At 43.5% G+C, this 288,358-nt stretch overlaps 1 protein-coding gene and 2 long non-coding RNA genes across 4 annotated transcripts; 2 read left to right on the top strand and 1 right to left on the bottom strand.

Annotated features, from left to right (window-relative positions):
* Positions 1-78,151: 78,151 nt before the first annotated feature.
* On the bottom strand, positions 78,152-235,344 carry LOC309716812 (uncharacterized protein). Of its 2 annotated transcripts, none has more exons than XM_082550872.1 (11): positions 235,232-235,344; positions 83,293-83,381; positions 82,947-83,096; positions 81,553-81,677; positions 80,990-81,126; positions 80,778-80,871; positions 80,358-80,475; positions 79,996-80,219; positions 79,695-79,866; positions 79,390-79,517; positions 78,152-78,901 (listed from the first exon to the last, which is right to left on the bottom strand). In XM_082550872.1, exons 2-11 carry the CDS (start codon positions 83,378-83,380, stop codon positions 78,584-78,586), a joined length of 1,554 nt encoding a protein of 517 aa, XP_082406998.1. In that variant the 5' UTR covers position 83,381; positions 235,232-235,344; the 3' UTR covers positions 78,152-78,583. The 2 variants fall into 2 exon arrangements, with proteins under 2 accessions (XP_082406998.1, XP_082406997.1); XM_082550871.1 differs by lacking the exon at positions 235,232-235,344 and adding an exon at positions 83,960-83,996.
* Positions 116,047-117,304, top strand: LOC309717853. Its single transcript, XR_014279831.1, has 3 exons — positions 116,047-116,105; positions 116,222-116,430; positions 117,059-117,304. It is a non-coding gene; the product is annotated as an uncharacterized lncRNA (long non-coding RNA).
* On the top strand, positions 209,177-209,716 carry LOC309716469. The gene is made up of 3 exons (XR_014279448.1): positions 209,177-209,350; positions 209,432-209,512; positions 209,587-209,716. It is a non-coding gene; the product is annotated as an uncharacterized lncRNA (long non-coding RNA).
* Positions 235,345-288,358: the final 53,014 nt, after the last annotated feature.

The following is a 288,358-nucleotide window of genomic DNA, read 5'->3' as shown; positions in this document are numbered from 1 at the left end:
AACTCCTGAAATCCCTCACTCAAGAGTTCTTGCTCTGCTGCCGAAAAATACCGAGCGCGCTCCTTCGACATTTTCGCCGACCAATCAGAGGGTTGCCGATCAATGTTTCTACTATCGATGCGTAGCCCCTGTTGGGCCACCCAGTGATCTCACATTACTTCATCCAGCTATACTAATCGTCAACAACAGGTGTGTTCGGGGAACCGGAATAGCGAGCTCAGAGTTAGCGCGATGATTTGGTCTTGGATGTTTCATTTGATCTTGGATGTAGTAAGCGACGTACGAAGCACAGGGCCCTGGTTTCAAGCTGGTGAGGCGTGATTGTAGATGCCGTGTAGGTGAGTCCATCTGCAGCACTTTAATTATAAACCTTGCCCTAATTATGTCCTGGGTTTGAACCATTTAATAATAAAAAAGGAAACATCCCAAAAAACACTTAAGGTCATGAAAATGAATTGAGATTTAGCAATTCAATGGCACATACACCTTATGTATTGAAAAGTATCGATATCGGAATCGGCGATACTGGCCCGTATTTACTTGATATCAGATTGATACCAAAATATGCAGTATCAAGCACCACTAGCAAAGATTACAAATTGCCCCATGGGCTGACATTGCTTCATTTTTTATACTTTTATCGCCAAGAAAGAAGAAACAGTAGAAAACACACACCGAAGACAGTAGAAAATACAAAAAGAGCAGACAAAACAAACAAACAAAAACCCTCCCTCCCTTCCCTTATCCCTTATAACCTGGGGTACAGTCTACATAGCAGCTGTCATTTGTCCATAGTTTCCAGTGAGTGGCCTCCAGATTTGATGAAGGTCCTCCAGTTTGTCAATAATAATGTAACGGCTCCTTTCCAGATGACAAGTATCTGTCAGTACTGAAATCCAGACTTTTAAAGAGGGCACTTTGTTTCCCTTCCATAGCAGGAGAATCAGTCTCACACATTAGGCCATAGGACAGGAGTGAGGTCTGTGTGCTCTTAATTCTTCTTAGATCGTTCCGACAGTCCAGTAAGAATGAAAATAGGGTCAGGGTCTAACTGTACATTGAAAAGTTTGGGAAAAAAACCACTCAAGCCCAAAAACCTTGTAGCTTAGTACAAGTTACAAAACTATGAAGCAATCTGAGAAACATGGAAGACGTTATGTACCTTCATAGCGGGCGGCAGGGCCAGCCGGAGTGTCACCGGGTTCAGGACCTCCTGGATGGAAAAGGGGCCAGGAGACCGAGGGGCCACTTTCTTTGACTCAGTCCGAAGGTGGTGCTGGACAGAGGTGAACTGCCAACTCTCCCTCAGAGATAGAGAGGAGGGGGGGTTGATACCCCAGCGATGTCTCGAAGGGCGAGAGCCCGGTCGCTGATGAGGTGCTCATGTTGTGGGCGTACTCCACCCAGGCCAGTTGGTCGCTCCAGGCCGACTGGTTCGACGAAGCGACACAGTGCAGCATGGCTTCCATCTCTTGGTTTGCCCTTTCAGTTTGTCCATTAGTTTGAGGATGGAAACCGGAGGACAAGCCGACCTGAGCTCCCAGCTCCGAACAGAACTCTTTCCAGACTCACGAGGTGAACTGAGAGCCTCGGTCAGAAACTATGTCCTGGGGAATGCCGTGGAGCCGGAACACGTGCTGCGTCAGTAACTGGGCTGTCTCCAGGACTGAAGGGAGCTTGGGCAGAGCGATGAAGTGGGCAGCATTGGAAAACCGGTCAGAATGGTGGTGTTACCTGAAGAGGGAGGCAAGCCAATGACGAAATCCAGGGCAATGTGTGACCACAGCCCTCTAGGAGTGGGCAACGGTCGCAGAAGGCCAGAGGCAGGTGAGTTGGAGGTCTTGTTGCACACACTGGGTAAGCTGCAACATACTCCTGGACATCGAGAATAAGAGAAGGCCAACAAAACAAACGTTGAAGGAACGAAATTGTACGATTTTTACCTGGGTGGCATGCAAACTTGGTGGTGTGTGCCGCTGCTGGAACATACAGTTTTCCCCTCGGGCCAGTTCCTGGGTCAGGTTCCAGTCGCTGGGCGTCCCTGACCACCTTCTCAACCTCCCATGTGAGCACGCTCAGAATGCAGGTAGGAGGCAGGACGGGTTTCTCCCTTTCGTCCTCATTGGTTTTGGGTGCAAATTGCCGTGACAATACGTCAGGCTTGGTATTCCTAGAGCCGGGCCTGTAGGTTATGGAAATGTGGAAGCGTGTGAAAAACAAGGCCCATATGGCTTGGCGGGCGTTGAGGCGTTTGGCTGCCTGGAGGGTACGCCAGGTATTCATGGTCCGTCCACACCACGAAAGGCTGCTCACTGCCCTCCAACCAATGCTGCCATTCTACGAGGGCCAACTTGATGGTGAGCAACTCTCGATTGCCCACATCATAATTCCTCTCAGCCTGAGACAGCCTAAGGGAGAAGAAAGCACAGGGATGTAACTTGCCTTCGATTTGTTGGGAGAGGACCGCCCCACATCAGAGTCAGGTGGCGTCCACCTCCACGATAAAGGACCAGCTGAGGTCCGCCTGGACTAGGACCGGAGCGGAGGAGAACAGGTGCTTGAGCCGACCAGGACCCTCAGAAATTACCAGTGGCTGGACAAAGCTGGACTGAAAGACAGCATGGAAGCACTAATCATGGCAGCAAATGAACAAGCACTAAGCACAAGATACATAGAGGCTGGGGTCTATCACACCAGGCAAGACCCCAGGTCGTTGAAATCTCCCAATTCTTTGAATCTTTGGGCTGAAGGAAGGACAATACTCGGTGTATTTATGCTCAATCAACAATCATGTATTTCCATACAATTCAACACAAAGAGCATTTAGAACCATCATGATGGGGAGACATGCCTGAAGAGGGTCACAGCAAGTCTCAAAATGGTGACGGGTTACACAGCCTTTTATAGCTCCTAGCGGCCCCCACCTAGTCGTAAAAGACCAAACATTAACATTCTTTCTCTCTTACGGCGCATAAGTTATGACCTCGGCAGTTGTTTCTCTGCTTTCTGTAAGGTGGGGGTGTGGAATGTGGTCTGTCTATCTCCCCTGTCTTAGACACAGAGTCTCCTGCTTACAACCTTCTTTTTATGATTCAACAATAAAGCATTTTAAGAAAACAGTGTAACACATTCCCAGCAGATCAAGGATACAGAGTGATGCACATTTATCTAATGAACTAATACGTGAATATGTTCTTTTAACTCAAAAGTATAATGAGAACTAAACTACATACAGATCACACACTCTATATTAAAGGGTATAATGTGATCTACAGCAGTATTCTAATTCAACTACTTTGATTACATATATAAGGTAACATATGATAACAGAATAATCTAATAAGGTGCAGGCTGTGTAAAGATGCTCCAGAGACAATCCAGCACATAACAGCAGGGTGCAAGATGCTAGCAGGCAAGGCATACATGGAACGCCATAACCAAGTGGCCGGCATAGTGTACAGGAACATCTGTGCCGAGTATAACCTGGAAGTCCCGAGGTCAAAATGGGAGATGCCCCCAAGGTTGATGGAGAATGACCGAGCTAAGATCCTGTGGGACTTCCAGATACAGACGGACAAAATGGTGGTGGCTAACCAACCTGACATAATGGTGGTAAACAAACATGAGAAGACGGCCGTAGTGATCGATGTAGCCGTTCCCAGTGACAGCAACATCAGGAAGAAGGAACACGAGAAGCTCGAGAAATACCAAGGGTTAAGAGAAGAGCTGGAGAAGATGTGGAGGGTGAAGGTAACAGTGGTCCCAGTGGTGATCAGAGCACTAGGTACGGTGACTCCCAAGCTAGGCGAGTGGCTCACTTATGAAAAGAGCGTGCAGGGAGCAGAGATGTTGTGAGCACGAGCGACACGCTGAGAGCAGGTCTGCAGATGACTGTCAGCACATAGAGCAGAGATCTGAGCAAGAGCAAATGCCAACAACTGAGCGAGAGGGGCTGCTGTGCGTGTATACAGATAATAGGAAACACATTTCTTCCACGCAGCAATGAATTTTGTTCACTCAAATTAATCTTTTCTTCGCTCAAAATAATTTTCTCCTCAAATGCCTTTTTTTTTTTTTTTAACATGCGCTCAGAACACAGGCACAAAAATAACACCATATCTGAAAGCGCACCCTGGGACACCAGAGCGGAAAATACAGGCAATGAAACAAGGAAAGGGACAAATATTGAAACCTGTTGCCAAGATAGTTGAAATAAAAGCACCAAACAGAAATATAAGATGTGTGTGTATCTGTTTTTTCACAGGTATTCTGTGTATATACAGTATTTTTCAAAAGTCTAGAGACATGCCTCATTTCTTTATTTTTTCCTAGGAAAATAGAAAATAGGCAAACTGCTTTACTGAGACATGCAAATACTACTTAGACAGTCACAGAATCAAAACACTGAATAAACCTACAAACTAAGGCAATGTTGTGCCTGCTGAGGGCTGAAAAACATTCAAGCAGCCAGCACCTTTCAGGAAAAAGACAGACACCATAGCAACAGGAGAAAGTTAGAGAAAAGTAGAGCTGGGAGCCATGGTGGCTGCAGAGTTTGTGTTGAGTCATTGGACTGGAAAAGATATACGTTAATTGGAAGTAAATCTGACAGCTCTGGGAGGAAGAAATGAGGCACAGGAAGGGGTGAGGTGTGGGAAGCAATACCATCAGCAGACACCTAGATGCAGGAAAGTATTAAGGAGTGAACTCTCAGATCTGAAAAGGGTATTTCAAACATCTTGTAGTCATTATGCATTTACTGTTTGCATTATAGTCCTTATTTTTCTCAAGTATGTAAGTAGAGGAAGAGGCAGAGATGCAACCAAGGTCTTCATTATTTCCAAGGAAGCTTTGTTTAAAAAAAAAAAAAATTATTCAAATATAGTTATGAAATTTGTTTCCCTTAATGTCACAGAGAGCTGGTGAATCTAATACAAATATAAGAACAAATACACAAATACAAGAATGGGAATGCGTTCTGGTGTTTTTGAAGCTGACAGATTTCTCCCTCCCATCTGAAAGAGCACCCTGAGACATCAGAAGGAAAAAATATGGGCAATCAAAGAGGGAAAGGGACGAATATTGAAACCTGTTGCCAAGATAGTTGAAATAAAAGCATAGGGAAGTGAAACAGAAATATAAGATGTGTGTGTGTATCTTATTTACAAAGGATTGGCTGAAGTGTTTTTTTTAATCTCACAAAACACAACACAACTGCCCAATCTCATATCTACGTTGGCATGATTTGGTTTCATCAAACTACTCTCAGGTGGGTAGCACTCATCGCTCTTTATCAAGCCAGACAAATATCCACTAAATAAAACAAAAATGACATGGATAATCCAGATGCATAGCTGGAGAGGAAATCAATGAAAAAGCTATTATCCAGCATGAATAATCCTGATCGCAATGACTACCCCTTGGGCACTGGAGCACTTTCTCTCTACAAACTGTTCTACTGTAACAAGGAAACATACAGGAAGTCTTTCATGTCTCATGTAATAACTCTCTACAGTACATCTGTCTAGCATATAATGATCTGTAGCTTTATTTTTGTAGCTGTAGCTTTACTTTGCAACTTTACTTTAAAAATGTTTCGTTCATGGTTTACCATATATGGGTAAGCTGAGCCCACGACACCAAGAAGGCTCAGTCACACAATGCTGTCATGCAACTATGATGGCTGTCAGTCACATTCCAATAAATACTTTTGGACACCCCTTTAAAGTAATATCTATCATTTTGGATCATTTTTCATGCTTCCGACAGATCAGTTCAGTTGGGCATTCAGTTAGAAAACTAAGCTGTAGGTAAAGTAGTCCCTAGAACAGAACTAACCTTCTTCATCAGGTTGTTGAGCCTTTTTAAGTGCTGCTATCCCAGCAGGTGATGGAAGAAGAGATTACACTGTCCACAACAGACTTACAGAAGATATGCAGAATCTTGCTGAAAACCTTGAAGGACCTAAGCTTCCTCAAGAGGTACAGTATGCTCTGTCCCTTCTCATAGATTGCTACTGAAATGTTTGAATGAGAAGTGACAAAACTGCCAGTTTATAGTAATTAGTAATCAAAAACAAAAAAATAAACTGATCTGCAATAGTTTGTATATTAGAGTGAATTATATATATTGAGCATCTGTGACCACGCCAACTCCTGTATCCATACCAGTTCCTCGGGTGGGATTGGCAGAGGTCCAGCCTGTTCCTGCACCTACATTGGTTCCCCGGGTGGGGACGGCTGGTGTTCGGCCAGTACCAGCACCTATACCTGTTCCCTGGAGAGAAGCAACCAAGCTTCAGCCACAGTCACCCGTACAGCAGTTCCTTTTATCAGCTGGGGTTTCAGGAGAGCCTCACCAGCCACCACCTGTTTCTGCTGGGAGCTCTGGTAAGTCCATCCATCCACCAGCAGCTCCCACGCCACTGCCAGCTGCAGCTCCACCACCTGCACCTTCTGTCTGATAAAACTTACCGGGATGTTTGGAAGCTGATCAAAACAATTGAGGTGTCCAGCTATGCATATGATAATGGAAGGTGTTAATTTTCCTCTTGTCAAGAGCTCTGTGCAGGTAGGAATGGTGGACCCAATGTGCAGACACTCAGAGGCAACAACATGAACTTAAAACAGCTTTAATGCTGAACTCTGATGTAACAAAACTGAGAACACACACACACACACACACACACACACACACACACACACACACACACACACACACACACACACACACACACACACACACACACACACACACACACACAGCATAGGATGAGGGTAGACCACGGCACAGACAAAGGAAAACACAGGGCTTAAATACACAGAGGGATCAATCAGGGAATGGGAGAAAGGAGGGAAACACCGCTGGGACAAATCAGGGCTAACGAGACCAGGGAAGAAAAAGCAGATACATTAACATGAGACACAGACTTTCAAAGTAAAACAATTCAATTCAATTTTATTTATATAGCGCCAAATCACAACAAAAGTCACCTCAAGGCGCTTTATATTGTACAGTAGATACAGAGAAAAACCCAACAATCATATGACCCCCTATGAGCAAGCACTTGGGCGACAGTGGGAAGGATAAACTCCCTTTTAACAGGAAGAACCAGACTCACGGAGGGGCGGCCATCTGCTGCAACCGCTTGGGGTGAGAGAAGGAAGACAGGATAAAGACATGCTGTGGAAGAGAGACAGAGATTAATAACAGGTATGATTCAATGCAGAGAGGTCTGTTAACACATAGTGAGTGAGAAAGGTGACTGGAAAGGAAAAACTCAATGCATCATGGGAATCCCCGGCAGCCTACGTCTATTGCAGCATAACTAAGGGAGGATTCAGGGTCACCTGGTCCAGCCCTAACTATATGCTTTAGCAAAAAGGAAAGTTTGAAGCCTAATCTTGAAAGTAGAGATAGTGTCTGTCTCCTGAATCCAAACTGGAAGCTGGTTCCACAGAAGAGGGGCCTGAAAACTGAAGGCTCTGCCTCCCATTCTACTTTTAAATACTCTAGGAACAACAAGCAGGCCTGCAGAGCGAGAGCGAAGTGCTCTAATAGGGTGATATGGTACTACAAGGTCATTAAGATAAGATGGGGCCTGATTATTTAAGACCTTGTATGTGAGGAGCAGGATTTTGAATTCAATTCTGGATTTAACAGGAAGCCAATGAAGGGAAGCCAAAACAGGAGAAATCTGCTCTCTCTTTCTAGTCCCTGTCAGGACTCTTGCTGCAGCATTTTGGATTAGCTGAAGGCTTTTCAGTGAGTTTTTTGGACATCCTGATAATAATGAATTACAGTCGTCCAGCCTGGAAGTAATAAATGCATGAACTAGTTTTTCAGCGTCACTCTGAGACAGGATATTTCTAACTTTAGAGATGTTGCACAAATGGAAGAAAGCAGTCTTACATATTTGTTTAATATGTGCGTTGAAGGACATGTCCTGGTCAAAATGACTCCAAGGTTCCTCACAGCGTTACTGGAGGCCAAGGTAATGCCATCCAGAGTAAGAATCTGGTTAGATACCATATTTCTAAGATTTTCAGGGCCGAGTACAATAACCTCAGTTTGATCTGAATTAAGAAGCAGAAAGTTAGGTAAGCGACCCATGTTGTAGGTGACGTCAGACGCCGGAGAATTGGCGGAAAAAAAGCAAATGGTAGCATAGAGTTTAACAAAGGTTTTTCAAGCTTCAGTATTACCAAATATACTAATCAATTATTATATAACTAACAACATCTGTTTTATCATCTCTAACACCCTGGAGGACAACGGGGAGAGTTTAGACGCTCTCCAAGATTACATCGACCGCTGTTTTCAAGATTTAGTAATGAAGAAGGCCCAGAGTGCATCCTCCCCGGCCAAAATTGAGACGCCGTCATCGAAGAGATGTCGCCCGGCAGTCTCCCCCGGTACAACATCGCCTGCCAGCAAAGACATCGCAGACATCCTGGAGTCAATCGACAAGCGATTGTCCAGTTTCGATGCGAGGCTGTCCCTGGTGGAGATTTTACACCGGGAATTTAAATCTCTGAGAGAATCGCGGAGGCAACGGTGAAAAGCTTCACCAAAATCCACCTTAAGCTGCCGGAGGACACCGTAAAGAACATCGACTTCGATAGAGTACATCGCTTGGGGGGCGTGAGGTCGCGGACCGGGAGACCACGGCCTATTGTGGCCAAATTCGGTCAATTCAAACAGAAGGAACATTTGAAGAGTCGCGGCAGAGAGCTGAAAGGAACGGACTTCAGCGTGAACGACCAGTTCCCCAAAGAGATCCTGGAACGACGCAAGGTCCTGTTCCCAGTTCGACGTAGCTTCATCCAGAAAGGCTCCCGTGCTGTCATCGCCGTGGACCGGCTCTACGTGGACGGACAGCTCTACCGCGACCCCAGCACCACACCGTGGTTATATTGACTGCACTCCAGATAAGAACCCACTACACTCTTTTCTTATTCATTCACACTTTCTCCTTTAACATGGGTTTAACCTAGTAATGTCAATATGATGTCATAGCAGATATAACACCGTCACCCTCCGTCATTACTTTAATTGGAATGTTTCCGTTTCGTTTCTTTTTTTTGGTTGTCGCTCACAGTTCATGTGGTTTCTTTCTTTCTCTTGTCTTTCACTGCTGTGATCACCCACTTCCCCACTCACCTACAAACAACACCCTCTATTTCTCCATATTTTCACACCACGATCACGCAAACACATCCGCTCAACGGCAGCATATTCACAACAGCCTCACAGCACGCACAGACTTGCAGGACACATAACACAAGCCACGCTTGTTCATATTAGTGAATATTCACACACATAGTCAGACTTACGGAGCCTCTCACCACACTTTTTTTATCTCTCTCTCTCTTTCTATTTACAAACAAGGGATGTTTCCACATTCTCTCCACCTGTCTAAATGAAACACCCAGAGTACATCATTAGACATACACACACAATTATGGGCATGCTGAGGTTTGTCACATGGAATGTAAATGGAGCTGGCACCAGAGGAAAGAGGTTAAAGATATTTAACCAGCTTAAAAGACTACAGGCAGATGTTGTTTTATTACAAGAAACTCACAGACCTGTCACAGGTTTAAACGAACTTAAAACACCTGAGTTTCCTAACGTGTTTGCAGCCTGTTATAATTCTAGACAACGGGGAGTAGTGTGACCAGGAGATATTTTATTTTGTATTCTTATAATCAGTTATCATTGATTAATCATTTACCATTGTTGAATCTGTTGACAGAATAATCTTTGAATCACATCTATGTTACTTTGAGCAAATATGAATGCACACAGATGATCAGTACTTGGACACCGGCCTCTCTGCGTTCAGTTCTGCACGTACGCCGGCCTGTAACCACATGCACGCACTTATATAACACACGCACGTTTACACTCACACTTAGTAATAATAGGAGGGTCGTCTGAGGACAGTTTTTCTGATAGATACACTTTCACAAAATGCACAATGTAATACACACTTGTTTTTCTTTAAGAGTAGCAGTTGATGTCTATATTAGGACAAGGTTTTGAAGAGGAGGGCAATTGTTATCATTTCCAGTAAAGATCTAACTGTGATGTCATAATGGTAATATAAGGAGACGGGACTGTTCATTCGACGAAGGATTGTATTGCAAATTCTCTTTCCCACACTGACTGCACAAAGTGTGTAATAAAGATCACTATTTTTTGACACCTAAAAGGACTGAGCTTGCTTTCTTCTCTTACCTGAATCGAACGAACCATAACAATTTTTGGTGCTCGAAACCCGGTTGGGGAGGAGTGGAACCCGCAGCTCGTCGTTGAGGTGACAAAGGGGCGAAGGCCAGCAGCTTATCTGAGTGACGCCAGGCGGAATAAGAAAGGTGAGTAGTGCCACCTGTTGATGTTTATCCAAAGGCGCTATATTGGAAGTTAAAACTAAATTTAATTAAACAATATTCACTCAGTATAGGCTTCTGGCGTTGGTCCATAGTGATCTTGAGTAATTGGTTTTAAAATAGGGCATATTAGTCTGACTAAATTCATTGCTGTTTATTTTGGGGGTGAATTTTGAGCTAAGAGGTTATATGTGTTCAAGACAATACGGTTTAAAGTGTTTAAAGAAGAGGTGGGTTGACTGGATGCCAGCCAGACGCTCGGTAGTGTAGCGAATTTGGTTTTTATTGAGTAGCAAAAACGCGGTTTTGGGCCTCAGATAACTAAACTGTGGGGGCAGAGTGCCCACAGTGAGGCTTTTAAAACAATTAAAGGTTTTTAGGACGGGGGGCGCAGGATCCCCTAAGAGCGCAGCTGCTCAGCGCCGTGGCGGCGACTCCTGATCGCGGACGCGTGGTTAGGCTATTTGCTCGGTTGGTTGCCGGGGAAGTTCGAGCATCCCAAACAAACCAAAGTGGGAGACGGAGACCACTTTTTTACTGCGCTAGATTGATTGACAGGGTCGCGGACCCGGCCGGGACCACTCAACGTCGTTGGCCTGTGAGCTTTAAGTAAAGCTGAAGGCGTGGGTTTGATACTAGCGCCAGAGGTGGAGCTCCTTCCCAGCTGCGGGAAACGGTTATAAATTAATTAGTATTTAGAAATTAGACCGCGGCCGGCGAGGGCGTTCCTGACGCGTGTAATTGACCAGCAAGGCGCGGCCTGGGCTATAGATGCTTTTAAATTGGTCTAAAAATTAGAAATACCGGTATAGAAATAAGAAGTGAAATAAAGAAGATAGCTGTTCTGGCATATGGTGTTTTCTTATGTCTATGCGGGCCCGGGTGTAAATAGAAGATAAATTACGTGGGTGTGTTAATAAAGTGTAAATAAGTTCTATAAACTGTCATCCTGTTAAATCTGAAACTCCTGCTAAACTTCCTCTCTACAAACTCTTTTCTCTTCTCTCCCTCTTTCTCTCAGATGGGATTCTGTGTGTGTATGTGTGCTGGAGAAAAAAAAAAAGGAAAAGGGTCTCTCTCTCTGTCTCTGTGAGAGAGAACAAAGGTGGGGGCCGAGTGAGCCCGCGGGGTCGAGCGGGTCCGCGGGAGCGAGCGTGTATGCTGCATGGGGGAGAAGAATGAGGTAGAAGGGAGTGAGAAAGAGCGAGTGAAAAGAGTAACCGAGTGTTTGGGGATTTTTTATTATTTCAGAGGCTGTGTGTAAGAGTTTTGACTATATTGATTAAATTCTGTGGTTTTGGAGTTGGTGACTTTAGCTGTGAGAGTTGTGAAAAGAGCAGGTTTTTCTTTTGTTGTGATGTTAAGTATAAATTGAATAGACTGTGATTAATTGGTGATTTTCTGCCTATTGTGCTGCGTGGAAGACACAGAAGTGTAGACATGTTTGTGGTTTATCTTTGTTTGACGTTTTATATAGAAGGGAGTTGGTTGATTCAGGGTGATTTCTCCCGTTTGAGGGAGGAGTTGGATTATTGTTATGTTAAAGCTTTGCTGTAGGTGTACGAGTGTGAATTTTTGCTGGCTTCGCATGTTTAAATTGATGCATAGGAGTTTGTGAGGGGGAAATTGTCTCCAAGAGGGGGAGCAATGATAGGGGAGATCACCTTCTTCCCCTGCTGGACACAAGAGAAAACATGATTTGGAGTGTTGTGGAGAAAAATGATTAGTAACAACATCAAGCAGTTTTTGTGTTTGCAGTCAAGAACATATGAAATTTTTACTTGTGGGGTTTAAAGTTAGTAAAGAGTTAAATCAACCCTCCTCAAGAGTTCAATAATTTAGGCAGTTATGTTTATACAAATACTAAATGTATGTTTAGTGTCTTCATACAGGTGGTTTTTTCTTAACCTGGAAACCTGAGTACGGCAGCAGGAGACAAGCCAAGCTTTGGCTCAAAAGTTCACGGCTGGACACCAGAGTTGTCCCCACCCCACCCGAAAAAAAGAGAGAATGAAGTTTTAGGCAAGTTTTTCTCGCTGAACTGCTCCTGGTGCTGTGTCCCTGAATCTCACCAGTGTTAACCTCTGTCGGAAGACATGGAAAAAAGGAAAAGATGTTCCTGGTAAATGATTGGGACAAATAAAACCACACACAACCAGAGAAAGGTATGAGAAGTGTGTGGAACAGACACATGTGCGTGTTAGAGAAATGCCTCGTTTGAGAAAAAGTTAAATTAACCCACATACAGACGCACCCACAAATGCAATGAAGAAACAGCTTACATACATGTGCACGTACAAGCAAGGTTAAAGTAGCGACACTTAACATACACCTGTTTTTAAATGATATAGTTTATCCACTACTGACAAATAAACTCTCTGGGTTGCAGGACAACAACTTAACTTCAAAAGAAAAGACACTGGTCTGACCATCCAGTGAGGACACGACAAATTTAGTGGTTAAAAGTGTTAAATTGTGATATGTTTTTGTTGATTGCTTAAGACAAATGATTACAGAAGGACAGAAAATTCCTTTTTAGGTTTTTAGGCATGATTTTAAGAAATTGAACACGTACCTGTGTTGTCCTGCCAACTATATTAATTTCTGTGTGGATAACACCGTACCTACCAGGACTGTACGGTGTTTCTCCAACAACAAACCTTGGATTACCCCAGAAATTAAAGCTGTCCTCAAGCAGAAGAGGAGGGCCTTCAAATCCAAAGACAAAGAGGAGTTGAAAAGGGTGCAGAGAGAGTTGAGGGGACTGATAAGGAATGGGAAGGACAGCTACAGGCAGAAGATGGAGAACCAGCTTCAGCAAAACAACGTTGGTGAAGTCTGGAGAGGCCTCAGAACCATCTCAGGCCACAAACAGCAGAACTCTCTGCCTGGGAGGGATGTGAGATGGGCAAATGAACTGAATCATTTCTTCAACAGATTTGATTCAACCATGAGACAGTCTACAACATCGGCTGCACACTCACCCACCCCCACTGCTGCTGTTCCACCTCAGACACTTCACACCTCCTCTACTCACCCTGCTCACTCCCCCCCACCCCCAACAACAGCATCCAATACACACTCAACACAAGGCTCCAGCCTGTCTCTCTCAACCACCCAGGTTAGGAGGGAACTGAGGAGGATTAATGGCAAGAAGGCAGCGGGTCCAGATGGCATCAGCTCGAGGGTCATCAGGTCCTGCGCAGACCAACTGTGTGGGGTGATGGAGCACCTCTTCAACCTGAGCCTGAGGTTGGGAAGAGTCCCACAGCTCTGGAAAACCTCCTGTGTTGTACCAGTGCCAAAGACTTCACGCCCCAAGGACCTCAACAGCTACAGGCCGGTGGCTCTGACATCCCACCTGATGAAGACCCTGGAGCGGTTGGTCCTGGCTCAGCTTCGGCGCCTAATAAGCTCATCACTGGACCCACTTCAGTTTGCCTACCAGCCTGGCATTGGAGCGGATGATGCCGTCATTCACCTCGTACATCGTTCCCTCGCTCACCTGGAGACCGCTGGAAGCACTGTGAGAATCATGTTCTTTGATTTCTCCAGTGCCTTCAACACTATTCTTCCCTCGGTTCTGAAGGACAAGCTGGAGAACTCTGGAGTGGACCATCACCTCACTACCTGGATTTTGGACTACCTCACCGACCGACCACAGTATGTGAGGACTCAGGGCTGTGTGTCGGACAGGGTCGTCTGCAGTACGGGGGCCCCACAGGGAACGGTTCTGGCTCCGTTCCCCTTCACCATCTACACTGCAGACTTCTCCCACAATTCCACCCAGTGCTTCCTGCAGAAGTTCTCTGATGACTCTGCAATAGTCGGCCTCATCACTGATGGGGACGACAAGGAGTACAGAGGACTGACTCAAGACTTTGTGGACTGGTGCCAGCTGAACTACCTCCAGATCAACGCCAGTAAAACCAAGGAGCTGGTGGTAGACTTCCGCAGGCACAAGCATTCTCCACTGCAACCACTGAACATCCAGGGTATGGACATTGAGGCTGTGGACAGCTACAGGTACCTTGGTGTTCATCTGAACAACAGACTGGACTGGACTCATAACTCAGACGCCCTCTACAGGAAAGGGCAGAGCAGGCTGTACCTGCTGCGGAGACTCAGGTCGTTTGGGGTGGAGGGCCCACTCCTGAAGACCTTCTATGACTCTGTGGTGGCTTCTGCTATCTTTTATGGTGTGGTCTGCTGGGGCGGCAGCATCTCTGCTGGGGACAGGAAGAGACTGAACAGGGTGATCCGAAGGGCCAGCTCTGTTCTAGGATGCCCTCTGGACCCAGTGGAGGTGGTGAGTGACAGGAGAATGGCGGCTAAGCTGTCATCCCTGTTGGACAACGTCTCCCACCCCATGCAGCAGACTGTGACAGCACTGAGCAGCTCCTTCAGTGGGAGACTGCGGCACCCACGGTGTGGGACGGAGAGATTTCGCAGGTCTTTCCTCCCCACTGCTGTCAGACTCCACAACAAAGACTTTAACTGAACAAACACACACATCCACACATGTGCAATAACACTAAGTGCAATAATCTTTTCTGGCATCGTTGTATTTTTACTCAGTTGTATATAGTATTCGTATTCTATTTTTATCTTATTGTATATTTTTATTCTATTTTATTCTACTGTATATAGTATTTTATTTTATTCTATTCTGTACAGCTGTGTACTGTATTTATTCTTATTGTATTCTAATTTTTGCGTCATAACATTTGCACTGTCCACTTCCTGCTGTGACAAAACAAATTTCCCACGTGTGGGACTAATAAAGGTTATCTTATCTTATCTTATCTTATGAGTTGATTATATGGTGAGAAAAAACAAAAAGGGGGGAGAGGAGGCCCCGTTGTTTCTCCCCTCTCTGGGTAACACGGCCAACACAACATCATTTTCCTGTTCGCCTGTGGTTGTTTTGTTTTTGTTTTTTCTGAAAGCCGAAGCTGACCTGGACTCCTACCCTCCCCTCTACCATCGTTGCCCTCTCCGCTACCATCTTTGACCCTTTGACCCCTGAAGGCCACAGCAGCTGGACTCATAACAACAACTTGAGGATGTCAACAGTGCTGCAGAAAGCAATCTCATGCAGCGGAGATGGAGAACGCTAAAGCTTCAGCTGACAGAGCTGTGACGAGACGCGCATTAAGCCCGGAGGAAAAGGGACGGTGAGCAAAAGAATGCTGACCTCTGAGAAGAGCCGAACAGCAGAGCTGCAGAAGGCCGTGGAGCAAAGTAAGGACAACATAAATAGACTCCGATCTGACGTGGAAGGAAAAGACTCTGAGGTTTTTGCCCTCAGTAAGAGCTCAAGGCATCAGAACAGAAATTGAGCATGGCTCCGGAGGAGCTGGCTGGTAATCGAACTCATAAGTCAGACTTGTAGTTTGACGTAAAGGACTTGAAATCAGGCGGAAGCTTGCTGGAGCAGGAGGTCGTCAGACCTGACGCAAAGCTCCAACAGCAGGAGCAAACCCTGAAAGAGCTACAGAAGCAAAAGGGTCAAGTTACAAGGAGAAGATGCAGGCAGCTGCAACAACAGATGCAAATAGACCCAAAGAGGGGGGGGGGGGGGCAGGGCATGCTTCAGGCCGCTGGTTTACCTAAACAACAGAACAGGAAGGTGATGAACACAAACATGCACCAACACACAAACACACACTTCTGCATGCGCCGACTTAGAATGAAGAGAAACACACACATGAACACTTATGCACTCGTTGAGGGAGTGAAAACTGATACATACCCATGCACCAAAATCAAAATGTTGATTCAATTCACTAAGAAGTGTCACACAATGCTCCAGCTGCTGCAATGAAGAATGCTTTACTGACAAAGGCTCAATGCTGCACACAACAAATTCAAATACAGAATCTGCTACAATAATAAGCCCAGAGGGCATTTATGTGGTCTGGGGAGCAGAGTCCAGAGCGGTTTGGTTATGAAAACGATGCCTGTGCGAGATATCTGGGGCTTAAGGCCTCGACTCAATTGTTTACTGTACACCAAAAAGAAAAGAAAACAGCCTGAGCAGTGGTGCAGAGTGAAAACGATGAATTAACAGTGTGAGTCTTATTTCAGAGCGCCACATCATTGTGATGGAGATTTAATAAAAGGAGGAACACACGGACAAAGAAGAAGAGAAAGGGGGGGGCAGCCCTTGAACACGATTGCCTGAGGTATTAAAGATCTGTACTAAATTCTGGTTTCCAGTGTGAGAAAAGTCACGCAGTGCCAGTAGTAGAGCTAGGTTGAGTGATGATTCTAAATTACTGTAAGTAAATCATCGTACACCCGTTCAAGTTTCATGATAACTGGGATCTAGACTTTGTTGAACTCTAGGCAATTTGAACAGGTAAGATTTGAGTGACCAAGTAGCAGTTGAATAAAAGTTATTGAATAAGTGTTGAGATAAACTGGCAGAATTAAGAGAATTAAAACATTTCAAGAGCTCAAATTACTTAATATGGAAACGGTTCTATTTTGTTTCACGAACGCAAAATATATAGGTTTATGAATATGAAAAGGTTGAGGTGGTGTTGATTTGACTCTGTGTAGGTTTAGGTTGGTATTTTTACTGATAGGAGGAATATTCAGTGACAAGTCCTAAGACCCGGACGTCTGCATTTTTGTTTTTGTTATCTTTCATTTTATTTTGTTTATATTTCGAACAGTGCACTGATTTTTGTTTCTGAATCTTTTCTTTAAGCAGATCTGCACATCGGAAATTACAAGCATTACACGTCGGCGAGAAAATTGTTGTAAGTGAGTTTCTCCGCATTGAAATGGGCTCTGGAGGAAACACTTATGGGGACAATTAGAAATGAGAGTCCCTGCCTAAAAAAAAGGATTCAGCGAGGTAATCCGATCTCAAGTTCTTGTTTTCTTTTTGAGATGACGTCATTTTGCTGAGGGCGGAAATCTAAATGCGGCGATGGTTTCCACTATCAGCAAAGGAAAGAATGGATGAATGAATGAATGAATGAATGAATGGATGAAAGACTAGAAATAAAACAAACGGACGGACTGGTAAAGGATGACAAGACTTGACTACGACTCAAGGTTAACCTCCACCTAGATAGAACAAGAGGGTGGATGAATTTATGAGTGTTTCTTTTTACAGGAGTAGAAGGATGACAAAATATTGGCCTTCGCGATGCATGGCGCTCCCTTCACCCCAACAGTAAGGAATATGCTTTTTTCTCGCATGTTCATCACTCTTACTCTCGTCTGGATTATTTTCTGGTCAGCAGCTCACTGCTGAGTGACATTTCAGACACTGAGATTCATCCTATAGCTGTCAGCGATCATGCTCCTGTATCTTTAACACTAATGCACAAGAATAATACTACGCCAAGTAAAAACTGGAGATTTAATACATCATTGCTTAAAGATGAAGACTTTATTAAATATTTTAAAAAGGAATGGACTTCATATTTAGACTTTAATGACACTCCCGGAATATCTGCTTCTGTTCTATGGGAAGCAGGGAAAGCTGTGATGAGAGATAAAATAATTTCTTTCTCATCACACAAAAAGAAAGAAGAAAACAAAAATATTCAGGAATTAGAAAAAAAAACATCAAATCACTAGAAGAAGCCTACGCGTGCGACCAAGATCAGGAAACATTGAACGCTTGCAGAATTTTGAACACAGTAACAAATCAGGTCGATTTCTAGCTAACCAGTTAAAAATAAATAAAGAAAAAACAACTATATGAGCTGCTAAAGATTTATCGGGGAACACAATATATGACCCTGGAAGAATAAACAACATTTTTAGGGATTTCTATGAAACTTTATACTCACCACAAATAAACCCATCTAAAAATGAAATTGATCTGTTTCTTGACAACGTAACTCTTCCAAAATTACTAGACAGTCAAGCAATGGAACTGGATTCTCCACTGACGCCAAGTGAACTCCAGGAAGCCCTGATAAGTATGCCCAATAATAAGGCTCCAGGTCCAGACGGCTTCCCTGCAGAATTCTACAAAGAATTCTGGGCAATTCTGGCACCAGTATTCCACGGCATGTTGCAGGAAATCGAGGAAAATGGCAGACTACCACCAAATATGAATTCTGCCAACATTAGTCTCCTGCTAAAACCAGGCAAAGACCCTTTATTTCCCTCAAGCTATCGTCCAATTTCTCTTTTAAATGTAGACCTTAAAATAATCTGCAAAGCTCTCTCAAAGAGATTGCAGAAAATAACCCCCTTCTTAATTCATCCTGACCAAACTGGTTTCATAAAAGGTCGGCACTCCTCAACAAATACTCGTAGATTACTTAATTTAATAGACTACTCATACAATAAAAACATCAAAACCATAATATTATCTCTAGATGCAGAAAAAGCAACTTTACACAAATTTGGTTTTGGAAACTCTTTCATAAACTGGATAAGAATATTATACAATTCCCCAACGGCTCGTATCAGAACAAATGACCAGACATCCTCCAGCTTCTGTCTCCTGAGGGGCACCAGACAGGGATGCCCACTCTCCCCTTCACTTTTTGCAATTTTTATCGAACCTCTAGCAGCAGCATTTAGACAGGCTACAACAATTAAGGGCATAAAATGTAAGAACATAGAACATAAAATCAGTCTCTATGCGGATGATGTGTTGCTTTTTCTGCAAAACACACAAACCAACCTCTCTGAGGTAATTACTTTAATAAACTGGTTTTCAAGAGTTTCAGATTATTCAATTAACTGGCCAAAATCTACAGTTCTCCCCATTAACTGCTCCTTCCATAATTCTTCCTCTGCCCCACTGCAATCCGGAAATATTAAATATTTAGGTATTAATGTTTCTCCTAAGCTTTCAGACTTAACTAAATTAAACCACATCCCACTTCTAAAGAAAGTAGAAGGCGATCTGACTAGATGGAAATCTTTACCCATATCACTCATGGGAAGGGTCGCCACTATAAAAATGATGATCTTGCCAAAAATAAATTACTTATTTTTGATGATCCCTAACAAACCATCACAAGATTGGTTCAGATCTCTGGATTCATATATTTCCAAATTCCTTTGGAAAGATAAACCCCCGCGTATCAGCTTAAAAACGCTACAAAGAACCAAGGATAGAGGAGGATTAGATCTGCCTAATTTTCACCAATACTTCTTAGCCAACAGGCTTCAGTTCATCTCAGAATGGTCAAAACATACCTTCTTAGTTGAGCCCTGGCTAGATGTTGAACAGGCACTATGCAAGGATCTAGAGATTTCAGACCTACCATTTATTAGCTCAAACATCAAAAGACATGAGTGCTTTAAAAGTATCAACATCAGCTCTTCTCTGACAGCATGGTGGGAGTTTCTAAAAATAACGGAGTCTTCATTAATCCCATGCAAATGTACATCTATCTGGAATAACCCTGACATATTACAAAACAATAATATGATTAATTTCCCAGAATGGAGTTGTAAAGGAATTAAATACTTAGAACATATATTAGAGGGAACAGAATTTATTCCATTTGACAGACTAGTTGCACAATATGGGATCAACAAGAAAAGATTTTTAGAATATCAACAAATTAAATCCATAGTAAAAAAGAAATTTAACCTCAGTCAAGTTGAATTACAAACACCACCAAGTGCGGCACATTTCCTTACTCTTAAATCCCCCAAATTATTATCTAAAATATACAGAACACTTTCTAAATTAGATGAATCAATATCCCTTCCTATTGCAAAGTGGGAAGCAGATTTATCAGTCAGCTTAGACCAAAACTTCTGGTCTCAGGTATGCTTAAAAACCTTTAAATTGATTAAAAATCCCAGTCTGCAATTAATATGATACAAAATACTACATAGAGTGCACTATACAGGTCATCGGATGTACATCTTCCAACAACTGCTCACACTGTCAAGGCAATACACCAGACAATTACATTCACGCTCTTTGGTTCTGTCCACCAGTGCAGAAGTTTTGGCGCGAGATATGTGAAGACTTATCGAAGTGTCTGAAATGTAACATTCCAACTTCCCCCTTAGTGTGTTTGTTGGGCAGCTTAGATAATGTCACTTCAGAAAAGAATATAGCCCATATGGTTTTCACTGCCCTATGCATAGCCAAGAAAACTGTCCTCATGAACTGGAAAAATAAAAATAATCTTAATTCTAACCAATATAGAAATTATCTATTAGATTACATTAGTCTTGATACAGCCTCTGCCACCACATCAGATCAATTGCTCTGGGCTCCTTTGATCAGCTCCATCACCTAGTGGGGGTGGGGGGTCATAGTTTGGTCCCGCCTTCACTGTTGTGATTGGTGTGGGTATTTATAGAGCACATTTAAAAGCCTTGGGCATACCAAAGTGCTTTACATAAAACAATAAAAAATAAAACAGTTCACACATTAACATCAAATACATAAGAGTAACGGATTATGTTCACAGATAAAAGCCACCAATAAGAGTAAACTGCAGCACATAGGTTATAGCAAGGTAAGACTGTACCACCATGATAAAAGACACCAATAATGGAAAGATAGCAGAGAATTTAATACAATACAATACAATACAATAGGTCAATAGGTCACTGCAAGCAAGCCAGCATTTAACTGGTAGAAAAGGCAAGTTTAAAAAGATATGTTTTTAGCCGTGATTTAAAAGAATGAATAGAATCAGACGCCCGGATGCCAATCGGGAGATTGTTCCACAGCTCCGGTGCAACTAGAGCAAACGATCGATCACCTCTAGATTTCAGTCGAGATCTGGGCTGAACCAACAGTAACTGTGAGGATGACCTTAAAGCCCTAGCAGGAGCATATGGGTTTAAAAGTTCCTTAAGATAGCTTGGTGCAGTGTTATTGGTAATTTTAAAAGTAAACAACAAAATTTTAAATTGAATACGATATTTGACAGGCAACCAGTGCAGATCAGCAAGGTGTGGGGGTAGGGACAGGCTTAGGGTGTCGGGGGGGGTTCCCCGGAGGCATATTCCTTGGGGGGCTCAACCCGGGGTAGCGGTCATGTCCGGTTGGGGGCTCTTTTGGCTCTCGGGTGACTGTTTCCTCGTGGCTGCATGCAGCGGGGCTAGGGGAGGGTCTGTGCTGACAGACGTGGGTTACTGACCTGGTAGCCTGGCTGCCCCTGGGTGGGTCCGGGATGGGCGTGAGGTTCTGGGGGCGCTCCGTCTCTGGGCTGGGGCCCGGGCCTCGGGACCTTGGGTCCTGGTTTGTGTGTTGCTGGGGTTGTGGGCGGGTGGGTGCATGGGGGCCCATCCCTGGCGCAGGGTGCCGCCGGTGCGTCGAGTCACCTGGGGGGCTCTTCAACTGGTGGGGGAGATTGTCACACCTAGCAGGAGCTTTCCTCTCCCCAGGAACTCTCTGCAGGAGGGGGAGATACAGGAGAGGTGGAGGAAGATCTCAGCCTGGGCATCTATTATCTCATGTAGTCTGGAAGATGAGTGGATGGTGGGGTGGGTGCAGTTTTCTCTGTGGTGGGGTTGGGTGGACTGTCCCGGGCTCTGTGGGGCCGGGGGGTGCTGCTGCGCTGGGCTCCGGTCTGGATGGGCCTGGGCCCCCTTTCCCTGGCGGGTCGCGGAGTATGGGAGTGCCTACTGGGGTCAGCGGGGGAGCTGGCCCCAGGGAGGGGTCACCTGCCCCTCCCTTCCTTCCCTCCCCATCTCCAGCTGCCTCCCTCTTCCCGCTCCACCACAACCACCCACACATGCAGGGCCTTGGAGTAGGGGTATGTCACCAGGGTGCAGAGGAGGCTACCCCCCCCCCCCCCCCCCCCCGTCCCCTTCTGGCTGCCTCTGTCTCAATTTTATCCCACAACTTAGACATTCACATTACTCACACTCTCATTACACATACATGTAGGATCTTGGGGGTGGGCACGATACACGGAGTCCAAATTACCATCAGGGTGTACACCCCACCCCTGGCGTCGTTGCCCACCTCTCAATTTTGAATACACGTAGACATTGAGGGTTAGCAGGAGGGACTATGCGCTTACCTGCTGCTCTCTGGCAGGTAGCTCCATGCCCTCCTGGGTTTTAAATGCACCTTAGAACACACATGCATCAACACTACAATGAGCGGGTGGAGGGAGGCTTGGAGTCTTCTCTCACCCCCATTCTCTGCGACCTGCTGGAGCGGGAGGGCTAGGAGGAGGAGTTGGCCATCCGACTGCGGTCTGGAGTGTGGGGCCTCCCTGCTGCTGCAGAGTTGGGGCGGTCTGCCTCCCCCCACCGCAGGGAAAAGGGTAACACCACCTGGGTCTGGGTGCAGTTCCCCCCTCCAGGGGCGGGGGCACCTAGACCCGGTTTGTAGAGTACGCTTGGGGAGTGTGATCGTGTGTACAACGTCTCTTTATGTCTGTCTCCACATTGGTTGAGTGTGGAGTAATTGCATATGAGAGCATGAGGGTGGGAATGGATGTTTGTGTCTGTGTGTGCCTGTATGTCTGTGTCTATATGTCAGGTTGGGTGTCAGGCGCCACCTCTCTGGGGACATCTCAGGCCCTCCAAGGTTTGGAGGCCTATCTCCCCCCCACCACCACTTCCCCTGCTGGTGGCGGACTCCCTCAGACATCGGTGCGTTGGTGATGCTTTGTGTCCAGGGATGGGCGTCCAGGTACACACCGGCTCACTCCTTGGCGGCCGCTTATCGGGGCCTGGAGCCTGGGGCTCGCTCGGGCCACTTCGGAGGTGGGGTGCCCCCGGCCTCTCAGCCTGGGGCTCGGTCACTCAGGCACGGCTGGCTGCCGGCGGAGCTCACGGGCGCATCACTGCAACCCCACTGCAACCCCCCTGGCTTCTGCTCCGCGGCTGCTGAGTGAGCCCTCATCTGGGACTCTCCTCAGCTCTTTCTGGGACAGTGGCGCGGCAGCCCCTCTGTTGGTCTTCCTTGGTCTCTTGTGTTCTGAGGGCCTCTGGATGTCTGGAGTTTGATCTCCTCCATACCTGCTTCATGCCCTGGAGGACGGGGCTGTGGCCCCCCCACACCCTCTAGCAGATCATTACATGAATGAACCTTTTAAAAACAAGCACGTCCATGCTCACAGGTGTACACACGGGTGATCACACCCACAAACTACACCCTTTTTGGCTCCTACCTCAAAGCACACTGTGTTCTGTTGATCTTATGTGCTGCACAATAATGTTTAATATTTAGTATTTACTGTCATATTCACATAGATCATTGTGATGTTGTTTATTCTATTACTCTTGTTCTCTTCTGCTTGTTTTCTTTTTTCTTTCTCAACAGGTGATCCAGGTGATCGATATATGCATTATTTTTCTCTGCTCATTCTATTGGTTTTTGTTTTTTGCCCTTCTCCCCCATCCCTCTTCTCAGCTGTTTTTCTTTCCCTCTTTCTTTCTCCCCTTCTTTCCCCCAGTCACAATAAAAGGTGAATCAAATGGACCATTACGGCAAGGCTGGGATGGTCAATTTGGTAAAGTAAATCCGTTGGGTATCTTTCTTCGCCTTTAGACAATAATTCTGATGGCAAAAGAGCCAAACGGGACAGGCAAAAAAAAAAAAAAAAAAAAACGAGTTGCAGAGGGGACAGAGAAAGGAAACCCACTGGTCTTTGCTTCTGAGCTTATTCCTAAGCTTCTGGGGAGTGAGAACTTCTTATTAAATGCACGCACACACCGATCTCTGCTCCGATTCCACTTTATTTCTTTTTTCTCATTTTTTCCTGGAGCTTCTTGCTCGCCAGTAAATTACACACATTGCAGCAACACAGTGCCATCTAGTGGCTGATGCAAACATAAGTCAACATGTTACATCTCCCATCTTAAAAAAAGAACAAAACAACAAAGCAACTCAGGCTTGTAAAATTTGCAAGGCAATTGAAATTACGGGAATAACATCCTGAGCAACATCCATTAATAACATAGCATTCGACTCAATACTGGCTACATCATAACCATAATAAACAGATGTATTAAGTGACATCATTGGAACAACAAACATGTGAATCAGCGATCCGCCTGCACCCTTTACAATATTACAGGTCCAAGACCTGTCTTGGTTTAGTAACACGCCCATATCGAGTCGTGTATCCGGGTGTTGTAGTGTCTTTATCAGGGGGCTCCACAGGCAGGGGCTGAGAAACCACAGAGCTGTCATCGCTGTTGACTGTTGGTTGAATGAACTCCTCACCTCCTACGCTGTTTCTGCCTTCACGAAGGTGTCGGCGGTTACGGCAATAAACTTGTCCTGTATCTGTGGTTATGTTGTAGCTTCTGGGCGTGTCGGCACAACTTGTGACCACAGCTGGTTTCCAGAAACCATATTGTTGCCGGAACCGGACCGATGTGCCAGGATATAGTTGAGGCAGAGGTCGGGCTGCTCTGTTGAAATAAGTCTGCTGGCGCTGCTGGCAGACTTCTCTCCTCTCACGCACTGTTTGCTGGCAAACTACTTGTGGTTCCAGCTGTTTTGGTGTTGCAGGGAGGATGGAGTAGAGTCTCCGGCTCATGAGTAGTTGTGCAGGCGACTTTAAGTTGTCCACGGGGGTGTTCCGGTATTCTAATAGGCTCAAGTAGGGATCCTTATGTTCAGCTTTGGCCTTGTCCAGTAGTTTTTTTGCTGTCTGGACAGTCTTTTCGGCTAGGCCGTTGCTCTGTGGGTAATGGGGACTAGTAGTGGTGTGGGTGAAACTCCATGACTTTGCGAACTGTTGGAACTTACTTGAAGCATAGCACGGGCCATTATCACTAATCACCGACTCTGGAATACCATGCCTAGCCATGGCTGACTTTAGTTTGCGGATCACTGCTTCTGCAGTGCAGCTGTGCAGTCTTTCCAACTCGAAGAATCTACTGTAGTAATCAACAATGATGATGTAGTCTTCCGAGTTCCAAGTAAACAGATCGGTTGTTATAACCTGCTACGGTCTTTCTGGTATTGCATGTGACAGAAGGGGTTCCTTGGGGTTAACAGTTTGTCTCTCCTGGCATGTGCTGCAGGCTCCGACTGCTTCCTCAATCTGCTTTCCCATGCCTGGCCAAAACAGAAGGTCTCTGGCTCTGTTTTTACTCTTTTCTATGCCCATATGGCTGGAATGAATCCGATCTATCATGTCCTTTCTGAGCCTTTTTGGGATGATCATTTTCTCTCCTTTAAACATGATCCCGTCTATCAGTGAGATCTCATCCCTGTGGTTCCAAAACTCCTGGATATCAGGCGGACATTGAGACGTTTTATCCGGCCATCCACTCAATGTGGTCCTTCTCAGAGTGTTGAGCTGAGGGTCCTGGGCTGTTTCGTTTCTTATCTCTGAGAGTCTCTGATCACTGACAGGCATGTTGCTGAGGACTGAGTGGATCTGCGCATCCATCCCGTCACATAGTGATTTATTGTGGAACTCTATGGATTTGCAGCTGTAGTATCATCCTCTGTAGCCATGGTGGTGCTGATGCTAGTGGTTTTTTGAGTATGGTCTCTAGTGGCTTGTGGTCCGATTCAATGGTCACATGTCGACCGTACATGTACTCGTGGAACCGCTTGCAGCCAAAGAGAACAGCATACAGCTCCTTTTCTATTTGGGCATAGTTCTGCTCGGTGCTGTTAAGTGACTTGGATGCGTAGGCAACTGGCCTGCCGTCCTGCAGCATCACAGCACCGATGCCACTTTTGGATGCGTCGACCTGGAGTCGTAGTGCTTTCTTGGGGTTGAAGAAGGAGAGAACTGGGCCTGGTTGTCTAGTGATCAGCTCCTTCATTTGTTGAAAGGATCTGTCATGGTTCTTGTCCCATCTTGCTAAATAATTAACAATTCCCAGCACTGTTTCCAGTTCTGCCCTGTTCTGTGGGGGTGCCATGTCTTGGATTGCTTTTACTTTTTGTGGATCTGGTTTTAGTCCTTTGTGTGACAATGTGTGACCGAAGTAACTGACCTCTTTGACGCAAATGGTGCACTTGTCAGGGTTCAGTTTTACACCTCTCTCCCTGCTGCGCTGCAGCATGGCCCTCAGGTTGTCGTCATGCTCCTGTTTGGTTCCTCCGAAGACCAACACGTCGTCCACAATGGCTGCCACGCCCCTCAGGCCCTCGTAGGTCTCATCCACGCGTCGCTGGAACTCATCCTGGGCTGAGATTATGCCGAATGGCAGCCTGAGGAAGTGGTTCCTGCCAAACACAGTATTAAATGTGGTTAACAGAGATGATTCGTGGCTTAGCTTAATGGCCCAGTAGCCTGATCTGGCGTCCAAAACACTGAAATACTTGGCCCCAGCAAGTTTTGTGGTGACATCCTCCAAGGTGGGTAGAGGGTAATGGGGTCTTTGTATAGCCTTGTTGAAGGGTCCAGACATACTCTGAGTCTGCCTGTCTTGGGTTTTTCCACGACAACAAGTGCATTCACCCAGTCCGTAGGATCTGTGACCTTGCATATGATTTGATTCCTTTCCATGTTGTCGAGCTCGTCTTTGAGTCGGGCTCACAGAGCGATGGGAATCCGACGAGGTGGGCTGACTGTGGGTGCAACGTCTGGGTTTACATGGAAACTGCATTCACCAGGAAATTCTCCTATCCCTTTAAATACGTCAGCATACTCGTCTATTATTGCCTGCGAACTGTTGGTTGTCTTGTCTCTTTCCTCCGTCACTGCCATCACGATCCTGACCAGGTTAAGGTCACGGCAAGCTTTCATTGCTAATACAGGTGGGGCGCTTGTGTTAACAACATGGAATTCCAACGTGCGGGTTTTGTCTTTGTGTTTGCATTTTAGCTGGCATTTCCCTTCCACGCTGAGTGAGTGTCCCCCGTAATCTGTGAGCTTGTGTGTGACAGGCTTCAGTGTCACATGTGGGAAGAGTGTCTGGAAGATGTTGGCTGGAATTGTGTTCGCTTGCGCCCCAGTGTCAACTTTAAACCTCACTGTCTGTGGGGAGAAACCAAGTTGCATGTCTGCATATGCTTGTTCATCATTTCTTCCTTCATTTTCTATGGTGATGCTATCAATGTAGAAACAGTCTTGCTCCTCATCTGTGTCCTTAGTTGTAATTTCTATGTTCTCTCTCACAGTGTGTACTGATTTGAGGTGGCTTTTGTCTGCGAAGGGAGTCTTGACCTGCATGCTCTTGCAAAATGGTTCATTTTCTTGCATTTTGCACATTGCTTCCCTTTTGCTGGGCAGGTGTCTTTATTACTTTGTTGTCCGGCACAATAGCTGCACGTTTTTAGTGTTGCATTAGCGTGTTCTTTTGGTTTCACGCTTCTTGTTTGATTTTCTTGTCTGTGCGGTTTCCTGCCGATGGCGTGCACAGTTTCTTGGCCCCTGGAGTGACCCATAGTTTTTAGCTGTTGCTTTGCTAGCTCGTGTGATCGTGCTATATCTATAGCTTTCTCTAGCGTGAGCTCTGCGCCTTGGCTGAGTAGCTTTTCTCGGACGTGTGGCGAGTTAGTGGCAAATACGATGCGATCCCTGACCATTTCATCTGTATTTGGGTACCCACAGTCTTTAGCAAGCAGTTTCAGTTCTGTAATAAACTGTTCAAATGCCTCATTTTCACCCTGCATCTTTTCATGGAACTTATATCTGGCGTAGATTGGGTTAGCTTTCAGTGTGATGTAATCAGTGTACTTATCGTACGTAGTACGTCTGAAGCTTTCGGGAGTCGTCTGCGGTGAGCGTCCACGTGTTGTAGACGTCCCGTCCTTTCTCACCGACCCATAGAAGAAGGTAGCTGCATTTGTCTGCCTCCTCCTTCCCCCGAAGAGGACCAGCGAACATTAGATCAGCGTGCTGCTTGAAACGCCGCCATGCCTCGGGCAGGTTGCTAGAGTCCCAATCCATGTGCGGTGTGGGAACGCCGTAAGCCTCCATGTCTGCGCTGTCCGACGGCAAGGGATTGCATAGAAAACTGCTACTCTGACACCATGTATTATCTTTGTCTGTATACCAAGCTTCTTATTAAATGCACGCACACACTGATCTCTGCTCCGATTCCACTTTATTTCTTTTTTCTCATTTTTTCCTGGAGCTTCTTGCTCACCAGTAAATTACACACATTGCAGCAACACAGTGCCATCTAGTGGCTGATGCAAACATAGGTCAACATGCTACACCAGCTATTGGCCACAGTAAATGTATCTGGATGCTCCAATATGTAACAATCATGCCTTCAGAGCTGGGCTGGAGGACATCACATTTGTGACATGGCAAGGAAGAGGGATTTGTTCTCTCAAAGATATTTACATTGACAGACATTTTCCATCTTTTCAGCAATTGAGGGTGAAATTTAATCTTTCTAATTCACATTTTTTCAGATTTTTACAGTTGAGACATTTCATCAAAGCATCTATTCCACAATATGATTTGATTCCTCGAAACTCAGTGCTTGACAGCTTCGTGTCAGTTGAGCCCTACACTAGAGGTGCTGTGTCTCGCTTTTACAGGGCCTTACTAGATATGTACAGTCCTTCATCTGATACTTTAAGGGAACAGTGGCAGGGTGGATGTTACTGATGATGTTTGGCAAGAGTGCATTAAGAATATATATTGTAGTTCTATAAATGCTAGACATAGTCTGATCCAATTTAAGGTTGTGTATAGGTTGCATTTTTCTCCCACTAAAGTGGAAAAAATGTTTAAGCCCTCTGTGTTAAGTGTTCAAGTGATCAAGGAACTTTATCTCACCTTTTCTTTCAATGCCAAAAACTACAGCTTTTTTGGAATCATCTGTTTGATTTTCTGACCAAAGCCATTGGTCCCATGTACCCCCTTTGCAGCATTGTTCGGGGTGTCTGAACCGGGATGGGCAAGGGACAAGACAGAGACACAGGTTGTGTCAATGACTACACTTGTGGCTAGAAAGCTGTTACTTCTCTGCTGGAAGTCTGATAAACCTCCTACCTTCGAAATGTGGTTGAGAGAATTTGGAAATGTACTCCATCTGGAGAAAATCAGGTTTACCTTGTCTAACCGAGAGAGAGTGTTTTATAAGATTTGGCAACCAGTCATTAGCCTGATGGATAAACTTAAGTGGAATGTACTCTGTTTTAACATTTATGTATGCTGTATTACCACCTTGTTGACTTGCCGTCCACCTTCTATTGTGTTCTTTTGAAGGTGATTGTTGCATACTGCTCAATTATAAAACCAATAAAAAAATATTGAAAAAAAAAGTAATCCAATCCATTAAATATCAAAAAAGCACCTCACAAAACTTGCGACATGGCATAACTTGATTGATTAAGCATCATGAGGTGGGGGGTGGTTCCCTATTCTTCCTTTTTTTCTCTTTTTGCTGGGCGTTTGCAACCCTATTAGTCCATTCACTGTCTGAACAGAGTTTCGTCATGTTACTTTTAACAGACCTCTGGTAGACAGGCAACCAGTCAAAAACACAATCCCCTCTTTTTAAACCCTTTCCATGCGTAGTATTAGTTCACTTGGCTACATATAGTCTTGGATTTAGACTGCTACACTAAGACGCTAACAGATATAAACAGACTGAGCCCTTCTTTTCTGAGGAATTTTAGGGGGATGGTCTCCCTGCTGATGACACCAGAAGGTACAACTTTAAACCTGACTCTGCTGGACAGGGCTGTAACTTTCTGGGGTTAGAGAAGCTCTCTTCCCGCTTTCCTTTTCCTTTCCCACTCCCTATCTCCTAAAGCAGTTCTGACCAGAGAACAAAATGTGGTTGCCATGGTAACGGAAATATTACCTGCAGCAGGGTCATCTACATAGAAGGAGATGTCCAGAAGAAGAAACGTGAGCAGATATCAGACCTAAAACCACCCTCAACCGTTTCTACCAATCATGTTAACATTCTGTTTCTGTGACCCCCAATAAAAGTGTTTACTGCCTGGGCATGGCCAGAGAGGCCGAGGTCCATGGCACTGTGTAAAACAATTTGAAATTTTAACCATTTTGTTAATAAATTGTGAAAAAGTATCATTTGAGTATATTTGTCTTCTCTCATAAAAAGAGTGTCCCCACGAGGGTCACAGGCCCCCTGTTGATCCTCTACCTAATCACACGAACCAAGGCATGAAAACGAGTGTGGGTCATAAATAGCCAAAGTTTCAGACGGCCTGCACCCTATGATAGTAACAGTCAAATTTTTACAAGAGTAATGATGGAAGATATTATTAAAATTGGTTAATTAAAGGCTGGATGATAGATAAAGTCGCCAATACCGCCATAGAGAAGGATAGACAGAAAACAAGAAAAATGGGGAAGGCAGGGTATCCTCACCAGAATCCCAGAAGCGGCAATTTGTTGCACACAGTTCTGCTGTGACAGTGCACATAATTACCTGGCTGCCGCAGAGAGAAGCCAAGGCTGAATTTCCTGACTGATCCTGATGTTTGTGATGACAATGCTCCTTCTGTTGAGCTAGAGCTAGGTGTCTCACCTTTGAAGAAGGAGTTGCTGCCATGGCAACTCCCCCAAAAGTTTTGGTGGGACTTCAGGAGCCTTCGTTGCCAGACTTCAGTGGATCTAGTGGTAATGCCAGACTTAAAGTTTGTCTAGCCTGCCTTTGGCTGAAAAGCACAGGAAAAGGAGCTGGTGTGTAAAGTTGAGTTTGATTTCAAACTACAGATTCGCCAGTTGGCGACTGAAGCTGAGAAGAAGGTAAATTTAAAACAGCTTGAAGTGGAAGCTATGAGGCTTTCACAAAGCCAGTCTTCATGCAGCTCACCTGTTAATTCAGATCATTAGCGTTTATCTGATAATGCCTGCAGATTTGATGTAAGCAAAAATATTGTTTTGGTGCCAACATTTAGATAAAGTTGATTCCTACTTTAATCATTTGAAAGGATTGCAACAGCACTAGAATGGCCAAAAGAAATATGGGTTGTGCTATTGCAATGTAAGCTAATGGGCAAAGTTCAGGAGGTTGTATCATCTCTTTCTAACGAGGTTAGCATGATATACGGTGTACTGAAAGAGTCCATTTTAAATGCATATGAGCTTGTACCAGAGGCCTACAGGCAAAATTTCAAGAATCACAAGAAGACTAATGGTCAAAGGAGCTTGCAAAGAAAAGCGTCTGGACTTCTTTAAGTTGCTTGAAGAGAAGCTCAAGCAACTTAAAGAAGTCCAGACGCTTTTCTTTGCAAGCTCCTTTGACTACGATGACCTGGATGACTGAGAACCTTCACAGACAAGAAGATTAATGGTCAAACATATGTCGAGTTTTCACATGAGAAGGAATTCTTTATGACAAGTAGTGTACTGCAAGAGAAGTGAAGAAAGACCTTGAATCTCTTCGCCAGTTAATCTTATTGGAAGATTTTAAGAATCCATTACCAGAGAAGCTTATAGTTTTCTTAAATGAGCAAAAAGTTCCCTCACTGTCAAAAGCAGCCATTTTGCATTTTTCCAGCCAGTAAAACTACTGAGGGGATTCCCAGTCTATCATTTGAGAGGGTATTTTGCCTCTTTCTGTTGTATCATCCTGTCAGTCAAGTGTTGTGGTCCAAGGTATTGGAATGACTTTTGTGTCTGCACCTTTGCACAATATTCACATCACCTTTCTTGTTTTCAGTGGATTTGGTAAGGTTGCTGTCCTTCCATCGCTGCCCATATAAGGAGTTGATTTCAGCCAGTGAAAAAGTGTTGCCTGTGCCTGAGATGCTGGATAAATCTGCAAAAGCTTCTAAGTTAAACAAAAAGAGTACAATAACATTTTTCCTGCGTGTGTGGTAACAAAATCTCAATCAAGGAAGAATGACTTTGATTTGTCAGACTCCTTCCTCGTTATGAAAGAAGCACCTGAAATTGTTAGGCCAGAGGTTGAGCTTAACAATGAGTCTAGAAATATGTTTTCTCTTCCTAGGGCTGACATAACACTGCCTGCTTCAAGAGAGGACTCTATTGTTGCACAACATGATGATGACTCTCTTCTGAAATGTTGTTCTTCTGTATTTACTCAGGAGGAAGCAAAGGTTAAGAAGGTGGCATACAATATTGATAAGGGTCTCCTACTACGTCGCTGGGCTGGTTAAAAACTTGGATGACTGGCATAAAGTTTATCAAATTGTTGTACCAAAGGTTTTCTGCCTGCAAGGGCTAGTTTTAGCACATGATCACCTACTGTCGGGGTACTTTGGCATAAATAAAACATATAATAAGGCCCTCAAACACTTTTTCTGGCCAGGGCTCAAGTCTGATGTTGTACATTACTGTCCTTCCTGCCATGTTTGCCAAATTGTGGGTAAACCAAATCAAGTTATCCCGCCTGCACCCCTGTCACCAATTCCAGTGATGGGTGAACCATTTAACAGGGTTATTGTTCACTGTGTGAGAACAATAAAGTCTGGACACCAGTTTATCCTAAAAATGCTGTTGCCTCTACTAGATTTCCTGCTGCAGTGCCCTTGCGGAGGATCACTGCTCCTGCCACTATTGTATTTGGACATGAAGTAAGGGGAGCTTTGCATGTTCTTAAAGAACAGCTAGTGGTTCCATCTAAAACACTGAAGAGCATCCCTGAATACACTGCTAAAATTACAAAGCACCTTCAATCAGCTTGCTCTATTTTCAAGGATACCTAAACTGCTAGACAAGTAAGGATGAAAAATCATTATGACCAGAAAGTAGTCACTTTAAGCACGGCGATCAAGTTCTAGTTTCTAGTTTTCTAGTTCTAGTTCTAGCCCATTCTGGGCTGTTCTCTGAAAACAGTTTTCTGGACCGTTACGTTGTAGAAAAGAAACTCACTGAATTCAGAACCTTATCTTAGCCTTCCGATGTAGTCTTTACAGACCATAACTCGCTTATTTTCCTTTTGAGAAAATACAATAACAACCGACTTATGAGATGATCTTTGATCACCCAGGAGTATAAACCTTCAAATCTGCCATAAAAAAGGGAGAGAAAATTCCCGGTATTCTGGTTTTTGTCTTTGAAAGCTCCAAACATTTTGTTTGGACTTGTAAGGATGGGGGTGTTACGTTTCTGCGGGATGTCCTTATAAAAGGAAACTCACTTATGGCTAGAGGTGGCTCTCTCCTCCCCCCCTCGCTAAGGATTGTTTGGCATATGTATTGAGCTGCCCTGGAGCATTTCATTTGTTTGTGTAAGGTGTGTGGGGGGAGTAAGAGGACTAGGTAAGGTTGGGGTACCCTGTATATTTCCTCACATAGGATTTTTTCAGTTAAAAACACTAGGTAAGTAGGTTGGTGCCACCCATATAATGTTTGAGCTTATTTTGTGTGTGGAGGATGAGTTTTTTTTTTCTTTTTTTTTCTCTTAGAGTAAACCTTAGCCAAGTTCTGGCTGAGCTTTACTGGCTTCTGGCTTTTTAGTGTTTTTCTTTGGCACAACATAACAGTTCCTTTCTCCCATACATTGCTGTATGGCTTTGAGACATTGGGGTTTTTGTTTTTTGTTTTTTTTATTACCTATTAAAAATCTTATCTGCTACAACACTTGTACCAACTTAATGGAGTTCTTGTGTTACTCCCTCCTGCCAATGAGAAGGTGTAACACAAGGCAAAACTCATCACTTTTTGGTTGATACTGGACCAACATACTCTTGCATCACCTTGATGTCATTGCCGTTTCAGGGAAACCACGCAATCAGTCTTTTACTGTGCCATTAGCAGTGCCATATGACAACCAAATAATGTACCATCAGTTCCTCTTTGCCTCAGCAGTCCTGTTAATCCTCTGAGAAAATTTGACATAACAATATACTGCACTCCAGAAGGTCTAACAATCACCACGACACAACAACCACAAGCATGTCCATGTCTGGGATCTACGGTACTCTTTATGGTCTCTGACCCACATCCCCAAGACCAGAGTCTACTGGTTAAGACTTCTCCCAAGAGGACCAGAGATCCCGCATGTCCAGTTCGCCTATATGCAAGCTATGGCTAAAGACTTTAAACCCTTATAAGGCCACAGAGGAAGTCCTGCACTGTCACGCTGGTATATTTTCTGACTCCTGATAAGGTGTATGAGGAAGGATGGCAAGACCCAAGAGGGAGAAGCAGCCTTCATTCTCATGAAACAAGCTCCTGCCCGAGCAGCATCTCTCTCTTCTCTTGACTACTCACAAACATTTCACCTTAATGTTTCCAGAAAAGCACTGCATTGACAGGAGGGGGAAAGAGGAGTACTGACGTACCACAGTTTCAAGCTGGACAACATAGAAACCGGACAAGCGGAATCTGTAATATATGGCAGCGCTTGCAAAGGAAATCACTAAAACCAGCCACATTATGATGTGTCATGAATTAAGAACAAACACAGACAACGGAGTAGTGGCTTGGAAAGAAGCCACTACAGGTTTCGCTTAGGCAGCAGTTGTCCTTCTTCTCTCCTGGATCGGCTGGAGCTTTCTTTAGGAGCCTTCCCAGCTTTGACAAAAGTCCAGCTGGAATAACCACATTTACTCAGGGCCTTCTTCATGTGCTGTTCTTCTGCCTCCCTGGCTGCTGTGTCTTTGGGGATGGTGTTCGCTCTGTGTTGTAGCGACCTGATGACGCCCACTTTGTGCTCCAGTGGATGACAAGAGTAAAACCTTAAATACTGATCCGTATTAGAAATTTTTTTCATTGATGTTTGGATTGCAGCAGTATGAGCTCTACTTTTCATGAGTGGCATGACCAGGGCACACCCCAGCAGTCTCAGGTCAATCTAGCCTCCAGTGTGCTGATGTCCAGATAATGGGTGCTGCAATAGAGTTTGTCTCCTACACCCTTAATAATTCATTTATAAGAACCATTTATCAGTCAGTGGGCCATTACAGGAATTGCACTTTCGCACTTGTTTGTCATGCATTTCACTAGCTGGGCCCACGTCCTCATTTTAGGTTTGGGGCATTTTTAGTAGATAAAGGCGAATGGCTTAATTAATAATGGAGCCGTGGTTTGGGGAAGGCCTTGAAAAAAGGGGCGTGTGGGGCAGAACGAGGACGAACAGCTTGTAGAACCAGGGGATCATATATAGATAAGACCTGGGAGGGGCATGTTTGGAGGCATGGTCCTGCTCCTGAAATTTAGATAATTTATCTCCAATTAATTTGTCAGCCCCTTGGACCAAATCTAACTGAGCTAAATGAAAATTACATTTTTAGCATAGTGTCTAAATTGACATATTTGCTTTTGTCTCTTATTGTGATTTGATTCAACTTTCTTGTATTGTAAATTGATATAATTTTCCTCCCTCTGCAAGCTTCGTTGTCTAAATGTATAGCCTTTTGTAACTCCTCTTTTGCATGCCTTGGAAATCTATGCAGCCTTTTTTTATAGACACACAGACCAGCTGCTTGTAAACAAATGCTAAATTTATGCAGACTGAATCTCATTGAAATGTCAGTCCTTTTTTTTTTAAATAGAGGCTTTCGGGGTTTTGCAAACTCTCTGCCCAGCTGCTAACTTTGTAGTTCTCTAGAAAACCAAGAGAAAGTTAAGAGTGAAAAGGAGGTTGTGAATGCTCCACTCTAATATTTATGAATTGGTCTTTGTTGTGGTAAAGCCGGTAGGCAGACATGAATACAACATCCACCTCTGGAGCTGCAAGGTATTTGAAAGCTGAAAAATGCATGAGCGTTTTTACTGGTGGAAACACAGATTTCCCTTTGACGGATAGCATTTGATACCTCAACTCAAACGGAGGGTGTGGTTTCTGGAAGAAAATATGACTTTTGCCTATTATTATATATTCTTATATATATAATACTGGATATATATATATATATATATATATTATATATAATATATATATATATAATTCTGACTGGATGTGTGTGTCAGTCTGTTTGCATGCAGGTCATTGATGAATGTGTGAAATACAATCATATGTTAACAAACCCAGCCCTGCAGGCAGGGCACCAGGAAAAACCTCAGTGTCTTGTATTATCTGCATTAGTGATGTGCGAATCATGAACGAATTGTTCAATCGTTCAGTTTCTTAACAAAAACATTTCTGCTCTGAACTGGAAGAAAAAACCCTGAGTAGAAGCTCACATCAAGACAATAGGTCCTCAGTTCTGCTAACATGCTAACAGCACATTTGAGGTACTCACCCCCTCCCTTCCTGTGCTGAATCATAGTGTAAGCGAAGACTCTGTCACTACCCGATCCGTACCAGAAACCCGATCGGTACCCCGCATACGCGAAAGGTGTCTACTTCCGGTCGAAGCGTTTTACGGTAGTTACGGGTCAGAGTATCTGTTAAGATGTTAAGAATAATAAATATCTCTTAAAATGTTTCCAATAATGAAGCATTTCAATATAATGCAGACAAAAACGAAAAATAAAAAGAGAGTTACGGATCAGGACTCCCCGATCCTTACTGCGCATGTGCAAAGTCGGGCCGTACAAATCGGGTCTACCTGTTCCGTACCGCGCATGTGCAGCGGTTTTCTTCTTCTTCTGTTCGTTTAATGGCAGTTTACTCCCCAGTATAAGAGGATACTGCCACCTGCTGACCAAGCGAATGAACCCTATTGTAAACTGAATTAGCGTCATTACAAATGTGTGTTAAATTTGATTTAGTGATAGTCGAGTGTGTTTATGCTTGTCTGTGTGGAGAGGATTGTTGGAATAGTGATGATGTCCGCTATCACTGTCAATTGCCAGTAAACACTTCATCTAGCTGCTGAATCTTCACGTGACATATTATAAAGTCTGTATTATTAACTCTGTCATTAGGCGCCATTCTTCTTATTTTACGGCGCTGTTGCTCAATCGGGGGACGCTCTCTGTTGAGGAGAAAAGCAAAAATTTGTTGCGGATACGGATTATCCATTGTTTAAATGTCCCGGTAGTCGAAAAGGAGGCAGAGCTGCTGAGAAATGCTAGGAGCTAACTGGGCGCTAACCGTGTCATTCAAATATATTGAATGTCGCAATGTTGGCGAAGAGAGGAAGTGACGTAAGATTTGAGCATGAGTGGTACCGATCGGGTTTCCGGTACGGATCGGGTAGTGACACTACTCACCCCCTCCCTCCTGGCTCACAGCTTCTTCTTTTTCTTGGTTGACAACCAATGTTAAGGAGCATTACCGCCCCCTGGCACACAGCTCAGTGGACATTTAGATGAGAAAATATTTAACCCATTTGAGGAAAATACTAATAAAATAAAATAAAAAGAAATAAAATAAATGTTCCCTTTAGAAATCTTTTTGTTGCTCTGTAAAAATAGTTGTTTTTCTTTTTCAATCACTCATTTTAGCAGTAGGATTTACATGAAAAGAGAAACAAATTAAGTTTCAGTGAAAATGTAAATTTTTTGCACTCTCTGGTCGACTGACTCAGTGACTCAAATGACTCAAAAAATCAGATTCACTTTGGTGAGTGACTCATTCAAACTCGATTCAGTAAAAAGAATCGAATTTATCATCACTAATCTGCATAGTTTACTAAGTGATATAGTTAAAAGCAGCACATTCTTGCTTTAGTTAAACTTCAATAAAACAAAATGCAACACTCTCTAGGTGTCTTTCCCCAAAAAACCTCACAAAAAAGCATTAGAAAACAAACCTGCTCAACCAAATGGTTGAGCACGTAAGGCTTTTTCCATTGCTTGTTTCTTGGTGTGGTAGTTAATCAAAAGTTACATTTTCTTTATATGATTATTATGTGTAATTTTCAAATAATATCATTTATTTGGAAATACAGTACTGAGCAAAATTCTATAGTTAGCCTTCAGTTCTTTCCATTTTGCCTAGCACAGTCATTTTAACACTGTCATTTTCAAATGGTGGTACGCGTGCCACTGGTGGTACTGTAGTGGTACACAGGAAGTCTCCAATTTTAAAAAAAAATTTTTTTTAGATTAAGTAATATACCATTGTGAAGTTATGCAAAGACGACACGAGAGTTCTTCTTCTCTTTTGGGAGCCGGAGACAACCAGAAAACATCTCCCCGATTGAGTCCTCACGAATCCAAAGCTCCTGTTAGCCAGAAGAATGCAATCCACTTCTTCTGCGAGTGAGCGGTAATCCTCCGAGGCCAGCAACGAGGAGTTGACGTGGCTCCCATTGGTGCTGGCAACTGTCGGAGGAAGAGATGGGTGAAGAGAAATCCACTGTCATCTGTTCCTAGCAAGGACAGCGTGCTCTCCATGAGCTCGAGAGCGGTACCATCAGCCAGGTCCGAGTGAGAGAGGAGTTTCTCAGCCTTGGATTCAATAACCGAATGTCACATACACCACTCAAAACATATACAGACCTACACGGAGGTACGGCAAGCGGATTAGGACAAAATACCAAACTGACAGCAGGTTATCTACACTTATGTTAAAATGCTAAAGATGATAAAAGCCTGAATTTTGGGGGGTCTCTCTTACCATAGCAGTAAATCTGACTCTGCGCTTTGGGCAAAAGACATAAGTGAATGTCTAACTTTTGGCGAAGTAAAATTTGCGTGCCTGCAAAGTCCCATATTTGAACACACGTGAAAAAAAACCTTTAAATTGCAAAAGACAATGAGTGATGATTTCTGAATTTCTGAATTACACAAAAATGTAAAATAATGCACATAGAAATTTTTTTAACATGAAATTTGTGGTCATTTGTCATAAATAAAAACTATAATTGTCACGGTCCGAAGCTGCAGACCTTCTGAAGCTTGAGGAGAGGACCCGAACACAGATAAACGAGGCGTGAAACAGGATATTAACCAAAAACAAGCCGGTTTTTCTTGGCTGAATAAAAGGTACAAAACAATTGCATAAGGGAACAAGGGACACTAACTAAAATGGAAACTCAAAAAGCTGGGTCACAGACTCAAAACCATGACTAAAATTTAGAACATAATTAAGTTATTTTATAATAATAAGTTGGTTAAACATGAGAATAGTTTTCATTTTTGAGATGTCTTTCCATCTCAAATCATCACTTTTTTGATATTTGCAGTTAAACATTCCCCAGTTTTCAAAAATATTGTTATACGTCTAAGTTTGCACATATATAATAATTATTGTGAAATTTTTAGCTTTCTTATAAAATAAAGTAAATGAATAAAAAATAAATAAAATACTTAAGGTTTTGCACAGTATCTTTGTTTTTCCTAGGACTGCACTCTTGTGGACCGATATCTCAGAAGTCATTCATGGGGTTTGGGAATTCTCCACTTACCACTGGGACCACTCCCAGTGGTAAGTGACGTCCACATCTTCTCTGGCTCCTCTCTCAGCCTTTGGTGTTTCTCAAGCGTCTCGTGTTCCTTCTTTCTGATGTTGCTATCACTTGGCATAGCTACATCTATCACTAAAGCCTTATTCATCTGCTTGTCCACCAATATGTCCACCAAACATCGCTAGTTTGTTTGTCTGTCTGTATCTGTATGTGGAAGTCCCAGAGGGGCAGCTTTGCATGGTCTGCATCTGGGGCTTGCCTGGTATGGTTGACCCTAGCCTCTACTGACCTTAATCTGGCTACTGACCGTGGCTCAGGGAGTTGGGAAGCGTATCTGTAACCAGAAGGTCACTGGTTCGATCCCCGGGTTCTCTGTTGTGTCCTTGGGCAAGACACTTTACCCTACTGGTGTTGGCCAAAATATTATACAGTATGAAAGGTTACAATGTAATTTGAGAAGATTTTTTTTTTAATTAAAGTGAGATTTGTGGAGGAAATGTTGTAATTCAGTGGGAAGACAGACAAAAATAACTCAGCTTTGGTCAATGATAAGAAAAATGAATGGGATTAAAAGAGAATATGGGTATCCAGTCCTGAGTGATGGAGAAATAACAACAATTAGAAATGAAGAGAAGCCTACCGTAATATGATAGCAAAATCATTTGCTAAATTTTGTAGACTGAAACACAGAAAATCAAGGGCGTAAACTCAGAAACCCTTTAATCAAACGAACACTGCTCCTCAACCATGCGATTTAAAGCTGATAAAAAGCTTATCATGTTCACAGCCGAGGTAAACATGCATCGGAGCAACCAAAGTTTTCTTTATTTGGCAGAATACTCAAGAATATCGCATGATCCACCAGGCTCGGGAGTTTGGTTTCAGTTACAACACTAAACACTAAACAATCTGGCAGAGCTTATGGTTCTCTTTAAGTGAAACAACCATCCATTTCCACACAGTTCAAAATCAAAACAAGGAGGAACATGATAAGAAATAGCAATGAAACAACAGTTATTGTGCATGTTGTAGTACATGCCCAATAACTGTACAATCTTGCCATTATGGACAAAACCTTTCGCAGATAACACTTCGTACAGGCATATTTTACACCAACCATGAAAAGGCAGGGTTCTGCACAAGCTCCAGGATGCAGCAGCCATATGGACCTACATGGATCAAGTTCTGAAAAATATTCAGGCCAAATTTCCATAGCCTACATTAACACTGTACGAAATATGTCTAGTGATGTTTACACTGAAAATGCTGAAAACCTCTAACATGGCAATTTTCAGTTACAAGCATCTTCCTCCCTCCTGCACCACTTTAATGTAATATGCCCCGATCACCTTTGGATTCCTCCTTGTTGTGTAGACATTAAATGGTAAACAGCCTGCATTTATATAGTGCTTTACTAGTCCCTAAGGACCCCAAAGCGCTTTACATATCCAGTCATCCACCCATTCACACACTGGTGATGGCAGCTACAATTGTAGCCACAGCCGCCCTGGGGCGCACTGACAGAGGCGAGGCTGCCGGACACTGGCGCCACCGGGCCCTCTGACCACCACCAGTAGGCAACGGGTGAAGTGTCTTGCCTAAGGACACAACGACCGAGACTGTCCAAGCCGGGGCTCGAACCGGCAACCTTCCGATTACAAGGCAAACTCCCAACTCTTGAGCCACGATCGCCCCGGCAGATTATTTTCCTTGAGAAACCATTAATGCATCCATTGACACAGATGCCATATGGCTTCAGTTGGAGCCAGAGCAGGCTTACGCACCGGTTTCCAATCACACGCCTATCATGTTCCTGTGCCACTTTTTAAGGCCGGAGCTCAGAGGGTTTCATCACTGGATGATTGTGCTAGAGACGTAAATGTAAAATCCCGGCTTTGTGAAAATTTTAAAAAGCTTTTCACTAGCTGGGCACACGTCCTCGTTTCAGGTTTGACAGCATTTTAGTTGGTAAAAGTTGGGGAAGGCCTCGAAGGGGACTGGCGATAGCTCCCTGGCAGATCCCCATGTACTAACTAGAAGTGAAGAAGTTAAAGAATGGAGAACAAGGAGGCAGGAAGGGAGGGTGGGGCACGTAAACCAGAATGATCAGCTTGCAGAACTGGGGGAACCTATATAGATGACAGCGGAAGGAGCGTGTTTGGAGGCATGGTCCCGCTCCTGAAATTCTGATACATAATCTCCAATTCTTTGTGAGTTTGGTTCCTGGTTGTGACCTTTGTCTCTTGTGAACAGACTCGCGGACTCGACCTCTAACCCTGCGCTTTTGTAACCCTGAGCGAGAGTTGTTTGGCTTGGCTGTGTGAGGATTTTCCCCCAGCGAGCGAGCGAGTGTGGAAGGAGCGTGTGGAGCTGTGTTTTGGAATACGAGTATGAGAAGCCCATTCCTTTCCCCAGGTCCACCTTTGGACCCCTGGGACCCCGACTTCTCCCCACCTGTATATACTCATTTTCTGTGAACAGAGAACTGTTTAATTGTGACTTTCAGTCTGCATGGAAACGATGTGGGCTTCATAGATAATTGGCAAACCTTCTGGAGGAAACCTGGTCTTGTTAGGAGAGACGGCATCCATCCCACTTTGGATGGAGCAGCTCTCATTTCTAGAAATATGGACAAATTTATTAAACCTCCCAAAATATGACTATCCAGAGTTGGGACCAGGAAGCAGAGTTGCAGTCTTACACGCCTCTCTGCAGCTTCTCTCCTCCTGCTACCCCCCCAAAAACCCATCTCCATAGAGACTGTGTCAGCTTCCAAAAAGACAAAAAACAAACTAAAAACCAGCAACAAACAACTTAAACATAAACAATTACAAAGAAAGAACAATAAAGTATCCACATCTGAACCAAAGAGTAAAACAGTGAAATGTGGATTATTAAATATTAGGTCTCTCTCCTCCAAGTCTCTGTTAGTACATGACTTAATAATTGATCAACAAATCGATTTACTCTGCCTTACAGAAACCTGGTTGCAGCAGGATGATTATGTTAGTTTAAATGAATCAACACCCCCGAGTCATTCTAACTACCAGAAATCTCGAAGCACAGGCCGAGGGGGCGGTGGGGCAGCAATTTTTCACACCAGCCTATTAATTAATGAAAGACCAAGACAGACTTTTAATTCATTTGAAAGCCTGATGCTTAGCCTCGTCCACCCCAGCTGTGAAACTCAGAAACCAGTCTTACTTGTTATCATCTATCGTCCACCTGGGCCTTACACAGAGTTTCTGTCTGATTTCTCAGACTTTATATCTAATTTAGTTCTGAGCTCAGATAAAATAATTATTGTGGGTGATTTTAACATCCATGTAGATGCTAAAAATGACAGCCTCAACATGGCATTTAATCTGTTATTAGACTCAATTGGTTTCTTTCAAAATGTAAAAGAACCCACCCACCACTTTAATCACACTCTAGATCTTGTTTTAACATATGGCATAGAAACTGAACATTTAACAGTGTTTCCTGAAAACCCTCTCCTGTCTGATCATTTCCTGATAACATTTACATTTACAATAATTGATTACACAGCGGTGGAGAGTAGACTTTATCACAGTAGATGTCTTTCTGAAAGCGCTGTAACTAAGTTTAAGAATATAATCCACCCACTGTTATCATCTTCAATGCCCTGTACCAACACAGAGCAGAGCAGCTATCTCAACGCTGCTCCAACAGAGGTCGATTATCTTGTTAATAATTTCACCTCCTCACTACGTACGACTCTGGATACTGTAGCTCCTGTGAAAACTAAGGTCTCTAATCAGAAGTACCTGACTCCGTGATATAATTCTGAAACACATACCCTAAAGCAGATGACTCGTAATCTGGAGAGGAAATGGCGTGTTACAAATTTAGAGGATCATCATTTAGCCTGGAGAAATAGTTTGCTGCTTTATAAGAAAGCCCTCCGCAAAGCCAGAACATCTTACTATTCATCACTGATTGAAGTAAATAAGAACAACCCCAGGTTTCTCTTCAGCACTGTAGCCAGGCTGACAAAAAGTCAGAGCTCTTTTGAGCCAACAATCCCTTTAACGTTAACTAGTAATGACTTCATGAACTTCTTCACAAATAAAATTCTTACCATTAGAGAAAAAATGACCAGTAATCGTCCCACAGATGTAATATTATCTACAGCTACTCTTAGTACCATTGATGTTATATTAGACTCTTTTTCTCCAATTGATCTTTCTGAGTTAACTTCAATAATTACTTCCTCCAAACCATCAACGTGTCTTTTAGACCCCATTCCTACAAAACTGCTCAAAGAAGTCCTGCCATTAATTAATTCTTTGATCTTAAATATGATCAACCTATCTCTAATGATCGGCTATGTACCACAGGCCTTCAAGCTGGCTGTAGTTAAACCTTTACTCAAAAAGCATCTCTAGACCCAGCAGTCTTAGCTAATTATAGGCCAATCTCCAACCTTCCTTTCATATCAAACATCCTTGAAAGAGTAGTTGTCAAACAGCTAACAGATCATCTGCAGAGGAATGGTTTATTTGAAGAGTTTCAGTCAGGTTTCAGAGCTCATCATAGCACAGAAACAGCTTTAGTGAAGGTTACAAATGATCTTCTTATGGCCTCTGACAGTAGACTCATCTCTGTGCTTGTCCTGCTAGACCTCAGTGCAGCGTTCGATACTGTCGACCATAATATCCTATTAGAGCGATTAGAACATGCTGTAGGTATTACAGGTACTGCACTGCAGTGGTTTGTATCATATCTATCTAATAGACTCCAGTTTGTTCATGTAAATGGAGAGTCCTCTTCACACACTGAGGTTAATTATGGAGTTCCACAGGGTTCAGTGCTAGGACCAATTCTGTTTACATTATACATGCTTCCCTTAGGCAGCATCATTAGAAGACATAGCATACATTTTCACTGCTATGCAGATGACACCCAGCTCTATCTGTCCATGAAGCCAGATAACACACACCAATGAGTTAAACTGCAGGAATGTCTTAAAGACATAAAGACCTGGATGGCCGCTAACTTTCTGCTTCTTAATTCAGATCAAACTGAGGTTATTGTACTCGACCCTGAAAATCTTAGAAATATGGTATCTAAGCAGATTCTTAGTCTGGATGGCATTACCTTGGCCACCAGTAACACTGTGAGGAACCTTGGAGTCATTTTTGACCAGGACATGTCCTTCAATGCATATATTAAACAAATATGTAAGACTGCATTCTTCCATTTGCGCAACATCTCTAAAATTAGAAATATCCTGTCTCAGAGTGACGCTGAAAAACTAGTTCATGCATTTATTACTTCCAGGCTGGACGACTGTAATTCATTATTATCAGGAAGTCCTAAAAACTCCCTGAAAAGCCTTCAGCTGATCCAAAATGCTGCAGCAAGAGTACTGACAGGGACTAGAAAGAGAGAGCAGATTTCTCCTGTTTTGGCTTCCCTTCATTGGCTTCCTGTTAAATCCAGAACTGAATTCAAAATCCTGCTCCTCACATACAAGGTCTTAAATAATCAGGCCCCATCTTATCTTAATGACCTTGTAGTACCATATCACCCTATTAGAGCACTTCGCTCTCGCTCTGCAGGCCTACTTGTTGTTCCTAGAGTATTTAAAAGTAGAATGGGAGGCAGAGCCTTCAGTTTTCAGGCCCCTCTTCTGTGGAACCAGCTTCCAGTTTGGATTCAGGAGACAGACACTATCTCTACTTTCAAGATTAGGCTTCAAACTTTCCTTTTTGCTAAAGCATATAGTTAGGGCTGGACCAGGTGACCCTGAATCCTCCCTTAGTTATGCTGCAATAGACATAGGCTGCCGGGGGATTCCCATGATGCATTGAGTTTTTCCTTTCCAGTCACCTTTCTCACTCACTATGTATTAACAGACCTCTCTGCACTGAATCATATCTGTTATTAATCTCAGTCTCTCTTCCACAGCATGTCTTTTATCCTGTCTTCCTTCTCTCACCCCAACCAATCACAGCAGATGGCCCCGCCCCTCCCTGAGCCTGGTTCTGCCGGAGGTTTCTTCCTGTTAAAAGGGAGTTTTTCCTTCCCACTGTTGCCAAAGTGCTTGCTCATAGGGGGTCATATGATTGTTGGGTTTTTTTCTCTGTATCTATGAAGCGCCTTGAGGCGACTTATGTTGTGATTTGGCGCTATATAAATAAAATTGAATTGAATTGAATTGAACCTGAGTCCCATCCGTGAAGCTGTCTAGAATACTGCAGTTGGTTGTTAATGAATTCAACCAAGACCAGGTCAGAGTCTTGCGACGAGTGTTTCCCCTTGGACTACAAGTTCTCATTAGAAGTCTCTCACTTTTATAAAACCTGCACCAATTTAATGTCCTTATAGTTTAAGGTAATCTTCAAATTCTTTATAAATTGGTTCCTTAAACCTAGCATTTTTTAAGTTTCATTTAGTTCATGTATTTTTACTTTTTGGAGACAAACTGAGAGGCATAGTTTTGCATACATGTCTAGTTTAATAATTTGTACAAAGCACAAAGACCTACAGAACTAAACATCATAAAAAAACCTTAATGTCGTAGTGTTGAAATCACTTTTTTTTTTCATTTATATTGTCTTTAGACCTTGGTTTTTGTGGATAAGTGATGTTGTTACCAACAGTGTAAATATGTAGTTTTTAACATGATACCATAACTGAGATTTGTGTAATGACTACCATAATGCATTCTTTTGCAATGCGCTTTCAAAGGCAGCTACATTATCAGTATTCAGTGTCCCGATGGTGTTTCCTGGATTTACACCAAGCGTGATGGTCAGGGTCTGTTATGCATACTTCAGCTGCAGATTTAAAAAGTGAAGCCATAATACAGGCACTGATAAACCTGTCCAGTACATGAGACTTATACTGTTTATTTATTCTTTTTCTACTACTTAACGTTCCTCAGAACTCAATTTGCAATAGCGAATAAGGTGGAGGTGGAGAATAAGGCAGCATGAAAGTAAGACTATGCATATGAAACAGCAGAGCCCTAAAACCCCTCTGTGTTTACCTGTGAGGTTAGGCCAAAATGCAGTGAAGTGTAGCAGAAACTTTTAATGTGTGTGTCTCAGTGAAAGTGAAAGATGAGCAAGAACAGACAGTTAACTCAGTATTGATTAAACTCAGTTTAATTGCAGTATACAGACATTTTAATTAACCATTGGAGTAATCAAAATGGCAGGGATATTCCAGACTCACAGCAGACTTCTGGGACTGACTTGAAATGTTTTTGATTAACAACCTTTGCCTTTGCACCAAGAGCCACTCTTGATGATGAAGGCTGAGAGATTGACCTTTCAGCACACACCCAAACAAATCATCTTTTCCCTTTTTTATCTGAAATATGAAGACGGCTCCACTAGAAACACACATAGTGGAGTTACATTTTGCCCCCCAGACACATTGATCCACTGCATTTTTGTCTTTTAAGTCTGTGAGTCATTTTTTGACAAGGTGGAGCATTTTTCAAAAAGTGCACATTTTAATCCCATTTAGAGGTCTCACAATGAATTCTTGTGGCTGTATCTGATCTAAGAAGCAGGTGAATGAAACAGATTTTTTTAATGCATGAATTAAAAATAACTTTTTTGTTGTTGTGTATTGTAGCTATTAAAGAACATTTCATATTGGTTTTATGTATTTAATAAAAATCCACAATTAAAAGCCAAGCTGAAGTCCCAGAAAAATCTAAAGCACATTAGCAGAACTGTATGGTGACAGTCTGATGCAGCAGCTGTGTTTTGCAGTCTTGCAGTATTTCCTTAATTGCTTACTCAATTATTCCCAAGTACTAATAACTGTGTTATGTAATACGTCTTTTTCACTCATTTTTCTTTTGCAAGTGGAGAGCTTCATGTTTTTACAAACTGATGGCACTGAGGACATCAGCAAAATGCAATGTGGAATCTCTCACATGGGAAATTGAAAGACATCTGAAAGGCCCAACATAATGAACCGGATCCTGGGTCATGACCCACAGGCCGCTATGTTCCCACAGCAGTTTGGTGAAAGGTCACTCACTGGGTACACACCACTAGATTCACCTGCCACCCAGGTAAGAACCGCAACTCAACCAACTCAACTCATGATGTCTTTGTGGCTTCCCTGGGGTACCAACCCCCTTTGCTGTTATGATGGGAATTCCGGCTCTTTTTAGAGAACCGGCTCTTTCGGCTCGGGTCTCTGAAAAGAACCGGCTCTTCGGCTCCCAACCAGCTCTTCAGGTTGTTTTGTTGCTTTAATTAATTTATTATCAACAACAATATAAGATATATAACATAACAAATATATATACAGTGGGGCAAAAAAGTATTTAGTCAGCCACCGATTGTGCAAGTTCCCCCACCTAAAATGATGACAGAGGTCAGTAATTTGCACCAGAGGTACACTTCAACTGTGAGAGACAGAATGTGAAAAAAAAATCCATGAATTCACATGGTAGGATTTGTAAAGAATTTATTCGTAAATCAGGGTGGAAAATAAGTATTTGGTCACCTCAAACAAGGAAAATCTCTGGCTCTCACAGACCTGTAACGTCTTCTGTAAGAAGCTTTTCTGTCCCCCACTCGTTACCTGTATGAATGGCACCTGTTTGAACTCATCATCTGTATAAAAGACACCTGTCCACAGCCTCAAACAGTCAGACTCCAAACTCCGCCATGGCCAAGACCAAAGAGCTTTCGAAGGACACCAGGAAAAGTATTGTAGACCTGCACCAGACTGGGAAGAGTGAATCTACAATAGGCAAGCAGCTTGGTGTGAAAAAATCAACTGTGGGAGCAATCATCAGAAAATGGAAGACATACAAGACCACTGATAATCTCCCTCGATCTGGGGCTCCACGCAAGATCTCATCCCGTGGGGTCAAAATGATCATGAGAACGGTGAGCAAAGATCCCAGAACCACACGGGGGGACCTGGTGAATGACCTGCAGAGAGCTGGGACCAAAGTAACAAAGGTCACCATCAGTAACACACTACAACGGCAGGGAATCAAATCCCGCAGTGCCAGACGTGTTCCGCTGCTGAAGCCAGTGCATGTCCAGGCCCGTCTGAAGTTTGCCAGAGAGCACATGGATGATACAGCAGAGGATTGGGAGAATGTCATGTGGTCAGATGAAACCAAAGTAGAACTTTTTGGTATAAACTCAACTCGTCGTGTTTGGAGGAAGAAGAATACTGAGTTGCATCCCAAGAACACCATACCTACTGTGAAGCATGGGGGTGGAAACATCATGCTATGGGGCTGTTTTTCTGCCAAGGGGACAGGACGACTGATCCGTTTGTGGGTGTGATCACCCGTGTGTACACCTGTGAGCATGGACGCGCTTGTTTTTTTAAAAGGTTCCTTCATGTAATGATCTGCTAGAGGGTGTGGGGGGGCCACAGCCCCGTCCTCCAGGGCATGAAGCAGGTATGGAGGAGATCAAAACTCCAGACATCCAGAGGCCCCCAGAACACAAGAGACCAGGGAAGACCAACAGAGGGGCAGCCGCGCCACTGTCCCAGAAAGAGCTGAGGAGAGTCCCAGATGAGGGCTCACTCAGCAGCTGTGGAGCATAAGCCAGGGGGAGTTGCAGTGACGCGCCCGTGAGCTCCGCCGGCAGCCAGCCGTGCCTGAGTGACCGAGCCCCAGGCCGAGAGGACGAGGGCACCCCACCTCCGAAGTGGCCCGAGCGAGCCCCAGGCTCCAGGCCCCGATAAGCGGCCGCCAAGGAGTGAGCCGGTGTGTACCTGGACGCCCATCCCCGGACACAAAGAACCACCAACGCACCAATGTCTGAGGGAGTCCGCCACTGGCAGGGGAAGTGGTGGTAGGGGGAGATAGGCCTCTAAACCTTGGAGGGCCTAAGATGTCCCCAGAGAGGTGACGCCTGACACCCAACCTCACAAATAGACACAGGCACACACATATACAAACATCCATTCCCACCCTCATGCTCTCATATGCACTTACTCCACACTCAACCAACGTGGAGACAGACATAAAGAGACGCTGTACACACGATCACACTCCCCAAGCGTACTCTACAAACCGGGTCTAGGTGCCCCCGCCCCTGGAGGGGGGAACTGCACCCAGACCCAGGTGGTGTTACCCTTTTCCCTGCAGTGGGGAGAAGCAGACCGCCCCGACTCTGCAGCAGCAGGGAGGCCCCACACTCCAGACCCCAATCGGACGGCGAACTCTTCCTCCTAGCCCCCCCGCTCCAGCAGGCCGCAGAGAATGGGGGTGAGAGAAGACTCCAAACCTCCCTCCACCCGCTCATTGTAGTGTTGATGCATGTGTGTTCTAAGGTGCATTTAAAACCCAGGAGGGCATGGAGCTACCTGCCAGAGAGCAGCAGGTAAGCGCATAGTCCCTCCTGCTAGCCCTCAATGTCTACGTGTATTGAAAATTGAGAGGTGGGCAACGACGCCAGGGGTGAGGTGTACACCCTGATGGTACTTTGGATTCCGTGTATCGTGCCCACCCCCAAGATCCTATATGTATGTGTAATGAGAGTGTGAGTAATGTGAATGTCTAAGTTGTGGGATAAAATTGAGGCAGAGGCAGCCAGAAGGGGACGGGGGGGGGGGGGGGGGGGGGGGGGGGTAGCCTCCTCTGCACCCTGCTGACATACCCCTACTCCAAGGTCCTGCATGTGTGGGTGGTTGTGGTGGAGCGGGAAGAGGGAGGCAGCTGGAGATGGGGAGGGAAGGAAGGGAGGGGCAAGTGACCCCTCCCTGGGGCCAGCTCCCCCGCTGACCCCAGTAGGCACCCCCATACTCCGCGACCCACCAGGGAAAGGGGGCCCAGGCCCATCCAGAGCGGGGCCCAGTGCAGCAGCGCCTCCCGGCCCCACAGAGCCCGGGACAGTCCACCCAACCCCACCACAGAGAAAACTGCACCCACCCCACCATCCACTCATCTTTCAGACTACACAAGACAATAAACACCCAGGCTGAGATCTTCCTCCACCTCTCCTGTATCTCCCCCTCCTGCAGAGAGAGCTCCTGAGGAGAGGAAAGCTCCTGCAAGATGTGACAATCTTCCCCACCAGTTGAAGAGCCCCCCAGGTGGCTCGATGCACCGGCGGCACCCTGCTCCAGGGCTGGGCCCCCATGCACCCACCCGCCCACAACCCCGGCAACACACCAACCAGGACCCAAGCCCCCGAGGTCCGGCCCGGGCCCTAGCCCAGAGACAGAGCGCCCCCAGAACCTCACGCCCATCCCGGACCCACCCAGGGGCATCCAGGCTACCAGGTCAGTAACCCACGTTCGTCAGCACAGACCCTCCCCTAGCCCCGCTGCACGCAGCCGCGAGGAAACAGTCACCTGAGAGCCAACAGAGCCCCTAACCGGACATGACCGCTACCCCGGGTTGAGCCCCCCAAGGAAGATGCCTCCGGGGAACCCCCCGACGCCCTAAGCCTGTCCCTACCCCCACACCAATCACAACAGTGAAGGCGGGACCAAACTATGACCCCCCACCCCCACTAGGTGATGGAGCTGATCAAAGGAGCCCAGAGCAATTGATCTGATGTGGTGGCAGAGGCTGTATCAAGACTAATGTAATCTAATAGATAATTTCTATATTGGTTAGAATTAAGATTATTTTTATTTTTCCAGTTCATGAGGACTGTTTTCTTGGCTATGCATAGGGCAGTGAAAACCATATGGGCGATATTCTTTTCTGAAGTGACATTATCTAAGCTGCCCAACAAACACACTAAGGGGGAAGTTGGAATGTTACATTTCAGACACTTCGATAAGTCTTCACATATCTCGCGCCAAAACTTCTGAACTGGTGGACAGAACCAAAGAGTGTGGATATAATTGTCCGGTGAATTGGTTTGGCAGTGTGAGCGGTTGTTGGTAGACGTAAAGCCCATCTTGAACATCCGATGACCTGTATAGTGCACTCTATGTAATATTTTGTATTGAATTAATTGAAGACTGGGATTTCTAATTAGATGAAAGGTTTTTAAGCAAATCTGAGACCAGAAGTTTAGGTCTAAGTTAACTTCCCATTTTGCAATAGGAAGTGATATTGATTCATCTGTTTTAGAAAGCATTCTGTATATTTTGGATAGTAATTTGGGGGTTTTAAGAGTAAGAAATTGAACCACACTTGGTGGTGTTTGTAGTTCAACTTGACCTGGTTTAAATTTCTTTTTTACTATGGATTTAATTTGTTGATATTCTAAAAATCTTTTCTTGTTGATCCCATATTGTGTAACTAGTCCGTCAAATGAAATAAATTCTGTTCCTTCTAGTATATGTTCTAAATATTTGATTCCTTTACCACTCCAATCTGAAACGTTTATCATATTATTGTTTTGTAATATGTCAGGGTTGTTCCAGATCAGAATCAGAATCAGAAAGGGTTTTATTGCCAAATGTTGAGCAGGTTTACAACATTAGGAAATTGCTGCGGTGCTTCAGTGCAAACATACTGTCATAAATTGCGCTTAAATAGACATGAAAAAATAAAAGTAAGAATAAGAATTAAAAGTGCTACGTAGAAAGATATATACATGAGTGCAGGTGTGATCAGTGCCAAAACATGGAATGATGCAGTGAACACAGCGTAGGGTCATGTGTTAGTGGTGGGAACAGTCGTACGTTTATTGTTCATGTGTCCAACAGCAGAGGGGAAGAAACTGTTCTTATGGCGAGAGGTTCTGGTGCGAATGGACAGGAGCCTCCTGCCTGAGGGGAGCAGGTCAAACAGACTGTATCCAGGGTGAGAAGGGTCAGCTGAGATCCGAGCTGCACGCCGCAGATAGGTGTACGTTTGCATGGGATTAATGAAGACGCCGTCAATTTTAGAAACTCCCACCATGCTGTCAGAGAAGAGCTGATGTTGATGCTTTTAAAGCATTCATGTCGTTGGATGTTTGAGCTGATAAATGGTAGGTCTGAGATCTCTAGATTATTGCAGAGTGCTTGTTCTACATCTAGCCAAGGTTCATCTAAGAGGGTATGTTTTAGCCATCCTGAGATAAACTGAAGCCTGTTGGCTAAGAAGTAGTGCTGAAAGTTAGGCAGTTCTAGTCCTCCTTTAGCCTTGGTCTTTTGTAGTGTTTTTAAGCTTATACGTGGGGGTTTATTTTTCCAAAGGAATTTGGACATACATGAATCTAGAGATCTGAACCAATCTTGTGGCGGTTTAGTTGGGATCATTGAGAATATATAATTTATTTTTGGTAAGACCATCATTTTTATAGCGGCAACCCTTCCCATGAGTGATATGGGTAGACATTTCCATCTAGCCAGATCATCTTCTACCTTCTTTAAAAGTGGGATATGGTTTAATTTAGTTAGATCTGCAAGCTTGGGAGAAACATTAATACCTAAATATTTTATATTTCCCGATTGCAGTGGTGTAGAAGAGGAATTATGGAAGGAGCAATTAATCGGTAGAACTGTTAATTGAGTAATCTGATATTCTTGCAAAAGAGTTTATCAATTCAATCACCCCAGAGATATTGGTTTGTGAATTTTGGAGAAAGAGTAACACATCATCCGCATAAAGGCTGATTTTATGTTCCACGTTCTTGCATTTTATGCCCTTAATTACTGAATTCTGTCTAATTGCTGCTGCTAGTGGTTCAATAAAAATTGCAAACAGTGAAGGGGAGAGTGGGCCTCCCTGCCTGGTGCCCCTCAAGAGACAGAAGCTGGAGGATGTCTGGTCATTTGTTCTAACACAAGCTGTTGGGGAATTATATAATATTTTTAACCAGTTTATGAAAGAGGATCCAAAACCAAATTTGTGTAAAGTTGCAAATAGAAATTTCCAGTTAACTCTGTCGAATGCTTTTTCTGCGTCTAAAGAGAATATTGTAGTTTCTAGGTTTTTACTGTATGAGTAGTCTATCAAATTAAGTAATCTACGTGTATTTGTTGATGAGTGCCTACCTTTTATGAAACCAGTTTGGTCAGGATGAATTAAGAGGGGGGTTATTTTCTCCAGTCTCTTTGAGAGAGCTTTGCAGATTATTTTAAGGTCTACATTTATAAGGGATATTGGACGATAGCTTGAGGGATATACTGTCACGGTCCTGGGTCTTATGACCCAGTGTTTTGAGTTTTAGTTCATTTTGATGTTTATAGTTTATGTTAAGCCCTTCAGGTTTTCTAAGTTCATTTGTTACCATGCCTAGGTGATTTTAGTTCTTATTAATTCCCCCTCGTGTTTCCAACCCATGTTAAGTCTCCCCTGCTCCTCAGGTGTTTCATGTCTGTGTCTTACGTTGTCAAGTTCTGGTTGTCATGTCTGCGTTTCATTATGTTTCCTGTTTTATTTTGGAAGGAGTCGTGTGTTCTTGGTTCTTTGTATTTAGCTTCACTGCTCCTGTCATTAGGTTCATGTTAGTCAGCTGTTTCCTCATGTGTCTCCACTTCCCCTGATCACCTCATGTGTGTATTTAAGTCCTCTGTTTTTGCATGTCATTTGTCAGGTCGTCTGCTCATCCATACCCTCACTTCAGCATTCTATGTCAGTTCACCACGTTTAGGGTTTTTCATGTTTAGCTTTAGTTCACCCAGTTTAGGCTATGGTTTAGTGTTCACCTGTGTCCTGCTGTTTGTACTCCCCTTTTGCTGGCCTCAATAAACGGCTTATTTTCTGTTAAATCTACGCCACGTTCAGTTTATGGAGTTGCGTTTGGGTCCTTTTGCCAACACCTACAGTCTGCCCTCACCAGACTGTGACATATACAGGGTTTTAGCAGGAGATTAATGTTTGCAGAATTCATATTTGATGGAAGTCTGCCCTTTTCTTTGATTTCCAACAAGGTTCTGTAGAAAACTGGTGCTAGAATCGACCAGAATTCTTTGTAGAATTCTGCAGGAAAGCCATCTGGACCTGGAGCCTTATTATTGGGCATACTTATCAGGGCTTCCTGGAGTTCACCTGGCGTCAGTGGTGAATCCAGTGCCATTGCTTGAGTGTCCAATAATTTTGGAAGAGTTATGTTGTTCAAAAACTGATCAATTTCTTTTTTAGATGGGTTTATTTGTGGTAAATACAACGTTTTATAGAAATCCCTGAAAATGTTGTTTATCTGTATCGGATCACTTGTATTTTTATTTTTATTTTTATTCCTATTTATTCTATTTATCCCCTTCGTATATTTTATTTATATTGTCTCTGTATTTATATATATGTGTGTGTGTGTGTATATATATATATATATATATATATATATGTATATATATATATATATATATATATATATATATATATATATATATATATATATATATATATATATATATATAAAATATTCTGTAACTCTGTAACTTCTGTCGGTGCTGTGCTTTTTTGGAAATCGAATTTCCCAGAGGAACCCACCCGAGGGATTAATAAAGTTCTATCTAATCTAATCTAATCTAATATATTGTGTTCCCAGATGAATCTTGAACAGCACATATAGTTGTTTTTTCTTTATTTATTTTTAGCTGGTTTGCTAGAAATTGACCGGATTTATTACCATGTTCATAATTTTGTAGGCGTAGTCTTTGTACTAAGAATTTTGTTTTTTTATCAATTATCTCATTTAATTCTAGTTTTGTTTTGCGTATTTTGTTCAATGTTTCCTGATCTTGGTGGGATGCGTAGGCTTCTTCTAGTGATTTGATGTTTTTTTCTAATTCCTGAATATTTTTGTTTTCTTTTTTCTTTTTATGTGATGAGAAAGAAATTATTTTACCTCTCATCACAGCTTTCCCTGCTTCCCATAGAACAGAAGCTGATGTTTCGGGAGTGTCATTATAGTCCAAATATGAAGTCCACTCTTGTGATACACTTTAGCTACTAGCTGCTAACAATACTGTGCAACAGCTAAGAATGAGGTAGCTGTGTACGGCTGCCATCAAGGATACAGAAATATGATGCATTTCTGAGCATTAATGAGTGATTATTTTTATGTATGCATTGTGCAGTCCATCATCATAAAAAACATCCAGACTTGTGTGTTGCTAATTCTGCTTACATTTAGAAATGAAAAATAAGCTCTCGTGCTATGAAAAGGTGTAAAATGCAAAATTCTTGAGCCAATTCTATTTTCTTTACATTTTTCAATGAAAATGAATGAAATAATTCACTGCAACTGCAAATATGCACGAAAATACAGTATATGATATTATATAGTAGGTTGTACAATTCTAATGACCTCAGAAGCAAATATATGTGTTGACTGTGTTTTTTCTTAAACACAGTCCTAAGTTTCTGTGAGTAGTGTTCTGAAATATTCCTCTGTACTTCTTAAAAGACATTTAAAATGTTGAGCTATGCCAAGTTTTGGTTAATAGCTATTTGGTAATTACCTTGTTGATTAAAAAATACAATTTTATGCATTTCAAAATATGTTATCTTTGTTCTTTTCATTAGCTTCAAGTAAGGAAACGGGAACAAATGAGTGCTGTGAAAGAGTTTTGCATATTTGTCATACTTACGTGTTTAAGATGAAGCATAGTTAATATCACATAATGCTATTTTGAAATGAGGATTTCATATATTAAGAGAATAAATGTGATCTAAATCTATCTGGATTTGTGTGAAAAAGTAATTTCCCCCTAAATCTAATAACTGGTTATGCCACCACCTGCAGCAAGAGCTGCAATAAAGTATTTGTGATAAATGGCAATGAGACTTTCATATCGATGAGGAGCAGCAAATTCTGGCCCACCCGCACAAATCTGGGGGGGAACAATTGGGATGGTTTTCTTTTACACACATCTATAAACAACTTATAAACACACATTAATAATAGATGCACTGACACATAAAGAAACTTGGGTGGAAGAACACACAAAGACACAGCCGAACAGAAACAGAGGACAGACATGCACCCACCTATACAGTCCACAGACAGGAAACACTGACAAACAGCTTTTATGTCATAATACACATGACACAAAAGCACATACTGTTGGACATATAAAGAACTTCCATATATGGGCATAGTATGTGAGCATACATGACATTAAAATGTTGCTGGAACAGTCCCAGCCTGTCTGGGAGTGGTTGAGGTCAGGAGGCTCCCAGCAAAGAGGATTTCTGTTCAATTTAAAGGTTTTTAAACATATCTGAGACCAGAAGTTTTGGTCTAAGCTGACTGATAGATCTGCCACCCATTTTGCAATACAGCAGCTCTTTTACACATTAAATCTAAAGTAAAGTAGGAGACTGTCCTGTATGTTTCAGGCAGTTATATGGAGGTGTTGACATTATGGAATTGCACAACACTTGGTGGGGTTTGTAACTTGATTTGAGTAAGCTTACATTTTTTTTTACTTTAGATTTAATGTGTTTATATTCTAAAGATCTATTGTTAATCCTGTATTGTATAACTAATCTGTCAAATGCAATAAAGTCTGTTCCTTCGAATATATGTTCCAAGTATTTAATTCCTTTACAGCACCAATCTGGAAAAGGTCAGGCAGTAGACTCTGGGATACCTGAAAACACAAGGTTGTCACTTATACTACAGGCCTGAAGATCAATGAAAGTCTCTTTTATTTTTTTATTTTCTACATTGAGATAGGTCACATTCTCAAGTTGGAGAGTTGACCAAATCCCATAGCTAGGTGTTTTCAGCAGTGAGCGTTTCCACCTGATACTGTCTGAATTCCAGAGACTCCCTCATGGATTTAAATTCTACCAGGGACAACCTTGCATTGAAGCTGGACAGTCACTAATCGACTGACTCCGGGATGTCTGCAAGTCTCTGCCGTGCTGGTGATGTTGCACCAGGGTAGTCTGTTGGGCCATTTCTAACGGAAGACGGCATCTCTTCTGGAAGCAAGCCATAGATTAATAATAACTAATATTTAAAAGTACAGAGGGGTGTACAAGAATAGTAAGTGAAAAAGGTGACTTGTTTTGGATGGAGTTGGTTCACTCAAATAGGGTGAAGGTGAATTCTTGTTCTTTTACTTTTGTTTGCAAGCTTTGCAGCTTCCTGGGTACTGCAGACTAAGACTGCGAGGTGAGAGGTCAGCTACTGAGAGAGAGTGACGTTGACCCTTGTGCATCGTTATTTTAGATACTTGCAATACTTGCAAAATAATGGATGTTAAGAGTTTTATTGTTTTGGAGTTGGACTCTGGGTTACTGTTGTTGTGAGTCTGTCTGTGACACTGGTTATGTTTTACATAAGCATTCATAAAATTAGAAGGGCAAGCATAAGCCTCGATTGAGCGGCATTGACTGCAGCACCATGGTAATCCTACAAACATAAATGAAATAAAGCAAAAAGTGAAAAGATGAGACAATCAGAATCTGTGTTGAGATCCCTTTGTGTAACCTTATATAGCTTTTCTATTTAACCTGTATGTAATGTTTTATCATGGGGTGACAACAGAAAATCCCAATAGGCAAAAGTGGGTCAGTTTGATATAAAACAGGACATGACTTGTCAGGAAAATGATGAAATAACTATTTAAGAAATAAATCCTCAAATACAAATATAGAATAGAATTAATGTGGCGGTTCTTAACTCAAGAGGGGACAAAGATTACTTGATTAAAGTATTTAAAGAAGAGGAATTAGTGAGTAAACAGTGGGCTGCAAATACAGAGAAAAGGAAAAAATATATAATTAAACAGTAATAATGTATTCTGTTTCTGAATGGTTTACATTAAAGCAACTGTTTTACAGTTTAGGCAGCACTATAACTCCAAAAGAGTTGTTAAAGAATATTAGAGAACTGAAGTGAGTGAGAACTGAGTGACGTGTTCCGGGCATGTCCCACCAGGAGGAGGCCCCGGGGCAGACCCAGGACATGCTGGAGAGATTATATCTCTCGGCTGGTGTTCCCCCGAGTAAGGAGGTGGCTGGGGAGAGGGAGGTCTAGGCTTCTCTGGTTAGGCTGCTGACCCCCGCGATCTGGCCCCGGAAAAGTCGAAGAAGATGGATGGATGGATGGATGGATGGATGGATGGATGGATGAAGGCTACCAGATGGTTTAATTGAGGGAGAAATGAAATGCATGCAAGGCAAATGTTTCCTGAAGACAAGACTTCATTGTTTTTCATTATTTCCCTGTGTTCATTTTTAACAAGCATTACTGTCTGATACATTAAATGCACAACGAACACATTTCTTTTAATGTAATAATACAATAATTTTGTATTTTTGTTGCATTTTACTCAATATATAATAATTTTCTCTTTGAATAACTTCACTCCAGTGTGAGAACTTAATCTTCTTCTCTTCATTGAATAAATACACCCCTTTCGCTTTCTGATGTGAAATACTGCATTCAAGGTTGTTCTCCCCTTTGAATAAAACACAGAGCTGCTCTGAATCACAGGCCCATAAAGGAGAAGCTCCGTAATAATCACTGTCAGATGGCTGTGACCAGATGTCACGGTTTCTTCTTTGGACAAACTCCAGACCCATATCTGTTTTCTCTGTGATATCTAACCTTGAATCTGCCAAAGAAATTTCCAAATAACCACATAAACATTGCTGGTTTGGTTTGCTTTCAGAATCCGATTCTCACAAGTCATTCACCTTCAGTGATCAGCTTGAATACCTGCCATCAACTCATCACAGGACCTGAAGGGGAGTCCAGAGAGGATGCACGCCAAAACATTAAGTAGAAAATGTGTTGTAGAAAAAAAGGAGAGATACATTTAGCTACAGATGACTGAGGTTCAGTCTTTGAACAGTTTCCTCCCAAAGTTCTTCCATTTGTCATCAAGCGATATATTCTGAAATTGTTCCAGTCACCAAGTGAGTGTTACATGGCAACGGGATGGTGCTACAGGAAAAATGTTTTTTCTTAAAGGTGACTAAAGTGAAGGTTGTGTGAGCTTACTTATTATTTTGATGATGCTGAGCATTCTAAAGGACATCATAACGGAGATTCATGCCTGTTCTACAGTGTCCTTGATTAAAGGTGTAAGGGGAAACCAGTAACAGCAAAGCTGTGCTCTACCGTCTCAGAATTTGAGAGGAGTGGACAAAGACTTAGGAGAGAGAAGGCTTACTGTCAGCCATGTTTAGCAATCGAACGGGCCTTCTTATGACTTTTTAATCATCCACCTGCCCGAATGTTTTGGCTCTATTAACCATACATTTGCTTTGCAGAAATAATGAAATGAAAGAAGGTGACATATTTCAAAACAGCAGTGTTACAGATTCCCTTTGCTTTTTCTCAGAAAGCCTCGTTAGGATGTGCACTGCATATGTCTCTTTTCTAACAGAAGCTACTTATAAATTATTTAATTTTGCAATAATCAAAACTGCTGCCTAGATCCCAGAACTCCCCAGCCATCTCCTCTAGCTTTTCCAGGGGAACACCAAGGCGTTCCCAGGCCAGCTGAGAGATATAATCTCTCCAGCATGTCCTGGGTCTGCCCCTGGACCACCTCCCAGAGACATGCCCGGAACACCTCGCCCAGGAGGCGCCTAGGAGGCATCTTTGTCAGATGCCCGAACCACCTCAACTGGCTCCTTTCGATATGAAGGAGCAGCGGCTCTAGGGAGGTCTGGGCTTCCCTGCCTAGGCTGCTGCCAGAAGCCCTGCCCTGGAAGAAGAAGGATGTATGGATACCTAGATCATGTTCTATTAAAAGAGATGCTAGGACATCAAATTAGCAGTGGGACCTTTGTATGTGGAATTTGCATGTCCTTTCTCTGCCTGTGTGGGTTTTCTCTGGGTGCTCCAGTTTCATACCACAGTCCATAGACATGTGACCAGTTTCTTGGACTGTTGGAAATTTGTTGGTGTTTTTAAATTTCCAATGTACACAGTCTGAGGTAGATAAAGTGCTGAATGTGTATAAGTGTAAGTAAGATTGTTGTGATTTGGCGCTGTATAACTAAAACAGAATTTAATTGAATTAGATAAACCCCCCATGGTTAACACCCACTAAATCTCTGAGCTTTGTAAAAATGATCTCAGAGTGATGCTAAAAATGAAATCCATGTACTTCTTACTTCTAGACTGGCCTACAGTAATTTATTACTATCAGGTTGTCCTAAAAACTTGCTTAAAAAACCTTTAGCTGATCCAACATGCTGCAGCAAGAGTACTGACAGGGACTAGAAAGAGAGAGCATCCATCGTTTCTCTTCTGCTTATCCTAAAAAAAAAGTTGTTAGTGACTGTTGCCTCGCAGCAAGAAGGTCCCGAGTTTGATTCTAGCTCCCGGCCAGGGCCCTCCTGTGTGGATTTTGTATGTTCTTTCAGTCAGTGCAAAGACATGCAGTTAGTGGGGTTCGGTTAATTGGTAATTCTAAATTGCCCATCAGTGTGAATTGTTGTTTGTGTCTATGTGTTAGCCCTGCGACAGACTGGGGACCTGTCCAGGGTGTACCAAGCCTCTGGCCCTATGGTAGCTGGAATCGGGGACTTTAACAGGGAATTTCACTTCTACAGGGAAAAAGACATAAGCAGGGTTGGAATTTTTTTATATTGCAGTGAGACAGGTTATTATTTCATCTTAGGGGCACTAATTTTAATTCTTTAAGCCCCTTCCTCATCATCTGGAACTGGATTTTAATGCGCACATTCCAACTGTCTTTGGAAGTGAAAATCCTGACTGGGAATGTGTTCTCATGTGTTTGGGTCTAGGGCAGGGGTCGGCAACCCTGGGCACGCGTGCCACAGCTGGCACGCGAAGGGTTAAGTGATGGCACGGCATGCAGTGAAATAACCTGAGAAGGTGTATTTAAAAATAAATATCTACGGCTGGGCCACCAATGCACATCACAAATTAGCTCACACAGAGCTAATGACAATACAGCTAATGACAGCGCGTCTTAATGACAGCATCTAAGCTAACAGCCCCACCTCCTTGTTTTACTTGTAACTGGCTAAAAATTACACAGACGAGAGGGATGTAGCTAGCTAGCCAGTCCTGTGAATTATGGCCTCGAAGCGAGCGAAAAAAAGATTATCCCTGGTCTTTTATGCCAATTTGGACGGAAGACTGGGGTTTTGTGCAACAGAAAGATCGTGCTGTATGTGTATGTGCCCTTTGCCTCGAGAGTGTTGTTTGCCGGACTTCCAGTGTTAAACGACATTTTGAGACAAAACATCAAAAAACCTTCAAGGATGAGGCAGAGAAAGTTGAATCAATTACACGTGCTGTGTCAAGATATGAGAAGCAAGCCAGTACTCTAAAAGTTTTTACAGCTGCAAAACATCATGGAACTGAAGCAAGTTATCGTATTGCACACTGTATTGCTAAACATGGAAAGCCGTTTACAGACAGAGAATTTGTTAAGGAGGCTTTTCTCTCAAGCTCAGAAGTTTTATTTAATGGGCTTCCAAACAAAGATGCAATTAAAGCAAGGATATAAGACATACCTGCATCAGCCAGAACTGTGGAACGACGCATCCAGGAAATGGGTGACAATGTCAGAGCCCAACAAACAGCCGGTTTGAAAGAAGCCCAGGTGTTTAGTGTAGCTTTGGACGAAAGCGTTGATATCAATGGCGTTCCACGTTTGGCTGTTATGGTAAGATACTGTGATGTGGCAGTACAAGAGGAACTCTTCTGTTTAACCCCGATGCCTGAAACAACACGAGGTGAGGATATTGCCAACGTTTTTAAGGAGTGTTTTGATGAGCAAGGCATTGACATTACAAAGATTTCTGATGGTGCGCCAGCTATGGTTGGGAAACACAGGGGCGCTGTTACCATGAAACTACACTGTATGATACACCAAGAAAACCTGTGTGCCAAGATGTCAAATTCGGATCTTCATGACGTCATGGCCACAGTGGCAAAAGTCGTGAACTTTATAGTTAAGCAATCTCCTTTCACTCACCGCCAATTCCAGTCTCTGCTCGAGGAGATGGATAGCTCATGCAAAGACATCCCGCTCCACTGTGCTGTCAGATGGCTTTGCTGTGGAAAGGTTCTGGAACGATTTGTGGATTGTTTTGATGTGGTAAAAAAATTTCTGGCAGAAAAGGGGCAAAGCCAGCCCGAACTCGAAGACGAGAAATGGGTTGAAAAACTTTTTTTTCTCGCTGATATAACAGGACACCTCAACGAGCTTATTCTCAAACTGCAGGGATCCGGACAAACTGTTTTAGATATGCGTGACACGTGGGAAGCTTTCGTTCAAAAACTGGCAGTTTTTTCCAGCGATATTGAAACTTCCACGTTCCACTACTTCAAACGCCTCAGGGAGCTGTCCGCTCAGCGCAGCATCAGCACCACGGAAATACACAGGTACGTCCAAAGACTCGAGAAATAATTCAGAACGCGTTTTCGGGACTTTCAGGTGTATGGACCGATGTTTTCTTTTCTTATCAAGCCAGAAAGCTTTAATGAACAGCTGGATTTGTCTCTTTTTAAATGGCTGGACACAGATGACATGGAAATGCAGCTGATTGAGCTGAAAAGCTCGACGAATGCAGCTAGAATCCACAGCTGCGCGTGATCATGGAGCTTAGTATTTAGTATTTATTTATTTATTGTCATTGTCAGAGAACAATGAAATTGCATTTGGGGCTTCCGTACAACCCGTAAATAAAATAATGAAGAAAATAATAAATACCCCTTAAAACCCAAGTGTAAATATTTAACCCAGTGTGACTCCAGTGCAATAAGACAATCCTTAGCAACAACATGAGAACATGACAAGTAAACATGAGAACCTGACAAGTAAGTTCAGTGCTATTAAGAAGTTGGATATGGTTATTGTCCGTGAGAGGGGGGCAGAGAGTTCAGGAGCCTCACAGCCTGTGGATACAGGCTGTTGGCCAATCTGGATGTTCTGGCCTGTATAGACCTGTACCTTCTCCCTGAGGGCAGCAGGTGGAAAAGGTGGCGCACAGGGTGATGTTGGTCCCACAGAATACTGTGCACCCTCCTCAGACAGCGAGTGGGGAAGATATTACTAATCTCTGGCAGACTTATTCCAATAATTCTGCCAGCTTCTTTCACCACCCGCTGGAGTGCTTGCTGATCGGCCTTGGTGCAGCTGGGGAACCACACTAGAAATCCATACGTCAGAACGCTGCTGATGGCACAGTTGTAGAAGTTCAACATCAGAGATCTGGGAATGTGTGCGCTCCGCAGTCTCCTCAGGTAGTAGAGGCGCTGTTGGGCCTTCCGTACAACTGAGGTGATATGGTTGCCCCAGGACAGGTCCTCGGTCACAGTTACCCCCAAGAATTTAAAACTGCTCACCCTCTCCACCGCCTCACTGCCAATGAAGAGAGGCAGATGGTTGTTATGACCCTTCCTCCGGAAATCTACAATGATCTCCTTGGTCTTTTTGGTGTTTAAGACCAAGTTATTGTCGTGGCACCATGACTCTAGTTGTTGCACCTCTGTCCTGTAGTTTGTCTCATCGTTGTTGGATATAAGTCCGAGCACTGTGGTGTCATCGGCAAACTTAACAATAAGATTGGACGCGCAGGAGGAAATACAGTCATGGGTGAAGAGAGTGTATAGCAGAGGGCTCAGGACACACCCCTGAGGTGCATCTTCACTTGCTGGACATCACTACCAGACAAGTTTAACTGTCTTAAGAACATTGCACAGGCCCTATTGACAGTATTTGGCTCTACCTATCTGTGTGAGCAAATCTTCTCTCACATGAAGAGTGTCCTTAGCGCCTCCCGTTGCCGTCTTACTGCTGGACACTCAGAGACCTGTGTGCTCCTTAAAGTTACAAAATGTGATCCCCAGATAACACAACTGGCAAATACAAAGCAGGGACAGGGATCACATTAACATGCATATCCCTGTATTAACAAATGTCATATTAGCCCAGTTTATTTTTTCTTTTCACTGTTGTGAGGAGACCATAAACAGGATTTGCATTTTCTGTTTTATAGTTCCTTTGCTGTTATGGTGTTTTTGTTATGTATAAAAATTGTTTCTTGAAAATAGCTGATATGCACTTTGCCAACATCTGTCAGCAAATATAGTTCTATAAAGTTATTCTATGGTGTGTAACTGTTGATATGCTGTTACATATTGTTAATACAATTGTAATTGTTATTGTTGTAAATGGTTGATATGGCACTTTGACCTTTGAGGAAATTTTAGATGGCACTCGTCATCAAAAAGGTTGCCTACCCCTGGTCTAGGGTGAAGGACTGCATGGTGAAAAGGGAAAAATGAACATTCAGCTTACACAAGATTGCTAAGAGTACTACCTATTTCTCTGCGCATCTTCCTAAATAGCTCCTCAGTTTCAGAAACTGAAAGTAAATGATGATTACTTGCATGATCATGAACATTTTATAAATATAGGTTAAGCATTCTTAAACAACAGCAATTAAAGTTGCTTCAGATTGATGGTGTGTGTAAAAAACAAAACATTTTAATCTTCTCACTTTCATCACTTAAAGCGATACATAACACACAAAGATAGAGATAGAGAAATAAAATTGCAAGTTCCAAAAGCAAAATTTCTCTGCCTCGCACCTCTGCATGTCAGTTTTAACGTGTGACCCCGCCCCTCCCCTGAACTAACATGCCTGGACGTTTCTGTTTTAACAAGTGTTTGATGGAAAACGACAATGGTGGAGTTTGTGTCTCGAGTTACATGATAGGTGAGTCCTAGTAAATAATCATCGAGTACGTGTATGTAACATATGCTAACTTTTAAAATTATTATTATTGTGATTTTGCTAGCTATCAAACTCGCTGGAGAAATGATTGAAATGTACTGAGTGTGATGCAATACGGCAGCGCTATTTAGGCAGTTATGGCATGGTGATTTATGGCATACAGTGGCTTGCAAAAGTATTCGGCCCCCTTGAACTTTTCCACATTTTGTCACATTACAGCCACAAACATGAATTAATTTTATTGGAATTCCACCAATACAAAGACCAACATGAAGTGGTGCACACGTGAGAAGTGGAATGAAGATCATACATGATTCCAAACATTTGTTACAAATAAATAACTGCAGAGTGGGGTGTGCATAATTATTCAGCCCCCTGAGTCAACACTTTGTAGAACCAGCTTTTGCTGCAGTTCCAGCTGCCAGTCTTTTAGGGTCTGTCTCTACCAGCTTTGCACATCTACAGACTGAAATCTTTGCCCATTCTTCTTTGAAACAGCTCCAGCTCAGTCAGATTAGACGGACAGCGTTTGTGAACAGCAGTTTTCAGATCTTGCCACAGATTGGATTTAGATCTGGACTTTGACTGGGCCAGTCTAACACATGGATGTGTTTTGTTTTAAACCATCCCATTGTTTCCTGGCTTTATGTTCAGGGTCGTTGTCCTGCTGGAAGGTGAAGCTCCGCCCCAGTCTCAAGTCTTTTGCAGACTCCAAGAGGTTTTCTTCCAAGATTGCCCTGTATTTGGCTCCATCCATCTTCCCATCAACTCTGACCAGCTTCCCTGTCCCTGCTGAAGAGAAGCCCCCCCAGAGCACGATGCTGCCACCACCATATCTGACAGTGGGGATGGTGTGTTCAGAGTGATGTGCAGTGTTAGTTTTCCACACATAGCGTTTTGCATTTTGGTCTCATCTGACCAGAGCAGCTTCTTCCACATGTTTGCTGTGTCCCCCACATGGCTTGTGGCAAACTGCAAACGGGACTTCTTATGGTTTTCTGTTAACAATGGCTTTCTTCTTGCCACTCTTCCATAAAGGCCAACTTTGTGCAGTGCACGACTAATAGTTGTCCTGTGGACAGATTCCCCACCTGAGCTGTAGATCTCTGCAGCTCGTCCAGAGTCACTATGGGCCTCTTGGCTGCATTTCTGATCATTTACTGACTGCACTCAGACTCAGTCCATGTTATTATTGTGTGTTTGAGGGTACAGTTGTCCATTGTGGGTGTGTGTATGTTCAGTCCATGTGTTAACGTGGGTCAGATGTCAGGAGGCAGAGTTCAGGAGTCTGACAGCTGTGGGGAAGAAGCTGTTCCGGTACATGGTGGTCTTAGTCCGGAGGCTCCTGTGGCGCCTCCCAGAGGGCAGGAGGGTGAAGAGTCCATGTGATGGGTGACTGGGGTCTTTGATGATTTTCCCAGCCCTTTTCAGACACCGCTTCCTGTAGATGTCTTTTATGGCAGGAAGTGGTGCTCCGGCGATGTGGTGGGCAGTTTTCACGACCCTCTGCAACGCCTTCCGGTCCGAGGCAGAGCAGTTCCCGTACCAGACTGTTATACAGTTGGTCAGGATGCTCTCGATGGTGCAGCGATAGAAGTTCACCAGGATGTCTGAAGACAGGTGGTTCTTCCTCAGAGTCCTCAAGAAGAAGAGGCGCTGGTGAGCCTTCTTGACCAGCTTGGAGCAGTTGGTCGTCCAGGTGAGATCCTCGGAGATGTGGACTCCCAGGAACTTGAAGCTGCTCACATGCTCCACAGCCGTCCCCTTAATGTGGATGGGTGGATGTGGGTCAGCATTCCTCCTGTAGTCCACGATGAGCTCCTTGGTCTTCTCGGTGTTAAGCAGCAGGTTGTTTGTGTTGCACCACTCAGCCAGACGATCCACCTCCTCCCTGTAGGCGGCCTCATCGTTGTCACTGATGAGGCCAATCACCGTGGGGTCATCTGCAAACTTAATGATGGTGTTGGAACCATCAGCAGGTCTGCAGTCGTGGGTGAAGAGGGAGTAGAGGAAAGGGCTCATCACACAGCCTTGTGCTACACCGGTGTTCATTGTGATGGTAGATGAGCAGCGGTTATCCAGCCGGACATGTTGGGGGCGGTGTCTGGCGCTGAACAGAAATCACCGCGCTATGCTCCTTTGTTTATTGTGCATAAATAGTGAATTGTCCTGACACAATATTGTGTTTCGCTTCTGTTATTATGGTACACTGACAAAAACATTTTATTCACAGGATAAAAGAGGTTTTTTTGTATCACTAATTGCCCAGTACGATTACAGCATACAATATTATTGTCACTGCTACATTTCTGTAGTGCATACCAGAAATTATTTCTACTACTAATTAATTGCCATTGAGCTCAAAGGTCCTATTAACCCTTTAAGACCTAGCATTTCAAGTTGATATACATCAATACAACCATTATAGCCCAAATTTTAATAATATGTCTGCATTAAGTGCATAGTAACTGCATGAATTGTAAAAAAAAAAAAAAAGTGCAATAAACTACAAAAAGTTAATTTAAAATCGTTTTTGTTTTTTAACATATATTTCTAGTTAGAGAAATTTAAGAGGCTTATCCCTCAAAACTGTAAATACAAAAAAGTTAGTTTCCCACCACAGGAAATTTATTTTGAGTGTCTTCATAGTTTTATTTTTGAAATACACCAATTTTTATATACTGCAGGAAAAACGAAAATAAATATTATAGTGCAAATTTGCAACAAAACAGCATATGCATCAAAATAAACTATTTCCAGCAGTGCAATATGAGTCCTAAGCATCCCAGAAACGACACAGAAAGTCATAAAGCCAAACATAACTTTTAAAAACACAAGTATAGGCTCATAAGGCCCTGTTGGTAAAAAACTACACTTCCGCAAAATGACGTCATGTATGCATGTATTTGCATACATTATAGAGGCCACTAGTGCTGACCAAGCTGCCATCTTTCTCTCTTCCCGTCTTTCAATGGCTGCTTCAATTTCAGCTTGACCCTCCAAACCGCAAGTAAGTAATCATTTTTTGTCATCTTTCCTTGCTGTCCCACTGGACTGGACATTAGTTTAGTTTTTTTAGCTACATCTGGTGAAGTTGTGGTAAAATGCTGGTATTAGCCTATTCGTCTTAGCAAGCTAGCCTGAAGCTAATATTTGCTAAATTTAGGGACACCCATGTCTCTTCAGGAGTTGGAGGCCGGTGTTTTAGGAGCGGATCTCAGGATCTCAACAACAGGCAGTGTTGGGGAGTAACATAATACATGCACTGGCGTTACGTATTTAAAATATAAAATATGAGTAAATGTATCCGTTACAGTTACCGTTCAATAGGTGATATTGAGAATACAGTTAGTTTGTTGAAATAAATGGATTACATGGTGGTATTTTCCTGTTTCATATGTTTGGCTATGGTCTCTCTATTTTTGGTAATTCCACGCCGGTGGAAACCCAAACAAAACACACAATAGGAGCCTCTAAAAATTATTACACAAAAATGATTTAATATGAAGGCAATAGCAGAGTGTTACAGGCATCGCCCTAAACAATGTAGCCTGATGGGCGGTGTAGTCCGTGCTGCAGGGAGAATGGACTGCCATACCCGTTATGTGTCTGTGAGCGAGGGAGGGAGAAAAAGGAAAAGTACAGCTGTCACGGAGCAGAAACGGGAGCTGGAAGCATGTAAATAATATAATAATAATATATATAATATATATATATAATAATAATAACCACTGCAGCCAAGAAGAGTGCCTGACGAGCCCAGCTGTAAGTAAGCTGTACACCGTGTTCGTGTTTTCCTCTGAAACAATAAGCTCTGTTGCAGCAGCCTTTCAACGCCTCTCTCTGTCTCTCGCTAGCAAAGTGACCCAGACAACAAAGTAAAGCTAGTTTTCAGCTACGAGCCCAACACGAACCCGACGTATTAGCCAGAGGTCCCTTTACTACGGTTCGGAGCCGCGACCTGTTTTCTATACGAGATCGCTGCAAAAAGTGCAGCCTTACCTGATGTGCACCTACTGTTACTCATTTATATTAAGATTTAAACATCTAGTTGGTGTTGGTATGGAGAGTAACCTTCAGTAACAGTAATAAATCACACAGCAATAGCACATTCATGTAGTTGTAAAGTATTCAGAATACGTTACTTCTATAATCTTTGGTGGAATACATTTTAAAATTAACACTGTCAACAGGTTAGCACCTCATACCACAGTGCAGCAAAGCAGTCTCATGAGCGCTGGGAAGGACACGCCCAGAGCCCAGAACAGACAGTGCAGGAGATGACAAGGTTAGTAGTTGTATGGTGAAAATTATACTTTTAGTTATCTTGATTGGCAAAAGAAAAGTAAATACAAAATCTGCTTCTCACATTTAGGGCATTTCCAAGATTTTTTTTCAAAACTTCTTCAATTTCTTTTTTTTTTTTAATGTATTTATTTATGCAAGTTTCAAAATTTTTTTACACATTCACAAACAGCGGGACAGAAGAACACAGACAATAAAGACAATAACAACCAAAAAAAACAAACAAACAAACAAAAAAAACAGAGCAACAAACCACACAACAGGGTACAAGGCCAGCACTTATTAAAAACAGCAGAGAAGCAAACAAAGCAACTGGTATACATGTCAAACAACTCACAATCTAGTGAGTCCAATCCACAAGATCAAATCCAAAGATCGCTAGGAGGAGCTGATAACAATCATGCAAAAACAGTTATGGGCAACAGCTCAGAATGAAAGCAGTTAAAACAATGTGGTCAGGACCCAGGGCGTGGACTGTCCTTCTTAATGTGGTCTATAAAGGGCCCCCATATCTTCCTGAACTTCTCCATGGAATCAGACGTAGAGAACCGAATTTCTTCCAGGTATAGACAGGAGACCATCTCCTCGAGCCACCTCTTGAAGCAGGGAGGGGAGGCAGATTTCCACTCCCCCAGAATCAAACGTTTGGCAATCACCATACCAAACATGAGGGCCTGTTGAACAGCAAAGGGAAGTGCCAAGGAGTCACCGGAGCAGCCCAGGATCACCATAAGACAGTCAGGATACAGTTGCCTATCATAAACAGTGCTATAGAAACTAAAAATACTAGTCCAAAAGGCTGTAAGCGTAGAACAGGACCAAAAAAGATGGCCAAGAGTACCGTCCACAAGTTTACATTTATCACATTTGGGGGAAACGTTAGGAAAAATCTTGTTCAATTTGGTTTTGGAATAGTGCAGTCTATGGACAACCTTAAATTGAATTAACTGAAGCCGGGCGTTAACAGAGCATAGTTTTATCCGACTTAACACTTCAGCCCATAGATCGTCAGAGATAACCAAACCAGTGTCCCTTGTCCAAGCCTCTTTAATATGGCAAGAGGGGGCTGCCGAAGAAAAAAGGTTGACAAGCCGAGAAATTAAGTGTTTTGAGGTGGGAGGTTCGTTCATCATATTGTAAAATATGGGGATGGTATCTAAATTTGAGAATGCTTGCTTGACATAATTCCTAATTTGTAAGTACCGAAAAAAATGACTTGTAGGGAGATTGTACTTTGTCTGAAGCTGAGCAAAAGAGGCAAAATGATTGTCGATATAAAGATCCTTTATAGCAATTAACCCTTTGACAGGCCATTGTTTGAAAGCAGCATCCATTGTACTAGGCGTAAAGCTAGGATTGTGGCAGATCGGGGCAAAAGTTGACACTACCGGGAGGTTCAAGATTCTCTTAATTTGATTCAATATTTTTATGGAGTTGCAAAGAATAAAGTCATCACATGCACTTTTAATAACCGATTTTGAAAATAAGATAGCTGGCAAGGATGCTCCAGTGTGCTCGATAGCAGTGCTAAGCTCCAATTCGAGCCATTTAGGGCTGGACCTGCATCCCACAGCATCACCAACTATAGGCAGATTCCAGAAGACCCAGGCTCTGGCATTACAGGCCCAGTAATAATGTCTGAAAACTGGAAGGCCCAGACCACCCTCGTCCGAGGGCTTTTGCAAGTGAGACTTCGAGATGCGGGGGGGCTTGTAGGCCCAAACGAAAGGCATGATAATGGCATCCAACGCTTTGAAAAAGGAAGACCTGAGAAAAATAGGAACGTTCTGGAATAGGTACATGAATTTAGGGAGTACAACCATTTTGATTATATTGATACGGCCAATCATTGAAAGTGGGAGAAGTTTCCACCTATCTATCATACACTTGAGCTCATCAGTTAGAACCGAATAATTAAGCCTGAAGAGGAGTTTTGAGTTCCTAGGGATGTTAATACCCAGGTATGAAAAGTAATCCTGGGAGACCTTAAAGGGCAAACTAGACAGGAAATCAGGGCCCAGACCAGACGACAGCGGCATAAGAACAGACTTCTTCCAATTTATGGTGAACCCTGATAGGTGGCCAAAGCTGTCAATCAGCTTAAGAAGTGGTGGAAGGGAGATCTTTAAATCTGAAAGAGCCAATATGATATCATCTGCATACAGACCGATGGTGTACTCTGACGTGCCACAATTTATACCAGAGATATGGGAATTGGCTCTGATGGCAATGGCCAACGGCTCAAGAGCTAAAGCAAAAAGCATTGGAGAGAGGCAACAACCCTGCCTTGTCCCACGGTGTAAGAGGAACGGGAGCGACCTCTCATGGTTGGTAAGGACCGAGGAACGAGGGCAAGCGTAAAGCAACTTAATCATATTCAAAAAATTCGACCCAAAACCAAATTTTTCAAGAGTAGCAAACAAATAACTCCATTCCACTTGGTCGAAAGCCTGCTGGGCATCTAGTGAAATCACCGCAGAATTGGGCAGTGTCGTTGAGTACATCGCATTTAAGAGACATCTAGTATTAGAAAAAGAGAATCTATTGGGGATAAAACCCGATTGGTCAGGATGAATTATAGAACCTATGTGCTTATTTAACCGGTTGGTTAGGACTTTAGCAATTATCTTTTGGTCTGAGTTGAGAAGACTTAGGGGACGATAGGAAGAAACATTAGTTTCGTCTCTGTCTTTTTTCAGGAGGAGACATATATGGGCATCGTAGAAAGAATGAGGGAATGAGCCGTTTAACACTGCGCAATTTACCATCCGAAGTAGCAGGGGAGCGATAACGTCAATATGTGTCTTATAAAGCTCTATCCCGAAACCGTCCGGACCACAAGCTTTTCCATTAGGAAAGGAGCAGATTGCATTTCTAATTTCCTCCAGCGTAAAGTCTGCATCGAGGAAGCCCCGTGCAGCCTCAGGAAGAGTCGGGATGTCTAAAGCATTAAGAAAATTAGTGATTTCAGCAACTGTGGCCGTAGTACTAGATGTGTATAACCAGAGGTGGGACCAAGTCATTGTTTTGCAAGTCTCAAGTAAGTCTCAAGTCTTTATCCTCAAGTCTCAAGTCAAGTCTCAAGTAATGTCAGGCAAGTCAGAGTCGAGTCTCAAGTCACTGGTGTAAAAGTCCGAGTCAAGTCACAAGTCTGAAACTTTGAATTTCAAGTCCTTTCGAGTCTTTAAAAAAAACAAACGAAAAAATAATGTTGCAGTTATGCTAAATGTAAATATTAGACCATGTAATTTTTAAATCTGTGTTTTTCTCAACACATGACAAAATAGTGAACTTAGAAAATATACACAAATTGTGAAATTGCACCTCTTTAAAATGCAGCTCAATTAAACTTAGCTCCAAGAATAATTTTCACCGACAGTTCTGAGATAAGCTGCATGTTATTCTTGGATGTGGTTGTAGGACCAGCTTTAAAATCGCATGACAAAAATATCATACACATTAAAAAAAAACTGTATCACCAACGTAGCCTGGACAACATTTGCTAGTTAGATGAAGTCAGCTATCTCATCTTAGCATATTTATATGCATATTTATAATCATACGGTTCTTGGAGTGAGCGCACACACTCATGAAGTTTAGTAACTTCAGGTCACTGCAACAAGCCCAGGTACAGTTTACCGACGGATGGGTGCAGGACCTTGAAATGCACCGTGTAGAACGAAAGACCATCGTACATATCATAAGTTTACCAGTCTCACAAATCGTCTTCATAAATACACATTCCTTAACCGTTTATTAATAGGACCTTTGAGCTCAACGGTAATTAATTAGTAGTGGAAATAATTTCTGGTAGCATCACAGAAATGTAGCAGTGACAATAATATTGTATGCTGTAATCGTACTGGGCAATTAGTGATACAAAAACCTGTTTTATCCTGTGAATAAAAGTATATGTTTTTGTCAATGTACCATAATAACAGAAGCGAAACGCAATATTGTGTTAGGACAATTCACTATTTATGCACAATAAATAAAGGAGCATAGCGCGACAATTTCTGTTCAGCGCCAGACTTGCTTGTAACCTATATCACCAATTATGTTATGAAAATGACGTATTAACTACTAAAAAACACTGACCTTCGTGTAAATGCTTGGAGCAGACTAACCTGTGAGCTGGAGTGTTCTGGGACGTTATATTTGATCTTTGAATGGCTGCAATCCAGGCCATCCGTCGCGTCTTTGTTACTTCGGAAACATGAACAATTTCTCTTCAACGACGTAATCCGATAACAACCGATCTCTTTACCCGTCGGCTTCCCGTGGCTGTCATGCGACCGGCTATTGCAGTTAATAATACAACGGCTTCTTGACATTTTTGTGTTTCTTTTTATCGCTGTATAACTGATTTTAATTGAAAGCCTGCGTGCGCTAGTACCGCTTGCCACGAGTTCCCAGAATCCTTTGCGGTTCTACCCGTGAATGACGTCACATTTTCAATCTCTATATAATATGCATGCTAAATTTTATATTTGGGGTAAAATATCAAGTCTTTTCAAGTAAACCGGTTCAAGTCCAATTCAAGTCCCAAGTCATTGGTGTAAAAGTCCAAGTCAAGTCACAAGTCTTAGAACATTTTTTCAAGTCAAGTCTAAAGTCATAAAATTAATGACTCGAGTCTGACTCGAGTCCAAGTCATGTGACTCGAGTCCACACCTCTGTGTATAACTGACAATAAAAACTGCGAAATCTGTCATTTATCTGCTTGTGATCAGACAGCAACTGGCCAGTTGCAGAGAGAATTCTGTGTATCGCCCTTTCAGCTTGAATGCCCTTCAGCTGTCTGGAAAGCACCTTGTCAGTCTTTTCACCAAGCTCAAAATGCTTCTGTTTTAATCGACGAATACAATTCATGACCTGCTCCCCCAACATGTGGTTGTAGTCATATTTCAATTTGAGAATGGTATTAAGTGTGTCAGCAGCCCCGGTATCGCGATACTTCTCCTCCAACACAGACAGCTCTGCCTCAATATTAGTACGCAGCCTGAGTTTGTCCCTCTTCTGAGAAGCTTGATAAGCAATAATATGACCTCTAATAACGACTTTAAAGGACTCCCACAAAACAGAGTCCGAAACTACACCATTATCATTAAATTGTAAAAATTCTGCGATTTTAGTAGATAGGTAAACCGTAAAAGAGTCATTTAGATATAAAGAGGGGTTAAATTTCCAATTGTATTGGGGGGTATATAGGTTGAAGTCAATTACCGTTGAGAGAGGTGCGTGGTCCGAAACTAAAATACTGTGATAAGTGGAACTAACCACTTTCGAAATAAGCCTGGAATCAATAAGAAAATAGTCAATTCTACTGAAGCTGCCATGGACAGGGGAGAAGAAAGAGTATTGCTTTTCTAACGGATGCTGGTGCCTCCAAATGTCAACCAAGTCCAAAGATTTAGTAAGAGTATTGAGTACAGAAACAGCTCTCAAGGTTGGGGCCAGGGACGCAGAAGACCTATCCAACAATGGATCGAAATAACAATTAAAATCACCACCGATAATGATATTATGGTCATTGTATTGTGAGACAAGATTGAATATTTTACTAAAGAAGTCAGGGTTGTCAAAATTAGGGGCATAGATGTTCAAGAGGACTACAGGGGTGGAGTTGACTGTACCTGTAACAAGTATGAACCTCCCACCTGGATCACATATCTGAGTTTTGAATATAAAAGGAATAGTTCTGCGAACAAGAATGGCAACCCCTCTCGCCCTGGAAGAAAAGGCGGACTGGTACACCTGTGACACCCATACCGATCTTAATCGCCTCTGCTCTGAAGGTTGGATATGGGTCTCCTGTACAAAAATCAGAAGACAGAGATTTTAAATGCGAAAATACTTTACCACGTTTAAGAGCTTTGCCCATACCCCGACAATTCCAGGTCATAAAAGTGATGTGGCTCATCCCCATCTTAAGTGAGTGGATGGTGTACGACGATGTGGAAGGACAAAATGAAGGCTTTGAGGTTTGACAAATAAAGAGCTGGCACTTACATCAAAAAACAAAAACGACACATATTTAGAAACAAGTAGACCCCCCCCCCCCCTCCCACCCCCACCCACCCACCCCACAAACCGCAGAAAAAAAGATAGCGGAACACCCCCAATATCCAACAGGGAGGCAGCCGGGAACCAGGGCCAGCCTGACTGAACACTAATACTCAAAGAAAATACCGTGGAGCCCCGTGCGCCCCACATATAATCTATTTAACAAACATGAAAAACAAAATTGTGCACCAAGTACGAAAGATCCAACTCAAATATCTAGATGGATATAAAACTTTAACCGTTGCAACAAAACTGCAAATATGCAGAAATGAGACAGAGCATACAGAAACATGTGCATATTCCCAATATCACAACGTAACACAAATACTGTAGAGGCAAAACCCAATAGGCAAAATAGGCACTGTACACCGTTTCAGTGCGGGAAAGAGATGAACTCTACAGTATGTAAATCACAGTATGCAAACCAAAAAAACCTTTATATTGCGCATTGATCAGCTGAGGACAAAGATGTTGGATCAAAACATTCAACATAGCTGGGTAGAGAACATTACTGCAGAAAATGCGCGAATATGTAAACATGTCGTGAAATTAGTAGGTCACTTGTGAATTATTATTCATTTGCAGAGCCAATGGAGTCAGCAAACCGTGCAGCTTCCTCCAGCGACATAAAAGTCTTCGATGTGTTGTTATATTCGACATGGAGCTTTGCGGGAAAGCGAAGAGAGCACTTAGCACCGGCGTCGATCAGCCGCTTCCTCACACCACCAAAGGCCTGCCGCTGCGCCGAGACCTCCGCAGTGTAATCAGGAAAAATGGAAACTCTGTCTCCGCGGTACAGCAAAGGAGACCTTTGCCTGCTGAGTCGTAGTATGTCAAACACATCACGGTCGTTGTGGACTTTAGCGATGATGACACGTGGCCGTTCATTGGGCTGTGGCTTCGGTCTCAGGCTACGGTGGGCTCGGTCTATTTTTATCGGCCTGCTGAAGTTCTCACGACCCAAAAGTTCTGGAAGTAGGTTAGCAACGAAGTCGGTAGGGCTGCCTTTCTCATCCCCTTCCTTAACTCCCGCAATCCTCACGTTGAGTCGGCGAGAGCGCCCCTCCAGATCGTTGACTTTAGCTTTGAGGAGAGTGTTAACCACCTGTAGCTCTTTGCACGATGCTTCCAGCGCTGCTAATCGGCTATCGTTAGCGGACATAGCTTCATCAAGGTCTTCAAACCGGCGCTCAGACTCATGATATTTCTTCTGGAGAGAAGTTAGCGTTGCATCAATTGCATCGAGACGGCCCTCAACCGACTTCTTCAACCCGTCCACGAGCGAGGTTATTTTGGAAAGCTCAGCTCCATGGTTAGCGATAGCCGCTAATATGGCATCATTACCTGCCGCCGACTGGCTCGCCTTGGACGTATCCCTCTGGCTCTCATCTTTCTTCGGCATGATGACAAAAGATCGGCTCCGACAGTCCGCGAAACAGATTTTAAAACTACCCAGCTAGAAATAAACTTAAAGTGCAACTTTATGAGTGAGAAGGCACGGAGAGCACAGAAAACACGTCTACTCCATAGCTGCACACGAGCGCCCCCCCAAAACTTCTTCAATTTCTTTCATTACAGCTGTCCTGTGCCAGATGTTCTGTTGACCCACAGTGAGAGGCATCATTTCAGAAACACCAGGAGGACTGAAACTCATCGCCGGGATCAAGCAGGGCTCGTGATCTTCACCAGCAGCTCCCTCACAAGAAGGATGAACCCAGCATTTCATGAACACTGATGGAGACCTTTGCTTTGTGTAATGTTAGAAGTACTCAGATAATCCTCAGGGGGTCTGGACTTTTACATAATATCATAGCTTGAAGTCCTGTAGAAAGTAAAATATATGTTGTGCTCTCTGGTTACTCTGGTATGATCCATCCATTTGCTTCCGCTTATCCTTTTCAGGGTTGCGGGGGGCGCTGGAGCCTATCCCACCTGTCATAGGGCGAGAGGCAGAGTACACCCTGGACAGGTCGCCAGTCTGTCGCAGGGCTAACACACAGGGACAGACAACCATTCGCACTCATTCGCACATTCACACCTAGTGGCAGTCATCCAATTAACCTATCCCCACAAGCTGCATGTCTTTGGACGGTGGGAGGAAGCCGGAGTACCTGGAGGGAACCCACGAAAACACGGGGAGAACATGCAAACTCCACACAGAAAGACCCCAGCCTGATGTTGGAATTGAACTCAGGACCTTCTTGCTGTGCGGCAACAGTGCTAACCACCGTGCCGCACACTGACTGGTATGAATGACTCTGAATTACTTTATGATAAATAACACACTATTGTCAAAAACAGTGAAAGAATTCCAGATCACAAGTTTTTAGTTCAAATACAAGTAACAACCTTTGACTTTAATCAGGTTTTATTTAATTGTGTCAGAGAAAACATCATCTTCATGTAGCTGCACAGTAAAATTCACTGAGTAAATTTTACTCAAATTGAAAAAAATTTTACTCTAAAAAAGACAGTATTTGGTCCCAGTCTAAATGGAGTAAAGTTTACTCTTACGGTAGAGTTAAACTTTCAGAGTTAAATCTACTCTATTCAGTGCAAATATTTTAATACACATGATGATAATTTACTCAGTTTAGTATAAAATAAAAACAACTCCACCCTAATTTTACTCTGAGTAGAACAGAATTTTACTCTACATAGTATTTTATTCTAAATAGAGCAGAATTTTACTCAGAATTGAATTTTAATTTATTTCAAATAGAACAACATTTTCACTCCAAATAGAATTAAAATTTTACATACAACTAAATTTTACTCTAAATAGAATTAAAAGAAGAAAAATATGTGACTTTATTTCGCCCTCTATGTATTATCATTCACTGCAAGGTACAATAAATAAATCAGAAATTATTTATATTTTAACAGCCACCTTTATTGTTCACAGGAAACAGTATGGTACAATATAAAAACTGGAATCACTATCACTGTATGACACCTGTAAATCAAATGCTTTACAACAGAAAAGCTCTTCAACACAAATTACATGAGGTCCATCTCTTGTACACAAAACTTGAACCCAGAAAATGTGCCATAAACTTGAGCACAACCAAACTGGCCACATTTAAGACGAAGAGTCTTACCAGAACAGAGTCCATGGATCACTTTGAAATGCTTTATCAAGGAATTAGCATTTGTCTGGGACCTCTTGCAAATGAAACAAAACATTCCAGCTCAACACTCTTAGTAGAAAAAAAAATATTCAACGCAGCATCCGAGCCCTCAACTCTGCAACCCTAGGATTCACTTTGGTTGTATCAACATCTATCTCGTAAATGGTGGTCTGCAGGAAGTTGTACATATTGACCAGATCGTGGTCATATGACGTACCAAAGACAAAGTGAGCTTTGAAAAGCTCATCAAAACAAGCAAGAGAGCCTGGTGACTTACAAGGTACTGCATGTTTGTCTATCACAATGAAGTACTTGTGAATCACATTCCTCTGAGTGCCCACTGCAAGAAGGTATGGTTGAAGGCTCTCTGTGATGCCATCGAGATGCCCCTGGATGCTAGTTCCCGTCTGTGACACAAAGACAGATAAACGTTCCAACATGATAAGACTTCGGTTAAAAAACAAGAAGCTGACAGAATTAAGGACAGATACAAAACAGACAAAACTAGTTCAATTTTAACTACTAGCTTGTCAAAACTAGTATCTGTTATCTGTATATCTACAAAAATCTATATGCAGATATAATCTATATAAATATGTTAATTACCATGACAGTTAATTTGTTGAAATTGTAGCATTTCTATTTACAATGAACTTAAAGTTTGGAATGACTTGTTGTTTGTGTACTTTACTCAAGTGATAAAAGAAATGTGTGATGTTGCAAATACAGCCTACATATGGTTGTGGAAGACATAAAGGCTGCTTGACTGAGCTGTATACATCTCTTGGTAATGACTAAATTCATAGTTGTATTTAAACATACACCTTTTAGTTCGTCTGAAATATTGTTATCAATGTAAATATAACTAGTTATGTTTCCTTTACTGTAACTTTACCTTGACAAACTTGACAAGATGGTCACAGGCTTGTCTGGCTGAGAGCTTTCCTGGTCTCTTGCGGCCATGAGGTGATGGTGGTAACAGGTGTACAAGGATCAAAATGGATGACATGTCACTGTCCCATCCTGGAAACATAAGTAAATTGGAAACAATAATTAGCTGCCAAAACACGTTATCTGCAACTCTGTTAACACTTACATTATAAAGTTTTGAAAAAAAAAAAGCGACAGCAGGTGACGGTGTTACACTTTCAAATGCTCCAATTAAAACATAACAATAAAATTCCATTTATTTTATCTCACCATTTTCCACTTCTATTGTGCATTCAGCATTTTGCACAAGGTACTGAAGGTCATCTGATTGCGTGAGACCACGGCTTTGTTTGAGGACTTTCTGCTTGTAGATAGTGGGCCACTTCTCCAGGAACTTCACAGAGGTGGCTTCATCGAACATCAAAGTAAAATCTTGTTCAATCTGCAGAAGAGATGAAATTAAGTTTTTGAAACTCCTTGTATCAAACAACTTTTATGCTCACTTTTTTCTCAGATGCACCTCAACTTATAAATGTAACAGTGAGGGAAGTTGAAGGTAAGATAAACATACTAATCCTCCTATATCCAGGAATCTTGGGAAGTCCAAAAAGATATCAGATGACTTCACTGGATCATGAATCATCTTTTGGCGATAGTTGAAGGTCTGCTTCATCTTCATCATAACAATTCCTTCATCAGCTGTATGTTTCATCAGTGCAATAGCCTCAGAACACAAGCTGTCTGTCATTAGGCAGTTGTCTTCTCTGAAACAGTCTCTATCAGATGTTGGGCCCCCTAACAGTGGATATGAATAAGACAAAAAAGTGACACCGTGTCCTACAAGGCTTGAGAACTCAGCTAGAATTTTCATGCATGCAGTTTAGTCTCCAGATGAGTGAGACTTGAATTATAACTACTAACAATATCACATACCCATTTGCGTTTTTGACATTCTGGGAGTCTTGTTTTGTCCATTAGAAGCTTCCTTTTGGATAAACTTCAATCTCCAAGCCAGATACCCACTCCCATCTTCTGCATTGTAAAAATGCTCCTAAAATTAAATGAAATATTTTAATTAACATGTTAAAATATATTTACACTTTCAATCTGAAAATTGCAGCAATTGAGCTCCCTTGCTCGGGACTGGAGCGCTGAACTCTAAAGGGATTTAAATAATGAGAGTTAAGAAAAGGCAGCACAGAGGAAAGTCCTGCGAAAAGAAAAACATCTTCAGCTTTACTCAATCCAGAGCCAAACTGTTAAGTAAATTCTACATATATTTCATGCCTGAAAAATGTCTTACATTCACGAGTGAAAAGTAAATTGTTTGAACTTATTCTTTTTTGTACTTACATAGCCCAGCCTGCTCCTAGGATCAGCCAGGTATGGGAACAACGTGATGATACCCTTTGCATATTTCTCTTTAACACGTCTTGAAGGACTTGTCCTACACAGACAAACACAAAGTTGAAAGTCTAAATACCACCTCTAAGAAAATAAATGAATGAATAAATGATAAATGAATTTATCATATATATACTTATGAAATAACTATGTCAGCATACCCATGTTCACTTGTCATATGTGCAACTAATATCTTGACCATGTCACGCCGTCTGCTATCCGTTAGGCTTTTTGTCCGGGCATACTCATTGATGATCCTCTCTCCTCCTGGTTTGTTCTTTAGAACATCTTCAACCATCTAAGTTACAGTAAAATAGAGCGATATAATAATATATAATCAATATATCATAAATATTTTTCTTGTGATACTAAAAAAGCTTTCAGGTTCGTTCTAGATCAAATCAAAGGTCTATAGTCACGAATACATGTTATTTTTTTTTAAGTATGTTTTAGTATAGAATTGAGGTTCATTAGATATTCATGATCACTGTGCTTCAAAGCCACCTAAAGTTCTGTTAAAAAGCACAAATAATTACCCTTAAATTTGTCTGTCTCTCAAGCACACTAACTTTTTATGTTGCCGATCTGGTCTACAATTTGCAGACCTGTGCTGAAGGAAAGACAGCAGAATCTTGTGCTTTTATGACAGTGATAATAATACATATAATATATTCAAATTTGTGTCAACTTTCTGAAAGGGTATACAGCAAACTACATAGCTTACTCGGGCAAGAGAAGTGTCGTCAGCTCTCCGTCTTGTTGTAGGACTGTGTTCCAATAATATGGTGTCATCAGAGTCCACTTCAATTTCTCCACTGGAACTGGTAAAGGAGGTGCTTGCAGAAGAATCTATCAAATCATAAAAATTATAGAGGTCACTTTTGTGCTGCCCCTGACTGCAACAATGAGGTTCATGTAGCTGGGTTTGTAAAGTGCTTTATGAGTGAGCAGTGTTGAAGATTTTTAGTTGTAGTGCCTTGATGTTCCTGTTTTAGCCAATGAGTGACAGAATCGATAACATAAACTAATTTAAGTTTATTAGTCACAACCAACCACATGACATCACATTCCATAACAAACAGAAAATCTTTTTAAATGTTTAGCAGTTATTTCTTAAATCCAGCTTCAGAAATAGTTAAATCCATGTCAGTTTTTGAGAGCAGGGCTCCATGATGTAAATTAGCCTTTATATGTTTAGTGTTTCATGTCTTCTTGCCTTCTTGTTTAAGTTCGTATGATGGTTAGTGTTATTTACACAATCATAAACATTGTAGTACCCAGCAAAATATAGGATTATTTGAAAACAATTCAGTAAATTTATTAGCTTGCCTTACACAGAACATGTTCTACTAGCCAGGACTTAACCCTTGTGTGGTGTTCGTATTTTTGTTACTCAGCCAGTGTTCATGGGTCTGGTGGACCCGCTAGAGTTTTGGCTTTCCAAATTAACACTATCAAACAATTTTATGTTAAATTACTCAACAGATGTTTACTTCATCCCAATTACAAGACATATGAACAGCAAACATGGTTAATTTTTTCCCTTTACCTTTGTTAGATCACATTTATGAATTAATGTGCTTCTCGTTTTTCTTTTATATAAAATGTTATAAATAAATCAGTTATAATCAAGTGGAGTGAGTGGAAAGACACAACACATTTACACGTGAAAAAATAATTAATTGTTTAATTTTTCTTTTGAAAAAAACTGAACACGGGTCTCACAGACCCGAACACCATACAAGGGTTAAAGCATGAATGACACAGTGGCTCAGTGATTGAGTGATTCTAGTGACATTTACCTTTCTGCAGATGTTAGATTTTTCTTTGCTTAAGTTAAAATGCTGTTACCAAGCTGATGGGACATTAAACTGTTAAAAATTCCATCAGGGATAGAAACTCATCATTATTCCATTCCCGTGGGATCCTGAAAAAAGTTTGGCCAATCTTAATATTTGGACCAAGTAATTTGATAGGACAACTGACTGTGCTTACGTAACTGCTCACACCCTCTCCACTTGCAACCAGGAAATAAACTGGACTGTGGTTTCTCTCCCCACTACCCGGTCAATTAAAAGTTTAAAAATGACGATGATGATGACATTCCAAGATACTTACCATCTGGATTTGGACCTTGTGCTTGACAAATCTCTAGCACACCAAGGTTTTGTTTTTTCATAAGGAAATCAAAAACATCCTCATCAACTTCAGTCTTTGAGTCATCAAAAACTTTGAAGTCCAAGTTTGGAATGTTGAACTTCTTGGCAACTGTGAACATTATAAAATTGCATTATACATTTGAAATTAATACCAGAACAAGGCAAAAAAAAAGTGAAATTACATAGACTGAACCAGAAAAAAAGCCTAAACATTTGGTATAGCAGCTATTATAGCACCATCCCCAAAGCTTGACTTATTCACACAAGCTATGAAACACACTGGAAACTTTGATTTTTTTACTCACCACATTCCAAAAACGATGTGTAGGTCAGTTGGCCCTCAAAACAGATGTACTTTTGTTGTTCTCTATACTTTACACGCACAGCTTGCATCCTTCATGATATGAAAAGGATATTGTTAAATAATCTGATTTATTACAAATACTTGCAAAATTGAACAAAACACACACATATATTCCTTGTATGTCTTACAATCTCACGATGCTCTGTTCTGATGAAAAAGCATGTAAAAAAAAAAACACATAAGTAATAGAAAGCTCTACATTGCAGCAATAGGAAGTTTGTATAATGCTAATCTAATACACTAGGGGCTACAGACTGCAACCATGCACACAATTCAATTCTGAGTAAAAAACATGTGCTCACCTACCATTTTGGATAAAACATTGGTGCACAGGATTTGTTAAAAACACACTTCCCTGGTCAATTATACTACCTAAAAAGAGCTATTCAGCAATGCTAAATTAAGTTTATTGAAATATAGCTGTCTGAGTGGTCGAACAACATTAATTTTGTTGGAAGCTAACATTAGCATAAACCTTGGCAATTATGTAGCATGTAAGACCCACAAACTCAGAAGCTGTAATATAATACATGCATTACCCTTCACATAAACAAAAACTCCACATTTTATTCTATATAAAATCATTATTTAGCACTTTGCTCACTTACCTGGCTTATGCTGACAGTCGCCTCCGTTCCACTGCGGAATAAGAAAATGGCGGCAGAAACGAAACTTAAGAAGCGAAAATGGGCGTGGTCGTTCTATATTACTCTGATAGAATTTCCTCTGTTTTTTGGCTCCAACTCTAGCGGCCAATTGAAGTGATTAGGTTCCAAAACGTGCAATAACTACTCTTTTAGATGAAAATGATGTTGACTCTGGAAAAATTACTCTCTCCGTTTTCCTGTGTGAGTACATTCAGTGTTTAAAACAGAAGTTGTGCAGGTCTGAGATCAGCAGTTTTCTGAAACACCAAACTGAGGTACTGTTAATGCTGATGTACAGTGACACAGTTACAGGGGTGATTAATCCTTTTGACTTGTTGTCTTTAACTTTATCAATAAAACAGCTGCAGCTTTCAGTGACAGCACATGTGGTACTTTAACCTTTGTACTGTTTTCTTCAGTTAATTTTGGAGTTACTACAAAGAGTGAAGATATAGGATGATCTGTCTGCTGTCACTGGGTGGTGCTGAGGTCTGAATCTGAGGACGGCTCCTGTAATCACAAACAGAATCATCACAAACTGAAATATAAAGTTTATCTCAAATCTGAAATAGAGCTGATCCTTCTCTGTCCTCACACACTCGGGATCTGAAGTTGTTCAGTCCTACAGTTCTGCCGACAGCTGTTAAATTTTTATTTGTTTTAAAGGCCTGTACAGAGTACTGCACATGTGACTTTGTGAACATAACTCATTAAAAATAATTCCGACAGTTTTTTTAACCTGAATATTTGTAACAAACTCAGTAAAAAAATGCTAAAAAAAATAATCAGAGGAAAAAATTAACATTTTAACTTAAGCTGACAAGCGGAAGTAGTTGGTTTCAGTACATACAGTGGGGCAAAAAAGTATTTAGTCAGCCACCGATTGTGCAAGTTCCCCCACCTAAAATGATGACAGAGGTCAGTAATTTGCACCAGAGGTACACTTCAACTGTGAGAGACAGAATGTGAAAAGAAAATCCATGAATCCACATGGTAGGATTTGTAAAGAATTCTCACAGGCAGCTGTTGCGTAGGCCCTCGGAGGAATGTAAACACACACAAAGATCACATCACTGAACTCGCGAGGTAGATAATATGGCCGCAAGCTAATGGCTAACAGCTCCAGGTCCGGACGGCATACCTATACTTTCACGGAGACGTGTCCAGGGTTACAATATCTGTTGTTAACGCTTTTTCCGCTGGCCTGTGTGTCCCTATCAGCTCTCATGGATGTGAATCCACATAGGTCTATGTTAGCCTGCGGCGTTAGCTCGGTTAGCCACGTCTCCGTGAAGATAAACAAACTGCACTCTCGGTAGAGTCGGTGGTTGTTGAGAGCAGACAGTTCATCAATCTTATTCTGTAATGTGTTCACGTTGCCCATTATCACTGTTGGGATTGATGGTTTGAATCGCCTCCGGTGATCCGCTTTCCTCGCTCCACCCTTGCAGCCTCTGTTGCTCCTCTTTAGTTCGGCCGTTGTATCTCATGCCAATCTGTGTCAATAGATTCCTATCCCATTGGCGATATTAAGATCATAGTCCAGATTTAATTTTCTATTTCAGAAATTTACTTTACTTTACTTGCAATGCAATCAAGGCAAATGTTGTTTGAGCCCTTGCATTTAAAAAGTATTTTGCAATCGGAAAGTAAAAGTAAAATGACCCAGTTTTACTAAAAAGGCTGTTATGCATTAAGATGATTAGAGAATTTCTCAGTTGACAGCAAGGATAGCAGTCTGATTACAGATTAGTGGTGGGAGAAGACTGTGTGTGTGTGTGTGTGTGTGTGTGTGTGTGTGTGTGTGTGTGTGTGTGTGTGTGTGTGTGTCAACACGCATTTCTGTTATCTAAGGCTGTGATAATCCAAGCGGTTCTTTTGACACCTTTTAGCTGTTTGATGTATGGTGTTTGTTTTGCTGTGATTTCTGCATTGTCAATTTTGCCAAAACACTGGGAGAAGTGGATATCTTCATGCACAAATAATTCTGAATGTAACAATAGCAGTGTTGTTGTTATAATGAATCCAGTTTCCTCTGAGCGCAAAGGGCTCTAGAATAAAAATGACTGTTATTCCCAGAATAGTCTTATAGGAGCAAAATAGGAGCTCTCATTTCCCTATATTTTGTCAGGCTCGTGAGTTTGTAAATCACTCTGCTGGTACTATTCCACAATGAATATGAGTTTCACTTTAATGATCTGCTACAAACAAGGCAAAGGTTTTATTTTCAAAAGCACAGACAAGCTGCAAATGTAGTGAGAATTTTTAGTGATAGATGACTTTTGCATCCTGTTTTTGTATTTTGAATACAGGAATTACCCAGACAGGATGTAGCATGAGTAAGCAGGACAGGATGCTCCCTGTGTGTATGACATGAGCTACAGAGTTCTGACATGTGACTGGTAAAGTATCAGTTGTTACACTCTGCTCACGCCATGCAGGCTGCTGAATGTTGGGGTAGATACCTTTGGGAACGCCACTTTATCCTACGGACAGACCACCACCAATGCTGCAGCGGACTGCACGTACTTCTTGCCCTTTCCTGCTGCTCCATCAGCTGGTTCCAGTGGTGCTTCTGTACATGTTGATGACACTGACCCTGTATTTGTTGCCCTTCTCAAATACTGCTCATAATACTCTTTCTACCACCTTTTTGTTTTTCATGGCTTTGCATCCTGACCTGATTTCCACTGCGTACGAGTCTCATGAGGGAGTGCTGCAGACAAAGCAATGACTAAGTGAACTCTACTGGTGGCTGAACATGGACACAGAGGTGATCAATGCCATTCACTTCTGTCATTTGTGCCAGTTGATTGACCAGTTTTACCTCTGCCAGATGGCCCATGGCATAAGTTTGCTGTAGTCACTGTGAGTTAATTTGACTTTGATCCTCCAGCATCTAGGTATGTTTGCTGAAGGAGCACTGATTCTTGTAGTTATAATCACTAATCTAATCTAATAATCTGACTGATTATTATAGGAAATGGCCAGAGGCTGCTTTTACTCAGAACATTAACACAAACACTGTTATTACAATACAAAGCGGTGTTCAGAGAACCTCTGCTGCCTTTGCTGCCTTAATAGAAGACAGACAAATTCGCCATCACCATTCATCTTGCACTGCTACTGGGCAAATTGAGAGATTTAATCGAGTGGTTAAACAGACGATACAGTTGGCGATTCAACAACACAAGCTGTGGAAGCCATCTGTGACCGACTTCTTCCACATAAAATTGAGGTACATATATTTGTAAACTGTATCCACAGATTTGAGGACCACAAATTCTCTGCTAGGCTAAAATTAAAAGGTTGGTTTTGAAGTGAAAAGCATGACAAATACAAGACGCACACAACACTATAATTACGCTTGGGTCAATTGCAGTTAAAAGTTATTTGCAGATGTATACGTTTGTGAATGGGAATTCCAGTGCTGTCTCTATGGATTGCTATCTGAGAGGATGTATTCACAATTTTTCATAGCTGAACTTAGAGGAAATGCTGTAGAATCACTGCAGGTGTAGTTCACCTGGGCTGTGTGTGGACTGTAAATGGTACGTTACAGTACTGCTAAAAGAAAATGTGTTTGTCTTCAATGGACAACTTTGTCACCAAGCCAACAACATGCACACCCCAGCAAGCAGATATCCTGACTGAATTAATGTTGAACATCTTGGTGATAGACATGAGACGCCTCTCCATGGTTGATGATTGAGGTTTCAAAGAGATGATCAAGCAGTTCAACCCCGATTACCATGATAACTACCTACCAGGCCACTCCCACTTCACCAAAATGATGGAAAAGAAATATGATGCAACCTTTGTGAAAGTTGGTCTCTCTCTGTCTCTCTCCCTACTCTCTCACACCACAAACACAAAATAGCAATTTGTATTACAATTTAATACATTTCATGAAGAAATAATATTAAGAGCTTGCTGACTGAGCAACCAATTCATTAATTCATTCATTTAATTAATTTTGGTTAAAGCATGTGTGGCACCCTGAGTATTTTAAGCGTCAAAAACAAGTCTCAGAATTCTTGTTGAAGTTCTTGTGACGAGTTCGTGCTCCCCACCCAACATCACCTTTTTTTGCTATTGTTATGACAACAGTTCATATCATAGCACAGAGCCAAAAGCTCATTTGCTCCCCCCTGATGTGATGTTAGGGTGATATTTAGTTTTGCCAGAAGGTGGTAGTGGAGGCTGAGACAAACTGGCAAAATAAGACCAGTTATTGTAATGGAAGCCGTCAGTAACACAGAACTGCTGTTTTGCTGTGTTTCAGGTGAGAGCAGTATATGAGCACTACATATGTTTATGTAAAGTTGATACTTATTTACTGTAACATGTTTAGAGTGTTTTTCTTGTTTATAAGGCATTTAATGTGACCAAATAAGAGAGTTGATTCAGTGTATCCGTGGGTAACGCTAGTAACGTTTGTGCGCTAGCTACAGTGGGGCAAAAAAGTATTTAGTCAGCCACCGATTGTGCAAGTTCCCCCACTTAAGATGATGACAGAGGTCAGTAATTTGCACCAGAGAGACAGAATGTGAAAAAAAAATCCATGAATCCACATGGTAGGATTTGTAAAGAATTTATTGGTAAATTAGGGTGGAAAATAAGTATTTGGTCACCTCAAACAAGGAAAATCTCTGGCTCTCACAGACCTGTAACGTCTTCTGTAAGAAGCTTTTCTGTCCCCCACTCATTACCTGTATGAATGGCACCTGTTTGAACTCATCATCTGTATAAAAGGCACCTGTCCACAGCCTCAAACAGTCAGACTCCAAACTCCGCCATGGCCAAGACCAAAGAGCTTTCGAAGGACACCAGGAAAAGTATTGTAGACCTGCACCAGACTGGGAAGAGTGAATCTACAATAGGCAAGCTGCTTGGTGTGAAAAAATCAACTGTGGGAGCAATCATCAGAAAATGGAAGACATACAAGACCACTGATAATCTCCCTCGATCTGGGGCTCCACGCAAGATCTCATCCCGTGGGGTCAAAATGATCATGAGAACGGTGAGCAAAGATCCCAGAACCACACGGGGGGACCTGGTGAATGACCTGCAGAGAGCTGGGACCAAAGTAACAAAGGTCACCATCAGTAACACACTACAACGGCAGGGAATCAAATCCCGCAGTGCCAGACGTGTTCGCTGCTGAAGCCAGTGCATGTCCAGGCCCGTCTGAAGTTTGCCAGAGAGCACATGGATGATACAGCAGAGAATTGGGAGAATGTCATGTGGTCAGATGAAACCAAAGTAGAACTTTTTGGTATAAACTCAACTCGTCGTGTTTGGAGGACGAAGAATACTGAGTTGCATCCCAAGAACACCATACCTACTGTGAAGCATGGGGGTGGAAACATCATGCTATGGGGCTGTTTGTCTGCCAAGGGGACAGGACGACTGATCTGTGTTAAGGACAGAATGAATGGGGCCATGTATCGTGAGATTTTGAGCCAAAACCTCCTTCCATCAGTGAGAACTTTGAAGATGAAACGAGGCTGGGTCTTCCAACATGACAATAATCCAAAACACACCGCCCGGGCAACAAAGGAGTGGCTCCGTAAGAAGCATTTGAAAGTCCTGGAGTGGCCTAGCCAGTCTCCAGACCTCAACCCCATAGAAAATCTGTGGCGGGAGTTGAAAGTCCGTGTTGCTCGGCGACAGCCCCAAAACATCACTGCTCTCGAGAAGATCTGCATGGAGGAATGGGCCAAAATATCAGCTACTGTGTGTGCAAACCTGGTAAAGACCTATAGTAAACGTTTGACCTCTGTTAGTGCCAACAAAGGTTATGTTACAAAGTATTGAGTTGTATTTTTGTTATTGACCAAATACTTATTTTCCACCCTGATTTATGAATAAATTCTTTACAAATCCTACCATGTGGATTCATGGATTTTTTTTTCACATTCTGTCTCTCACAGTTGAAGTGTACCTCTGGTGCAAATTACTGACCTCTGTCATCATTTTAGGTGGGGGAACTTGCACAATCGGTGGCTGACTAAATACTTTTTTGCCCCACTCTAAGTGATGTTAGTCTCTTGCATTAGATTGCTTAGCCGTGTTGTTCCATCAGAAATGAAGGAAAACTGTTGATTGCTTTCAGTTAAAACTGTAAGAAATGTTTTGGTATACCAGCCAGTGCATCTTATGTTGTGTATTGTTTACTGGTTTATTGTCTGTCATTTACTCTGTTTACTAAGGGCTGATTGCTAAAGGGCCATTACATGTAATCCCTCACAAAAGTAACGCAGTCCAGTTATTGTAAAGGAAGCATCAGTAGCACAGAACTGCGTTGGATGAACCTTGTCTTCCTTCAGTGTGTAACACACGTTATGTGAAGATTTTTTTTACTGATATGTTAAATGTTTATTGTTTAACCTACTTAATTGAATTCGATGTAACTGAATTAGTGAATTGATAAATGTAAATCTTGATGCATAAACTGACAAACATGATTAATAATGAAAAAATATACTGTCATTTTCTTCCTACTGCTTACTTTTGTTCCAAATCATCTCATATTTTTAGTTAAAGCAGACCCTTGGAGGTGTCAAAGGTTTCTTCACCCTGACTGCTGATGTCTGGACCAGTCGTGCAGCAGAGCCCTACCCTGGTGTGTCTTGCCATTTCCTGAGTGAAGATTGGAAGATGAAGAGTTTCATCCTTGACACCATGTCTCTTTAGGGCAGGCATGCTGGTGCCAATAGAGATTGACAGACCACGTGACTTTCGCACATTGCATTGTGGGTACAAGTGGCAACAACATCAAAACACTGCATCAAGCGCTAGTATTTCCGGCACCGGCAATCATTAATTCTGCGGTTTAATCCCTACTTGCATTTTATTTGCCCCAAAAACAGTTATGTACAAAACGACTGTGAACACGGCAGCTCCATACAAAGACAGACGTGACGAAAAGGCAAAAGAAAAAGTACGAGGAAATAATCTAAGGATTGAAAGGGTCAGACCCACACGAGCATACAGAGTGGAGTAAGGACGTTAGCATGCTGCACAACTTTCATCACGCACATATTTATTATTATATGGTCCTAAGTGTGAGTGCACACACTCACAACATGTTTAGTAACTTCAGATCCTGCAACAAGCCCAGCTCCAGTTTACTTTGGTGATTTGGACTATTCCATCTCACAGCTGCTGTTACAGGCCAACGCATCTATTTGTTGTTTCAGGTTGTAGTGTTACACAACATTTTCAGATCTAATAGAAATAAAATGAGTGTTTCGTAATTCATTCAATTATTGTTTTTATTTATAACTGGCATTATTGTTTCGTTCTATTATAGAATCTTACAGGAAAGAGGCAAAATTGTAAAAAAAAAAATCCATCGTGCTTTATTAGCTGCTTCGGCGAAAAACTAATCAACAATGCAAAAAAAAAAAAAAACATTTCAAAACAACATAGGGGAGAGTGAGGTAAGATGAGCCAGTGGGTAAGTTGAACCACCCCTTGTATCTAGGTAACTGTGTACATGTTTTGTCATGTGACCATAAATCCAGGAAGCACTCATCATTTCCATCCTGCTATATTAAAGAGGAGCACATTGGAGAAGGGGTAAGTCTGTATTACACAAAAAAATGTTTTTTGCTTGTCAAAGTAAAATTTCTGCATATCAGGTAAATTGACTGTAATATTAAAACAAATGTATCTGTGTCTAAGATGATATATTATACATGTTGGTGGGTTTCTAAAATATAATATCATCTGAAGAAGTTTTCTAAAGATTAGCCTAAATTGCTAAGCTAGCCCGTTTTTTTCAAAATGGTGGCTATGGGGCAACGTGAGCCAAAGGCTATGGGGTAAATTGATCCAATGGTTCAACCTACCCCACCATAAGGCACTGAAATTTATTTAAGGCTCTGACTTATTAAATAGTATTTTAGTTCAGTATACTGAACCCTTTTGTTGTATTTGTCATATGTTAACTATTATAGAAAAGATATCATGCCAAGGACCTACAGACGGAAGACCAGCTGGGGCTCAACACCCCTGGAGGAGATTGAAAGGGCAGCGAGTGAAGTCAAGGGAGGAAAGTCCATAAGATCAGTGGCTAAAGAAAGACAAATTGACAGGTCAACACTCAGGAGATATATTAAAAAGAGGGACACATAGGAGGTCAAATCGGTTGGCTATAGTGGAACAGCTTCAGCAAAGAGAGTCTTCTCTGAGGAGGTGGAGAAGGAGCTAGCAGAGCATATCAAGAAGCTTGCAGAGCAGTTCCAGATTTTTACCAGACCCTGTACATGCATGTGGTTCACGAAGTGACCCCAACCATGCTCGATATGTGTCTCCCACTGATATTCTACCCTTACCCAAAAGTCAGCAGCCCAGGAAACAAACAAATCGAAAGCGTGTGAAGACACGAATCCTGACTGATACACCTGAAAAGCAGGCAATTGAGAGAGAGAGCCCATGAAGAAAGGACAAATAAACTGAAAGGCAAAAAAGAAATAATCCACAAAAAGCAAGGAATGTGGAAGAGGAAACAAACCCAGACAAAAATTGCAGTGGAAAGCAGCTCTGAGTAGAGTGATGTTCCCATCCCATTTGAAGACACTTCTGAGTACACTTCTGACACGCTGAGTTCCAGCGATGAAAGAAGTGAACCAGATGTCTCAGACCTGGTAGTTGGTGACTTTGTCATCGTAAGATTTGCATCCAAATCCAGGAGCCACCATTACATTGGCCTGGTTGACAGCTTTGCAGACAACGAAGTGAGTGCCAGATTTCTCAGAAGAATCCGAGGGATCACTAGCAGTAAGAAACCCACGTTTGTGTTCAAGGAAAATGATGAGGCATCTTTCCCACGCAAGGATGTGCTGAAGAAGCTACCTCAACCTCAACAGGCTGGAGGAACTGCAAGGAGGGAGCAACAGTTCATATTCCCCTGCAACCTTGATCATTGGAATATTGAATAGTTCTTTTGAATAAATGGTTTTGAACTGGTGGTTTGTTTAGAAACCACCAGTTTCCAGGTTTGTTCTCACAGGTTTACAACTGTTAAAATGGTTTTTTTCACAATATGATCAGTTTTACATTTTAAAAACTACATGGTCAGTTTGCCCCAAGATGGCTCAGTTTACCCACTGACTAGGTTCAATTTACCCCTAATCTGGGGCAAGTTGAGCCAAAGGAGCATTTTTTTTTAATAGGTCATTATTTTGGGCAGCGTCATCAGACATAGATTCTGATCATTACATTTGAAAGGAGACATCCTGAAATAAAGGAATATGTTATCATTCTATTTCTGTGTCATTTTTTCTCACATCCAGGGCAACATGAGTAAAAAGTGGCTCATCTTACCTCACTCTCCCCTACTGGAAAAGTTATTCATCAATTGATTGCTTCAATACAACACTTGGGCACATATATGCGGGACGTTTCGATCTCGCTCTCTTTCTTAACCGATCAAATCTGGCTGTGGTAGCAGCTTTAAACTCGGTCTGACCCAGGCTGATAGAGGGGCCCAGTCTGGATCACATTCCTGCATTTTGTAGGCTGGTTTTCCTACAAAACACAACAAACATTAGCCCGCAAAGCCACCGTGAACAAAGCAGCATAGCAACGAATTCAATTCAAATTAAGACTTATTTGTAACCTACATCAACAATTATGATAAATTACGTAATAACTACAACAGAAGACGTAGCTTTGTGGGAATGCTTGGATCAGACTAACATGTGAGCTGGAGTGTTCTGCAACGTTATATTTGGTAGTTGAATCCAGGCCATCCGTCGCCTCTTTGTTACTTCGGAAACATGACTTAAACAATTTCTCTTCCACAACGTAATCCAATAAAAACCGATCTCTTTACCCGTCGGCTTCCCGTGGCTGTCATGCGACCGGCTATTGCAGTTAATACTACAACAGCTTCTTGCCATTATTTGTATTTCTTTTTATCGCTGTGTGACTGTTTTCATGTGAAAGCCTGCATGCGCTACTACGGCTTACCACTCGTACCCAGAATCCTTTGCGGTTTTACCCCTGAATGACGTCACATTTTCAATCTCAATATAATGACATGGATGGAAGAGGTGTTAACAAACTTTGACATCTTGCCTGCAAAAATAAAAGCAGTAGTACATGACAGTGGTTCCAATATGGCGGCAGCAATAGTGGTGTGCGATACTGCATATTTTGGTATCGATCCGATACCAAGTAAATACGGGCCAGTATCGCCGATACCAATACAGATACCAATACTTTTCAATAAATAAGGTGGATGTCTCATTGAATTGCTAAATCGCAATTCATTTTCATGACCTTAAATGTTTTTTGTGATTTTTCCTTTTGTATTATTAATTACTTAAAACCCAGGACGTAATTAGGAGAAATAATTTATTTATAATTAAATAAAAAATGCTTTATTATTGTGGCGGCCGTGGTCTGCGATGCTGCTGCAGATGAGATGGACTCACCTTCACTGCATCTGCAATCATGCCTTACATGCTTAAAACCTGTGCGCTGCTTCTGCTGTTGTTGTTGTTGAGCGAGGTGCGCGGGGGTCCTGCCTGAGGGCGGCACACAGCAAAATCTCCAGTGTTAAATTAACACGAGAGTGTCTATATGGGTCCACACCTCTGAGTGTTAAATACAACACTGTTGAGTGTTAAATTAACACTTTTGACAGTGTTATATGTTTAAAAGTAACCTAGTCAGTTTTGAAGATTAACAATGGCTAACACTGAGCAGTGCTCGTTTTCTAACTGTCATGGTCCTGGGCCATGTTGGCCCAGTATTCTTAGTTTTTGTGTGTTTTGTATTTTGTTCCCTATTTATGCCTTGGTTCCTAGGTTATTTAGTTAAGATGTTCCTTATTTGGTTACCTCCTGTGTGCCCCTGTGTATCTGTGAGCCCTCGTCTCTCCTTGTGTTTTATTCCATGTTTTCCCCAGCCCGTTATGTCTGTGCTCTCCCCGTGCTCTCTCCTCCTGTCTGAACCTCCGTGTACTTCCTGTTTTACTTTGACAGTCTCTCGTCAGTATGCGTCATGTTGTGTTCACTCCTGCCCTGTCTCGTTATGGTTATCTGTGTCAGCTGTGCTCCCCGTGTGTTCCCACTTCCCTGGTTAACCCTCTGTGTATTTATGTCTGCGTCTCCCTCAGTTCGGTGTCGCGTTCTCCCTCATCCATGGCCGTGTGTTTCTCTGTGTGTTACGTTATAGTTTCCCAGTTTAATTTCTATGGTTCTGATCACCACCTGGTGGTGAGTTGGATCAGGTGGCGGGGGAGGACGCTGGACAGACCTGGTGCACCTAAACGCGTAGTGAGGGTGTGCTGGGAACGTCTAGCAGAGGCCCCAGTCCGCGAGATCTTCAACGCACACCTCCGGCAGAGCTTCAACAGCATTCCGAGGGAGACTGGGGACATTGAGTCCGAATGGACCATGTTCAGCGTCTCCATTGCCGAAGCTGCTGCATTGAGCTGCGGCCGCAAAGTGGTTGGTGCCTGCCGTGGTGGTAATCCCCGAACCAAATGGTGGACACCAGAGGTGAAGGGAGCCACCAGGCTGAAGAAGGAGTCCTATCAGGCTTGGTTAGCCTGTGGGACTCCGGAGGCAGCCGACAGGTATCGACAGGCCAAGCGGAATGCGGCTCGGGCAGTGGCTGAAGCAAAAACTCGGGTGTGGGAGGAGTTCGGAGAGGCCATGGAAAAAGACTTTCGGACTGCCTCGAAGAGATTCTGGCAAACCGTCAGACGTCTCAGGAGGGGAAAGCGGTGCTCTACCTGCACTGTGTATAGTGCTGGCGGAGCGCTGCTGACGTCGACTGAGAAAATTGTCAGGCGGTGGAAGGAATACTTCGAGGACCTCCTTAATCCCACTGACACGTCTTCCGAGGAGGAAGCAGAGTCTGGGGATGAGTGGAATGACCAATTTCCGGGGGCGAGGTCACTGAGGCAGTTAAACAACTCCTTGGTGGCAGAGCCCCTGGTGTTGATGAGGTCCGCCCCGAGTTCCTGAAGGCTCTGGACGTTGTAGGGCTGTCCTGGTTGACACGCCTCTGCAATGTTGCGTGGAGATCAGGGGCAGTACCTGTGGACTGGCAGACCGGGGTGGTGGTCCCCATCTTTAAGAAGGGGGACCGGAGGGTGTGTTCCAACTACAGGGGGATCACACTCCTCAGCCTCCCTGGGAAAGTCTATGCCAGGGTGCTGGAAAGGAGAGTTCGTCCGTTAGTCGAACCTCTGATACAGGAGGAACAATGTGGTTTTCGTCCTGGTCGCGGAATACTGGACCAGCTCTTTATCCTCTCCAGGATACTTGAGGGTGCATGGGAGTTTGCCCAACCAGTCTACATGTGTTTTGTGGACTTGGAGAAGGCATTCGACCGTGTCTCTCGGGGTGTCCTGTGGGAGGTGTTGCGGGAGTATGGGGTGTCTGGCCCATTGCTACGGGCCATTCGATCCCTATACAACCGTTGCAAGAGCTTGGTTCGCATTGCCGGCAATAAGTCGGACTCGTTCCCGGTGGGTGATGGGCTCCACCAGGGCTGCCCTTTGTCTCCGGTTCTGTTCATAATTTTTATGGACAGGATTTCTAGGCGCAGCCAAGTGGCGGAGGGCTTTCGCTTTGGTGGCCTCAGAATCTCATCTCTGATTTTTGCGGATGATGTGGTTCTGTTGGCTTCATCGGGTGAGGGCCTCCAGCTCGCACTGGAACGGTTCGCAGCCGAGTGTGAAGCAGCGGGAATGAGGATCAGCACCTCCAAATCTGAGGCCATGGTTCTCAGCCGGAAAAGGGTGGAGTGCCCACTCCGGGTCGGGGATGAGTTCCTGCCCCAAGTGGAGGAGTTCAAGTATCTCGGGGTCTTGTTCGCGAGTGATGGGAGAAGGGAGCCGGAGATCGACAGACGGATTGGGGCTGCAGCTGCAGTAATGGGGACGCTGCACCGGTCCGTCGTGGTGAAGAGGGAGCTGAGTGTAAAAGCGAAGCTCTCAATTTACCGGTCGATCTACGTCCCTACCCTCACCTATGGCCACGAGCTGTGGGTAGTGACCGAAAGAACGAGATCGCGGATACAAGCGGCAGAAATGAGCTTCCTCCGAAGGGTGGCTGGCCTCTCCCTTAGAGATAGGGTGAGAAGTTCGGCCATCCGGGAGGGGCTCAGAGTAGAGCAGCTGCTGCTCCACATCGAAAGGAGCCAGCTGAGGTGGTTCGGGCATCTGACAAGGATGCCCCCTGGGCGCCTCCTGGGTGAGGTGTTCCAGGCATGTCCCACCGGGAGGAGGCCCCAGGGCAGACCCAGGACACTCTGGAGAGATTATATCTCTCGGCTGGCCTGGGAACGCCTTGGTATTCCCCCGGATAAGCTGGAGGAGGTGGCTGGGGAGAGGGAGGTCTGGGCCTCTTTGCTTAGGCTGCTGCCCCCGCGACCCGGCCCCGGATAAAGCGGATGAAGATGGATGGATGGATGGATGGAATTTCTATGGTTCTGCTCTCCAGCAATAAAGCTGTGAATTTTGAGTTCATTCCTGCCTCTGTGAGTTTGCGATTGGGTCCTCATTCAGCCTGCACACAGCCGAATCATGACAGAAGAACGCGACCATGACATGGACCCAGCAGCTCACAATCCCTCCGCCGAGCTCTGGGCGGATTTAATTTATACGGTAGACCTGACGGTTATATCATTGCCAAGAGCGGGCCGCGCTGCCAGTTCCAGAATACCAGGAGTTGTTAGCCACTTGCTTACAGAGGATGGTTTCCGGACTCCCCTGGCTATTCAGCGCGCTACACCCCCTCATTCAGGACTTCCTCGTCTCCACGGTACATATCCGCCCGGAGCTGCCGCTCCAGTATGAAGGGTCGGAGGATGTTCAGCCCGGTCCGCTGGAGGATTCGCGGCCCGGCTCGTCTCCTCCCCCTTCCCGGAGAAAACGGTGTTCACGTCGCCAGCGTTCCCGTACAGCTGAGCAGGCTTCACCCGTGGGTGAGAGTGACTGTGCGTCACTCTCTCAGCCCAAGTTTTCTGATCCTGGACTTCATGACTTATGCACTACTGTGAGTAACTCTGTTTTGCCCGCCATTGTGTTGCCTGAATCGGATAACTCCGCCACTGTGTGTTTGGACTCTAGAGACACTATACAGCGAGGCACCTCAGTGTCAGATTATTCACCAGTTGCTCTCGCTAGTAATCTTTGTGTTTTTGGGCCCTCAGATTTTTGTAATGCTCGCAGTGTTTACTCTGAGTTAGCCAGTATGAATGTTTCACCTGTGGAGTTAGCCCAACCAAAGACTGTCAGCCTACACCAGACTCACCTACATACTGCTACCAGCATGGTAGACCCGCAGAATTGTTTTAATCAGCCTGTTTTGTCTTTAGACATTTCTGATATTTCTCAGCCAACTCCTCAACCAGCCATTGCTTTCTCAGCTCCTCAAAGAGTTACTGAGAATGAGACCTGTGTTGCTGAGCAAGCCAACTTAATGTCTACGCCTAGCTTTCTGCCTGAGCCAGGTGACACAGAGACTATTAGCTATTCCTCTGCTATGAACAGTTTAATCTTTAAACCAGCTCTTGTATCTGTGACTCCCAGTGTTGCTCCTTCAGTTTCTCAGGCTGTGGTTTTTTCTGTGCCACAACTTGAAAGTGCTAACTCAGACGCTACCTGTGTAACCTCACCTTCTCTCGTGCCTGCTAAGCAGGAGACTGTTTCTGCTTTTCCTCGTGGACTCCTTGAAACTGTGTATTCAATGCCTGCTAAGGTCAAGAGCCTGCTATTCAAAGACTGGCAACATTTTTTAGTTTGAGCACTGCAGAGCTGGTTGCACAGGTTAACTTTTCTGTTCCCCGGTCATGTCAGTTTAACTCTGTGCGCCATGCTTTTCGGCCAAGTTTCATGGACTCTGTGTGTACTACGTCTCGGGCTACATCCTGTACGACTGTGTGTAGTGTTGTTTCACATCCGGGTTATCCAGACGCTGCTTGTGTGAGTTCTCCAGTACCTGTGGCTGCTCCTAAACTCACTCTTTCTAAGACTGCTAATCATGACATGGACAACTTAAGCACAGCAGAGTTGCTAGAACCAGCCCACCATAAGTTGCGGTTTGCTGAAACTGTGTTTGGCACCATTAACCTTGTTTACCCAGTGACTGTTATCGCTTTTGTGCTTCGCTCTCCACCTCCAGTTCCTGTAACCAGGGCAGCGCGGGCCCAGCTTTCCCCTGCTCCCGTATCAGTTCCTCGGGAGAGGGTGGCTGAGGTCCAGCTGGTCCCTGCTTCTGTCCCCAACCTGGCAGAGGCTCCGTTCATCCCGGCACCCGTACCTGCTCCTCAGGTGGGGTTGATGGACACCCAGCCATTGCCTGTGCCTGTTCCGGCTCCCCGGGTGAGGTCAACTGTGACCCTGCTGGCTCCTGCACCCGTCTCAGTTCCTCGGGTGGGAGCGGCAGAGGTCCAGCTAGCTCCTGCACCTACACCGGCCCCCAGGGTAAAGGCAGCCAGAGCCCAGCTCGTCCCTGCACCTGTATCTGTTCCTCGGGTGGGGATGGCTGGTGTTCGGCCAGGCCCAGCACCCATTCCTGTTCCCCGGAGGAGAGCAGCCAAGAGTCAGTCACCTGCTCAATCACCAGTTCAACTACCTGCTGTTCCACTATCACTACAACCACAACTACAACTTGCACTTCTGTCCATAGCACAGTCATTAGCTCAGTTATCAGCCCAGTTCCCTGTTTGGTCACCAGCTCAGTCTCTAGTTCAGTTAGCTCAGTCACCAGCCGAGTTAATAGCTCAGCAACCCGTTCAGACACTGCCAACCTCAGCTGGAAGTCTTTGTGAGCTTTCTCCGCCAGCTGAGGACTGCGCGGTGTTGACAAACTTTGGACAGACTGTTTGCCCTGCACAGCCCCAGCCGTTGCATCCCAAGCCGACTGCGTGCCCTGTGCAGCTACAGTTAGCGTCCCCTCAGCCAGAAGTCTCTGCATCTGTTCTCGCTGGGGGTTCAGGCGAACCTCTGCAGGCTCTCCTCGTCTCCGCTGGGGGTTCAGGGGAACCTCTCCAGCCTCTCCTCGTCTCCGCTGGGGGTTCAGGGGAACCTCTCTGGCCTCTCCTAGTCTCCGCTGGGGGTTCAGGGGAACCTCTCCGGCCTCTCCTCGTCTCCGCTGGGGGTTCAGGGGAACCTCTCCGGCACCTCCTCGTCTCCGCTGGCGGCTCTGGTCAGCCCGGCCAGCACCTCCTCGTCTCCACTGGAGGGTCCGAGGGGCCCGTTCAGCCACCTGTCTCTGCTGGAGGGTCTGAGGGGCCCGTTTAGCCACCTGTCTCTGCTGGAGGGTCCGAGGGGCCCGTTCAGCCACCAGCTGCTCCACCAGCGGCCTCATCCACGTTTGAAGCAGCCGTGTCTCCGCCCACGCCGTCGCCTGGTCCGGCTTCGGCTTCATCCGAGTCTTCATCCTCGTCTGGTCCCGCCTCGGCCTCTGCCTCTGCTACGCCTGGTCCAGCCCCCGCTTCACCTGGTCCGGCTCCGTCATCGCCTTCGCCTGGTCCGGCTCCGTCGCCTGTGGCTGCCACGCCACCATCTGGTCCTGTGCCCACCAAGCCTCAACCAGTACGCCCGACGCTCTGTAGCCGCCGCCGTCTTCCACGCGGCCGGCCTCCGGACCCGCTCTGCCGCCGCCGTCTTCCACGCGGCCGGCCTCCGGATCTGTTCTGCCGCCACTGCCACTTTTCACGTGGCCGGCCCCCGGAACAGCTGAACTATGAACGTTTGTGCTGTCGCTCCCCGGGTTGACCTTCTGACCTCTTTGGACATTTGCCTCCCTGTTTTGAACTGTTTTTGTGTCTTTGGGGACTCAGTTTTGGTTCATGCTCCTCGTCTTTTGTTTGGTTTCGTTCCCTCCGTCCTGGTCCCCCGCCTCCCGCCCTGGGTGGGTTTTTTTCCTAGTCAGTTTTGAAGATTAACAATGGCTAACACTGAGCAGTGCTCGTTTTCTAACTGTCATGGTCCTGGGCCATGTTGGCCCAGTATTCTTAGCTTTTGTGTGTTTTGTATTTTGTTCCCTATTTATGCCTTGGTTCCTAGGTTATTTAGTTAAGATGTTCCTTATTTGGTTACCTCCTGTGTTCCCCTGTGTATCTGTGAGCCCTCGTCTCTCCTTGTGTTTTATTCCATGTTTTCCCCAGCCCGTTATGTCTGTGTTCTCCCCGTGCTCTCTCCTCCTGTCTGAACCTCCGTGTACTTCCTGTTTTACTTTGACAGTCTCTCGTCAGTATGCGTCATGTTGTGTTCACTCCTGCCCTGTCTCGTTATGGTTATCTGTGTCAGCTATGTTCCCCGTGTGTTCCCACTTCCCTGGTTAACCCTCTGTGTATTTATGTCTGCGTCTCCCTCAGTTCGGTGTCGCGTTCTCCCTCATCCATGGCCGTGTGTTTCTCTGTGTGTTACGTTATAGTTTCCCGGTTTAATTTCTATGGTTCTGCTCTCCAGCAATAAAGCTGTGAATTTTGAGTTCATTCCTGCCTCTGTGAGTTTGCGATTGGGTCCTCATTCAGCCTGCACACAGCCGAATCATGACACTAACACTGGAATATTTCTAACATTTTCAGTTATTTTCCAGTGTTAGAAAATCAGCACTGCTCAGTGTTAGCCATTGTTAATCTTCAAAACTGACTAGGTCACTTTTAAACATATAACACTGTCAAAAGTGTTAATTTAACACTCAACAGTGTTGTATTTAACACTCAGAGGTGTGGACCCATATAGACACTCTCGTGTTAATTTAACACTGGAGATTTTGCTGTGCATGCTGTTCGCTTCAGCATGCAGGCTGCATGGTCCTGCGTGCCGGCCGTCTGCCCAGCTGCCTCTGAGCCAGGGGCGGAGCGTGGGGGTGGCTTACTGGGCTTAAGCCCGGGTTGTTTTGTCAGAAGCCCGGGGTCTTTTGGAGTGTAATTTTTTCATAGTTAGATGCCTGGCTGACAACTGTATAAAACAAAAACTACACACAATATTCGAAGCACATAGTGCACACTGTGGGAATTTACGACTGTGCGTGAATCCCCCCTGATATTGGTATGATCCGAGCTCAGGCACTAAGCGACTGAGCGAGGGGGCGGGGCAGCTGCCGCCTGTGAATGCGCTGTTGGAGAAACGGAGCCAGCCATGCTAAGGAGAGCTTAAGTTTGAGCAGGTACCAAAGCAAATCATTCGTACCGTACAAATAATGTAAATATGACGGTGCATCACGAAAGATTGATATCAAACTGATCACTTGACCCATGTTACGTTACTTGCTCTGCAAGTGAATCAACAAATGGCGAAATGAAAAGCCGAACAAATGCTTTTTTTTTTTTTAGAGAGTCTTAGCTTACGTGTGTTTATTTCATATTTTCAGTTCTTACCCTCCCTGACTAAATCGATTTCAGTTATGTACTGAAATATAAGAATGGACATTAGAGGGTTCTTTCAAAGAAAAAACTCAGGTAAATGTTATTTTATATATTATGCTTTGCATGTTGTTCAGTATATTTCAATTCAATTCAATTCAATTTTATTTATATAGCGCCAAATCACAACATACGTCGCCTCAAAGCGCTTCATAGATACAGAGAAAAACCCAACAATCATATGACCCCCTATGAGCAAGCACTTTGGCAACAGTGGGAAGGAAAAACTCCCTTTTAACAGGAAGAAACCTCCGGCAGAACCAGGCTCAGGGAGGGGCGGGGCCATCTGCTGTGATTGGTTGGGGTGAGAGAAGGAAGACAGGATAAAAGACATGCTGTGAAAGAGAGACAGAGATTAATAACAGATATGATTCAATGCAGAGAGGTCTGTTAACACATAGTGAGTGAGAAAGGTGACTGGAAAGGAAAAACTCAATGCATCATGGGAATCCCCCGGCAGCCTACGTCTATTGCAGCATAACTAAGGGAGGATTCAGGGTCACCTGGTCCAGCCCTAACTATATGCTTTAGCAAAAAGGAAAGTTTTAAGCCTAATCTTAAAAGTAGAGATAGTGTCTGTCTCCTGAATCCAAACTGGAAGCTGGTTCCACAGAAGAGGGGCCTGAAAACTGAAGGCTCTGCCTCCCATTCTACTTTTAAATACTCTAGGAACAACAAGTAGGCCTGCAGAGCGAGAGCCAAGTGCTCTAATAGGGTGATATGGTACTACAAGGTCATTAAGATAAGATGGGGCCTGATTATTTAAGACCTTGTATGTGAGGAGCAGGATTTTGAATTCAATTCTGGATTTAACAGGAAGCCAATGAAGGGAAGCCAAAACAGGAGAAATCTGCTCTCTCTTTCTAGTCCCTGTCAGGACTCTTGCTGCAGCATTTTGGATTAGCTGAAGGCTTTTCAGGGAGTTTTTTGGACTTCCTGATAATAATGAATTACAGTAGTCCAGCCTGGAAGTAATAAATGCATGAACTAGTTTTTCAGCGTCACTCTGAGACAGGATATTTCTAATTTTAGAGATGTTGCGCAAATGGAAGAACGCTGTCTTACATATTTGTTTAATATGTGCGTTGAAGGACATGTCCTGGTCAAAATGACTCCAAGGTTCCTCACAGCGTTACTGGAGGCCAAGGTAATGCCATCCAGAGTAAGAATCTGCTTAGATACCATATTTCTAGGCTTTTCAGGGCCGAGTACAATAACCTCAGTTTTATCTGAATTAAGAAGCAGAAAGTTAGCGGCCATGCAGGTCTTTATGTCTTTAAGACATTCCTGCAGTTTAACTCATTGGTGTGTGTTATCTGGCTTCATGGACAGATAGAGCTGGGTGTCATCTGCATAGCAGTGTAAATGTATGCTATGTGTTCTAATGATAGGCCTACTGCCTAAGGGAAGCATGTATAATGTAAACAGAATTGGTCCTAGCACTGAACCCTGTGGAACTCCATAATTAACTTCAGTGTGTGAAGAGGACTCTCCATTTACATGAACAAATTGGAGTCTATTAGATAGATATGATACAAACCACTGCAGTGCAGTACCTGTAATACCTACAGCATGTTCTAATCGCTCTAATAGGATATTATGGTCGACAGTATCGAATGCTGCACTGAGGTCTAGCAGGGCAAGCACAGAGATGAGTCCACTGTCAGAGGCCATAAGAAGATCATTTGTAACCTTCACTAAAGCTGTTTCTGTGCTGTGATGAGCTCTGAAACCTGACTGAAACTCTTCAAATAAACCTCTGCAGATGATCTGTTAGCTGTTTGACAACTACTCTTTCAAGGATGTTTGATATAAAGGAAGGTTGGAGATTGGCCTATAATTAGCTAAGACTGCTGGGTCTAGAGATGCTTTTTGAGTAAAGGTTTAACTACAGCCAGCTTGAAGGCCTGTGGTACATAGCCGATCATTAGAGATAGGTTGATCATATTTAAGATCGAAGAATTAATTAATGGCAGGACTTCTTTGAGCAGTTTTGTAGGAATGGGGTCTAAAAGACACGTTGATGGTTTGGAGGAAGTAATTATTGAAGTTAACACAGAAAGATCAATTGGAGAAAAAGAGTCTAACTTAACATCAATGGTACTAAGAGTAGCTGTAGATAATATTACATCTGTGGGACGATTACTGGTAATTTTTTCTCTAATGATAAGAATTTTATTTGTGAAGAAGTTCATGAAGTCATTACTAGTTAACGTTAAAGGGATGGTTGGCTCAAAAGAGCTCTGACTTTTTGTCAGCCTGGCTACAGTGCTGAAGAGAAACCTGGGGTTGTTCTTATTTTCTTCAATCAGTGATGAATAGTAAGATGTTCTGGCTTTGCGGAGCGCTTTCTTATAAAGCAGCAAACTATTTCTCCAGGCTAAATAATGATCCTCTAAATTTGTGACACGCCATTTCCTCTCCAGATTACGAGTCATCTGCTTTAGGCTACGTGTTTGAGAATTATACCACGGAGTCAGGTACTTCTGATTAGAGACCTTAGTTTTCACAGGAGCTACAGTATCCAGAGTCGTACGTAGTGAGGAGGTGAAATTATTAACAAGATAATCGACCTCTGTTGGGGTAGCGTTCAGATAGCTGCTCTGCTCTGTGTTGGTACAGGGCATTGAAGATGATAACAGTGGGTGGATTATATTCTTAAACTTAGTTACAGCGCTTTCAGAAAGACATCTACTTTGATAAAGTCTACTCTCCACCGCTGTGTAATCAATTATTGTAAATGTAAATGTTATCAGGAAATGATCAGACAGGAGAGGGTTTTCAGGAAACACTGTTAAATGTTCAGTTTCTATGCCATATGTTAAAACAAGATCTAGAGTGTGATTAAAGTGGTGGGTGGGTTCTTTTACATTTTGAGAGAAACCAATTGAGTCTAATAACAGATTAAATGCCATGTTGAGGCTGTCATTTTTAGCATCTACATGGATGTTAAAATCACCCACAATAATTATTTTATCTGAGCTCAGAACTAAATTAGATATAAAGTCTGAGAAATCAGACAGAAACTCTGTGTAAGGCCCAGGTGGACGATAGATGATAACAAGTAAGACTGGTTTCTGAGTTTCACAGCTGGGGTGGACGAGGCTAAGCATCAGGCTTTCAAATGAATTAAAAGTCTGTCTTGGTCTTTCATTGATTAATAGGCTGGTGTGAAAAATTGCTGCCACACCGCCCCCTCGGCCTGTGCTTCGAGATTTCTGGTAGTTAGAATGACTCGGGGGTGTTGATTCATTTAAACTAACATAATCATCCTGCTGCAACCAGGTTTCTGTAAGGCAGAGCAAATCAATTTGTTGATCAATTATTAAGTCATGTACTAACAGAGACTTGGAGGAGAGAGACCTAATATTTAATAATCCACATTTCACTGTTTTACTCTTTGGTTCAGATGTGGATACTGTATTGTTCTTTCTTTGTAATTGTTTATGTTTAAGTTGTTTGTTGCTGGTTTTTAGTTTGTTTTTTGTCTGTTTGGGAGCTGACACAGTCTCTATGGAGATCGGTTTTTGGGGGGGGTAGCAGGAGGAGAGAAGCTGCAGAGAGGCGTGTAAGACTGCAACTCTGCTTCCTGGTCCCAACTCTGGATAGTCATATTTTGGGGGGTTTAATAAATTTGTCCATATTTCTAGAAATGAGAGCTGCTCCATCCAAAGTGGGATGGATGCCGTCTCTCCTAACAAGACCAGGTTTCCTCCAGAAGGTTTGCCAATTATCTATGAAGCCCACATCGTTTCTGGGACACCACTCAGACAGCCAGCAATTTAAGGAGAACATGCGGCTAAACATGTCACTCCTGGTCTGATTGGGGAGGGGACCAGAGAAAACTACAGAGTCCGACATTGTTTTGGCAAAGTTGCACACCGATTCAATATTGATTTTAGTGACCTCCGATTGGCGTAACCGGGTGTCATTACTGCCGACGTGAATTATGATCTTACTGAATTTACGTTTACCCTTAGCCAGCAGTTTTAAATTTCCTTCAATGTCGCCTGCTCTGGCCCCTGGAAGACAATTGACTATGGTTGCCGGTGTCTCTAGCTTCACATGTCTGAGAACAGAATCACCAATTACCAGAGTTTGACCCCCGGCAGGTGTGTCGCCGAGTGGGGAAAAACGGTTAGACACATGAACGGGTTGGTGGTGTACCTGGGGCTTCTGTTTAGGACTATGCTTCCTCCTCACCGTGACCCAGCCACCCTCTTTCCCCAGCTGCTTGGGGTCTGCCGGGGAACAGCTAGCGGGACCTATGCTATCTTGGGTGAATAAGGGTGCGAAGCCGAGTCTCCAATTCAGTAATCCTGGCCTCCAGAGCTGCAAATATGCTACATTTGTTACAGATATCATTACTGCTAAAGGAGGCCGAGGAGTAACTAAACATCTGACACAATGAGCAAGAAAGTGCAGGAGGGACAGGTGAAGTAGCCATGGTGCTAACGAGTCGGCTACGAGCTAAGCTAAGCTAGCGAAACAGTACAGAGACAGTGAGTGAATACTTTGGCTATAAATTAGGTAGTGAGTACACAGAAAGTGTGCTTCGGATGAAGCACGTGAAGATTATACTATGAAAGAAGAATGTATTTAAAAGTTGTTAATTAAATTGCAAATAAGCAAATAAGCTACTCAGAAACACCACTGTGTTTGAGCAGGAACAGGAAGTGATACTCTACCGCAGAGCGAGCGAACACCAAGTGACAGCGCCACCAATTTTATTTTATAAATAAAATTGAATTGAATTGAATTGAAATATACTGAACAACATGCAAAACGAGGGATTTCAGTACACAGCAGTATATTCACATTTGTAACCAGATATTTACATACACTTTAGGGAGAAAACATAAAACATTTTTAATATACAACATCAATTTAGAGTAAACTTTTGTTTTAGATAAATATTGAAATATCTTTTGAATTAGTTAAATGTCAGAATAAAGAGAGAGAGAGCTTTCTGTTTTTTATCACTTTGATCAAATTTAGGAGTACATATACACTAAGTTTGTTAATTAATAAGAAACTCCAGACGATTCCATTCTGAGCTGAAGAAGCTTCTGATAGGTTAGTAGAGTCCATGTGAGTAAATTGGTGGCACAGCTGTGGATGCATATAAGGCAAAACACAGAGCCTGTTTCTGTGACATGGGAAAATCAAGAGATGTCAACCAAAACACCAGGAAAAGAATTGTGGAGCTCCATAAGTGTGGCTCAATTTGAATACAATTTGGTGCCATTTGCAATTAAGAAATACAGATAGTTTCTCTCTTTACTCTTAAAGTTAACAAATGTGTTTTTTATATTTATCAATCTAAAAAAATAAACATTTAGTCTGATTTGATGTTACAATTAAAAAAGTGTTTTGATCTGAAGAGTTTGTAAATATCTGTATATTTGATGATTGTCAGCACAAAGAGAGAGAGGAACAGAGAGGGATGGAGAATGAGGACAGAACAGAGATGAACAAGAGCAGGTGAGACACACATGTTAGTCAAATGGTCGTTTACCAAAAGTATCACCGTATCATAGGTACTCATGTATCTCGTACCTAGTGTTTCTTTTTAGGTTTGCTATTTTTCAAATTCTATATTTATTAAGTTCTGCAGGCTTGTTTGCACAACAAGGCTAAATAATTATATAAACTTTTCTCAATCTAAATATTGTACTTTGGTAGAATTAAAAAATAAGTGTAGTGCAGGTCTATGATGATTTTCAGTGCTACTATCATCTAGTTCTGATTCTGGTTCTGTCTTGGTTAAGTCCTCAGTAGTCCTGATTTTGAACTGTTGCAGTCCTGTTTTAATTCTGGATCAGTTCTGGGTCTGGTTGAATTGGGGTTTAGTCCCTGGGTCTTGATACAGCCCCGACTTTATTCTGCCTTGCTGCTTAATTAAAAAACTAGTATAAGGTGTCCTGCACATGTGATATATATTTTTCCCTATATGAAGTCATTCTTTTTTGAACAAAACTCAAAACAGAGCCTATTAATCTTTCAGTCATTTCTAAACCCGCCCCCCAAAAAAAAAAATCCCACATGCATACTACCCTTCAGGGCTAAGCCCCGGGTGTTTCAAATGTCTGGCTCCGCCTGTGCTCTGAGCGCCGGCTCACTTCCACTCCTGCTGCGCCTCCGCTGCTTGCCATATGGGTGGCCATCAGGCCAGCTCCCGGGCTTCCGCTGGAGGCGTGGGCGACCGCCAGAGTGGACACTTCCCCGTCGCTGGGCCGGGGCATGGGGCGCCGATGGTCCGGGCCGATTCCCTCGCCTGCTCGCGGGGTGGGGTGAAGCGGGCGATGGGGGTATGTGGCAGGGCATGTTCTGCGATGCTGCTGCAGGTTTGGTGGTGGTGATGTGTACGGCTGCCAGCGGGAGAGCTGCAGCCGTTGAATGTACTGTTACAGCAACCGTGTGATTATTGTAAGAATAAATGATGCGGCGAAGCATGAAAATGCCATCGGGTCTGCCGTGGTGGCGATCTTTTTTTTTTTTTTTTTTTTGTTAATCTTAAGTGCACGCAAACCAGTAAACAAATTAAAACAAATACTGTTGATAAACTATAATACAAAAATTACAATTAAAATTCTCAACAACAAAAACAATTGGTAAAAATATAATTAATATGTAAAAAACTTAATACCGTATTTCCCGGACTACAAAGCACACTTGAATATTAGCCGCACAAGCTAAAATACGGGGAAAAACCTGTTTTGTACATACATTAGCCGCACCTGACTAAAAGCCGCAGGTCTTTCAATGTTGACTTATCATATGTAAGAGAATACAGGGAGTGCAGAATTATTAGGCAAGTTGTATTTTTGAGGAATAATTTTAATATTGAACAACAACCATGTTCTCAATGAACCCAAAAAACTCATTAATATCAAAGCTGAATGTTTTTGGAAGTAGTTTTTAGTTTGTTTTTAGTTTTAGCTATTTTAGGGGGATATCTGTGTGTGCAGGTGACTATTACTGTGCATAATTATTAGGCAACTTAACAAAAAACAAATATATACCCATTTCAATGATTTATTTTTACCAGTGACACCAATATAACATCTCCACATTCACAAATATACATTTCTGACATTCAAAAACAAAACAAAAACAAATCAGCGACCAATATAGCCACCTTTCTTTGCAAGGACACTCAAAAGCCTGCCATCCATGGATTCTGTCAGTGTTTTGATCTGTTCACCATCAATATTGCGTGCAGCAGCAACCACAGCCTCCCAGACACTGTTCAGAGAGGTGTACTGATTTCCCTCCTTGTAATGTTCACATTTGATGATGGACCACAGGTTCTCAATGGGGTTCAGATCAGGTGAACAAGGAGGCCATGTCATTAGTTTTTCTTCTTTTATACCCTTTCTTGCCAGCCACGCTGTGGAGTACTTGGGCGCGTGTGATGGAGCATTGTCCTGCATGAAAATCATGTTTTTCTTGAAGGATGCAGACTTCTTCCTGTACCACTGCTTGAAGAAGGTGTCTTCCAGAAACTGGCAGTAGGACTGGGAGTTGAGCTTGACTCCATCCTCAACCCGAAAAGGCCCCACAAGCTCATCTTTGATGATACCAGCCCAAACCAGTACTCCACCTTCACCTTGCTGGTGTCTGAGTCGGACTGGAGCTCTCTGCTAGGGCTGCTCGATTATGGCAAAAATGATAATCACGATTATTTGACGATATTTATTTAACTCTTTAAGACCTACTATAGAACCAAGTCCACCAGAGGTTATATTATTTTTTTTACATGCTGTAGTGCCATTTGTGGGAGCATTTCAAGTTGCTATACATCAATACAACTGTTATAGCCCATATTTTAATAATATGTATGCATTAAGTCCATAGTAATTACATAAATTGCAAAAAAGTGCAATAAACTACAAAAAAAATTTAAAATTGCTTTTGTTTTGTTTACATATATTTCTACTTGGAGAAATTAAAGAGGCTTATCCCTCAAAACTTTAAATACAATAAAGTTGCAAAAAATAGTTTCCCACCACAGGAAATTTATTTTGAGTGTCTTCATAGTTTTATTTTGGAGATACAGCAATTTTTATATACTGCAGGAAAAACAAAAAACAATCCTATGATGCAAATTTGCAAAGAAAACAGCATGTGCATCATTTCACTGTGGGAAGTGTTACGAACAGCTGATGGATCGGCAAAGCGTGTTTCTGGAATATTATGTTTTTGTTCCTGCAAGCGCTTTTTATGCAATTTTTGCAAAGCTATATGTGGAACGAAACCGTGACCGAGGACAAGCTGATGGCATAAGATGTAAGTACAACTCCTCCGGTTTCATATGCAAAACAAATTATTGCGCTAGCTTACATGGTTCAGGTTCTACAGGGATTTAAAAATAGTTACGCAAAACGGAGCGTGCAGCTCTGACCGGCTTTAACCCTGATGCACCCGCCAGGGGGAGAGCGGCGGGGTCGGGGGATGCGGGTCCCCCGCGGAGGGAGGGAGGAGGTTGGGGTCGCGAGATCCCCCGAGGGGATGGGATGGGATGGGAGGGCGGGGTCGGGGGATGCGGGTCCCCCGCGGAGGGAGGGAGGAGGTTGGGGTCGCGAGATCCCCCCCCGAGGGGATGGGATGGGGATGGGATGGGATGGGAGGGGATGGGATGGCGGGCTCGGGGGGGGGGGGGGGGGATGCGGGTCCCCCGCCGAGGGAGGGAGGGAGGAGGTTGGGGTCGCGAGATCCCCCCCCCCCCCCGAGGGGATGGGATGGGGATGGGATGGGATTGGAGAGAGAGAGAGAGAGAGAGAGAGCGAGCGAGAGAGAGAGAGAGAGAGAGAGAGAGAGACGTGAGTTTGACAGAGACCACACGTGCAAGCGTGGACGATAAAGTCTTGTAAAAAGGTGGTCGAGAAACACCCCGGCGAAAGCACAGCGCGTCGCGCGGCGAGATGATAAGAGCGTGGATGGCGGGTACTAAGCGTGTCGGGGTTACAGGTTACAGAGGTTACAGAGGCAGTGTCCGGGCGCGTGCTGTACAACAGCAACAACAACAACAACGGCGACAAGGTGCCAACGAGAAAGAAGAAGACGAAGAAGACAATGTCACGCACTAGACCGTGGGAGCCAAAGAGCACTAAGGTCGGTACAGGCGGATCGCAATCGCCAGCGGTGTCCTCCTCCTCCTCCTCCCGCTCACCATCACCGTCGCCATCGCATTTGGCGTACGCTGCGTGGTCGGCTCCGGTGGCTCCGTTGTTGCGACCGGCCACGTTTCGCTATCGAGGGCTAGGGGTCGAGGAAGACCAAGAGCAGCGGCGGTGGCGGCAGCAGCAACAGGAGAACTTGGAGGAGGACGAGAGCGAGGAAGAGGAGCAAGAGGCCGAGGGGGACGACAACGACGACCCGACGGCCCGAACGCTCGCAGACGACGAGGAGGAGAGCCACTCGGAGGATCAGGAGGACGAAAACGATGGGGTGGCAGACGAAATGGCGTCGCAACTCTGCCAGGACGGCGGCTCGCAAGGCGAGTCGAACCGCCGAGAGGGAGAAGAAGAAGAAGCAGGCGCCGACCCACCGGGGCGGGGGACTCGGGAGATTTGGCAAGAGGACGACGCCGGCCGCGCTGCAGGTGGCGTTCATGATCCTGGGCGCGATCGCGGCCGCGGCGCTGTCGGTGAAACTCGCGACGCGGATGTAGCCGACGATTACGACTACGACGATGACGAAGAAGACAAAGACTATGAAGAAGAAGAAGAAGAAGAAGAAGACGTCCTCGCCGATGATGATGATGATGATGAAGAAGAAGAAAAAGAAGAAGACAAAGACTATGAAGAAGAAGAAGAAGAAGACAAAGACTATGAAGAAGAAGAAGAAGAAGAAGACAAAGACTATGAAGAAGAAGAAGAAGAAGAAGACGTCCTCGCCGATGATGATGATGATGATGAAGAAGAAAAAGAAGAAGACAAAGACTATGAAGAAGAAGAAGAAGAAGAAGAAGAAGAAGACAAAGCCTATGAAGAAGAAGAAGAAGAAGAAGAAGAAGAAGACGTCCTCGCCGATGATGATGATGATGAAGAAGAAGAAGAAGAAGACGTCCTCGCTGATGATTATAACGATGACGATGAAGAAGACAAAGACTATGAAGAAGAAGAAGAAGAATTAGAAGAAGAAGAATTAGAATTAGAAGAAGAAGAAGAAGAAGAATTAGAATTAGAAGAAGAAGAAGAAGACGACGACCTCGACCCGCCGGGACGAGGCCCCACCGAAGAGGCCGTGGCGGCGGCGCGAGACGAGGCCTCCGCGTTCATGGCCTACTTCCCGCCGGAGATAGAGGACTCGGTGATCGCCATGACCAACCTGGAAGCGGGCAGGCGCAGGCCCGCCATCGACGGATGGAAGCCCATGGGCCGCGTCGAGTTCCGAGCCTACGTGGGGCTGCTCGTGCTCGCTGGCGTGTACAGGTCCCGGGGAGAGGCCTGCGAGAGCCTGTGGGACGCCGAGAGCGGCAGGTCCGTGTTCAGAGCCACGATGCCGCTCAAGACCTTTCGAGCCTACTCGAGCGCGCTGCGCTTCGACGACAGGGAGACCAGAAGGGCCGGGCGAGGCGAGGGCGGCGAGGGCGATAGCTACGACAAACTGGCCCCCATCAGAGCCGTGTGGGACGAGTGGTGCGCGAGGTTGCCCGCCATGTACCGCCCGGGACCGGAGGTCACCGTCGACGAGAGACTGGTGCCGTTCAGAGGTACGTACGTACTACGTGGTGTGTGTGTGTGTGTGTGTGTGACTGGGGGAAGAGAGGAGGAATAGGAGCGGGAATGGCAAAAACAGGCTAGCTCGCTCTGTTGTATACTCGTGTTGAGTTCCGCGTTTGTGCTGCTTTCGCATGACTCTTTATGTCTTCCACGCTTGCAAGCAAGCAAGCGCGTTCTCTGTCAAACTCACGTCTCTTCTCCTTGCGTTTCTGCCCCAATCTCCCCCACACTTTCCCACATCTCTCCATCTCTCTCTCTCTCTCCATCTCCATCCCCATCTCTCTCTCTCTCTTCATCTCTCCATCTCTCTCTCTCTCCATCTCCATCTCCCTCTCTCTCTCTCTCTCTCTCTCCATCTCCATCTCCATCTCCATCCCCATCTCTCTCTCTCTCTCTCTCTCTCTCTCTCTCTCTCTCTCCATCCCCATCTCCATCTCTCTCTCTCTCTCTCTCTCTCTCTCTCCATCAGGACGGTGTCCGTTCAGACAGTACATGCCCAGCAAGCCGGCCAGGTACGGGATCAAGATATGGGTGGCGTGCGACGCGCGTTCCAGCTACGCGTGGAAGATGCAAGTCTACACCGGCAAGCCCGACAAGCGCGGCCCTCCCGAAAAGCACCTGGCCACTCGAGTGGTCGTGGACCTCACCGAGGGACTGACTCCGGGACGCAACGTCACGTGCGACAACTTTTTCACCTCGCGCGAGCTCGCCGACAGGCTCTATCGCGAGAGAGGCCACACCGTGCTGGGCACTCTGCGGTCGAACAGACCCGAGATCCCCAGAGAGCTGCGCTGCGTCAAGGGCAGGGCTGTGGGCTCCGTCGAATCCGTGGTACTCAGCGGCTCCGCGGGACGAGGGGGAGGAAGAGGAGGACGAGAAGGAGGAGGAGGAAGAGGACGAGAAGGAGGAGGACGAGGAGGAGGGCCCGACACGATCATCCTCTCCTACGTGGCCAAGAAGAACAAGAACGTGCTGCTCCTCACCACAGCTCCTCGTTACCACCATCGCTCCGGCCCCGAGCCCCGGCCTAGCCGCCGCATCAGCAACAGCAACAGCATCGGCGGCGGCAGCGGCAGCAACAGAAGCGGAGGCGGCAACAGAAGCAGCGACAGAAGCGGCGCAAAACCGCCCTTGGTGCTGCATTACAACCGCACCAAGGGAGGAGTGGACAACCTGGACAAGGTCGTGAGCACGTACAGCTGCAGGAGAAAGACCCGCAGGTGGCCCGTGGCCCTTTTCCACAACATGGTCGACGTGGCGGCCTACAACGCGTTCGTGCTGTGGAGGGAAATTCACCCCGACTGGATGCCGGGCAAGCTCAACAGACGACGGCTCTTCCTCGAGCGACTGGGCAAAGCGCTCGCGCGCCCCATGCTCGAACCCAGGGCGGCTTTAGCGCGAGGACCGGGAGGAGGAGGAGGAGGACCAGGAGGAGGAGGAGGAGGAGGCAGAGTCGCGGCCCGAGGCGCTACCGCCGAGGCAGCCTCTAACAACGCTACGCCACGCGACTCCTCTCCGGTCAAGAGGAGAAGGTGCCGCGTGTGTCCCAGGAGCAAAGACGTCAAGACCAAGATCCTGTGCCGCGAGTGCTGAGCGCACGTGTGTACAAACTGCGCCGTCACGTACTGTCCCAACTGCGCCGCTTCTTCTTCCCGCGCCGCCGCTCCCCGGACGCCACCGACGCCGTGATAACAAAAGCGCCCCAATGGTGGTCCCCTAGCGACCCCCCCCCACCCCAAACCTATCATCATCATCATCACCATCATCATCATCATCCTCATCATCAACATCATCATCATAACACATATATGCCCCGGGGGGGGTCCTAGTGACCCCAAACCTATCATCATCATCATCATCATCACCATAACACACATATGTCCCGGGGGGTCCTAGCGACCCCAAACCTATCATCATCATCATCATCATCACATATGCCCCGTTGGGGTCCTAGCGACCCCAACCCTATCATCATCATCACATATGCCCCGTGGGGGTCCTAGCGACCCCAACCCTATCATCATCATCATCATCATCATCACCATCACATATGCCCCGGGGGGTCCTAGCGACCCCAAACCTATCATCATCACCATCACCATCACCATCATCATCATCACATATGCCCCGAGGGGGTCGCTAGGACCCCCACCCTAATCATCATAAAACACACATATCCCCCCCCCCAGGGGGGTTACCAAGACCCCCCCATCGCCACCACCACCACCACCACCATCATCATCATCATCATCATCATCACCACCACCATCATCATCAATACCATCCTAATAACAACACACACACACACACACACACACACACACACACACACCTCGGGGGGTCACCACGACCCACGCCCCGAGAACAGGCGGGCGCACAAGGGTTAAGAAAAGGAACTCCACCAGTGGTCCCCCTGTTCTACTGCACACAAAGGTCATTTGTATACAATGATTGTCAGGATTTGTTAAAGGAAAAAATCACTTGTAGCCACCTAAATTGAAGAATGGTAAACTTTTTTTTTTAACTGTATTCAAATGAGCCCAATCTTTGGAACAGGCCTAGTTACAGTTCTGTGATGTGCAGTACCAGTTAAAAGTTTGGACACACTTTCCCATTATATTTAATTGTAAAATTGTACAAACTTTTGACTGGTACTGTATGTGGCTAAGAAATCAGCTCTTTGAAGTATGCACCCTACACTTTGGGGCACAGCTATTGAATCTGTTGTCTTTACACTTTATATTCATAACTTTTATGGCAGCTTTGACTATCTTTTTTCATGTCCAGAAGTCAAAGGCTCCTTCAAAGAAAGACCCTGCACAGGAATTCCTTGCAATGTACAGTCATTCACCACCTTCAGTCGCTTATGGTGAAAAAAGTCCAAAAAAAGACAGTAGTTGATCTAAAGCGGAAGATCCAAGACCTGAAACAAGAGAATGATAAACTGAAGGAGTTGCTTGTCCAAGGTATCACTTCCTATCACTAATTTAACAATTAAACAGCCAATATATTTGAAAAAGTCACTCTAGCCTATGTATAAACCATTCTGGTAATCATTTTTTTATTAATTTACTATATATAGATGTGCCAGAACTCATGAAGACGATGAAAAAGGTGATTAATTTGGCTGAACCTCTTAAGAGATCCAGTTTGGAGCTTCCCCAGATTTCTCCGCAGTCCACGCCCGGTTCATCATCAGATGGTTCGCTGCTGCCCCCTCCCAAATCTACTTCATCCTTCTCAACACCAGCATCTGTCATTCTATCAACAAAGGAATCCCAGTCATCAAAGGTAATGGAATTTTAAAGAATAAATGGATGAAGTGCATAAATTGGATCTACTGTCTTTCTACTTACAGTTGATCCAACCTTGAACACATCACCGACTGAGATAAAGAGATGTTGAATATCTCAGTGAACACAGGAGCTAGCTGGTATGCGCAGTCTCTGAGGATACGACCTGGGATGCCGTCTGGTCCTGCTGCTTTCCTGGTGTTCATGGGAAAATATGTCCAAACTTTTAAATTGGTACTCTACTTATAAGTATGATGGATCTAATTCAAGTGTTAAATTCATTGACTGTGTTTCTGCTGTGAAGTTTCCCTTCTTAACAAAGGAGTCTATGGGGATTGACTCTGTTTTAGAGCCAGCCCCTGGTGGAGCAGAGGCAAACTACAATTTTTCTACAAAAGCTTCACTTTTGCATGGGAATGCCTGTGTGAGTAACAAGTGATGCAGAAAAAAGTTTTGAAATCCAGTAGCTTAGCATCCGGACATTGCAGGTGAACGACGGCTCCGGGAATATACATAAATGTCACTGCCTTCAAAACTAGACGAGAAACAGAGTTTTAAGTCTGGAAAGGTATGTAGTTGTTCTTTAAGTCTCTTACATTGATCAAAATGTCTTTTTGTTGGAACAGGTGGAGATTTATCCTGGGACTAGAGTCATGGTAGAGAAACTGGCCTGGGCCTATGCTACTAATGCAAATTCAGCTACAACCTTTGTGAGGCATCTGCTCACAGCAGTCTTCCCTGTGGAAATACTGCTAGTGAGCAATCTTTGAGGGGGAAAACGAGGCAGAGGAGATGCACGTTTACCGCTCGACAAAAAAAAATTGGATGCCATCTACAGTAAGTTTTTAGCTTTTTATGGCATGTTTTCGCAGTTGTCCACACTTCTGGCATTTAAAGATAACAAAGGACCAATGAAAAAGAAGGGCCACACATATGAAGAATATCTTCTTAACATTTATGCATATATTATTGTTGATGAAGAAAGGCCTCCACCAAGTAGAGGACTCTAGTTGATCTTTTTTGAGTTATATCCAGATGAATGAATGGTCTTTTCATGACATACTATTGTAGGCCTTTTCATTTCCTTTATGGTGCATTTTGTTTGTCCAACTACAAAGTAACAAATGATGGTAGATAAGTATTTTACATTCTGAATGTTCTTGCATTTGATGTATTTCAGTGACTGCGTTTACAGGCAGCCGATAACCCATTCAAAACTGGAATGTTAGCAATAACCCGGTCACACATGGCATTAAAATGCCGGCAAAAATCCGAATATAAGTCTTGGAGTTACCCTTTTCTCACCAAAATATTTGGTCATGTAAAACCTCTATTGGCATATCGCCATCAAAATGAAAATGGATTTGTGTTTTGCACATGTTCTATTCCCACGGAATCCTGGTCTCTGAGTAGAGGAACTTTGTGTATGTGCCGTCTGGCTCTCTGTGACTCTCGCATCTCATGCATGTGAATGAGTTATTCCGAATGTTTCAGAAACCTGAATAGTGAGCTTAACTTGACCATAACCTGAATATTGGCTGTATGCAAACTTAGTCAATGTAGTGAACCTCTCCATGCATCGTCTGCAAATTTCAAAGCTGGCACCATTAGATATTAAGACTGATTAAAGCAGGATCATTGCATTATTGTTTAAGATCATTGGGTTCTTTTACACTACTAATTCTGTTCTTGTCATCACCCCCCCCCCCATGCATTTTTGTACATATATAGGTGCAACTCTTGAGAAGTGGCCTGGGACCCATCCCTCCAGCATTGGTACTGCAATCAATGCCAAGATCACAGAAGTCCGGGCCAAAAATAAAAATGTCTCTGTCACAGCATCCCCATAACTTGACTTTCAATGTCTTGTTTGGCATGTTTGTGTTATTATAATGCCGATTCATGTTTTATCTATTAAAGATAGTTTGTTTGTTTTGTTTTTTTAAGTGGGCAGGTTTTTTGCCCTCCAAAGTTTTACTCATGTTAGCAGGTGAAAGTTCCACACATTTGCAGCAAAAAGGTATGCAGCTTAGCATGCTCTTTAAACAATAGAGCTTAGATCAGGTTAAATATTTCTGTGAAATATCAGTATGTGACAGTTATATCCGTTCAGTGAAAATAAAAGTTAATTGAATTTAAAGATTGCCCAGTATTCATGTTTTTTGTTTTTGTTTTCTTCAGTATTACAATACATTGACTGCCGACCTGTCAATGTCAAAGAAAGTTATGTTGGCTTACGAGTTTGTCTTTGCATTGCTAGTTTTTAACTGATGTTGGTCAAGCAGCGGCAAATGATACTGTTGTCTTTTTCATATGTGATAGATTTTTTTTTCTAGTAATGTCAATTTGTATTAAATTAATAATTAAGTTTATAGGTTTTTTTATGAGCTGAGATTTAAGAATTCCTAGAAGAAAAATGTAAAAAAGAAAAAATTGTTTACCATAAAAATGTATTGGCTGAACAAAAACTGAAAACCTATGTAATCTAACATATTCTTAGAATATATGTATAAAAAGCATTTTAAAAAGAGATTATTGCCCTGCAAACTACATTTACTTTACATATAAAAAAAACTTTATCTAACAGATTTTGTTCATATATGTAAAGCATATGTCTTCATGACAAATATGTACTAAAAAAATGCAAAAATTATATGGAACATCTATGGAAAAAATACTTTGACATGTACTTTCCTTATATAACTCATACTTAGTTTTAACATGATCCTTATGTGATCCTCTTTATTATCATGTATGAAAGTAATGCGAAAGTGGCCACTTTCAAGAGTAAATCATTTAAGCCTTATATGATTCACTATATATGAAGCAAACTAAAGCTGATGCAAATCTTTTCTAAGTTTTTTTTATTTCTTTAACATATGGGTTTTATACGTTTTTTCGATTTCTTTTCCATATGGGAAGAGCCGGCTCTTTCGGTTCCAAACCAGCTCTTCATGTTTTTTTGTTGCTTTAATTAATTTATTATTAACAGTAAGATAAAATTATGCACAAAAGGAATTACTAATGTAAAAAAAGTGGTTTTATTTATACGTTTATATATAAATATTTACGGTGGCCCCTAGAGACAAAGTAGTACAAACATTACAAATTCAATTACAAATACAAATTCAATACAAATTACAAAGCATGTACAAATTCCAAAACACATTTCTAGCATTAACTGAACTTCCAAAACAGAGCTACCTAGATCACTTAAATTACACAATTGAAAGCATATGTGTATGGTTTGTGTATTTATACACAAGTACTCATATATATTCAAACAATTTAAACAAAAGTTCATTTACCTGTTACTACCACACACCAAATCTGGTCGTTGGTACTTGCTGGCTTGTGTAGCCACTAGGTAACAAAAGCTCAACACTGCGTGCTAGCATCCTGGAGCACTTCTGTTGTGTTTTTACGTGCTTCTGAGTTTTTACGTGTTTTGGAGTTTTTACGTGTTATGGAGTTTGTACGTGCTCCTGAGTTTTTATGTATTTTGGAGTTTGTACATGCTTTGTCTCTAGCGGTAAATATACTTTTATTTACTCACTCCACATAAAATGTAATAAATAAATCATATAATACAAAAACCAACTATTCACAGTTGAACTTTAACTATGTAAATTTTCAGCTTTTTCCTTTTAAAGAAGTTTAAAGTGAAACAACACAAAACATTGCAAACCACAACACAATAACATATAAATTAAAATATGAAAACAAAAAGAAGATGAACATTAGTGATGTGTCGGTCGCGAACAACATGGCTCTTAGAAGTGAACAACGCGAGCCGGATTCTTATCCGATTGTTCGGTCTGACATCACTGGCCGTGTCTGGGTCTGAACTCCGCTGCAGGTCCATATATCAAACGATCACTATGGCATTACTGAGAGTTGAAAAACTGTCTAAAGTCTTTCATCTTTAATAAAATGATCAGCGTTCTGCTCTACCAGGTGTAACAACTGAGTTTAACATCCAGGCATCCATGAAAACGGAATTTATGACATTTAACGGAGTTAGAAGTTAGCAGGAAGTTAGCTCGCTAGCTTCTATCTAAATACAATATAGCATGTCCTGACTGCGGGGTTTTGGAAACAAATTCAAACGTACAGCTCTGTTATCACTTCCAGCATAAATGAAGACAGAAAACTAAATAAATAATGATGTGCTACGTGACCGCTAGCGACACAGCTATGTTAGCATAATATAAACAAGCTAACTTTTTTTCCACTCGATAAAAGTTAACGTGAGTGTTCTCGGTGGTCAGAAACAAATGTAATCGCATGGCAGGATGCTGTAAAAGGACCAAACTTCAGCCAGGAGAACAATACGAGGTTAGTCATTCATATACTGCTGCATGGGCTGGGCTGTAGCTACATCTTAAGGTTTTAAAAACTGAGCTTAAATAAATGATTAGTGGTAATAAAAGCCAAGGGAGGTCAACAGGGATCACTGACTGTTTTAGGAGCTTTTTGAGATCAAATAGAAGAAAATACATAACATTAAACATGTTAACAACACAAAAGCCATATTAAACGCAGACTACTTTAGGCCCGGAAGTAGGATTCGTCGCGTCATCACTGAACAACCGGATTGGGAGTAATCATCCACAACTATTTTCAGTTTCAGGATTCAGAAGGTTTATTCATGCAGTGAATCCTATGTATGCAAGTCCAAGCAGGAAAACACTCTCCCAAAAAATCATCCCAGGCCTATATGACAGAGAAGGTGCATCCTTTTTTTGTTTTGCATATTTTAATTTATATTTTACTATGTTGTGGTTTGCACTGTTTTGTGTTGTTTCACTTTAAATTAGTTTAAAAGGAGAAAGGTGAAAATGTAAATAGTTGGTTTTTGTATTTTATAGTTTCTTTTTTATATTTTATGTGGAGTGAATGAATAAAATTATATTTACGCTGGCCCCTAGAGACAAAGCACGTACAAACTCCAAAACACATGCAAATTCCAAAACACGTACAAATTCCGAAGCACAACAGAAGTGCTCCAGGATGCTAGGGGCAGTGTTGAGCTTTTGTTACCTAGTGGCTACACAAGCCAGGAAGTACCAACGACCGGATTTGGTGTGTGGTAGTAACAGGTAAATAAAACACTTTTTTAAATTATTTGAATATATATATTAGGGGTGCAACAATACTCGTATCGATATTGAACCGTTCGATACAGTGCTTTCGGTTCGGTACGCATATTTATTGAACAATACAAAATTTTTAATTTATTTGATCAACTTTCCTTCTGACGATGCTGTCTGTGTTGAACGCTCAGTGGATCTGCGCTCGACAGTGCAGCCTAAGGGGAGTAGTCGAACGCAGATTCACTGAGCGCAGGGCAAGCTAGCGAGACAGAAGCTAAGCTCTCCTTGCAACATGGCAAATTGAACCTCCCCCTAATTCATATGTGGCGTTTGGAACTATTTTGGTTTTCATGTGACGTATGAGCCTGAAAGTAAGCGCGTCATGGGCAAAAGTAAAGGAGTATGTTGGATGTGTTACGCAATGCTCAATTACATGGGTGGGAACTACTGCGTTAGCGCAGTTAGCTCATTAACGTGTTGGCTGTCCAGCCCCACGCACGGGGCGATCCGCGGTAGCTCGTTAACGGAGATTTGCCGTGTTGTGGTGTTAACGTCATTTCAACGAGATTAACGCTGACAGCACTAGTGGGAACACAACGAATATGACTGCACATTTACTCCGACATCATCCTAGTGCAAAGACAAGTGGAAGCAGACAAAAACAACAAGCATGCATGCTACGAACTTTACCCGAGTCATTTAGACAGCTGTTAGCACGTGATTCTCCTTATGGGGACCTGATATGTTTAATATGCTGCTGAGAATATAGCCCAGAAGAAGCGTATAGTATAGCTTTTATTTCGGAAAGAGCCATTTCTCTGTAATAAACTCTCTTTTCCAAAGATGAGTGATTTCTCAATCAGATATTTATTATTTTGTTGCTTCAGCAACATTAAATTTAAAAACTGTACTTTTGAGTTAAAATATATATTTATAATTTTAATAAATGACAAATTAAAAAAGCATGAACATTTTTTTTGTATCGAAAAAATATCGAACCATGACACCAAAGTATCGAACCGAACCGTGAATTTTGTGTATCGTTGCACCCCTAATATATATATATATATATATATATATATATATATATATATATATATATATATATATATGAGTGTTTGTGTATAAATACACAAACAATGGACATATGCTTTCAACTGTGTAATTTAAGTGATCTAGGTAGCTCTATTTTAGAAGTTCAGTTAATGCCAGCAATGTGTTTTTGTGTTTGTACGTGCTTTGTAGGGGCTCCCGTATATATTTATATATAAACGTATATAAATAGAACCAAGGTTTTTTTACATTAGTAATTCCTTTTTTCTCTTTTTTTTGCCTGTCCCGTTTGGTTCTTTTGCCATCAGAATTATTGTCTAAAGGCGAAGAAAGATGCCCAACGGATTTACTTTACCAAATGGACCATCCCAGCCTTGCCGTAATGGTTCATCTGATTCACCTTTTATTGTTTATTTTATTTTATTTTCACTTGCTAAATACGGGACAGACTTGACTGGGGAAAAGAAAGGGGAGAAAGAAAGAGGGAAAGAAAAACAGAGGGGAAGGGGGACAGGGATAAAGGGCAAAAAACAACAAAATAAGCAGACAAAAAAATACTTATATCAATCACCTGTTGAGAAAGAAAAAAGAGAAAACAAGCAGAAGAAAAAAAACCCAACATAATAAACAACATCACGATGATCTATGGGACTATAACAGTAAATACTAAATATTAAACATTATTGTGCAGCACGTAAGATCGACAGCGCACAGTGTGCTTTGAAGTAGGAGCCAAAAAGGGTGTAGTTTGTGTGTGTGATCACCCGTGTGTACACCTGTGAGCATGGACGCGCTTGTTTTTAAAAGGTTCCTTCATGTAATGATCTGCTAGAGCAGGGGTGTCAAACTCAAATACGCAGTGGGCCAAAATTCAAAACTGGAACAAAGTCGCTGGCTAACATTAATATTTATTGAAAAAATAATCTTCCTCCAGATATAAGAATGAATCTTTTCTTATGGACTCAAATAAGTTTTGCTGGAAAACTGAATATGGAACAAGCAAAGCTTAATACTAAACAATATATATATTAGCTGTATAATACCAGTAGGCCTGCTCTAATAGTAATTTGGTATGGTTTCATGGGCCAAATGTAATTAGGCCAAATTTGGCCCGCGGGCCAGAGTTTGACACCTATGTGTGTGTGTGTGTGTGTGTGGCCGGGGGGGGGGGGCACAGCCCCGTCCTCCAGGGCATGAAGCAGGTATGGAGGAGATCAAAACTCCAGACATCCAGAGGCCCCCAGAACACAAGAGACCAAGGAAGACCAACAGAGGGGCAGCCGCGCCACTGTCCCAGAAAGAGCTGAGGAGAGTCCCAGATGAGGGCTCACTCAGCAGCCGCGGAGCAGAAGCCAGGGGGGGTTGCAGTGACGTACCCGTGAGCTCCGCCTGAGTGACCGAGCCCCAGGCCGAGAGGCCGGGGGCACCCCACCCCCGGAGTGGCCTGAGCAAGCCCCAGGCTCCAGGCCCGATAAGCAGCCACCAAGGAGTGAGCCGGTGTGTACCTGGACACAAAGAACCACCAACGCACCGATGTCTGAGGGCGTCTGGCACTGGCAGGTGAAGTGGTGGGGGGAGATAGTCCTCCATACCCTCATGCTCTCATATGCACTTACTCCACACTCAACCAACGTGGAGACAGACATGAACACCCGCTGTACACACAATCACTCCCAAGGTCCTATATGTTTGTGTTATGAGAGTGTGAGTAATGTGAGTGTCTAAGTTGTGGGATCAAATTGAGGCACAGGCAGCCAGAAGGGGACAGAGGGGGGGATGCCTCCCCTGCACCCTGGTGACACACCTTTACCCCAAGGCCTTGCATGTGTGGCTGATTGTGGTGGAGCGGGAAGACGGAGGCAGCTGGAGATGGGGAGGGAAGGAAGGGAGGGGCAAGTGACCCCTCCATGTGACATTCAGCAGTATAACTGACACACAAAACAAAACAACAACTACACTACACAATAACTACAGCCTCCAAACACACAAAACATCACTAATGTCCCACATGTGAAAACTCGCTTTCTCTTTCTTTCGCTCGCCCACAAAAACTTCCCCTTCTCCCTAAACAACCAAGTGCCACATGTTACCATACCCTTTTTCTTTTTTGTGATTGGCTGACGTGGTAAACTTTAACACCAATACTGAAGGGATGTTTTTTCTTTTTCACTCCTAAGCACAGAGTGTTTGCTAGCGCTGTTGTTGCATCTTCAAAGACTGAGACTTACAAAGGAGTATCGTTGCAACTTGTTTACTGAACCTTCTTTTCAGTATATGTACAGAACATCAGTGTCCATTTTACTGCCTCCTACAGGAAACTCTCTTCTTCCACTTTCTTACAACATAAATGTCTATCTATGAATAATAACTATTATGAATACTCATGTATTTATATAACCAACTAATTTCTTGCGATACCACAGCTGTCCATAGAAAACACAGTTTTTACCGATTCTTCCCACTGTAAACACCACTGTTTTGTTCAGAAGAAAATATTGCGTGTATTTTTATTTTCTTTAATTTTTTTTTATCATAACTCTGGTTTTACTTGGCCTATCGACACAATTTCAAAACTCCAAGGGGCCCGTCCGGCCTTCGTCTCCTGTCTCAGCTGGAGGGTCCGCCTGCAGCGCACCTCCACCTGCAGCGCCACCGTCTCCGGCTTCCACGCCTCCGCCTGCAGCATCTTCGCCCTCGTCTGGTCGAGCCTCCGAGTCTTCACCCTCGTCTGGCCCAGCCTCCGAGTCTTCGCCCTCGTCTGGTCCAGCCTCCACCTCATCATCCTCGCCTGGTCCAGCTTTGGCTTTGCCTTCGCCAGGTCCAGCTTCGGCTACAGCTTCAGCATCCCCTGGTCCTGCCTCGTCTGGGTCTGCAGTTAACCGGCCACTTTCCAGGCTGTTGGTCAGGCACCATCGCTGCCGTGGGCGGTCCCCAGACCCCCTTCGCCTGAGTCGCTGCCGTTGCCTTCCGCATGGCCGGCCCCCGGACCAGGGCTGTCGTCGCCGCCGTTGCTGTCCGCACGGCCGGCCCCCTGAACTCTTTCTACGTCATTGCTGCCGTTGCCTTCCGCACGGCCGGCCCCCTGAACTCTTTCTATGTCGTTGCCGCCGTTGCCTTCCGCACGGCCGACCTCCAGACCAGCTCTGTCACCTGGGTCACCCACCTGGTCGGCCCCCTGGAACTGCAGGAACGGAGCATTTATGTCACGGTCCCTGTGTCAGCCCGTCTGACACAGGGACAAACACACATGTGTGTTTGTTTTCATTTTTGGTTATCTTTTGTCTTTTGTATATAGATTCATGGACCTGTCCTTTGAGCCCCCTGTTGGATACCTGAACGCAAGGGTTTGGATGAAGTGGCGTGTTGTTGGAGCGGGTGGGAGATTGGAGCAAGTGAGTGAACAGAGTGGGCTGTCTTGTTGTTGTTGTTTTTGTTTTGTTTTTTCCTTTCTGACCCGTGGATCCCTTGAGCCCCTTACATTCCCCTCACATTTTGTATATAGTTCACCAGGTGTTGTAAATAAAGACTGTTTGCTTCAGCCTAAAAGCCCAGGAATTGTAGAAAGATCATCAGTAGGAGATCTTGACCTACCTTTTCCTTTTCCTGAATTAGGAAGAGCCATTTTAAATGCTCAGCAAACTTAACCAGGGGTCCGTTCTTCGTACGTCGCTTACTACATCCAAGATCAAAGGACAAATCCAAGACCAAATCATCGCGCTAACCGTGAGCTCGCTAATCCGGTTCTCCGAACACACCTGCTGTTAGCGATTAGTACAGCTGGATGAAGTAATGTGAGATCACTGGGTGTCGTAAAAGGAGCTACGCATCGATAGCAGAAACATTGATCGGCAACCCTCTGATTGGTCGGTGAAAATGTCGAAGAAGCGCGCTCGGTATTTCTCCGCAGCAGAGCAAGAACTCTTGATTGAGGGATTTCAGGAGTTCCAGAGTGTAATTAAAACGCAAGGGAACACTGCAAAGGCTGCAAAAGCAAGGAGAGAGGGCTGGCAGAAAGTTGCTGACAAATTAAACGCGTAAGTAATTCAACATATTACATGACACCATACCATATCATATTATATCATATCAAATCATATCACATGATATCCTCCTACACATTAGAGCCACAACAGGACCCACCAGAACATGGGAACAAATAAAAGTGAAATACAAGAACATTCTACAGAATGGTAATATCTATCACTCATATTGCTGTCAGTCTCTTGAAAAGACACCCTGAAACAATCCCTGTGTTTGTGTATAACAGCAACCAAGAAAAGGGCAGAGCAACAAAAGACAGGTGGTGGTCCTGCACCCCCTCGTCACACCCCGGCAGAGGAGCTGGCCCTAAGGTTGAATGCCACCAGACCCATTGTTGAGGGCATCCCTGGGGGCAGCTCTTCCACAGACCACAGACAGCACCTACATAACTGGTGAATGGGCTCATGATTCCATTTGCACAATGTAAAATATTTGATTGTTGCCTTAATGAAAATGCTATTCGTACTTTGACATTCATTGGCATTGGTTTCCTTTGTGTGTAGTGTTACATGACACTCCATCACTTTTACCTGTTCCCATGGAAGGGGTGACTGGAGCATGCATAGTAAGTTGGGAGATATATATATATCTGTCCCCACCCAATTGCACAGACCAATAGGCTGTACCACATCCCTTTGTAACACCATTGTGTTTCCATTGCGCAGGAGAGTGACGCAACCCTGTCAGATAACTGTGGTTTGGAGGAAGACCCTGTGAGTACATGCATGAATTGGCCTGAATTGCCATCTACTTGTGCACTGCCATGTGTGTCTGACTGCAGTATGATTTGCAGGCCAAGAGGCCGGCAGAGAGGCCTGCTGATACAGAGGTGGGCAGTGTTGTGATTAATTTTACTGCCTATATGACATGTATTTCCCGTTAAATGTTGTCACTACAATTGAAACAGGGTGACATTCGTCTGCTCTACAAGAGAAGTCTCCAGCAAAATGGTAAAAATGGTAAATGGTAAATGGCCTGTATTTGTATAGCGCTTTTCTAGTCCCTAAGGACCCCAAAGCGCTTTACACAACCTGTCATCCACCCATTCACACACACATTCACACACTGGTGATGGCAAGCTACAATGTAGCCACAGCCACCCTGGGGCGCACTGACAGAGGCGAGGCTGCCGGACACTGGCGCCACCGGGCCCTCTGACCACCACCAGTAGGCAACGGGTGAAGTGTCTTGCCCAAGGACACAACGACCGAGACTGTCCAAGCCGGGGCTCGAACCGGCAACCTTCCGATTACAAGGCGAACTCCCAACTCTTGAGCCACGATCGCCCCGTGGAGTACACTGAGCTGAAGAAACAAAAGCTCCTAGATGAACTCGAACTTCAAGCTCTAATGAGGCAGAAACTTCAACTGGAAATCGAGTTGCTTCAAAAGGAACTTCAGAGTAAGTAAGAATACACTTTCATACGGAGCACTATTGATGACCTTGCGTGACACAGTATATATGATTTGTTTTTCCAGGCAACTGATGACTGGCTTGTGTGTGATGAGACAGACAAAGATGCTCAAATAAACGTCAATAGAAAATATGTTATGTCATGATTTAATTATTCGAAATTGTGTTGCACAATCCTGTCCCGTGCAGCTCTGCCACTAGGTTGGTCCAAGTGCACTGGCTGGAGGTCATCATCAGGCTGCACCTCCACCACGGGAGTCCTCTCTTTTCTGATGGTGGCAATGTTGTGCAGTACGGCACATGCAACAATAATGTCACATGCCCTGTCAGGTGCAACCCTCAGGCGTTTCAGACACTGAAATCGTTCCTTCATTTGCCCAAAGGTCATTTCAATGCGTGCCCTCGTCCTGGCTAGAGCTGCATTGTAGCGGGTTTGTGGCCCAAGGTTGGGGTCAGGGAACGGTGTCATGAAGTACTGCCTGCATGCATAACCCCTGTCTCCGAGGAGAATCCCATCGTAGGCCCCTGTGTAATGGAGAAATGCTGTTATGTTAGGATGAGTGTGAAATATCAGAATAAGCCTCTTTTTCTTACCACGCTCGAATAATGTGCATAGCCCTGACTCTCTGCTTGAGTGCCAGGTACACTTTGCGAATGGCCCGGCAGACAGCACTCTTGCCAACGTTCTCTGCGTCTCCAACAGCGTATAGAAACGTGCCACTCGCAAAGTAACGCAAGGCAATGCACACAGTTTGTGCAGTTGTTAATGCCCGACTACGGTGAGTGGTACTCTTAACATGGGGATCCAGCAAGTTGGTTAGGTAGATGATACCCTCACGGGAAAATCGGTATCTCTCTATGAGCACACTGTCGCGCTGAGCTAAAGGATCCTGTCTATCCCGCAATATACGTTGGATTCTGAAAACTCTCCTTATCACTCTTGCACCTTCCGCAATGGGTGGCTCGCGTACAAACGGACAGGACATGGCTGCGACAGACTTCCCACTTCCACCTTCGCTTTTATGAAACAGTGGTGGGATATCGCTGTTGCTTTCGTATACATGAGGCGGACATACCTGAGTAGCCGCGATCTAATCCTGTTTACATAAAGTAAGCCTGCTCCCGAGCAGGTTTACGCTTACGGCTCTGTTGCTATGACAGCAAGTCCCGGATGAGCTTCGGGGAACCGAACGATCCAAGATCACGCGAAATCGTCAACAATCAAATCCAGCTAACCTACTTAGCGAGGTACGAAGAACGGGCCCCAGGGAAGGATGGTGGGGTGTTTTTGTTTGTATTTTTGTTTTTTATAAAAAAAAAAAGCATGTCAGCTCATATAAAAGACAGTACACTTGACATACTCTTAAATTTGTTAAATATTATATGGGATGAATGCATATGTCCATCAATGCACCTATAGTTATGCTAGGTAAAGATCCATCAAATCCATCCACTTACAGACCCACTGCATTAACATTGCAGTTATCAAAGTCTATGGTGCGGATGACAACAGGGAGCTTTTTCTTTTCTGTTCTTTAGAGAGTAATGATCTTCTCTCTGGATATCAGAGTCAGTTTGGTAAAGGAAGGGAGATGCTGGATAGTGTATTATGTTTGGAATCAGATATCAGGAAAGCACAAACGAATAAGGAAATAACTATAGCATTATTCTTTGATGTAGAGAAGCCATGTGATATGTTATGGAGAGAGGGACTTCTCATTAACACAGGAAACTATGAATAAATGACAAATTTACAGTTGGATTTTAGACTACCTGTTTAATAGGTCGACAGAAGGCGGGATATTTTTGGACATTGTTAATGATGTATTGTATTTAAGTCGGCATTTAGTTGAGATGGGCACTGTCATGATCCAGAGTCTGTGACTCCGTGTTTATGTTTTAGTTTATTATTATTCTGTGGTTTTGGTTACCTGGGGTGTTTGTACTCTTCTGTTTCATGGTTCATGTTCCTATGATCTGTGTCCTCCCAGTCTGTGTTAAGGTTGTGGGTTATGTCATTACGTGTATGTGTTTCCTGTTTTACTTTGAAGATCCGCGTCTGATCTCAGTATGTTCAATTTACTTTCCCCTATCTCGTCAGGTCAGATTACTCCTTTTGCGTCTCATTCCCTCGTTATCCTTCTATAATTCCCTCGAAGCACAGGCAGACGCAAGTGGTTTTCTGTCACTGGTTTATTTGAAGACTTCTCTCCAAAGCCACCGTGAAAACTATACAGCATTAACAAAATAAAATTCAGCATAAGACACAGCAGTAAAAACACTGTACAACAAACACGATAAATAAATAAATAAATACCTCGTTGGCTGCATGCTGCAAAAAGGGAATTAGCCGCCGTTCTTCTGAGGTTTCCTTTAACTGTTTAACCGTGTGTAGTCAAAGTCCACTTAACATGTCTTTCAATAAAAACCATCCTTTCTGCGCGCTTTCAGGTGTTTTTCTTCGTTCTACCCAAAGAGGAAACTAGCGCAACTTGTAAGCGAACTTGACTTTCAAAATAAAAGCACCAAAACGTTGACTACAAAAAACAAAGTAATGTGCAGCTTAAACAATTTACAATCATGACATGGATCTTGACAAGATAAAGAAATAATCCAAATCATATACAATGTCATCATGCCAACAGTTACACCTTCTGTGTATTTAAACCTCGTGTCTGCCTCTGTTACTGTAAGTGCTGGTTCGTCTGTGTTGTTCCCCCTCGGTCTCCCTGCGTCTCTCCGTGTATGGCCTCGTACCTCCCTGCATCTTGGTTTCTGGTTAGTTCTGTTAGTTTTTTCCAGTTTAGGTTTTCTTAGTTCATGCTCACCCTCGCCATTTCTGTTTGTATCCACTTTTGTTCAATAAATACTCACCTGCACCAGAGCTGCCGAAATTTGGGTCCTTTCTCCACACTCCACACGTCTGCCACACCGGACGTGACAGTACGAACCAGCCACTGTGGACCCAGCGGCATTAAGGTAGATGCTGATATAAATACACAGCAGGATAACGAGGGAAGTGAGAACACACAGGGAAGCACAACTAGACACGCCGAACATGGAAGTCATGTTGAGACTTAGACTTAGAGCTTTTTATTGTCATTGTGCAGTTTCTTGCACAGCGAAATTGGGTAGTTGGACCACAAAGGTGCGAAAGTAAGAAGAAGAGAAACCAATATACAACGAAGGTGGGAAAAAAATAAACAATTAATTAAAAAGAATAAAATAAAAAGCAGTGTATATGTATACATATGTGAGTGGAACTATATACATAGTGTATGTGTAGGAAACATTGAAACAGACTGGGACCAAAATAATTGCACATGAGCCAAAAATATTGCACAGAACATGGAAAGACTGAGATATTGCACATAGATGATCAACAGCAGTGTCAGGGTGGATGTGTTGGGGAAATCTTTACACACTCTTAGTTTGCATTAAGAGTTCTGACAGCCCACGGGAAGAAGCTGTTCTTTAGTCTGTTGGTTTTGCACCTGATGGATCTGAGCCTTTTTCCAGAGGGCAGGATGTTGAAGAGATGGTGGTTAGGATGGAGGTGGTCCTTTATAATTTCCCTGGCTCTGGAGAGACATCTTGAGCTGGCAATTAAGTCCAGGGAGGGGAGTGGACAGCCGATCACCTTCTCTGCAGTTCTGATGACCCTCTGTAGTCTCTTCTTGTCAGCTGTTGTGCAACCAGCGTACCACACAGGGATGGCGTGCACCAGCACACTCTCCATAGTGGCACGGTAGAAGGATACTAGGAGTTCAGTCTGCAGCCTGTTCCATCTCAGAACCCTCAAGAAATGGAGGCGCTGCTGGGCTTTCTTTACTAGGGCTGATGTGTTTGTGGACCAGGATAGGTCCTCGGATATGTGGGTGCCGAGGAACTTAAAGGAGGACACCCTCTCCACATAGTCACCTTTTATGGATAGGGGAGGGGGATCGTGTTACTCAGGAAACTGGCATCTGCGCGCCCATCCCAGCAGGAGAAGGAGGGAGGCCCCAGATGGGAAGCCCACGGCCAAAGAGTAAGGTCCCAGAGGACTGTAGGCAATGGGCAGTCGACCCTGCTATAGGTCGGCCACCTTGGTACGAGTTGAGAGCAGGGCCCCAAGGCCCCAGACACCCAGGACCACACAGGACCATACAGCCACACACCCTGGAGCAACAAGCACCCGCATCCAGTGTTGCCAACTCCTCAGTAATCACTGAGAAGAAATCGCTATTGGCTGTCCTAAAAGTCGCTAGAAGTCACTAAACGATGTCATTGCCTAATCTGCATAATTTGTCATGCTAATGTAATTGTAACCTACATTGTTGGAGAGAGAAATAGCATCATGGAAGAGATATTAAGTGAGGAAAAAACTGTCCTAAATGCATTTAGAGTTTATTTAAACTACAAATTAAATTTCTTTTAGCGATTATTGTTTTTATTTTAATGTCACAATTCCAACCCTGCTCCTTTACCCGGGCTTGGACCGGCAAAAGTGACCAGAAATGCACACTCTGGTGGAGTGTGTGTGTGTGTTTATAAGTAGTTTCTTGTGATCCACAAAACAGCATAAGAGTAAAAGAAGAACTGACTGTGTTACAGTCAGTGCGGGAGCAGCAGCTTAATTCATGCGCGATTCATTTGCAGTTTCTATGCACAGGTGTGAACATCTGCTGCCCTGATAGCAGCTGCGTGAGGACTATCCTCCGCCCGTGAGCGCTTTGGCACGGGCGAGGTGCCCACGGCAGCACCGCTGCTTGTTAAGAATAAGAGCGATACGCGCTTTCATGTCAAAAAGTCGTCATAAATAAGTCTCCAATAACACCAGAAAAAGTCGCCAGATTTGTCTCTAGTCGCCTTTTAGGGGGGGGAAAGTCGCTAAAGGGGTCTGAAAACTCGTTAAATATAGCGACAAAGTCGCTAAGTTGGCAACACTGCACGCATCCCAGTGGGGGGCAGAAGCATCTAGAAGGGGGCGGTGACCATGTTCACTGGGGCCAAGGCCCAGCAAGCATGCGCACACACACACACACACATACATACGCTTGCAGACTCCTGTGGTGTCCGTTAGCAGATCCCCTCCTGAACTCGTAGCAAACGGGGACAAAGGCAAAGCGCACCACAAGGCACCAGGCCGGGTCTTTATTTCTTGACGTTCATAGGTGTTGTACTTTTTTTAACCATTAATTTTGGGGTAAAAATGACAAAAATATTTGTAAAAGGAGATACCGTTCTTAGATTCTTAGGGCTGATTTCCTAGCCTGCTAAATAATCTGTTGTTTAATATTTATTCACTTTACTTTTGCAAATTTGCTTTGAGTTTTGAAGATTCCACCACTACATTCTTTGTTATAAAAACATATCAAAAGTGTAGTTAGTGACACACAAATAGCACCACCACCATTGCTGCTTGTGATTTGAAATTGAATCCTTTGGAATATGGCCGTGGTCCTCGAATGCTCTTGCAATGGCTGCCATGAAGTACGACCTTTGACTTTAACCTCTGTCTGGATTGTCAATAAAGCCTGGAATGTCTCCTGCCACTGTTTCTGCTTCCAGCTTTTTCTTTGGACATCTCTGACTAGTTTCCTGGTTTGTAAGGGTGTAAGGTTTCTCAAAGGGCCAGTGGTGGAAGGGTGACTTTATCCTACTGTTTCAAAGCTAAGATCTATTTGTAGATGATCAAAAAGCTAGTTTGTTAGTTGCAAATAATTTTTGAGAGCAAATTTGGAATCCATTTGTAAACCATCCCTCCTTTGACAAATGGTATTTCCCAGGTTTCAATTTAGCATAATGAGGAAAACAAATGTTCAGGATGATATGGTTTATCACTCGTGACTCTCCTGTTATGTACGCTGAATGGCCAACAAGGTCATGTGATGCTATAACTGCCTTTTCAGCTGGTGCAACTGCTTGCAGTTAGAGGAAGGCCTGCTGGTCTTTGTCATTCCTCAGTGCTGCAACAAAACATGCATCCACCCTATTCATCCACTGTCTGCTTGAATGGTAATCCTACAGTTGGCACACTCTGTAGTCAGTCAACGCTTTGTTTGTGTCATCAGTCCACCATCGTTTGTCAGTGTGCAGTCACTCCCCTCCCATGTATCACTGCTGATAGTGCAGCCTCTCGCACAGCATACCCGGGTGTCCACTGGCAGCAAAATGACATTATACCTAGAAAATTTCTTTGTGACTTTGGAATGGATTGGATTGCTGCAATTCTTTTTTGGAGGGAGTGCGTTACTATCTAATCTGATCACATGTCCCAGGTAGGGGACTTTGTCTGAAACCTATAGTAATTTGGAGAGGCTCACCTTGTGACTGTCCTCTGGTATTTCAACAGCGTTTTTCTTTCCAACTCACAGGCCTGCTTAGAGGGAGAACACATCATTAAATCATTGACATGTCCAACACTGTTGATGAAAAGCAATAAAGGTTTGTTTTTTTTCCAGCGCACTGTTAAACATGATCTTGATCATCACTGGTGTTACGAACACTGTGAAAAAACTGTTTTGTTCATAGACCCAGTTGAATGCTAACAACGTGGGGAGGGGTGGCCATCAGAGGAAGAGGATCAGAGAAGTCTGTGATTTTACCTGGAACACTGATTCAGGTATGTAGATGACACCTGGGTGAAAATCGGATGTTTCACAATTAAGTGATCACACAAACTCAGTGGAGAAACACATCAAGTACATCACATGAGGGGGGATATGAACAACGAATTTTAGATTTATTCTTTCACAAAACGCCAAGAAAAAGTAGCTTCTCTCTAAATATTTAACCACAAAATGCATTCACAAATTCACAGACATTCCTTCCTAACTTTTAGTTTTAGTTGGTCTTTTTTCTTGTCCCTGCTGTATGTCACTAGATGTCTGTGGAGAACAGATTAGATTATCTGCTTAGATTGTACTCTAATTAGCTGTGGATTTAAAGATTACAGAGTGAACAGCTCTTGATCAACAAACACTTTATCAGAGGATTATCAAGAAGCAATCAAACAAGGGCACATGTCTCAGGGAAGAGAGCCAAACTGAACCAAATACAAAATGATAATGAGACAACTTCTGTGTCTATGTGTGTATATTCATGTGTGTGTGTGTATATATATATATATATACACTGAACAAAAATATAAACGCAACACTTTTGTTTTTGCTCCCATTCCCCATGGGATGGACGTAGAGACCTAAAATTCATTCCAGATACACAATATAACCATCCCTCCCAAACAGTGGTCACAAATCAGTCCAAATGTGTGGTAGTGGGCACATCTGCTATATTGAGATAATCCATCCCACCTCACAGGTGTGCCACATCAGGATGCTGATCTGACATCATGAGTAGTGCACAGGTGTACCTCAGACTGCCCACAACAAAAGGCCACCCTGGAATGTGCAGTTTTTTGCGCTATTGGGGATCTGGGGACCCAGAACCGGTCAGTATCTGGTGTGACCACCATTTGCCTCATGCAGTGCAACACATCGTCGCATGGAGTCTATCAGATTGTCAATTGTGGCCTTTGGAATGTTGGTCCACTCCACTTCAATGGCTGTGCGAGGTTGTTGGATATTCGTGGGAACTGGTACACGCTGTCGTATACGCCGGTCAAGCACATCCCGAACATGCTCAATGGGTGACATGTCCGGTGAGTATGCTGGCCATGCAAGAACTGGGACATTCTCAGCTGCCATCTGCCCTGAACAATGTGAACCATGATTCATCCGTGAAGCGCACACCTCTCCAACGTGCCAGACGCCATCAAATGTGAGCATTTTCCCACACAAGTCTGTTACGGCGAAGAGCTGGAGTCAGGTCAAGACCCCGATGAGGACGACGGGCATGCAGTTGAGCGTCCCTGAGACGGTTTCTGACAGTTTGTGCAGAAATTGTTTGGTTGTGCAAACCAATTGTTCCAGCAGGTGTCTGGGTGGCTGGTCTCAGACGATCTTGGAGGTGAACCTGCTGGATGTGGAGGTCCTGGGCTGGTGTGGTTACACGAGGTCTGCGGTTGTGAGGCCAGTTGGATGTGCTGCCATATTCTCTGAAACGCCTGTGGAGACGGCTTATGGTTGAGAAATGAACATTCAATGCATGGGCGACAGATCTGGTTGACATTCCTGCTGTCAGCATGCCAATTGCACGCTCCCTCATTGCTTGTGGCATTTTGCTGTGAGACAAAACTGCACATTCCAGGGTGGCCTTTTGTTGTGGGCAGTCTGAGGTACACCTGTGCACTACTCATGATGTCAGATCAGCATCCTGATGTGGCACACCTGTGAGGTGGGATGGATTATCTCAATATAGCAGATGTGCCCACTACCACACATTTGGACTGATTTGTGACCACTGTTTGGGAGGGATGGTTATATTGTGTATCTGGAATGAATTTTAGGTCTCTACGTCCATCCCATGGGGAATGGGAGCAAAAACAAAAGTGTTGCATTTATATTTTTGTTCAGTGTATATATACGGAGACGGAGCAATACTGGAAGAGCATATGGGAGAAGGATGCCACCCATAACGGCAATGCTCAGTGGCTAGTGGATCTGAGGGCAGACCACAGCGACCTCCCTGAACAGGGTCCAGTAACCATCACAGTGGCAGATATCCAAGAAAGGGTCTCCAGTATGAAGAGTTGGACAGCACCAGGGCTCGACATGGTTCACGCCTACTGGCTGAAGAAGCTGACTGCACTCCACGAGCGTCTGGCAGCACAAATGAACCAGCTGCTAGTTAACGAGAGACACCCGGAATGGCTAACCGAAGGTCGGACGGTCCTGATCCCCAAGGACCCCAAGAAGGGACCGGTCCCCTCCAACTACCGACCAAATAACCTGCCTCAGTACTACATGGAAGCTTCTGTCAGGCATCATATCGGCTAAGATGAACAGGCACATGGGTCAATACATGAGTGGGGCACAGAAAGGAATTGGCAAGAATACCAGAGGCGCAAAACACCAGCTACTGGTAGACAGAACAGTCAGCCGAGACTGCAAGACCAGACTGACCAACCTGTGCACTGCCTGGATTGATTACAAGAAGGCCTATGACTCAATGCCCCACAGCTGGATACTGGAATGCCTAGAATTGTACAAGATCAATGGGACCCTAAGAGCCTTCATCAGGAACTCAATGGGGATGTGGCGTACAACACTAGAGGCCAACTCCAAGCCCATAGCACAAGTCACCATCAAGTGCGGGATCTACCAAGGAGATGCTCTGTCCCCACTGCTGTTCTGCATAGGCCTGAACCCCCTCAGTGAGATCATTAACAAGACTGGCTACGGATACCGACTACGGAACGGAGCAGTTGTCAGCCACCTCCTGTACATGGATGACATCAAGCTGTATGCCAAGAGTGAACGAGACATCGATTCACTGATCCACACTACCAGGCTATACAGCAATGACATTGGAATGTCGTTCGGACTGGAGAAGTGTAGTCGAATGGTAACAAAGAGACTTCTACTGCCGTTTTGACGAGCCATCAGGCAGCCTTCACACCTCCAACGGCCCCAACAATAGAGGCACTTTGGACACTAATTCTCCCACCTCTCCCCCCTCCATAGAGCCATCACCACCTTCAAACTGTTCACCTACAACACCCCCCTCCTCACCCCACACAAAAGAGGATTTCACACCACCTCCTCCCACCACAACTCTTCATATTCATGAAGCAGATGTGAGGAAGCAGTTTAAGAACCTGAATGCTCGGAAAGCTCCCGGCCCAGACGGCGTGTCTCCTGCCACCCTCAGACACTGTGCAAACGAGCTGGCCCCAGTGTTTTCTGGCATTTTCAACTCCTCACTGCAGGCATGTCATGTGCCTGCCTGCTTCAAGTCCTCCACCATAATCCCTGTCCCCAAGAAACCTAGGATCACTGGACTAAATGACTACAGACCCGTGGCTCTGACATCTGTGGTCATGAAGTCTTTTGAGCGCCTAGTTCTCTCCCATCTCAGGACCCTCACGGCCCCCCTCCTGGACCCCCTGCAGTTTGCATATAGAGCCAACAGGTCTGTAGACGACGCCATCAACATGGCCCTACACTTCATCCTGCAGCATCTGGACTCCCCAGGAACCTACGCCAGGATCCTGTTTGTGGACTTCAGCTCTGCCTTCAACACCATCCTTCCAGACCATCTCCGAGACAAGCTTTCCCAGATGAATGTGCCTGACCCCATCTGCCGGTGGATCACTGACTTCCTGACGGACAGGAAGCAGCATGTGAGGCTGGGAAAGAATGTCTCGGACTCCCGGACCATCAGCACCGGCTCCCCTCAGGGCTGTGTTCTTTCTCCTCTGCTCTTCTCCCTGTACACCAACTGCTGCACCTCCACCCACCAGTCTGTCAAGCTAATCAAGTTTGCAGATGACACCACCGTTATTGGGCTCATCTCGGACGGGGATGAGTCTGCCTACAGGAGGGAGGTTGAACGTCTGGTGTCCTGGTGCAGCCACAACAACCTGGTGCTGAATGCCCAGAAGACAGTGGAGATTATTGTGGACTTCAGGAAGCACACAGCCCCACTCCCCCCCCATCATCCTGACTGACACCCCCATCACCTCTGTGGACTCATTCCGCTTCCTGGGTACCACCATCACCCAGGACCTGAAGTGGGAGCCCACCATCACCTCCGTCATTAAGAAAGCCCAGCAGAGGATGTACTTCCTGAGGCAGCTGAAGAAATTCAACCTGCCAACACGGACGATGATGCAGTTCTACACTGCAATCATCGAGTCCATCCTCACCTCCTCCATCACCGTGTGGTACGCTGGAGCCACTATCAGGGACAAACAGAGACTGCAGCGTGTTGTGCGCTCTGCTGAGAAGGTGATTGGCTGCAGACTCCCATCTTTGCAGGACCTGTACACCTCCAGGACATTGCGGCGTGCAGCTCGGATCTCAGCTGACCCTTCTCACCCTGGACACAGTCTGTTTGACCTGCTCCCCTCAGGCAGGAGGCTCCGGTCCATTCGCACCAGAACCTCTCGCCATAAGAACAGTTTCTTCCCCTCTGCTGTTGGACACATGAACAATAACCATATGACTGTTCCCGCTACTAACACATGACCCTACGCTGTGTTCACTGCATCATTCCATGATTGGCACTGATCACCACCTGCACTCATGTATATATCTTTCAACGTAGCACTTTTAATTCTTATCCCTACTTTTATTTTTTCATGTCTATTTAAGTGCTATTTATGACACTATGTTTGCACTGAAGCACCGCAGCAATTTCCTAATGTTGTGAACCTGCTCAACATTTGGCAATAAACCCCTTTCTGATTCTGATTCTGATTCTGAAGGTAGTCAGAACTGAGGGGATTGAACTACCAGAAGGCAACATTGCAGACATAGAGGACAGTTACAAGTACCTGGGGATCCCGCAGGCAAATGGGAACCATGAAGAGGCCGCTAGAAAAGCTGCAACCACCAAGTACCTGCAGAGGGTCAGGCAAGTCCTGAGGAGTCAGCTGAATGGTAAGAACAAGATCCGGGCCATCAACACGTACGCCCTGCCCGTGATCAGGTACCCTGCTGGGGTAATAGGCTGGCCAAAGGAGGAGATAGAAGCCACTGACATAAAGACAAGAAAGCTCCTTACCATGCATGGAGGGTTTCACCCCAAGTCCAGCACCCTGAGGCTGTACGCTAAGCGGAAGGAAGGGGGCCGGGGACTGGTGAGTGTCAGCACCACAGTCCAGGATGAGACAACGAACATCCAAGAATACATTGGGAAGATGGCCCCAACTGACCGAGTGCTCAGTGAATACCTCAGGCAGCAGAAACCCAAGAAAGAGGAGGGAGACGAGGAACCATCATGGAAGGACAGGGCCCTGCACGGTATGTACCACCGGCAGATAGAGGAGGTGGCTGATATCCAGAAATCCTACCAGTGGCTGGACAAAGCTGGACTGAAAGACAGCACAGAGGCACTAATCATGGCAGCACAAGAACAAGCACTAAGCACAAGATCCATAGAGGCTGGGGTCTATCACACCAGGCAAGACCCCAGGTGCAGGCTGTGTAAAGATGCCCCAGAGACAATCCAGCACATAACAGCAGGGTGCAAGATGCTAGCAGGCAAGGCATACAGGGAGAGCAGAATTATTAGGCAAATGAGTATTTTGTCCACATCATCCTCTTCATGCATGTTGTCTTACTCCAAGCTGTATAGGCTCAAAAGCCTACTACCAATTAAGCATATTAGGTGATGTGCATCTCTGTAATGAGAAGGGGTGTGGTCTAATGACATCAACACCCTATATCAGGTGTGCATAATTATTAGGCATGGCCAAGGTAAGAAAGGCTGAAAGACGACCACCAATGAACAAGACACACAAGCTGAAACGTCAAGACTGGGCCAAGAAATATCTCAAGACTGGTTTTTCTAAGGTTTTATGGACTGATGAAATGAGAGTGAGTCTTGATGGGCCAGATGGATGGGCCCGTGGCTGGATTGGTAAAGGGCAGAGAGCTCCAGTCCGACTCAGACGCCAGCAAGGTGGAAGTGGAGTACTGGTTTGGGCTGGTATCATCAAAGATGACCTTGTGGGGCCTTTTCAGGTTGAGGATGGAGTCAAGCTCAACTCCCAGTCCTACTGCCAGTTTCTGGAAGACACCTTCTTCAAGCAGTGGTACAGGAAGAAGTCTGCATCCTTCAAGAAAAACATGATTTTCATGCAGGACAATGCTCCATCAAACGCGTCCAAGTACTCCACAGCGTGGCTGGCAAGAAAGGGTATAAAAGAAGAAAAACTAATGATATGGCCACCTTGTTCACCTGATCTGAACCCCATTGAGAACCGGTGGTCCATCATCAAATGTGAGCATTACAAGGAGGGAAAACAGTACACCTCTCTGAACAGTGTCTGGGAGGCTGTGGTTGCTGCTGCACGCAATGTTGATGGTGAACAGATCAAAACACTGACAGAATCCATGGATGGCAGGCTTTTGAGTGTCCTTGCAAAGAAAGGTGGCTATATTGGTCGCTGATTTGTTTTTGTTTTGTTTTTGAATGTCAGAAATGTATATTTGTGAATGTGGAGATGTTATATTGGTTTCACTGGTAAAAATAAATCATTGAAATGGGTATATATTTGTTTTTTGTTAAGTTGCCTAATAATTATGCACAGTAATAGTCACCTGCACACACAGATATCCCCCTAAAATAGCTAAAACTAAAAACAAACTAAAAACTACTTCCAAAAACATTCAGCTTTGATATTAATGAGTTTTTTGGGTTCATTGAGAACATGGTTGTTGTTCAATAATAAAATTATTCCTCAAAAATACAACTTGCCTAATAATTCTGCACTCCCTGTGCATGGAACGCCATAACCAAGTGGCCGGCATAGTGTACAGGAACATCTGTGCCGAGTATAACCTGGAAGTCCCAAGGTCAAAATGGGAGACGCCCCCAAGGGTGGTGGAGAATGACCGAGCTAAGATCCTGTGGGACTTCCAGATACAGACGGACAAAATGGTGGTGGCTAACCAACCGGACAAAGTGGTGGTAGAAAAGCAGAAGAAGACGGCCGTAGTGATCGATGTAGCGGTTCCGAATGACAGCAATATCAGGAAGAAGGAACACGAGAAGCTGGAGAAATACCAAGGGCTCAGAGAAGAGCTCGAGAGGATGTGGAGGGTGAAGGTAACGGTGGTCCCCGTGGTAATCGGAGCACTAGGTGCGGTGACTCCCAAACTAGGCGAGTGGCTCCAGCAGATCCCGGGAACAACATCGGAGATCTCTGTCCAGAAGAGCGCAGTCCTGGGAACAGCTAAGATACTGCGCAGGACCCTCAAGCTCCCAGGCCTCTGGTAGAGGACCCGAGCTTGAAGGATAAACCGCCCGCAGGGGCGTGCTGGGTGTTATATGTATATATATATATATTTTTTTTTTTTCTCGTTTGGCTCTCAGCGAAGGCGGTCGCACTTTTCTCCTCTCCTCTCCCTTATATTCCCTGCTTAGCTTCTTATGCCCTTGTCTTGTCTCGTGCTTTTTTCACTTCCCTGGAACAGTCTCTCACAGTCTGTTTCTAAAACCTAAAAGAGAATTATGGATTTGATCAACTGGTCTCTGAATGCTATTGACACCCTTTTCTCAACGAGAAGTCTGGGCTCGGGAGAGCCCGAGTGCCCTGGAGGGACTTTCCCTGCCGGATACATGATGGACGGGTGACAGACATGGAGGATCGTGTATCTGGCGGGACTGTCGATCGAGGACGCTGAAGATATCTACCTATTCGGAACCATCATAACAGGGTTCTTGCTGATCGGAGAATTAAGAAAGCGGAACCGGCTCTGTGAGCAAAAGACTGAAAAGACCATGGAATTGAAGGTAAATAACATCATGGAGAAACTCGCAGCTATCCAACGGGAGATTGAGAGACCAGTGTCGGTGTCGGAGTGTTAAAAACAGCTTGAAATTCTCATGAGTTGTTTGTAAAAGAAAAATCACCATTATAATGCGGCTACCCCTTTACCCCTTTGGCGCCAGCTGTGGGCTCAAGGCCGGAGCCGAACAAAAACTCTGGAATGGTAGCGCTGTGCAGGGCGGCTGCTGTGTTGGATTACTCCTCACCCCCCACCCAGTCCTGTGGCTTGTCATGTCTTTTACAATGTTGTGCTGTGGACATTATGTGCTTTTTGTGCAGAGGAGTTTTTTTGTTTCCTGTTCTCATGCTGTCCTACCATGGAAGCACAGCATGAGTAGAGGTCTCTTTTTTTCCTCTTGTACTTTCCCACTGTAGTGTACATTTCAGTGTTTTTCTGTAACGCTACCGATCTCCTACTTGTATCCCCATGTAATGTCTCTGTTGTGTGTGTAAGGTCGGGGGGTCCCATTTCACTGCAGGGCAACCTGCATGTGGCGAATAAAGCTTTGATTGATTGATTGATTGATTGATTGATTGATATATATGTATATATATATATATATATATATATATATATATATATATATATCCTGGGGGCGTCTGTATCCAGTAAGGGTCCTAAGGCTAGACTCCCTATGCTAAGCGAGCCTACCGCAGAGAACCCTCACTCGTCACAGTGAGGTCTGAATGGTGCGTAATCCAGTGAAACGTGGGCAATAAGCTAGGGGAACACAGCCTGCAACTCGGTGTAAGGCATGGCTATTCAACTAAAAGGTTAGTTGGGCCAGATTTTCAAGACAAGGAATTTATCTGGACCAGATATTTTTTAGCAGCCTATCGTGATAAATTTAAAACCAACACAAATGTATTGAAAAACAAGTAATGTTTATTCATTTTGTCCCTTTTAAATCTGGTGACATCTCACAAATGCACATCAAAAACTCCATCCTTCTCCACTACTACTTCTTCACATGAAATTAAAAAAAAAACATTTTGAAAGTTCCCTTTCAATATATATGTAACCCAGACACATCTTAAAGTGCATTTAACACAATTAAAATAGAACAGTCAATCCTATCAAAGCTATCAGTGCACAAACCCATAGCAGTAACACATAAGAATACAACATTTATTGCTGCACACTGAGGTGATACAGTTTTGTTTTATATCAACCCCTGTAATTAGGCATGGCTTGTTAGACATTCCACATTATGTTGATATGTGGGCTATAGTTACCCTGACATTATTAATGCGAGAAGTGACATTTTTCTTTGCGGCAACTGTTGGCTCATAAGATGTCAGTGCAATCTGAAGGCAATGGTGAAGAGTGTTGTCAGTCAGTGAACAACGAGAGCTGCTTTTTATTGAGTTCATGTGTGAAAAGCTTGATTCACATGTGTACGTTGACCCAAACATACTGAGGATGACGACTGCTACTTTCTTAACGTTAGGGAACTGGTGTGTATTGACATCAGTCCAAAACTTTGCAGGTCCGTTAGTGCGAAGATCCTGTGCCATGGCTAAGGATGACTGCATGTCAACAAGTTCCAGTATGAACTTCCCCTCGTCAGTGGAAGGGACCACTTCCTTTGCTCTGATGGACAAGTCGCCTTCTGTTGAAACACTAAATGGGTCTCTGGCAAAACTCATCACCTCTGTGGGTAAAGCAAGTTCATCTAGTTGACCAGAAAAGTTCTCTTTCAACCTCGCAATGAAATCAGTCATCACATCCGTGACTTGTGTTGGTGATGAGATGCATTTGCGGAGTGTTGGAAAATGCAGCAACCGGCCTGTGCTCAAGTCAGTTTCGAAAAGGTTCAACTTGACTTGGAATGCACGCATCTGTTCCACAAGTTCAATGACAGTTTTGCCTCTGCCTTGTAGTCCCACATTGAGGTCATTCATGTGTTTGAATATGTCAGTCAGAAAGCAGACACTGGCCATGAAGCTGTTGTCCATTATGCGATTCAAGTATGTTTCTGCTTTTTTTTTCTCTGCTGTTGCAGAGGAAAGCTGTGATCTCCTCTTTGAGATCACAGAAACGCTCCAGTGCCCTGCCTTTGGACAGCCACCTGACATCATTGTGCAATAGAAGGTCATGGTGCTCAGCAGACATTTCTGAGAGCAGCATGCGGAATAAGCGGTGCTGGAGGCTTGATGTTGAGCGAATAAAATTAATTGTAGCCATCACGGTGTCCATTGTCGTTTTGAGCTCCGCGCTTAGTTTTGCACACAACACAGTCTGATGAACAATGCAGTGTAAGGTTCTCATCTGAGGTGCAACAGCCAACCACCGCGCTGCCAAACCACTCACTTTTCCTGCCATGGATGGAGCCCCATCGGTAACTAGCAAACAGACACGCTTCATATCCAGACCATTATCCTCGAAAAAAGCTGAAATCTTCTCAAACATTATTTCGTCAGTTGTGTGTCCCCTCTAGTGGCAGTAAGCCGAGCAGTTCCTCTCTGAAGCATTTGCCATCAAAACACGCATTTCAAACACGTCTGAAGCCAGAACTTCAATCCTACGAATATTTGAACTGTCTGATGGGCACGTTTTCAATAGCAGATGTCACATTCACTTTAATTTTTTCGTTGTTTATCACCTCATCCACCACAGCAAGCATGCACTCTTTCACGGTTTCAGAATCTGTAAAAGGTCTTTTCTTCTTCGCCAAGATCCAGCAAACACGAAGGGAAGCTGCTGCAGCTCTCTCTTGAGCTGTACATGACCTCACCATGGTAGTACAACTCCGGTTGTAAGATGCAATTAAACTCCGTACTTTTGCAGCTCTCTCCTGAGATCCCTCTGGAAAGTTTTTGCAGAAACTCTGGTGTTTGTCATTGTGGTGTCTTTGTAAATTGTAATCTTTAAGTACCGCAACACATTCACTACAAATTAAACACATTGGTTTGGCATTTGGATTTTGCGGTAAAATGAATAAGTACTTGTCAGTCCAGGCAGGGTTAAACCGACGGTTTTCATTGTCAATTTTACGGGTGTGTTTTGAGAAAGACATGCTGTTGTCACATCAAACATTATGATGATAGCTTGATATGTTTACAACACGGTGCATTGTGGGTGGAATGTTGCATTCATAGTCCACACTATGCTGTAGGAATTTCTATTATTTTTGTTCTTTTCGTTTTCTCTGTGTTTCTGCTAGGACCACGGGCAGGGCCACTCGGAGGTTGCTTCTGGGCCACATGTGGCCCGCGGGCCGCCATTTGAAGAGGCTTGGTGTAAGGTGTGCAGTGTACATTCATTTTAATCCATATTTACTAACCTGTGTTACAGGCGTCTCAGGAGGGGAAAGCGGTGCTCTACCTGCACTGTGTATAGTGCTGGCGGAGCGCTGCTGATGTCGACTGAGAAAATTGTCAGGCGGTGGAAGGAATACTTCGAGGACCTCCTTAATCCCACTGACACGTCTTCCGAGGAGGAAGCAGAGTCTGGGGATGAGGGGAATGACCCGCCAATTTCCGGGGGCGAGGTCACTGAGGCAGTTAAACAACTCCTTGGTGGCAGAGCCCCTGGTGTTGATGAGGTCCGCCCCGAGTTCCTGAAGGCTCTGGATGTTGTAGGGCTGTCCTGGTTGACGTATAGCACGCCTCTACAATGTTGCGTGGAGATCAGGGGCAGTACCTGTGGACTGGCAGACCGGGGTGGTGGTCCCCATCTTTAAGAAGGGGGACCGGAGGGTGTGTTCCAACTACAGGGGGATCACACTCCTCAGCCTCCCTGGGAAAGTCTATGCCAGGGTGCTGGAAAGGAGAGTTCGTCCGTTAGTCGAACCTCGGATACAGGAGGAACAATGCGATTTTCGTCCTGGTCGCGGAACACTGGACCAGCTCTTTATCCTCTCCAGGATACTTGAGGGTGCATGGGAGTTTGCCCAACCAGTCTACATGTGTTTTGTGGACTTGGAGAAGGCATTCGACCGTGTCCCTCGGGGTGTCCTGTGGGAGGTGTTGCGGGAGTATGGGGTGTCTGGCCCATTGCTACGGGCCATTCGATCCCTATACAACCGTTGCAAGAGCTTGGTTCGCATTGCCGGCAATAAGTCGGACTCGTTCCCGGTGGGTGATGGGCTCCACCAGGGCTGCCCTTTGTCTCCGGTTCTGTTCATAATTTTTATGGACAGGATTTCTAGGCACAGCCAAGTGGCGGAGGGCTTTCGCTTTGGTGGCCTCAGAATCTCATCTCTGATTTTTGCGGATGATGTGGTTCTGTTGGCTTCATCGGGTGAGGGCCTCCAGCTCGCACTGGAACGGTTCGCAGCCGAGTGTGAAGCAGCGGGAATGAGGATCAGCACCTCCAAATCTGAGGCCATGGTTCTCAGCCGGAAAAGGGTGGAGTGCCCACTCCGGGTCGGGGATGAGTTCCTGCCCCAAGTGGAGGAGTTCAAGTATCTCGGGGTCTTGTTCGCGAGTGATGGGAGAAGGGAGCCGGAGATCGACAGACGGATTGGGGCTGCAGCTGCAGTAATGCAGACACTGCACCGGTCCGTCGTGGTGAAGAGGGAGCTGAGTGTAAAAGCGAAGCTCTCAATTTACCGGTCGATCTACGTCCCTACCCTCACCTATGGCCACGAGCTGTGGGTAGTGACCGAAAGAACGAGATCGAGGATACAAGCGGCAGAAATGAGCATCCTCCGAAGGGTGGCTGGCCTCTCCCTTAGAGATAGGGTGAGAAGTTCGGCCATCCGGGAGGGGCTCAGAGTAGAGCAGCTGCTGCTCCACATCGAAAGGAGCCAGCTGAGGTGGTTCGGGCATCTGACAAGGATGCCCCCTGGGCGCCTCCTGGGTGAGGTGTTCCAGGCATGTCCCACCGGGAGGAGGCCCCGGGGCAGACCCAGGACACGCTGGAGAGATTATATCTCTCGGCTGGCCTGGGAACGCCTTGGTATTCCCCCGGATAAGCTGGAGGAGGTGGCCGGGGAGAGGGAGGTCTGGGCCTCTTTGCTTAGGCTGCTGCCCCCGCGACCCGGCCTCAGATAAAGCGGATGAAGATGGATGGATGGATGGATGTTACAGAATAGAAAAGGCACACACGTTGAGCTGGTGTTAGCTTTATTTTTCCACTGTGCCCCAAAACACTACTCTATACCATCAGTGCGTATGCGCCCTCTAGTGTCCGGAAGTAGAATGGTATTTTAATAGTTGAAACAGCTCTCCAGCCTGTAGAGCAGGCTTCCTGTAAGAGTTAAGAGTTAAAAGGGTTGTAGCTTGCTTACCTGTTAGTTGGAGGGGTGAGTGTGTTTTTTCAGGTTCGGTTGGCCCTGTTATACCGGAGTATGGCAGCATGTGCCATAATTGTGTGGAGTGTGAAATTTCCATCCCATTGGAGGACTAGGGATGGGTGCCATTATGGCACTGGTTCTGACATAAACGGTAGTAACCAGACCAAAAAGCAGCACACATTTCGGTGCTTTATTTCGGTGCATTTTTTTCCCGAGATGTCACACACTTTGGATTCCAGCCAATCATTTTACCTTTGCGAGCGTAGTAGGCGGGCCCAGGTACGTATGTTCTTTTAGAGCAGAGCTACAGATTAAAAATGCCCAAGGCGAAGCGGTCAAAAGTTTGGCTGTACTTCACAGCAAAAGATGCAAACTCAGCAGCCTGCAACAAGTGCTTTAAGATGATACTGTGCAAAGAAGGTGTCAATGGAAAATTGTACTTAGTAGTCAGTATAAGCTTTTAATGATATAAGTTTGCATATGATAAGAATACTGCATGATGACCTTTTGATGACTTAGACTATTGTTCACTACAAGACTTGTTTCTGTTTTATAAATTCTTTCTCACAGCGATAATAGCTGAACAAGCTATTATTATTTCACTCCTGCCAGGAAGACGAGAGTCTGCGCTCCCTAACAAGAAGAGGGGCCACTTCCTTCTGAATCCCACAACACACACACATACACCTGAACCACTCTTATCTTAACTCCCTTCTGCATACGCACATACATACCCACCAACATTCCTCTGTCTATTCACTATTGTATTACTTTGTATATAAATAAAGACCAGAGCGGTAACAGAGCACACATCACAGGGCCCCCACTCTGGTGTTAGCGTTCTGTGATCGCCCTTGCAAGTAAAAACTGCAGCGTGTGTGTCTCCACTCTCTGACTCTCAGCTGAAGAAGTGTCTTATAGAATAAATCTCTTGACAGAAGGTAACACATCGAATCTGATGAGACACCTGGCGACGTATAGCATTTTGTTAAAAGCCGAGAAATTCACCGTATTTGATAGCTTGCTGCGAGACCTCACACTGGGCACATCTACTGCGCGTGGGTTGCCTGTTATCGGACCTGGTGCAACATCCCCCAAAAACCCGAAGAGTAGAGCCCTGACCCCTTGCCCTGCCAGTGTAGCAGAAATGATGAGGATGATGGCAAGGCAAGGCAAGGCAAGGCAAATTTATTTGTATAGCACAATTCAACAACAAGGTGATTCAAAGTGCTTTACAGAGACATTAGAAACAAAAACAAATAAAAAGTATGATTTAAAATTGATTAAAACAAGCAAATAAACTAACTAACTAAACACACACATTTCACACCTGTTCGCGCGATCTGAACCCTTATCGTAAGGGGAGCTACCAGTCCTTCTGTGGACAAGCTACTTTCTATTTTAAATTCCCTGAATTTAAAATACTCTCTAGACCCAGTCTAGACCCAGCTGGGGAGCTACCCAGAGCTCTAACCCACTTAACAAACAAACAAACAAACAAACAAACAAAACAGTATGTAAAATCAAAACAGATAAATGTTGATGATGCAGCAGCAGCCGTTCTTCTCTGCGTGAGTAGCTTAATGTTGTTTGTGTGTAATTTACGTTGAGTAGGCTAACCACGTTATTACATTAATGCATGTAAGGTGAACTAGCAAACACTGTTGTAGTTACATGCAGCTGTCTTCTTGTTTGATGGCAGATACTCCCTTCACCCTGGCCAAAAAGGCTAAAATGACCAAAGAAAAAGTGGAAAACAGCTAAACATGAGAGGTTTTTGGACAAAGTTTGTGTGTTTTCCATTGATTAAGCACTGCTTCCAGCCAAGAGTGATGCCATAAATCCCCTATAGCTGCAGAAAAGTCTAACATTGTTATCGTTTTACAAAAAAACAGCTAAACATGAGAGGTTTTTGGACAAAGTTTGTGTTCTCCATTCTTTAAGCACCGGTTCGAGCACCGTTTAAGCACCGGCACCGTTTCAAAAGTACCGGTTTGGTACTGGTATCGGATAAAACCTAAACAATACCCATCCCTATGGAGGACAGGCATGATGACTTATGCCTTGGCTTTCAACATGCCTTATTAGCCAGAGCCCAGTGGAGGCTCTCCCCGCAGGTGGTCGAACAATGCTTGCACCATTTTGGGAGGGCAGAGGTCGACCTCTTTGCTTTCAGGGAATCGACACACTGCCCTCTGTTCTTGTCCGTAAAGGCCGATGACCCTCCCCTAGAGTGGGGCACCCTGGTGCATCCCTGGTTCCAGGCTCTCCTGTATGCCTTCCCTCCTTTCTCCAACCTCTCCTCGGTCCTCCGCCGGACCCAGACTGAGAAGGTGAGGCTGGTCCTGGTGGCTCCTCAATGGCCCCACATGCCCAGGCTCTTAGTGATCCAGCTCCTCCTGGACAGAATGCCCTGGGAGCTCCTGGCTGGGAGGTTTGGACCCCTATGGGGCAATAAACTACAAAAAATTTGAAAATCGTTTTTGTTTTTTTAACATATATTTCTAGTTAGAGAAATTTAAGAGGCTTATCTCTGAAAACTGTAAATACAAAAAAGTTGCACAAAATAGTTTCCCACCACAGGAAATTTATTTTAAGCGTCTTCATAGTTTTATTTTTGAAATACACCAATTTTTATATACTGCAGGAAAAACGAAAATAAATAATATAATGCAAATTTGCAAAAAAGCAGCATATGCATCAAAATAAACTATTTCCAGCAGTGCAATATGAGTCCTAAGCATCCCAGAAACGACACAGAAAGTCATAAAGTCAAACATAACTTTTAAAAACACAAGTATAGGCTCATAAGGCCCTAATGGTAAAAAACTACATTTCCCCAAAATGACTTCACTTCCGGTTTCGGGCAGGACATGGCGGACATGCGATAGTTCGCACTGATGGACGTAGGAAGTGTTACAAACAGCTGATCGGATTGGCAAAGCGTGTTTCTGGAATATTATGTTTTTGTTGCTGCAAGTGCTCTTTATGCAGCTTTTGCAAAGCTTTATGTGGAAGGAAACCATGACCGAGGACAAGCTGATGGCATAAGATGTAAGTACAACTCCTCCGGTTTCATATGCAAAAAATTATTGCGCTAGCTTACGTGGTTGCAGTGCTATCGGGGATTTTAATAAAGTTACGCAAAACTGAGCGTGCCCGCTTCGACCGTCTTTAAAGGGTTAAGTGTTATTAAGTTCCTGCGAATGAAGGTGATAGAGTTGTTTACAAGCAGTTATGTTCAAACCTGCTGAATTGTGGATAGTCCCCCTGCCTGTCCTGCAGACGCAAACATTAATTCAACCCTTGGAGGTACTGTATATGTTTTGGCTTCCTGTTTTGGACTCTATGACATCAACTTGTGTGTTGGGTCTGAAAAATAATGGCGCATCAAGATGATATGCAATCATGGACTGATGCTTAGTAGCAAGGCTTTTCAAGACATTCTTGGAAAAAAACAATGTTTTCCCTTGGAACTTTATGGTCCATAGATGAACAACAGCTCAAAACAGCCCGTCAGTTTTGGGTCGTGTTTAAGGTAATGGCACAGCTTAAAGTGCGGAAATACTGCTTTTAGACATTGTGATCACTTGTTTTATTCTACAGTGAAAAGCAAGATTTTATTTTGGCATGCAAGGGAGACACACAGGGACAAATTGTAAAGCACTAGACATGAACTAAAAGCGGCTGGAGTTGCTCAAACTGAAACACTAACGCAATGCTGCAAACTTGGGGACCTAAGAAACTGAGAATTAACTCACTCTAAGAAACTCAGAGTTACTAGATACAATACTAGAGAATTACTATGGGACACTATGAACAAAAGCAGAACTATGAAGCACTAACTATACTAGAACAATCTCAGCAATTCACTCAGTCACAAAACATGAAAACAGGAAACAAGAGTCACACTACGAGTGCGGTAACAGCATCCAAAGGAAAAAGTCTCTTTAGCTGGCTGGGGAGGCAGCCAGGGAACCCGACACCGGGTACTTTCCAGAACAGGCACCCTAAATTGTGGGGCAGGTGGAGGATTATGGAACTACACTCACGGAGTCACTGTAATGAACGAGAGCAGAGTCAGAGTGAGCTCCAATCGGCAGTCCAGGGAAATAGACAATTTGCATTTATCTTACTTTTACAGGTGGAGGCAAGGCTTGGGGGAAGTAAGGTCCGGGTGAGGCTAAACCAGTCCAGATTAACTCAATGTGGTAAACTGGGCAGGGAGGCAGGAAGGTGAGTAAATGCTGAAAACAGCGAGCAGAGAAGTGGCTGTGTGTAGGCTAGGTAAATGACGGTGGGATGCAGACATCTTAGAAGCTGCTGCGATTAGAAAGACAAGGTTAGCTCGAAAAACTACTATGATGAGAACTACTTAACTGTGGTTTTCACTAACAAGGGTTAGCTGACGTTCCAGTGAGGAGTGTTTGGGAGTGCTGGTCTTAAAAGCCTGCCAGCTGATTACAAACAGGTGCAGTAAACGTGAGGAGGGCTGGCTGCTCTGCCCACTGGCACCCTAGAAAACCCAGCACTCACCCGGACCATGACACTACGACTGAAAACGCTATGTCCAGATGATAAGAATCAACCTTTTGGGATTTACTTACCTGGATGATTGAGCATGCATCAAGACTACCAGAGAAAGGTATGGGGAGGGCTTATCAGTCTGGCCCCCAGAAGTTGCCATGTTTCATTTCTGGCTCTATTCTGCCACTACTGATCTGTCATCACAAGTCTTTATTTCATTTCCAGGATACCGTAGAAGTCTGTTTGCACTGAGCTCTGTGTGTCTTATCAGAGACAAGAATGAAGCAGAGAATGCCAACAAGGGACACTTTTGATTTGTGTGAAAGGATCAAATTTCCTATTTTCCACATTCAGTCACTTAAGACACTGCCTTCACTGACTACTGTTTAAAATCAATTGGATTTTAAAGTCAGTTCTACCAAAGGATCTGAATAAACAGTGTTGTGCAAGTGTTGTAACTCAGTACAGTCACAACACTTGCCTATAGTTGGAAAAGGTACATTTATTCCCTTTGCTGATTCCTATGCATTCCTAACGTTTATGAAGAGGATTAGGATTCAGTTCACTGCAGAATGTGCTGTGATCTAAAATAAATGGTGGCCTAGGGGAGAGCATTGTTCTCGACCACATTAAATGTGTGTTCTTCTCAGACCTCATTTTTTTAGTGGAAACACTGAGGGTTTAAATTACACACAGGAGTTTGGGATGGACTGTTTTCCTTGGTTGCTGGGAATGAGTGAAAGGTTATTCTTTCCTTATGCAATATATTGAGAATGTATGTATACATTCAGCATGTACATGTTATTTATATAAATGCTATTTATATGTATGGATATATTTCAGTTGGCCTTTTTAAAAGTTTTAAGGTTAATCTTCAATGCAGGGAGGGTGTCTCTCCCCCAAAATCAAAACTGGGAGCTAATTCCACAGAAGAGCGACCTGAAACCTAAAGGTTCTGCTTCCAATTCTACTTTTAAATATTCTAGGAACACAAAGTAAGGCAGACGTGTGGATAATTTGGTCCGATTATTCATTTCCCTGCTGCTTTTTGCAATGATAGATGCAGAGATGTTTGTGGCGGCATTTTGCAAATGAGGGATAGAGAAGGAATCTGGCATCCTGGTGCCGGAAGGGTTCACTGCTACTTTGCATGTGAGGATCGATGCAGTAAAAGAAGCATGTGAGTGGTAGAAAAACTTCCTGCTGCATTTGTGGGAAAGGGATAGGGGGAATCCTGTTCATAATTTTTATGGACAGGATTTCTAGGCGCAGCCAAGTGGCGGAGGGCTTTCGCTTTGGTGGCCTCAGAATCTCATCTCTGATTTTTGCAGATGATGTGGTTCTGTTGGCTTCATCGGGTGAGGGCCTCCAGCTCGCACTGGAACGGTACGCAGCCGAGTGTGAAGCAGCGGGAATGAGGATCAGCACCTCCAAATCTGAGGCCATGGTTCTCAGCCGGAAAAGGGTGGAGTGCCCACTCCGGGTCGGGGATGAGTTCCTGCCACAAGTGGAGGAGTTCAAGTATCTCGGGGTCTTGTTCGCGAGTGATGGGAGAAGGGAGCCGGAGATCGACAGACGGATTGGGGCTGCAGCTGCAGTAATGCAGACGCTGCACCGGTCCGTCGTGGTGAAGAGGGAGCTGAGTGTAAAAGCGAAGCTCTCAATTTACCGGTCGATCTACGTCCCTACCCTCACCTATGGCCACGAGCTGTGGGTAGTGACCGAAAGAACGAGATCACGGATACAAGCGGCAGAAATGAGCTTCCTCCGAAGGGTGGCTGGCCTCTCCCTTAGAGATAGGGTGAGAAGTTCAGCTATCCAGGAGGGGCTCAGAGTAGAGCAGCTGCTGCTCCACATCGAAAGGAGCCAGCTGAGGTGGTTCGGGCATCTGACAAGGATGCCTCCTGGGCGCCTCCTGGGTGAGGTGTTCCAGGCATGTCCCACCGGGAGGAGGCCCCGGGGCAGACCCAGGACACGCTGGAGAGATTATATCTCTCGGCTGGCCTGGGAACGCCTTGGTATTCCCCCGGACAAGCTGGAGGAGGTGGCTGGGGAGAGGGAGGTCTGGGCCTCTTTGCTTAGGCTGCTGCCCCCGCGACCCGGCCCCGGACAAAGCGGATGAAGATGGATGGATGGATGGATGGATGGATAGGGGGAAGAGAACCTGGCATCCTGGTGCTAAAAGCTTGCAGCTACATTTTGTGAAAGAGGGGTTGTTGTGGTCCTGGGTCAGTGACTCAGTGTTTTTTGGTATTTATAATCTTTTATGTTATTATTTATCATTTCTAGTCTCTTGGTTTCTGTTTCTGTGCTCCTCCTGTGTTCCATGTTCCCTCCTCAGTCAGTGTCAAGTCTGTGTCTTGTCTCTGTGATTCCTGGTTCTTAGGTTTTGTTCCCTTGCCTTCGATGTATAGTGTGTAGGTTTTGTTCTGTCTCTATGTTTAGTCATCCCTCTTCCCCGTCAGCTGTGTCTCCTTGGTAAAGTCTCTGTGCCCTTCCTGGGTTTCCTGCTTTATTTTGATAGTCCTTGACCTATGTCAGTGTTTTCTGCTTTGCTTCCTCTATCTCGTCATGTCTGATTACTCTCAGCTGTGTTTTCCATTCCCTCATTACCCTTTGTCTGTATATATAGTGTGTGTTTCCCTCGGTTCCTTGTCAGTCCGTCTGCGTGTCATTCCCCCTCTCTGTGTTTCTTCTGCCTGTTTCACCATGTCTGCTGGTTTCTCGTTGCTGCGTGGGAAGGGCGTGGCTTCTGGGCTTCTGCTAGAAAGTTTCCAGAGACAGCTGGTGGTATTCAGTCTCTCTGAAGCACCAACATGACGTTCAGAGTGTTTGGGTTTCCTGGATTGCCCAGAGGGAAACTGATGAAGCAGAGCTGTGTAGTTCTTCATCTTAGGGTAATTGTAAGCAAATGGTAGGGTGAATAAGATTATGTTACTCTTATAAGATAAGCTGTGTTAAAGACCTTCTCGAAAGTTCTTCACACAAAAATGAGAACAAACAGCTTGTAGAACTGGAAGGGGCCTGCTTGGAGGTCCTGCTCCAGAAAGATAATTAATCTCTAATTATGGTCAAATAACTGCTAAAGAAACCACGACTAAGGAAAAGCAACAAGCAGAAGAGATTTCTTTGGGCCCAGAAGCACAAGAAATGGACATTAGACCAGTGGAAATCTGTGATTTGGTCTGGTGAGTCCAAATTTGAGATCCTTGGTTCCACCCGCTGTGTCTGTGCGACGCAGAAAAGGTGATGGATGAAGCATTAGAAGGGTGTGTGATGATGTGGGGGATGCTTTGGTTGTGACACTGTTGGGGAATTATTCAAAATTGAAGGCACACTGAAACAGCATGGCTACCACAGCATCCTGCAGCGATGTGCCATGTGCCTGATTATTTAAGACCTTTTGAATTCTGGATTTAACAGGAAGCCAATGAAGGGAAGCCAATACAGGAGAAATCTGCTCTCTCTTTCTAGTCCCTGTCAGCACTCTTGCTGCGGCATTTTGGATTAGCTGAAGGCTTTTCAGGGAGTTTTTAGGACATCCTGATAATAATGAATTACAGTCGTCCAGCCTGGAAGTAATAAATGCATGAACTAGTTTTTGAAGGACATTCAGAGCTCTTCTTTGAATATGTCTTTTTACTACTTTCATTTGTTCTCTGTCAGGATCATCCCACACTGCTTGCAGTTCCACACTCTGGAGAGGCCAATAAATGACTGATAATGTTTCACTGTGAGTTGTGCTATTCTGGTATGTTTTTACTACATTGGCAGTGTTTTTGGGATCCTTGTTGATCCTTAAGAATGGCTACTTGGCAGCCATCCTTCCCTTCAGACCATTTCTCATGAAGTTTTAGTGAAGAGCAGATGGATCAGCTGAACAAATGTTTTGTTTTTGTAACAGGCTGCCAGTAGCAAAGTACCTACATGTACAGTTAAAAACTGGTTCTTTGATAAGTTGTCTGTTATGTGTAGACACAACACTGGCTCATCCCCTGGGATAAAATCGAATGAAAAAGCTATATTAAAAAACAAAAAAACTGTTGTGTTATGTGTGTTGTTTCAAGCAGAGCCTGTTCAGTCACTATTTGTAATTTAGGTTTGGATCTTATGTTAATTATTTTTGCACAGTCTGTGTAATATGCCATGTTTGAATAAATAAATCAAATCACTTTTATTGTCACATCACATGTGCAGATACACTGGTACAGTACATGCGAGTGAAATTCTTGTGTGTGAGCTTCACAAGCAACAGAGGTGTGCAAAGTACAATAACATAAGAACAAGCAAAATATAAGAATGGGTAAATCTGAGAGTTATATGAATAAATATTTGTACAATATAAGAGTGCATGCGCATTACTGAATGTGTATACTAAATATGTATGTCTACGTGTGTGTGTGTGTGTGTGTGTGTGTGTGTGTACATATTTTAAAAATTAAATAGAATAAACAATAAAATAAAATATACAGAGGTTGGCAGTTGGACATGTGCAAAACAAGTGGCATTACTGTACAGTATGGAGTGCATAATGTTAAAGTTCCAGTAGTGAAGCTGAGGTGTCTATGACGTGTTCAGCAGTCTGATGGCCTGGTGGAAGAAGCTGTCTCTCAGTCTGCTGGTACGGGACCGGATGCTGCAGAACCTCCTTCCTGATGGAAGCAGTCTGAACAGTTTATGGCTGGGGTGACTGGAGTCCTTGATGATCCTCCCCGCTTTTTCCTCAGGCAGCGCTTCCTGTAGATGTCTTGGAGGGAGGGAAGCTCACCTCCAATTATCCGTTCAGAGCACCGCACTACTCTCTGGAGAGCTTTGCGGTTGTAAGCGGTGCTGTTGCCATACCAGGTGGTGATGCATCCAGTGAGGATGCTCTCAATGGCACAGTGATAGAAGGTCCTGAGGATGCGGGGGCTCATGCTGAATCTTTTCAGTCTCCTGAGAAAGAAGAGGCGCTGCTGCGCCTTCTTCACTGTTTTGTTTGTGTGTACTGACCACGTAAGATCCTCAGCCAGATGTACACCAAGGAACCGGAAGCTGCTCACTCTCTCCACAGCAGCGCCGTTGATGGTGACGGGGGTGTGTACTTCTCTGCACCTCCGCAAACTTCACAATGATGTTGGAGCTGTTAGTGGCTGTGCAGTCGTAGGTGTAGAGTGAGTACAGGAGAGGGCTCAGTACACACCCCTGTGGAGCACCAGTGTTCAGTGTGATGGGGGTCAGGGCTACAGGTCGCCAGTCGTTCAATGAGGAGATGGTGGAGGATTTGGGTACAGGGACGACGGTGGCCACTTTGAAGCAGGCTGGGACTACAGACAGAGAGAGGGAAAGGTTGAAGATGTGCGTGAACACTCCAGCCAGCTGAGCCGCGCATGACTTGAGGACGCGGCCGGGAATCCCGTCCGGACCAGTAGCTTTGCGTGCGTTCACCTTCATGAAGCACCTCCGCACATCCTCCTCAGACACAGTGTGCGCACTGACGTCATCCGCGGTGCGCACACTGTCCGGTCTCATGGTGTTCGCTGTGTCGAATCTAGCGTAGAATACGTTTAGATCCTCACACAGAGAGGCCGTGGTCTGCGGTGTGCTGGTTTTCCCTCTAAAGTCTGTGATCGTGTTTAGTCCCTGCCACATACTCCGAGGGTTGTCAAACTGTTGCTCCACCCTGTCCCTGTACTCACGTTTAGCTGCTTTGATCTTCTACCGGAGTTGGTAATGTGCATGTTTGTAGTCCGATGTGTTCGCGGAGGCAAAAGTGGTGCTCCGTGGCGCGCGAACATCTCCGTAAATCCAGGGTTTTTGATTTGGGAAGGATTTAACTGTTCTGGATGGGACGACATCTTCCACGCATTTTCTGATAAATCCACAGACTGAGTCTGTGTACTCATCGAGGTCATTAGCAGCCACGTGAAACATTTCCCAGTCCGCGTGATCAGTCCTGCAGTGTGGACTCCAATTGATCTGACCAACTGTGCACCGCCCGCAGGGTTGGAGCTTCCTGTTTCAGCTTGTGCCTGTAGGCGGGCAGGAGCAGGATGGAGCGGTGATCTGATTGGCCGAATGGGGCGCTGGGGAGGGCTTTGTACGCATCCTGGAAGGAGGTGTACCAGTGGTCGAGTAGCCGGTCTCCACGAGTGTTAAAATGGATGTGTTGGTGGAGTTTGAGTGAGACTTTCTTCAGGTTTCCCTTATTAAAGTCTCCGGCTGTGATAAACGCCGCCTCTGGGTGTGCGGTTTCCTCGCTGCTGATCGCGCTGTACAGTTCCCTGAGTGCACGGTCAGTGTCGGCTTGTGGGGGAATGTAAACAGCCGTAATAATCACTGCTGTAAATTCCCTCGGTAGCCAGAATGGCCGGCACTCAATCATCGGGTACTCCAGGTCCGGTGAGCAGAAGGATTTGACCGGGTGCACGTTCGCATAATCACACCAGCTGTTGTTGATCATGAAACACACACCACCGCCTCTGCTTTTCCCAGTAAGATCCTGTGACCTGTCCGTGCGATGCACGGAGAACCCCGGTAGTTGTATTGCGGAGTCCGGTACCTTGTCCGATAGCCAGGTTTCTGTGAGGCAGATCACGCAGCAGTCCCGCATCTCTCGCTGGAATGAGATCCGTGCCCGAAGCTTGCACAGCTTGTTCTCCAGAGACTGCACATTAGCCAGTAATAAACTGGGTAACGGTGGTCTGTTAGTGCGCCGTCTCAGTCGAACCAGAACGCCAGATCTTCTCCCTCTGCGTCGGCGTTTGCGGCCTCCAGGGCCAGAGAACAAAGGCGTCTCAGGTGAGATGAATGGGGGGTCTGCAAACGGAGCGTCCGTGTTGCAAAACTTGAACTCCGGAAAGTTATAAGAAAGACCGTCTTTTATGTCCAGTAAGGTTTGTCGGTCGTACACAAAGAGACGTGCTGCTCGTGAAAAAATAAAGGAAAGGTGAAAAAAATGTGAAAACCTGGAACAGTCTGAGTTTACAATTGAAACAATGCAAAAATATTCATAGATTTAAATTTCTCTACAAACAGTTGGTCTGGTCACAGTATACTCAATGATGCTTTTAGTGTGCTCTGTAATGTCTGTTCTCTTACCATTGCTGGTATGGATTCCAAAAAAAAAAAAAAAAGTGTGACGCGACGAGGCTGCCATACTCCAGTATGGGATTAGAACGATGCCACCTTATCCCATATTCCAGCCAATGACGCGATTCACATTCAGGAATATACGCAGCTAATCAGCGTCGTTGACAGGCTGTGACAGCGTCCTTATGTGCCGACACCAGTGTTTTAGTGAGCAAAGCGGCTGATGTGGAGTGAAGTCACGTTAATGACAATGTATACAACCATTGGAGACGTGAGCAGGACAGACGGAACAACTGACGGGAAAAGTGTGGACTTTATACCAGTTTTTAAATTGTGTTGATCGGCCAGGTTATGCAAAAACTTTGTTTGCATAACTCGGTTACTTTTTTGAAAAAGTAACTATATAATTAATTGCCCAACATTGGTCATTATTTACTGTATTTTGCAGACAGAGTTACAAGCTCTCCCAGACCTCAGACTCAAGTCAGAGCTTTATTTAAAAAAAAGTTCTGTTTTCAAAATTGGAGTTCAAGTTATTTTTACTTCCAACAGTGTTAACATACTGCACAGGTAATGAACAAGATTTTTAAAAATTTTTTTTATTGTAATTGGGCTAAAACAGTTAATTAAAAGTCGTCTAACATAAATGCTGTAATTTGATTATTTTAATAAACATGTAACTTGGATGGATTCGATGCTGGCGTGACCACAGCGCACACGTCTGCTGTTGCTCACAGTGGTCCAAGGGACGCTCAGGGAGTTTGTGTGTTCAGACACATGAAACATTAGAGGGAACATTGCTCGGCACCATCGTGGATCTAAATAAATATCAAATTAAAATATGTTTGGATGAGGTCAGGAGAGAGGTACAGCAGTTTCAACAGGCATTTTTAAAACGTGGTGGAGGCTCTTTCATGGACGAAAAAATACCCTTAAACACACTTTAATTGACCATCAAGTGATACATGCGCAGTTCTGTGCAACTAAAACTCACAAAATGTGCAGAACCAGCAAAATAATTATGCAGGCTGGAGACAGCTTTACACTAACCTACAATGCAACTCAACCAGAGACACAATCCCAAACGTGCTTATTCAGACTGTGTGATTAAGATAGAAGGTTTTAAATTGAGGTAAATGTGAATTCACCTGATTTAAACGTGTGTGATTAATTAATTTAAACACAAATATGCAAAAAGTTTAAATGTAAGCATGTAAAGTAAAGATGCTACTCCTAACCCTAACACCAGTCTTTGGTAAATCAACTCAAATATAAATTCTCATCTAAGATAAGATAATGCTCGGTTTTTGTGCATAGTAAGTAGTGCATACTTTGGACTACGAAGAATGCGTTGGAAAAATAGATGAGAGTATAACAGTTATGTTTTCATTTTCTTCTTGTTGCTGTTTGGCATAACTGCTTAATTTCAAAGTTAAAACCAATTTTAACTGAAAATCTGAGAAGTGATAAATGTAAGTTGGTAAATGTGACAGAAGTGAATATGAAGGATAATTAAACTCAGATCTCTCAGCTTCCCTCGACATGGCTGCAATCTGCTATGAATTAACAGATACCCCTGGGTGATCATTACCCATGCACTCCCTCTGCAGGAGGTTGGCACTGACTGAGTAACGCATTGTCAGTGAGGAATTGCTGGAATCGAAGTTTATGATGCACTCCGTTACACTTCACCCCATCTGAACCATGAAATGGTGATTATTTGTCAGATTTCATTCCCCTGAATGAGACACAAAACCATGTGTAGCATTTTATTTCAGTCTCAATAACAATTCTGAATTAAACTTTTTAAAAGTGTGTTAAACTTGAAATAAAAAAATGAGGTATCCTGAGTAACTGCTTTGTGAATGCAAATGGCTGTAAAATATCACTCTTTTAGTTTAAATGTATCGGATAAAAGAGGAAATCAATTGTTCTGTTTTGGTGTCAGCACTGAAAAGCAGTGTTACACAGGCAACATAGCAGTTTTGATGGAGAGATGGTTCTTAACTGTTATTTTCATATCCTGTTGTAGGTTTCTGCATTCCAGGGAATATAGCAATCCTCAACATTTCTACCTCAATATGGAAAGGAAAACATATACATCTGGCAATTATTATCCTGGTAAGTCAGCACATGTCCTTGTGTGGTTGGCTGAGTCCAGTCTCAGAATCAGTAACATGCAGATTTTCAGTTTTTTTGTTTGGCTACATGATTACAGAAAAGCTGAGATGCTGTGTAAAGTCGAACTAAAAACAGAGCACAGTGATTTGCAAATCTCAAACTTTATCTCTAATTTATTCACAATAGAATGTCGAAAACACATTAAATATTTAAATCGAGAAGTTGTCCAATTATAAGAAAAATATCTCATTTTAAAATTGATGGCAGTAACACATCTACAAATAATTGGGACAGGGCGACTTTTCCCACTGTGTAACATCCTCATCTTTTACCAACAGTCTGTCAATGTCTAAAATGAGGAAACTTTGCTGGACTTTGTGGAGAGGAATGTTGGGCCACTCTCATTGTTATAAGATTCCAGCTGCTCAACAGTCCTGGATTTTCCTTGCTGGATTTTTTGTTTCATGATGTCTCAAAGGTTTTCAACTGGTGCACATTGTAGGAAGGTCAGTTCAGCACCTAGACTCTTCTACTACTACTACTAGTCTGCAAGATGTTTTCCAAAAAGAGCCAGGCTAACAAGTGCCCTTTTGTTACCTTTTCAATTGATCACACAGTTATTAGCACAATTATTTGTTGACTGTCAATTATGCTGAGTTCCTGTTCCACTGAGTCTGTCCATTTCTTCATTTAGTCTAAAGTTGAGGTCACCCCCAAGAACAAGTGAGCAATCTAGCTGTTCAGAGAGGGCACTACAAAAAAACTTAGAAGAATGAGGGGTCATCAACATTTGGACCGTATATACTTACATAACAGCTTTTTGTTAAGTATAGATAATTTAATGATAGAGAATCTACCCTCTGGATCTATAACTGTGTGAAATTAATATTTTTATGTATTCAAATTGTTACCCCCCTTTGCCTAGAGTTATGGGAGGCTAAGAAAACATTAGGAAACTCATTTATCTATAGCTGTGTGTCTCTTGTAATAAAACAACATCTGCCTGTAGTTTTTTAAGCTGGTTAAATATCTTTAACCTCTTTTCTCTGGAGCCAGCTCTATTTACATTCCATGTGACAGAATTTAGTGTCCCCAAAGTTGAGTGTGTATAGCTAATGTTAAACCTTTACTTAAAAAGCATCTCTAGACCCAGCAGTCTTAGCTAATTATAGGCCAATCTCCAACCTTCCTTTATATCAAACATCCTTGAAAGAGTAGTTGTCAAACAGCTAACAGATCATCTGCAGAGGAATGGTTTATTTGAAGAGTTTCAGTCAGGTTTCAGAGCTCATCATAGCACAGAAACAGCTTTAGTGAAGGTTACAAATGATCTTCTTATGGCCTCTGACAGTGGACTCATCTCTGTGCTTGTCCTGCTAGACCTCAGTGCAGCGTTCGATACTGTCGACCATAATATCCTATTAGAGCGATTAGAACATGCTGTAGGTATTACAGGTACTGCGCTACAGTGGTTTGTATCATATCTATCTAATAGACTCCAGTTTGTGCATGTAAATGGAGAGTCCTCTTCACACACTGAGGTTAATTATGGAGTTCCACAGGGTTCAGTGCTAGGACCAATTCTGTTTACATTATACATGCTTCCCTTAGGCAGTATCATTAGAAGACATAGCATACATTTTCACTGCTATGCAGATGACACCCAGCTCTATCTGTCCATGAAGCCAGATAACACACACCAATGAGTTAAACTGCAGGAATGTCTTAAAGACATAAAGACCTGGATGGCCGCTAACTTTCTGCTTCTTAATTCAGATCAAACTGAGGTTATTGTACTCGGCCCTGAAAAGCTTAGAAATATGGTATCTAAGCAGATTCTTACTCTGGATGGCATTACCTTGGCCTCCAGTAACGCTGTGAGGAACCTTGGAGTCATTTTGACCAGGACATGTCCTTCAACGCACATATTAAACAAATATGTAAGACAGCGTTCTTCCATTTGTGCAACATCTCTAAAGTTAGAAATATCCTGTCTCAGAGTGACGCTGAAAAACTAGTTCATGCATTTATTACTTCCAGGCTGGACGACTGCAATTCATTATTATCAGGAAGTCCTAAAAACTCCCTGAAAAGCCTTCAGCTGATCCAAAATGCTGCAGCAAGAGTCCTGACAGGGACTAGAAAGAGAGAGCAGATTTCTCCTGTTTTGGCTTCCTGTTAAATCCAGAATTGAATTCAAAATCCTGCTCCTCACATACAAGGTCTTAAATAATCAGGCCCCATCTTATCTTAATGACCTTGTAGTACCATATCACCCTATTAGAGCACTTGGCTCTCGCTCTGCAGGCCTACTTGTTGTTCCTAGAGTATTTAAAAGTAGAATGGGAGGCAGAGCCTTCAGTTTTCAGGCCCCTCTTCTGTGGAACCAGCTTCCAGTTTGGATTCAGGAGACAGACACTATCTCTACTTTCAAGATTAGGCTTCAAACTTTCCTTTTTGCTAAAGCATATAGTTAGGGCTGGACCAGGTGACCCTGAATCCTCCCTTAGTTATGCTGCAATAGACGTAGGCTGCTGGGGGACTGCCATCCCGCTGCTCTAAAGTTTACTTCTCTTTGTGGATTTACACAACTGAATTCAACAAGATGTAAGCAATTGATGTCTGTAAAAAAGTAAGGGGAATTCGTAAAAAGATTATATTAATGGGCCGAAAGGTTCGACTATAGGCGCAAAGGGATGTATTTAAATGAGTCACAGAAAGAAGCGCAACTACAAAGAACCTTTAGTGAACCAAACCATAAGTTTGACAGCCAAAAGTCTAAGGCATTTTACAAAACTGTGGAAAAGAAAATTTAAAAAAAAATGAAGTAAAACCACATAAAATTACTAATGTAATGACTTGGCCAAGTGTTAGCTTTTGGTTCTTAATGTTGGTTGCACCCTGGTAACCTGACTCGTTAACTGTTATAGGAAATAGATTGCCCTAATTCAATGTCCATTCAAATGAAGATCTCATACGCCTTTCACATGTGGAGAATGTTCTAAACCAGCGCTCCCCAACCCCCGGGCCTCGGACCGGTACCGGTCCGTGAGTCGTTTGGTACCGGGCCGCGAGAGTTGAGGCTCAGGTGTGAAATGTCTGGTTTCCAGGGTTTTTATCGGTTTTCAGCGTTATTTTGTTATCGTTTTATCGTTTACTCGGTTTTCCTGGGTCTTTTCACGTGTGTTATGAATAAACCTTTTTTTCGGTACCGGTACTAGTTTTATTTTGTTGTATTTATCCACGTGTGAGGGCACATATTTACGACCCTTAGAAAACGGTCACGGGGTTGTTTACAGCCTGAAGCAGCCAAGAGGAAGTGACGTAGCGTGAAGAGGATGGCCATGCGCAGTGAGAGAGAAGACGAGCGGAGCAAAAAAAAGCACACGTGTCCGGACGAGAGAAGACGCTAGGAAAGGGCCGCGGTCAGGGAAAGACCCGAACAAAGTATAAACGGGAGGTTAGCGAGACAGTGTACGGTACCGCAGCGAGTCTAGGCTGGGTTTCCGTCCGTGTATGAACTCTGACTCCGGCTACAGCGGCCTTACGGGTGCAGCGCCGGGGCGAAGTGTCGGCGGAGATAGCGCTAGCAGAGGGGCTAATCGAGAGCTAAGGCTAGCGGCCGCTTCCCACGGAGTTAAGTGGGACTGTGCTAGTATTCCGTGTGCAGGCGCTGCTATCATTGCAGGTCCGGGCCTGGAGTCTTCCTTTTGTGCCTACTGTTGCCAGGTAACTAACCCCATTCTTACTGAAGTAAGTGTCCGGGTCAATTGTGCTAGAGGGAGTTACGGACTTAGATCCCACCACCCGCTAGTCGTTCAAGGCAGCCTGTGCGCCCCTCTACCCCTACATAGCCGGGCTAGTAGCCCCTCACACACGACACCTTAAAGGCCGGTCCGTGAAAATATTGTCGGGCATAAACCGGTCCGTGGCGCAAGAAAGGTTGGAGACCACTGCTCTAAACAACAGACGAGTTTTATTGGGACTGTGAATAATAAGCTAAGGGTATAGTCCAAACATTCCCAGGGTGTGAAAGGAAATAGGGATGTAAAAATGTCAGTCAGCGGCCTTATGTGTAACCAGCTGCGTGTGAAAGTCAGTGTTGCCAACGTAGCGACTTTGTCACTATATTTAGCAAGTTTTGAGACCCCATTAGCGACTTTTTTTTTTCTAAAAAGCAACTAGCAACAAATCTGGCGACTTTTTCTGGTGTTATTGGAGACTTATGAGAACTTTTTGATGTGAACGCGTGTATCGCTCTTACTCTCAACAAGCAGCGGGTGCTGCCGTGGGCCAAAGCGTTCACAGGTGACGGATAGTCCGCACACAGCAGTCGCCCCCAGCTGCTGTCAGAGCAGGAGATATTCAACCCTACACTTCCAAACTGCAAATAAATCGCGCATGAGCGAAACCGCTGCTCCTGCCCAGACTGCGTTACAGTCAGCCTAGACATTTTTCTTTGTCTAGAATGAATCAATGCACTAAAATACATCATTCCAATCATTGCAAACTTAGAAATTGGATGTCCTTGTAGAGCCTCAACTCCATGTTGTGAATCTGATATGGTCTGAAACTGTCTGGTGAGGCTTGCTATGAACAGCAGCTGCCTGATAATGTTTTGCAGCTTTTTGTCTCTTTTTTGTCCATTTCGATTGTTAATCTAGTTTGTTAACAACATTATTGTTACAAATTTTCTTCTTTTACTGTTACATTTTGTGGATCACAAGGTTTAAAACTTCTGTGCCGTCAGTTGGAGCTTGGCACGTTCCCTTCATCCTTCAGTTGCCGTTCCAACGCCGCTGAAGGTTTCGGAAACCAGAAACTCAACAACCTATTACTCTCCACTCATTCAACTTTCTCTCCAGCATTCTGTTTTGCCCCTACTATAACCCAATCATCTTTCCTGCTATAATACTAGTCCACTAGTCTATGTATGACTTTTCATCTCACTAAGTGAACTGGACACGATGACAAACAGAAACACATGCTTAATATGCTGTCTGGTTCTCATGACCTTCATAGTATGTGTGTGTAGGGTTAGTATGGTTACTGCTGTTTGTGTGTGTGAGATTTTCTGTATCTTTCTCATTTTGTGGTGCTTTTCTTTCTCTCTGATGCCGTGTTACACATACTGCTGTTGCTGGGCCTCTCTGCTCAGGACACTGTTGTCTCTTGGACTGCCATGTTGCCATTTCTTGTTTTCAGGGAGAAGTTAGCATCCTTGGAGCTTGCTTTTCAGGATGAGGAACACATGGAAGTGAAGCTGCAAACAATTCAGCCAAAAACTCGGTCTAAGTGTTTCTAATGATGTTAACCTATAATCTTCTTCCCGACTGCCACATGTGGAAAATTGATCCAGGTCTGCTCATCACCTGCAACTTACACACTGAGAGATTTCATAATTCTCATCACTGCTTAAACAACACATCTCCTCTCTCTGGTTTTTTCTTAAAAACCCAGAAAGTGAGATGGTAGTTGTTTTAGGCTGAGAGACACCAAGCTCTCTTCAAATTATTATTGCTTTTCTTTGATTAACAACATAAATTTTGTTTCTTTTTTTGTGTCCACCCTAGGGTAGCTGGTGACCTGCAGCACCACCCTCTGCCCCAGCTGGAGACTGCTTCACACACACTTCCACACTCCTCTGGAGCACACACAGTGATGTCAGGCACATTCACACTCACTTTTTCATTTACTTTGTGCACAATTCCACTTATTTTCTTTCCTTCAATTAATTTGCACACTACGTGCTGCCCGGTGAATACTTTTCCATGTATTCCATCCTCTTCCGAGGCAGTCTTACTCATTTTATTCCCCATTACAAGACAATAATCAGCGCCACATTCACTCACACGCACGCTCATTCACACTCCTTTCAGGCCTATGATCTCCCTTACAGCGAGGACACCAACGAGCTCTATCCTCCTCAAATGGTGGAGAAAACAGACACTCAACACCCTTAGCGGTGGAGAAAAAACCCTCCCTTTGGCGGAGAAAAAATTTTATAAAAGAACTTTCACTCGTACGACTATATAGTCCCGCTCTCTTTAATTACTGTTGTGTTGCTTCTCGTTCATGGGGAGAGTCTCAGGATCCCGTCAATCGCCATCCAACCGAGGGGAGTTCAGACGCTATCTCACCGGCCTGGCCACGAATTCACGTTCTAGGGCTTTCTTCACGCGCCCCAGGCGCCGTGGCTGTCGACAGACTTCGGTGTGTCCTCCTCCTTCCTCGTGGAAAGCCATTTGTTGGGTTCCGGCTCAGAAGGACCAAATAAATGTTGGGTCTATGCTAGCAGGCCCACAGACGAGAAAGCAAGACAAACAGCTTAACTGGTTTTAACTTGCTAGGAAGGGAAGCCTGGTTGATCTCAGAGCAGCACCTCTGCCCTCGACCTCAGACAACGCCAAAGAACCAGTCTCCCCTGCAGCCTTTTATTCTGTGACACACAGTTTCCCTGTGGAAACAGAAAAATATCTAAACATGCAGTTTATGACACGGTTTACAAATTTAAGTACAACAATGGCAACATTTAACAATTCACTCGAACACTGTCAGTGTGACACAATGAAGGTGAAATTCAGTGAATAAATCTAAGCATCATCAGCCTTAATTCAAATTCATCTGTGCTACACTTGATGTAGCTCAAAGCACTTTACACAAACTGCATCATTTATTCACATCCATTCATATCAGCACTTTTTTTCTACATTTTTTGAGGAGTTTTCTGTGGCTTTTCCTTCGATCTAACACACTCCTACAGATGTATCAGAGAGGAACTCAGGGTTAGTATCTTGCCCAAGCACATTTGCCATGCAAACTGCAGCAACCAGGTATCGAACTACCAACCTTTTCATTAGTAATTGTAGATTCGTCATTCGTAGGTGACCTGCTCTTGATTAGGTATTAGTAGACTTGTGTGCACAATTCCTCAAAATCTCTGTCAACTCTGACTCTGTCAAGTCGCTCACTGAGAATGTGACCCTGCTTAATGGGGAAAATTTATAAAAAATAAAAGAGACTGCCATCAGTCTCCAGGCCCATAATATGAGAGGTAATCTGCTTAGAAAGACATAAAATCTTCATCAAGCCCGACCTGAAGCTTTCAAAGGACAACTAGGGAGAGGGAACTAGGAGGACTGAGGCTAGAAGACCTCATCCTATTGTGGCCAAAGTCGACCATTTCAAGCAGAAGGAGGAACGGACTTCAGCGTTATTCTTTAATCTGTCACTTCAATGGAAGCACAAGATCACCAAGCTAATAAAGAATAAAAAGAAAAAGTGGTAATTATCCGCTGATGAAGTTAGCAGATAATTATGCATATCTTGGTGAGTTCCTCTCAGCAGTTGACTCAATGAGAAGTAGTTTCCTTTGGGAGGCGTTCTCCCTCATTTAAGCCAGCATGCTGCTGAAACAAATGATAAATCAATTAAGCTCTTAACTTATATATAGAACAAAGCTCCCTCCCAAAGCTTGTGCTCACGAGCAACATGTTGGAACACACAAATGTGCAATATCAACTCCATGTCACAAGGCATGTCTGGCTACTCCCAATGACTGCAGCATCTGCTGTGGCTGCTGCAGCGCAGGCCTCTAGGTGATTTAAGTGATTCTCTCTGTGTGTCTACGTTACATTTGTTAACATATATTCACCCAATATGCTTTTTTCAGATTGTTTTCACTGCTTCCAAACATCAAACAAACATTTCTGAAAATTTATGTTAGTGCTGCAACAATTCATCAAGTATTTTGAATGATTCGATTATAAAAAGTTCTCTTTGCTTCAGTGCTTTAAGGCACGGCACTCTAACGTGCCATTGTTACCATGAAAATGCGAACGATAGCCTTTCAGTTTCAGTTTCAGTTTTATTTGTCATATGCAAGCACAGGGTCAACATTGCAATGAAATGTGTTTGACGAGCTGCAGTCACTCAGCAGCATGATACAGTAGAAGAAATATAATAACAATAATAAAAATAAATAAATAGAAAAATAGTAAGGAGCAAAATATTAGAGAGACGTGGTAAAAGAGAAAATATATTTGTATCGATAAATATAAATATATGTACACTAGTGATTAAATAAGAAATATGACAGGAGGGCAGATGGGATATTGCACAGGAATGAGCAGCAGAAAATTGCAGTATTGCACTTTTTAAATATAAATATCAATAACAATAAAGTGGAGTGACCAGTGCAGATTAAACAGAGTACTTGTGAAGCTGCAGGTAGCTTCTGAGTGCGTCCTGTGGACTGTGTTGTGTCCAAACACATTTGCAAGTAAAAACAGACCAGCAATACAAACGCGTGAATAAAAAGTTGACAACATTAAGTCCACAGCCTCAAGTTTGAAGCAGAAAGACTGATAACACAACAGCAGCAGTGATGATGATGCTGGCACAGTTTAACATGGAGTCTGTTGATGAAGAGTAAAAAGACGTAGCCGTTACTGATACGGTGAGCTCAGGTTGAGAAAAAACTAGTGGGAGTCGTTCATCAAAGCACCTGATCAGCAAACTGTGACATGAAGAAAACCACAAAGCTCCTCCATCCACTCGTTTTACACAGAGAGAAATCTGCAGGAACCCTCGAGACGTTGTAATGAAATACAGATGAACTCTTTACTTAGTTTTCAAAAGTACCCGTGTACGTGTGGACGTAGCCTGATACTAACAGTGGCATGAATACATAAGCCACAAATAAACTAGGTGTAATTTGATAGGATAAATTTAACAATAAGACAAAAGAAATTAACAGTGCTCCGAGAATTTGAACAACCAGAGTGAGACATAAATAAGAGAGTACAATGGCAACTAACATTTCTGCCATACTTGCAGAAGAAGAACCAGCACCACCAGGGTAACTGCACATGTCCAATTCATATAATGCCGGAGAGGTAGGTGACGTGCAGCCTGTGTGGTATTGTGGAGTGTGGTGGCAGATTTCCTTTCTCATATATTAATCACATATTTAATCATATCACATTAGTTATAGTAATATCACTTTCTCACTTTACCATAGTAAGAGCACTCCTGTCACTAGTTTACATGCATGTGAAAAGTTAACACAGTGAGGCCGTTGTAATGACGTTAAACAGATAGTGGGACTCTTTCTGCTTATCAGGGATGTAACTCTTTAGGTGACGGCCAAGCAGGAAACAAGGTCATAATTCTCTCTGTGAGGGAGGAGGTATAGCCCCCCTGAGAGGGGCAACATGTGAGAGTCTGTGGCTGTTCTTTGTCTGTGTGTCTGTATATAAGATGTAAGGGCGGTGGCCACAGAGATGGTCCTGGCGTTTCACTGGGATGCTCTCTCCACATTGCAATGTGTTTATTAAACCCACTTCAAATCAAGCTCACTGGGTGTGTTGCAGGTTATTGTTAAATTTTCCACAGCAGGAGGTAAACACAGACGACACGAGAGCTCTCGATTAACTATTAAATCCAATCATATATAATTAACTTTGTACCATAAAGGTCCCATATTACTCTTTGGAAACAGCCTCTGTTTTTTCACCCCCTCTGCAGGTAACATAAATCCTGTCTTAACACTATTTTTTGGGCAATTTACATAACAGAAACCCTGCAAACATTACTAAAGTCCCTGTGATTACTCTTTATTACTTTTATGGCCACATTTAACCTTAACAAGCTTTTGGTATCCTAAACAACAAATTTTCTTGAACTGTGCGATTCTCTGTGCTTCTTTCGTGGTTCCGTTCGGTCCGGCGCTTCCAGGATTCTCGCCAACCTGCTCCTTCTCCTGTAATGGACAGAAAAGGAAAACGCCTCTCTCCGCTATGCCTCCATAACCTATTATGTTCATCAATTGTTCTCTTAATTATTCAAACTTGGTTCAACCTATCATGATCTAGGGTCTATCATTTATACATATATAATCTTCAATTTTATTCATTTGGGTAAGCTACACTATTAACAACCTTTGACACCCTTTTTAAAAAAAAATAACTCTCTTCTTCTCTTATCTGATCATCTCAAGCACGTCCTGTACTCAACTTACTTCCTGTTTTCAGTCACACATACATTTACAAGCTCTACCACATTTGCCCTATATGGTTGTCTCAGTCTCCAGATGCCTGTCGACCTCTTCAGTCCAGGCCTATTTTCCCACCTTCTGCATTACTTCTTGCTAAGCAAAGACAGAGCAAACTGTTTTTCACCTCTACCCTACCTTTACCTTTACCACCTTTACTCTACGTCATGTCTGCGTCTGTAAGCGTGCATTAAAAAAAAACTGTTGCTATACAAGTGCCAAAGTTTCCAAGCAAAATGTGTCTTAACTCTGACCTACAAGTCACAGTACATGTTATCTGCCTCTGCAAGCATTTTCATTGACCTTTTACTGCACTCTGTCACCTTTCACAATAGATCATCTCTCCATGAGCACTTTTCCAGTATGTGTTAGAAAATCATTATAACCGCTTATTCTACAAATCAAAAAGAAATCAAACATTTTACTCTTTAATCTTCCCTCCTTTCACCAAAGCATATGTTTTATTCAAGCTGTCCCACAGTTTCCCTTTAAGTTTGGTATTCAACTTATTATGAACAGGGTTCAGTTCATTTTAATCCTTTAGCTTGAACATGAAAATAACAATTTCTGCCTCAGTTTTAACGTATCTAAATTATCAAACACCCCAAGAGTCATAAAATGACCATAAAGCCCCTTTTTTCAAATTAACCCCAAAATAATCTAAAACCCCTCAGCATCTCTCCTCTCTAAGTACACGTCCTCTGGACCTCCAAACCTGTGTTCAGGAATAAAATCAGTTTAATCATCAGGTTAAATCTTTTAAACTCCTGACTCCCTTCAGAGCTGCCTAGAAACAAAACCTATTGTAAACTCAATTTTCCCCCTTGTAACACAATCTGTGTTATAACAAAACTTAAGACAGAACAGTTATCAGTCATGTTCTTCATGCAGAATTTCCCTATTTTGATTTCATTTCCTCCTCTTAATGTAATGGTACATTTTAATTTTACTTTATCAGACTTAACCAAAATATATATGCTTTCCTTACTTTGCTCCCTCCAGTAGCAGCTCTTTTAATAATTTACTGTTTTAATTGTTTGTCAGCCTTTATTCATCCTAACCTTGGTCCAGTCGTCAGTCCATCGCAGTCCAGTCACCCACATTCGCTCTCACGCATTCACACCAGATATTGCTGATAATGGAAATTCCCACACAAATAATCAGATTCTCCACCCTCAGAAACATGAGTTCATTCATTTGTTTTATTTTTAGAAAAAAGTTCTTTATAATCTTTGACTGGATTGACTCGGTGCCATCATTTTAAACAGGAACCAGGTTCCCACAGGTGGCTTCTCCTCAGCCAGTTGTAATCTGGAAAAGCTCACCTTATATTTGCTCTCTTAAAATTTTTTACAGCGCTGTTAATTCACTCTTGCAGGCCTGCTTAGAACAAAAATGAGAAAAAGAGAGCTGATTATTAGCTCATCAAAATACAAAACATCATCACCTGACAGGTTTTCTCTAAGTGCACTGTTACAAAAATAATGGGCCCATTATACACGTGTCCATGTTTAGTAAAATTCCCTCTATTGAAATAAGAAAACAACCCAAACCTCACTGACACAATCAACCCATCACTCAAACAACAACCCCAAAGATCTTAATCACAGAAAGTTTCGCTTATTAATCTATCGATATGTTATGGAGATTAGAACTTCAGGGCCACAAAGGTTTTGCCCTACTCTCGGTTTAACTAATACTCACATAGTCTGAAATCAGCCTTAAAATCACTCTGTTCATTCTCCCCACATCATATCTCAAATCAAATCAAATCAAATCACTTTTATTGTCACATCACATGTGCAGGTACATTGGTACAGCACATGTGAGTGAAATTCTTGTGTGCGAGCTGCACAAGCAACAGAGTTGTGCAAAATACAATAATGTAAACAAGCAAAATACAAGAATGGCTACATCTGAAACTAATAAATATATGTACAATATATAATAGTATATGCATTTCTGGATGCGTATACTAAATATTTTTCTACGTGTGTGTGTGTGTGTGTGTGTGTGTGTGTGTGTACACATATTTTACAAATTAAATAGAGTCAACAATAAATAAAATATATAAAATATACAGAGTTGAATATGTGCAAAACAGTGGCATTACTGTACAGTATGGAGTGCATAATGTTAAAGTTCCAGTAGTGAAGCTGAGGTGTCTATGACGTGTTCAGCAGTCTGATGGCCTGATGGAAGAAGCTGTCTCTCAGTCTGCTGGTACGGGACCGGATGCTGCAGAACCTCCTTCCTGATGGAAGTAGTCTGGGGTGACTGGCTGGGGTGACTGGAGTCCTTGATGATCCTCCCCGCTTTCCTCAGGCACCGCTTCCTGTAGATGTCTTGGAGGGAGGGAAGCTCCCTCCAAGACAGGCTGTTGTGCCTTCTTCACTGTCACTGTCTCAGTGGTTGGCCTGAGACTCCACAGCGTCCTGAGAGTCCGATGTCAGCTGATATAATTTCACCTGCCAAATACACAGAAAATCTTGTTAAAAGCCACAGTTTGCACACAGTAATGTTCCCCTTTAAGCACTTTAACATACTTAGATTTAGCATAAGATATAAACCCGTTATAACAATGTGTCCTCACTAAATTAAGATAAGATAAGATAAGACAGAACTTTATTAATCCCTCGGGTGGGTTCCTCTGGGAAATTCGATTTCCAAAAAAGCACAGCACCAACAGAAGTTACAGAGTTACAGAATATTATATATATATATATATATATATATATATATATATATATATATATATATATGTATGTATGTATGTATACATACACACACACACACACACACACACACACACACACACACACACACACATATAAATACAGAGACAAATATAAATAAAATATACGAAGGGGATAAATAGAATAAATAGGAATAAAAATAAAAATACAAGTGAATTGCACATTTCAAGTATTGAGTCTATTGCACTGTTGACTATTTACAAAAGTATTGCACAAGGTATTGTACAGTGAGGTGAAGAGGCACTACAGCTTAGTTGTTCCCCCCTCCTTTGTCCTCCTGTTTCCCCTCCCTCTCCCCTCCAGAGAGGAGTTAAACAGTCTGATGGCGTGTGGGACAAAGGAGTTTTTAAGTCTGTTAGTTCTTGTCTTGGGGAGAAGCAACCTGTCACTGAACAGACTCTTCTGATTGTTTATGGCCGTGTGCAGAGGATGCCCAGCATTGTTCATAATGTCCATCAGTTTCTTTAATGTCCTTTTCTCTGCCACTGTCACCAGAGTGTCCAGCTTCATGCCGACCACAGAGCTAGCCCTCCTGATCAGTTTCTCCAGCCTGGATGAGTCCTTCTTTGCTGTGCTGCTCCCCCAGCACACCACAGCATAGAAAAGTACTCCAGCAACCACCGACTGGTAAAACATCCTCAGGAGCTTCCTGCAGATGTTAAAAGACCTCAGCCTCCTGAGGAAGTACAGTCGGCTTTGGGCTTTTTTATACAGGTGCTCTGTGTTGCATGACCAGTCCAGTTTATTGTCCACCCACAGCCCGAGGTACTTGTACTTGTTGACCACCTCCACCTCCTCCCCCTCTATCTGAACCGGCAGTGGACCTTCTCTGGACCTCCCGAAGTCCACAACCAGTTCCTTAGTCTTTGAGGTGTTGAGTTGCAGGTGGTTTGTGTGACTCCATGCGACAAAGTTCCTCACCAGACTTCTGTACTCCTCTTCCTGATCATCCCAGATACACCCCATGATGGCTGTGTCGTCCGCAAACTTCTGAATGTGGCATAATTCAGAGTTGTAGCAGAAGTCAGAGGTGTACAGGGTGAAGAGAAGAGGGGACAGCACAGTTCCCTGTGGTGCTCCTGTGCTGCTGACCACTGTGTCAGACGTGATGTCCTTCAGCCTGACGTACTGTGGTCTGTCGGTGAGGTAGTCGGAGATCCAAGCCACCAGGCAGGGGTCCACCTCCATCCTGTTCAGTTTTTCTTGAAGCATACAGGGCCGGATGGTATTAAAGGCACTGGAAAAGTCAAGAAACAGGATCCTGACCGTGCCTTTTCCCCCATCCAGGTGTGTTAATTATACATTTCTTGTCCAAATCTGCACTTCTAAACAGACCTGACCACCTTATTTAATCATCCTGTTGCTTCACCATTATATCTCTCACCAACTAATCCTCCTCAGTCACTGCTGTTTCCTCCATTCAAAGCCTCAGACACACAGGAAGCTTCTTTCTCACCACTCATTTCAGCTAATTTGCATACTGAGTCCTATCTCAGGAAGTTGCCGTGACAAGAGAAAAACATATTTAAATCTTACCATATTATTAAATTATTTTATTTTCTTCCTAGAGTAATCACTTGTTTTGCTCAATCGACACAAGAGCACTTCCAATTCACTGTTTTAAAACTACTTTAAGCTTTTAATCACTTTTTCACCAAAGTCACTCTATTGTCAACATACAACCCTCGGAGTATGTGGCAGGGACTAAACACGATCACAGACTTTAGAGGGAAAACCAGCACACCGCAGACCACGGCCTCTCTATGTGAGGATCTAAACGTATTCTACGCTAGATTCGACACAGCGAACACCATGAGACCGGACAGTGTGCGCACCGCGGATGACGTCAGTGCGCACACTGTGTCTGAGGAGGATGTGCGGAGGTGCTTCAGGAAGGTGAACGCACGCAAAGCTACTGGTCCGGACGGGATTCCCGGCCGCGTCCTCAGGTCATGCGCGGCTCAGCTGGCTGGAGTGTTCACGCACATCTTCAACCTTTCCCTCTCTCTGTCTGTAGTCCCAGCCTGCTTCAAAATGGCCACCGTCGTCCCTGTACCCAAATCCTCCACCATCTCCTCATTGAACGACTGGCGACCTGTAGCCCTGACCCCCATCGTAAGCAAATGCTTCGAGAAGCTGGTCAGGGACTTCATCTGCTCTGCACTACCCGACTCACTGGACCCTCTACAGTTCGCATACCGCCACAACAGGTCCACTGATGATGCCATAGCCCTGACACTACACACTGCCCTGTCACACCTGGAGAAGAGAGACACGTATGTGAGAATGCTGTTTGTAGATTACAGCTCAGCATTCAATACCATCGTTCCCTCGAAGCTGGACAGGAAACTGCAGGATCTAGGACTGAGCAGCTCCCTCTGCAGCTGGATCCTTAGCTTCCTGTCTGACAGACGCCAAGTGGTCAGACTGGGCAGCATCACCTCATCCCCCATCACACTGAACACTGGTGCTCCACAGGGGTGTGTACTGAGCCCTCTCCTGTACTCACTCTACACCTATGACTGCACGGCCACTAACAACTCCAACATCATTGTGAAGTTTGCGGAGGTGAAGAGAAGTACACACCCCCGTCACCATCAACGGCGCTGCTGTGGAGAGAGTGAGCAGCTTCCGGTTCCTTGGTGTACATCTGGCTGAGGATCTTACGTGGTCAGTACACACAAACAAAACAGTGAAGAAGGCGCAGCAGCGCCTCTTCTTTCTCAGGAGACTGAAAAGATTCGGCATGAGCCCCCGCATCCTCAGGACCTTCTATCACTGTGCCATTGAGAGCATCCTCACTGGATGCATCACCACCTGGTATGGCAACAGCACCGCCTACAACTGCAAAGCTCTCCAGCGAGTAGTGCGGTGCTCTGAACCGATAATTGGAGGTGAGCTTCCCTCCCTCCAAGACATCTACAGGAAGCGCTGCCTGAGGAAAGCGGGGAGGATCATCAAGGACTCCAGTCACCCCAGCCATAAACTGTTCAGACTGCTTCCATCAGGAAGGAGGTTCTGCAGCATCTGGTCCCGTACCAGCAGACTGAGAGACAGCTTCTTCCATCAGGCCATCAGACTGCTGAACACGTCATAGACACCTCAGCTTCACTACTGGAACTTTAACATTATGCACTCCATACTGTACAGTAATGTTGTTTGAACTGTCACTTCCTGACGTCACTTCCTGTTTGCCATTTGTTTGAAAGTTGTGTTTTGATCGTGTCCTGTGGATTTTTGAAATTTGGCCATCAATTTCTGGAGCAAAGACTACTCAAATTGTTGGAACTTTTGGTACAACCCTGTCTGGATTACGACTTTGATACAGGATATTGGACTGGACTAACGGAGTTAACGAGGTAATTGCAGGCTAGCCAACACGTTACCAGGCTAACAGCTGACTGAGGAATCAGCTGACTGAACCTGCTACCAGGGTAACCAGATAAAATGGGGCCGAAGAGGACACCGACAGCTGAGGAAGTCGAGGACATTAAAAAGTCCCTTGACTTCATAATGGAGGAAATTTCTACTATCAGGTTGCAGCAGAAAAATAACATTGAAATTGTGGAGGAGGTAAAGCTCCTCCGCATCCAAAATGCCGAAAAAGATAAAAAGATTGCATACCTGGAAAGTAAGGTCGCTGACCTGGAACAATACTCCAGGATAAACGACGTCATCATCACTGGGCTCCATATTAAACCCCGGTCATACGCTCAGGCGGTGACCGCTGACAGCAACGAGGAACCTGGAGAGCTTGACATTAGCTCCACGGAACAACAGGTGGCTGCTTTCCTGTGGTCCAAAGGGATTGCCCTGGACTGTAACTCTGTCGAAGCATGCCACCCTCTTCCCAGGAGGAACGGCAACATACCGGCTATTATATTAAGATTTGTAAATCGAAAGCACAAGATTACGCTGCTGAAACAAGGAAGAAATTAAAAGGATCTAATGTCTTTATCAATGAACATCTAACCAAACACAACGCTGAAATAGCCAAAAAAGCGCGACACCTTAAGAAGCTGGGAAAAATCCAAGGCACTTGGACGACGAACTGCAAAATATTCATTAAACTAAACGGATCACCAGAGGAAGCCAAAGTTCTGACCATTAAAAATATGGCGGATCTCGAAAAATATCAGTGAGCAACACGATCTGGACGGCAAACAAGGTAACAGACAACCACACACTCACTTATGACACACACTGGAAGGAAGAACTCAGATACATCTGGAAGAATCAGCTGCATCAGTCAGACAGTTGCAGAATATCATCAATTGGAACTGAAAACATTTAACTATATGGATCACAATACACATGACTTGGAATATGAAATAGATCCAGACAACAACTTTTTCTCATCTAACAATAACAATTGCTGCTACTATACAAATAAAGACTACAATCAGAGGATTAAAACTGAGAATAAATGATCAATTATCCACTTTAACTGTAGAAGTCTCTATGCTAATTTTAGTCATATCAAAGAATATCTTAACCAGTTTTCATATCCATTTAGTGTCATTGCCTTATCAGAAACTTGGATCAATATGGAAAAAGGAACAGACTTTGAACTGGAGGGTTATGAATTCACATTTATAACTAGGCGAAACAAAGGAGGAGGAGGAGTGGCCTTGTATGTGGACAAATCCTTGAAATTTAATGTGGTGGAAAAGATGACGATGGTGATTGATAATGTACTAGAATGTATTACAGTTGAAATTTGTAAAGAAAAAAGTAAAAATGTAATCATTAGCTGTATATACAGAGCTCCAGGTAGTAGTATTGAGACATTTAAAGACTGGATAGAAGAAACATTTATTGAAATAGCTCGCAAAAAAGTTTTCATTTGTGGAGACTTCAATATTGATTTGCTAAACCCAAATAAACATAAAACCACTGAGGAATTTATAAACACAATGCACTGTATGAACCTATTCCCTAAAATTACTAGACCTACCAGGATTACATCACATTGTGCAACTCTCATAGACAACATTTTTACAAATGACATTGAAAATAAGACTGTAAGTGGACTCCTGATTAACGACATAAGTGACCATCTTCCAATTTTTACAATCTATGATAGGAATTACAAGATCAATAAAATGGACAGTAAAAAAGAGTACAGACGAGTAAGAACAGAAGAAAGAATGAATGCATTTAAAAAAGATTTATTGAAGGAAAACTGGGGTGAAGTATATCAGGAACAGGACGTTAATAGTGCTTATAATAAATTCCTTAGAATATTTACATTACTGTACAATACCAACTGTCCAATAAAGCAATATAGTAGGAAACAGAAATATATGGACTGTCCATGGATAACAAAAGGTCTGCAAAATGCATGTATAAAGAAAAATGCTCTATACTGAGAGTTCTTAAGAACGAGAACTAAAGATGCTGAAATCAGATACAAAAGATATAAAAATAGGTTAACTAATATACTTAGATTTAGTAAAAAGGAATACTATAAGAAGCAATTAGATATAAATAGAAATAATATTAAAAGACTATGGGAAATCCTGAACAGTGTTATAAAATGTGGGACTGGACAAAAGAACTATCCCAAGTATTTCATTTGTAATGACCATGAAGAATACAATATGGATGTTGTGGCAAATAGTCTCAATGAATTCTTTGTAACTGCTGGACCAAATTTAGCAAGAACAATCACTCATCCTGGGAAAGCACAGGAAAAACCCGATACACTGATTGACAGAAATCCATATTCTATGTTTCTCACAGCCGTTGATGAAAATGAAGTTCTTGAAATTGTCAAAAAATGTAAAAATCACAAATCTTTGGATTGTAATGATATTGATATGATAGTGGTTAAAAGAGTCATTGAGGCTATTATAAAACCATTTACATACATCTGTAATTTATCATTTCAAACTGGTCGATTTCCAGACAGAATGAAAATAGGAAAAGTTATACCTCTGTACAAATCTGGGAACAAACACCATTTCACAAACTACAGGCCTGTCTCTTTACTACCTCAATTCTCAAAAGTTCTTGAAAAACTGTTTAAAAACAGACTGGAAAAATTTATAGATAAACATAAACTACTCACTGAGAGTCAGTACGGATTCAGATCAAGCAGATCAACATCATCGGCACTATTAGATTCAATAGAATACATCACAAATTCCATAGACAAAAAGCAATATGTGGCTGGGTTATTCATAGACTTGACAAAGGCATTTGACACTATAGATCCTGATATATTAATAAGAAACCTGGAACGTTATGGTGTCAGAGGGGTAGTTTTAGATTGGGTCCGGAGTTATTTAAGTGACAGACAGCAGTTTGTGAAAATAAATGGTGGTTGCTCCTTATGTATGGACATTGCTTGTGGTGTACCCCAAGGGTCAGTTTTGGGTCCAAAATTCTTCAACTTGTACATTAACGACATCTGTAAAGTGTCCAAAGTATTAAAAATGGTTCTCTTTGCTGACGATACAAACATATTTTGCTCTGGTGATGATCTGCAGAATTTATTGGAGGATATGAAATAAGTAAAGTGAAGTTCTGGCTTGATAAAAACAAATTATCATTAAATTTGAATAAATCTAAACTGATGTTATTTGGAAATAGTAGTTTAAATACAAATGCAAAGATTCAAATAAATGGTGTTGATATTGAAAGAGTCAGTGAAAATAAATTTCTGGGGGTAATAATAGATGAAAAACTTAACTGGAGAGCTCACATAAGATATATTCATTCCAAAGTATCACGAAGCATTGCAGTACTAAACAAGGCAAAACAGGTATTCGACAGAACATCACTTCATATTCTCTACTGTTCACTGGTTTCACCATACTTAAGCTATTGTGCAGAGGCCTGGGGCAATAACTATAAAACCACATTACATTCACTTTTTACTCTTCAAAAGAAAGCAATTCGAATCATCCACAATGCAGGTTATAGGGAACATACAAACTCACTATTTTTGCAGTCTGAAATATTGAAAATTGACGATATAGTGAAATTCCAAACAGCACAAATTCTATTCAAAGCAAAAAATAAAGAACTGCCAGGTAATATTCAGAGTATGTTTTTTTTGAAAGAAGGAAGTTATAATTTAAGGGGTTTTTGTAACTTCAAAACAATGAAGGTATGTACTACAAGAAAAGGCTTTTGTGTTTCTGTTCAAGGAGTGAAACTATGGAACAAACTGAATATGGAATTAAAGCAATGTCCAAACATAAAACTGTTCAAAAAGAGTTATAAAAATATGATCTTCTCGATCTATAAAGAAAAGGAAAATATTTAAATTAAGTGAATGTCTCTATTTAAAAACAAACAAACAAAAAATTCATGATGTGATATTATAGTATATAGTATATCAGAAATCTGTTCACTATTTTTATTACAAATTATATCAGTAAGGAAGCTGACTAAATATTCACTGATAATTTATGGGACAGGGGTGGGATTAAATAAGTGTATACTTCTTCCCACTCCCTTTCAACATGTAAATTAATCAGAATGGTTTTTTGTATGTAATTTGTATAGTATTTTTTTTCTCTCTTATTTCTTTTCTAAATGTACTTGTATATTGTTCACATGTTGAAATAAATTACCAATCAATCAATCAATCAATGCCACTGTTTTGCACATGTCTCAACTCTGTATATTTTATATATTTTATTTATTGTTTACTCTATTTAATTTGTAAAATATGTGTACACACACACACACACACACACACACACACACACACACACACACACACACACACACACACACATGTAGAAAAATATTTAGTATACACATCCAGAAATGCATATACTATTATATATTGTACATATATTTATTAGTTTCAGATGTAGCCATTCTTGTATTTTGCTTGTTTACATTATTGTATTTTGCACAACTCTGTTGCTTGTGAAGCTCGCACACAAGAATTTCACTCACATGTGCTGTACCAATGTACCTGCACATGTGATGTGGCAATAAAATTGATTTGATTTGATTTTGTCATGAAACTTTCCTGAGTTATTCCTCAACTTCAAGCTTTTTAAGTATGTTAAATCTAACATTTATGTCATGTATTCACATTCATGAGTGTAAGCTGCTTCTTCATTGCATGTGTATTTTTATAATCAGGTTTAATTCATGCCTCTTTGCACTGAGCTGTGGATTCAAACTGTCTCACTGCTGCTTCTCTCCAAAAATAATTTCACATGTAACAATTTGTATATGTGTGTTTTCTATTCATTCAGGTACTTGTTGGTTAATTTCTCTCTTTCTCTCTTTTTCTTTTAATATTTATTTTCAACCTTTTTTCTTACCTCTTTGTTGTGATGTGGTGAACATTGCTAAACCTCCATGAGTTCAGTTTCAACCTTCAATCCAATTTTCCCATTTGCATTCACTATATCACGTCCAGGTTCACCTCTTACTGTTCTCACAGTTTCCTGTGGGGCCTCGCAGATCAACACAGGCCCAAATTAGCTGTTTCTTCTCTCCATTGCTTCTCTCTTGATCTTTTCAGTCTTTTCTTTCAGGATTACTTCAAGCATGGCAAATCTGAAAATCAGTGTCCAGTGCTTTCCCACAGTTATTTATCCCACTGTTCTTACCAGCCTGTAGTCAAAGGAGCTTGCAAAGAAAAGCGTCTGGACTTCTTTAAGTGGCTTAAAGACGTTTCACCTCTCATCTCACACACACACACACACACACACACACACACACACACACACACACACAGACACACACACACACACACACTTGTTTTAGTGACCAGGTTCCCCATCAGTGGTTCCCCCACATCTTAGTTTGTGTTTTGATACCTGTTTTTCTTTGTGAGAGTCTTTGGTAATTGGTGTTTTCGGTTTGGTCGTGACCGCTGTGACCTTTTTCATTTTATTGTTAGTTTTATTTCTTTTGCCCTGTGTGGCCTGGCTCCTGTGGAGTTCCATGTACCAGCCAAGAAGTTGTGATGAGCTTTGTTTTGTTTAATCATCAAGGAGCTGACATTAGTTTGATTAGCTCAAAGTTGCCTAAATCAAAGTTCCATAAATTTCATTTCTATAAAAAACAAAAAGCTTTTTATTTCCATCAACATCTTGTGTTGTGTCTCCTTTTTCTCACAATCTGGGTTGTAACACATCCTCTCTGCCTGTATCTGTTGTTCATGCTCTTGAAATCTGTTGTTTGTGTTCAGTATTGTTACAGTAAACCTGTGAAATTTATAAAGTGGTCCTGTGTAATTTTATATGGACATATACATATGTGTGGTTAAATCTAGATTTAACAAATAGTTAACCTAAGAATACCCTTTTCAAAATATTTTTAAAAATGAATTTTGCAACATTGTGAAAATGAACACTAGGGGGTTACAAAGAATTCAAAGGTAATTCAAGACAAAGTGGCAAACCAAGAAATCTAACACAAATATAGAAAGTAAACCGATTTTAGGTGATGAGCCACATTGGCTTTTGAGCAAGGATATATTATATTTTAGAAAAACATTCCAAGGATATGTAGTGGAAATTGAGGATATTTGCTGTATTACGATGATACATTTTCAGCTTTTAAATCTAAATGTCACCTATAAAAATAAAAGCTTGTAATATGTCACATGAAGATTCATCAGCCAGATGAAGTGTTTACTGACAATTGACAGTGATAGCGGACATCATCACTACTCCAATCAATCCTCTCCACACAGACAAGCATAAACACACTCGACTACCACTAAATCAAATTGAACGCATACACAAACATGATTTGTAATGACACACGTTCAGTTTATAATAGGGTTCATTCGCTCGGTCAACAAGTGACGGTATCCTCGCACACTGGGGAGTACACTGACATTAAACGAAACAGAAGAAGAAGAAAACATCTGCACACGTGTGGTACGGATCGGGTAGACCTGATCTGTCAAATCAAATACGATCGGTCAAACTTTGCACATGTGCAGTAAGGATCGGGGAGTCCTGATCCGTAACTATCTACATTATATTGAAATATTTCATTACTGCAAACATTTTAAGAGATGTTGATTATTGTTAACATCTTAACAGATACTCTGACACGTAACAATCATAAAATGCTTCGAGCAGAAGTAGTGGCCTTTCGCACATGCGGGGAACCGATCGGGTTTCCGGTCGGTACCACCCTACATCAGGGGTCCCCAATCCCAGTCCACGAGGGCCGGTGTCCCTGCAGGTTTTAGATCTCACCCTGGGTCAGCACACCTGAATCACATGATGAGTTCATTACCAGGCCTCTGGAGAACTTCAAGACATGTTGAGGTGATTTATCCATTTAAATCAGCTGTGATGGATCAAGGACACATCTAAAACCTGCAGGGACACCGGCCCTCGTGGACTGGGATTGGGGACCCCTGCCCCACATGGTGCCACTGTGTTCACTAAGTGGGATCTTTAAAATGCCTGTCATCTGGTGCGCATCAGAGAAGATCACATTCAATACCCTCGTTGGTCACTTCAAATATTTGCTTTTGCCTTTTCGTCTCACTAACACCCCTGCTGCTTCCCAAGCATTAGTCAATGATGTTCTGAGAGATTTCCTGAAAATTTTTGTGTTTGTACACTAAAGTTTTAGAACACCTCAATTTGTCCAGTTTTTTTACTGTAAATTATGCAGCTTAATGCTTTTATTACACTCTGAAATGAAAGAGTAGTAGTAGTAAAAGTAGCACCTTTGGCAGATATATCAGCTGAACACACCCGTGGCATTCTTTCTACAATAAAAATCAAATATTCTTCATTCAGTTCTTCCCGTACAAGGTCCGTAATGTGGACTTTGCAGGTTGCCTTGCTCTCACTCTCTCCTGTCTCAAACCAGATCGATGGGGTTTGAGTCTGGAGACTGTGCTGGACACTCCATGTTTTCAAGCTCACCATCTTGTTCTTTGTTCCTGAGGTAGTTCTGGCAGAGTTTGGACTCATGTTTTGGGTCATCATCTTGCTATAGAATGAACCCCTGACAGCTAGATGCATATCAGAGAGTAATGCATTGCACTCTAGAATGCTGTGGTAGCTGCTTTGGTTCAGGGTGTCTCTCACTCTGTACAAGTCACCGACCCTGGATCCAGCAGACAGCCCCAGACCATCACACGTCCTCCTCCATGTTGTGTGGTGAACCTGTGTGATGAACCAAAGATTCCAAATTCTGATCCATCAGTCCATAAGACCTTCCAGTCTGCAGTAGTCCAGTGGTGGAGTTTATGGCCCAGCCAAGCCTCTTTGTCTTATTGTGATGTTGCTGCAGCTCGTCCTGTCAAACCTGCAGCAGGAAGTCTTCTCTTCACAGATGAAACTGAGACTTCTCACTACGACCACGATTAAGCTGCTTGAAGGTGTTGTCCTGTGAGCCGCCATCACACTGTAACTGATTCAGTCGTGTCTTTGGGTCTGCAGACCTCTTCCTGTCACAGTTTCTGAGCCTTTGGATGATGAAGGAAACTGGACTCACTGACACCTTGACTTTCTTTGCAGTTTCTCTGTAGGACACACCTACATTTATGTTTATGGTCTGTCTCTCTTCCATTGTTAATTGTCTTGTTGTCATCATTTCTGTACCAACACACTACTTCCTGCAGTACAATAATGTTCAATTCAATTCAATTTTATTTATATAGCGCCAAATCACAACATAAGTCGCCTCAAGGCGCTTCATAGATACAGAGAAAACCCAACAATCATATGACCCCCTATGAGCAAGCACTTTGGCGACAGTGGGAAGGAAAAACTCCCTTTTAACAGGAAGAAACCTCCAACAGAACCAGGCTCAGGGAGGGGCGGGGCCATCTGCTGTGATTGGTTGGGGTGAGAGAAGGAAGACAGGATAAAGACATGCTGTGGAAGAGAGACAGAGGTTAATAACAGATATGATTCAATGCAGAGAGGTCTGTTAACACATAGTGAGTGAGAAAGGTGACTGGAAAGGAAAAACTCAATGCATCATGGGAATCCCCAGCAGCCTACGTCTGTTGCAGCATAACTAAGGGAGGATTCAGGGTCACCTGGTCCAGCCCTAACTATATGCTTTAGCAAAAAGGAAAGTTTGAAGCCTAATCTTAAAAGTAGAGATAGTGTCTGTCTCCTGAATCCAAACTGGAAGCTGGTTCCACAGAAGAGGGGCCTGAAAACTGAAGGCTCTGCCTCCCATTCTACTTTTAAATACTCTAGGAACAACAAGTAGGCCTGCAGAGCGAGAGCGAAGTGCTCTAATAGGGTGATATGGTACTACAAGGTCATTAAGATAAGATGGGGCCTGATTATTTAAGACCTTGTATGTGAGGAGCAGGATTTTGAATTCTGGATTTAACAGGAAGCCAAAACAGGAGAAATCTGCTCTCTCTTTCTAGTCCCTGTCAGGACTCTTGCTGCAGCATTTTGGATTAGCTGAAGGCTTTTCAGGGAGTTTTTTGGACATCCTGATAATAATGAATTACAGTCGTCCAGCCTGGAAGTAATAAATGCATGAACTAGTTTTTCAGCGTCACTCTGAGACAGGATATTTCTAACTTTAGAGATGTTGCACAAATGGAAGAACGCAGTCTTACATATTTGTTTAATATGTGCATTGAAGGACATGTCCTGGTCAAAATGACTCCAAGGTTCCTCACAGCGTTACTGGAGGCCAAGGTAATGCCATCCAGAGTAAGAATCTGCTTAGATACCATATTTCTAGGCTTTTCAGGGCCGAGTACAATAACCTCAGTTTGATCTGAATTAAGAAGCAGAAAGTTAGCGGCCATCCAGGTCTTTATGTCTTTAAGACATTCCTGCAGTTTAACTCATTGGTGTGTGTTATCTGGCTTCATGGACAGATAGAGCTGGGTGTCATCTGCATAGCAGTGTAAATGTATGCTATGTCTTCTAATGATGCTGCCTAAGGGAAGCATGTATAATGTAAACAGAATTGGTCCTAGCACTGAACCCTGTGGAACTCCATAATTAACCTCAGTGTGTGAAGAGGACTCTCCATTTACATGCACAAACTGGAGTCTATTAGATAGATATGATACAAACCACTGCAGTGCAGTACCTGTAATACCTACAGCATGTTCTAATCGCTCTAATAGGATATTATGGTCGACAGTATCGAACGCTGCACTGAGGTCTGGCAGGACAAGCACAGAGATGAGTCCACTGTCAGAGGCCATAAGAAGATCATTTGTAACCTTCACTAAAGCTGTTTCTGTGCTGTGATGAGCTCTGAAACCTGACTGAAACTCTTCAAATAAGCCTCTGCAGATGATCTGTTAGCTGTTTGACAACAACTCTTTCAAGGATGTTTGATATGAAAGGAAGGTTGGAGATTGGCCTATAATTAGCTAAGACTGCTGGGTCTAGAGATGCTTTTTGAGTAAAGGTTTAACTACAGCTAGCTTGAAGGCCTGTGGTACATAGCCGATCATTAGAGATAGGTTGATCATATTTAAGATCGAAGAATTAATTAATGGCAGGACTTCTTTGAGCAGTTTTGTAGGAATGGGGTCTAAAAGACACGTTGATGGTTTGGAGGAAGTAATTATTGAAGTTAACTCAGAAAGAGTCTAACTTAACATCAATGGTACTAAGAGTAGCTGTAGATAATATTACATCTGTGGGATGATTACTGGTAATTTTTTCTCTAATGATAAAATGTTATTTGTGAAGAAGTTCATGAAGTCATTACTAGTTAACGTTAAAGGGATGGTTGGCTCAACAGAGCTCTGACTGTTTGTCAGCCTGGCTACAGAGCTGAAGAGAAACCTGGGGTTGTTCTTATTTTCTTCAATCAGTGATGAATAGTAAGATGTTCTGGCTTTGCGGAGGGCTTTCTTATAAAGCAGCAAACTATTTCTCCAGGCTAAATAATGATCCTCTAAATTTGTGACACGCCATTTCCTCTCCAGATTACGAGTCATCTGCTTTAGGGTACGTGTTTGAGAATTATACCACGGAGTCAGGTACTTCTGATTAGAGACCTTAGTTTTCACAGGAGCTACAGTATCCAGAGTCGTACGTAGTGAGGAGGTGAAATTATTAACAAGATAATCAACCTCTGTTGGGGTAGCGTTCAGATAGCTGCTCTGCTCTACTGAGCATGTTCAACTGATGCTCATGAAGGTCTGGTACCACAGTGTGCTCCAGCACCGCTTTTATGCAGACAGAGGGGGTTGGACCTGCAGAAATTAGTAGCATCAACTTTCAAGTCTTGATCAACCTCCATTGCTGCAGAAAAGCTTTAAATTGTTAACCCATGCTGTGTTTCCTGAAAATGGCCTTTTTGTATAATTCTGAAATGTACATTATTTTTCAGTTTTGGATAATTTTACCTTAAAAAAAACTTGCACTTCACCACTTGTTTGCTAGATTTCAAGCTATCCATTGCACTTCAATGACTTGAATTGGAAAATCTGGGGTGTTCTAAAACTTTTGACTGGTAGTGTGTATCTAGGTGATGTCTTGATATTTTTCAAATTACTGTGTCACACTGCAAGGACTTCTGTAAAACCGGCTGCATGTCAAAACAGAAAAATGTCATTTACTGCCACTTCATCAGAAACTCGATTCAGGTAGCTGCACCACTCACTCACCTCACCTTCATCTGGACACCAGAAGCTGAGTATTCACCACATTCACTAATTTAAACATCTGTTTACCTCTGCCAGTCCTGATTCTTCCCCACACCAAGCAGACAACACCTATGACTCTAGGGTGGGAGCAGTGCTCTCCAAACATTAGGTGCCCCAAGCTTCAACCTTGTGCCTTTTCCCGCATCGCCAACTCCCACAGAGCGAAAACTATGAGAGAAAAACAGAGTGAAACTATGATCCCCCGAAAGGCCACAACCATTCTTCCTAACAACTGTAAGATCAGCTTCATCTCCTAGGACACTGAGGAAACCATCCGCCAGGCTCTTCTGAACAAGTTGGATTCTCACATGGGCACCCCAACTGTCGCTACATCCCCTGAGCTGCCCACTCAGGTGAATCTTGGATGTCTGGAGGACCTTCTGCTCCAAGACAATATAAGCAGGGCTGCACATAAGTGGTCTGCAGGTGCGCATGTGCTTTCAAAATAAAAGACGCGCACCAGATAAGAAGTTGCAACGCACGTTTGCGTACAGAAGATTTTCTGGAGGAGGACAGACATTTGTTTAGAACTCTTAAAGATGTCGAAGAAGCTCCTTTAAGCAATTACTTTGGTGTTCCTCCACCTCCAAAGAAATGCCAGAAGAAGTCTGAACCGCAAAAGAAGCACGTATTCTCGGAAAAGTGGTTGCAAGAAGTGAGTTGGCTTCAAACAAATGATGAACGCACAGAGATGTGGTGCAGAATATGCCGTGAAAATCCCACTCCAGCGGACAAAAACAGTGCCTTTTATATTATTTAAAAGGCAGAGTGTCTAGAGTGGGATTTAGTGGACAATCTTATGTACGCAAACGCACGTTGCAACTTCTTATCTGGTGCGCGTCTTTTATTTTGAAAGTGCATGCGCACCTGCGGACCACTTATGTTCACCTCTGAATATAAGCCAAGCTATAATCTACCCTCTGCTATGTCACCACACATAATCCGCAACCTGGTCGTCACATCTTCCGTGGGTTAAGTATGCGGATAATTCCCTCACCTCATCTACAGCTGGTCTTTCCCCTTTGAAGCCTCTCTAGGCTTTTTGAAGCCTCTCTAGGCTACAAAAGGCTCTGGATTTCCAGAGGATGAAGTGGAGCTCTTTAAATCTTTATAAGTCTGGCTTTGTCATGCTTTGAGGCTGCAATTCAGTCGTCAGTGTTGGAAATCTCGTAAAAACTGATGTATTGATGAAGCTAGAAAAGTATCATCATATTTTTGTCCACCATGCAATGCCATCTGATTGACAAAATCATTTTCATTGTCAGTTTTCAATATATATGTAGTGTATAGATAGATGGCAAGGACCAAGCCTGAGCCATCCGGCACCCAAGCTGCTGCCGAGCATTTGCATCAGCTGTGCTGCCCTTGGGTACCCTTTGGCAAAAGGAGGGTACCGTCTGGATAGCTCCCCAGTCTAACACAGGAGTAAAACAGAGACAGACATCCACTTGCACTCACATTCACAGATATCAGCCATTTAGAATGTTCCAAAGACATTAGTGAGGATATAGTCTCCCTTCATATTCATCAGATTTTAAATTAGTGTATTAGAGCATTTCCTGTAATGACTTTTACACAACTTCTTAAGGTCTTAAGAAGTTAATTCGGGATTTTACAATTCACTTGCAAAACAAGCCATGAGGTCATTTTAAAGCAAGAGATGTACTACATATATTCTAAGTCTAGTCTAAGTTAGTAAATATCTTCATCTTTACTTCTGGTTGCTTTACTTTCTATTGTGCAATACACCAGCCACTGGTGGATTACTGATTTTATCTATTTTTAATTTGGGCCTTTAAACCTACATCACACCATTTCCAGATACTTGGATCTACTTTAGCAAACATATTTATCCCATACTGAAACACAAGCCACTAATTTCTGATTTCACTGATCCATGTTATTAGTTTCCACTTGTTCTGACAGGGCATTAATCTTCACTGGTTCTTTTTTACCTCATTGCATTTTGCCATTTTTTCAATATCACTCTAACAGCAACTAAATTAGTAATCTGACCTGTTTTGTGTCCACACTCTAGTATGAAACCGAGTTTCCCCTTTGGATGTATTATCTTTAAATGCCTTATCTGGTGCTCAGAACAAACCTTTAAAGAACAGTAAGCTCAGTGTGAAAAAGGTTGTACAGAATAAAAATTGCAGATTTCTAGCTTCATTTAGGGGTTTAACAAAAGTTTTGCATTAACTACACAGGAAGAGAGAATTTGAGCACACTTTTGCTCTTTCATCCTGTTACTTGTGTCATCAGTAGCTGCAAAAAAAGTGAAAACAAAAATATAGACTGAGTTAACATGTTTACCATGAAATAATATGGAAACTTTTATGAATTACCATGATTTTTTTAAACTGAGTTTTTAATACAAAATACTGTAAAAATACATTTAAAATTTGATGGTAAGGCAAGGCAAGGCAAGTTTATTTGTATAGCACAATTCAACAACAAGGTGATTCAAAGTGCTTTACAGAGACATTAGAAACAAGAACAAATAAAAAGCATGATTTAAAATTGATTAAAACAAGCAAAAAAACTAACTAACTAATTAACAAACAAACAAACAAACAAACAAACAAAACAGTATATAAAATCAAAACAGATAAAATCAGAACAGTAGATAAAATCAGTAGTTAAATGTAAGTTTTGAAATTTAAGCTTAAAAGTGTGGATTTGGTGCTTTATTCAAATGCAGCTGAGAACAGGTGAGTCTTCAACCTGGATTTAAATAAACTGAGTGTTTCAGCTGATCTGAGGCTTTCTGGGAGTTTGTTCCAGATATACAATGGGGCAAAAAAGTATTTAGTCAGCCACCGATTGTGCAAGTTCCCCCACCTAAAATGATGACAGAGGTCAGTAATTTGCACCAGAGGTACACTTCAACTGTGAGAGACAGAATGTGAAAAAAAAATCCATGAATCCACATGGTAGGATTTGTAAAGAATTTATTCGTAAATCAGGGTGGAAAATAAGTATTTGGTCAATAACAAAAATACAACTCAATACTTTGTAACATAACCTTTGTTGGCAATAACAGAGGTCAAACGTTTACTATAGGTCTTTACCAGGTTTGCACACACAGTAGCTGGTATTTTGGCCCATTCCTCCATGCAGATCTTCTCGAGAGCAGTGATGTTTTGGGGCTGTCGCCGAGCAACACGGACTTTCAACTCCCGCCACAGATTTTCTATGGGGTTGAGGTCTGGAGACTGGCTAGGCCACTCCAGGACTTTCAAATGCTTCTTACGGAGCCACTCCTTTGTTGCCCGGGCGGTGTGTTTTGGATCATTGTCATGTTGGAAGACCCAGCCTCGTTTCATCTTCAAAGTTCTCACTGATGGAAGGAGGTTTTGGCTCAAAATCTCACGATACATGGCCCCATTCATTCTGTCCTTAACACGGATCAGTCGTCCTGTCCCCTTGGCAGAAAAACAGCCCCATAGCATGATGTTTCCACCCCCATGCTTCACAGTAGGTATGGTGTTCTTGGGATGCAACTCAGTATTCTTCGTCCTCCAAACACGACGAGTTGAGTTTATACCAAAAAGTTCTACTTTGGTTTCATCTGACCACATGACATTCTCCCAATCCTCTGCTGTATCATCCATGTGCTCTCTGGCAAACTTCAGACGGGCCTGGACATGCACTGGCTTCAGCAGCGGAACACCTCTGGCACTGCGGGATTTGATTCCCTGCCGTTGTAGTGTGTTACTGATGGTGACCTTTGTTACTTTGGTCCCAGCTCTCTGCAGGTCATTCACCAGGTCCCCCCGTGTGGTTCTGGGATCTTTGCTCACCGTTCTCATGATCATTTTGACCCCACGGGATGAGATCTTGCGTGGAGCCCCAGATCGAGGGAGATTATCAGTGGTCTTGTATGTTTTCCATTTTCTGATGATTGCTCCCACAGTTGATTTTTTCACACCAAGCTGCTTGCCTATTGTAGATTCACTCTTCCCAGTCTGGTGCAGGTCTACAATACTTTTCCTGGTGTCCTTCGAAAGCTCTTTGGTCTTGGCCATGGCGGAGTTTGGAGTCTGACTGTTTGAGGCTGTGGACAGGTGTCTTTTATACAGATGATGAGTTCAAACAGGTGCCATTCATACAGGTAACGAGTGGGGGACAGAAAAGCTTCTTACAGAAGACGTTACAGGTCTGTGAGAGCCAGAGATTTTCCTTGTTTGAGGTGACCAAATACTTATTTTCCACCCTGATTTACGAATAAATTCTTTACAAATCCTACCATGTGGATTCATGGATTTTTTTTTCACATTCTGTCTCTCACAGTTGAAGTGTACCTCTGGTGCAAATTACTGACCTCTGTCATCATTTTAGGTGGGGGAACTTGCACAATCGGTGGCTGACTAAATACTTTTTTGCCCCACTGTAAGGAGCATAAAAGCTGAATGCAGCTTCTCCGTGTCTGGTTCTGACTCTGGGAACTGATAAAAGACCGGATCCAGATGACCTGAGGGATCTGGATGGTTCATACTGGGTCAGGAGGTCATTGATGTATTTTGGTCCTAAACCATTCAGAGCTTTATAGGCCAGCATCAGAACTTTAAAGTCTATCCTCTGACGGACAGGCAGCCAGTGTAAAGACCTCAGAGCTGGACTGATGTGGTCCACTTTTTTGGTCTTAGTGAGGACTCGAGCAGCAGAGTTCTGAATGAGCTGTAGTTGTCTGACTGATTTTTTAGGTAGACCTGTAAAGATGCTGTTACAGTAATCAAGCCTACTAAAAATGAATGCATGGACTAGTTTTTCCAGGTCCTGTTGAGACATCAGATCTTTTATCCTTGAAATATTCTTGAGGTGATAGTAAGCTGACTTTGTTATTGTCTTAATGTGTTTTTCTAAGTTTAGGTCTGCATCCATCACTACACCCAAATTTCTCGCCTGGTTTGTGGTTTTTAGATGTATAGATTGAAGTTCTCTGGTGACCTGTAATCGTTTTTCTTTGGCGCCAAAGACTATTACCTCAGTTTTGTTTTTGTTTAGCTGGAGAAAATTGTGGCACAACCAGTCATTGATTTCCTCAATGCATTTACCAAGAGCCTGTACAGTAACTAGCTCACTGTCTGGGCCAAGCGAAGACACAGACTTGCGAACCTTGTGCCTCACTCACTTGGTCCCTTCTATCAGATGCCACACTACAGCGACAACTTGATGCTGAACTTGGCAGATGTTCTTGTCGTACCGTCTCTTAGCACGCTTGACCACATACTGTGGTGCAGTGCTGATGGTCACAGGTCTGCCAGCCGACGACACCCCCAAGTCAATAAGCTCAGTTATCTCTCGCCCCAGAAGCATCATGTTTAGAGCGAGTCATGTGGAGCTGTGTTTGGTTGCCCAATAAGCCATGACAGCATATGGGATCGTTATATCCCAGTCCCAGTGGCGGCGCTCTGCAGTGGCAGCCAAGGCCTTATGAAGAGTACCATTAAAATGTTCGACCTGGGCCCTATTTCAGGAAGCCGGTTTAGAAAACTCAGAGTGAAAAACGATACTCAGGGTTGAGTAACCCCGAACTGTCCAACTCGGAATATTCGGTTTCAGAAAGGCTGATAACAATTAGTTCAATCAACGTGGAGTTGCTTTAACCCCAAGTTAAGCGCGCGCACGAGGATACATAAAGCCCTGATTAGTGGAGCACAGATTAAGCGAGTCACCATGGAGACGGAGGGAAAGAAGGCGCGGTCAATGTATTTTACAGCGCTTGAGGCCGAAATTCTGATGGCAGTATAGGGCTTTGGAGCGTGATGTCACGGGGGTGGGCGATAACATGCAAATTTTGCGGAAAAAAAGTAACACAGCCTCAGCTGCAAAAGAAAGGGAGCATGCATGGCAAAACATAGCCGACAGAGTCAATGCGTGAGTGTTAATTTAAACATTGATCTAGGGATTTCCACCCATTTAACACGTTATTTTATTATATTATATTATATTTTATTTTTTATTTCATACATTTTATTTTGTGATGTGATGTGAGCGCAGGTGCAACCCAACAGGCCCCAAACGTTCCTGGCAGCAAGTAAAAATGAAATATAAAAATATAGTCCAAACAGGTAAGGTGTAATTGTATTATGAGCCATAGTGCTTGGTCTGTTTGTCCTATATAAATCAATTGCAGTTAGAGGCTACATTAATTTCCCCTCTGTAAGCACTTATTGAAATGATCTGAGCACATTACAAGTACATATTTGCTTACTCTGTATGCTCAAATGTGACCCGTTATAGCCAACAGAAAAAAAGCGGAGGCCCGAAAAACAGGTGGGGGTCCTCCACCACCACCCCTCACAGAGGCTGAGCAGTTGGCTTCCACATTTGTGATAATGTTGGCAGCATCACATATGATCTTCACAGTGCAGAGAACACAAATTAGCATCCATTACTATAATGAAATAATTTGTTAGTTTGAAATGCTACAGGGAACTATGTACCTGTACATTAATGCTGTGGAAAGACTTCCTGTTCACATAGTCTCCTTCATTTACTGAAGGAGCAATGATTGGAATGTGAGTGCCATCTATACAGCCAATCACGCCTGGGAACCGTGAGAATAAATGTAAAATTTAAGTAGTAGTTCAAATATCACCACATCATGAATTAAGTTTTGTTCATCCTGCTACCTGCAATTTTGTGGCATCCCTCTTTGATAAATCTTGTGGGTCTATGACCGGGGAACACCACAAACGAGTACAGGAGACGTTTCAGTGCAACTGTAACATTCCTGACTGCCAGACAGACGGTAGCCTTGGAAACGTGCTCAGCGTCACCAATATTATACAGAAAGCTCCCGTTTGCAAAAAACCGAAGTGCAATACAAATAATATGTACAGAACTGAGAGGATGTCCTTGATGTGTCACATGAGCAATATTAGGCCTGAGGATGTTATTCAAATAAATTATAGATTGTGCTGAAAAACGGTAACGTTCACACAGAAAATCATCAGGAAATGATAAAGTGTCCAAACGCGCTCTAATCACTCTCTCCTGGCGGAGAGCTCTGCGGAGAATTTGGGCTTCAACATCTACTGGCTCTTCAAGGAAGGGACACGCCATGTCTGACACTTCCTACAGTCAGGTTTCCGACAAAGAGGCGGAGAACGTCAGGGTTAGTTGAAGTAAACCTGCTAGGGGGCAGGTTAGCTTCACGGAGTGTGTCGTCATAGTAACTCACTCAGAATTAATCTAAACTCGCTTTGTGAAACCGAAAACCCAGAGTTTTCGTTAACTCAGGGTATACTTACTCAGAGTTTGCACTAAACCGGCTTCCTGAAATAGGGCCCTGGCCATCAGACTGTGGGCAAAACGGTGTGGTGCGTGTCTTTTTGATTCTCAACAGCAGAGATGGGCAGTAACGCGTTACGCGTTACTGTAATCTGATTACTTTTTTCAAGTAACGAGTAAAGTAAGGGATTACTATTGCAAAAACGGTAATTAGATTACCGTTACTTTCCCGTAGGAACGCTGCGTTACTGCGTTACTAAAACCGTGATTTTTTGCGAGAATGTCTCATGACAGTGACGTAAGCGAGTGCGACGTTCGTGACAACAGCTGTGTGCAGATCAACAATGGATCACATATCGATTGTGGGAGAGAGTATGAGCGTGCAGCGTTTAAATCGTGGAAGTACTGTCACGATCCTGGGTCTTATGACCCAGTGTTTTGAGTTTTAGTTCATTTTTGATGTTTTAGTTTATGTAAGCCCTTCAGGTTCCTAAGTTCATTTGTTATCATGCTTAAGTGTTTCTAGTTATTATTTCCCCCTCGTGCTTCCACCATGTTAAGTCTCCCCTGCTTTTCATGTATTTCATGTCTGTGGCTTATGTTGTCAAGTTCAGGTTGTCATGTCTATATCTCACTCTGTTTCCTGTTTTATTGTGAAGAGGTCTGGCGTTTCTGTGTTCATCGTGTTCAGTTTTACTCTCCCACTGTGACGTCATTATGTTCATGTGTGCCAGCTGTTTCCCCAGGTGTTGCCACTTCCCCTAATCACCTCCTGTGTATTTAAGTCCTCTGTTTTCAGTGTGTGATTGTCAGGTCGTCTGTTGTCCACGTCATGTTTCCTATGCCATGCTTCCAAGTTTCTTGTCTAGGTTTTTCTTATTGTTTGTTTAGATTTCCCAGTTTAGGTTTGTGTTAATTTTGCTTCAGTTTGCCTTGCCCTTTGTTTGTACCTTTTTTACCAGCCATATTAAACGGCTCGCTTTTTGTTAACATTCAAGTTTTGTTCCCTGTTCCTTGGAGTCTGCATTTTGGGTCCTTTTTCAATTCATACAGTCTGCCCTCGCCAGACTGTGACAGAACGACCTGACCAGTCATGGACCCAGCAGATTCAGCTCTCACCGAGTGTCTGGAGGAGATGGCTCGCATCCAAGCGATCCTCGACTGCGTCCTTACAGCGCCCGAGTTGAAGAGCAAGCTTGTGATGGTCAACGTTGCGGAAGCTATTATGGAGAGGGATCCCCGCCTCCTTCAGCTCCCGGGCTCACCTGCTATAGTGGATGCTTTTACAAGGGTAAAAGAGATGCTGCAGGCCCAGGAACTGTCGAGTCAGGAAATGGCTTCCAGCACCCACCAGTCACAACAACCCCACGATCAGTCGTCTTCATTGCTGCCTCCGGAACCTGAGTGTGTTCGTGTCGGTTCGCTGAGATTCGCCGCAGCGTCACCACCTCTCAGCTCACCAGTTTCCACGCCCTCATCACAGTCTCGCCATACTCTTGCCACGGTCCAGTGCGAGGAAGCACTGGACGCCATAGATTTGGACTATGACGAGCGTCAGTCGATATACTGCACTCTATTGGAGGAGGAGCTCCGGTGGAAGCCATGGCTCATTCCGGAGCACGAGCCCTCTTTCCGGGGTTCTCGACTGGCTCTCGGGGGACCTCGGAGTTACCAGGGACTTCCGCCTATTGCACCGCCGTCTTCCACTTTCAAGAAAAAGCGGCGTGCGCGCCATCGACGCTCCACACCACGAACACAAGTGAGTGACTATATCTTGGCTCCTCATGTTTCTTCTCCGGAGATTATTGGAACGGACACTGCCTTTCCGGGTCATGAGCCCGGCTGTGAAGAGACTGTTTGTACAGGAAATGCTAGCCAACAGGCTCAGCTAAGCTGTTGTGGGACTGCTATCCAGGCCGGTTTGGAGCCGGAGGTACAGCTGGTGCAGCCAATTTCAGTGTCAGCCGGAGGGCCCGGGGAGCCCGTCCAGCCTCATGCTTCGTCTGCTGGAGGTTCAGGAGAACCCAGCCAGCTTCACGCTTCATCTGCTGGAGGTTCAGGAGAACCCAGCCAGCCTCACGCTTCGTCTGCTGGAGGTTCAGGAGAACCCAGCCAGCCAGCCTCACGCCACGCCAGCTGGAGGGCCCGAGGAGCCCGTCCAGCCTCACGCCACGCCAGCTGGAGGGCCCGAGGAGCCCGTCCAGCCTCACGCCACGCCAGCTGGAGGGCCCGAGGAGCCCGTCCAGCCTCACGCCACGCCAGCTGGAGGGCCCGAGGAGCCCGTCCGGCCACCTTCTGCTTCATCACTTGCAGCTGCCGTATCGCCACCTGCAGCGCCACCACCTGCGGCTCCCGTGCCGCCGCCTGCAGGACCACCACCTGCCGCGCTACCGCTTGCTGCTTCTGCGCCTCAACCTGAGGACGACGCCTCACCTGGTTCTGCCACACCTCAGTCTGAGAACTCATACAAACTCATTTCACCCACTATAGACTGTGTGTTGCTGCAACTTACACAGCCTCCTGCCACGTCAGCTGGGGGGCCCGAGGAGCCCGTCCAGCCACCAGCTGTGGCTGCCTCATTGTCACCTGGTTCTGCCTCTGCTACGCTTGGTCCGGCCTCTGCCTCTGCTACGCCTGGTCCGGCCTCTGCTGCTGCCTCGCCTGGTCCGGCCTCTGCTGCTGCCTCGCCTGGTCCGGCCTCTGCTTCGCCCTCGCCTGGTCCTGCTCCTGCTTCGCCCTCGCCTGGTCCTGCTTCGCCCTCGCCTGGTCCTGCTCCTGCTTCGCCCTCGCCTGTTCCGGCCTCTGCTGCTGCCTCGCCTGTTCCGGCCTCTGCTGCTGCCTCGCCTGGTCCTGCTCCTGCTTCGCCGTCACCTGGTCCGGCCTCTGCCTCGCCTGGTCCTGCTCCTGCTTCGCTGTCACCTGGTCCAGCCTCGGCTTCTGCTTCTGGTTCGCCTGGTCCGGCTTCGGCCTGTGTTTCGCCTGGTCCGGCTTCATCAGAGTCTTCGTCCTCGCCTGGTCCGGCTTCATCAGAGTCTTCGTCCTCGCCTGGTCCGGCTTCAGCCTGTGCTTCGCCTGGTCCGGCTTCATCAGAGTCTTCATCCTCGCCTGGTCCGGCTTCATCAGAGTCTTCATCCTCGCCTGTTCCAGCCTCGGGGTCTTCAGCCTCGTCTGGTCCGGCCCATGCCACTGCTTCTGCCGGCCCTGCCTCGCCTGATTCTGCAGCGCCAGCTGGAGGTTCAGCCAAGCCACCCGACAGGTCTCGTCCACGTCGCCGCCGGCCGCCAGCCAAGCCACCCGACAGGTCTCGTCCTCGTCGCCGCCGGCCGCCAGCCAAGCCACCCGACAGGTCTCGTCCTCGTCGCCGCCGGCCACCAGCCGAACCGCCCGAGTGTGGCCAGCCATACCTGCTTCGCCACTGCCACCTTCCACATGGTCGGCCCCCTGATTTGCTCCGTCACCACTGTTGGACTTGTGGCCGGCCCCCTGAACCTTTGAACTATGAACTTTTATGCTATCGACCTCCAGGACGGCCCCCTGAACTAATTAACTCTGGACTTTTGTGCCGTCACCCTCCAGGTCGGCCCTCAGAAAGTTTTGAGAACTGTCTCCGGAGCGTTAGTGCCTTTCATGGGCTCTTTGCACCCTTTTTGTTGGACTTTTGCTCTGGTTTTGGTCGGTTTCGGGCCCTCCATCCTGGACCCCCGCCGCCCGCCCTGGGTGGGTTGTTTTGGTTTTGTTTCATGTTTGTTTCTTTGTTCGTGGTTTTGGGCGTCTGGAATCCGCCCTTGAAGGAGGGGCTCTGTCACGATCCTGGGTCTTATGACCCAGTGTTTTGAGTTTTAGTTCATTTTTGATGTTTTAGTTTATGTAAGCCCTTCAGGTTCCTAAGTTCATTTGTTATCATGCTTAAGTGTTTCTAGTTATTATTTCCCCCTCGTGCTTCCACCATGTTAAGTCTCCCCTGCTTTTCATGTATTTCATGTCTGTGGCTTATGTTGTCAAGTTCAGGTTGTCATGTCTATATCTCACTCTGTTTCCTGTTTTATTGTGAAGAGGTCTGGCGTTTCTGTGTTCAGTTTTACTCTCCCACTGTGACGTCATTATGTTCATGTGTGCCAGCTGTTTCCCCAGGTGTTGCCACTTCCCCTAATCACCTCCTGTGTATTTAAGTCCTCTGTTTTCAGTGTGTGATTGTCAGGTCGTCTGTTGTCCACGCCATGTTTCCTATGCCATGCTTCCAAGTTTCTTGTCTAGGTTTTTCTTATTGTTTGTTTAGATTTCCCAGTTTAGGTTTGTGTTAATTTTGCTTCAGTTTGCCTTGCCCTTTGTTTGTACCTTTTTTACCAGCCATATTAAACGGCTCGCTTTTTGTTAACATTCAAGTTTTGTTCCCTGTTCCTTGGAGTCTGCATTTTGGGTCCTTTTTCAATTCATACAGTCTGCCCTCGCCAGACTGTGACAAGTACTGACCTTACTTTGAGTTTGATTCCATAAAAAGTGACAAAAACATTAGTGTCCGCTGTGCGTGGGAAGAAAACTTCTTTTTACAGCGAAAAAACCCCTAAATGTCCGAGCAAGCTCCGAGTAGCTACAACGTAATGGGAAACTCACAGAGAAACTCGCGGATTCTTCCACTGACCGTGGCACACCTGCACCAGGGTAAACCTCCGCCTGCCCCACTCCTGCTTTACAGGTGAAAATAGAGCAACAGCACCGCTGAGTCTTTGACTTTATTTATTTTCTGCTGTGTTTTACTTGCATCTATTTGAAAGAGTGAGTGTAAGCACAAAAACTATTTTATTTTATGTGCTGGAATGTGCAGAAAATAGGTTTAAATGTTAAACAAATTTATTCAAGTCAGAGAATGTTGCATATAATTAAATTTTTACTTGATGCATAAAGTTAAAAGATTAAAACTAATAAAACAAGTTTTAAAAAGAGACTTTTCCATTTGATTACATTTTGTATGATGGATTATGCAGAAAAAGTAGAATTGGGCTGAAAGATCTATCACTTTATCACCTCTTCAGGTTGTAAATCGTGTTTTTAAAAAGTAACTAAGTAGCTAAGTAATTAATTACTTTTGAAAATAAGTAATCAGTAAAGTAACGGGATTACTTTTTGGGGGAAGTAATTAGTTACTGATTACTTTTTTCAAGTAACTTGACCAACACTGCTCAACAGTTCACTCATCCCTTGTTGGTGCCCTGGTGATTATGCAGAAACTGGAGCTCCACGCCCACTCTAAGACAACCTTTTCTGCCACTGTGCTTGTTCATTGGGGACTGGATAAGCCTCCACCTACTTGCTGAAATAGTCTTGTACCACCAGTATGAAGTGGTTACGCCTCTGTTTTGTTCAACGGCCCCATCAGATCGACTGCAATTCTTTCCATGGGGGCACCAACACGTACTGTATCCATTGCTGCCTGGGGGATTTTCAGGGGCCGCACCCTTTCAGCACAACTGGTGCAAGTGCGGCGCCACAGGTTCAGAATCAGAATCAGAATCAGAAAGGGTTTTATTGCCAAATGTTGAGCAGGTTTACAACATTAGGAAATTGCTGCGGTGCTTCAGTGCAAACATACTGTCATAAATTACGGTAAAGTAGACACTAAAATAAGAATAAGAATTAAAAGTGCTAAGTAGATAGATATATACATGAGTGCAGGTGGTGATCAGTGCCAAACATGGAATGATGCAGTGAACACAGCGTAGGGTCATGTGTTAGTGGTGGGAACAGTCATATGGTTATTGTTCATGAGTCCAACAGCAGAGGGGAAGAAACTGTTCTTATGGCGAGAGGTTCTGGTGCGAATGGACCGGAGCCTCCTGCCTGAGGGGAGCAGGTCAAACAGACTGTGTCCAGGGTGAGAAGGGTCAGCTGTGACTGAGCTGCACGCCGCAGTGTCCTGGAGGTGTACAGGTCCTGCAGAGATGGGAGTCTGCAGCCAATCACCTTCTCAGCAGAGCGCACAACACGCTGCAGTCTCTGTTTGTCCCTGATAGTGGCTCCAGCGTACCACACGGTGATGGAGGAGGTGAGGATGGACTCGATGATTGCAGTGTAGAACTGCATCATCGTCCGTGCTGGCAGGTTGAATTTCTTCAGCTGCCTCAGGAGGTACGTCCTCTGCTGGGCTTTCTTAATGACGGAGGTGATGGTGGGCTCCCACTTCAGGTCCTGGGTGATGGTGGTACCCAGGAAGCGGAATGAGTCCACAGAGGTGATGGGGGTGTCAGTCAGGATGATGGGGGGGAGTGGGGCTGTGTGCTTCCTGAAGTCCACAATAATCTCCACTGTCTTCTGGGCATTCAGCACCAGGTTGTTGTGGCTTTCATGTTATACCAGTAGTACTTGTTCTTCAGGTGTGCCAGAGTCCTTTCTGTCCGCACACTGGGCCGTCCTGTATCTGCTGCAGTACTGAGTAACCATCCATCCATCCATCCATCCATCCATTTTCATCCGCTTTGTCCGGGGCCGGGTCGCGGGGGCAGCAGCCTAAGCAAAGAGGCCCAGACCTCCCTCTCCCCAGCCACCTCCTCCAGCTTATCCGGGGGAACACCAAGGCGTTCCCAGGCCAGCCGAGAGATATAATCTCTCCAGCGTGTCCTGGGTCTGCCCCGGGGCCTCCTCCTGGTGGGACATGCCTGGAACACCTCACCCAGTAGGCGCCCAGGGGGCATCCTTGTCAGATGCCCGAACCACCTCAGTTGGCTCCTTTCGATGTGGAGCAGCAGCTGCTCTACTCTGAGCCCCTCCTGGATGGCCGAACTTCTCACCCTATCTCTAAGGGAGAGGCCAGCCACCCTTCGGAGGAAGCTCATTTCTGCCGCTTGTATCCGCGATCTCGTTCTTTCGGTCACTACCCACAGCTCGTGGCCATAGGTGAGGGTAGGGACGTAGATCGACCGGTAAATTGAGAGCTTCGCTTTTACACTCAGCTCCCTCTTCACCACGACGGACCGGTGCAGCGTCCCCATTACTGCAGCTGCAGCCCCAATCCGTCTGTCGATCTCCGGCTCCCTTCTCCCATCACTCGCGAACAAGACCCCGAGATACTTGAACTCCTCCACTTGGGGCAGGAACTCATCCCCGACCCAGAGTGGGCACTCCACCCTTTTCCGGCTGAGAACCATGGCCTCAGATTTGGAGGTGCTGATCCTCATTCCCGCTGCTTCACACTCGGCTGCGAACCGCTCCAGTGCGAGCTGGAGGCCCTCACCCGTACTGAGTAACGATAGGCGTAAAGCAGAAGGATCTGGGGGTAAAATACATTGCTTTCTGTATAGTGGAACTTCCTCAACAGCACTCCATCTTTTAGATACATCTTTTCCACTGCTCCCAGTAGACGTTGGTGGCGGGGCTGCATGCTGCTATATCAGCACAGGCTGGCCAACCTCCCCCCTTTTACATCCATCCCCAAACTGGGCCTATATCTACGTCAGTCTTTTGGCCAGCCACAAGCTGTTCTGGGGTCCAGCCACGAACAGGCTACTGTGGTGTGACTCACCCACCCGGTGGATATTTGGGTGAGCACATCACTGGCATGAGGCTTCCTGCCATTCAGGACATTTATCTCCAGCGATGCCTCCGTAAAGCACACAGCATCATCAAGGACCACAGCCACCCAGCACATCAGCTGTTCTCCTTGTTACCGTCTGGCAGACGTTACAGGAGCCTGTCTGCTCGGACTACAAGACTCAAAAACAGTTTTTATCACTTTATTGTCATTGATATTTATATTTAAAAAGTGCAATACTGTCATTTTCTGCTGCTCATTCCTGTGCAATATCCCATCTGCCCTCCGTCATATTTCTTCTCAAGATTTTCTTATTTAATCACTAGTGTACATATATTTATATTTATAGATACATATATATTTAGTCATCTTTTCTCTTTTACCACGTCTCTCTAATATTTTGCTCTTTACTATTTTTCTATTTATTTATTTTTATTATTTTATTTTATTATATTTTCTTCTACTGTACCATGCTGCTGAGTGACTGCTGCTCGTCAAACACACTGTCTACATCTAGTGCAGGGCTAGGCAACTCCAGGCCTCGAGTGCCGTTGTCCTGCAGGTTTTAGATGTCACCCTGTTTCAACAATGATTAGTTCATTACCAGGCCTCTGGAGAACTTCAAGACATGTTGGGGAGGTAATTTAGCCGATTGAATCAGCTGTGCTGGATCAAGGACACATCTAAAACCTGCAGGACACCGGCCCCCGAGGCCTGGAGTTGCCTACCCCTGATCTAGCAAGTATCTTTCAACCTCATGCACTCAGGCACCTTTTCCATCAAAGAGGTGGATGTCCCAAGAGTCCCAAGACTCCTGTAGCTTCTCTATGCTTTCTTTTTTCTGTGGACATTGGCTGTGTTTTTATTCGTTTTCAGTTCAGTCGTTGTACATGACCATACCTTATGTATTTCAAAAATGATGCAGGGATGGACCCAAAAGGAGTCACAACACGTAAGGGTTTCAAAGTTATTAAGTGATTTATTGAAAGAATGGGAAAAACTAGATACTGGGATGGTTTCACAGGAAGTTCTTCAGCAACAGAGGACAGCAAAGTTAGTGGGAGAACTGAGCTTTTTGATAGAGTGTGTGAGAAAATAACAGCGATACGTCTTACTTGGTTTGTGGGTGAGTGCAGCAATGGAGGGAAGGCAAAAGCTCTTTGGGGATCGGTAGGCAGAGGGCTGGAGGGCAGGCAGGTGAGTTCTGTTCTTTCCTTTAGGAGGTGTGGGAGTGTGCTTGTGCTATTCTTACATGGTAACTTGGAAATTTCAGCAATCCATTGATACATTTTGTTTGTGTTTTTGACACCCAGCAGCAGTATGGATTAGTGCATTATGGAGATTCTAAGTGTTGGCAAGGTTGATTTTAAAATGTAATTAGTTCTGGATAACTTGATATCTGAGATGAGATGCCAATTTAAACAGGAGCACAAACAGAAAATGTTTAAAGTTTGAGACAGCTCATTGGAAACCACCTTACTCTTGATGATATTGCATTCCCATCTTAGCTTCTTTTCACTGGCTCCCTGTTAAATTTATGATTTCATTTTTGTCAGGGCTTACTAGTGATTCCTAGAATTTCTGCAAGTGACATGGAAGCAAAACCTTTAGCTTACCTAATTTTAGAGGCACCACTTTGATCCGAAAGATCATGTTGAGCTGTACCTTTCCCTTTCCTTTAACTGAAGTCATATATTCTGGCAGACTGCAGCTATATGCAAGAAGCTTGTAAAACATAAATACTGTTCATTTAGAGATGTTTTCAACATGTTTATGGTGTGGGTATATTGGTGTTATTTATAAAGTTAGCTGTTATGATTCAGTGTTCTGGTTTGTGATCACATGCAGGTTTTTTTGATGTGTGGCTCCTCTCACTGGTGTGAGTGTGGGTGTTTATATTTTCTCCTCCCTCCAGGCTGGGTGAGGGGGGTGTCTCTGATTGGCTGATTCAGTCGCACCTGCATGTTGGGTCCCGGTTACCCCTAGGCCGGGTCGTAACATATGTTATAATGTTAACATTATAAATAATGATGAGTGACATTCTGCATGGTCTCTAAATGATGGAGAGCTACTGTCAGTAGTAGCCTCTGACCTGTGAGTATCCAAATACTTTTTAGATCAACATATCAAGATCAAGCAAACTGTTTAAAATGTAAAATCTAATAATGGCATTATTCGAGCAAGTGGCAGAACTGGAGTCAGGAACCTGTGACTGTTGTATAAAATCATCAAGCTAAATATATAAACTAAACGTATAGACTGATCTGCCTGTAAAAGGGATTGACTATAAAGTGCACTATAAGAGCTTACACCACGCAAAACTATATCACTCACAGACACAATCATTAGAGCTTTCAGCCATCTTGCAGCAAAACATTCCTCTTTCAGTGCAGACGGATGTGAAATAGCTGGGCTTCCTGACTTAAACATTGTACTTAATCATCTACTAGACACTTATTTGTTAAACAGTGGTGCTGCTACAGATATTTTTTTATCTTTTATAAACACGTACTGAATGTGTCACTGCCCAGCGGCACGAGGGAACAGAGATGGACACAGGTGCAGAAACCAACCCGGAAGCGAGACGATAAGGGAACAAAGGATTTATTTCCGCCCACAGGCAAACACAAGCAAAAAAACAAAACGACGCCACCACACTAGTGGCGCGTAGGATAACCTAAGATAATGGAGGGTGACCTAGACACCTCTAGGAGACGGCTGAACAGCAGAGGCAGCGGGGAGGTGGTACAGGACTAGGTAGGGGCCGGGGCACTGGAATAAGAGGAGATCACGGTCAGTGGGATCCAGCAGACAATCAACGATCCTCCACAGTTGAATTGAGTTGCCTTACATGGTTTCAGGTGGGGGGGACAGGTGGGGCGGAAGCCCGGAAGCGGTCGAGACGTGGGGAGGCAGGCAAGTGAGTGGTGGGCCGGCAGGCCACGTCGTATCAGCAGCAAGCGGCCCAGGTCCAGGAAGGCGGGAGTGAGGGAGACAAGACCTCCACTCCAGGTGCAACAAGAAGAACAAGTAAGTCATCACACGGATTCTGGACAGAGTTATGATGCTCCACTTGACTAACATGGGGATAGCAGATACTCAGGCGATGAATGGTTGAGAGCGCCGGTCTGATATACTGCCGGAATAATTGCTCACAGGTGGTCAGCCAGGGAGGAGCAACCAAACTCCGCCTAAGGAGGAGGAGCTGCTGTTGGAGACCTGCAGGTACCCACCCAGACCATGACAGAATGTATCTGTCTGGCCAGATTTTTCACACCATGTGTCCCAGTGTTACGTTCCATTTTCACAGCTTTGTGGCTCATGATTTGTAAAATGCAACAGGTGTGCACCTAGTGATTATTATGGATTATGGCTCTTTTTGACAGCGCAAACTGTCCAAAGTTGGAAGAATCCCTAATTGGTGAGATGTGGTTGTCAACTAAATGTATTACACACCACTTTAAGACTGGCCTAAAAGCCAGTATTTCTGAGTCTCCCTCAGCCATAAACCTGACAAAAAGGACAGTAAGGGAGATCTGGGAATAATCTCAAAGTTATGTAACTCTTGGGTTGTACTTCACAGATGAAGAGGGGTCAGGGGACCCCCACTCAATTAAAAAGAGGAAGGGCTCTCTCTCTGTCTGTCTTTCTCTTCATTCTGTCATTCTATTGGGTTTCGTTATTCCTAACTCCTAATATGCAGTAATTCAGCGAGATAATGTGGGATAAAAATTTCTGAAATAAAGCAAGGGGAAAAAGTCTCCAAAAAGTGTGCTATATCTGAACTCTGAGGTTTTATCTTTTTGTTTTGTTTCTGTTTAGTTATGTTTGTGATGTGGTGTGCATGTAAACAGTTTGAATGTGCTTGGAAGAAAGAGACCATATTATTGCATAAAATAGTGCTGAGTAGGGATGGGTATTGATAAGATTTCCACGATTCCGATTCCATTTTCGATTCTGTTTAACGATTCGATTCTTTATCGATTCTCTTATCGATTCTTTTTAAAAAAGGAGAACACAAGTTCGATTAGCTTAGAACTTTGTTTTATATCTTCTCTTTGAACAAGGCAGAAAGCCTTTGACCACAAACTGAGTCACTGCTCGGTGACGTTCGTCTATCCTGGCCTGAAAGGAGACGCTACCGGTAGACTGCAGTGAGAACTGCCAGCATCTGAGCCAGACTCTGTCTCATCATGGTCACTAAATGCACAGTAATGGCAGGTTTGTAATAAGGCAGATCGCGCTAACATAATATGCACTGTTAGTTGATTATTTACCTGCCGCATTAACGGGAGAGGACGTGCAAACGTTACCGCTGCTGCTGGGTTGAGATTCACAAGTCCGGAGCGGAATTAAAAACACGACATTCATTTAAGGTCATCGCGTGTTTTGTGAGCAAATGCTTTTGCATATTCGTAGTGTTTCCTCCCTTAAATGAAATATCTACTTTGCAAGTATTGCAAGTTGTCCTGTTGTCATCCGTTCTCGTAAAGTTTAACCAAGCTTTTGAGCATTTGAGCCATTTAGGCGCCGTGTTTCCTGCCAGGTAAATGACGCTCCGCAACGTGGTGACGTCATTCGGAGCGACTGGAATCGATAAGGGAATCGTTTGCAAAAATGGCAAACAATTCCAAGGAATTGAAACAATGGGAACCGGTTCTCAACAAGAACCGGGTTTCGATACCCATCCCTAGTGCTGAGCACATCTTTTGGACATCAGCTGATTGCTCCGGTTGGTACAGTGGACCAGACAAGGAAAAAAAATCAATGTTGGACTCCAGCCTGTGAGTTCAGGGAACCACCGTGTACCTAACTCAAACAAGCTCATCTTCACACAGTCCTCATTTACAAAATCCACTGCAACCCCTAACATGATGGCTAACAGGTGGGTTTTCACATTTCAGCTCAACTAGCCAACAGTGAATAACCACTTATTGGGGGGTGTTACATACAATTCATTTTCAAAGTCAGAGTTAGTTCAAAAGTGACTCCCTTAGACTGCTTTATTGTTTTGTTTTAAACTGGTTTACCGTTTTTATGGTTTTATCAATTTTTGATCCATCAGTCCACAAGACCTTCTTCCAGTCTGCAGTAGTCCAACAGTGTAATGGCCCAGCCAAGCCTCTTTGTCTTATACTGACGTCTGGCTTTCTTGCTGCAGCTCGTCCTGTCAAACCTGCAGCAGGAAGTCTTCTCTTCACAGATGAAACTGAGACTTCTTACTACGACCACGATTAAGCTGCTTGTAGCTGTTGTCCTGTGAGCCGCCATCACACTGTAACTGATTCAGTCGTGTCTTTGGGTCTGCAGACCTCCTCCTGTCACAGTTTGTTTCTGAGCCTTTGGATGATGAAGGAAACTGGACTCACTGACACCTTGACTTTCTTTGCAGTTTCTCTGTAGGACACACCTACATTTATGTTTATGGTCTGTCTCTCTTCCATTGTTAATCGTCTTGTTGTCACCATTTCTGTACCAACACACTACTTCCTGCAGTACAATAATGTTCAACTGATGCTCATGTAGCCAGATGGGCTACTCGCCTTCCGTTTTTTTCTTCTCTCTCTCTCACTCTCTCTCTCTCCTGCGCTCGTTCTTTTCGCCGCACAACTCGGTTAATTGGGAACCCACCTGCACATTGATTGCAGGGTGGCGCTAGCCCGTATAAAGCTAAGCCGATGTTTTGTTGGATTATTTCCTCCCGTGCATTTAGCGCAAAACAGCAGTAAATGCTGGCGTACTGCGACGGACTGATCAGCAAGAGCCGATTAAATGACAGCTACAGGTATGCTCTCGCTTAACCTCCGATTCCCTCCGAATACTGGAATTTGTGTTAATATACTTTTTTCGGCCTGTTGTAGCGCAGCAGTCTGTTTTATTCTGCCATTGCGGAGAGAGGTGTTCGTGTTATCCCCACCAATGAGAATATAGTGCCTCCGGTCCTGGGGTAAGCCGTTAGAACTACTTTTATTAGCATTCATAGCTATAAGAGTTTAAGGTTACACTTATCTGTTGTTTCAGGGTTTCACTGCTGTACTCACCTCTCCATGGCAAATCGCCCAACCTAAATTGGAAGAGTGAACTGCCTTCTCAGCCGCTGTTGTGAACTCCTCCTTGGTGGAGTCTGCTGTCTTGTTTTGTCTTATCTTGTTTTTATTAAGTAGGCTTACCTTTTTTTTGGTTCGCTTGGTGTTCTATTTTATTTTGGACTGTTGCTCGTACCCACGCTTCTGTGATCGGGCTGAAGTGATTCTCTGCCCAAGTGTCGTGCTGGGACTCCAAATCTCTTGGGTTGCCGGTCTCAGCCGGTGGGGAGCCAGACCGGCCTACGCCTGAGAATAATTATTACCAGCACGAGTGGTAGTTTGACCCGTGGGGTATAAGCCTTTCCTGTGTGTGCGTGTGTGTGTGTGATTTCTTTTATTAAAGTTATTAAAGTGTGTTTTAGTTTTTTTTATGATCTGTAGCGAGCCTGACGCTCAGTGTCCTTTTTATCCTTTTAACATATTTTTCTGTGTTTTATTTCAGTGAAGGAGGACGAGCCAGTGGCCCTGGGACCTCAGGTGGTGGGTCGTTTTCACACTTTCTTTTGTACAGCACTGGGTGGGTTGCAGTGATTCTTTTTGTGTGCTTTTCTTTTGGTTCCACGGCTGCTGGTAAGTCCAAGTTCCACGATTGTTTTATTTTTACTGTAGGACGCTGTCAACAATGACGCTACATCTTGATTTTTAATATTTTATTTATTTTTCTATAAATAAAACTGTTTTGATATTGGAAGCCAACCTGCCTCAGTGTGCATCCTTGAATCTGTGCGGACTCCTTTTATTCCTTTTATCTATTTTTCTTAAATATATTTCCTGGGGGTGCAATTCCCCTAGGTGGCATTGTCAAGTTTATTATTTTGTTTATAACCCCGCCGACCACTTGGTCACACTCATGAAGGTCTGGTACCACAGTGTGCTCCAGCACTGCTTTTATGCAGACAGAGGGGGTTGTAATTAATCCAGAACAGCTGGAACACCTGTATATTATTTGTTTTTAGGTAACCTTACCTTTTTTTAACCTCTGGCAGTTCACCACTTACCTTTGTACCATTTAAAGCTGTTCATTGCACTCGAACGACTTGCAATAAATAACTGGAGGTGTTCTAAACCTTTTGACCGTTAGTGTACACCCACATCCACCTCCACCCCTCCCCCGCTACCACTTACCATGAGTAATCATTGTAAGTGTTTAGGCCTGCTTTCCATTAATACTGGCTTTGATGACAGTTTCTGGCATCTAGTTCCTCTTATTACACTTATTAAATACTGATGCATTCTTTCACCAGACCTCAAGATTATTTCTCGTCACTCAGCACCCTTGACATTATATAGATGCTAATGTATTTCCCCGGAGCTTCTCTGGCTCTAGAGCAGTTGGAATTGCTGTGGGCATGCCTGAGGATAAACAGATAATGGGACACTTCTCATTGACTTGCCTGCGCTAACAGGCGAGTAGCCTAATGTAAGAACAAACTTAAATGCAAACTAATAAGTAGAAGTGAGAAGAATGTGTGCGCTGTTGTAGTGTGTAACACTGTGAGTGTGCAGCCAATTCTCCAATCTGAATGACAGAGAGGCAAGACTGCTCTTCTCTAAATGAGCTCCCATGAGTCCTTCAGTTTTTATCTCTCACTGCAGATATACAGTGCTGGGGAGCTTCCGAAGACCTGCTTGTATCTTCAAATACACAACATGCTACAACAATATGGAACATACTGTCACAATCTGGCTGGCAGACCGTGGGGAGATGGGGAAATAGGACCCAAACGCCGGACTCTTCAGTGCAACAGTGTTTATTTACAAGGTGGTGAAGTAAACAACAATAAACCCCCAGTTTCCCAGACTCCCGTGTAGTGTCTTCTTCCCAAAAGTCCCCGTGTGGTGCTCTCTGCCCCAGTGTCCCTGCACTCCCCGTGCTCACTGCTCCTTCTCGTCCCACACTCCTCCTGAGGGGAAAACAATAAAGGCAGCCGTTACAACTTATCCCAGCAGGGATAAGTTGTAACGGCTGATTGTTACGAGTCCCCAGAGCCGGGTCCGTGACACATACTGCAACAATATTACAACATTTTCATGCAAAGAAACACGTGAGCAAAACGCGTCACTAAAACTATGCACATTATGCTGTTGCTAAACATTCTACAGAATAGTTTTTCCCCAGAACAGTTTAGTAGCTGGCTGAAGGGATTTTCTTTCATTACAGCCAATTAGCAGGACATTAATCCTTAGCCCAGACCAATGTCTTGTTGTTACTGCAGTAGTTTTGATATAAGCTTGTTAATTTTACAAAAGATTTTGGGCTCAAGTGCTCAATGAAAAAAGGCACAAATTAGTTTTTAAAAAAATAATTTGCCCACATAAGAAATCTATTTATTTCTACATCCATACATCTCACAATCATGTCTGTCAGAACAAAAGTCAACAAATTAATTTTCATCATTTCTATAAAGATTATACATTCAGAGAGGATGGTCTTCTGCATGTACTGTTTTTACATCCATCAACAGGACAGGCAACAAAATGCCGACGTAGATGTGAGTTTGTGCATAATGCAGTAATGATAGCACAATGCTGTCATTACTGCAGGTGTGCACTTTACCATTGTGTTCTTGTTCTTTTGTTCAATAAAAAGAAGAGTAACGTCCTTATTGCCATTCCTGAAAAGCTAACCACTTTCATTAAGTGCCTCTTTGTTTCCCTTTCTGGCAACCTGGTGTGCAGATAATGGAAGAAACATCACTGTAACTGTAACATACTGAATTTACTACAACAACATGTTACTGCTAAATGTAATGTGATTACAGTTATGTGTTACTTTGGAACTGTTTACTGTGCACTAAAAACATCTCATTGATTTGCCAGTACTTATAAATGTGTACTCATTGCCTCAAAAACCATAAATACAGTTTACTAAAATAGCTGAGTTAGGATAACTTGTTACTTGTGAATGCATACTACTGAGAATAATGTGATATTTCTGAGTGAGCAACACTCAGACCCATATATTCAGTAAATTAAAATACATAACTTGTGCCAACTGACTATTTTAAATTTTACTGGATATAAATTGAATGCAACTGACTTTGATCACACATCTGTGGACTCCACTTTACCCTCACTTACCCAGTATGTTACATACCCCGGCAGAAACACTGGACTTATACATCATGCACACAGCTTGTCTCCCCTTCTGTCCCTGGGAAGATCAGATGTGCTTTCTCCCAGTGTATAAACTTTTAGTATACAGAGAAGCAGTAAAAACCACGTGGGAGGTGCTTTGTGATGACCACGGAGAGAACATTGATGGTCCGGTATACTAGATTAATTTCTGCACAGACGATGCTGTATCCACCAGAACAGTAGCAAAATAACTGAAGTACAGATACCTGAAAATGCTACTTAACCGTAACACACATTGTGACCTCAGTCAGGATTTTTTTCTTAAGTATTTTTATTCATCTTTAGGCATGAAAAGATGAATAAAAATACTTAAGAAAAAAATCCTGATGTCTGAATAAGTAGAACGGAAGACTTATGATTTACTGAGCTAAGAACAAGTGGACTCAAGTGCTAGATCCGGACAGGACAGCGAGGCACAAAATCAGTTAGAAAGCTATTCAATCAGGAGAAATACATCAACTTGGGTGAGAGACTGAGCTTGCTGGGAAAGGGGAGCAGAAAACAAGAAACCAGGCAAGATCCATGAGAGAAGAAAGGGGAGTTAGACCGGCAGAGGAATCCAGAAATGAACTAAACTATATTGTCCACAAGTGAAACGTGTTAGAGTGTTTGTCTTACTCTGGTGTAGGGCTGCCACAAACGATTATTTTGATAGTCGACTAATCAGATCATCATCCATTGGACGTACAACGTACAGCTTACTGCACCAGCAGCATCTGCTCTTATATAACTATCATTAGGGTTGTGAGAGCATCTGTGTTCACTCTGATCCTCGGTCTTTCTAAATGGAGGGACATTAACTGTGTGTATATGTAAGCGTGTAAAAACTGCAGATAGTGAGATTTCAAGTGACAGTATTTTGTATCTGCCATTGTAGAAATTCATCTCATGTAAACAATAACGTGGCGCACAGCGTGACATCAAAAACGGCGCACGCCTTTGACGTTGCGTGAGTAAATCTCCATTTTCCTAGTCTACACGTAAACACAAAAGCTGTCACGGCTGGCGACGCAGGCCGTGTGGAGGTAAGGGCCTAAACCAGGCACTGACATAGATGCGATTTGTTTTGTGAAGTGAACAGGATACAGGAGGAATGGAGAAGGGCATATAGAGAAACTAAGAGAAACCTAAACTGAGGAAACTAACAAAACTGCACAAAGAAGCACTCGTGCACGCGCGACTGTCTCCTTTACACGATCTGCTACAGTTTTAGACTCTCGCAGCAAGCTCTCTGAAATCCTCACAAGCAAATTTACTATTGACAGTTTGGAGGCGGGGCCCAAATGAGGGCGGGGTCCTAATGCGATTGGTGACTTTGATGAACCGTTCAGGTCACTGCGTTGCTGAGTTACACTGTGGTAGTGACTGTATTAAACTGTATTTGTTTCCAATTTGAAAATAAAGTTTGCCGAATTAATCATTAACAGTTATTGTTTGCTGTGCAGCAGTGGAAATACTGACAACTGTCACTGGAAGAAATATTTTAAACCAGAGGATTAAGGTTCTGAAGCCTCTGCACTGCTGCCCTGTTAATCTGTTGTACAGTATTACATAGTTTCTGTGATTTAAAAAATAAAACTCATACTGAGAAGCACACATCAGTTCAAGTCTATTGAATGAACTTATTATTTGACCAAATATAAAATGTGTTTATGTTGCTGCCAGTGAGTGTGCTTCACTCAGTGAACAGCTGTACACATCTGGCTGCAGAGCTCCACTCTCTGTCGGTTCAGGCTCCACTGTAATAGTTCATCCAAATAATATTTCAGGTTCTCTGAACAGACTGTGGAGTGGGCAGGTGAGGAGGATGTGACAGGCTCTCTTTGATAAGTAGCTCATTAGTCTGAACTGGTATCTGATAAACAGTGTTGCGATCATGCTGTGCAAATCTAAAGGCTCTCGTAACTATATTACACACCATGCTTGTAGCTGCTGTGTGATAGGTGTGCTAAGTTGTTCTGCATTAATTTATATTTCCACATCTAAATAATTGTTGAGTCATTAGAGTGTACATAAAAGCTGAAGTGAATTCACTGCAGTTAAATCACACCACAATTTATTAGTTAATTTATTTTTATATTCATGTAATTCTGCTAATAGGATTAGAGTTCATAATGAAATATTTGCATTTTTATCGTTATTTTTGATGAATAAATCAAAAAATCTATATGAAAGCATTGATCTGTGCTACACAACTGTAGCAAACTGAAAACATTTGGCATGTCATGAAAGAAAAAACTGCAACAAAGAAGATCCGGGATTATTTAGCAGCTGAGTCCTTAAGAGAGGAATATTTTCCCAATCTTGTGTGATTAAGTGTAGCAACTAGTCTCCTCATTTCCTGGATGTTTACCGGCTGTTGTCAAAAGAAGACAGGGCGCTACACTTTGGTAAACATGACCCATCCATCCATTCTCTTCCGTTTATCTATATCAGGGTCATGGTGGGGCTGAAGCCTATTCAACTACCATGGGTCGACAGGTAGGGTACACCCTGGACAGGTCGGCAGTGGGTGACACAGCTAATCACAGGAGTCAGGAGGAGACGGAGAACAGTGAACTCCAGGAGAGCTGCCGATCCAGACGGCATCCCAGGGGCTGTGGTTAAAGCCTGCCAACTGGCAGGGATCCTCACCAGGCTGTTCAACCTATCTCTGACTTATGGCACCATTCCCATCTGTCTGAAGGCCTCCAGTATCATTCCCATCTCCAAAAAGACTTGTATAGACAGACTCAATGACAACATCAACCCAACCAACCAACGTCATCGCCAACCATCCCAAGGAGACCACTGTGGTTGGGCTTATCTCTAGTCGTGGTGAGACAGCTTACAGGGTGGAGGTAGAGAACTTGTCCTGTTGTTGCTCAGAAAATAACGGGTGGAATCTGTCTCGCCCTTAAGGTTTCTGGTAACCCACATCTCCGATCTCACCTGGACCCACAATACCAATGCCCTGGTCAAGAAGGCCCAGAAGCAGCTGCACTTTTGCATTATCCTGATGAAAAATAACCTGGAATGGAGGCCGCTGCTGGCCTTCCTCAGTAATGAGCTGAGCCAGGGACCACAATGACCTCCAGTAGGCCACTAGTATGAATTTCTCTGACCAAACAATCAGAAATAGACTTCATGAAGGTGGCCTGAGGTTCTCACTGCCCAGCATTGTGGATCCTGGGTAGCATTTGCCATAGAATAACAGAAGTGGCAGAAACACCACCAGCTGCATGTGATTTTCACATGCAGCTGGTGGAGATGAGAGCAAATTCCCCCAGTACACATGTGACACATGTGAAAAGGTCTGAAGAAGCAGCAGAGAACATTATGCTGCCTGTAACAATGTTCAGCATGGTCGGTTTTGCGCTGGATCACTCATGGTCTGGAGAGACATATCCATCGAGGAACACAGTGACAGGCTAGACAATGGCATCCTGACTATTAGGTATTAGGATGAAATCTTTGGATCCACTGACAAAAGTCAGTGCAGTTCCCGAAGGATGAAGGACTTGATACAACTGGACTAGCCCCCACTCTTACTTGACCTAAATCCAATAGAACACATTATGTTTCAGTTTATCTGATGCCACCAGTTTGCAGCTCTGACTGTACAGGTGCTTAGTGATGTCTTGCCCCCGATCTGGAGGGAGATCCCCCCCAAGAGACCAGCTGTCGTCTCATTAGGAGCATGACCCAATGTTGTCAGGCATGCATACAAGAACATGGGTGTTATATTAACTACTAAGTACTTAATCCGGTTGTTCAGTGATGACGCGACGAATCCTACTTCCGGGTCTAAAGTAGTCTGCGTTTAATATGGCTTTTGTGTTGTTAACATGTTTAATGTTATGTATTTTCTTCTATTTGATCTCAAAAAGCTCCTAAAACAGTCAGTGATCACTGTTGACCTCCCTTTATTACCGCTAATCATTTATTTAAGCTCAGTTTTTAAAACCTTAGGATGTAACTACAGCCCAGCCCATGCAGCAGTATATGAATGACTAACCTCGTATTGTGGATAGATTATCTCAGTTGTTCTCCTGGCTGAAGTTTGGTCCTTTTACAGCATCCTGCCATGCGATTACATTTGTTCCTGACCACCGAGAACACTCACGTTAACTTTTATCGAGTGGAAAAAAAGTTAGCTTGTTTATATTCTGCTAACATAGCTGTGTCGCTAGCGGTCACGTAGCACATCATTATATACCAGCTAGCCCAACTTCAGTAACCCTACAAACGTCACTGCTGTTTAGTTTTCTGTCTTCATTTATGCTGGAAGTGATAACAGAGCTGTACGTTTGAATTTGTTTCCAAAACCCCGCAGTCAGGACATGCTACATTGTATTTAGATAGAAGCTAGCGAGCTAACTTCCTGCTAACTTCTAACGTTAAATGTCATAAATTCCGTTTTCATGGATGCCTGGATGTTAAACTCAATTGTTACACCTGGTAGAGCAGAACGCTGATCATTTTATTAAAGATGAAAGACTTTAGACAGTTTTTCAACTCTCAGTAATGCCACAGTGATGTTTGATATATGGACCTGCAGCGGAGTTTAGGCCCAGACACGGCTAGTGACGTCAGACTGAACGACCGGATAGTATTTCTTCTTCAGTCACCTTTCTCACTCACTATGTGTTAACAGACCTCTCTGCATTGAATCATATCTGTTATTAACCTCTGTCTCTCTTCCACAGCATGTCTTTATCCTGTCTTCCTTCTCTCACCCCAACCAATCACAACAGATGGCCCCGCCCCTCCCTGAGCCTGGTTCTGCCGGAGGTTTCTTCCTGTTAAAAGGGAGTTTTTCCTTCCCACTGTCGCCAAAGGGGGTCATATGATTGTTGGGTTTTTCTCGTAGAGTCTACCTTAAAATATAAAGCGCCTTGAGGAGACTGTTGTTGTGATTTGGCGCTATAGAAATAGAATTGAAATTGAACATTGCAGACGTGGAAGCAGAGCAACTACAGACCAAAGTTTCAAATCCTTCGGAATAACAACATTATCGTCTTTCTGGCAGACGAGGGTAGGTGCACAGTTTTGCTAAACCAGAAAGACTATCATAAGAAAATTTTGTCACTAATCAGTGACAAAAATACTCATGAGCCCCTGAAACAAGACCCAGGAAGTGGTTACAGGAAGAGGCTGATAGATTGCCTGAAGCAGTTAGAACAAGACAATGCTATTGACCGGACCTGATACCACAGGCTGTACCCAGGGGAAGCTACACCAAGTCTGTATGGTTTACCAAAGATTAAGACCAGTTGTCTGTACTCGGTCACCTATAACATCTCCAAGTTTCTGGCTTCGATCCTCAACCCGCTGGTGGGCAGCTCTGAACACCACATCCAGAACACCCTGGATTTTGTTGAGAAAGTGAGACGTGTCATTATGGAGGCAGATGAAACAAAGGTCTCGAACGATGTTACATCTCTCTTCACTTGTGTTCCCGTCACGGAAGGGTTGGAAGTAGTTCATAAGACATTACGTTTCCCCCACTGAAATCGTCCAGATGAACAGAATCAACCTTTTGGCATACAGTGTTGGTTCACTATGATTTACTTTTCTCCTTTCTATAGAGACTGTAAAAAGTTTTTCCAAAATCAATTTTATATCACATGCAGTGTGAAAAATATTTATCTGCTGAATTTTTACTTTTGCTCACTTACAAAGAAATGAATAGTCTTTTAATTATTGTGGTAGTTTCATTTTAATGGAGAGAAAAGGTAGATATATAAAGGTATATCTATGTCTCTCTCTCTCTCTCGCTATTTATATATATGGAGAGAGCAAGAGACAGATATAAATCACAAATCCAGAAAAACATACAAAACAAACAAAAAGACATTCCATAAAAATTATAAATCGACTCACATCCATTTAGTTATGTGACTTTTTTATGTTTACATTCTTTATAGGTCAATGGGCTGGATACCCATACTCCCAACACATGTAGACTGCATGGGGAAACTCTCATTCACCCTCAAAATTCTTTCAAGATGATAAAGAGCTGGTCCAGCATTCCAGCCCCTCCAGATCTCAGGTTAGTGTTTAAGTCTCCCAGTAGGATGACAGAGTCACCAAATGGAACACCTTCAAGCACCCCACCCAGGGACTCCACGATGTCTAGGGACTCTGAACAGTCCTTCAGTGCCTAGGGGAAAACAACAGTCAGGACTCATTCATAGGGCATGGGTAAGAAACTGCCTAGTCCACTGGCAATAACCCGAGGGCAACTCCAGACCAGAACTGCGTCTCTCCAGAAGACTGGTCCCAGAGCTCAAGCCATGCAGTGACATGAACCCAGTTATATCTAGCTGGTATCTCTCAAACTCATGGGCTTGCTAGGGGGCCTTCCTCACTAGAGGTGGTTACTACAGTGGAAGCGTTAGCTGATAGTCAGGCCGTACACGTGTCCTTGTGCATTTGAAAATAATCCACAAAGTCCGATGTAGTTGAAAACAAACATGTAGACATTTATTTCGACAGTCTTGAATTCACAGTAATCAGTCCCTGTACACTGCCCAACACGGTAAGAAAACTGTTTGACTCCACAGCTAGTTAAAGCCGCCATTACTCCACAGAGCTGATCCCAACCGCTCCCCCTGTGCACAATTACCATGTATTAAAGGAACAGTGCGTAAAAAAAAAAAAGGCAAACAAATACCATTTAATGATAAACATTACAGTAAACATGTCATGGTGGGCTGTGTGTCAGACAGGCAGGAGAAAGGACCCATAACGCAGGACTGTCAGAAACAGAAAACGCAGCTTTATTGCTGGAAAAACTCCTCAAGATAAGACTCACAAAAACAGGACAAAACTCACAAACAGAGGTGCTGGAAACCTGGAACATGACAAACACACAGCATGGAGAAAGTACAACACAACAGAGAACACAGGAAAACTTAAATACACAGGGGAGTAATCAGGGAATGGGCAACAGGAGGGAGTCACAGCTGGGAGAAATTAGGCTAACGAGACAGGGGAGCGGTAAAACTGAACACGCTGACATGAGACAAGAACTTTCAAAGTAAAACAGGAAATCAGAAACAAATCACAAAAACGCCATGTGCGTATATAAACAAAGGCACTGCGCATGCGCGTTTTACCCATATTCTATCGCAATATTTCATTTTCTTATCATTACCCAACATTACACCGGTGTTACCGTGAACGGTATGATATGGCCCAGCCCTAGTTTGCAGCATTTACACAGGAATGGAAATACTGGACTTTTAAAAATATTAAAGAAAAAAGCATCTTAGGAGGCGAGTGAACAAAATGTGAAGGCCCTGTTCGGATATTTCACCGAGCCCATCAGTATCCTTATCACAAACACGAAGCATTGAGCTCTGGCAGTGCACTTTAATTCTGAACCAGGTAAACGACTTACAATTTAGCTTCCTCCTTTCATTAAAGGAATCATTCTATTTTTGTAAAAAGTCATAAATTAATGTCAAACAGTAACAATAGTTGTAGACTGTTGATTTTACAGAATCAACTGGATATTCGGGAATCTGTTTCTGCCAGTTTAACTGCACGCTGTAAACTAATAATAAGCTTATCTTACCCTGAGCAACCAAATGTGACAACACATTCCACGGCCACAAAGCCAGGCATGTGTGACAGAAAGAGTGTGTGTGTGTGTGTGTGTGTGTGTGTGTGTGTGTGTGTGTGTGTGTGTGTGTGTGTGAGAGAGAGAGAGAGAGAAAGGCACAAAGATTAGGATTGGCTATAGAGTTGCAAAGCGTGTCTCTATCTAAGGCTGACCTTGACTTTGTCTACCACTGCTCTACCCTTCAAAAGAACAACCCTCCCTCTCTCCTTTTTCAGTAGTCTAATATCCACACATGATGAAAAAAAGAGAAAGAAAAAGAAGAAATTGCAATCTTTCTTTTTTTTTATCTCGTGTCTCTACACTTGATTATTCTGGGATGGCAGTGAAACATCAGGAGGCATATATTCATTATCTGTCATCATATTCATTTCTATGCTAATGAGAAACCCATTCCCAATGAAAATCTGTTTTCAGGCCCACAAATGGAAGTAAGTGGCAATCACATACTGTTTGTTTTTGAGGTTTGCTTTTAAATGAGAAGAGCCATTTGCATCACTGCCATGCACAGGCCATATTCCATAAATCATATTGCACCCCAAGCAGTACAATGCAAATACTAACCTGTTTCATCTTCAGCTCCGTGCAGCCCGAATCTTTCAGCTCTGTGATGTTTCAGTGATTAAACAATATTTGAGGTGTGAGGCGGAGAAACTATTTTGATAAGCACTGATTGATGGGGACAGCAAAAGCAATATCATTCTAAAACTGTTTCATTTTTGGAAGTTTCTGAAAATGAATAATGAGCCTTATATGGAGGAGAAATCTTGGTCAGCCATGCTGCTGCTGTCTGCTGAAGCAGATGCTGCTTGGAGCAGCGTGTTTTGTTCATGGTGGACTGATTTGAATTTTGACAGCAGCGGCACATGCATCATATTACCAGATTAGGAAAAGAAGTTTGGAGGATTCTGGCTAATCTGAGACCAGAAGAGTCGACTTCATTGAAGCAAAGAAATGATGAAACAAGTGAGAGATACATTTTTTAAATAATTACAAATTTAAAAATAAAATAGCATCCACGAGTAATAAAGAAATAATGTGGGTGGAGTTGAAAAACATAGTTTTTGTTTTTTTTTAAATCTCATAACCACATTTACTTCCTCTTACAAACCTTTTCAAAATAAAAGAGAATACCCTCCATCCATCCACACATTCATCCATCCATCAATCCATTCGTCCATTTTCTTCCGCTTATCCGGGGCCGGGTCGTAGGGGCAGCAGCCCAAGCAGAGAAGCCCAGACCTCCCTCTCCCCAGCTACCTCCTCCAGCTTGTCGGGGGGAACACCAAGGTGTTTCCAGGCCAGCCGAGAGACATAATCTCTCCAGCATGTCCTTTGTCTGTTCCGGGGCCTCCTCCTGGTGGGACATCCAAGGCGAGCTTGAGGCCATCACCTGAAGAAGCCAACAGAACCACGTCATCTGCAAAAAGCAGAGATGATATCCTGAGACCACCCAAGTGGAAGCCTTCTGCCACTTGGCTGCGCCTAGAAATTCTGCCCATAAAAATTATGAACAGAATCGGTGACAAAGGGCAGCCCTGGTGGAGACCATCACCCACCAGGAACGAGTCCGAATTATTGCTGGCTATGTGGACCAAGCTCTTGCAACGGTTGTATGAGGAGTGAATGGCCCGTAGCAATGGGCCAGACACCCCATACTCCCGCAGCACCTCCCACAGGGACACAGACGAATGCCTTCTCCAAGTCCACAAAACACATGTAGACTGGTTGGGCAAACTCCCATGCACTCTCAAGTATCCTTGAGAGGATAAAGAGCTGGTCCAGTGTTCCACGACCAGGACAAAAACCGCATTGTTCCTCCTGTATCCGAGGTTCGACTAACTCTCCTTTCCAGCACCCTGGCATAGACTTTCCCAGGGAGACTGAGGAGTGTGATTTCCCTGTAGTTAGAACACACCCTCCGGTCCCCTTTCTTAAAGATGGGGACCACCACTCCCGGTCTGGGGTACTGCCCCTGATCTCCACGCAACATTGTAGAGACGTGTCAACCAAGACAGTCCTACAACATCCAGAGCCTTCAGGATGTTGTAGGACTGTCCACACCAGGGGCTCTGCCACCAAGGAGTTGTTTAACTGCCTCAGTGACCTCGCCCCTAGAGATTGGCGGGTCATCTCCTTCGTCCCCAGACTCTGCTTCCGCCATGGAAGACGTGCCAGTGGGATTGAGGAGGTCCTCAAAGTATTCCTTCCACCGCCTGACAATTTTCTCAGTCGAAGTCAGTAGCACTCCACCCACACTATACAAAGTGTAGGTAAAACGCTTTCCCCTCCTGAGTCGCCTGACCGTTTGCCAGAATCTTTTTGAGGCAGTCCGAAAGTCTTTTTCCATGGCCTCTCTGAACTCCTCCCACACCCTAGTCTTTGCTTCAGCCACCGCTCACGCCGCCTTCTGCTTGGCCTGTCGCTTCCTATCAGCTGCCTCGGGAGTCCCACAAGCTAACCATGCCCGGTAGGACTCCTTCAGCTTAGTGGCTCCCCTCACCTCTGATGTCCACTATTTGGTTTGGGGATTACCACCTTGACAGGCACCAACTACCGTATTTTCACGACCATAAGACGCACTGTACTAAAAGGCGCAGTCTCAGTTATGTGTGCCATTACTGTATTTAACACACACATAAGGCGCACTGGATCATAGGGCGCATACAAGTACTGTATGCGTATTTAAAAATAAAGCGGGAGCAAACCTGAATTCGGTACCTTACTCACATTTCTATTGCCGGTAATCGTCATCATCAACAACACACAAGCATACAAGTGTGCGTATTTAAAAATAAAGCAGGAGCTAAACAAAGTTTGGTACTCACGTTTTTATCATCAATCAAACCCATCGGAGTCCTCATCCTCTGTGTCTGAATTGAACAGCTGCGCTAAATCTCCATCAAACATGCCAGGTTCACTGTCTTCACTGTCAGAGTCACTTTCCGTGCCGTGCGGCTCCTCGGAAATGATGCCGGCTTTTGCGAAAGCTCGAACAACAGTGCCAGCAGACATGTTAGCCCAAGCATCTACAATCCATTGGCAAATTGTGGCGTAACTCGCCCGGCGCTGCCTTCCACTCTTAGTGAAACTGCGTGGAAAAAACCACCTGGTCTCCTTACATACACCTCCCTCAGCCAGTCTTTCATCATTTCCTCATCCATCCAGCCCTTTTCATTTGCCTTAATGATGATTTCTGCTGGAAACTTCTCTTTAGGCAAAGTCTTTCGCTTAAAAATCACCATAGGCGGCAGTTTCTGTCCATTAGCATGGCAGCCAAGCACAACAGTAAAAGAAGACTTTTCATACCCCGTTGTGCGTATCGCTACCATGCTGGTCCCCTTCTTCTCCACAGTGTGACTCACCGGGATGTCAAAAGTGAGCGGGACCTCGTCCATGTTTGTGATGTGGCTGGGCTGGATGTTTTTGTCGCTGATGTGTTTGCTGCAGTAGGAGCGGAAGATGGCCAGCTTTTCCTTATAATCCGCTGGAAGTTGCTGCGCTACCGTAGTCCTGGTCCGGATGGAAAAATGGCACCGTTTCATAAAAAGTGAAAGTGAAACTGCTTTTAGCCGAATGGTGACCGTCGAAACGCTTCTCCCGCTCGTTCTTTGCTCGATGATCCACCGCTCGAGTCTTTCCTCCAACTCGGGCCACCTCGCCTTATGTCCGCGGAAACTCAGCTGCGTTTTCTTGACCTGCCGGAGCTTGTTTTCTAGCTTCCTCCATTTGCGAACCATCGATTCGTTAATCTTAAATTCTCTCGCCGCTGCTCGATTTCCATGTTCCTCCGCGTAGCTGATGGCCTTCAGTTTAAACTGTGCTTCATAAGCGTGTCTCTTTGCCATTTTCAGGGTTGCCCCCACACTTCACCCTTTAGCGTTCTCATGGTGTTCTCTACTACGTCCTCCTTACAACACACAGGGCGCACTGCGCTATAGGGCGCGCCGTACTTTTTGAAGAAAATCTAAGACTTTTAAGTGCGCCTTATGGTCGTGAAAATACAGTACCTTGCAACTGCAGCTCAGTGCAGCAGCTTCGGCAATGGAGGTGCTGAACATGGTCTATTTGGACTCAGTGCCCCCAGTCTCCCTCGGAATGCTGTTGAAGCTCTGCCGAAGGTGTGAGTTGAAGATCTCGCGGACAAAGGCATCTGCTAGGCGTTCCCAGCACAGCCACTCAGCACATAAGAACACTCAACAGTCAGGACCCGTTCCCTGATCCGAAGGCGAAGGGAACAAACCCACTCGTCCACTGGGAGAAACCCCAACATCCCCAGCAGCAAGCCGAGAGGATATTAGAATACCCACCCCAGCCCGTCGCCTCTAACCAGGGGCAACTCCAGACTGAGACTGTCCCCTCTCCAGGAGACTGGTTCCAGAGCCCAAGCCATGCGTTGAGGTGATCCCGACTATATCTAGCCGGTACCTCTCAACCTCACACATTAACTCAGGCTCCTTCCCCACCAGAGAGGTGACATTCAATGCCCCAGTTGCCAGTCTTGGTAGCTGGGGATTGGTCTGCCATGACCTCCACTCCAAAAAAATTACCCAGTCCAGTAATTCGAATGTTGGATGTCATATTGATGTCCAAGTTGGGTCATCATTGGACGTCCAGATAGATGTCCAGAATTGGTCACTGACTCAAAATAGCCATCATTCAAAATAGATGATCTGCACGTCTATCCAACATCCAATGTTTAGTAGGATTTTGTGTTCCCAGTCATCATAAAAATTGTAATAATTGATATATTATCAGCACTTGTTGTGTTAGATCTATTTATCAACTTGAGTTTCTGAACTTCTTATTGTTATTTGTGGGCTGTATGTCTCATTGATCCAAGCTTATACACCTTGAATTCGAGTTCTAAAAACATCATCTTCATATTTGACTATAACAAATAATCTGGTTAAACATAGTATATTTTTTATCACAATATGAATACTTGGCTCAACGTTACCAAGAACATTTGTTTTTTTTAACCATTTAAAATTTTCATACAGTCGCATAAAGTAACACCTGTCAAAAGTGACTGGGCATGTTTTATTTGTGTACGGAGGAAGTGATGCCAAAATGACACTTGCTTCTGACAGCTCCTCACCAAGAGCATAGCAGATGAAGAAATTATCATCCAAAGTGTCTTGAAACCTCCACTCAATCTCCAGAACCACGAACTTCACTTGGTTCGCTTCAGGATCATTGTCTGCCGGTTTCCCAGTATAAACCTGCATGTCCCATACATAATCTGTCTTGTCAACAAACGTTGAATTTTGAACAAATGTTAAACAAATGAGAATTTAAATCAGTTTTTTCTGCAACAAGGCAAAGAGGTATCCGTTCCCTCAAGTAAAAGTAACAAAGTACAGGCTCTGAAATCTAGAAGTAGCTCCTTGAAGAAACCTTCTAACATTTGGAGATAAATTATCTGAATTTCAGGAGCGGGACCACACCTCCAAAGATGCCCCTTCCACTTCTTATATATGACACCCCAGTTTTACAAGCTGTTCGTTCTCGTGCCCCTCCCTCCCCTTTTTCAGTTCTTTCGCTTCTAATTAGCGGGAGTCGCTGCAGTCCCCATTGAGGGCTTCCCCAAAGTGCAGCTCAATTCATGTTTAAGCTATTCACGTTTATCTACTAAAAACGCTATATAACCTTGTGTAACCGCTTATCTTGATTGTCCTGTATGCTACTGCCTGCCGCCATCTGTTTTGACCAAGATGAGTGAGCTCTTCAAGCTTTAATTCATTCAGGTTGAGAACAAAGTTTAATGGATGATATTTTTGCTCAACAATGTAATATCATCCATTGTGCCCCTAGCCTCACCACAAGCAGTCTGAATGGTCGAACATTTGCCAGTTCCAGTTCCAAGGTCAGTTCCTTGATCATTAATATGCAATTTCTCATGAACAATGATCAACGACCACTGATCAATGTCTATGAGTCACATTGAGTTGGGGAATGGCTGCAATCACAGGATTGTAAGATGGGGACAGATGTACCCTGAGGTGCCCTCCACGATTCAGAGATTGACTTTCCCTTTTCACGTAAATGGCCTCCGAACACCATCCCCACTGACACAGCGGCCAGGGAAGCAGAAGAACATCACATCAGGAAGGCTCTGAGTAAATGTGGTTATACCAGCTGGACATTTGTCAATGCTGGGAAGGCACCTAAAGAAAGCTCCAGCCAATCCAGGAGAGAAAGACAACTGCTGCTTAAAGGAAAACCAGGAGTATGTCAGGAGTATCGGAACAGCTGAGACACATTTTTTCTGAACACCTGCTGCATCAATGCTTTCGTCTTGCTGACACACTCCAGCTACATGAGGTCTAGCATTGTCTTGCATTAGGGGAAACCCAGGGCCACCCACACCAGCAGACATCTCACAAGGGGTCTGAGGATTTCATCTCGGTACCCAATGGCAGTCAGGATACCTCTGGCGAGCACATGGAGGGCTGTGCAGCCCCCCAAAGAAATGCCACCCCACACCATTAATGACACACTGCCAAACCGGTCATGCTGGAGGACGTTGCAGGCAGCAGTATGTTCTACACGGCGTCTCCACACTCTGTCACGTCTGTCACATGTGCTCAGTGTGAACCTGCTTTCATCTGTGAAGAGCACAGGGCGCCAGTGGTGAAGTTGCCAATCTTGGTGTTCTCTGGCAATTGCCAAATGTCCTGCACGGTGTTGGGCTGTAAGCACAACCCCCACTTGTGGATGTCGAGCCCTCATGGAGTCTGTTTCTGACCGTTTGAGCAGACACATGCACATTTGTGGCCTGCTGGAGGTCATTTTGCAGGGCTCTGGCTCCTCCTGTTCCTTCTTGCACAAAGGAGGAGGTAGCGGTCCTGCTGCTGGGTTGTTGCCCTCCTACGGCCTCCTCCACATCTCCTGAAGTACTGGCCTCTCTCTTGGTAGCGCCTCCATGCTCTGGACACTACACTGACAGACACAGCAAACGTTCTTGCCAAAGTTCGCATTGATGTGCCATCCTGGATGAGCTGCACTCCCTGAGCCACTTGCGTGGGTTGTAGACTCCGTCTCATGCTACACTAGAGTGCAATCACCACCAACATTCAAAAGTGACCAAAACATCAGCCAGAAAGCATAGGTACTGAGAAGCAGTCTGTGGTCACCACCACAGAACTGCTCCTTTATTGGGGATGTCTTGCTGATTGCCTATAATTTCCACCTGTTGTCTATTTGCATAACAGCATGTGAAACTGATTGTCAATCAGTGTTGCTTCCTAAGTGAACAGTTGGATTTCACAGACGTGTGATTGACTTTATTAAATTCAGTTCTTTGCATTCTTTTGGCGGTGAAGAAAAACTCAAGGCTCAAAGTGGTCTAACTAAAAATGATCTTTATTTTACATTTCCGGAAATGGAGACTGAGCACACAGCTCAGGTCTGAAGCAGCAGCAGCCAGCCTGATTATTATATACTTCCTCTACACGTCAAGTACACTTTAAGCTTCGATCAAACACTCTGCTTAGTTTCACTTTCTGTCTGCACCTCATATGCTCTACAAAGGCATGCAGTTTCCTGTCAACCTGTGACCTAGTTTACAATCAGCAAATAAGCACTAAGAATATATACTTAAATTACATTGTGTTATTTAAGTGTTCCCTTTGGTTTTTTTAGCAGTGTATATAGAGCACCGTTAACTGATCATCCTGCAACTGCTGCATCAAAATAACTGACAAATTCGCCCTGTAGCCTATAAAATTAAATCTATCTTATTTTCTTCTATAGGGCTTTGGAGTTGACGTCACGCCGCAATGCATTATGGGAGCGCAGCGCCATTTTCGGGGTCTACGAATCAAACCAAACACACTGTGTTGGAATGATGACTACAAGAAAGATGCTTAAAAGCAGCTCAAAAGAGAATGAACTGTATAGAGACCGATTTCATTCAGAGGCGAAGCAGCGGTACTTGCAGAAAATAGCGTGCATTGGAAATGTGGACCAGTATGAAATAGGGCCGTGGAGTAGAAACCCTGAAGACCAACCACTACTGACGTAGCCTGACATATTTTCGTACCTTATCTGTGGAATCAGCGTGTACAAGTCGTCATTCAAGCAAAGGTAAGTCAGCTCGAGTACTGCGAGTGAAATGCGTTTGATTTCCTTGCAAACATTCAGATTAGTGCAGCATAAATTCATTCATGAGGGGAAATTACAGTGAGAACATGTGGAGGCTGTTAGAGGGATAACATAGTGAGTTCAGTGCATTGATGAGACACTGTCCTGAAGGATTTAGTTATTCTTTATGGTTAAAGAAATTGCACTAATTTATTCATATTTATTATAAATAATCCTAATTAAACATCTTGCTTCCATGTTTGTATCTTGTGTCACTAAAAATACAATTTATTTTAATTTTATATATTGATCAATGACCTGCAGAATCTCCTTATCATATTAAGTGATTCATAATTGTCACTTTATGCTTTCTCCATCTCTAAAGTGATGACATCCTTGCATTACCGGTACATACTTTAGGTTCATTTTCTGCAGGCAGATTTACACTATAACATGCAGCGCTCTATAGATGGACACATAAAAAAATGAAAAATTACATGTATGTGCTAACTTTCTAAACACTTTGTTACATTTATGATAAAGTAGATAAAACACATTTATGTCGGCCTTGGCTCATTAGTTCTTGTCTTTAAATGAACTTTGTCTGTGTGTGTTTCAGGTCCTGCACTCTAAGACTGAATGAACCAGCATTGCAGCCATGGGTCACTGTGAGCATCACAGGGAAGGTTGAAGCCGCCCACTGCACCTGTAAGGCCGGAGTCACCGAGACCTGCAGCCATGTCGCTGCTCTTCTGTTTAAAGTAGAAGCAACAGTGTTGATCCGTGGCACAAGGACTGTTACAGATGAACCTGCATACTGGGTTTTGCTGGGTAATATGACCAAGATACAGCCAGAGGTTGGCCATAAGATAGACTTCTCCTCTTCAGCTGCCCAAAAAAAGGCTCTTGATCAAAACCTAAACAGACCATCTGTAGTGACAGGTAAAAGGAGCCGTCCTCAAAACAGAAAAACCCCACCTGCTACTTTGGAGGAGTTGTCACTGCTATTGGATACTTTGCTGGAACACAGTAAAGCTGTGGGTTGTGGGAATGACCCATAATGTTTTATCTAGGGGTCTAGATTTATGCCTGTAGTGCACTGCCGTGTAAATAATTAGCATTTACTGAATATGTACTGACTGAGTCCCACTGTTCAAAAGTTGAATAAAGAAACAAACTAATTTTTGCCTCTTTTTTTTTTTTATTGAAACCACCTTATAGAACATCACATCAGTTACAATGTAGAATCCATAGTTTACAAATGACAAAATGTTTACACAAAATCATGAGTGTTTACATGACATCACCCACTACTAACATTATTTACTGTATCTTTTGAAAAAATACAGCAATTTTAACAGCACAAGACTTAAGAATATTTAACAGGAGCAGGTTTCATTTTCCCTGGTTTTATTATCACACTGTTCACCAAACGCAGCAAACCTTCACCATCTTATCCAGAAGGGTCACCTCTTCACCCTCACATGGAAGAAGTAATCTGATTGGCATGGTGGTTTGTTTGAAGCAGGTCCCTTGTGTAGCGCTGGAACCCAGTCACGATGTTTCATCCATTTCATGGGCTGGTTTGCTGCAATAATGCCAAATAATTAGCATCTCTATAGATAGAAGGTAGTTCTGCAAAATCACTCAGTAGGATGTTTGTTCTAATTTGCTATGAGCTCAGAGCGCATAGAAAATAAAACTAATAGGCTATAAAGATATGAACATATTTAGAACTTACCGGAATGAAAATGTCTGGAGCACCAACAGATATTTGGAGATGGAAGAGAACTGCACGTCAGCTCATCTCACAGCTGCTATCCAGGCTAGACGCCTTCGTTTGGTAACATCGATACACGAGCTGCCTCGTGTTGCTTCCAGGTTGGGAAAGAATGAAAAGATAAACCATTTTCAACCTTATTCTCTTGCCGGTCGTGTGATCGAACATTGCAGCCGACCACACAGCAAATACGAACCATGGCTGTTGTGTGTGACTTCGCTCCCTTTTCACTTGCGCTAGACCCCCAAAATGGCGGATCGGGCCAAAATCCTTTCCACGCCCACCCCCCGTGACATCACGCTCCAAAGCCCTATATACCTGCTGTGATCCAGCAGAACTCCTTTCTGCCTACCTGTTTAGGACTTCTGTGACGGCAGTAAAATTTCCTCCATCCATCACTTATCCCAGCTCACCTGAAGTAAAAATGTATTTATGATCATTATAAACGCTGCATTACAGCAAAAGACAATAATGTACACACACTTTGATCAGGTAATATAGTCTTTAGAGAGCTTATACAAATCTATGTCCTTCATGCAGGAATAACTCAAAAAAGAGTTGTTTTTATTACAGCAGTTCAGCTGTTGTTTCGCAGGCTGGTGTTAAAAATATAAAAATATATCATCATGTTGTGGCATGAAACCCAGAAGGCAGTTGTAATTAGGGACGGGAAATAATAAGAATTTAGCAATTCTGATTCAGTTATCAATATTACTTATTGATTTGTTTCCTTATTGTGTTCTAAGTGGCTCAGTGTTGAGATTCACCATCATCTCTAATCATATCAAAGACACTGTATTCATGAAAACTGATTGCATACTGTGCGATCAAATGTTTGTGCCTGTTGGAGATTTTTCCCCACTCTGTTGTGACCAGTGTTGGGTTGTTACTCAAAAAAAGTAAATATATCACATATTTCACACAGAACATTTCTGAGAATATAGTATAATAACCATATTATAGTATATAATGTATACACCTAGGCTCCAGGCCACAAACCAACACAAACCCCATCCTAATGACGACACACATATGCTCTTTCTCTTTAACTGATAAAACGGATGACACAGAGGCAAAGATGAAAACCAGCACAAAGAGACTTAAAAGCAAACACCAGGTGAGTCTACTTTAGAAAAATGGACAGGTAGAAGTGAAGCCTGCAGCCCATCCGTTTCTTACCCGTTGAAGTTCAGGTTCTGGCTGCTGGACTGGGGTTAGCATTCATTCAGCTTTAACGTCACTGTAGCTTAGCGTTAGCATGCTAGCTGTGCAGATGCTTGCAGAGAGCTGAAATTGTGTTTGCAGCATGAAGCATTTATTCTGTCCTGGATGCAGTTTCCACTTTACCATCATGCCCGCATCCTTCTGTAATCAAATTCAAAGTGATGTCCATATCCATGCTGTAGATAACGCCCGGTTGCCTTCCTCTGACACACACAGTGAAATTAGCTGATTGTAGGGCAAGTGCAACTGGAGCACAATCGATAGTAAAGCAGACTAACAATTCCAAGGAACTGGCCTGTTGTATAGTAGTTAGTAGGAGTTCCAGAAGTTCTCTACAGGAACTGGTTCTCAATTCCCATCCGAAGTTATAATGAACATTTACATGATCTGCGCCACTTTGTTTATTTCATCAGTTTTTTTTATGAATGATTGAATGATCTGACGCAATGAATTATGGGACAGTGTTTTCTCCGCCCATTTTGTAAAGAATGGTAAAGAATGGTCCAGTGATAAAGGAAGCATTGAAGCTCCTTTCTTTATTTGAAGATCAGAACAAACCTTATTATGGCCATCATGCAGATGCTTCCAGATCACTTCTATCATTTAGGAACCTTCCTAACCAAGATGGACAATTGGAATACACAATGAGATAATCATTAGAAAAGCTAAAGAGACAATGTAGGAAACAGAAATGGGTGGGGACCACAGCAGGGAAGTACAAGTTAATACAAAGCACAAATGACAAAAGAGTGCCAAAGTAAATCAGGACATATTTAAACAGTAATGATACAAAACCGGTGTAGAAGGGCACCCGGGGAAGGCCAAGAAAACAGCAAGAGAATAACCAAAAACTACAACAAAGAACTAAGACTCGAGATAATTAGAAATGTGACAATCAAGAATAAACAATGATCAGAATAAGAAATAAAAGGAACATTAAATATTTACGGAAATAGAAGTAAAACTAATAGAACCCAGGACACTGAAAATCATAACTTTGAATATCTTGAAACTAGAGGGTCAGTGGTCAGAGTGATCAGTGTTGGGCAGCCTTCCCTCTTTCATGAATTCTGTTTGCCATGATAACTATGTGAGGAAAACCTATTATCATGACAGCGCTTATTCATCCATAATAATGAGACTCGCTATCAGTATTTCACTGTTTTTGTATCTCTTAATGATAATAATAATAATAATAATAATGATAATAATAATAATAATAATAATGATAATAATAATAATAATAATAATAATAATAATAATGATAATAATAATAATAATAATAATAATAGACACATTTTTATATTGACTGGTTGATAATTTCTTATTAAATCACAGAACCTAGGGCAAGGATGTTGTAGAGCTTCTGTGTCGGTAATCGGACTCTTGCGAGGAATGTTATTTTGATTTTCAAAGTAGTCAGTGAGAGTGACGACAGATACCTGAGGGTTCTTCAAATGTCCCGTAGTTCATGTTGTGGTGATTCATAAGATCTTGAGCTACACTGAGCTGTGCTATTGGACTGAATTCACTTTGTAAAAATGTCAAAAGTCAAACAGACAAGAGAAGCAACACATGCATTCAGCTTTGCTTGTGAATGGCTGAAGACACTTTCACAGCACCACCAGCAGCTCGCTCACTCTGTTTAATTATTTTTATACCACTTGGCCCCAAATTGAAAGAATGAATATAGGCCTATATTTCCTTTGAATGTTGTCATTTAAGAGGCTTTTTGTGTGAGTAATAAAGCAGGGGCTGCCGCCCTCTGTCACTGAGAAGCAAATCATTTCCCAGGGAGGGAGAAACATCTGTTCCCAATTGAAGATTCAGCCTGCTGAGAGATGTGTCTTTTCACATGATAATCCAGGACAGTAGAGGTTGAAACTGGGTCCACAATGTAGAGGAACTGAATAATTATACTTCAGATATATGAAAGGAAGGGGAAGGGCAGCTCTGAGAATGAGACGACCCCCCATTTAGTCTCACTCAGAGCTTTCATTTTAAGCCCTGTTTAGCAAATATGAATGGTTTGTCTGTAGGTCAGCATTTCCTCTCAGTATTTTTGTAAATCTTATGTTTATGCATTTATTAATACTGGGGAACATATATGAGGCTAACTGGAGGAGACAGAGTAAGCTCAGCTGCATGGACGTGTGAGTGGTTCTTAGATGTCTTCCCATCTCTCTTGCTCTGTATACTTGGTTGTACCACTACATTGGTTGCCTTCGGATTGTCTGTCCCCCGTTCTACTTTCAGTTCATGTTATGACCCTAATCTGTCTATGCTTGGTCACATGGTATCCTCATAAAAATAAAGCCCCAGCCTTACCTACTCTTAGCAGTGCTGAGAGGCAGCAGCTGAAGAGTCAGCTCTTCTCACTCCTACATTGGTGTAGTGGTTTCTGAGTTTCTCCTGGTGCACAACAATGTCTGGTCTCATCTGGCAGGATTATGTAGACTGAGGACAAAGGAAGGGATATCACTCACTGGCCCTTCTGGTTGCCTGATCTAAACCCAATCTGACACCACAAGGTTGCACCTCAGGTTGTCCAGAAGGTCAGGGATGTCCTAGTCGAGACCTAGGAGGAGATCCCCCAGGCTGCCATCTGTCATCTCATTAGGAGCACGGCCCAGTGTTGTCAGGCATGCATACAAGCACATGGGGGTGATAGAAACTAGGGGTTAGGGGTGGCTGTAGCTCAGCAGGTCACCTACTAACCAGGAGGTTGGTGGTTCAATCCCAGTCTGCAAATATCCTTGGGCACGATACTGAGACCATGTTGCTCTCTGATGGATGCATCAGAGTAAAAATGTGTGTAAATATTAGACAGAAAGCACATAGAAAAAAGTGTGAATGAGGCAAGTAGAGTAGAGTGCTCCCACTCAGAGTAAAAACAGAACCAGTCCATTTGTACTGGTTGAGATGGCATAGAGTGGGGGCGAGGGATCATAGTTTGAATGCTTTCTTGTTTCATATTATTGATCTTTGTCTTTATGATTCTGCATTCTTTATTTCTTATCATGTTATCTGTAGTGGGCTTTAGACCTGAATCCTTTTTTTGTTTTAACTCTGCACAGGATCTGTCATATCCAATGCTCCGTTATAAGCCCAGACAGATTGAAAATGCGGACTCAGGAGAACAGATTTAATGAGATTACATACAATGCTCACGAGAAGGTAACAATTTACAAAATCATAGGTCAGAGATAAATCCAAGGTTTCCATTTACAAGATCCTTGGGGAGAAAGTTTCTATGATTCAGAGCTTAATGGGACTTAAAGCCAGACTTTCTGACCTAGTCGGTATTGGGGTTCCTGGTTTCAGTGTCGGCAGTGTTGGGAAGGTTACTTTTAAAATGTATTCCATTACAGATTACAAAATACATGCCCCAAAATGTATTCTGTAACGTATTCCGTTACGTTACTCAATGACAGTAACGTATTCTGAATACTTTGGATTACTTAATATATTATCATGCTTTTTACAACAACGTGAATGTACTATTGCTGTGATTTATTACTGTTACTGAAGTCCACGACTCCGAACTGTAGTAAAGGGACCTCTGACTAATACGGCGGGGTCCCTGTCGGCTCGTAGCTGAAAAATAGCTTTACTTTGTTGTGTGGGTCAACTTTGCTAGCAGAGACAGAGAGAGGCGTTGAAAGGCTGCTCCAACGGAACTTATTGTTTCAGAGGAAAACACGAACACGGTGTACAGTCGAGTCTTAATAGCTTACTTACAACTGGGCTCGTCAGGCACTCTTCTTGGCTGCAGTGGTTATTATTATATTTACATGCTTCCAGCTCCCGTTTTTCCTCGATGACAACTCGTACCTTTCCACTCCCCTTTTTCTCCCTCCTCACTCACAGACACATAACGTGTATGCAGTCCATTCTCCCTGCAACACGGACTACACTGCCCATGATGCTACATTCTTTAGAGCTATGCTTGTAGCATTCTGCCTGTTAGCTTAGCACAACAACAACAACAACAACAACGAAAAGGCGCTCTCTCACCCAGGAAGCACACAGTCGCAGAGAGAGAGAGAGAGAGCGTCGCCCTGTAACCATGGCAACCGTAACGCTGCCGCCTGGAACAACAGAACGTAGCTGTCAAACAAAACCCAAACAGTCCTGACCCGCGACAATATGAAACAGAAAAATACCGCAGTGTAATCCATTTATTTTAACAAAGTAACTGTATTCTGAATACCACCTTTTTAAATGGTAACTGTAACGGAATACAGTTACTCATATTTTGTATTTTAAATACGTAACGTGGTACATGTATTCCGTTACTCCCCAACACTGAGTGTCGGTTGGCAAGTCGCTTATTCTGCTCCTTGGTGTGCAACAGGGCCGGTCTTGCTGCTTTCCGGGCAGAAGACACCTGCGGTGATGGTGCTGGATAGATGGAACAGTGCAATCACCTTCAATGGATGGAAACAATGGCAGCCGATAACCTAAGGAAGACTCAAAGGGTAAGAGACCAGTGGCAGAGGTCGGGAAATTTTGCACATATTCAATCCAGGGGAGCTGATTGCTCCAAGCGGAAGGATTGGAGAAAACAGGGCCATCTCCAGCTCTTGGTTCATCCTCTCTTGTTGGCTGGTCTGAGGATGGAGACCAGAGGAGAGAATAACCAAGAGAGATCCAGAAGTCCTTCCATACTCAAGACGCAAAATGAGATCCACAATCTGAAACAATCACAATCAGAATACAGGGTGGGCCATTTATATGGATACACCGTAATAACATGGGAATGGTTGGTGATATTAAAGTCCTGTTTGTGGCACATTAGTATATGTGAGGGGGCAAACTCCTCAAGATGGGTGGTGACCACGGTGGCCATTTAGAAGTCGGCCATCTTGGATACAACTTTTGTTTTTTCAATAGGAAGAGGGCCATGTGACACATCAAACGTATTGGTAATGTCACAAGAAAAACAATGGTGTGCTTGGTTTCAACGTAACTTTATTCTTTCATGAGTTATTTACAAGTAACGCCGTTATTCCCATCACTAGTTGCTAATACTCAAGAACTCAAAAATACAAAATGCAGAGGACTAAAATACACACCAGGGAACACAGGTGAACTAAATCTGACAAGCGAGACAGAAGAACCAAACCTGCACACAATGCACAGGAAACATGACACTGAGACAAAGACCCAGACATACAAAGTGGACACAGGGAAAAGTTAAACAAAGGCAGACACATGACTAAGTGGGGCAAACAAGACGTGGCTCCTGGTTTCAGTTTGTTCATGTTCTCTGCTTATTTTCCATATGTTCACGTTTCCAGTTTTATTGTGTTAGTCATCTGTCACTGTGCATTATGTATCGTCCTACTTCCTGTGTGTTATTAGTCAGATTCAGTTCAGTTGTGTACTCACAGCATGTCCTCAGTTTCAATTCCTTGTCTTGTCAATGCCCCCCCCCCCCCTCCAGTTCAGCTCAGCCTGCTTTCATAACAAGTCCTCTGCAGTCCTGTGTTTGGGTCCCTTTTCTTCACATCCACACACCCAAATCGTGACAAACTAACTTGACACCACATAGAGACAGAGCACGGGGAGTGTAAATATTTCACAAGTCACTCTTTTTGTTACCTTTTTGCAAACTTACTGACACAAACAATGATGACACAAAAATCCAAGGGGAAAGTCCACTATTGGCTTTTCACTGTCTGACAGCTAGTTTCACTGTGTGATGAAGCATTTCTTAGCCACTTTGTGATCGTCCACTGTGTGATTGCCTGCAGCTGTCTTTTCAGGTGGTGTCAGAGTGTGAATTATCTACCTGGACTCTTCTATTACTATGTGACGCAGTATAAAACAACATTGTGAGAGGTGGTCATTTGGAGACCTCAGCATTCTCTTACACTCTTTTTTCTTCCTCTTTATTCCTTCCATCTTCTGCCTTATCCCCGATATTTGTTTTCTCTCTTTCATCCCTACTGCACAAGTTTCCAACTAAATTACTGCAGGTACTGCAGCAGAATCTGAGTTACACCTACAAGCTTGACTGGAAAGGTCAACAAGCTGCTTAAAATGAAGAATAGCACTGGAGAGAGCGAAATAATTTACTCTTTTCATCTTCTCTTTCTTATCTTGCTTACCTCTCCTTCTCAGTTGCGTTTTTTAATCCTCCTTGAGTTTTTGTGGTGTGGTCAGGTGATTTTGGCTTTGTTTTCACAGTCCTCATACTGCTGTATGTGATTTCTTCTTTGGTTCATCATTGGTGTTTTTGAAGCATCTTTTTGAGTATGATGCTACAAGCTTGGCACACATGTTTATGGGCAGATTGTTGGATTCTTCTTTGCAGAACCTCTCATGCTCCCTCGGGTTGGATATGGACGTCTGTGCACAACCATTTTTGATCTCTCCAGAGATATATACACTGAACCAAAATATAAACGCAACACTTTTTTCATGAGCTGAACTTAAAGATCTGAAACATTTTCTACATACACAAAGGACCTGTGACTGTCAAATATTGTTCTCAAATTTGTCTAAATCTGTGTTAGTGAGAAGTTCTCCTTTGGCGAGATAATCCATCCCACCTCACAGGTGTGGCATTTTGATTAGACAGCATGAGTATTGCACAGGTGTGCCTTAGACTGTCCACAATAAAAGGCCACTCTGAAATATGCAGTTTGATGACACAGACAATTATTACTTACTGAGGCCCTAATTTGATATTTGATATACCTTTATTAGTCCCACTAGGGGAAATTTCATTTTGCATTTCAAATGTCTTGTATTGGTGTTCAGTTATGAAAGGTGCATTGCTATTCATGTCTACATCTACATATACAGTGGGGCAAAAAAGTATTTAGTCAGCCACCGATTGTGCAAGTTCCCCCACCTAAAATGATGACAGAGGTCAGTAATTTGCACCAGAGGTACACTTCAACTGTGAGAGACAGAATGTGAAAAAAAAATCCATGAATCCACATGGTAGGATTTGTAAAGAATTTATTCGTAAATCAGGGTGGAAAATAAGTATTTGGTCACCTCAAACAAGGAAAATCTCTGGCTCTCACAGACCTGTAACGTCTTCTGTAAGAAGCTTTTCTGTCCCCCACTCGTTACCTGTATGAATGGCACCTGTTTGAACTCATCATCTGTATAAAAGACACCTGTCCACAGCCTCAAACAGTCAGACTCCAAACGCCGCCATGGCCAAGACCAAAGAGCTTTCGAAGGACACCAGGAAAAGTATTGTAGACCTGCACCAGACTGGGAAGAGTGAATCTACAATAGGCAAGCAGCTTGGTGTGAAAAAATCAACTGTGGGAGCAATCATCAGAAAATGGAAGACATACAAGACCACTGATAATCTCCCTCCATCTGGGGCTCCACGCAAGATCTCATCCCGTGGGGTCAAAATGATCATGAGAACGGTGAGCAAAGATCCCAGAACCACACGGGGGGACCTGGTGAATGACCTGCAGAGAGCTGGGACCAAAGTAACAAAGGTCACCATCAGTAACACACTACAACGGCAGGGAATCAAATCCCGCAGTGCCAGACGTGTTCCGCTGCTGAAGCCAGTGCATGTCCAGGCCCGTCTGAAGTTTGCCAGAGAGCACATGGATGATACAGCAGAGGATTGGGAGAATGTCATGTGGTCAGATGAAACCAAAGTAGAACTTTTTGGTATAAACTCAACTCGTCGTGTTTGGAGGAAGAAGAATACTGAGTTGCATCCCAAGAACACCATACCTACTGTGAAGCATGGGGGTGGAAACATCATGCTATGGGGCTGTTTTTCTGCCAAGGGGACAGGACGACTGATCCGTGTTAAGGACAGAATGAATGGGGCCATGTATCGTGAGATTTTGAGCCAAAACCTCCTTCCATCAGTGAGAACTTTGAAGATGAAACGAGGCTGGGTCTTCCAACATGACAATGATCCAAAACACACCGCCCGGGCAACAAAGGAGTGGCTCCGTAAGAAGCATTTGAAAGTCCTGGAGTGGCCTAGCCAGTCTCCAGACCTCAACCCCATAGAAAATCTGTGGCGGGAGTTGAAAGTCCGTGTTGCTCGGCGACAGCCCCAAAACATCACTGCTCTCGAGAAGATCTGCATGGAGGAATGGGCCAAAATACCAGCTACTGTGTGTGCAAACCTGGTAAAGACCTATAGTAAACGTTTGACCTCTGTTATTGCCAACAAAGGTTATGTTACAAAGTATTGAGTTGTATTTTTGTTATTGACCAAATACTTATTTTCCACCCTGATTTACCAATAAATTCTTTACAAATCCTACCATGTGGATTCATGGATTTTTTTTCACATTCTGTCTCTCACAGTTGAAGTGTACCTCTGGTGCAAATTACTGACCTCTGTCATCATTTTAGGTGGGGGAACTTGCACAATCGGTGGCTGACTAAATACTTTTTTGCCCCACTGTACCTGTAAATGAAGTTGATCCAACTGAAAAGGGATGATTTTGATTTCTCAAAGAGGGAGCCAGATCTGATTCTTCTGGAAACTTTCCTGTGACTTGCTCTTTTGCAGCACCAAGCATACCAATACGTTGCCATTTTTGACAGTCAATTTAGACTACGTTTACCACGTTCATTTTCCATTGTTTCGGTCGGGTTGCTGCTCGTGCGGTTGACCAGCCAGTGCTACCTAGTCTGACCTGTATCCCCAATGTGATGTTTGTACGGTCGGCAAGGTATCTATCTTAATTGCCCCTTCGGGATAAATAAAGCCTCTCTGACTTCAAACTGACTGGGTGCTGGAGCGAATGAACAAGACCTTAAAATCCAAATTCATTCGTGAGGTTGACTGCAGTTGGGATTGCTGGTTAGACCCTCCCAGTGTTCACAGTGTGGGAAGTACCACAGTTTTCCCTGGGGTTTTCTCCAATTGAGATGCTGTTTGGCTGGAATCCATTTGAGCTGTTGGACCTAAAGAAAACTGGGAGGAAGGTCCAAGACTGGCTAAGAGTGGAATCCAGCATGTCCTGGCCCTGAGAGTAAAGCTACACACTTTAAGGAGGTTGCCATGGGGAAACACCCCAATGGATGCAGATGAAACATGAACATAAACAAAGGTTAGTCCATGAACTGTGTGGTGATAAACAGCCACTGTTCCGAGGATGTGGAACTTATGACTGTGAAATGTCACCCATTCTATTCACCTCGTCAGTTTTCAGTGATGTTTGTCATAGCAGCCCACACAGCACCGTATGCTAATCCTAACAACGCACTGAAGGAGCTACACAGCAACATCAGCTCGCTTCAGAATAAGCACCCAGAAGCTTTTTACGTAGTGTAAACGTGACAGAGGTTTTACCAGCATGTCACCATACCAACACGGGGAGATAACACGCTGGACCGTGTTTATACCAATATGTGAGACGCATACAGAGCAGTACCCCACCCCCACCTCGGCCTCTCCGACCACATCTGCATTATGTTGGTCCCTGCCTACCATCCCCCACCACGACGCTCCAAACCCACACAGAAAACCATCACTGTGTGGCCCAATGACGGAGACTCTGTACTGCAGGACTGCTTTGAATGCACAGACTGGCAGGTCTTCAGGGATGCTGCGGTGTATAAGGACGAGCTGGATTTGGAGGAGTATACATCTGCTATTCTCGGCTACATTAGTAAGTGTGCGGAGGATGTTACCACCACCAAGTGTGTGATGTGCTATCCAAACCAGAAACCCTGGCTGAATGCAGGAGAAAGCCAGGGATGCCGCCTTCAGGTCTGGTGATGCACAGAGACTCAGGAGGGCTAGGAGAGAACTGACCGCAGGGGTGAAGACAGCCGAAGCCACATACGCACAGAAGATTCAGGGTCACCTTTTTTCCCAGGACCCGCGCAGTATGTGGAGGGGTATCAAGTGGATCACTGACTACAAAACCAGGGATGCACAATGCCCCAGGGACCTGAGGAGCATTAAATGCAAAACCAGCAGACTGAGAAACAGCTTCGCTCCAGGAGCTGTGAGACTTCTCCGTGCATAATGGACAAGAACTGTTATTGTAGCACCTTAATCACTACTGACACTTACTGACACCGTCACTTTATCAGTGCTGGTCATCATGCTCTTTGCTGCTAAAGTATTTATTTACACCTATATTTATACCCACACACTCTATACCCAAACTCCATACTGGTACTCAGGTTGTTGCACTCTACTTATAGTATTATTTGTTGTATTGTTTTATTACTTGTCATTTCTGTTTGTCAAAAAAAAAACTTAACTATTTATTTATAACTTAAAAATAATAATAATTCTGTTTCTTCATTATTTTTGTTTCTTCTCAGTCCAGGACCGTGTGTGCATAATTTCGTTCCACCTCATGTTAACATGTGATGCGAATGACAAATAAAACTCCTTGAATCCTTGAATGAGCTGCTCTAGCTCCTAAGCTACAGACACCCTATTGCTTCTGGCAAGATACTAACCTCAAATTGCTCTCCAATGCATCCATCAGAGTATGAATGTGTGTGAATGGTAGATAGGAAAGCACAGCAAAAAGTGCTTGTGTGAATGGGTGAATGAGGCAAGTTGTGTAAAGCGCTTTGAGTGTTCAAATAGAGTAGAAAAGCACTACATAAGAACCAGTCCATTTACCATTTACCAAAACTGGCTCCAAGCCCAGGAACATCAGCAGCGCCTGTAAAACAAAGAGACTAGAAACTGTTTCTCTGGTGAGTTTGGTGAAGGATGGGATGGTTACTGTACTGCCTCTGCTATGGTTGGGCAGTCAGCTAAACTCCTTCCCCACATCAAGACTCTGATGACACGATTCCCGGTTCACAGGTTTATTGACACAGGGAAAGGTGAAACTGTAACAAACAGTACAAGGCATAATCACTGTACTTATTCACCATGTACATATATAACGATGAAAATATATTAACCCAGTTTTTTAATATGTCAACATGCAATGTTCATATGAATTACTTCCCTTTTTAAGTCAAATACAACCATCAAATTATGATTTTAACAAGTCTTACTATAATGAATGCCTCCAATACGTTTGTCATTCCCCTTTAACTAGCTCCATAAGCGATTGCTAGCTTAAACTGCATAAGATTGGTTTTTATCATTAAACTTACAGAAAAATGAACTTACTTGAAAGAAAGTGGTCTATACATGCACATAAAATATAAAACAAGTCTATACATACCCACAATGCTACCAAAGGCATAGGATGTATGTGGATGCCACTGGATTTATCTGGCTAAGGCCACCATGCTGCACATGCCTTCTCCTTAATTCACAGACTTACTTCCTGTTTACCGACGACATCATGTCCTATTACAGACTACAGGTTTTAAGGTGGCACCAGAGAGTTACAATTGCATATTTAAACATTTACCAAATCCAAGAAAACAGTCTACCTTAAAAACTTTTGATATCAGAACAGTTACGTTTGGCACCTCGGGCCCTAACTCATCTCTGTCCTGAATCAATTTTGATCATGTGTAATAAGTGGCTTTATTTTATGATTTGAAGAGAAAACTATAATGAAAATCTTGATAGCATTGATATATAGCTAAAAGTAATGTCTGATGTAATTTTAAATTATTAACCACGATCATACCTGATGCAGTCTGTAAAAATATTACCAAATACTTCTGTCATTGGAGAAACAAAAGAAGTTTATGGTGTGAACACAAGTGTATAATTTAGTAGGTAAAGTCAGATTGACTTCACAGTTGTACAAATGTACAAATAAACTGAATACAGAAAAAAACAACAGAAATAACAAAGCAACAAATAACCCACAGCAAACCAGAATAAAAATGATAATGAGCCTGAAGACCCAGATTACTGAACTATTTCTCTTACACAACGGTAATCTAAAAACTGATAACCTCCTTAAAATGTTTTAGTCTGGTGAAAGATTAATAACTTATTGCAGCCCCTGGAATAAATCATAGAACTTCCTGTTTTACCTGGCTGTCTTTTCACAAACTTATGACTTGTTTTTATTTATTTTTTAATTAAAGCCTCATTGCCCCTTCCTCCTATACTGTATAAATAAGCTAAAGACGTTTAATATTATTTAATAATAAATAACTGGCTACTGATTGCCAATTTTTGAAATAAATCACTGGCAATAAATATGGAAAGAAAGAGATTTATCATTTTTCATCCTTAAATTTTTTTTAAAAGTTCATTGGTGCAGGAAGTAAGTATTCACCACTGTGTAATAGAAATACCTGAGTGTTGTTGAGAATGCATATTATTTATTTGATTTGATTGGGGGGGTTTTTGTTTGTTTGTTTGTTTTACAGGTTTCAATTTTGTCCACTCTAATCTCTTTCTTGAAAACCAAATGAGAGCACATTGTCACAATAAGATATGCTTTGATGGGAAAATAAATTGGATTACATGGCTGTTTGTCCACATACATTCTCCAGTCACATTGCAGAGATGTGACACTTCAAAATGTGTAAATACCAAGTCAGTCAAGAGATCTCTTAAAGCTCTTTTAATTGGTTCTCAAGGCCCTTTTGGTGACTTGCAGAGGAAGTGAGCAGATTTCTGTTGCCCCCTAGTGTTTTTAAGTGCACTGCAGTGCCGGGGATTGTGCTCCTGAGAACAGCCTGTGTGTAGTTTAGTGGTTAGTGTGTGAGAGATGAAACACAGGAGTGGTAAATTGACTGTCACTTTCCAGGTGTAACAGAGCTGGGCTGTGAGAATAGGGAGTCATATGAAATAGCGTGTTTCACAAAAGGCCTTGAAAACACACACACACACACAAGCCCATTCAGCTATCTTAGTGAGGACCTTCATTGACATAATGGTTTCCCTAGCCCCTTACCCTAAACCTAAACCTAACCATAACCTAATTGTAACTCTGACACTAAAACCACATTTTGAGCCTCAAAAATGCTTCAAACTTGTGCGGACCGGGTTGTGTGTCCTCACAAGTGACTGTTGGTTCTCACAAGTATAGTAGAATGCAGATTTCAGTCCTCACAAAGATAGCTAGACAGGAACACACACACACACACACTTCTCAGTACCCTTTCATAGACTTTATGAAACAATTTCTGAGCATATTATGATTTTAATGTGTGCAGCAGCAGACAGGTGAAACTATTTTGTTTGTTTTTGAACTGATTCTGTCTGATAGAGTAAAAATAAAAATAAATAAAAAATAAAAACATCTGTGCTATGTGCCCAAGTAGTCAAATAAAAGTTGCTGGTACAGCAGCATTTGGGCTAGTCATTTAGCTGCACATGCTCAGTTCCTGTGTGTGTGTGTGTGTGTGTGTGTGTGTGTGTGTGTGTGTGTGTGTGTGTGTGTGTGTGTGTGTGTGTGTGTGTGTGTGTGTGTTTTCAAGGACCAATCATCAGTCACCTCCTCTGTGATGATCAGCCGACCAAGGTAGAAGCACTGACATCAAGACAGAAAAAGCTCCTTGCCATGCATGAAGGATTTCATCCAAATTGCAGCAGCCTGAGGCTGCACACTAAGCAGAAGGAAGGTGGCTTATCATAGGTGGTGCTGTTTCTTAATCACATTGGATCTGGTTGTGTCGCTCAAAGATGGTGAAAATTTGAATGTTATGGCTGTGGACTATTTGAGATTTACAGTACAGTAGTTATAAAGATGTAAGAGGTCTAACTGAAAGTAATAAACATTATTTGTTAATGTGCAGAGTTTGATTAGTAAAGTATTCGGCTACTGGATTCTGATGAAACAAGAAATCGTGAAGATGTGGAAAATGGACTGGTACTGGACAAGTTCAATCTTTTCTACTGAATTTTAACATTCACAGTGCTTTGTGAATGAAGTGGGTTTGTGACTGCATCAGTCACAGGAGGTTTGGCAGCAGCATCTACCACACATCTACCATCTTCTCATCATTGCTGTGGATTTAAGGACTAGCTCTTAGCTCTATTCACTACCAGGTTGCTTTTACTCCTATATTTGTAATCAGGCTCAGGTTAACTCTGTTTTTTTACTTACAAGCTGTTCATGCTCCTGACTCTAGTTTCTCGTGTCTGTTTCCAGTTCCTCCAAGTGCGAATGATTGCTGGACTCATCATCTACCACCTGTGGGAAAGCAAAGTGACTTATCGTGGATTTGTTCTTAGTGAGATGTTCCCTCACCAAGAAGAGGCCCTGGGGCAGACTAGGGTAAGATGAGATAAGGTCTTTGGGTTGGCTTGGGTCTGCTTAGACTATAGATGGATGGATGGTCCCCCACTTTAAAAGACTGAAAATCTTGTTAGATGAAGATCATTTTAAAATTACAGTAAGGAGAAAAAAGTATGTTGTACTTAAAAACATTAGTGTGTAATTAAATGTTCACCCAAATGTATGCATGGATATTTTCATCATGTCTATCTCCTCCTTTATTTCCACCTCATGCCTCATCTCCTCATCTAACATCAGGGCTCTAACACACATAGATGTGCATAAACATGCTTATTTATTTCTGATGTTGTCAGCAATTATGCATGTGTCCTCCTGTCTCCAGACATGTGACAATGACGTAACTAAACAACTGCTGCGGTTTAGCCTGCTCACATTATGCTAGCTAATTTTAGGCTTCAGTTACTTGAAAATCACAGTTACCCTCTGATAAATACTGCTTTCTCACACCGTGTGAGTGTATCTGCTATGAGTCCGAGTCCAACAATGTTCAAAGAAAGCATCACTAACCCGACTTAACAACTACAGAAACAGCAGCGCTTACAAACAGAAAGGTTCAGGATATTCTCAATATCAGTCATTGGACTTTATAGTCACTGGGAAAATTGAGCTTCCATGACTCATCAACTCATATCAGGTTCACTCCAGAGTAAAGAGACATAAACCCTATCTGAGATGAACAACAGACAGCCCACGCTCACAACACATGAATGGCAGTAAGAGATGTTTGTCTTACAGAGGCCAAAATAGCTTGCAATATGCATTTGCATTGGGAATAGCAAAAAACTGAATTTCTCTCCAGTGCAGCGATGATATTTTACATACTGTACCTTTAAAATACTGGGACTGTTTTTAATACTTGGAAACGTCAGACTTGATTTCAGATCATAGGCTGTACATGAAAGATGGATGCAGCCAACCCGATTTCACATTGGCTTCTCAAACGCACTTTTAAGGCTCAGCATTAGTTGTTTTTTTTTTAGCTTTGGGGGTTTTCTTAAGCCTTGGCACATAGCTTCAGGGTGTGTAACAAGATCCAACTTGGATTTTATGCAAGAGGCATCTGGTCGACAGCCATGGTAGTGACCACACCGCTTCAACAGTGCACTGAAACAGCACAGAGACCTTGGAGAAGCACAATGGGTGAAGATGGTGTTTATCTTATCTGCATGTATCTGCTGTCGATGTCAGAATAAACAGAATGACATAAAGACTGATTAACTCTCAACATGAGATCTTTTTCCAGTGCAGCTGACAGACAAGCTGTCATAGCACTCATAGCTGGAGCTCCAGCCTCAGGGTCCCCTCTTCCCTGTCAAGATTCACAAGTGTAATTACTTCACACCAATCTCACTCTGTTCTTCCCACTTCCCCTCAAAACACGGGAGAGAGATGAAGGAGGGGGGGACACCTCTGAGGAGGGATGCAATCTTCTCCAATCAGATACGCAATCAGATGCCTGCTCATATCCTGATAGTGACAAATATGGCGTTTGATGTCCTACTGCTCCATGTTAATTGCATTTATCTGCAATTTAGAAGAGTATCACGCAGAGCGATTGTTGGTTTAACAATTAACATGAAATCATCTGTAGTTATTCAGTGCAGCTAATGTTGTTCAGTTCACTGTTCTGGAAGTGTATAGAAACTCACTGAGGACAAGAGGAAGCAACAACTGATCTGTCACTTGGCAACAGTTGTCTGAGTGAGGGCCAAGGCCCTGCAGACATTTGAGTGTCAGCACCGACTGATATAACCGTGACAATAACTTTAATTTCAAAACTAGTATCCTTTGGTCTCCTAAAGTCTTTCTTGCTCAGCACATATTTCAGCATTGGAACGATGAAGGAGATATGAGTAGGTAGATAGTAGGTAGTAGATAGGAGTAATGGCTGGATCTTGCTTTTTTTTTTTCTCCTCCTTTGGTCAGCTTATTATCCCAGCAGGGTACCTGATCACGGGCGGGCGTAGGTGTTCATGTCCCGGAGCGGATATGCTCCTCTTTGTCTTTGTTTCCTTGCATCAATTATTTTTTTGTGTTCTCCAGAATATAACCAATTCTTCCCAATTACAATTACTATCCCCAATAACCATCACTGAGCAACAACAGCTATTACACGAAAAACACAGCAAAGATGAGAAAAAAGAAAGGAAGCATCACACTCTCACATTATCTCGTGATTCAGTAAAAGGACTAGATGTTACAGTCCCTGATAATCCATTGCTTTAAATGGAGAGACTCTTGAGGGATGCCTGTTATGAGGACACGTCGTCAGTAGTCAGTGTTGGGGAGTAAAGGGAGTACATGTACAGCCGTTACTCATATTTTGTATTTTAAATACGTAACTGTATTCCGTTACAGTTACCGTTTAAAAAGGTGGTATTCAGAATACAGTTACTTTGTTGAAATAAATGGATTACATGGCGGTACTTTCCTGTTTCATATTGTGGCGGGTCAGGACTGTTTGGGTTTTGTTTTATAGGTATGTTCTGTTCTTCCAGGCGGCAGCGTTATGGTTGCCATGGTTACAGGGTGCCGCGCTCTCTCTGCGACTGTGTGTTTTCTGGGTGAGAGAGCGCCTTTTTGTTGTTGTTGTTGTTGTTGTGCTAAGCTAATAGGCAGAGTGTTACAGGCATCGCCCTAAAGCATGTAGCCTGATGGGCAGTGTAGTCCGTGCTGCAGGGAGAATGGACTGCCATACCCGTGATGTGTCTGTGAGCGCGAGGAGGGAGAGAAAGGAAAAGTACGAGCTGTCACGGAGCAGAAACGGGAGCTGGAAGCATGTAAATATAATAATAACCACTGCAGCCAAGAAGAGAGCCTGACGAGCCCAGCTGTAAGTAAGCTGTTAAGACTCGACTGTACACCGTGTTCGTGTTTTCCTCTGAAACAATAAGTTCTGTTGCAGCAGCCTTTCAACGCCTCTCTCTGTCTCTCGCTAGCAAAGTTGACCCAGACAACAAAGTAAAGCTATTTTTCAGCTACGAGCCGACACAGAACCCGACGTATTAGCCAGAGGTCCCTTTACTACGGTTCGGAGCCGGGGACCTTCAGTAATAGTAATAAATCACATTCACGTAGTTGTAAACAGCATGATAATATATTAAGTAATCCAAAGTATTCAAAATACGTTACTCTCATTGAGTAACGTAACGGAATACGTTACAAAATACATTTTGGGGCATGTAATCTGTAATCTGTAGAGGAATACATTTTAAAAGTAACCTTCCCCATCGGGACTTCCGGTTTGGCGGGTCGTGTGATGGCAGTGTAGGATAGTTGCTCCCGACTTTTTTTTTCTACCCCAATTTACCTAACTCGAAACATAAAAAGTTTGGATTTATCTTTGTGGGGTACTATACCAAGGAATAGAAATGCCCAGAAAATCCAAGAAAAAGGATGTAGGAGAATGTACTGAAGCAGAAGAAGATGCTTCGTCACAAGCTAGCAGCAATATGGAAGACGACCAGCAACCCGATGCTAACGCCACAGCGAAGGACCACCCAGCTACGATGGACATGATATTAAAAGAATTACGTGCTTTTAGAAAAGACACAAATGATCAGTTTAATGCCATAAGGGAGAAGGTCGTCGGCATTGGTATAAGACTCGAAGAAGCAGAGGGACGCATAGACGTAATGGAGACTCGAATCCAGGCCTCGGAGGAGCTGCTAATTGAATTAGCAAATTTTCAGTTGCGATGCGAATCTAAGCTACTGGATTTAGAGGGACGGTCACGTCGCAAGAATCTTAGAATATATGGCGTGAGGGAAGGGGAAGAGGACAAATTTCCATCCGTTGTCAATTTTGCAGAGGATCTATTTGAAAAGACAACGAGTCTCTCCCGCCCCACGGTGTTGGGAATTGAAAGAGCACATCGAGCCGGTGGCAAAAAACCCCCGGAAGGAGCCCCTCCACGCTCAATTGTAGTTAAACTCGCAAGTTATCGTATCAAAGAAGACATTATTAAGAAGGCCTGGCAGGCTAAGGGCCTCAACTTTAAGGATTCTAGGATATATGTGGACAATGACTATGCCCCGGAGATACAAAGAAGAAGAAAGGAATATGCGACAGCGAAGAAGGTGCTTAAAGAGAACAATATTCGCTTCCAGACGCCTTTCCCGGCCAAGCTAAAGGTGTTCTACAGAGAGGGAACTGTGACATACAACACGGCGCACGAAGCGACTACCGATATGGTGAAGAGGGGATTATCGGTAGAAGTTGTGAAAGACAGAGACTCATTCTTGGATCAATTAAAACAGCAGACTTGGCAAACAAGTACGAAGAAGAAAGGTGGAAACTCGACCCCAAAGCTGGGTTTCAAGGAACGCCTTCAGATATTTAGGCACCAAGATGACAGTGGATAAACAGCAAGTGTGTGACGGAGCACTATACGAGAGGTAAACTTAAGAATATTGAGACCTAAGATGAACTGAGTATATGAATTTTATTTCGATTAACTTGTTTTGTTATATAATTAGTTAATCTTATAAAGAGGGCATATAAAATTACATTAAAGTCGGGTCATCTATTTGCACAATAAGTTGGACCCTACAGACCACTGGTCTTTCGGCCTGTGTGCCGGAGAGGGCACTCTTCCACAAGTGGACAGAAGAGTATTTCCCTCACCAAATATAGCTAATATAGCGATTATGTTTTTGGAAGTCAACATGATTATATGTTTTCGTTGTACAATGTTTGTTTTTTTTTTTGGTTTTTTTTTTTTTCTTCTTCTTCTGTTCTGGGGGAGTACTTTTCGATCTTTGGCTATGTACAGAGATTGGAATTATATAAGGTCGTACATTAATGCCCTGTAAGGTAACTAATTTAATGTAAATGGTCTGGGGAGCCATATTAAAAGAAGTAAAATTATGTCAAAAATAAAAAGAGAACAAATAGAAGTTGCCTTTATACAGGAATCTCACTTATCGAAGCTCGAACATGATAAATTAAAGAAATGGAAATTTAATCAGTATTCCTCTTCCTGCCCTCAGAGTCCTAAAAGGGGTGTGGTAATTCTAATCTCTAGTAGGTTAAATTTTGAATGCATCCAAGAAATCAGTGATAAGGAGGGGAGGTTTGTGTTAGTCAAAGGGTACCTGGAGGGTATACTGATTACTCTTATAAATGTATATGCTCCCCCAGGATCAGAGATAAAATTTTTCAAAAAGGTTTTTGAATTGATTGTTGGAGAGGCACAAGGTACTCTGATTTTGGGAGGAGATTGGAATGTTCGCCTCAACCCGTCCTTGGACTCATCAAACCCACACGCTCCGGGATTGAATAAAATAACCAAAAACATCAAATTAATCTTAAAGGACGTAGGGCTCATAGATGTATGGAGAGAACTAAACCCCAACAAGAAGGACTATACCTTTTTTTCTCACCCTCATTCATTTTATTCTAGACTGGATTATTTTTTTATGTATCAAAAAGACTTTAACAGGGTGATCAATTGCAGGATAGGAGTGATGGATTTATCGGACCATGCCCCACTGTACCTGGAAGTAGTGCTAGGATACGAAAGAAGAGTTACATCCTGGAGATTAAATACAAGTATTCTAAGCACGATGAAAGAACAAATTAGTCAAGATATAATAGATTATATAGCGGAAAATAATAATGAAGAAGTTTCCCCGAGTATTCTATGGGATGCCCTAAAACAGGGGTGCCCAATCCCGGTCCTCGAGAGCTACCGTCCTGCAGCTTTTAGATGCATCCTTGTTCCCACACACCTGAATCAAATGAATGCCTTGTTATCAGGCCTTTGCCAAACATGATGGCATGCTGAAGAGGTAATCAAACCATTTGATTCAGCTGTGTTGGAGTAGGGATGCATCTAAAAGCTGCAGGATAGTAGCTCTCGAGGACCGGGATTGGGCAGCCCTGCCCTAAAAGCAGTGATAAGCGGAAAACTCATAGGTTACAGAGCTAACTTAAAAAAGAAGAGAAATGAGCATTTAAGAAAACTCCAGACACAACTACAATATCTTGAAGATGCCCATAAAATAACCACAGTTATAAATTTACAATTAGAAATACAAAAGAAGAAAAACGAAATCGATGAAATTTTTTCAAGTGAAATACAAAAAAATATGGTTTTTTTTAAAACAAAGATACTATGAGGTAGGAGGCAAATCTGCTAAATTACTGGCCTATAATTTTTTATTTTTTTTTTTTTTGGCCTGTCCCGTTTGGCTCTTTTGCATCAGAATTGTTGTCTAAAGGCAAAGAAAGATGCCCAACGGATTTACTTTACCAAACTGACCATCCCAGCCTTGCCGTAATGGTCCATTTGATTCACCTTTTATTGTTTATTTTATTTTCACTTACTGAATACAGGACAGACTTGACTGGAGGAAAGAAGGGGAGAAAGAAAGAGGGAAAGAAAAACAGCTGAGAAGAGGGACGGGGAGAAGGGCAAAAGACAAAAACCAACAGAACGGGCAGAGAAAAAAATGCATATATCAATCACCTGGATCACCTGCTGAGAAAGAAAAAAGAAAGCAAGCAGAAGAGAACAAGAGTAATAGAATAAACAACATCACAATGATATATGGGAATATGACAGTAAATACTAAATGTTAAACATTATTGTGCAGCACATAAGATCAACAGAACACAGTGTGCTTTGAGGTAGGAGCCAAAAAGGGTGTAGTTTGTGGGTGTGATCACCCGTGTGTACACCTGTGAGCATGGACGCGCTTGTTTTTTGTTTTTTAAAAGGTTCCTTCATGTAATAATCTGCTAGAGGGTGTGGGGGGGCCACAGCCCCGTCCTCCAGGGCGTGAAGCAGGTGTGGAGGAGATCAAAACTCCAGACATCCAGAGGCCCCCAGAACACAAGAGACCAAGGAAGACCAACAGAGGGGCAGCCGCGCCACTGTCCCAGTAAGAGCTGAGGAGAGTCCCAGATGAGGGCTCACTCAGCAGCCGCGGAGCAGAAGCCAGGGGGAGTTGCAGTGACGCGCCCGTGAGCTCCGCCGGCAGCCAGCTGCGCCTGAGTGACCGAGCCCCAGGCCGAGAGGCCGGGGGCACCCCACCTCCAAAGTGGCCCGAGCGAGCCCCAGGCTCCAGGCCCCGATAAGCGGCCGCCAAGGAGTGAGCCGGTGTGTACCTGGACGCCCATCCCCGGACACAAAGAACCACCAACGCACCGATGTCTGAGGGAGTCCGCCACTGGCAGGGGAAGTGGTGGTGGGGGGAGATAGGCCTCCAAACCTTGGAGGGCCTGAGATGTCCCCAGAGAGGTGGCGCCTGACACCCAACCTGACATATAGACACAGACATACAGGCACACACAGATACAAACATCCATTCCCACCCTCATGCTCTCATATGCACTCACTCCACACTCAACCAACGTGGAGACAGACATAAAGAGACGCTGTACACACGATCACACTCCCCAAGCGTACTCTACAAACCGGGTCTAGGTGCCCCCGCCCCTGGAGGGGGGAACTGCACCCAGACCCAGGTGGTGTTTCCCTTTCCTGCGGTGGGGGGAGGCAGACCGCCCCGACTCCGCAGCAGCAGGAAGGCTCCACACTCCAGACCGCAGTCGGACGGCCAACTCCTCCTCCTAGTCCTAGCCCCCCTGCTCCAGCAGGTCGCAGAGAACGGGGGTGAGAGAAGACTCCGAACCTCCCTCCACCCGCTCATTGTAGTGTTGATGCATGTGTGTTCTAAGGTGCAATTAAAACCCAGGAGGGCATGGAGCTACCTGCCAGAGAGCAGCAGGTAAGCGCATGGTCCCTCCTGCTAGCCCTCAATGTCTACGTGTATTTAAAATTGAGAGGTGGGCAACGATGCCAGGGGTGGGGTGTACACCCTGATGGTACTTTGGACTCCGTGTATCGTGCCCACCCCCAAGATCCTATATGTATGTGTAATGAGAGTGTGAGTAATGTGAATGTCTAAGTTGTGGGATAAAATTGAGGCAGAGGCAGCCAGAAGGGGACAGAGGGGGGGGTAGCCTCCTCTGCACCCTGGTGACATACCCCTACTCCAAGGCCCTGCATGTGTGGGTGGTTGTGGTGGAGCGGGAAGAGGGAGGCAGCTGGAGATGGGGAGGGAAGGAAGGGAGGGGCAAGTGACCCCTCCCTGGGGCCAGCTCCCCCGCTGACCCCAGTAGGCACCCCCATACTCCGCGACCCGCCAGGGAAAGGGGGCCCAGGCCCATCCAGACCGGGCCCAGTGCAGCAGCGCCGCCCGGCCCCACAGAGCCCGGGACAGTCCACCCAACCCCACCACAGAGAAAACTGCACCCACCCCACCATCCACTCATCTTCCAGACTACATAAGACAATAAACACCCAGGCTGAGACTTCCTCCACCTCTCCTGTATCTCCCCCTCCTGCAGAGGGAGCTCCTGAGGAGAGGAAAGCTCCTGCAAGATGTGACAATCTCCCCCACCAGTTGAAGAGCCCCCCAGGTGGCTCGACGCACCGGCGGCACCCTGCTCCAGGGCCGGGCCCCCATGCACCCACCCGCCCACAACCCCGGCAACACACCAACCAGGACCCAAGCCCCCGAGGCCCGGCCAGGGCCCCAGCCCAGAGACGGAGCGCCTCCAGAACCTCACGCCCATCCCGGACCCACCCAGGGGCAGCCAGGCTACCAGGTCAGTAACCCACGTCCGTCAGCACAGACCCTCCCCTAGCCCCGCTGCACGCAGCCGCGAGGAAACAGTCACCGGAGAGCCAACAGAGCCCCTAACCGGACATGACCGCTACCCCGGGTTGAGCCCCCCAAGGAAGATGCCTCCGGGGAACCCCCGACGCCCTAAGCCTGTCCCTACCCCCACACCAATCACAACAGTGAAGGCGGGACCAAACTATGACCCCCCACCCCCACTAGGTGATGGAGCTGATCAAAGGAGCCCAGAGCAATTGATCTGATGTGGTGGCAGAGGCTGTATCAAGACTAATGTAATCTAATAGATAATTTCTATATTGGTTAGAATTAAGATTATTTTTATTTTTCCAGTTCATGAGAACTGTTTTCTTGGCTATGCATAGGGCAGTGAAGATCATATGGGCGATATTCTTTTCTGAAGTGACATTATCTAAGCTGCCCAACTGGCCTATAAATTAAAAAAACAACAATTAGAAAATACAATATATAAAATAAAGGACCCTCAAACAAATAACATTGTGTATAAACTTGAAGATATTCAGTCAACCTTCCTAAAATTCTACAAAGAACTATACACACAACCTAGAGTGGACACTAAAGGTATGATATCTTTTTTAGATTCATTCGACTTACCAAAGTTGAATGAAAAACAGAATATAACCCTAATTGAGGACATATCTGAATTTGAAATTAAAAAAGCTATTACAAAATTGAAACCGAATAAATTCCCAGGCCCAGATGGATTCCCATCAGACTGGTATAAAGAAATGAAAGAGGTACTGATTCCTTTGATGAGAACATCATTCAACTATATTTTAAAGACGGGAGTAATTCCCCCATCTTGGAATGAGGCTTCTATCTCTATAATAGCTAAAGAAGGAAAGGACAGGCTTGACTGTGGAAATTACCGCCCCATTAGTGTTCTTAACCAGGACTTTAAGATATTTACATACATTCTTGCCAAAAGAATTGAAAATATTCTTGTTCAGATAATTAGTTTGGATCAGACTGGTTTTATTAAGCAGAGACAAACGCAAGATAATGTTCGCCGAACACTACATGTTATTGATTATGTTAGGAAAAATAAAATTCAGATGGTCCTTATGAGCTTAGATGCAGAAAAGGCCTTCGATCAGGTTAATTGGGAATTTTTATACAAAGTCATGGGTAAATTCGGATTCCATCGTTTATCAGGATTATACAAGCACTATATAAATCACCAAGGACAAGAATCAAAGTTAATGGGGCGCTTTCGAATGTTTTTAACCTACAGAGAGGGACACGTCAGGGTTGTCCTCTAAGCCCCTCACTCTTTGCTCTCTTTATAGAGGCCCTGAGTCAAAGTGTAATACAAAGCAATACTATTACTGGAGTCAAGATCATGGGTTGAGTCAAGATCATGGGTCGAGAGCATAAGATTTCCTTGTTTGCTGACGATATTTTGATTTATTTGACAAATCCAAACACTACTTTCTCCAAGCTATTGTCACTTCTGGAGATCTTTAGTTCAATATCGGGTTATAAACTAAATATATCGAAGACTCAGATATTAACTTTTAACTATGAGCCCAATTATGAAATTAAGGCTAAAGCCAATTTGAAATGGGAGACAGAGCAGATGAAGTATCTTGGAGTAAATATTACTAAAGATTTATCTAAGATATACAATGCAAACTTTAATCCTTTAAGTTATAAAATAAATGAGGATATTAAAAGATGGAATTTATTACCATTTTTAAATTTTGAATCACGTATAGATACAGTTAAAATGAATATCTTGGCTAGGATGCTCTACCTGTTCCAAACACTCCCTGTAGAAATAACTGACAAACAATTTCGGGAATGGGACAAAATAATCTCTAGGTTTATATGGCAGGGGAAAAAACCACGGATTAAGTACCAAAATATTCAGTTGGCTAAAGACAAAGGAGGGTTGGGGTTCCCATGTTTGAAAGACTATTATTATTGAGGACATTAGTGTGTTGGTGTAATGTAGATTATCAAGCGAGATGGAAAGAACTAGAACTAGAAACAGTGACCTTAAAAGATTCTCCAATTCAGGCAATTCTAGGGGATGTGACACTTATTAAAAAACAAATTCATCAAGGAAACCAATGGATTAACCTGCCTTTAAAACTCTGGTTACAATTTCTTAATAAGAATGATTGGATTGAAGAGGTTAGGATTTTAAGATGGTGCGCTTTTGACAGTGATTTTTTACCTAATGAATTAGACGTAAGATATAAAAAATGGTCTGGACAAGGTTTAACGGCATATTGTATGTTTTACGATAAGGGAATTCTTAGGGACTTCCAATCAATAAAAGATCAATACCAGTTAAGTAAAACGGACTTTTTTAGGTTCTTACAAATTAGGCATCATCTATATAATTTTATACCTAAGAGAACAGATCTTTTTTCTTTACCTGTTCTGAGTATATTTGTCAAGGCTTATCAGGCTGACACAGGCCTTAAGGTGATTTCAAGATTGTACAAGGGTATACAAGAGGTTAAGAAGTGGAATACTACCTACATCAAAAAAAATGGGAAAGTGAAACAAATATAGCAATATCAGATAACATTTGGTATGAGCAGTGCGCTTTTCAGTGGAGAATTTCTAGTTCTAATATATGGAGATGTTATGGTTGGAAGAGTATCTGTAGGTTTTTTATTACCCCTGCACAAAGTAAACATTACTTTAATCACTCTAATTGCTGGAGAAATTGTGGGGCCCAAGGAGTAAAACATTTCCATCTGTTCTGGTCTTGCCCAAGGATCAACATTTTTTGGGTATTGATCCACTCTGAGTTGCAGATTATTTTTGGTAAGCAGCTTCCCTTTAATTGGGACGAACTTTTGTTTGGATATTTATACTCAGTAAATGTAGATAAAATGTCTAAGCCGTTGTATGGTATCCTGAGTTTGGCTGCCCGTAAAATTATTACCAAGAAATGGCTTAGTGTGAAAATTCCATCACTGGGTGATTGGCATGAGACTGTACATGGGATGTTTAAAATGGAAAGAATTACCTTCATTAAAAGACTCCAGTTTGATATATTTAGTGAAATTTGGGGTAAATGGAAACACTACATCCGGTTAAGGAGACCCGATCTTGTTTGAATCTCTGTAACTATATATGCCACATTTTTGAATCGTTATGTGTTTATATGTATATGTTAGTATGTATGAGACTATAAGTGAACAGTGTTTAGTTTTCTACAGTTTATTTTCTTCTATTCACTGCAACTGAGAAGTAACACTTACCTCTTTAGCATTTATGGAGCCTGACTTCTTCAAAGGGATAGAAAGGTGATAGAGAGAAGTAAGACAAAAAGGACAAGATAGGAGAGAGCAGAGCGGAGAAGAGCGGAACATTTTTCTTTTCTTTCATTCCTCCTTTTGGTTTCGCTAACATGAGGCTAACTGCACAGCCCCCAGGAGGCCCTGAGACAGCTGTATCAGTCAACCAGCAAAACTTCTAAAGTTATGTTTTACCCTTTTGACACCCCCTGCTGAGACAGGCCCACCACGGGTCGATCAATCCTGGGCGTGTGTCTCGCGGTTAGCTGACTGCCTTAGCTGCCCAAGTGATGTCAGCAGTTTTTAGCCATAGCCAGTGACTGGTCCTCTCAGCAGTGTTAGCTAGCTCTCTTATAGCCTACTGTTGTGCCTGTCCTCTGATCCCAAACTCCCTGAGCAGTTTTGCTGTTGTATTGGCAACAAAGCTTCTGCACCCAACTTCCACCGGGCGCAGCTTGATCTTCCAGCCTCTGTCCTCTGCCTCAGCTGCCGAGTTGGCATACCGCAGCTTCTTACGCTCAAATGCCTCCTCAATTGCTTCCTCCCATGGTACCGTCAGCTCAATGACACACGCAAGTTTTTGGGAGTTAGACCAAAGGACGAGGTCTGTTCGCAGAGTACTTGTTACGATCTCTGTGGGAAAAATTAGGCTCTGGTCCAAGTCCACTTGCATCCGCCAATCCCTGGCAACCTTCAGCGTGACCAGCTCCAGGGTTGAGCGTCTTGTCCTCGGCTTGTCTCCCTCCTGGACAAATATTGATGGGTCGTGAAAGGTTGAGCGTTGATGGATTTCCTTTTGCGCTCAACTTACTCGGCTAGACACCTGAGGACCTGGTTGTGTCTCCATGTGTACCTGCCCTGAGTAAGGCTAGTCCTACAACCAACCAAGATGTGCTTGAGTGTGGCTGGGACTGTACACAGGGGGCAGGATGGGTCCTTTCCAAACCACAGCTGCAGATTTATTGGGGAAGGCAGCACATCGTATGTCGCTCGGATGATGAAACTTAGTCTATTAGACTCCATTCCCCAGATTTCACTCCATGAGCGTTTCCTCTTTTCCACACTCTCCCAATTCATCCAGCAACCCTGCTTGGCCACCCATATGGAAAGAAATAGAAAAAAACAGATGTGGCCTACTTCACGTAGTGAATCATATAAGGCTGATATGGTTTACTCATGAAAGTGGCCACTTTCATATATTGTTCTAGGAAGTATCCAAAACATACAAGTTTCATTTATATAATTTTTCTAAGGATCTTATATCTGTTTTCACTCTTGCATGCTTTTCATACAAGTTTCACACAAGACAGATACAAACTTTATAAGATTTATATATATCTTTTCCATATGGGCAGCTATGGCTGTGGCATGTCTGGCTGTTTCCTCCTGTCGCTGCACCTCCTCCACTACCATTTCTCGACGTTCGGTTACAGATGCCTGTTGCCACCGAGGTGTTACTGCTCCTAGACCAAATCCTCCTCTGCCCTGTTGGACGTGACCTACCACATCACGATGCTGAAGAGCAGATTTGGCCTGTAGCACAGATGTAGCTGGGGTCCACTTCCTCCCCGTTGCTAGGGTGTGAGCAGCGCCTCTCACTACGGGGTCCCGGGAGTCCGTGAGTGACATCTCAAGCCACTTCTTAACGTAGGAGCTCACTAGCCTCTCTAGTCAATTGGCATGATTGAGTGAGACTTCGTACATTGTCAGTGGCCACAGTAGTCTGGGTAACAACCCAAACTGGAAGCACCAGAGCTTCAGTTTCCCTGGGAGTGCAGTGTTGTTAATCCGCTTCAGTACATCAGACAAGTTCTGCCTTAGTTGTTCTAGTTGCCATGTCCCAGGCTGGGCTTCTTATGGGTTTTTCAAGGGTGCGAAGCCGAGTCTTCAATTCAGTAATCCTGGCCTCCAGAGCTGCAAACAGGCTACATTTATTACAAGCGTCATTACTGCTAAAGGAGGCCGAGGAGTAACTAAACATCTGACACAATGAGCAGGAAAGTGCAGGAGGGACAGGAATCTGGATTTTATTTGGTTTCCACTTTACACAGGGAAATAAAAACCCTCTTCTTCATGTTCTGACAACCAAATTGTTTGTTAATCTGTAATCACAGTAGGGCTGTTCGATATAACGATGTATGTCGGATGACGATATAAAAACATCTATCGTTTCATTTTACGCTATTGTTTGTTTCGTGGTGTCGCAAAATAAACTGTTTACGGCAATATTTGTTCATGGTTCTGATGGTCACTGTAGTTATTATTAATTTCTTAAAGTTCTCTCTTTCTCTTATATTTAATAAAACCACACTACAGACGGACAAGCACCTGTTTTTATGTGTTGTCGTTAGCAACAACGACGGTAACACCATCGCGTGTCCGCTTGTTTATGTTCCACATAAACCTTTCACAATGAAGCTCAAGATCCTGTTGAGACTTTTCAAAATAAACTGAATCACGTGAAAGAGCAGATTATTTACGGATGAGAAGTAAAAAAGAGCCGCCAGGTGCTAAAAAATAACCCTTAGACTCAAACGTTAGAACAGGCTTTCCCCCGCAGCGCGCCGTGTAATAAATACTCACAAAGAAAACGGCGCCGTTACAACTTATGTCTAAAAATGTATCGTTTCATGCATCGGTTAAAACACTCGACTCCAGCTACATGACGCACAGCTGGAAACACTTCACGCAAGTCGAGCTGCCCGAGATTCACAGAGTTTACAGAAAATGTTACATTTTTGTGATTTATATCGTTATCGGACGATAGATGTCTTATATCGGGGTATGAGGTTTTGGTCATATCACACAGCCCTAAATCACACTATCTGTTTCCACATCAATAAAAGAAAGCATTAGTCCACTAAGCATCCTCTGACATTACAGCTTAATTCCTTGGTAAATACACAACACCTGCTGTCATCCTCCATCATCGATCCTCTCCTGAGAGCAAATGCTATAATTTTAGAAATGGGTTTACTCACACATTTGTGTTTATGAGTCCAACTCAGTATTTGTAGCAAGAGCCTGTCACACATTACATTGCAAACCAGTGTCAGGGTTCCTGGGTGGTTCACCCGGTGTTTTCAGTTCATGTTCAGTTTATGTTCACATTCATGTTTCCCGCTTCACCGTGCCAGCCCTCTGTGTCTGTGACATTAGTTCTACTTCCTGTTTCATTATGTTCAGCTGTGTTCTCACCGGTCCCTAATCATCATCATTAGCCAGTGTACTTAAACCCTCAGTTTCTCTCTGTTCAGGGTCGTGTCATTGTTGATGTAATGTTGTCGTTGCTGTGCTTTCTGCGTTTGGGTCCCCTCTCCTTCACATCCGCACAGCAACCCCTGACAACGAGACTGTGTGCTTAAAAAGCGAGCAGTAATGTCAGCAATAGTGGTATTTTTTTATTTGGTTTCTTTCCTGTTTATGTGGCTCTGAGTTGATTTAGAATCCAAACTCTCACCAAAATGTGCTCCTGTGACTTTAGAGATATGATAATTTATCATTTCCAACTGAAGTTTAACTTAACCTCTATGGCAAGAGAAACTCTTGCCGTTATTTGCTGCATATTCTTATGTTCTTGACGTTTTGTATGTGGCACCTGAAGCATAGTATTTCTATCCACCTATCCCATACTATGTAAAAAAAACAAACATATAATGTTTTGGCAGGTGACACATCTGTCAGAGATCTTGAGAAAATTCGATATTCACAGCCCAAAGTTAAATGTGAGAAACCTCTTGAGGCAAAAGTCTCCACATAGTTTAATGACTAGATTATCTGAGGTTTGCTCCCTCTCTGGCTTAAGAAGTGAAAAGCTCCTAAAAGGAGGTGTCAGCTGAGCTGGTGATGCAGTCTCGATCTCGCTCACAGCTAAGCAGCATAAAGTATTGCTGATTTAGTGTTTCTGTCAGGCGCTGGACCAGAAATGTGGTTGATGGGGGTTTACGAAGATATATCCAAAGACAGATCCATCCACCCCCATCTCCTTAGCCTCCTGAGCTGTGGTTGAAACAAAGTGGTTAGAAAAGCAGGTCAGTGCTCTGGATTAATAGGAACAAGTGCAGAAATTTGGTGAGTGCCATTTCATTGTGTGACCACTGCCAAATTATTCATACATCTCTTTTTAAAACAACAAAGTTCACACTGTGTTTTATGGTGGCATAAAAATGGAACAATTTAAGCCCTGTTTTATTCTTCCATGTGCAACTTTCATTCGTTTTTCAGCTGCTCATTATTATTTCTCAATAAGCACAGACAGTAAACTCAGCATAATTAGTAAATTACATTGCCCAGCCCCGCCCCCCTTAGTTCCTCCTTACCACCTTCATGCTTTGTCTCCACAGTCTGATGTGTGATGTGTGGAGGGTCCGGGCTGCGAGGATTATGGCAGTGGTGACTTTTCCCAGGAGAAGCTGGGACCCTGTTTACTAGAAGGTTTTAAAATTTCTGTACTTTTAGGTGACAGGAGACATGTGGCCTGGTCAAAACACAGAGAGCTGCACTCTAAAAGATCTTTCAACATAGTAAACATACCTTGTGTGCCACAGACTGCTCCCAAACACGAGGGGACAAGTAATACCTCTAAAACACTTAAGTTGGCTTTATTAAACGTTAGATCTTTAGCTGGGAAAACATTTTTAATTAATGATTTAATCACTGAGCACAGCCTTGATTTTATGTTTTTAACTGAAACTTGGTTGGACCAAAGTAACAGTGGAGCTGTTCTCATCGAGACGACCCCTCCTAACTACAGTTTTATCAGTGAGGCCAGGGTGAGCAGGAGAGGAGGAGGGGTTGCTGTCTTATTTAAAGAATCAAACCCTTCAAACAGAGGTGATCCAGTAATGCTGCACTAATGTATTAGACTAACTATTCACTTTAGCTAAAGTTATTAAGTTAGCTAAAGAGTTGGGATGCTGTGTAAGACATAAATAATAATAATAATAATAATAATAATACATTTTATTTATGAGCGCCTTTCAAGTCACCCAAGGACACTTTACAATAGGATAAAACACTTAGTAAAACAATGGCAGAATAAGAACAATAAAATAAAGCACAAGATAAAATGAACAAACAGTGGATTCACAGTGAATATGCAGATTTGAACAGATGAGTTTTGAGTTGGGATTTAAACTGGGGGAGAGAACCAATATTTCTTATTTCAGGGGACAGAGAGTTCCACAGCCTGGGAGCAGAGCAGCTGAAAGCTCTGCTTCCCATGGTGGTGAGGCGGAAGGAAGGTACAGTAAGCTGGACAGAAGAAGAAGAACGAAGTGAGCGGGCAGAACAAGTGGTGATTAACAGGTCAGAAAGGTAAGAAGGAGCGAGGTTATGAATGGCCTTCAAGGTGAGCAGAAGAAGTTTGAAAATTATCCGGAATTTCACAGGGAGCCAGTGAAGTTCCTGAAGAACAGGTGATGTGCTGGTAGGAGGGGTTCTGGTGATAATGCGAGCAGCAGAGTTCTGAACCAGTTGAAGCTTATGGAGGGATTTTTGGGGGAGACCATGCAGAAGAGAATTGCAGTAGTCAATACGGGAGGTAACAAGACTATGTACGAGAATGGACGTAGACTGGGTGGAAAGAGAAGGAAGCAATCTGTTAATGTTACGTAGATGGAAGTAGGCAGAACGGGTGAGGTTATTGATGTGTGATTTATAAGAAAGTGAACTGTCTAGGATGACACCAAGGCTCTTAACCTGAGGAGAAGGGAAAACTGTGGAGTTATCGATGGTAAGTGAGAAATGGTTTGCCTTCAAAAGGTTGGATTTGGTGCCAATAAGGAGGATCTCAGTTTTATCCTCATTGAGCTTTAGAAAATTAGAGCTAAACCAGGATTTTAACTCGGATAGACATTCTGTAAGGGAAGAAGGTGGGAGGGAGGAATCAGGTTTGCAAGAGAGATATAACTGGGTGTCATCAGCAAAACAGTGAAACTGAAGATCAAATTTGCGGAAGATGGTACCTAGAGGGAGGATGTATATTATAAAGAGAAGAGGGCCTAAAACTGAGCCTTGGGGTACACCAGAGGTGACGGGGAATAGGCGAGAGCGGAATGATCTTAGTTGAATAAACTGGGAACGGTCGAGGAGACATGATTGAAACCAGGCGAGGGGTGTGTCAGAGATGCCGAGAGAGGAAAGTCTGCTTAGAAGGACAGAGTGAGAAATGGTGTCAAAGGCTGAGCTCAGATCTAAAAGGACGAGAATGGTGAGAAGACCAGAGTCAGCTCCGATTAAGAGATCGTTAGTGACTTTAAGTAGAGCAGTTTCGGTACTGTGACATGAGCGAAAACCAGATTGAAATCTCTCATAGATGTTATTATTAACCAGGTGTAAATGAAGTTGAGCTGCAACCACTTTTTTGAGTATCTTAGAAATGAAGGGTAGATTGGAAATCGGACGGAGGTTGTTAAAGTTGTTAGGATCTAAAGAAGGTTTTTTCAGTATAGGAGTGACTAGAGCAGTCTTCAATAAGGAGGGAACGATACCGGTGGTGAGAGAAGAGTGAATGATAGCACAGATGAGTGGGAGTAAAGAAGAGAGGCAGGATTTCACAAGCCCCGTGGGCATGGGGTCAAGATGACATGTGGCAGGCTTTGATTTACATATTAACTCGGAAATATCAGATAAATCAGGAAGATGAAAAGTGGAAAACGGCTCAAAAAGGAGAAAAGGTTCTGGAGAGGGCGTAGACACAACATTCGATCTGAGTTGCTGGTGGATGTTATCGATTTTCGCTTTTAAATAAAGCTAAAATACAAAGGTTTGGGCACCGTTTTGCATGTTTCCCTACTGTAGGGGTCTCTGCAAGCATACAGAGGGGGTACTCTGAGAGGGTCCAAGATGACAACTTTGGAATTCTACTAGAAACAGTCGATGATATTTGATCAAAGCTGAATTCAGGGCAAACTACGCTAAATTTGCGTTTTTAGCTAACAGCTACAATAAGCATAAAAGTTACTGTACGGCTATCATTTGTTAACATGACGCTTGTTCTTATACATGTAGTACATTTATTACCAACCTGAGAGTTTATCCGCTGGTCATTCGACATGACGAATGACTTCTGAAGTCTTAATTCAGCTCAAGACGCCGTAGATTCCCGTCAGTAACACTTTCGGTCCGCTAGTAAAACGTAGTTCTATTACAGTTTTTTACAGCCACTAGGACACATTTCTCAATACTTAGGTCACTTTTGCAAAACTCTTCACACAATCCTCCTAACTGACCGTCAGCTTGGCAAAGCAGTTCATTTCACATTCAAAATGCACTACAACTACCAAAACACTTCATTCAGGTCTCAAATAACCTCATTCTTCCAGAACACTAGCAAAGGTTGACAGCCGACAAACACACTTTGTCACCCACAAAACAATGACCTAAAAAACACTAACAACATGTAGCATTACAGTGTTTCCTTGTGTAAAACAAGGACACATCTCTGTTTATAATTTCAATATATGTTACTGGAATGAATCAGACATCATGCAGAATTCGTTAATATTTGTTTATGTATTTTTATGTTTTTGCACTAAGTAATCCCAAAATACAAGAATTTGTATACACACCATCCACTGATACACATACAATAGTAATGCTAATCTACTCGGTCTTCTCCATTTGGCCACAGGTTCTCATCCACATCACATCTTATGTCATCTAGGGCAACACACCTAGGAAAGAATCTCCTGGCATGCCTGATCCATCCCTGGCAATCTTCTGCTGATATCTGCAGGCATCCAGCATTCGTTGCATCCAGGAGAGACATTTGATCATGTGGATGATGCTCGTAAACCTTCCACCGCCATGAGGAAAAGAATTCCTCTATGGGGTTGAGGAATGGAGAGTAAGGTGGGAGGAAAAGAGACTCCATTCTGGGATGGGCTGCAAACCACTCGGTGACTGCACGGGAGTGATGAAATGCCACATTGTCCCATACAGTTATAAATGTTGGTCTTCTTCTATAAGAGACCACGGTGAGAGAATACAAAACGTTTTCCACAAACCCCACAGACACCAGATGAATGGGGTCAGATATTCAAGCCATGACAGACTACAAAACTCCTTCCTCCCCCTCACCTGTGAGAACAACACAAACTTTCTGAATAAGCTCAGCACACACTTTGGAAGGCTTGAAGCTTCCAATCAAACACCTGCAAGGAACCACATCTTGATGAGCAGACACTCAATGCTGAAACACATGCTGTGTGGAACCCACAGTTATTGATCTCAATGACCACACCGTAGCACTAACTTCTATTAGGATGAAGTGTTTTGAGAGACTGGTAAAGGATGACATTCTTTTCTCCCTCCTGCATTTCACCTACTACAGTTTGCATGCAGGCCAAACAAAAGACGCCTCACCTCTGTACTACATCATGGCACATCTGAAGGAGAAGGAAACACACGTACGGATGGTGTTTGTGGATTTCAGTTCCTTAAGAACCATTGTACCACAGAATTTGGTAAGCAAACTGGTTTCCCTGGGCATTGGGACCCCTGTGTGTTACTGGCTGCTAGATTTCCTCACTGACAGACCCCAGTTTGTTTTGGTGGGTAAAAAGTCTCTCCCACATCATCTCCCTGAACACTCTAAAGACCCGTGTCTGCTGTTCCAAGTTTACTACTAATCATAATTTTGACACAACAGTCGTGGGCCTCATCCAAGACGACAATGAGTGGGCCTAAAGAGAAGAGGTGAACCAGCTGGACTGGTGCATAGATAACAACTGAATGCTGAAAAACCAAAGAGCTCATCGTTGACTTAAGGCGACAGCTGCATTTCAAATATCCAGTCTGCATGCCCGATATCCATGAGCAAAATGCTAACCACAAGTGGCACTCCAATGCATCCACTGTAGTATGAATGTGTGTGAACGTTAGATGGAGAGCACTTGAGCATAGAAAAAGTGCTTTCATGAATAGGTGTGAAAGGGTGAATGAGGCAAGTTGTGTAAAGTGCTCTGAGTGCTCAGGTAGAGAAGTTACACAGTACCAGTTACACCCCACTCCTCCTCAATAACACGGCAGTGGAGATGGTCAGGAGTTCCTGGGAGTGCAGGTCACAGATGCTCGGTCCTACCACTGCATATTATTTATCCTTTAAGCATCTTGTACCCTTGCTGCACTATTCTGAATCTGTCTAAAAACATTTTTATGTCTGTTCAAACAATCCATGTGTGCTACTTGGTTTAGATCTGGTGACTGGCCATAGTAAAATATATAGTAGTATGATTCATGTTAAATTCATTGTCCTCAAACTGTTCAATAATCCCAAATATCCTTTGATTTTATTAATGAGAAATCTAATTGTGTAAGCTCTGTCAGCACTGACCCTGTGAGTTATGCATAAGCCCTTTAGAAAGTTGGGGGCTGTAAAAAAAGAGCAACATCAGGAGGCTACCTTCCTCCTCTCCTCTTCTTCATCATTCCTTTTTTTCACCATAGTGGTTAAAGCTTAAGGGTGTCAATAAATGACCTTGTAGAGCAATTAAACTGAAAAGCTTAACCTTTTATTTCAGCTTGCTAAAGAAATCACTGACTTTATAACTGGGTCATCAATAAAGACTCAGTGCATGAGCTATTTCAGAAAGGTTAATAAGCATAACCCTCTCTCCCTGACTCTCCCCAGCCTGAAATTATGAGTCCTTCTGATCCCTGTCCTGTGCTTCAGTGAGCACCTTCGTCCATCTATAGCTGTTTGTATTTTCATTCAATATTGTACAGGCCTGCTGTTAATCATATTAATCAGTCTCAACATTAAAACCAATGTATGACTGAATTAAATACATTTGTTTTAAAGGGGCCTGACAGGCCTCAGTGATGCCCTTCTTCTCCTGTGCTCTCAGAGGAAAACTGTGGACCTTTTTTCAGCTGCATAATGTGGCACAAGTCAGCACCATTTTTTATCCACAGGACCAAGATTTAGTACTAATGTGGGATACGCTATGTAAGGGGAAGAAAAGCTATGCTGGTTGTGATGGGTGGAACAAATTAATACCCAACATAGCAGCGAACTGGCTGAACTTGGATCTCTAACATAATATGGACTCCATTTATCAACTAACTGGTCGATGTTGCTCACTGTTGGTGGGTGAAGAAGAAATGAACTGAAGTAAAGCAGTCGGGAAATGAGCAACAAAGCAGAAACTACAACTGGAAATCACTCCACATGCAGCTAGAGGCAACTGAAAGTTGGGAAAAATCTGTACAGGCATGGACAGGGAAAAAGTTGCTTGAAGACGTTTCACCTCTCATCCGAGAAGCTTCTTCAGTTCTAAGGTCAAATGGTGGAGAGTCCCAGATATAAACCCAGTGGGAGTTTCCCCCCACAGAGGGACAAAAGGACCCCCTGATGATCCTCTAATCGCCTGAGCCAAGGTGTGAAACTGGGCGTGGGTCCCAATCAGCCAGGGTTTCGGGTAAGTTCATTGTGAAACCTGGCCCCACCTTATCATGTGATTTCCTGAGGTCAGATGGCCCAGGATGTGAGTGGGCGTTAAGGCGTCTGGGAAGGGATCTCAAAACTGGATTATAGATGGCAGAGAGTTGGTGTCGTAAACCCCGCCTCTGTTCAAAGATGGTCGCTCACAGTGGACATAGATGGCTTCTTTCACTCCTCTTTCAAACCATCTGTCCTCTCTGCCCAAAATGTGAACATTGGCATCCTCGAAAGAGTGACCTTTGACCTTAAGATGCAGATGGATGCTGAGTCTTGTCCTGTGGAGGTGGCTCTTCTGTGTTGTGCCATGCGCTTGTGAAGTGGCTGTTTGGTCTCTCCAATGTAGAGGTCTGAGCATTCCTCGCTGCACTGTACAGCATACACCACATTGTTAAGTCTGTGTTTTGGTGTTTTGTCTTTCGGGTGAACCAGTTTGTGTCTGAGCGTGTTGCTGGGTCTGAAATGCACCGGGATGTCATGCTTGGAGAAAACTCTCCTGAGTGTCTCTGATACACCGGCTACATAGGGGATGACAATGTTGTTGCGTCTGTCCTTCTTATCCTCCCTCGCTGGTGTCTGGTCTTCTTTTCTGTGCCTCTTTGCTGACTTTAAGAACGCCCATTTAGGCGCCAATGTTCACATTTTGGGCAGAGAGGACAGAAAGAGGAGTGAAAGAAGCCATCTATGTCCACTGTGAGCGACCATCTTTGAACAGAGGCGGGGTTTACGACACCAACTCTCTGCCATCTATAATCCAGTTTTGAGATCCCTTCCCAGACGCCTTAACGCCCACTCACATCCTGGGACATCTGACCTCAGGAATTCGCATGATAAGGTGGGGCCAGGTTTCACAATGAACTCACCCGAAACTCTGGCTGATTGTGACCCACGCCCAGTTTCCCACCTTGGCTCAGGCGATTAGAGGATCATCAGGGGTTCTTTTGTCCCTCTGTGGGGGGAAACTCCCACTAGGTTTATATCTGGGACTCTTCACCATTTGACCTTAGAACTGAAGAAGCTTCTCGGATGAGAGGTGAAACGTCTTCAAGCAACTTAAAGAAGTCCAGACGCTTTTCTTTGCAAGCTCCTTTGACTACGATGACCTGGATGACTGAGAACCTTCACAGACAGACAGGGAAAAAGCATTTAATACATTTAATAATGGCGCAAATTTAAAAATGTTATTGCTTTATCAATAAAATAAAGCAAAAACATAAAAGTTAAATAAAATGAAAAATAAAACTGAAAATTAAAAGAAACTAGCAAAGAAGTTTAACCTTGGAACATAAAAAATGAAGGTGGCTATAAAGCAAAGGTTTGCTGTCTAAAATCATGCTTCATTGCAACTGTGTTGAACCAAAAATTACACAAATCATCTATTTTTACGCAGGGCTTCATATCATACTGATTTAAATATGTTTGAATGGAGTGTTTATTAAACCTAAAAAATTTAATAATAATAATTTATATATTTTCTTTTATATCATATATCAAGCATATTTTTGAAACGTATTCCTTAAAATGTATTGCAGCTTATTTTGGTCATTTTGGGTCATTTGTAGCCCGCAGTGAACAAATGGTAAAAACATAAGTGACCTTTATTTATCATTTTAATTTAATATCAATTTTTCGAAGACTCATTCCAACATTTGCTGAACCTTCAACTTCAGTAGTGTGTGTGTGTGTGTGTGTGTGTGTGTGTGTGTGTGTGTGTGTGTGTGTGTTTTCCAAAGTGCAATCAACAAAGCTTAAAAATAAAATTAAATAAAAAAGCAACTGCAGCCTCTCCCTGTGTGTCATGTCATTATTACTGACACAGGACAGGAAGCACCCTAATCAGAACATAGACTCCCTGCCTCAATCATCCCTGTCAGGGGCAACAGTCACTCAATTCTAATCTTAATTAAAAGTTGGCCGAGTAATTGTGAGTCACTGTTTACCTTGCAGGAGTAACATTGATATGCATGTCATCACTTACTGCTCCTCATTTCACTGACCTTTCTCTGCTTCAGGCTACCAGCCTGTCCTTCTCTTTTATTTATACTCTTTTCCTGTTAAACAGTCACTGTGGGCTTCAGGGGAATCAGGGGAATCTCCAGAGACACCCAGTTATCTTAAGTTCGCTGACTGTCCCAGAATGGACCGTGAAAGGATACTTTCATGTGGGAACGCCTCCACAGGAGGTGACAGACTGACAACAGCATACAGAGCAAGACAAGAATCTGAGATGGTGAGAGAGAGGTGGTGTAAGGAGACATGCAATATGTTGTAAGGTGGAGGAATGTCATCATCTTCTCTGATGACAGAAACCTTCAAATCATTTTTATTTATATACAGTTGTCCCTCACTGTTACACGGTTCACTTTTCACAGTCTCACTGTTTTGTGTTTTTTTACAGTGCATTGTGTTTTGCGTCCTGATTGGCTGTGGACCATTGTCAATCAATCTCGTGTCTCCTGTCCAGTACAGAATGTGTTCAGCTTGTCAAATTTACATAAATCTTCAATCTCTAGCAGTTTTCTCTCCAACAAACACAACAATGAAACGTTTTGCACCGTGAGAGGCTCCTGCAGTGGCACCCAAAGGCAGAGGAAGATGCTAACCATCGCACAACAAGTTGGACTTCTGGACATGCTACAGGAAGGTAGAAGTTACCGTATTTTTCGGACCCTAAGGCACACCGCATTGTAAGGCACATTAAGTGAAACCAAACAGTCAGATAAGTCAAACTTTCCTCAGCTCATTCTTTTGCTTCCTCCGCTTCCCTACCAGCAGTGTTGGGTAAGTTACTTTAAAATAGTAACTTAGTTACATTACTAGTTACTTCTCTCAAAAGTAACTCAGTTACTTCAAGTTACTCATTACTTTCAAAGTAACTAGTTACTAGGGAAAGTAACTTTGGTTTAACTCAGAATTCTCTTGTTAATGTGTTGCTTCCATAACTTTGCCAGTCTTCTAGCTTGCTTACTTGCCACAAGTGCACTGTGCCACCTACCAAAGGAAAAGATAATGTGCATATTTCCACGAGAGAAATCCCACGCCTGGACCGTCATTGACTGCTGCCATGATTCTAGCCTACGTCACAGCGTCATGTGCGCCTTTTACATCCAACACAAAAACTGCAGTCGTGGTGCTTTCGATTGTACTCAGAACTCAGAAATTCTGCCTTCTGAATAGGAAGATGTAGGTAACACCAGACTGCAGCTGAGCTGCATACAGAGCTGGACTGGGACAAAAAAATCGGCCCGGACATTTTGACTAGAGACCGGCCCACCATTATAGGAAAAATCATAAAGCCTTTGAATGAAAATAAACACTGTTGTGACAGTGATGTTCACTGTTCTGATGGTATATATGCATCAATCTATCAATCGTTTGTTGAAAGACTCAGATAATTATTTATTAAAAGCGAGACATTTTAAATGAGAATAAGAAAGAAAAGTATTTCTTTGTGCCCCCCTCTCCCTGTTAGTGCCCTACCTGCCCCCCTGGCCACAGTTTGCTAGACCCGCCCCTGCACAGTTACCAGCTGTCAGCTACATAAAAAAGGATCCTGGTGTTATTTGTCTCTCAGAAACAGCTCATAACTTCCCTTCAACTCATTCATGTCACCTAAAAGGTAAACCTGTTTCTCCATCACCTGTTCAGCTCTGATGATCCAGTAAGGACATCTCCTGGTTTCATCTTCATGTTTCCCTCTCACCAGATAACCAAACCATATCATGACCAGCAGCTTTACAGCTGTGGCTCCAGCAAACATCAGCTGATACTAGAAATTAATATTAAATAAATTCTAACAACAGCTGATCAAGCTTAAAGTGCTGCTGTTGTTTAACGCGACATCCGCTGGTTTCCTCTTTCTGCGCAAAGTGGACGATAAATAAACAAGAGAGCCGATCAGCTGATCATTGATCAGTTTTCATGACTGAAGTAGAAACGGGAGAGGGAGGGGGAGAATGAGAGAAGAAGAGGCAGCTGTGCAGCAAAGACACAGAATAACTCCAGCTTTGTGTCTTTTTCATTGTAGCTGAATTACGGGACAAACTGTTCCTTTTCACCTCAATAAGAAACGCATAATATTTTCTCTGAATACCAGACGGGACGGTTGGCAACTCTAATAACTTATGAACAAAATAAAGTTCAACATCAGTAACATAGCACCACCCAGCTGTATAGAAACTCCGTCATGCTAGCTAGCACGCAGTACGGAAAAAGTCAGAATAACGAAAATAAACTCCACCTAAACTTGGTTCATATCTGACCCAGAGAGACTGCAGGTCATAACTTCTTACCTGAAGTTCAGTTCACACTTGGACCGGCGGCCGCCTCGGGGCTCTCTTCCTTTTGCGTCCCTTTTCCTTCATCCACCTGCTGGCCTCCACCACTTGCTAATGTTATTGAATCTGTGGAAGCTCCGCGATGCCACCACACGAAGTAACGAGTAACGAGCCTATCTAAATCCCAGTAACGAGTAACGCGTTCCTGATTTTGGCATAATAACTAGTTACCGTGCTCGTTACCACAATAATAACGTAGTTACTGTAACGCGTTACTTAATAACGCGTTAGTCCCAACACTGCCTACCAGTGATTCATTAATGTTGAATCCTCTGGCAGCTGATCTATTCCCATGTTCTGCACCTGAAAACAGGGTTTGATCTTTGGTTTCATCCTATAATACTGGGCTTATTTTTCTACGAAGGTTTGAACTTTGAGAGTTTAAACAAGAGAGAAAAGTGTGAAAATGTTCATGCCTGTCTGAGAAAAGTGTAGAAAGTGTGTAGTGAGGGGTTTTACAGCCTTAAAACATCTATAATCGTTAGAAAAAATAAAGTTGGCTACTTCGCGGATTTCACCTATCGTGTGTTATTTTTAGCACGTCACTCCCACGATAAATCACAACAACAGCTGCCTCAAGGTGCTTTATTTTGTAAGGTAAAGATCCTACAGTAATACAAAGAAACCAACACCATCACTTTATTAACTCTTGAACAAAACACTGAATCTGTCCATAGTTTGTGTCAGTAAAACAACATACACATAACTTTAACAATCTACCCATAAGACTTTAAAATTAGTGAAATTGAGAAAACTCTCTGGAGCCCATCGATGCCTGGCTGGTGCCCGTTGTTGGCTCGAATCAGATGTCCCAGCCACGAAAAATTTCCCCTCATCTTCGTCGGCGCGGTGCCAACCTAAACAACTTGCGGCCGCTGCGTCGGGTCTCGCAGTCAGCCACGAACACGCTGACCTCCACCAGGTTTGGATTGGTGAACACTAGATCGCTGAGTAATAAAACTTTTATTTTAAGGGATTTATTTATGACCCAAGGACTGGATTTCCTCTGTATAACTGAGACATGGTTGAGGGCCGGTGAGTCCAGCGCTTTCACAGATCTCTTACCTGATGACTGCTGCTTTTTAAACTCTCCTTGAATATCAGGCAGAGGAGGAGGACTAGCGGTTGTTTTTAAGAAGCAGTATAAATGTAAACCACTGCCATTATCAACCTCACCTAGTAGCTTTGAACTGAGCATGTTTGAGCTAGGTCGCTCTCACGCAGTGCTCTGTGCTGTGGTTTACAGACCCCCGAAATACAATAAGAACTTCTTAAATGACTTTTCTGATCTGTTGGCTGAAATTATGCCAAAATATGATCATGTCCTTATTAATGGGGACTTCAATATTCATGTGTGCTGCCCTGACAAGCCAATGGCAAAGGACTTTTTAAATCTTATTGACTCTTTTGATCTTGTGCAACCTGTGTCTGTGCCTACACAAAAATATGGGCACACGTTGGATCTTGTTTTAACTCACAATTTACCTGTAAAGTAAGTGAGTAAAACTTTATTTATATAGCACCTTTCAAGATAAAAATCACAAAGTGCTTCACAGAAGCTAAAACCTAAAAATAAAAATCAACTAAAAGCAAGTTTAAAAAGATGGGTTTTTAGCTGTTTTTTAAAAGTGACCACTGAGTCCACAGATCTCAGGCTCAAAGGGAGAGAGTTCCACAATCTGGGGGCCACAGTTCCAAAAGCTTTGTCGCCTTTTGTTTTCAGCCTCGTGTGCTGGACAGCAAGCAAGCCCTGGTCACATGACCTCAGGGACCTGCTGGGAATGTATGGATGCAAAAGTTCACTTATATATGTTGGTGCTTGTCCATGCAGGGCCCTGAAAGTCAAGGTCAAAACCTTAAACTGGATCCTGAATTTAACGGGGAGCCAGTGCAGCTGAATCAGCAGGGGTGTGACATGGGAGGACTTGGAGGACTTGGTCAGAAGCTTTGCAGCAGCATTCTGAACAACTTGCAGATGCTCCAAAGAGGCTTTACATAAACAAGTAAACAAAGAATTACAGTAGTCCAGACGAGATGAAACAAATGCATGAATGACAATTTCTAATTCGGAGCGCGATACAATGGGACTCAGCTTAGCAATGTTTCTCAAATGATAAAAACAGGAGCGAACCAAAGATTTTGCATGGGCATCCAAAGTCAGAGCTGAGTCAATACTAACACCAAGGCTCCTGATAGACGGTTTTGCAAATGTAGCAAGTGGACCCAAGTTTTCCATAACACTAGGTACAAAAGTTTTAGGAGCACAAACAAGAACTTCAGTCTTCTCCTCATTTAGTTGAAGAAAGTTTCCAGCCATCCAACATCTAATGGAGTTTATGCACTTGTGCAAAATTTGTAGCTTGGAAACATCATGGGGCTTAAAGGAGATATATACCTGAATATCATCTGCATAGCAGTGATACGAAATGTCCTTAAAAGTGCTCAATAAATGTTGGAGAGGAAGTAAATACAGCAAGAACAATAAAGGCTCCAAAACTGAACCTTGTGGCACACCATAGGCAAGAAAAGTAGAAGAGGAACTGTACTTAGAGGTAGCCACAGAAAAGGATCGTTCATGCAAATAGGATTCAAACCAGTCCAAAGCAGCCCCTGATATACCCACCCAGTCTCTCAGCCTATCTAGCAGAATATGATGATCCACAGTATCAAAGGCGGAGGTCAGGTCCAACATCAACAGAACGGAGCATTCTCCTGCATCACATCTCATTAAAATGTCGTTGGAGACTCTAAGAAGTGTAGTTTCAGTAGAGTGAGCTCTACGAAAGCCAGATTGGAATTTATCCAGAATGCTGTATTCATCTAGAACAGCTATAAGCTGCTTAGCCACAACCTTTTCTAAAATCTTAGAAATGAATGATAATTTTGAAATCGGTCTGTAGCTACTGAGAAGAGAAGCATCAAGCTTAGGTTTTTTTAGCAGTGGGTGAATAACAGCATTCTTACAATAAACAGGGACCTGACCAGAAACCAGTGAGGTATTCATAATTATGAGCACACAGGGACCAATAGACTGAAAGACATTTTTAAACAAAGATCCAGGTAAAATATCAAGAGAGCAGGAGGATGCTTTCATTGAATTAACCAACTTGACCAGCTCAGGTAAGGACGCAGGTAAAAATCTTTCTAAAATTACAGGCCTAGCTTGAGTTGGATCAGACAAGAGAGACACAGAAGGAGAGATACTGTTCCTCACGTCACTGACTTTTTCAACGAAGAAAGAAAGAAAATTTTCACAATCTTCATTTGATGAAATTGGGACAGCAGGTGGAGCAGGAGCAACAATATCACTAATGGTGTCGAATAGTACCTTAGGGTTACCTCTGCTCTTAGACACTAAGTCTGAGAAATAGGCCGCCCTCGCATCTCGAACTGAAGTGTTAAAAGAGACTAAAAGGTCCTTTAGATAAAGGAGATGGACATGCAAACGCGTTTTCCTCCATAAACGCTCAACCTTACGGCAGCAACGCTTTAAGAAGCGAATGCTGTCATTTAACCAGGGAGACGACTTTGAAACCGGAGCTAGTCTAACTTTGACAGGACAAACATTGTCTAAAATACAAAGACAATGATTATTAAAAAGATTTGTTAAAAAATGAACATCATTATAGGGAGATAAAACTAAATTAAAAGCATCGGAAAATTTAACAGCACTAGAGGAAGTTAAGATGCGAGAGCTAACCACGTGTCGAATAGGAGAGAAGGACAAATGAAAAGACAGATTAAAAAGAAAACAACGATGGTCCGAAATAAAAATGTCCTCAGTACAAATAAAATTAATGTTTAAACCTAAAGTAAAAACAAGGTCCAGTGTGTGTCCTTGGGTGTGTGTGGGACCAGACACATGCTGAGTAAAATGAAAAGAATCCATGACGCTAAGGAAACCTCTGGCAAAGAGGTCAGAGTCATCATCAACGTGTATATTAAAATCCCCGACTATAACCAGTCTGGACAGCTTCAAAGTCGAGGATAAAAAGTCACTGAACTCCTTTAAAAACATGCTGTTTAGGCCAGGTGGACGATACATTACAGCGCAGTGAAACGGATCTTTATTTCCAATTCTAACCAGCTGTAGTTCAAAGGATGAAAAATGTCCGACCAACACTGCACGACAGTAAAACCGGCTTCCAAACACCGCAGCGACACCTCCTCCTCGACCCGACGTCCGAGGCTGGCTGATGAAGGAGTACCCACTCGGACAGAGTTCAATGAAGGATGAAAAGTCACCATCGCGCTGCCAGGTTTCGGTTAGAAATAAGAAGTCCAGTTTCTTGGAAAGAATTAAATCGTTCAGCAGGAACGTTTTATTAGTCATTGATCGAGCGTTGAAAAGCGCCACTCTCAGCGAAGTAGAAGACATATTATTAACAGAAGCGGCCCGATTTAGGGGACGAAGAAACAGAGAGTTTGATCCGCGACGTTCATAACTTAGTCTCTTAGATGTTGTATGGTCAGACCATAGGCCTGTCTTGTTTGAGGTTTTCCTTCCTTGTACTAAAGTTAATCTTCCTCCTGTTGCTGCTAGGAGCTGTCGTATTTTTAACCCTTCCTCTGCTGGACAGTTCTCTATTGTTTTTAATCAGAACGGCAGCCTTCCCGATTTCATATGCAATGATACAGAAGAGCTGAGTACGTGGTTTTACTCTGTCTGTCAAACTGCTTTAGATTCAGTGGCCCCCTTTAAGCTTAGGCAACTAAAAGCCAAATCTGAACCCTGGCTGAATGAAAACACCCGGGCTGCCAGAAGAAAGTGTAGGAGACCTGAACGTAAATGGAAGAAGGATCAACTTCAGGTGTCATACCAAATGTTACAAGACTACTGGAATTCTTACCAGAAAACTGTAAAAGATGCTAAGAGGAAACATTTTGCTGCTATTATTCAGGCAAATTGTCGTAAGCCTCATGTCTTATTTAAGACTATTGACATGGTCCTTCATGCTCCACAGACTGCTGGTGTCGAGTCTTCTCAGGAAATTTGTGAAAACTTCCTACACTTTTTTATTGATAAAGTGCTATCTGTCAAAGCGCAGACTTCCCAGTCCGTTCTCGACCCTTCTACCCCTGTCCCTAGTTCTGCTGTCTTTGACAGGTTCGAGCCAGTTTCCTTGCTCTGCCTGCAGGAGTTGGTTGGTCACATGAAGCCCTCAGGTTCCCTTATGATGCTCTCCCTCCTCGATTTTTCAAAGAGGTTTTTCTCTTTTTGTTTTTTTTGCCTGTCCCGTTTGGCTCTTTTGCATCAGAATTGTTGTCTAAAGGCAAAGAAAGATGCCCAACGGATTTACTTTACCAAATTGACCATCCCAGCCTTGCCGTAATGGTCCATTTGATTCACCTTTTATTGTTTATTTTATTTTCACTTACTGAATACGGGACAGACTTGACTGGGGGAAAGAAGGGGAGAAAGAAAGAGGGAAAGAGAAACAGCTGAGAAGAGGGACGGGGGAGAAGGGCAAAAGACAAAAACCAACAGAATGAGCAGAAAAAAAAAGAAGAAAAAAAAAAGAGAAAAAAAATGCATATATCGATCACCTGGATCACCTGTTGAGAAAGAAAAAAGAAAACAAGCAGAAGAGTGTTGTAATAGTAATTTTACAATGTATGTTGAAGAGATATTACTGCCCTCTGTTGGTGTGTCTGTGCATTACAAGCAATAAAAGGTGTTCGTTAAAAACATCAGGTTATGGGCCCAGAGGTCGCCAAGGGAAGCTGCTAACACGTTTTCTTTTGGGAGTCATAAACAGAATTGTGGGATTCACAATGGAAGATAGACTGTTTATTGACAAGCTGAGCGGACCGAAGAATTGGGCAACATGGAAATTTCAACTGGAGCACCTGTTGAAGGCAAAAGGACTGTGGGGTATGGTACAGGAGACGGAGCAGTTAGCTGCGGATGCTAATGCCCAAGCACGAGCTGAATTTGAACGGAAGAAAGAAAAGGCATTTTCAGTGCTGGTACTGAATGTAAGTACACCCCAATTGTACTTGATAACAAACTGTAAGACCCCCAAAGAAGCATGGGAGATGCTAAAAGCACAGTTTGAAAGAGATACTGTTGCTAACAAGCTATTTCTGAAGAAGAAGTACTTCCGGTGTGAAATGAAGGAAGGAGAACATCTCAATGATCATTTAAAGAGGATGAAGGAACTTACTGATCAGCTAGGGGCAATAGGTTCTGTAATTGAAGAGGAAGATCAAATTGTCACCCTTCTAGGTAGTTTGCCACCCAGCTATGCAACTGTTGTTACTGCTTTGGAGACAAAGATGGACAGTCTGACACTACAGTTTGTTCAACAAGCCTTGATAAATGAGGAACAAAAGCGAGTGCTTACTGACAACACCACTGTGTCCAGTAGTGTATCAGCGATGTCATCTCAGATGCAAAGAAATGAACAGAGTGGATCAAAAACACTGGGAGCAAACAGCTCTGACTCATGGAGATGTTACAAATGTGGGAAGGAAGGACATATCAAGCGTGATTGTCCAAGCATTAAAAAGAAATACAAGGCCCACAAGGCTAAAAGCGTGGTGTATAAGGACAAAGAGGACTCATATGAGGGAGCTTTTGTTGTAAATGAGTCATGTAAAAGTGATGCACAACAAGAAGAATGGTTAATTGATTCAGGAGCGTCAAAACACATGACATGGAATAAAGAAGCTCTACAAAACTACCAAGAGTTTTCAGAACCACAAACAGTGAAACTCGGTGATGGCAGAGTAGTTGAGGCTTTAGGTCTGGGCAACATAACAATGAAAATGTCATTCAGAGTTAGTGATGGAAAAGATGTCACAATGTATGATGTGCTGTATGTTCCCAAATTATCAATGAACCTTTTCTCAGTGGGAGCTGCTGCCAAGAAGGGAAACACAGTGAAGTTCAAAAGGACTCATTGCTACATAAGAGGAAAGAATGGAGCTCTCCACGGAATTGGAACACAAAGATCTGACGGATTGTATCAGCTGGATATCGAGGGAAACTGCACAACCTGTCATGGAGCGTCAACTGCTTCAGTTCCAGCAAGTACACTCAACAAAAATATAAACGCAACACCTTTGTTACTGCTCCCATTCCCCATGGGATGGACGTAGAGACCTAAAATTCATTCCAGATACACAATATAACCATCCCTCCCAAACAGTGGTCACAAATCAGTCCAAATGTGTGGTAGTGGGCACATCTGCTATATTGAGATAATCCATCCCACCTCACAGGTGTGCCACATCAGGATGCTGATCTGACATCATGAGTAGTGCACAGGTGTACCTCAGACTGCCCACAACAAAAGGCCACCCTGGAATGTGCAGATTTTTGCACTATTGGGGGTCTGGGGACCCAGAACCGGTCAGTATCTGGTGCGACCACCATTTGCCTCATGCAGTGCAACACATCGTCGCATGGAGTCTATCAGATTGTCAATTGTGGCCTGTGGAATGTTGGTCCACTCCACTTCAATGGCTGTGCGAGGTTGTTGGATATTCGTGGGAACTGGTACACGCTGTCGTATACGCCGGTCAAGCACATCCCGAACATGCTCAATGGGTGACATGTCCGGTGAGTATGCTGGCCATGCAAGAACTGGGACATTCTCAGCTGCCATCTGCCCTGAACAATGTGAACCATGATTCATCCGTGAAGCGCACACCTCCCCAACGTGCCAGACGCCATCGAATGTGAGCATTTGCCCACACAAGTCTGTTACGGCGACGAGCTGGAGTCAGGTCAAGACCCCGATGAGGACGACGGACATGCAGTTGAGCGTCCCTGAGACGGTTTCTGACAGTTTGTGCAGAAATTGTTTGGTTGTGCAAACCAATTGTTCCAGCAGCTGTCTGGGTGGCTGGTCTCAGACGATCTTGGAGGTGAACCTGCTGGATGTGGAGGTCCTGGGCTGGTGTGGTTACACGAGGTCTGCGGTTGTGAGGCCGGTTGGATGTGCTGCCATATTCTCTGAAACGCCTGTGGAGACGGCTCATGGTTGAGAAATGAACATTCAATGCACGGGCGACAGATCTGGTTGACATTCCTGCTGTCAGCATGCCAATTGCACGCTCCCTCATTGCTTGTGGCATCTGTGGCATTTTGCTGTGAGACAAAACTGCACATTCCAGGGTGGCCTTTTGTTGTGGGCAGTCTGAGGTACACCTGTGCACTACTCATGATGTCAGATCAGCATCCTGATGTGGCACACCTGTGAGGTGGGATGGATTATCTCAATATAGCAGATGTGCCCACTACCACACATTTGGACTGATTTGTGACCACTGTTTGGGAGGGATGGTTATATTGTGTATCTGGAATGAATTTTAGGTCTCTACGTCCATCCCATGGGGAATGGGAGCAAAAACAAAGGTGTTGCGTTTATATTTTTGTTGAGTGTGTGTATATATATATATATATATATATATATATATATATATATATATATATATATATATATATAGCACTTTAGGCCTGTTAATAAATATAAATATATATATATATATATCCAGAAATCTTACCAGTGGCTGGACAAAGCTGGACTGAAAGACAGGACAGAGGCACTAATCATGGCAGCACAAGAACAAGCTCTGAGTACAAGATCCATAGAGGCTGGGGTCTATCACACCAGGCAAGACCCCAGGTGCAGGCTGTGTAAAGATGCCCCAGAGACAATCCAGCACATAACAGCAGGGTGCAAGATGCTAGCAGGCAAGGCATACATGGAACGCCATAACCAAGTGGCCGGCATAGTGTACAGGAACATCTGTGCCGAGTATAACCTGGAAGTCCCGAGGTCAAAATGGGAGATGCCCCCAAGGGTGGTGGAGAATGACCGAGCTAAGATCCTGTGGGACTTCCAGATACAGACGGACAAAATGGTGGTGGCTAACCAACCGGACATAGTGGTGGTAGACAAACAGAAGAAGACGGCCGTAGTGATCGATGTAGCTGTTCCCAATGACAGCAATATCAGGAAGAAGGAACACGAGAAGCTGGAGAAATACCAAGGGCTCAGAGAAGAGCTCGAGAGGATGTGGAGGGTGAAGGTAACGGTGGTCCCCGTGGTAATCGGAGCACTAGGTGCGGTGACTCCCAAGCTAGGCGAGTGGCTCCAGCAGATCCCGGGAACAACATCGGAGATCTCTGTCCAGAAGAGCGCAGTCCTGGGAACAGCTAAGATACTGCGCAGGACCCTCAAGCTCCCAGGCCTCTGGTAGAGGACCCGAGCTTGAAGGATAAACCGCCCACAGGGGCGTGCTGGGTGTTTTGTTTATATATATATTAACCACACATTTAAATGGAAATGGCCCTTTTCTGCCGTGCATGGAGCGTTTAATTGGCCTCTGGCCCTTTAAACTCCGAGGGGCTGTAACTTTGGTTTCTTTTGGTCAATTTGCATGATTGACACCTCTTTTTAATCGTTTGAGCCAATAGAATCACAGTAACGATGCCACGTTCACGTTACTTCAACCAATCAGACGTTGCAATGCCAAAACCCATGTGGGCCCAAATTTACTGCATGTGGCGTCTGTCCAGTCACGTGTCTGTAAGTGGGTCTAAAATGGAGGTTGTTGATGGGAAACGGCTCTGATGCGGCTAGGTAGGCGTGGTAACTGCTGATAATCACGTGGCTACCAGCTACCAGCGAAAATAACAGAGGAAATCGGGACGGTAAGCTAATTTCTGTCTTAGCGCATTTGCGCCGCTGTGTGTTTTTGTGGTCTTCTTTTCCGGCTCATTCAGTGAATTTTGGTCTGATCGTGGTGAAACTTGGTGTGTGGAGTCAGTAATAGCTCTGGAAGCTAACCAGCCTGTCTTTAGCCGGTGTTCTGGGAATCCATTACCTCAAAAAACATCCTACCCAATGTTTCTGCGCAGACGCAGCGCATGCACACAACACCAAACCCAAATTAACTTCTGTTTCTCTCATCCAAGGTTGTGGTTCATAAGGTTATGGTTAGGGGATAGTGTTAGGGTTAGTCACAAGTCAACGTCAAACTATAAGACGGGTAGGACACTTTGTCAGAGTAGGATGGCTTCTCAGAACACCTGTTACATGAAGTTTGAAGAATTTCTTGTTCGGTTTTGTTTGTTTAGCGGACTAATGCGCATTTACGTAACTGCTTGTTTAATCGTGGCTTGTTTTCGGTGTGTTTGGTGGTTGTAGAAATGGTTTATATGACATTTTAGCTGAGATTCAGAGGTTTCTGTGGATACCACACATGTCTGGACTTATATTTCTCACCCCGTGTTATAACCAATTAAACATGATCTCCTCCTTTTCGCCCCTGGTACCGGGGGCGGACACTAAAACCATTAACTGAAGTATAAAAGTATGCAAGTATGTAAGGTTCCCTTCAGGGTCCATGGGGTCAGGTGTAAATTAGCTTTAGTCACTGTCTGTGGCAAATAAATTCAACTTATCATCAGAACCAACGAATATCTCCATAATTAAAACAGCAGCAAGACGTCTGCAGGGATGTTTCCTGTGCTCACTGCAGTTAAAGTAGTGTTACTAGATAAATGTCTTTAAATAAAGACAGAAATGGCAGTAACACACATTGTGTTAGGTACACTTGCTCAACTGCTCATTGTCACAAATATCTAATCAGCCAGTCACATGGCTGGAAATCAATGCATTTAGGCAAGATGACCCACAAAAGTTCAAACTGAGTATCAGAACGGAGGGAAGAAAAGGTGATTCAAGAGACTTTGAACGTGGCATGGCTGCGGGTGCGAAATCGGCTGATCTGAGTATTTCAGAAACGGCTGATCTACTGGGATTTTCCCACAGAAACCATTGCTGGAGGTGAACGACAATAGAAGTAGCAAGCCTGAAAAAAGCGTCCATAGCAGAGGAAAAGATCAGCCCATCATGATTGCAGAAAAAGAAAATACAGATCTTCAGCCTGGTTACCTACCTTTGATTTTAAAGTTCAGCTTCTTCCTTTCTGTACCAGCTTGTTGTGGTGAGATGTAAATCATGTAACTGCTTTGCTGTCTCACTTGTCAGTTACTGCCTTTAGGTGGCACTAAATGCCTGTAAGAAAGCAACATTCAAGTATTTGTAATTTTCAGTAATCTCTGTTTCATTATCAGTCTGCAAAGGCACTATATTTTTCTACACCTGCACTCGTCATACTGCGACAGAGCACTTATGTGTTCGCTGTTTCAGATCTGCTGTGTTTAGAGTGCAATATATGTTTTTACTTAACCTTTTATGTTGTTACGCAGGAAAATTGCATCACATTGAATTTTAGATGTGTTAAAATACACATTGGCTGATTTTCATGTAAACAAATAAATAAACATTTTAATGGGGAGCCATGAAGTTTTTGGAGTAACTCTCAGTAATTATTTGGACGTGAAATATTTGGTCGACATGTCTTATAACCTTATAAGAAAGCCTTTAGTTTTATTCAGGTACAGAACACCAGTGCTCCCAGTAGCAGGGGCGAAGGGGGGCAGATTGTATTTCATGAGCTGTAACACGAGCTCAGCTATGTAAGTATCAGCATGTGATTGTTTTCACAGAGTTGTAATTGCAGAGAAATACTCCATTCATTTTCAAGCAGGAACCTCTTTTGGGTTCTTTGGGGCTCCAGAGGTTAAGTGCTTCCAAGCTAACATTCACACACACTTACACTCCAAGGGATCCGAGAGCAACCTTGAGTTAGTGTTTAGCCCAAGGATATTTGGCATGCAGACTGGACCAAGCCAACAACCTTCTGATTAGCAGATGACCTGTTGTAAGCTTTAACTTCCCAGTTTATCAAATGCCCCTCAGCACTCCTTACCTTTAAATATAACCTCTTCTTTCTCTCCTATCCTGTCTGTCTTACATTTTTCTCCATCTCTGAGTGAAATCTCCTCACAAATACAGCTGCTGTATATTAGTGCTGTTGCCAAACTGCTGTTGAGTTGATCCAAACATTACATTTGAAATTACTTGCCTTATTCCCTTAATGTTCACTTCTAGCTTGTTGCTGAAGCTCCAAGACCACAGATAATGAACATCTGTACCAAAAACACTGTTTCGGATTATCCATCCATCCCTTTTCTGCTGCTTATCTGGGTTTGGATTGCAGTCTGAACAGAGAAGCACAGGCTTACCTAACCCCAGCCAACACCTCCAGCTCATCCAGGGGGACACGAAGATGTTCTCCTCCCAGTAGGACTTTCCTGGAATACCTGACCAGGGACACGTCCAGGAGGCATCCTTGTCAGATGCCTGAACAATTTTAACTGGGTCCTTTCAATGTGGAGCAGCAGCAGCTCTACTCCAAGTCTGCTTACAGGCTTAAACACAGCCGTGTCATACTAATGATCATATAAAAAACTTCTATCTTTGGGCAGTTTGCAGGGTCAACATCTAGTTCTGTGTTCTGTAGGTCAGAAGGCTTCCAGCAAAAAGGCTCTCTTAGAGATAAACATATGTGGTGTCAGATGTACAGAACAACAGCAGGTATAAATGTGAATGTAGACAGGCTGTGTCTGTTGTCTTACTGATGGGAGAGATGAGACCCAAGTGTAAATAAATACTTCAGGCCACTTGGAACTTTCTTTTTTATTGTCTCCTTCTTTAACTCAACCACCATCATTACAATAATGTTCTAAATATCTTAAGCAGGCAGCGGTACATCACGATCAGCTCCAGTGGCTACAGGATCAGGCCAAGCATTGGACAAGAGTGTTGGAGGACCTGGTCACTTGGTCTGCCTTTCTCCCGGCACCGCCGCTGCACTCGAGGTTGATGCTCCACCAGGTGGGGGAGGGAGATGACCCCAGGCATTCCTGGAGGTTTCTTCCGGTCCATGGGGGAGGTGTGCCAGTGGCCTGAAGAAGATTCGAGGCTGCAGCTACTGCTTCTACTGTCGAGGAACCCCAGGCAGCAGCCCTGAGCCTGCCAGTGGTGGTGAGGGGCCATTTTGAGGATGTCCACCAGGCAATTATGGACCACCTGGTTGTCGTACCTGTGGAGCACTGCAACACTTCCAGGAGTGCTGAATGGGGCTGGAGGATCGGCCCTTCACCTATGTCAGGCATCTGAACAACGTGGCAGCCATGTGGCTACAGGGGGGCACAAATAAGGGGAGGCTCAGCTGGTGCATCTGATCATTCTCAGGTGGTTTCTGGAGAGACTCCAGGCAGGAGAGGCGGAGTGGGTCCACTGCACCAGCCAGTGGACCGGATGTTGCTGCAGTCCAACAGCAGTTTGCAGATGTGTACTCCCCACTTCTTGGCTGTACAAACTCACCATTTTGAATCATGCCCTGGCATGACAGTGCGTTCTCTGTCCTATCGGTTACCTGAACATAAAAGACTAGATATTCAAACAAAACCAGCTGAGATGCTGAAAATAGGAGTAATAGAGGTGCACAGTGCGTGATGTTCTTATGCTAAAGAAAGATGGGTCCATACTGTTCTGTGTTGATTACTGCAAGTGTCACAGTTTGATGCCTATACCATGCCCCAGCTTGATGGGGTCCTGGACACGTTAGGCACTGCTCGCTTGGGGACTGGATTGAACCCAGGGCAGATTCCCTGCCTGCAGAGTCCAAAGAATCATTCTCAACTTGTACAGTGTGCTGAATGGAAGTGTGACAAATTGGTCAAAGTCCAGCCACTTATAGACTCTGTGCAACATATGCTGCTGCCTACCTGGATGACATCATCATCTGTAGTGACACCTGGGCAGAACATGTGTCCGCGGTGGCCACGGTCCTGGAGTCCCCGAGGCAGGTGTGGCTTGCAGCTAACTCCAAGAGGTTTGCAGTTGGACTGAGGGAGATACAGTATCTGGGCACCACTTGGGAGGCGGGCAGGTGCAGTCGGGACACAGGCAGGATGTGATGGCTGTTGTTTTCTCCAAGAACAAAAGAGAAGTGAGACAGTTCTTGGGGTTCACTGGTTATTGACTAGGTTCGTGCTGAACTTTGCAGAAATGACCGGCACTTTGACAGCCCTGAAAGAGGGCCCCACATCTAGTCCAGTGGACCGAGCAGTGCCAGGGAGCATGAAGAAGGCTCTCTGTGGGGTCTCTATTCCACACCCCTGATTTTTTACTCCTTTTATTCTGCAGACAGATGCCTCAAGCAGAGGGCTTGGGGCCATTTTGTCCCAGCAGGTAAGGGGGGGTCAACCTGTCGTTGTTTACCTCATCCTAACAAACCATCACTGATTTAAGTGATCAGGGCTGCTATTTCAGTTCTCAGCTGGGACCGGAGGGGAAGTCTGCACCAGGATCAACAGCTGCACAGAGTACCTAACAGTGTGTACGTGTGGGCCCTTCATGTCACACACAGCTAATAATATACGATATGATGTAACCAAAGACAGAGTCAGTCCATCATGTAGCTGTGGATATGTACTGCAGTGAATGGGCCTCCACACATATCAAAGTTACCCTTGAATACTGTTCTAAATTTCTTTTTATTACAGTTTTAGCTTACAGATGTACACTGTTGTCTAAATATTTACATATGTTCTGACATAAATCATCAGCCTGTCTTATTAAGCCTGATACCTAAACTTTTTTTATTAATATACTTTAAAAAATAATTATGTTTAAATTCATGTCTCAGACATTTTTAAAAGCATATTTTTCTTCATATTTTGTAATATAACTATGATAACTCATATTGTGACAGTCGTAATGCCAATATGATGATTTATCAAAGCTCCTGCTTTTAAATACAGAACTTTGAAGTTGCACCTCATGAAAGTCAATAATTCAACAATAAAAATGGCATTTTAAGACACAGAGGCACTTTGTCAGGATAATTCTGACTATAAAATCGCTGTATAGAACTGCTGACAACGGCTGAAAACATGACCACATCTCACAGCTGTGTGGTCTTATAGCCTTCAGCTGATCCAAAATGCTGCAGCAAGAGTCCTGACAGGGACTAGAAAGAGAGAGCAGATTTCTCCTGTTTTGGCTTCCTGTTAAATCCAGAATTCAAAATCCTGCTCCTCACATACAAGCTCTTAAATAATCAGGCCCCATCTTATCTTAATGACCTTGTAGTACCATATCACCCTATTAGAGCACTTCGCTCTCGCTCTGCAGGCCTACTTGTTGTTCCTAGAGTATTTAAAAGTAGAATGGGAGGCAGAGCCTTCAGTTTTCAGGCCCCTCTTCTGTGGAACCAGCTTCCAGTTTGGATTCAGGAGACAGACACTATCTCTACTTTCAAGATCAGGCTTCAAACTTTCCTTTTTGCTAAAGCATATAGTTAGGGCTGGACCAGGTGACCCTGAATCCTCCCTTAGTTATGCTGCAACAGACGTAGGCTGCCGGGGGATTCCCATGATGCATTGAGTTTTTCCTTTCCAGTAGGGCTGTTCGATATAACGATATATATCGGATGGCGATATAAAAACGTCTGTCGTTTCCTATTATGCTATCGTTTGTTTTGTGGTGTCACAAAATAAACTGTTTAATATTTTTCATGGTTTTGATGGTCACTGTAGTTATTATTAATTTCTTAAAGTTCTCTCTTTCTCTTATATTTTATATAAGTAACGCGTTACTGCCCATCTCTGGTACACTCATTCATACAAGGACTTTTTCCTGCTGCGTTCTCTCTATTATTCACACTCTGATGTGATTCTTAAATGTACATGCTGCTCTTCAGGATTCATATTTGAGTTGCAGCATCGATTATGGCTCACCTGGGAGGAGGCACTTGTTTTAATTACCTAGTGAATTTGATTTAATCTCCTCATTCCTTTCTTGGTAGACGCTGCAGTCTTAATGGAAAAATTTTGCTCTCTCTTCCACGTTCATGTCCTTCATTCTACCTCCAGTGCTTGAAGAACAGAAGCATATATTGCGCAAATACAGGGAGTGCAGAATTATTAGGCAAATGAGTATTTTGTCCACATCATCCTCTTCATGCATGTTGTCTTACTCCAAGCTGTATAGGCTCGAAACCCTACTACCAATTAAGCATATTAGGTGATGTGCATCTCTGTAATGAGAAGGGGTGTGGTCTAAT

This window comes from Aulonocara stuartgranti (assembly GCF_965226115.1).
Source record: "Aulonocara stuartgranti genome assembly, chromosome: 11".
NCBI classification, from domain to species: Eukaryota; Metazoa; Chordata; class Actinopteri; order Cichliformes; family Cichlidae; genus Aulonocara; species Aulonocara stuartgranti.
The sequence above is the reverse complement of the archived record's forward strand: the minus strand, read 5'-3'. Positions and strand labels throughout refer to the sequence as shown.

Excerpts from the sequence above, each read along its gene's own strand:
- LOC309716812 (XM_082550872.1), bottom strand. The coding sequence starts at position 83,380 with ATGCAAGCTGTGCGTGTAAAGTATAGAGAACAACAAAAGTACATCTGT. Across the intron at positions 80,476-80,777 it reads CTAGGAGCAGGCTGGGCTAT|GAGCATTTTTACAATGCAGA; the intron begins GTAAGTACAAAA and ends ATTTAATTTTAG. Across the intron at positions 79,518-79,694 it reads CACAATAGAAGTGGAAAATG|GATGGGACAGTGACATGTCA; the intron begins GTGAGATAAAAT and ends TTATGTTTCCAG.